We start from the raw sequence: 282915 nt of genomic DNA, 5'->3' as shown, positions 1-282915 counted from the left end.
TAATTGAGTCTTTTCAAGGGGTACAGGCAATAATTGCTTTGAATTTTTAATATATCCAGTTTAGACAATAATACCATAGATGAAATTTGTAATTAACAAAAAAAGGGTTCATGCATTAATCCCCACGTGACGTGAGCAATTCCAATTCCAATTCCAATTGAATACAAACTTTTTTAACAGGAGTAAGATTTGACTTGTGCTGGGGAAAACCTTTTTTTTCTTTTTTAATAACTTTCACGTTAAAACTTAATATTTTTATTTAAAATATAATTTAATGTGCTATGTCTGTTTATTTTTACTTCGCAGTGATTAAAATGTAATAACATATTAAATATAAATGAGTTAGAATAATTAAAAATAAATTCTCCAAATTTTATATATTTATAAGTGCAAAAATTAACTTAATACGTTTAATATTTCTTACATAAAAGTCCAATATAAGTTGATCACCGAAAACAATAATAAGAAAAGTCCAAACTCTATATACCTCAAATCAATCATTGTCTATATGTTTAATTTAATTAAATAAAGCTTCGCCAAAACCAAATTTGAGACATAATTTAATTTAATTTCTAACATTTTGAATTACCGACCAGCTTCACTTCAATCTCCATTTCCATGGCGGAAAGAAATCCAAGCCTTTCAAACGCCGGATTCTGTTACGAAACGAGAATTTACAGTAGCTTAAGGCAGCCCGTCCCTCTCCCGCCAGCTGATCAGCCTCTTTCCGTCGCGGAATATTGTCTCTCCATCTTCTCTTCCATTTCCACCAGCGGCGCCACCCCTTTCGCCGTCAATGCAACCACCGGCCAAACGCTGAGTTACTCTCAATTCGTTTCTCAGGTCCGTTCCCTTGCTTACTGTCTCAAAAAACGCTACTCTCTGTCCCAAAACGATGTCGCTTTCGTCCTCTCCCCTACTTCTCTTCATATCCCTGTGCTTTACTTTGCTCTCATGTCGTTGGGAATCATCGTCTCTCCCGCTAACCCGCTTGGTTCCAACTCGGAAATCTCTCACCAGGTCCAGCTCAGTAAACCGGTTATTGCCTTTGCTACTTCACAAACCTCTCATAAGATTCCATCTCTCAAACACGAAACTATCCTCTTGGACTCGCCCGAGTTTCTATCTTTCTTAACTCAGTCCAATATCGACGGTAACGTCATTAAACGAATCAAGGTAAATCAGTCCGATTCGGCAGCGATTTTATATTCTTCCGGAACCACCGGGCGGGTAAAGGGCGTGATGATGTCTCAACGTAACTTAATCGCAATGATGGCGGCGATTCATCACCACAACACTATCGAAGCTGACGGTAGCGACAATCCACCGCGATCGGTGACATTCTTCACCGTGCCACTGTTCCACGTGTTCGGTTTCTTTATGTTGTTAGGGGCGGTTTTGTCGGCGGATACCGTAGTTTTGACGGAGAGGTTTGAATTTGCGGAGATGCTGAGAGCCATCGAGAAGTACAAGGTTACTTTCATGCCGGTATCGCCGCCGCTTGTGCTGGCGTTTGTCAAATCGAATTTGACTAAAAAGTTCGACTTGAGCTCACTTCAGGTGCTTGGCTGCGGTGGCGCGCCGCTTGGTCGGGAGGTAGCTCGGCTGTTCAACGAGAAGTTCCCCAATGTGTTATTGCTACAGGTATTTAATTTAATTTATTTATTGATGTTTACTAGAATAATTTAATTAAGAAATAATCATATTATAAAGTTTACTACAATAATTGATAGTTAATATAAATTTTAAAAATCTAAAATATTGAAAATGCCAACTTACTAGTTGCTACTAACAACATAAAGAATTAAATTATAAAGAATTAATAAAATAATACTAGTATCATGGCAAGTATTACTTTATAAAAATTTGGTTTTTAACGTCAAATTACATTTTATTTTTTATTAAAAAATAAATAAATTAGTTCCTATCAAAGAGTAAATGATTTTTTGTTTAAAGTTTTATCAATTTTTACGGTAAGAAATTAGTCTCTGTATATTAGCATGAAGTGTACATGACACGTTACGTATTACTATTTAAATATTCCGTCAATCATGCTAGCTTTAAAGGTTACAAATGAATGAATTTTTTAACAGAAAAGATCAATTTACTCTTTAATTTAAATATAACAACTAATTTATCTATTTTTTAAATAAAAACAAAATTTAATTTAATTTTTAATATAAAAATCTTCATAATATTTTTAATGCGTCATATTTTTCTTTAATTGGAGAAGAACATAACGAGTTCAAAAGATATCAACTTGTCTTTTTGTACGAAATAAACATAACTTCATTAGGGAAGAAAACATTAAGACATCAAATAGTCAAATCAAGTTCGATAACAAGTGTTCGAGTAAAGGGGGAAAAAAAAAATCTCTCAAAAGATATCAAGTTGGTACTTTCTTTGGGAGAAATTTAAACTAATGTTTTGGGTTGGTATTCATTTTTGTTAAGGGATATGGGCTGACTGAGACTGGAGGAGGAGCAACTAATGTGTTAGGGCCTGAGGAGGCTGCTCGGTATGGGACTGTCGGCCGCCTTGCCGAAAATATGGAAGCCAAGATTGTTGATCCTGAAACTGGAGAGTCGCTGCCACCCGGGCAGAGAGGGGAACTATGGTTGCGAGGGCCAACAGTAATGAAGGGTACATACTCTTTTTGCCTTTTGTTGTTTTGTGTCTAAATAAGTAAAATGCTGCTGCAAGACAGATGGGTTGAATAAAGAAAAAAAAAAGGTTCTCATTCTGTAAAACTAAAAATATGGGAGGACTGCTTAATATCATATAATTTTTTTTTCTTTTATATTTCACAAAGTTGAAGCTATTATATGATTGTGTCAAATTCAGGTTATCTAGGTGATGAGAAGGCAACAGCGGAAACCTTGGATTCAGAAGGGTGGTTAAAAACTGGTGATATTTGTTATTTTGACACAGAGGGGTTCCTTTACATTGTAGATAGATTGAAGGAATTGATCAAATACAAGGCATATCAGGTGATATTGAGTTGTTGGCAGTGTTGACTTAATATAAATATATATTTTGGGGACAGAAATAATCTCATTGTATACAAACCAAATGACAGGTACCTCCAGCTGAATTGGAGCATTTACTTCATTCCCATCCTCAAATTGCTGATGCAGCTGTGGTTCCGTATGTCTTTTGTTTCTCCTTTGTTTTTTTTTCTCTGTTAAATGGTATATGTGCTGAATATTGTACTTTTTGCTTTGACATTTTTCTGAGTGAAAACATAAGAGAGGACATCTCACAGGGGAACATATATTGGAAAGAAAGACGGTTTCCTATATTATTCTCGTGAAAATTTGTTATCAGGTATCCTGACGAAGAAGCAGGGCAGATTCCAATGGCTTATGTAGTGAGAAACCCTGGAAGTAGCCTCACTGCGGCTCAAACCATGGATTTTATTGCAAAACAGGTATCCTTCTAATTGTAACTTACATGTTTCTTAGCGATATGCAATTGGCACTGCAAATTAAATTTCTGATGCTGAATCTGTTTTTCTTCTTGCAGGTTGCACCGTACAAGAAGATTCGTCGTGTTGCATTTATCGATTCCATTCCGAAAAATCCAGCAGGAAAGATCTTGAGGAGGGAGCTGGTTAATCATACTGGTGGTTTGTCTAGATTGTAAACCAGATGTTGGAATGATACGGTCGTTGATTTTGCCAGAGGAATACCTGCAGTGAAAACATGGTAACAGTTCACGTTCTATTGAAACATGGCATCTTTTTCCCACTTTTTATGCAATGGCTGCTCGTGTATGCGTGTTGTATCTCGTGGACGTATCGAAAACTTTGAAGTTACAACTATAATTATAAATCTTGATAATATGAGATTTTGATTATGTAATTATGTTGCCCATTGTAATTCTATTTAAAAAGAATTAAGACCCCAAGTTCCATTGTTATATACATATTGTAATCAAATTTAAATTAAAAAAATCATTATTCAATTTTAATTCCAGATGCAGGACCAAAGCGAAAAATAGGTTACTCTTAGGTGAGCTTTGAGTTCCTTTGCCTTGGCAGTTTGGTAAGTCAGTTTCAAAGCCTCCAAAACCCAAACACGGAAGCATTTCATTTTCAACCATTAAAAATAGAAGTAGATGAATATGATAAAAAAAACATGATTAAATTTATGTTAATTAAATTGATAATGGGTGAAAATATACAAGTAAATCATAAATAAATACAAGAATGATCAAAATTGCTTCCCAAGTTGAGGAAAAAAAGGATTCAGTCTGAATTATCAATAAAGTTTTTAATTAAATTAGTATTACAAATTTATCATTTGTGAAATGATTAAAAACTTCTTTTTACAAAGTTCCATCATCCCAAAAAATTATCTCTAAAAACTTTAAATATTTAGTAGAATTTTAGGAAAATTGTTAAACTATTATATTGTTATTAAAATAATTTAAACACCTGTAAACCCTCAAACATAATCAAAACTTTAATAGAGAACATAATATATACTTTGGTACACAATAAAATATAATAAATAAACACAATATAAAAAGAAAAACAGTTTTATTTATGCATATAAAATACCTAAACAAAGGTCTGTAGCAATAATATTAAAAAAAAAAAGGGAAGGGTTTGAATGTAAAAAGAAAAACCCAACGACAAAACAAACATAATCTAAGAGTACAATATGAAGGTAACAAACATAATCTAAGAGAAAAATTTGAAGGTCTGTGATGAATGAATGAGAGAAATCATTCCTCCTATTGGTCCCAAAATCGTCAAAATCAATCCAATACCAATGCAAATCTGCAAAAAATAAAAAAAATAAAAATAAATATTGTTTCGAAAATATTGGTTAAATGATATAAAAAATAAAAAATCCACAATCCACATACATAGTTTGCGAACCATGACAAGCTGAATCTCTTTGGTTTATAGATAACAAGCCATATGATGCAAGGGATCTGCATCAATAAACAAAATACAAAAATAGATGCATGATATAAAAGAAATAATTTAATATATATAAAAAATACAATATTGACATTAAAAAAATACAAATCGTGGCTTACGTAGTAAGATGTTGGGGCAAAACAAAATCCTCCAAGGAAACTTAGTAACCCACCAAAGAAAGGTAACGTTATTGCTACTAGCATTGTAAATACTGCATTAAAATAACTCAAATTTCAACAACTATTTTCGAATAATATTCTGTGTATTATTGAATACAAAATTGGGTGTAAATAAAATAGTTTTGAAGTACTTACAAACGTAAGAAGTTCGTGTAATGGTCCGAAGCATCAAACTTGGCTTGAAATGCATTTGTTTCACTAGAAATGATTCCATCATGTCAAAAACTGGCATCGCAAAGACCTATGAAGTTCATCAACGAATAAGAAAATTAATTTGTGAATTAAGGTATAAAATAATGTTTTACTGGACAGGTGAAAGGGCCTTACTTGGTAACTTCCAATGACATGAACGAGAACGAACGCATTGGCTGCTACAATGAGGTAAGCCGGTTTTTCTAGCGAAACTAGGACGTTGTCCTCGACTTGGTTTCCAAACACCAAGTAACCGCAAAAGGCAACCGGAAAATAACATGCTGCGACAACGAGATAAGCTATAACTACCCCTTTCCACATTGGTCCTTTGGATGGCTTTCCGGGTGTCGATGGGATCGTTGCTTGTATCTCCAACACCACATTATGACCGGCAAAAGCAAAAGCTACATCTCCCAATCCACTGAAGAAATCAAACACTTGGGCCTTTGGTGTAGCACTCCTCGGACCATAACTCACGGTTGGCTCAACCCCTTTTCGAACTGAAGCTACCCAAGCAATGGTTGAATAGCTGGTTTATGCAAACAAAAATGGTTAGCTTATGAATATGAATGGTAGAAAGTTCCTAGTAGAAGATAAAATGATAATCCAAAGTACATAAACTTTTGAGAAATCAAAACAAATTTTATTTGTAATCTCTTGCATACTCGAATGAGTCCCCCTGCCTGCCCCCTTGTCTCCACTCATGGCACGAACTGCCAGGGTCCCTGGAAATAATTGTACCGAAAAGAAAACAATTTCCGGCAACATCCACTACAAGCATAAACTCAACTAAATCAAGCCTATCTTGAGGTTACCGAGCAAGGGCTATTAGAATAGCCCAGCTCAAGAGATATGGTTAGGCCAAACACGCAACCACAGGGCCTTAGTGCCAGATTGCCAGTTAGTGCCGATGAACAAAGGCCGACAGATAACATATAATGTTGCAGAATTATATACCTTAGAGACATCAAAGCAGCAAAAAAGGAGATGGCAGTGATGGAATTGAAACTGGGGAGATGGGAGAGGAAAAAGTGAAGAGCTCCGAACGCCACGTAAAACCATGTTGATCGAATCTCTTTGCCATCAGGGTACAACACGTGGTAAATCTTCTTCATCGATGTCCCCCCGGTAACAACATAAACGATGTCAACACCGACTTCACACATCAGTTGCAAGGGCACCACAACCCAAAGCCCAAGCTTTTCTCCAAACGCATACTGGCCCAACTCATGGTACCGGTCAAAACGCTTTCCAGGAACCATCTCATGCATCTCAACCATTTGCCATAGTGTATAAAAAGTGATAACCCATGACAATACCATTATAGCAACTCCAGGTCCCCTATATATTGAAATTTTTCCAAGTAAATTAGAGCTAACATCATTATACCAAATATACATGCATACATGCATATATACATACATACATATATAAACATTTGACTCATTCCAGCATTCTACATGCATATAACATTGGATGTCGGATGTCAAACATATACGTATCATTAATAAAATACTATATAACTTAGTGAATTTACATACAATGAACTAATTCAAGCATTAGATGTGTATGTCTCAATGGAATAATCATATTTTAAAACACTAAAAAGGCATAAACATATGAATTATTATTACTACACACTAAGTTACTTACCCGTACATACCCGGATTTCAGTCCGGCATAGGGCATTACAACTCTGTATCAACATGTGTCAAATATAGTTATGGAAAATAAAATACTATATAAGATTGAATAAAATAAATCCGCTAACATAAACCCCAACTCCAAGATATGTTTTTTCAATCTTGAATAATTTCAATAACAATTTCTCAGAAACTAGATCATCATATTTTCATATCGAAAATAAAGCAATTTCAACTTTAAATTATCATACTTATATATAAAAAATTCAAATAACATAAATTTAATCTTTTTTTCTTCAATTTTAAACGATTTCTTTAATAGTTTTGGAGGAAACAATGAAGAAAAGAGAAGGACTGGAGACGAACCATCCAAGTAAAGAACAAGCATAAGGGAGACCCAAAACACCAGCTCCAACCATGGCGGTGACATTGTGAAAAGCAGAGTACCACCATTTAGCGTTTCTGGATTTAGTAATGGGAAGCCAATCGTTCAAAGAATCATCATTTGATGGTGCTGACTCACGCTTCTCAGGTTGAATCTCCATTTTTTTTTACCTTGGGTTTGGTTTCTGATCTTCGTTTGATAGTGATTTCACTAACTTCCACTGACCTGAGTTAAAAATAATCCTCTGATTTTTCACTAAATAAAGCAAACCAAAGATAATTGTGAAGAGCAAAGTGGGGAAGATAATGTATTTATAGAGGGATACTTAGCATTTACGAAATTCAAATTTGAGTATGATTCTCATAACCGAAAATCTCTGAAAGTTTGTTTCCTATTGTAACTAAAGGTGTTTCAAACTTATCATCTACAAAAATATAATAAAATTTGCAAGCTTGATTAACAGTTCCTCCATGACTATGTAAACATGTATTGTAGTTTACTATTAAAAAATCCAATTGAATTGTATTTGAGTTGTGATTTCTAGAATTCGTATTTGATTGAATTATTGTTTGTTAATTAATTTTAATTTATAAATAATTTTAAAATTAATCCAAGTTTGATAGTAGTGGTGTCCATGGACTGTGCCCAACCAAAATTTTAAGCCATTTGTTAAACCCTGACCCGGCCTGAAAAATGAGTCTAATATTTTGTCCAAGTTTAGCCCGGATAAAAATGCTAAAATCTAGGCCCGGCCTCCCCGTATTAATTATATATATATATTTAAAATGCTTTCCAACAATAAATTAAAAAAAACTAATATATGTGTAACTTAACAAGCAAATGTCTTTAAAATAGTAACAAATTAACAATAAAATAAGAGTTATATAATATCGAAACAATAACAACAAAATAGTGAAATATTAGCAAAATAGTGAAAAAGAAGAAGAAAATAGCAACAAAACAGTAAAAATTTTGTTTTTTTTTTTTTGCATATTCGGGCTAGGCTCGAGTCAAAAAAGCCTTACACGAAGCTTGACCCATTTTCTAAACGGATATTATTTTTTACCCAAACCCATTTTTCAAACCTATATGTTTGCTCAAATCCTCACATTTTCGGGTGGCCCGACCCATAGACAGGTCCCTAAGTTAATTTTAATTCGAAATTCTAAATCTATTTTTTAAGTAAATTTCCTCAAAATTCAATTATAAATCTTAATTAAATTTAAATTAATTTTGACGAAATAGATTTTTTTTAGACACATTGTCAAATATTCGACTACATATTTATCAAGTATTCAAATAGAAATACTTTTTTCAATTTTTTAAAATTAAATTTATTTTAAGTATGTATTTATATGTTAGTTATTAATGTTTAATTTAATAGTAGTGGTAGTAACCTTGACTAAGTCTATTATTCAAGGAGGAAAATAATAAGGAAGAATATATATATATATATATATAATCATTCACTAGACAAACATAAGTAAATTTTATCTTCAATGGATAACAGCTTTTAAAACAAACTTGATTTGTGAAAATATTACTTAATTTGAAAATTACATATTTAATCAAAATCTGATTGATAATAAATGGTATAATCTAAATTTTATCCTGATTTTAAAAATAATAATAGGGATAGGAATATTTTTGTAAATAAAGATACGACGTAGATTATTCCAAAAAATTACGCTTTGAAATAGTTGTAACTATAAGCTACGTGGGATGATTTTAGGTAGAAGCGTAATTAATATAATTTCAAAGCCATATCCCTTATATTAATAATAATATCAATCTCAAATAATAAATTATAAATAATAAATAACTATGATTAAGTCATATTTGTTTCTTTTATTATATGATTGTATAATTACAATTTATACTAGCGGCAATCGATTGAGTCTTAACTCAGTTGAAATGAACATTATTACCAATACAAAAAGAAAGACATGATCAAAACCAATAATAAAATTGTTCAAAAAAAATCAGAAAAACACATCTAACAAATTATTTTTTTTCTGCTATTACAAAAATATAATTATTATTTTAATAATTACACTTTCTATCTATTATTCGAGCACACAGCAATCGAGAATAAAAATTTAATTAACTGTAGTCTGTACAGGATAATTACTATAGTTTATATAAATATAAAAGGAGCATTTGTAGCTAAAACATAATATGGTTACGAAGAAGAAGACCACCCGAACTAATTCTACGTCTTTGGCACCAAATTTCATGCAAAAATGCCTCGTTGCCTTTGGTGTTTAGATAGTCATTCACATCGAACTGCGTCGTTTTGGCTCCAATTGAAGAAGATTTGGTGTGGTTATGGTGCCTTCCTTGTTCTCCAAATTTAGTCCCTCTATCTTCTCCACTACTTACTGAAGGGCAATCGCTAAATGCTGGGCTCCAACTCCCATTGCTGCTCCTAAATTGGTTGCTCAGATCTTGAATACTGGGTGCTTCCTATTATTTACATTTAAAAAGAAAAAAGACAGACAATGAGTCAAGATGATTTACATAACCAACAAAAGTTTACCTTTGTTGTTAATATGTCACCCGGATTTTTAATTTTCTTTAAAGCTATGTATTACGAAACTTCGAAACCAAGCAACATAGATAAAAACAACATGCAAAAGTTGCTAAGTAATAGTTAGTAAATGTTACAATTAGACTTGCATGAGAATCAGAATTTCCATCCTAGACTGAAACTATGACGGAACTTCAATATAGAACCTAGACCTGACGCGACGTGACCCAAATGTTGACATATCTAATGGCAATTAGCATATGTGCATGTCAAGATTACCTGAGAAAGATAGGGTTTATTCTCAAACAATGATGGAGAAGCATCATTAGAAGTCTCCCACTGTAACCAAGGAAGCATTACACCATCCATTTCGACAGGGACGGATTTAAACACTGCTGGACTCTGGAAATTTGGTGTCTTTGCTATCCCCCGTATGCTTGAATTAGTATCACTCCTGTCCCCATCTAATGATGAAATATCTGTGTCTTCAACATTTGAAATGAAATCTTCAATATACCTTTCGGCCTCCTCAGTTAATTGCTTCGACGTTGTATTTTGATCATGGCTCTTCTGTGGGAAATAATTAGTATATTGATTAAACGATCAAAAGAACTATCAATCCCCTTTCTTTAGATCAAATAACATCAGAATATAATGCATTGTTGCAGAGAGTGTGAGGGGAACTTGTACCGTTCTAGTTCGAAATGATTTCTCTACAATGGAGTTCTTTGGTTCGGAAAGCAATTCTTTGACAATTTTAGAGAGCTCTCTGCCATGCTTCTCCAACAGAATCTCCACTGATAAATCTTGTCTACGCTTATCTGTCTGTCAATTCAAAAATAATAATAAAATCAATTATCTATGTATTCCAGATTGAGGGGCAGAGCCTCAATTAAGGAAATAAAATGCATCCAAGGTTAAAAGTACTAGGTAATTTAGGGTACTATTGCCCGCTAATGAGAATACATCAAAAACCATGTTAATATGCATCAAAAGTACTACAGAACATTATGATTTCTTCATCAAAAGCACTTCATTGCAACCTTATTTTTGGTTATAAAGTAAAAATCTGGAAGAGACATCAGTTTGGCTGGGGTAATCATGAACCTACAGGATTAAGGCCTAGTTTAGGAATGTTTCTCAAAAGTTCTTTTTTCCCAAAAAGCACTTTTGGGGAGAACCTAAAATTTTCAGCTTCTGAAAAAAGTGCTTTTGGGCCAATTTTTGGCTTGGGAGAAGCACTTTTTCTCTCAAAAAACAGCTTGTTTAGGGATGCTTTTTGTCCCAAAACTGCTTCTTAGAAACAATACTAAACAGACCCTTAAGTCTCTAAGCGGAACTAATACATCTCCAACAACAAGAATGTATTCTACTAAGTGCACTGCCTAACTAGTTTAAGACTCAAGAAGCCACACGCAGGTGCAACTAGCAACCCTGCTGTACACATAGGAAAAAAAAAGGATTTTAAGTATTTATTACTTAATTAAAACACCCTTTCCTAGGTATGTCATATAAATAACCATACATCACATATATGGTAAATATTGCACCTTTTCCAATTCTGTTATGCACTTCCTTCTAATTGTAGACACAGCTTGAAGAAAACCAGAATTGTCAAGATGCAAACTTCCATCACTTGCTATGTTGGACTTTTTTGTTTTCACCATTGCCTGCATAAACCATGAGGCCATCCAACAAGTTTAGCAGATAAAATCAATGCAGCAAATTCATCTTAGGGAAAAAACAGGAGATAGAAGAATTACAAACTTGTTCAAGTTGTGTCTTGATCTCTTCCGCGGCATGTCTAAGCTCTTTCCGCATTGCAGCGTACAACCCACCATTCACATCATCACCAGTGGGGTGTGCCTCTCCCTAACAGGTAGGAAATACAAGAGTGAGAGCATTAGCAAGCATCTTCCTAGTTGTAGTTATAAAAATCATGATTTTCTAAAATAGGTATCCAACCTTTTTCTGTGCATAAACCGCTCGTATTATCCTCTCCATCCCACTTTTATTAGAAAAAGCATCCCCCCTATCATCATCAGTTAAAGCAGAAGTGTGGTTCTGATTCCATAGACATAAATTTCATTAAGCTTATGAAACAAATTTGACTAGAATGAGTTTCCAAAGATGCTAACAGATCCAAGCACAGTGATTAACCCTACCACTAAACAGCATCCTTAGATAAAATACCACTTAACTACTTGGTGAAAAATAAAAGTTAGAACAACCTGTTTCCAGGTAAAAGACAAAGCTTACTGAGTAACCATCATGATATTTTAAGTCCTTTTGGCTAAGAGACCTTCTCAGTCCTTGTCTATTATTTGAAGCTGTTGGTTTATAAGTCGAGGATATCTGATAGTTTTCACCAATGGAACTTCTCATACTAGCGCGGTTGCTTGAGTTCTGAGGATGATCTAGATCACTCTGCCATTTTTAGGAAGAAGAAATGCATAAAATTAGCATATTATTGTTCCCAGTACAATAGGAAAAACCACCATGCTTATTTAAAGCAAACCACACTATTCAACTTGACCAAGTCCAGTACGTTACTGTCTACAATCAATGATACTTCATCCTTAATATAGGTGAAAGAAAATTATTTGACTAATTTTGGGAAAGTTCAGAAATCCTCATTTACTTTCTTCAAATGCAATGCAGAACTACATAAGCTGATCAAACTTCAAAGATTATACACTTAACTAGGGGGAAATATTTGTCATCTAAATCATGGAAATTCTCAAAAGAAACAACAAAGAAGGAACTTGTCTAGATTCAGGACATAAACATAGCAATCACACTTGAAATACTTGAAAGGGAGGCAATAAGTCCCTACTTAATAATCTGACCTTTTTTTCTCATTTTGGCTGATGTATTTTAAGTTTTAAACTTCAACCACGCAATGTCATTAAGGAGATGTTACAAGTGCATCCTCCATTTACTTTCTTCAGATGCAATGCAAAACTACTAAGGTTGAGCAAAGATCATCAACTGTTTAAGTAGGGAAAATATTTGCCATCAAAATAATGGAAATCCTCAAAAGAATGCAATGAATGAACTTAATCTAGATTCGGAAGGTAAACTTTAACAATGGCGCTTGCAACACTTGAATCATGCAATTTCATTAAGGAGAGAAGTTAAAAGCGCATGCCCAGGGGTGATAAAAGTTTAGTTGGCTTGTCCACGTAAATTGATTTTTGCGTCTAAGTTAAACAAAAGTCACCCACAGAACAAGTAAGCAGATAGCGAAGTTCAATCTCTGGATAATGTATCATTACAACATCCAATTTATACAATTATAATAGACCGTTAAGCCTAAGACAGCTAAACACTCTAATATGGCAACGAATTCTTCTAAATAATGAGCACAGGGAATCGACCAAAAGAAATACTAATGGCGAGAATAGTACCTCAGAATCACTAATTTGATATCGAGCAACCGAGACCGATCTTCTTCTCCTGGAGTTAGCAGTGTCCGAAGTTAAACTTCCTCCACTACCACTATTTACAGAACTGCCACTGGTTCCTCGCCTGGACACTGATCGTCCTCTTCTCTGAACCACATTCTCTACTACTCCTCCTTCGCCATTACGGGTTCTGACGTTAGCATTCCACGAAGCCGACCGTCCACTGAGGGAGGAGTCAAAGAGCTCAATGGCGAGATCGTCGAGACTAATCTCCGGTAACCCCGATCCCCTGGCGGTATTGACGGTTCTCCCACTGGTCTTTGGAGCCGGAGTAGTCTCGTCGTCGTCGTCGTCAGCAAGACGGCGCGAAAATCTGCTGAGACTCCTAGCGCGGCGGTGAACGGAAGCGCGGTTGGAAGAAGAGACATCGGCTGAGTCACCGAGTGAAGATCTCTTGGAAGTCGATTTGAAAGCTGAAGTTGCCATTGAAAGAACAACAAACAGAGAGCAGAAACAACGAAATTGAAATGAACAATGTAGAAAAATGTTGGAATATGGAATTTATAGGGGATTTAAAGAGAGTATCATTTGGAGATTTTTAATTCCGAATCACGAAATCAAAAGAACGTACCCTAAGAAGGGGAAAACAAACCAGTAAGAAGAAAAGAGATAGAGAAAGTACAGCTCAACAATGACGAAGGTAGCTAACGCAGTGAAAACAGGGAGTAACAATTCTTTGCAAAAAAAAAATGGCGGAGAGGTCGAAATTAAAGGGGAAATTCAAAATATGAACTGTTTTAACTGATACCGGGTTCAAAATTTGGTCTCCCTTCAAAGCTGACATTAAAAATCATTTTAAATTACTTTTAAAAAAATTACAAGTATGTAAATACAATTAGTTCAAATCAAAATAATCTAAATTATTCGTCAAAATAATAATAATCTAAATTAAAACCGACTTAATACTGAAACTAATGACTCACAATCACGCACGACTGTAATATTTATTACAAAATAATAATTCTTGGAAGTCTAAAGAATTTATACAAAAATCCTGCGCTTTTTCTATTCATTCGCGGCGTTTCTAATACTCCAAAACCTCTCATTTCAGTAGTTAAATATCTCATCAGTCCTTGTAATTTTCATAAATTTAAAATTCAATCAATATATTTTTTAGTTTGAGGGGTGATTTAAATTTATTGCATATAACTAAAACAAAATGCTGTAATGAAATTAAATTTAATAAAATAATTTTAATAATATTAATTATTAGATGTAAATTTTAAAATCTAAAAAAACAACTAAATCTCATACCATATTTTTAAGTTTTTTAAAATCCCTGCTTTTTTTTCACTTTCTTTTATAATAATTATCACCGAACAAAGCAAGACACTTAATTTTGCATTAATCATAACCAGCCAATCCAAGCTTCATTCAAACAAATAGAAAATATAAAATTATTTGAGTCATAATTTCACATGTTCCACTCTCATGATATACACTCATCGATCTCCCCGTTCTACTAATTTTGTGTCTTTATATAAAGATAATTAATTCGAACCTACATGATCACAAGACTCTTGCCAAATGCAACTTGCAAATTTTCTTAGATCCTCTGATGTAGATTACCTCTCCACGTGCAAATTTATACGTAAGTTTGTTTCGGATTTGGGTCGGGTCATTCAATTTGCTGACCATCTCATCGCTAATAACTTTGGAGTTTCAAAAGGAAAAATATTATTCAAACTAGTATAGCAAGATTATACCTGGAGAATTACAAAGAGCATGGAGAATCGAATTTCCTCGACAACGAAACGATTAAACGTAGGAGAAACTCAGTTATCGTTTCATTTAAACAGATAAAGAGGAAAAAACTATTGACACAAGACTCTAAACAAGGCTTTATTTCTTTAAACTCATGGCCTCCACCATAGATACGGAACAAGGTAAGGATAGATCCGTGAAATTACATACAGCTGCCGAGACAATCCAGCCGACCAACTTACTTAGCTTTCGAAACAGCATCCACATGAATGATAAGGTCAACAACACGGGTGCTGCAAAAAGAATACAAAATAAATTTCCAATTGGTTCGATCAGGGTATAAAAGGTTGTTTGTCTGCACTTAAATGATCTATTAAAGCCGTTGCAGGATATATTACCTGTAGCCCCATTCATTGTCGTACCACGAGACAAGCTTGGCAAACTTTTCATTCAGAGCTATTCCGGCTTTTGCATCAAAGATACTCGACCTGGATAACCGAGCACACATATTATCACTTTAGTTTAACTTGTATTTATCAGACCACCTACACCATTAAACTAACTCGAACCCAGAAATTAAAACCAAAGAAAATGATGACTCGCCCTTGATTATTTATGCACTTGGGGTCTGTGTATCTATGTGAGTCTTTCAACCTAAATAATAACATGATCTTTTATATATGCATCATAGAGTCACACCCTTGACAATTTATGTACTCGGGGTAATATATCAATACTGCTAAAATATGTTTGGCACGAAGTACAGGAGTTAATCCCTAATGTTATTGTAGATGTCCATTTATCTTTACCTGCTGTCACCAAAGATACTCGACCTGGATAACCGAGCACACATATTATCACTTTAGTTTAACTTGTATTTATCAGACCACCTACACCATTAAACTAACTCGAACCCAGAAATTAAAACCAAAGAAAATGATGACTCGCCCTTGATTATTTATGCACTTGGGGTCTGTGTATCTATGTGAGTCTTTCAACCTAAATAATAACATGATCTTTTATATATGCATCATAGAGTCACACCCTTGACAATTTATGTACTCGGGGTAATATATCAATACTGCTAAAATATGTTTGGCACGAAGTACAGGAGTTAATCCCTAATGTTATTGTAGATGTCCATTTATCTTTACCTGCTGTCACCGACGAAGTCAGTGGAAACCAAATCTTCATCAGTGTAACCCAAGATTCCCTTTAATTCTCCCTCGGCTGCCACCCTATAACAATACAAAGTAGAAATGGTGTAATAGAATTTAGAAGTAAATAAAGAAGGGTATGAAAAGAATTGGAAAAGGAACTCCACCACCGTTTAGTTAATAAGATAATGTTAACCATTACCAAAGTATTGAATATGCCAACAACATACAGGAATAGACAGCTACACCCTAGCTATTATAAAAATAGCTCAAAAGGGGAACCCTTTAAACTACAAGATAGAATATATTCCTCTTACTTAATAGCAGCTTTGATCTCATCATAAGAGGCTGCTTTCTCTAGTCTTACTGTGAGGTCAACCACTGAAACATCAACGGTGGGAACACGGAAAGCCATTCCAGTTAATTTTCCATTCAAGGCAGGAAGCACTTTTCCAACAGCCTGGTCACAAACAGAATTCATTGCAAAAAAGTATTAGAATTGCTGCATTAGATGTATACATGGAGAGAGATACCAAGGAAAAGCAACCTAACCCACTGCAAATCAAGGTCCTGTATGCGTACTATTGGAAAGGGAAATTCATCAAACTGATTATCTTTCTATTTTGTAATGAAAAGATCTTATAAAAAATGAACCTCTAGAAAATATAAGAACAATAATTATGAAGTACAAGTCTGAGTTCGTATTAACACTCTAAAGCTACAATCTAGACACAATTCTAACATTAGCAGCTCCAGTACTGCTAGGAATGATGTTGAACGAAGCAGCTCTTCCTCCTCTCCAGTCCTTCATTGATGGACCATCCACAGTTTTTTGTGTAGCTGAGTAGGAGCAAAATAAGATAAACAGAACATACTAAGTTACTTTAAAAGTGAGAATTCTGTTTCCAAGCTTACCTGTAATAGAATGAACAGTTGTCATAAGTCCCTCAATGATACCGAATTTGTCATGAATAGCCTGTAACTCAAGGCAAGATTAATCAATATAATGTCAAGTGTAAGGATCAAGACAATCAAGAATAGCATTCAAAGATAAACCTTAGCAAGGGGTGCAAGACAGTTGGTAGTGCAGCTAGCATTGGAAATAATATCATATTCCGGCTTGTAATCCTTCTCATTAACACCCATGACATGTTGTTCCAATAGGGTCGGAAGCGTGTAAATTATTGTACTAAAAAATCACACAAAGTTCAATTCCCAGGGAAGAGAGGTGGATCACAATGATCTCTTAAATACCAAGTCTTTCCTTAGTCAGAATATCCCTTCTATAGTAATTTAATAGCACAATTAAATACTACTATTATACCCTCAAATATTGAAAGAAAAATAGGACAAAAAAGAACACAAGAGTTTTAACGAGGTTCGGTAAATTATACCTACGTCCTCGGGCACTAACACCAGATGATAACTTTACTATCTCCAAAATATTACAAACAAATAGAATTCCTTAAGAATTCTCAAATGGGAGAAGAGAGAAAACTAAGAGAGAAAGATTGGTTGGGATGGTTGAAATGAAAAATGAAAAGGCCTATTTATAGTTGAGGTTCAGGGACTAACTTGCAAATGGCCTAAAAAATTAGGGACCAAAATTGCAATTATCCCATTCAACTTTTCAACATTCGGTGCAACTTGCTCAACCTTTTTAACAAGTTGCTTCCTACCTTTGTTGACTTTTCAACAATCTCCACCTTGAAGATTTGATTAGGATAATCACATCTTCACATACTTCCTTCAACTCCCCAAATTCGATAAAGCTATCTTTTGTAGTGCCTCCAAATGCGCTCTCGAGCGCCATACACCTAAAGGTGCTCAAATTCTCAGGATGTTAATCAAGTTCAAACAATGATTAAACTTGATTGTTGTTACCACCTTGGTCATCATATCTGCGGGAAATAAGGATACACAGATGCTGGTGGTAGAAATTGGGTTTGTAAGCTTAACAAATCGCTATATGGATTGAAGCAATCCCCGAGGCAGTGGTACAAGCGATTTGATAGCTTTATGAGAAGGCAGAAGTACACAAGAAGCAAATATGACAATTGTGTGTATTTGCAGAAGCTGCATGACGGATCTTTCATTTATCTACTCTTGTATGTTGATGATATGTTAATCGCTTCGAAGAGCCAAAATGAGATAGATAAGCTGAAGGCTCAGTTGAATCAAGAGTTCGAGATGAAAGATCTAGGTGAGGCCAAGAAGATTCTCGGCATGGAGATAAGTAGAGATAGACAGAGAGGCAAGCTTTGTTTGAATCAGAAGCAATATCTGAAAAAGGTATTACAATGTTTTGGTGTAAATGAAAACACAAAACATGTAAGTACCCCACTTGCTTCTCATTTGAAACTTAGTGCTCAATTATCTCCGAAAACTGAAGAAGAAAGAGAATATATGGCAAAAGTCCCATATGCTAATGCAGTTGGGAGTTTGATGTATGCGATGGTGTGTACGAGGCCTGACATTTCACAAGCTGTTGGAGTTGTGAGCAGGTATATGCATGATCCTGGAAAAGGACATTGGCAAGCTGTGAAATGGATTCTACGGTATCTTCGAAAAACCGTAGATGTTGGTTTAATTTTTGAACAGGATGAAGCACTTGGTCAGTTTGTAGTTGGATATGTTGATTCCGACTTTGCTGGTGATTTAGATAAACGTCGTTCAACTACGGGGTATCTGTTTACTCTTGCGAAAGCCCCAGTGAGTTGGAAGTCTACCTTACAGTCTACAGTAGCTGTGTCTACTACAGAGGCAGAATATATGGCAGTTACAGAAGCTGTTAAGGAGGCTATTTGGCTTAATGGATTATTGAAAGACTTGGGAGTTGTTCAAAGTCACATTAGTCTATATTGTGACAGTCAGAGTGCTATTCATTTAGCGAAAAATCAAGTCTATCATTCAAGAACCAAGCATATCGACGTAAGATATCACTTTGTGCGGGAAGTCTTTGAAAAAGGAAAAATTCTACTTCAGAAGATTCCGACAGCAGATAATCCCGCAGATATGATGACCAAGGTGGTAACAACAATCAAGTTTAATCATTGTTTGAACTTGATTAACATCCTGAGAATTTGAGCACCTTTAGGTGTATGGCGCTCGAGAGCGCATTTGGAGGCACTACAAAAGATAGCTTTATCGAATTTGGGGAGTTGAAGGAAGTATGTGAAGATGTGATTATCCTAATCAAATCTTCAAGGTGGAGATTGTTGAAAAGTCAAAGGTAGGAAGCAACTTGTTAAAAAGGTTGAGCAAGTTGCACCGAATGTTGAAAAGTTGAATGGGATAATTGCAATTTTGGTCCCTAATTTTTTAGGCCATTTGCAAGTTAGTCCCTGAACCTCAACTATAAATAGGCCTTTTCATTTTTCATTTCAACCATCCCAACCAATCTTTCTCCTGTACATCATCTGGTTTCTCTTCATCAATGGCAATGTCTAGACCCTGCTGAAAAAGGGCATCTAGAACCTCACTTTGCCACATACCAAAATGGCCCGTGCCATCAAAGATCTCCACGGCCAATCTTGCATTTGCAATTGTCGGTCTTGTCCACATGGACGATGTTGAAGCTCCTACACCGACCGTTTTCTCCATAATCTTTCAATATACCTAAGGAAATCTTTTCTGATGTGGAAGATCAGTTTAAACTGCAACCACAGAGCATACTACGATTAACCTTCGGCTCTGATACCACTTGTTGTTCCAATAGGGTCGGAAGCGTGTAAATTATTGTACTAAAAAATCACACAAAGTTCAATTCCCAGGGAAGAGAGGTGGATCACAATGATCTCTTAAATACCAAGTCTTTCCTTAGTCAGAATATCCCTTCTATAGTAATTTAATAGCACAATTAAATACTACTATTATACCCTCAAATATTGAAAGAAAAATAGGACAAAAAAGAACACAAGAGTTTTAACGAGGTTCGGTAAATTATACCTACGTCCTCGGGCACTAACACCAGATGATAACTTTACTATCTCCAAAATATTACAAACAAATAGAATTCCTTAAGAATTCTCAAATGGGAGAAGAGAGAAAACTAAGAGAGAAAGATTGGTTGGGATGGTTGAAATGAAAAATGAAAAGGCCTATTTATAGTTGAGGTTCAGGGACTAACTTGCAAATGGCCTAAAAAATTAGGGACCAAAATTGCAATTATCCCATTCAACTTTTCAACATTCGGTGCAACTTGCTCAACCTTTTTAACAAGTTGCTTCCTACCTTTGTTGACTTTTCAACATGACAAACATGGGAGCATCCTTGCTTGGGGCAGATATAATTACTTTCTTAGCACCACCCTGATAAGCAATCAACCAAACATCACGTGAGAAAATCAGCGTGTAATTTTAATACAACATAAATCAAAAGCAAAGGAACTTACAATTCAACGTAAAGCATTCATAAATGGATCAGGGTATTCATAATTCAAACAATATAGAAGAAATCCAACACGAAGAAACAAATAAATCATAGAATACCTTCAAGTGGGCAGCTGCCTTGTCTTTGTCAGTGAACACTCCAGTTGATTCAACAATGTATTCAGCTCCGGTCTCGCCCCATGGAATCTCCTCTGGGTTCCTAAAGTTACATAAAAACACAATTCACTCAGCGGTGAGTCGGTGACTCATCTATAGTGCACAAACAAAGGTTAATATTAAAAAACTCCGAAAATTAAAGAGCGAATACAAATACCTAATACCGAAAACAGTGACTGGCTTCTCGCCAAACAGAAGGGTCTTCGAATCCTTGACTTTGAGTTCATGATGCTTCCATTGCCCGTGAACACTGTCGTACTTGAACATATATGTCTAACAAAACAGATAACCAGAAAAAACAAAAGACAAAGCAAATAATATTAATCCACTATAAAAAATCAGAGCTTATTAGAAAAAGAAAAATTGAAAGAAAAAGAGAGAAATAACTCAAACAAGAGCAATACCATGTAATCAGTAGTGATAAAAGGATCGTTAACAGCGACGAGTTCAACATCGTCTCTTTGTAAAGCAACTCGAGCCACCAACCTACCGATCCTACCTAATCCTAGTTTATTCATTTATAAAAAAAATGGATTAGATCATCCTATTTGAAAAAGATCAAAATCGAAACAAATAAAATCGTTTGTATCGTAGAACGACGTACCGTTGATACCGATCTTCACCTTTGCTGAAAAAAAAAAGAGAAAGAGATTACTAAACGATGAATAATAGATAAAATTCTAAAAGTAGAGGAAAAAAGGCTATAATAATTACCCATGTGTATAGACAGGGATAGAACGGAGAGAAAGAGGAGTGTTGTTCAAAAGCTGAGTGCGCAGAGCAGTGGAATACAGAAATGGCGTAGACGATTCTTAAATTAGATGAAAAGTGAGTCTACTTCAGTTAATAGTTTAGTTTAAAGATTATGCATAATAATGAATTTAGTTTTATATATATATATATATTTTGTTAATTTAGCTTTTAATATCCTTTTGAATTAAATTAAACACTTCATCTTCCAAAAACAAAGTTAAATTATTTTTTAATAAAATAAAGATTAAAAACAAAAACTTTTAACATTGTTCACATAAAAATTCACATATTAATCAATATGTACAATATGTTAACATAATATCATCTATCTTATATTTTACGTCAATAAATAATTTAAAAATTATAAAAATATAAAATATAAAAAAAAAACATGAAATATAGATTGTCATGTAAGTTGTCATGTTTAAATTTTTAACATTTCAGATGGTATTCTGATTTTAAAAAAATCATTTTAACTCATTTTCAAAAAATTGATAGTCAAATTTAACTTTTTTTTAAAAGTTGATAATCAAATTTAACTCAAAAAAATAATAATCAATTTAATAAAAATATAAATATTAAATGTTAAATTTAATATTATTCCAAAAATTATTCTACCAGTTTCCTTTTCCAAATGGAATTAAGCGGGAAATCAAATAGCCGGCAATATTACACATCATACGAATTGAAGCAAAAAAAACCACTTATATCTCTTAAATTTTTTAGGATAATATATTTTTAGCCCTTCAATTTAATAACTGAGTTTACTTTAATACTGTAAATTTTTTTTATTCTAGCACTTAAATTTAGCAACTAGATTTATTTCGGTCGTTAAACTTAAAAATTACAAAATTTTGATGATGTGGCACTTTGAGATTATGCCACATCATCATTTAAAAATAAAAAGTTATATAAATTTCATATGATGATTCGGTCATATACAATGTTTTAATAATCCGACCAAAAGTTGAATTGATCAAACATATGGTTCTCAATTCAATAAATTTGACCGGTTCAACTATTAGATCAACAATAATTAATTAATTAATTAAAATTCATTAAAAATAATTAAATCAATTCAACTACTAGTTTTTGCCCTAATTTTTTTTTATTCTTACAGATTTCGATTAGTTTTCAATTCAATCGCTTTAACCCCTTTGTTAAATTAGTACAAACTAATTTAATCATATTCCAAAAACATTGGTCACATTATTAAATTTTTTTAAAAATCAAAATTTAAGAGAATTTAATTTAATTGATAACATCAAGTCTCAAAATAAATAAATAAAAATAGAAATATCAAAGTAAAACCAGTTGAGAATTTGAGGGCCAAAGATTATATAATTTTTATACAATGTTACTTTTAATAAAATAATACTCACTATCTTAAACTAGACACTTCCAATTGTTTCTGTGGAAAAAAAATTGCATTGATGCGCTGATTGTAACGTTGTTTGATTCGATGACCCGGAAATGGGAGATGACGCGTAGTGATATCAGAACCGTTGATTAAAGGCATCGGGAAAGGTAAAAAGGGGTCATGCTAACGTGGGGCGAGGGATCGTTGTCGATTATCGAATCGCATTTTAATATAGGTAAGTCTAGAAAAATACGTTTCGGTGGCTATTTGCTTCCCACGTCATGTTTTAGGACACGCTGGTTATATGGCCGACACGTGTTCACCTCTTCTTTCTCTAGTGGAATTTTCTTTTGGGTGGGTCGGTGGACCAGAGTTCGAATTAAGGCTAAATAGCCCAATTTTAGCCCACTTGTGCTTGAAAAGTGAAAAGGAAATAATTCTTCTAAATTGAATGAAGAAAATATTTTTTCCTTTTTATTTTTCTACTCAAGTTCCTCGGTAAAGAAATGTAAGTTCTTGTTTATTTATCTTGTTAAACACTTTTTCATTAAATATTTTATATTAAATAAAATTAATATAATTAAATGACAATTTTTTTTAATACATTGAAAATATTCAATAATTTATGAAATTTTTCTTTATTTGATATATAAAAAGCCATCATTATATGTAAATGTAATAACGGGGTTGACTTTTTTATATTTAATAACGGGGTTGACTAAAGACATTGCATGGATACAAAAGGAGACAATAAGTGGCATAAAATAGAGCAAACTAAATGGTTGTACTTCGGGATGAAATTTGTGGTATAGCTAAGTTCTTATTAGATTTATATTCGTAATTTTTAATTTTATAATTTTATATTTTAGAATGTTTAAGATACCATTTTAAATTTTTAATTTAACGTAATTGTTAATTTTTATTAAAGTATTATGATTTATTTAATTGTTAAACATTATAAAAAAATTATTTTAGCTTTCTATTTAATTGTTCGTTTTTTAGCTTTTAAATTTGTGTTTTTTATTAGATCACCTTAAAATAATGAAAAAGTTTAACATTTTTAATTTTGTTGATATGACATATATCTGGATGATACATAAACACTTAATTAATTTTTTAAATTTTAAAAATAAAAATCATTAAAATTATCAAAAATAATTAAATATAAAAATAATTAAATGTTGACATGTCATTTATATGGCAATTCACGTGTATGCCATGTCAACAAAGTTAACCAATGTTAATTTTTTTCATCTATTTTGGGTGATTTGACAAAAAATACAAGTTCAAAGACTAAAAAGAAATTAAATAAAGAGTTAAAATGATTTTTTTATAAAGTTGAAAGACCAAAAAAACAATTATACCTTTTAATAATTAAACAAGACAATTACATAAAATAAATTATTGTTAACCTAATACTGAAATATTGCTACATAAAATAAATTTTATGTTACAATAACAATAATATCAATAAAATTAAAATATTATTTTAAAATTTTAGTTTAGTGTAATTGGATCGAAATTGATTAATTTAAATAAGAAAACTTCTTAAAATAAATTTTATTAATTTAATGTAATTTATTGCATTCACCTTTTAATATTTATTTATTAAACTTTAGAATTTTTTTGGAGATATTTTTGTTTTATATAATGTTTTATAATTATTTAATTTATGTAATTGATATGCTATAATTTTTTTAAATTCACTAAATTTTATATATTTTTTAATTCTATTGTTTTTATGTTTTATATAATGTTTTTATTTGATATTTTTAAATTATTTTATACAATTGATATATTATAAAATTTTAATTTTTTGAATAAAGTTTTTATATTTTATATATGTAACACCCCTTACCCGTATCCAACACCGGAATAGGGTACGAGGCATTACCAAAACACATACACTTGTAAACGTATTTAACCGAGTTATAAAATTTCATCAAAATTAAAACTTTCAAAAATAATTAACATGTTTCTATAACTTTTCACAATATATCCTCAAAATATTATAATCATAATAATTAGGGCCTGCGAGACCCGATACATACTCATGCAATTTAATGCTTCATTTCCATTTCATTCAATTCGCAATTTCTCATGCTCATAATTTAAATCATATCACTAGAAATTTCCATTTAATTCACGTACAATTCAATGACATCAAATTCAAAACTAATACGTATTTACCATTTAACTCAATGTTTATTGATTATACCATTCAATAACACATTTATGAAATTCTCAATTTAGCAATGAAAATATCACTTTAGTTTGAATAACAACATCGTCCTGATATAAATACACTACCACTTATCCATTTACTTTAATTCTTTTGGGCCCATTTGTCACTTACCATCCTTAATCAAATTAGGGAACGGTCACGGAAAATTGAGTACTTCACTTTCACTTTGCCATAGTATAACTATGGTCTTACGTATGATCACTTATCACTTGTCCCTTGATCAGATAAGTGTAGCCACTTATCACTTTGTTTCTTGATCAGATAAGTGTAGCCACTTATCACTTTGTCTCTTGATCAGATAAGTATAGCCGTAGCTATCACTTATCACTTTTCACTTGTCACTTGATCAGATAAGTGTAGCCGAAGCTATCACTTATCACTTTGTCACTTGATCAGATAAGTATAGCCGAAGCTATAACTTATCACTTTATCACTTGATCAGATAAGTATAGCCGAAGCTATTACTTATCACTTTCCACTTGTCACTTGATCAGATAAGTGTAGCTAAAGCTACCACTTATCACTTTATCACTTGATCAGAAGTACTCAAATCCGGCGTTCCGCTCAATTTGATCATTTATTCATATATCAGGCTTACCAACATGTGTTAATTCATAAACCATTCATGGTATTATTTCATGCCAAATCATATACTGAATATACCATACACACATACTATGAAACTTTATTTTCACACATGAGCTTAAACCATGACCAATAATGCACAAAAATAAGCATCATTCATATTTCATCGTTTATGAGTTATAATCAAACATATGACCATTTATACACGAATCATTCATATATTTCCCAATTTTCCTCCTCCTCCTCTCCATTCCACATTCTTAATGTGTATAACACACTTAAACAACATTAACCATAATTTCAATATTCACTAACATGTATATTCAAAGCTGTTTATCCGAGTCAGAGTCACTAAATTATTTTTATCCGGAGCTACAGAGCTCCAAATTAAGATCCGTTAATTTTCCCTGAAACTAGACTCACATATCTTCATACCATAAAATTTTCATAATTTTTGGTTCAGCCAAATAGTACAGTTTATTCTTTAAAGTTTCCCCTGTTTCGCTGTCTGACAGTTCCGACCACTCTTCACTAAAAATTAATTATCTCATTGTACAGAATTCGGATGATGTTTTAGCTTGTTTCTTCTAAAAATAGACTCATTAAGGATTCTAACCATATAAACTATAACTCATAATCATTTCTGTACAATTTTTAATGATTTTCCAAAGTCAGAACAGGGAAACCCGAATTCATTCTGACCTTGTCTCACAAAATCTATTATATCTCATGATTTACAATTCCATTGCTCACATCATTTCTTTTATAAGAAACTAGACTCAATAAGCTTTAATTTCATATTTTATTCATCCTCTAATTCAATCTCTACAATTTTGGTGATTTTTCAAAGTTACACTACTGCTGCTGTCCAAAACTGCTTTAGTGCAAAATGTTGATTTCTATTTTGCCCCAAATTTCACAGTTTATACAATTCGGTCCTTTCTCAATTAACCCCTCAATTAATCTAATTTTCTCAATTAGTACTTTACTAGACATTATAAGTTGTTACACAACTATTGAAATTCAGAATTGCCACATATAACTCTATCTTCAAACTCTTTTACTATTAGGTCCCAAACATTCACTTTCTATTCAATTCTTTCAATAAAATCAGCATATGAACAATTTAAAGCTCTAATTTCATGCTAAATCATCATATACTTCCAGCACATATTCATATCAACTTTCAACTTCTTTCATAAAATCAAAAACTAATGAATTTAACAAGTGGGCCTAGTTGTAAAAGTCATAAAAATACAAAAATTTCAAGAAATAGTCAAGAATTGAACTTACTTGTAATAAAAATATGAAGAACCAGCTTGAAGAAGCCCTTCCATGGTGTTTTAGCTGATGAGAATTCAGAAAAATGAAGAGAAATCTAGATAATTCCACTTGGGTCCTAACTTTATTAAGCAAATTTTGCAATTTTCCAATTTTGCCCTTAATTCTCCTTACTTTCTTGCTGATTTCATGCCTCTGCCGTCCAGCCCAAATAGACCTTGGGTCTATTTGCTTTTAAGCCCTCTTCCTTTTATCATTTAAGCTATTTAATCATTTCCCAAAATTTTGCATTTGTTACAATTTAGTCCTTTTTGTTCAATTAATTATCGGAACTTTAAAATTTCTTAACGAAACTTTAATACTAACTTTTTAACACTCCATAAATATTTATAAAAATATTTATGGCTCAGTTTAAAATCCCCGAGGTCTTGATACCTCATTTCGATTCTAATTATTTTAATATTTATTTCTAGTGCACTATTCACTATTTCAAAAATTTTCCTAACTTCATATTTAACTTATACTTGCTAAATTAATAATATTTTCTACCCATTTGTCGAATTTAGTGATCTCGAATCACTGTTCCGACACCTCTGAAAATTCAAGCCATTACATTTTTTTTTTCGTCGGATTTGTGGTCCCGAAACCACTGTTCCGACTAAGCCTAAAATCGGGCTATTACAATATAATTTTCACAAATTTTTGAATCTTTTTATGTTTTTGAATATATATTTTGAATATTTTATACTTTATATAATGTTTTTATAATTGTTGTTGATTGTGAGAATCAACAAGAGAATAATATAGACGAAGAAATGTGGCAATTCACCCTTGAAGGATGGGAACCATTGGGATAAGGTGGAAGAGAATAAAACTTCGGGAGATGAGAGAAGAGGGAGAGAGTTGTTCAGTTTCGTGAGAGAGTAAATATCGTGTCATTGTCTTACTGCTCAGGTGTGAGAGTTTATACATCGAGTGTTGGAAACATCGTGTGTAAGCATTGTGCTAGTGACAATGTCACATTGTCTATTAATAGATGTGGTAATATGACCTTGTAATTTAGTGATGTGACACTATAGGATGGATTAACAATCAACCCTATCATAATTGTGGGACCATAGGTACCTCTAACGAAGGTAATTCATGGTGGAAGTTCATTCAATGACATGATGTTTAGGAATAATACGTGAAGTTGGTTTCAGAGGTGATTATTTTATATAGTTTATATAATGATTTTTTTTAAATATTTGAATTTAATAAGTGTTTATAATTTTACACTCACATATTTGTTAGACATTTTATTTACTTTTTTTTTATAATTTTAATGGATGACACATCATCAATTTCATGTATAAAAGAATATCATGTGACGTGTTCTCATCGATTGAATGTGTCACTAATCTTTCGTTAGATTTTTAAATGAAAACTATAAATAAATAATAATTTATATATCAAAATGAGATAAAAAATTATACGTAAGAAATTTAATTCAGAATCTAATTTATGACATGAGATAATAAAAATAGTAGAAAAATAATAACAATGTCGAGGCAAATATTAACCTAAAGCTAAACCCAACCAGGTCATGCAATCCAATATGATATATTGTAAGTTGTAAATTCAAATATGAAAAGTTGACAAAATTGACATGCAATATAAATCATTTTATGTAAATTACAATTTATGTTCAAGGTTTATAGCTATCACTTTAATAATGTTATTTTTAAAAATTAAATTTATATTATTTTATTGAGAGTGTAATTTATGTTACCATTACATCTAATCACTTATTAATAAATAAGTAGATATTATTAATAAAAATATAGGATTATGTATTTTTTTTCTTAACCAATGTTATTAGAAATAAGCATCAAAATCCATATACGTAGAAAATAGGCAATCTGTTTTTGTATAAAACACCAACTTCATCTTTTCTCCAATAGCAAAAACCGGATGAAAAGAATACATATAAACAGACTTCTACTTTGAAATAATAATAAATTTGTTTTTTCATTTTTTTCAAGTATTGGGGTAGTACGAGGGTTTAGCTGTTTTGCCAAATGGGCTTTCGAACTGAACTTAACTTCGAACAAAAAACAAAGAAAAGAGAACTGAACTGAACTCACATTTTATACACGACAACGTTTTAGAATGGCTATTAGCTGCGACGTCGTTTTAGTGTGTATTAGAGTTACTTCTATCCCTTCCTCTACTTCGCATTGTATTGGCAACTTTCTTCTTTTTCTCTATCTACAGTGCAATGGCGACCGCCGTCATAGCTCCGGACCCGAAAAAGCTCCCGCGCCCGGGTCGGGGCGGGTTTCAAGCTCATGGATTAACGGAAGAAGAGGCCCGAGTTCGAGCTATCGCCGAAATTGTGAACTCCATGGTGGAACTGTCACGGAAGAACCAAACGGTGGACCTCAACGCGATCAAATCCGCCGCATGTCGAAAATATGGGCTCGCACGTGCCCCGAAGCTTGTGGAGATGATTGCTGCACTTCCTGAGTCAGACCGTGAGTCCCTGCTTCCAAAACTCCGAGCCAAACCAGTCCGAACCGCTTCCGGAATCGCAGTCGTGGCGGTTATGTCGAAGCCGCATCGGTGCCCGCATATTGCCACTACGGGTAACATTTGTGTATATTGCCCCGGTGGACCGGATTCGGATTTTGAGTATAGTACTCAGTCGTATACTGGATATGAGCCAACTAGCATGCGAGCAATTCGAGCCAGGTAACCTTTTTCCCTTGCTTTTTCCTTTTTGGATTAATTAATTAGCTTATTTTGATGTTTTGAACTCGTTGCTTCTGTTTTGATACAGGAACTTTTCAAATATGGCTTTTTAGTTAAATTTTGAATCTTGTGAACTCATTTTTGTTCATTGAAATCAATAGGAGCTGTCTGTTAGCCTTAGGTTGTGTTGGAATGCTGGGGGTGAATGCGGGTGTAATCGAACCGAGTTGAGATCAAGCTGTGAGAAGCTTGAAGCTTGCCTCAAGCTTGTTCAAGTTTTAGTTTTAAAGCTTGAGCTTGTTTGATTAAGCTGTTTACCTAGTAAAATGAACTCAATTCTATACTTGAATTTAAGTTTGATTGTTTGTGTTTGAGCTCTAATTGAAAATTTTCAATGCTAATTAGAAATAAGAAGCTTGATTAGGCTTGTAAATTACTTCAATCAAGCACTAAGATACTCAATTCAGCTCACTTGATAGATCGAGCTGCTTGAGCTCAACTTGATGAGGGTTGAGCCCAAGTTTGAGTTATTTTAGATCAAACCCGAATAACTTGCAATTATAAGTGTCTTGTTTACACCCCTAGGGGTGAAAAAGCACTCGTTTATTTTACCTCAAATTATACTGGCATTTTGGTTGTTGCTCGACCGGCTTTTGAGAATCCAAATGTCATGCCAAATATTGCAGTAGTTATGCTTCATGATCGTTGACAATGAGAGAGAGAGAAGAGAGTCTTGCATTTGTTCAGTTCTGTTGGATTAAGTTCTGAGGAAAATGTGATCTATAATGATTCCAGGTATAATCCATATGTCCAGGCGAGAAGCCGTATAGATCAGCTGAAGCGATTGGGTCACAGTGTCGACAAGGTTTTTATCTTCTCTATATAAAGTATTTGCTTTTGTTTTAAGGCATTGAGTTCTATCAAATAATTAGAACTTAGAAGTTGACCTTTGGTGCTCTTAACAGTAAGGTTATGCGAGTTGCAGGTTGAATTCATCTTGATGGGTGGTACTTTCATGTCGCTGCCTGCAGATTACCGAGATTATTTTATTAGGAATCTTCATGATGCTTTATCCGGACACACTTCTGCCAATGTTGAAGAGGCAGTTGCCTACTCTGAACATAGTGCAGTGAAGTGCATTGGAATGACAATTGAAACGTAAGTTATCATGCAGTTGCCTACGCGTGTGTTTTTCCCATGCTATTACTGGAATTAATATTTAAAGAATTGTCAGTTCTAATTTATTTTCTAGTGATTGGGACTCAAAAATGAATATCGACATTTATCAGTATTCATGCATTTATTTTCTTAAAAAAAAAAAAGAAATTAATTTCAAGAAATGGGGTTGCTGGCATCACTTGCTATGCTGTTGCATAAAACCAGGCAGGGATGAAAAAAGTCGTAATAATAGCATGGCTAGTTGAAAATATGCTTTTACTGCAGTTTTCTATTTCAGAAATATGTAATAGAAATTTGTTTGATTTTGACTTATCTCCTTTGTCATAATACACATTTCATGATTAATTTAAGGTTGACTTCTTCAATAAAAAGAAAAAGGTTCACTTCTTCTGATTCTAATCTGCAGTAGGCCAGACTATTGTCTCGGCCCTCATTTGCGCCAAATGCTTTCTTATGGTTGTACACGATTGGAGATTGGAGTTCAAAGCACATACGAGGATGTCGCTCGTGACACTAATAGAGGACACACTGTTGCTGCAGTAGCTGATTGTTTTTGCTTGGCGAAAGATGCTGGTTTTAAGGTATCTTAAACACCAAACCCTACATACTATTCTCTTAGTTTAAGAAGACAAATACCTTTCCTCTAGTTATCTCTATATAGTACAAATGAATCCCCTTTTCTCCACTTGGTCTTCATTGTCCTCTCTCCTGTCTTTTGCCTTTCAACATGTAGTTCAGCGATTACCAAAAGATTTGTTGAATGCTGAACAGTGCTGTCTAGCACTAACCGTATGCCAAATTGACTGAAATCATTTTTCATGCAATGGATTATGCGGCTTAATTATCAGTTTTTGCATTTTATATATTTAGGTTCTTTTAATTTTATCCACTTCTTGATGAACTTTTCCATTGCTTTTCTGGAGGTTGTTGCTCATATGATGCCTGATCTTCCTAATGTTGGTGTTGAGAGAGACTTGGAAAGTTTTAAGGAGTTCTTTGAGAGCCCTTTATTTCGAGCCGATGGGCTTAAAATTTATCCCACCCTTGTAATTCGTGGAACTGGCCTCTATGAGCTCTGGAAAACTGGCAGGTATAGCTATCTGTAATTTATTGTTAGAGAATTCTATTGGCCATTATTTTTCTTTGGATATCCGGTTCCTTTTCTGGTTTAGCAGGAAGCTGTAACTGTAGTAATTTACTTTTTCAGGTATAGAAACTACCCACCTGAGCAGCTTGTTGACATTGTGGCGAGGATCTTGGCCATGGTACCTCCTTGGACACGTGTTTATAGGGTTCAGCGCGATATTCCTATGCCTCTGGTTACTTCAGGGGTTGAGAAAGGAAATCTTCGTGAACTAGCCTTAGCGCGTATGGATGACTTGGGCTTGAAGTGTCGAGATGTTCGAACACGTGAAGCTGGTATCCAGGTGAGAAGACACAATGTTGCGCCTCAGGAAACTGTTAATGCTGAAAAGCACATTAACCTTTTGAAAAATGTAATGTATGTGTTTATATGGATACAGGACATTCACCATAAAATTAGACCTGAAGAAGTTGAGCTTGTTCGACGTGATTATACTGCAAATGAAGGTTGGGAAACATTTTTGTCGTATGAAGATACGCGCCAGGTACTGCAAGGACCCTTTCTTTGTATTGGGGTGTGGGCGGTCACTCTGTCTACAGCTGTCTGTCACATGTGAATAACCATTTCATATCCTCTTGTCACTGGCCAAATTGCAGGGTCTTTCCCTTGTTATTGTAGAAAATTTATATCATATATCTAACTTTAAACTGTCTCCATCGATCTCAATAATGCTTATGCATCTTGATACAATGTCTTGTACCATAGCTGGTTCTGTGCTAAAACCTAATATGCCTTCTTGATTTGAACACAGGATATTCTTGTTGGGTTGTTGCGGCTGCGAAAATGTGGCCGGAACACTACTTGCCCTGAACTAATGGGGAAATGTTCTATTGTCCGTGAACTTCACGTGTATGGAACTGCTGTTCCGGTTCATGGCAGGGATGCTGACAAACTCCAACACCAGGTAATGATAAAATCTTTAGTATTCAGGTCATCTTTATCCAGAAAAATGTCCAGGCTCGTCTTTATCCAGGTCGTCAAGCAACCATTGGCTAACTCTGCACCCACCCCCTGCACACGTGCGTTTTTCTGTATTGGCAGGGTTATGGTACACTCTTGATGGAAGAAGCAGAGCGGATTGCGAGCAGAGAGCATAGATCAACAAAAATAGCTGTTATATCTGGGGTAGGAACCCGGCATTACTATAGGAAGTTAGGCTATGAGCTTGAAGGGCCTTACATGGTGAAATATCTTGTTTAACGAGGCTAGTTTTGTGATTAAAGAATTAGTGTAAAATTCTTGCGACATATATAAATCATCAATTTGTTTGCCTGCAGGAAGCCATATTTGTATGCTCTATTTCAATTTTTTTTAAGATGTTGGAGATTGATACAGATTTTCAAAGAATATGATATGTGGAGGGTCGTAGTATTTTCTATTGATCGGTCATGTCATATACATTCGGTCCGAGTCGTATATCCAATTGCTTTGAAAGGAGTGTTTTTATTTTATTTTTTAAAACTTTTATTCGTGTTTATTAAATATGTTTGTGTAGTATATATTTTATATTAAACAGTACATCTTGGGGAGACATACACAAATTAAGCAAACAAATCACATGGTTTGTGTGGATGGAGAGGCAAATAAACTCTCGTTCCACTTACTGCTTTATTGAGAAATTGGCAGTTAAATCCATAGCACACAACATCACAAGCAAAGCTTTCGCGGATTTAATTTATTGCCAAAATGCGGAGAATTTTGATTTTCGAATATTCAAATATAAAGACATAAAAGAAAGAATTTTATAAACTTTGGCATAAAAAATGCGTGGCTTTAACTGTATCTGTCTTCAACTCACTATTGGTCTACTCTACCTATTTTACTCAAAAGTCTATATATAAGAGTAAATTACATTCAAAGTCACTAAATTATAAGAAAGTTTACGTTTTAGTCACTCAGCTTTCAAATAGTCACTGGATTATTTGAAAGTTTTCATTTAAGTCATTGTCACTGGACTATTAAAATTGCTGCTTTATGGCCGTATTTGTTCGCATTGCCTACACAAACCAAAAACTCTTCTTTCGCTTCTCTACAGTTTAGTTTCTTTCATGAAACAAGTTTGAATGTTATGAATCTGAGTTTTTTTTCTTCAATCTTTGACATTAATTGTCAGATCAACTTGGATCGAAGGTATGTTCTGTTACTTGTTGACATGTATTAATCCACCATACCGATCATTGAATCTTCGTTTGGAGCTCGCTAACCGATTTTTTATTTTAAAAAGTAATGAACTAGTGACTTAAATGAAAATATTTGAATAATTTAATAACTATTTTGTAACTTTTTGAAATTGAGTAACTAAAATGTAAACTTACTAGTAGTTTAGTGACATTGGATATAGTTTACCCCATATATAATTTTTTTTTTAATTTATGGGTATAAATGTACTCTCTCTCTATATATAGATATAGATATAGATTCATATTATAAGTTAAGGGTTGATATCGGTCTTTCCAATAGGAAGTAAATGGAGAAAGAGGTGATGAGTAGTTTGAAAATGGCAGGAAATATATTATGCAGTGCCAGCAGTTTTATCAGAAAATGCATCTTTGGTGTTCTTAGAGTTGGTCCAATCCCCAATCACATTGCTTTCATCATGGACGGAAATCGACGATATGCTAAAAAGCAGAAGCTCTCACACGATGGAGCCGCCGGGGGCGGCGGCCGTTATGATGCTGGCTTTTGGGCTCTCATGGTTATGTTATTGTACTGCCAAGAGCTTGGGGTGAAATATATCACTGCCTATGCCTTCAGCATCGACAATTTCAAGCGGAAACCAGAAGAAGTTGAATCACTTATGGCTTCCATGTTGGAGAAATTCCATCTCTTGGATATCCTCGTCAAACGTTTGGCCGTTAGGGTCCATTTCGTTGGGAATTTGGAGCTCTTGAGCAATGAGCTTAGGGCTTCCGCCATGGAACTTACGGAAGCTACGGCTGCGTATTCGAAATCGGTGCTTACGATTTGTATTGCCTACACTTCTAGAGACGAAATCTTGCATGCCGTTCGAGAATCTTGTGAGCAAAAACGCATTGATCTGGAATTCGATAACGACGACGACAATGAGATAAAGTTGATGAAGGTTGAGAAGAACATGTATATGGCGGTTGCACCGGATCCCGACATTATAATACGGACCGGAGGGGAGAACCGGCTAAGCAATTTCTTGTTGTGGCAGAGTTGTTGGAGTCATTTACATTCCATGTGGGTACTTTGGCCGGAGATTGGTGTATGGAATTTGGTGTTTGCAATCTTGAATTTTCAGAGGAATAAAACCTACCACTTGGAGATGAGGAAGAAAGAAAAAGAACTGTAATTTGGAAAATTGTTACTATATTTCATGGTTAAACAAGTCTAATTAAAATACCATTATATGAGGGAGGAGAATCCACCTACACCGGTGTAAAATTACTTTTTCGTATATTCTTATATGATTAATATTTTAATGATTTAATTGTTGGATTTCACATTCTATCATTCATGTTCAATTTGATGTAAAACTAAAATTTCTAACTATTTGTTTTACACAATTTTTAATCATTCAATAACTGTTAGTATGTAGTATTTTAGATTGATAAGATAGAGATATTGGCTCGGTTTGAAATTTTATATGCATGACAAGTACAATTATATCGTAAATCCAACAATTGAATCATTAAAATATTAATCATGCAAAAATATACAAAATGTTGCAAAACTACTTTAGTTTTACACCAATGTAAGTGGATCACTCCCCGATATATATTTTCTTTTCTTGATTTCTTATTACTTCTATATATATATATATATAACCGAACACGGGTTTGAAAAACTTTTGCATCGATGTAAATACCCTTTATTTTTCATCATATTTCTAAAATGACATTTAAAAATAATTATAATATTTAATTTAGAATTATTAAATAAAATTTGTTTATGTAAAATAAAATTTGTGATCATTATTGTACATTTAAAAATGATTATATTAATTATAATTTAATTTATAATTATTAGTTAAAAATTAGTTAAAATAATTATAATCGGAGTATGAGTTGAGGTAAAAAAGTTAGTAGAAGTTGAGGTAAAATATTTTTACAATTGTAACCATTGAAAAAAAGTTTTTAAGATATTTTTTTTATTTTTTACTTTATATATTTTATTGCATATTAATTACATATTATTAAAAATTATTATGGTCAATTTATCGACTATTAAGAAAATAAAAATAAAAATTGAATAATTTTGCATGTATCAATTTTTTATGATTCGTACAAATGCTTTAATAATAGTAATTTTTATTAGTATTAAATAATGATTGCATGAAATAAAATTATATAGTATGTTAAAAATACAATTGTAATTTGAATTTTTTTAATATTATTAAAAATTTATTTATTTACAAAATATCAATATTTAAAAATTAAACACGTGTGTTAAAATGTGATGTACTCTGACATTTTATCCAATACATTAACCTAAATTTTGGCGTGTTGGAGTGTAACGTACTGACATTTTATAATCATAGAGTTAAGATATTAAATATTTCTTCCAATACATTAATCTAAATTTGGAGGCGCAGGCGATGGTTGATAATGGCAATAGCGGATGGCCTATGAAAAAGTAAATAGGGGCCAAATTGGAATAGAATGGTCCCTCCTACAAATTTATTCTCCTTTTAATTAATAATCCATGTTCCTCTGGGCAGGCTTAAGAGACGAGGGAGATGGACCTAAACATACCAACTCTCCTAGTAATTAATTCAGTCAATCCAGAAGAATCTAGCACGTGTGTAATTTAGATCGGGATCCGACTATAAAAATAAATCTAAAATTGGTCAGGTCAGATCAGAATTGGATTTAGTTTATGGCCAAATCAGGTCAGGTTCAAGACAGAAATAAACCAAACCCGAACTCGACCATACCTATGTAAGAAATCAACCAGACCCGAGGTGCAATATTCGAGGGGAAGAAGTACAACAACATCCCAAATTTTACTAGTATTAGTTCCTAAAATGACTTGAAACTGAGATAATTTACATATCCTGATTTCAATTTGAGCTTTGTAGCAACTGCCAACACAACCCATATCATATATGTGATATGTATATATAATACCATCCCCTAAAAACTCTTGTGGCAATGGAACAAGTGAAGAAAAGTTGACTAGTCTTCAAGTTTAAAGAAGGAAATTTTAGAATCCTTACTGATGTGAGAGATCTAAGAGCTAGGGTGGCCTTTTTTCCTGAAAAATAATTTTACACAGGCTGCTGAACTGCAGTATCGGTACCATTACTCCCGGCAATTCCGGTTTGCTCTAATGGTGCAGAATGGCTGAATGGTGGAGGCTGCTCTAGTTCAGATACAGTTGTTGAAGGAGCTGCCTGCATTGAATGGTCAAATTTACAGGCTGGCCCGAACTTGCAAATGCCATAGCGACTGTAGTGTGAGCAGATGCTTTGATCCTGGATTTCGAAAACAAATGTCTATCATGATGATGACACAACTCCAAGAATTTAATATATTATCATCGAAAAAGAAAACCATTAACTAGAACTACATGATTAAAGAGTGAACTGTATTGTCAGGTTTAATCCAAGTCTGACGAAGAGAACAGAAACTCTGGTCTTAATCATTTGCCTAACAGAACCTAACCCAGATGCTATATTTCTATAGAAATCATTTGCCTAATAGAACCACCAGTTTTAATCGCTTCCAGTTGAATAATCAAGTACCAATCTCTAAGACATGCAATTTTCTATTGATTTCTATAAACAAGTTTCAAGATATACGAGAAGATAAGAAGGGAGTCATTTCACTATCTAAGGTGGAAGATATGAAGAGCAAGAACAATTGTGGGCCATTTTCTTTTGCATGAATTACTTTTGTTTTCATTTTTTGTGTGCATAAGAGAACTTTAATCATCTACCAGGTTCATATATATTTGATAAAAACCATAGCCTAAAGGAGCAAAAAACTTACAGGTCTCAGTGGCAAGCCCTTGTCGCTGAGAGCACATGGGGCCGGCTTTGCAAGTCGATTTTTTGGATGATGATATTTGCAATTTGATTTAAACTTACAGTCCCCAGTTTTCAGGAAGTAACTGCACTCGGGTTGGCCAGGCCGTACTGGGAATTCATCAACTACCATCTGTGGCTGATTTTGAGTATAGACAGTGGTTTCAGTTGAGGGACTGCTCATGACATATGCTGGGGTTGGATGCAAAATCCTTTCTGGTGGGGGATAAATAGTGGCCTTGATAAGGCAAACAAGATTAAGTCATTGTGCAGAAACATATTGGTTATAATTTATCAATACACAAGCTAATTTCTGGGAGAAAATCATATGCAGAACTGGTTTTTATACCTATCAGGCATTTTAAACATGAGCTTCTTTATGATTTAATGCGGTGAAATAAATATAAGGTAAAATAGTGACCCAAGCAATAAACATGTATTGGACGGAGCATAAAAAGAAAGTATTATGTGGAAACATCTGGTTCTCCATTTTCAGGCATCTATTAACACTATAGATTGTCAGAGCAATTAGTATATCTTATCCATCTACTACCTTCCAACGCTTCTCCATGCAAAAGCAACATTAGATAAAGCCACATAAAGCAATCCATCGTCCAACATCACAATTCTACTTAGTTTTCTTTGGTGCAAGTCTCAACATTCTCGACTCAGCCAAAAAATGAACATAACAGTGTCTTTAAGGTGAATTAGCATGAGACTGGAATCTTTTTCAACTTGTGCCCATGTCATTTCTTATACATAGCTTGTATGTGACTCTGCCTACATGTTCAAGTGTTTCGGATCTAGAGACACAAATTAACCTGGCTTCATCTAGAGAAAGGTGGAAAGGCGGCATAAGTTTCAACAAAAACTTCTGAAGCCGGCCATATATAATGAGTTTAGCTAACGAGTTCTGAATGGCCACTTCTTAAAGTTAGTTAAAATACTATTTATAGTATTACTTTTGCATTTAATGCAGTACCTGACGGTTAATGTTGTGAATTCCAATGCAGTAAAAAATAAATTATTTCAGATAATAACCTTCCTAATTAGGGTGCTTGTTAATAAAACCCGTAGCTTTCAAAAAAAAAGTTAGTATACCAAGGAAACTAGTTTTAACCATCTGATCTTAAGAATTGAAAATATTCCATTAATGATCTGAATATGGTTGTCCTCAGTGGCATCCAGTAAGAATTGCAGATTACTATCATTGTTTCTCAACGCGATCATGAAATCATAAACCAAATATCCATTTTGTTACATGCAATTAAAAGTTCAAGATCCACAAGTATCTTTACATCTTCAAGAATATGTAAGTGGATATACACCCTGGAAACTTCAAGGTAAGGAAAGATGAAAATTCTAGGAAAAAAATTTAAAATGTAAAGTGGAGGATTGAGGAACGAGGAAGGTGAGGACCATGTAATCCTAAGATAAACTAGATAGATGCTATGCACTATAGTATCCTAAGATAAACTTAATAGATGCTATAGATTATATTAACATAAATCACATTCAAGCAATTATAGTACCTGATACCCATTCCATTCTGGATTTGGAGGTGGAACACCCGGAGTTGGTGAAAACATAATTGGCATAAAGGTAGCAGTAGCAGTCTCATTTAACGCCCTTGGCGATGACCAGGATGCCATACTCACTTGTGATGCAGCTTGTGATGAAACAGATCCACCATTACCATATGCAGCAGGTGGGTCACAAGCTCCAGTAGTTGTAGGATCAGGATGATTAAACCTGCAGTTGGCTCCATACTTGCAGGACCCATTACGCATGTAATAGGGGCACTCTTTCTCTCCCTGTAGAATTAAAACTTTGAAACTTTCCAGAATGACTACTCCAAATAATCACTGAAAAGAACTCGTAGGGTTTGGTTGAGCGTAGTACAAATGCAAATGAGCATCAGCACTCGAATTAAGGAGTCTTGCTAAACTCAATTAATACAGTTAACGAAGTGGTACCTGTCGGATGGGCAGCCCCAGAAAGTTAAGTTCTAAAATCGGATCCGTTGAAGATTTTGCCCTTGAGTGGTTGTATCTACAGGCCTTACCAAACTTACATCCACCAGTTCTTAGGTAGTACTGCAAAAATCTCGACAAAAATTGTAACACCAAAGAAATGTTACTATCAGCCCATGCACATTTCCTATAGACATAAATAGATGAAAATAGATATAGATGATTTTCAGACGCAACTGAAAATACACTAATTGATATGTAATGGGCCATAGAAAAGTAAACCAGTCTTAAAAACAAGACGTACTAGAAGCAGCGATAAAAGATGTCAAAATATAGAACTTGAAATGCTAGAAGAATACTAAGCTTCATTGAAAGAATTATAAAATTACACAAATTCTGTCATTGAAAGAATACTGACCTTGCATTCTGTCTGGCCTGGTTTCTCTGTTGATTCATCATTTTCCTTTAAATTTTCCTGAACGCCCTTCAAACATCATAAATCCCAAATACCCAGAATTAAAGAAGTCAGCACAAAATCAATACGTACACGTCTGTAGCAAACAAGCCAATCTTAAAAAGAGAAGAAGAAATATAAATATAAATATAAATATATATATTTAACAAATATCATAGTAATATAGCAACAAATATAAAAAGAAATCAACAGGAAGCCAAAAAAGCTCCTATCCAGCCAAAGGAAGAACGTTCTTAGAACATTTAAAAATAAAATGAAAAAATAAAATAAAATGAAAGTTATAATAAGGTAAGAAAAAAGACCTGGTTCTTCCTTCGAACAGGGTGATTGAACTTGCAATTAGATCCAAATTTGCAAAGTCCAGTTTTCATATAATAGGCGCAATTCTCAGCGTCCGGTCTCACCGGAAAATGTGACCTCACTCCTTCAAACCTCTTCCCGTTTTCACCATCATTTTCGTTCTCGTTTTTCTCCTCCTCATCTTCTTTTTCCTCGGCAGCGCCAGCATCAGCTTCATTGTAATCATTGTCGCCTTTTCTCTCCCCATCATCTTTCGTCTCAGCAGCCGCCACCGCCGCCGCAACCTCCTCCTTCAAATCGAGGTCCTGCAACTGCTGCTCGAGATTGCTTTCGTCGTGCCCGGTTTCCTCAGCCGCGCGATTAAGATCAGACGGTGTCGGTGAGGCGTCGGGATTCGGAGTCGGATCCGAATCGGGAGAGCGATGCCCTAAAGTGTTAAGGGCGGAATCGGCGGGAGCAGTCGTGTCGGAGATCGGAGCTTCTTCAGATTGTGACATTGTAAATCCACATTTCAAAACCCTAATTTCAGCAGAAGAAAATGAGAAAAGAAGAAAGAGAGAAAGAACGAAAAAGATCAAAGCTTTGTTATCGGGAAATGGAAGTAGAAAGAGAGTGTGAACAAAAAGGCAAAGAAGAGAAGAAAGAAAAATAAAGAAATTAAAAATAATATTTTATTTATTCTCGTATTCGTACGTTTTTATAACATACGTAAATGACCGTCGTATGTAACGTATACTTTTTTGGCCTTTCTGTAAAAGTACTTTTAACTGTTATTCTGTCTGAAACTCGACACACCATTAACCATCAAAATACACAAACTTCTAACATGAGTCAAAACCTAGACCTTCATCATATCTCGAATAAAAGGTAGAAATTGGTAGATCATGTTACAAGAATTTCAAAAACATGAAAATCATTAAAAACGGGGCAAGAACGGACTTACCATAAAGCTTGAAAGCTTGAACCAAACCTTAGCCATGGCTTCCATGACATATTCAGCCAGCCCATGGAGAAGATGAACCAATTTTTGGCTATTTTGGCATTTTTTAATTCTTTTAATTACTAAATGATCAAAATGCCCTTAACTTAAAAAATTCTATTTCACCTATTTCATGTCCATTTTTGTCCATAAGTTAACCAATGGTCTAATTACCATTTAAGGACCTCCAATTTAAAATTTCATAACAATTGGATACTTCTAACATGTAGAACTCAACTTTTACACTTATTACAATTTAGTCCTTTTGGCTAAATTGAGTGCCCAAACGTCGAAATTTTTGAACGAATTTTTTACAAAATTATTCCGTAAAATTGTAGACCATAAAAATATAATAAAAAATAAAATTTTTCTCGTCAGATTTGTGGTCCCGAAACCACTGCTCCGACTAGGCCCAAAATTGGGCTGTTACAAAAACTATGTTGAGTGGTAAATTAAATATTTTACCAATCCAATTGGTGTGGGTTTAAATCTCATCATATTTTTATTTTTATTTTTATTGATTATTGTTAAATTAAAAAGACTAAAATATCCTAAAATAATAAAACTTATTTTAATTGTGCAAAAAATATTTTCATAATTTTCTAACTGAGTTGGTGAAACTAATTCGGTTAGGAAGTTAAATAGTAGTATAGATATAAAAATTATTTATTTTTGTTTTACCAGCTAAAACTAATTCAGTTTTGATTGAAATGATACCGAAGATTACTTACTCCAAAAGTTAAACTTTCACAATCAATTCTTACCTCCAGATAAAATTTTATCACTTTTTATGCTTAAATTTTTTTATTAATAACTATATCCTTAAAATAAAAAAAATAACTTAAAAAACGTAAGCAAGTGTTAAGTGTAGTGGTAAAATACATTGTATCAAATAAAGAATATAAGTTCAAACCTTAAATATAACATTATTGAGAAGAGCAACCATGAATCATTTTTAAATTAATAATATCAATATATATTATACTTTTATGCTCCGATGCCATAGGTTGAATTTGGTATTCAATTCAGTTAATATTTTTAGTTTTTTTAAGCAGATTATAATAACTAGATTTGAGTTTCAATTTTTCAATGTTACTTTAGATTATAAATTTCTTTATAAATATTTTAAAAATAATTAAATTTCCAATTAAATACAAAAATTCATAACTAATATATATTATTTTTACAAAAAAAAATTATATACAAGTTTCAAATTATATTCACTACTTTTACATCATGAAAATAACATGTAAGAATGTGGCCAAGAAACATAGAGATAAATATCTACACATGTATAGGATGATTAATGACTATCATGGGGCACATAAAAGAAAACGAGGGAAAAAACAGTTTGTTCCTTGCATTGTCATTAGTTTTAATTACGTTGACTGTTTTGGGTATACAATCCAATAATTGGATTAAGATTTGATTAAACCTACTAACAACTAACAATCTGACACTGACACACATAAATAAGACAAGCAATATAAAATTTAAATACACTTTCAAGGTATGTTGAAAGGAAATGAGTACCGGATTGTATAAAATATAACCGTCACGTTATTATGTATTTTTATTAATTATTTAATGTTATTTCAATATTTTTTTTCATGTCATCGACATATTGTTTTAGTTTTTTTTTTAACCTGAACTTTAAACTCTAGACACTTGTGATATTAGATTTATGACCTAAAGTTTAAGGTTTAAGATCTAGAGTCCATATCTGTAGTTCAAGATTTGAAGTCGAAAATTTAGAGTCTAAGATTTAGAGTTAGAGTCTACAGTTTAAGGTTGTGGATACAGGGTTCAAGGTTAAGCTAAAAGAATTATCAAAATAATATGTCAATGATATAGAAAAAGAGATTGAAATGACATTGAAATCATTAAGGGATACAAGATGATGTGGTAGTGCTTTTTCATACAAACTTTACATATTAGGAAAAAGAAAACTTGAATGGAGACACAAACTTGGAATATATTCATTATTTTGGCAAAGTAAATGTTACAAATGTATGGCAGTAGCCAAAAGCACACATCAAGCCAGCAATCTAAGCCTTCAACAACAAATACCAATCATAAAGTAAGTAAAATTAACCCAAAAGTAATTGTTTATTCTGATTTTATAAGCAATTTTAATCCAACGGCTTTCATTCATCACAGCAGCGGTACATGAAATACATCTCCATGGTACGTCCACACTCAGCACACACCACTGTCTCCGCAATTCCCCCACTGATTCCCGGAAGGATAAGCCGAGTGCAGTGATGCTCGTCGGCAATCCCTTCCAAGTGCCCACGGATTGCCGAGATGAAACCCGATACTCGTGCCATGTCTTCCCATTGCTCGAAGCTTTGAATGGCGTTTAAAACTTTGTCTCCTTTGGCTCTCACCATATTGGTCCCTGAAAAAAACACTGCCCACCCTTGTTCGCTGCCGTCGTATCCAAGTAAGGTCATCACTTCTTGCTTTATAACATCGATTTCGTTGGTCTTGCCGTGTTGTGTTTTCGAGAACAACATGCTTTCCAATCGTTTCCAGAAGAACCAAACATTGGCATCTTGCCAAGCGTGACTAAGCTGCCTTTCGTTGATTAAACCGGTGATCTTTTTCACCCGTTCCTTGGCGTTGTTCTTTCCGACATAAACCATCTCTAACCCAATGCCGAGAAACTGTGCAACGTTTTTTATTGCATAAGTGAAGCTTTCGATCCATTCCATTTCTTCTCCACCATACAAACAAATCACTTTCTCTTGTCGTACCTGAAAAATCAAACGAGTTCAGATTAGTCATTTATAAATATAAACTCATTTACATAACAATTATAGGTAAGGATGTGTACCCAGTTAGATAAGTTTGGTTCAAGCCCGTCGACAAGCAATTCAACAGTCCAAGCCTCAGCTTTCCAGAGACTTGCTTCTCTGTCGGTGGTGAAAGGGAAGGCGGTATTTCCCCATATCCACAACATGTTGAGTGCATTGGGGCATGTCATTTTCCCTAGTGGATCCAACGTTACCACTATCGGCTTCTTCACGAAATTCCATACTTCTCTGGTGTACTTAACAACAGCCTGTTCGATAATGGAAGGATGGTTCACAGTATACCACGGCATCATCGATTGCAGACTCAAAAACTTTTGCTGATAGCTATCATTCCAAGCCGATCTGTCTACAATCGGGAGCCATACGATCTCATAGTTAACCTCAGAAGTGACTCGGTCGTATTTATAAAGGGATTCGAGAACCTGAATCTCTTCGTGGGTGATATCGAGATCTGAAATCAGCAGCAAAACATGCTTTCTTCTCAGTACCTCGATATGAACCTGTTTGATTAATACTGTCAATATAAATATCCGATTTGATGGGTGGAAAATAATGAAATGGGGGTGTTTGAAAACGAACCTTGGTCTTATCCGGACCCAAGAGAGAGTGAGGATCTTCCTTGCTGAGTGAGAAAATTTTGAGGAGAATCTTGGAGTTGTCGAGTTGAGGAGTTCCGAAACTGTGCTTTAGGCCTTCATATGCTTCTGTTTGCTTCTTCTCATCTGCAATATTAAATGATCTTTGTAAACCATTTCTCACAGTCAGTTCAGTAAGTAAAGGACTGACCAATATGCTGATGACAAAGATGCAAAATCTTTTGAAGGTGTTCATGGATGCTGCAGACTTTATGGGCCAAGCTTGATAGTTCCCATGCCTCCGACGTCGATGTAACGAACCTTAATGTCACCGGAAAAAAATCAATTACAGGTAAGTTCATCACTTTGGGCTGATATATACATGGAGAAAACACAAGCAGATGGAGTGTAATTTACTCATATCTCATGCCAACAAGGCTCGCAATCTGCGCAGCACAAGCCACAACGCTTCGGATAGTCCAGTAAGCAGCTGTGGGGATATGAGCCACTGCGATCGACATTGGCGGCAAGTCGCTGGATATGTACTGAGAAGGTAACTCGGTGAACTCGACGATGCACTTGGTTACTTCCATCATTGCCTTGATGAGTTTGTGAAGTGCATCGAAATGGGGTTTCAGTGTGTGGGAATACTCTAAGATATCCGGCAGTTGTTTAAGTAGCGCCACGGATTTGGCGAGTGAGTTCGTAGTGCAGAGTTGAAGAACCAGCCAACATTCCCCGAAATTCACGGCGAAAGCGGCTAACGTTAGCACCACTTTCGCGTCCCATGAATAGCTTGAAAGCGTGTTGAGAAGCACCATTGTTGTCGCATGAGCGTCGCCTCCGCCCGAGCACTTGCATGATATCTGCAAAACACATTTATAATACAATTATATAATATTATCCCTCGGTAATATTCGACGGTATCGGGAATTTAGATGTAAAGAAAAAATAAAGTTCTATCACCCTTGGAAAAGAAAAGAAAGTGCCATAAAAGGATACATGTCACAATCAGCGAAGGTACATGTTTATTACTGCATAAAAGGGCACCGCAATGAACATATAATAAAGGTTGATACTTTTAGAATTTAGAGTTGGCGTAATATTTCTTAAAGTTTTTTTCATATATTTAAAGTATCTTTAATGCCAAATTACCTCGCAGGAGATCTTGTGAACAAGAAAAGCCAATGCTTCAAGCATACCATTGCTATCCATAGTTGCGGAACTATCATCAATGGCATCCATGTGCCCTTGTCCACCCTATATATGTATATGTTAGAGATTGAAATACCAATTTAAAACTATACGTTTAATGACTTCGAATAAAAGTGGGAAAACTTGAGACTATACATTTAGGGCATGATGATCGATGGTAGGAGTGAGATGGCGCAAAACGTTGTCAATGACTTGGAGAATGGGTTTGACATCGAGAAAACGACCATCGGGCGAATGAGTGGACTGAATTTGCTTCATCATTGCACTGTCATCCGATGCTGAGAACATCCGTCGCTCACTTCTCATCAGTTGCTGTGAGTGTGAGCTTTGGGTTGCCATCTTTGGAGGGTTGGTTTTTTATTTATTTTAAAAATGTGATTTTGTTAGTTGTTTTTGTGGTTTGTTTAAGGAGCATTTGCTGGGGTTATATAGTGATGGGGGTAATGGAATAAAGTCCCCATTGAATTGGGGTATCTTGCTTTGCTTGCTAGACGAGTTCTAGATAAAGCTAAAGGGCCTCTGTTTTTAAAATGAAAATGTTAGCCAGTAGTAGCCATGATTGGCCCCTAACACTGCCTAAAGATTAAAGAGGCCGGCGGCAGTGGCATGGGGATCTACCCTGCTCTTTCCAGTCAAAAGGCATCAACGTTTGTGAATAATAGGAGTGTAATCAAATCCAGATGGGTTTGAGCTAAAACTGAAATTAGAGATTTGGAATTTATTTGAGTTCCATATGTTTATTCTATTAACAGATAGCTGGATTCAATGCTGAATTTTAAATTTAATTATTTGTTCTCGAGTATAATAAATTGAAAGTTTTGAATATTAATTTAAAAGAAATTTTAATTACAATTAAGAGTTATTTAAATGTGGTTGGAGTGGTCGATTTAGTCTTAGCTCGATTGACATGAGGATTATTGTCAATACAAGAGGATATGTGTTCAAGTGCGTTGAAGCATATTATCCTCCTATTTATGGGTTGAAGATTATAAATAGTTTTAGGCATCCTCTTAAAAAGAACATATATAATTAAAATAACGTTAATTCAAACTTTAGAAATCATATTATTAAGATAAATATTCATGAACCCTAAATATAACTAGTAAAACGAATAACATTTAATTTCCTCTCGAGTTAGATTACTTAACGATTTAATAGACTCAATTCTTATAAGTCTGTCCAAATTAAAATCAAATAATAAAAATATTTTTATTTAAATTTAATTATATAATATTTATTTTAATTTTAAACTTACATAAAGCCGAGCTACTCGTCAGCCTATGAACACCTCCACATCTATATCTTAATCCTCAAGGCTCAAACAGTTTCTTATTTCGGATTAAAGCTAAAGATAAACTTTTGTAATTTAATATAATCCCTGCAGCAAAAAGTTCATGGAGACTGGTTGATGATTTCATTAATTAATTGCATGGTGTCGTGTATTAACGACAATTACTAACACCATTTTTTTAAAGGAACTATTTGACAACTTTATTTCTTATTTTAAGTGAAAGTATTATTTATGGGAATAAATTATATTACGATAATCTTAAAAAGGATTATTTTTAGACATTAATAAAATAATGTTACGTCATCAAATTTTAAAGATAACAAAGTAATGATTAATTTTTTAAATTATAAACAAACACCTTTACTTCTTTTACAAACTTTAATCATTTTGTTTTTCTTTCCATAAGTTAATTTTTTTTTATCTTTTTGCAACCAATTTTTTAAAAATCAGTATTTTTTATGCAATTTTTCCACATCATCGACACATAATTTTGGTAATTATTTTATCATGAACCCAGAACCTTGAACCCCGAATCCCGAGGTTCAGGGTTTGGGTTTGAGAATTAAGGTTCAATGTTCAGGTTCGAGTTTTAGATTCGGGATTCACGATTCAGGTTCAGGGTTCAAGGTTACGAGTTTGGGCTTAAGGGTTTAGGGTTACAAGTTAAGGTTCATGTTTTGGTTTAGAGTTCAAGGGTTCGAGGTTACGGGTTTGGTGTTCAATTTTAGGATTTTGGGTTTAAGGCTTTGAGTTAAGGGTTCGAGATTCTAGATTTAAAGTTCATGGTTTTGAATTTGGTGTTTAGGGTAAAAATTTTTACCAAAATTATATGTTAATCACATGTAAAAAATCGTTAAAATGTTATTAAATAATTCGAAATGAACATGAATTATGTATATAGGAAGGGTCCATATAAAATAAATTTTCTATAGATGAGTGTATAATAAATTTATATCTTTAAAATTTGATGATGTGATAAAATGTTATTGATTCATAAAATTTTTAATTTTTAATATCATCCTAAGTTATTTGATTATATATATATAACAACATTAAAGCGTTTGGCATCATTAATTAATGCCATGTGATCTAAAACGGTGTTATATTATTCAAAAGAATACCAGTAAAAAAAACATATATTGTCAATAGTAGTGTCCCACTATGGCATCTAATTCTGGTTTCTCTTTTAACTTTTTTTTTTTAATTTTAAATATGTGCATTCCAATTTCCGATACCATTAATAATATAAAATTTCCATATAAAAATTTCAAAAAATAAATTCAATCTTAAAAAGAAGAAGAAGAAAAGGTTACTAAAGAGGGGGGAACAAAAGAAAACAGAGAAAAGAATCATACATCTAAGATCTGTTTGGCATTATTGTTGGTATTATATGTTATTACAAAAATAATGTATCTTTAAATTAAATCTTGTTTGTCACGAAGGAAGTATATATAAGAATGCTAGTAGGGACCGGTTCCCAAAATCGATTTAAGTTTTTTTATAATTTATAAAATTTTAAATTAGTAATAGTAAAATTACACTTTGATTCTTTAAAAAAATAAAATTTTAATTTAATCATTTAAAAATTATAAAAATATAGACTATTAAAATGATAAAATTATATTTTTTACTAACGTAAAAAATATATAATTTAATTCCGTCTTTAAAAAAAAATTCTAATTTCGCCGCTGTATATATGTGAGATGGGGAAGAGATAATATGTTATTACAAGAAATTTAAATTATTTTGTGTTAATAAATATTGTGGAGGGGCTTGGTTTTAAGGTTTTTAGGGTTGTTAGTTTTTTGGCTTGCTATATAGTTCCAATTTTTTCTTTTGTTAATTACAAATTCAAATAATTAAAATTTTGTTTTAGGATTTTTGAATAACTTCAGTCCCAATAATGTATAGTATAGTCTGTATAGATATATTCAGGAAGGGGAAATGCTTGATGTTATTGGAAAAAGAAAAAAGGAAAGGCTCAATGCTAATGCTAGTGGCAGTAAAACTTTGGGTATTAAACGGTTGTAGCATAATTACCCAAGTTATAAACTTCGTAGGAATCGTAATCACTAATTATAGCTACCAACACAGGCGGCATGAAAATATCATGACACGAGTACTAAAGTCATAACATTGTTAAGGTTTTTATCTTTCCGACAATCAATCGATTTTTTAAAAATTGAATGTATTGTAGTTCGGTAAGGGTTGTGTTTTGTATTTTATGGAAAGTCCGCATATCATAAGTAGTTGACGATAGGCTTGGTCCACAAAGGAGCATTTAAGTTGGTGAAGATTATAAGACTTGAAAAGAAAGATGTGTTCATATGGGGTGTTAATGGAGCTCACCATTTATCTGCAATTATTGTACTACTTGAGCTATGCAAATAGTCAATTCCCAAATAATACTTTTGATTATTGTAAAATCAATACGAATGGCACACTTCGAAAACTTTTTTTAAAAGAGTTAAACTTTCATGATTTGAAAGAATCAAAAAATAACAAAGGATGCTATAAATAAATAGGGACATTATACGAATTTACCCAAGAATTTTGATTGAAGGTACTCACAAATTTGGGTTATATGGACCACTCTGAAATTTGGACGTCCATCACTATTCTTGCTTAAAAAAATAAAAACATGATTGTCTCAGTTCATACAACTTAAAATGTAACTGCAAGAAATTAAGGTAAAAGTACTAAAGAAGCCCCTGTATTTAGGGGCGGATTGCATTTCGATTGTCTACTGAAAATTTAGCTTTTATACATTTCAAATCGTGTAAATTAATTCCTCCATTAAATTTTATCTATTAAATGATAACGTGGAATATTAATTTAAAATTTAACTACTAATTTGACCCCTATACTATAACTAAAATATCATTTTGATTTTTTTAAATTCTTAACAATAATTCTAAAACACTATAAAAAATATACAAAACTATGTTAAAATATTTTTATCAAACTTCTAGGTTGAAACTCAAAAACCATCATCTTTTTACAAGACATTCTTCCCTATTTTGCAAAACCCAGAAAAATCAAAAGGATTTCCCATGCTCGATGGAAGCCATAAATAAATAAATACTTGATTGAAGCTAAAAAATTTCAACTAAAAGTTTTAATTACTCATTTTTAAATTTCTCATACTTTTGTTAATATTTAGTTTTATTTTCATCGTCTATGCTTTCAATTAAAAAATACATAAAAATTTATTTAATTTTTACTTTCTTCTACTTTAGTTAGAGTTGTCCATGGGTCGAGTCGGGCCAAATAAAAAATTTAGGTCACGGGCTGACCCAGCCCAAAAAATGGGCTTAAAATTTCGTTCAAGCTCAGCCCAGCCCACCCGTAATAAAAATTTTTATATAAATTTAAATATATATATAATACATTAAATACTTCTCAACCAATAGAAAAAAATTAAAAAAATACTTAACATCCTTAAAATCCCTTTTGTAATAAATAATATGAGATAAAATATTAGGGAGAAAAACCGAAAATTGCAACATATCAAAATAAAGTAAAACCAAGGGACTAGCTCTCTCTTGCTTCTACAATTGGGGCATAATCCCACATTGCTGGTTTCGTCGGCTGACATGGTTAAAGAAATCGTCAAAAGCCATGACGTTGTTTTCTCCAACAGACCAAAGAAAACGTACGGCAGCAGATATCTTGCTTTACGGATGCAAGGATCTCGGCTTTGCACCCCACGGTGAGTACTGGAAACAAATTAAGAAAATCAGTGTTGTCGAGCTTTGGAACCATCAAAGAGTGCAATCATTCCAGTTCGTTAGAGAGGAAGAAATTGAAGTTGTTATTGACAAAATCCGCAATGTTTGTCTTAAAGGAGAGTCCACTAATCTTACGGAGACGCTTGCGTTGGTTTCAAATAACATAATTTCTCGCTGTGTTCTTAGTCAGAAAAGTGAAGAAGACGACGACGGCCAGTGCAACAAGTTCTGGTCGTTGTCGAAAAGGTTGATGGTTATTTTCACGAGTTTCTGCTTCGGCGACATGTTCCCTTACTTGGGGTGGCTCGATATGATTACCGGATTGATTCCAAGTTTGAAAGCATTATCTAGAGAAATAGATACATTTCTTGCTAAGATAATTGAAGAGCATTGAGCTTTGAAAAGCAATAAAAAGGACATCATTTCCATTATTTTCCAACTCCAAAAGGATGGCATGCTTGACATGGACCTCACTCAAGACAACATCAAAGCCATTTTATTGGTTATGATCATCACTATTAATTTTATATTTCGATAATTTTTTTGTGCCATTAATTATAGATCTCAAGCGTTTGATTTTGAAAACCTCAGGATATGTTTCTAGCTGGAATTGATTCCTCAGCATCGACAGTAGAATGGACAATGGCTGAACTTTTAAAGCATCCAACAGCCATGAAAAAGCTTCAAGAAGAGGTGAGAAATGTGGTGGGGAATAAACCAAAGGTGGAAATGGAGGATATCAACAAAATGAGTTGCTTAAAATGTGTATTTAAAGAAACTTTAAGATTACATCCAGTTGCTCCCCTTCTTCTTCCTCGGCACACATCTGCAACTGTTAAAGTGGGAGGCTACGATATTCCTTCCAATACTACAGTGCTGATCAATGCATGGGCAATTCAGAGAGAACCCAAATGGTGGGAAAAACCAGAAGAATTCATCCCAGAGAGATTCGAGAACAACCCCATTAATTTCATTGGCGAAGATTTTCAGTTCATCCCATTCGGTGTGGGAAGAAGAAGCTGTCCTGGCTTGCAGTTCGGAGTTGCTTCAGTTGAGTATATGATTGCCAACCTTGTTTATTGCTTTGATTAGAAGTTGGCTGATGGTGCTACTGCCGACAACTTGGATATGACTGAACCCTACGGTATAGCAGTTTATAGGAAGTCCCCTCTGCATATTCGTCCTCTAGCTCGTTTCCGTACGCTCTAAATACCATAGAAAAGTATTTTGCGGATTAATCTGTTATATTATACAAAGACACTACCGTTTATAATAATACTCGTAGATTAGCACGTGACATGTATTTACTATATTAATCTTAAAATATGGGAAAATATTTGGAATAATTGAGCTTAAATTTCTCAATGCTATTTTTAAATTAAGTATACCATGTCTTCTTTTTCTTATAAGATCTAGCGTTAACGGAGGGAGATTTACAATTTTTTCTAACAACTTATTATGTTAAATAATTAACATTAAATTAATTTTTTATTAGTCTAAGTAATTATTTACTTCATCTTTAAGTTGGAATAATATTATACTTTTAATTAAAAATTAAATTTATTATCTATTATTTATATTAAATCAACTTATAAGTAAATTTTAAAATAATTAAAAGATTTCTTCACCAATGGGCTGAATTTTAACATTAAATGAAACTCTAAATAAACCTATAAAAGAACTATTTTATTTATGTTAAATTGTAAATAAAATATGTATAGATTAATAATATGGCTATTGATTTGTCATATTTTGTTAATTGTTAAAATTAAATTTATGATAATTTAGAAAAAAAATTATAAAGATTGTAAAAGAATTAAAATAATGCTTGTAAAATAATTATTTCTGATACATTATGTTTTACATGTTGGGAAAAAAAACATAGGTACTAAATTAGGAATAAAAAGTGTTGAACTTAAGTACCAAATGATATATTAAGCCATTATAAAAAATATAATTTTAATTAATTACACAAACATAAAAGTTAATGCTTGATACATTGAGAGTGTGCTTTTTTCTTATTCCATAATTAATTTTAAGAATTACGATTTTAAATATTTATATTTTTAATATTTTAGTATACTTTTGCCTTGGAGTCTAGTAAATATTTAATTATTATTTTATTATACTCCAAAAACAAATGCCATCAATCGAGACTTGTATTGGTTTTTTACCCATTGACAATGTATGTTACTATCTCTTTTTATACTATGCTTAAAATTACTTATAATTCTTCCTCGGCCTTTAAAAAATAAGATAAACGCACTTTAACGTGCTAACACCTCTTGATTCTTTGAATTACTAAAATTATTAGGTAATATATTTGTCTTTAAATTTTAATTACTAAGATAAATTATTTTAAATAATTCATTAACAGCCATAACAAATAGGTAAGGAGACAAAGGATACCCTTGCCTAACACCTCTTGCTTCTTTGAAGTAGCCTTCCAATACAGTAAGCAAAAAACCACAATGCAGCGAGTCCAAAGCCTTTTGAAGATCCACTTTTATGGCACACCTTACTGACAAAAATTCCCTACCATAACCACAAACCACTTCTTGAGCTAAAAGAATATCGTCTGAAATGTTTCTCATTTGGACAAAAGCTGATTGATTCTTAGAAATTATAAGCGGAAGGTAACTAGTCAGCCTGTTCATTATGATCCTAGTCACGCACTTATACGCAGCAGAGCAGCAAGATATCGGCCTGTAATGCTTAACCTGATTACCATTGGAAGAAGAGCAATTGGATGCCGGCAGAAGTTTCCTTGTCTGAAAGAAATAAAGAATGGCCTTTGTCACATCTGCACCAACAATACCCCAAGCAACTTTAAAAAATGTTGAAGTGAAACCATCTGGCCCTGAAGCCTTATCATTGCAATTTAACCTCATTTGCTGTAATCTGCCTAGAATTAGCACTCCAAGGCAATGAGATCTGAAGCAGCTCCCTTAAAAACTCAACAGAAGGAGTCTGCACATTCTAATCCTCCCTGCATCATTAACCAAAACCTTCATAGAATTTCGATTATTCTTCATCCTTACCACTCTATGAAAAACTTAGTGTTTGAATCCCCTTCTTTTAACCAACGAACTCTAGATTTCTGTCTGAAATGACATTCTTCAGCTTCAAGCAAACTTCTATACTCCTTGTACAATATCCTTCTTTTTCCACCTAATCAATATCATTAGGAGCCTTAAGAGTTTCTAGCTGAACTCTTTCAAGTTCCTCCTTTTTTACTTGGACCTTTTCGCGAGATAGCACTATAAATTCATCTTTCCAAGTACCTTCTTAACTCTTTTCAATTTCTGAAACAGAATAATCATAGGATCAACCACTACATCTTCATTCCATGAGTCCTCCACAATAGTCAAGAAGTTAGGATGTTTTGTCCAACAAATGAAAAACTTTAAAGGCTTTGGAGGTGAAAATTCAAGCCTATCTAAGTTAATCAGTATTGGACAGTGATCTGAAACATGTGGAGAGACAAACTCAACCATAGAACGTGGAAAAAACAAATGCCAAGTGCTACATACCAATGCTGGATCAAGCCTCCTTGCCAATGGATTATCCTCTTGATGATTAGACCATGTGAAAAATGAACCATTATAAGGGTGATCGTGCACATCCAACTCCCCAACACAGTCTCTGAAGTCTTTAATATCATTGGATAAATTCTTATCTCCAGTAAAATCTGAACTTTCTGAAGGGTCAAACAAAACATTGAAGTCTCCTGCAATAAGTCATGGCCCCCCAATAACAATTTTCTGAATTTCCACCAAATGCTTCCATAAATTCTTCCTTTCAGCACCATCATTTCTACCATAAACAGCAGTAAAAAAACCAGATATTCTATTAAAAACAAATTTTCAAGTAAGGCTTTGTTCTGTGTTGACAAGAGGCTCCAAAGAAACATTTTTCTTCCACAAAACCCATATCCTACCATTCACTGCATCATTGTAATTACAAGAACTATTCCATTCTTTGTAGAAATACAATCGACAGATCAATCAAGAAATCAGCAAGTAACGAGCTCGAAACAACAAATATCAAAAGAAGATGTCCAAGAAACAACAAAATACAAGAAAAATGTTGCACAAATTCCTCACAATATTATTCCATCAACATGAACAAAGCATGTTATCTCGCCTGTGCACTCCAGGCTTAAGTCAGATTCTACCACACTGCATAAAAAATTCATTAAAAGAAAAAGACAATTTGTGATTTTAAATGTTGCACAATTTCCTCTGCTGCATATCAATGTTGTTTGAATCGGATAAGATTGGTCGGTCAGACCAGCTAGGTTAGAAATTGATCGAAGTATTGGTTCGAAGAGTAATTTTGAACCAGTTAAATTGAAAATCGATATAAACCACTTGAATCAATTAAAAACTTATTAAAACGACTAATTTCGAAAAAAAAAGAAGAGGGTGGCTAACTTTGTTAATTATCAATTATATTTAATAATATATTTTACATTAAATTAAATTTTAGATATAAAACATGAAAATATAATTAAATAAACCTATTCAACTGGTTTAAATAATTCAATCAACTGATTCCAATCCCATTCCATTCTTTTAACATTTGTCTTATGGGTAGATAAATTGCTCATATCTTTGCCTTTATTTAGGCCCAATGTTACCACTTGGTTGCATATAAATGATGGAAAAAATTGAAAAATAAATCAAATATCTAAATATTTTTGGAAATACTTTTAATTTTATAAATGAAAATATATGTTTACAAAATATAAACACAGTGGGAAGCCGGAGGTGGCAGGTGCCTCGGCCTTTTAAAATGGAAAGCGAGATTATAATTTATAAAATTTTAAATTTATAATGATAAAATTATATTTTGATTCTTAAAATGGTAAAATTTTGATTTAATCATATAAAAATCATAAAGATGTAGGCTATTAAAATGGTGAAATTATATTTTTACTATCATAAAAATCTATAATTTAATTTTGCCCAAAAAAATTTTCTGACTTCACCCCTATTAATATAACATTAAAAGAAAATGGACCTGAAAGGTTATACGAAAAAAATGAAGTTAAACCCAATTTGCCCATGTTGAACTATCTTATTTGAGGTTTCAATAATAGAATCGGACCCGTGTTGGAATCTTACTGTACGTAACTATAATGTGTGGATCATTAGTGTTAGTATGTGTATGTTATAGATAGATTCTTTCCGGTTCTTTATTCATTATACTTTATATTAGTTAAATAATGAATTTTGTTCTTTATTCATTATACTTTATATTAATTAAATAATGAATTTTTCTTTATAATTGTTTCAACTTGGGTTTATAATTATATAACTTTAAAAAAATTGAAACATGTGAATTATTTTTATAATTTCTCTTAGAAATTACCTCAACAAATTTAGGCACCTCGTCCAAAGGCTATTTAATAATTCAAAAATAATTTTATTTAAATTTAATTACAATATATATTAATATAAAGTATTTTTATTTCTAAAATTAAATGAGCAATAATTGGGGTCAAGTAATTAAATAAAAAAAATGAGTCTGAAAAGAAAACAAAAAACAAAATAAATTACAACCCATTTCGATAATTATAATTACCAAATAAGAATAGTATATCTAAAACAAAGATTATCTGACCCTCAAATTCTAACATTATCTCCCAAAATCCACTACTATAAATTCAAAAATTTCACTTCCATTTTAGCCTTCCCACTAGAACCCTCCTTCACCCATAGTTTCTGAAACAACCCCCACAATTGCTAAATTAACAATGGCGTCCCCTTTCATCAATATTTTCTTTTTCTCTTTCCCCATCACCCACTTTTACACTGTAATTTGTGATAATGGCTGGATTGTAGCAAAGCATGACCGTCAAACCTAGGGGTGTGCATAATTCGGGTAAAATCGAAAAAATTCGGTTAACCGATCGAATTCGGTTAATCGGTCGGTTAATCGAATTTTTTCGGTTGAGGGTCGGTTAAATTTTTTATGATTTTTCGGTTAACGGTTAATTCGGTTCGAAACCGATCGGTTAATCGAATTTTTTCGGTTAACTGAAAAAATTAATAAATAAAATTATCCAACCCAGCCCAATTACCCAACCCAATAAAACTAAAACTAAAGTCTACCCAATTACCCAACACAATAAAATTAAAACTAAAGTCATCCAATTACCAACCCAATAAAAATAAAACTAAAGTCTAACTCTTAAGTATCTACCCAATTACACATTTTTTTTTGTAGTTTTAATACAAATGGAGATTTTTTGGAGAGAAGAAATGGATATAAATGGAGAATATTAAAGACTTACATTTCAACTATGTGTTAATTTCAAGAATTATGTAATGTTTTTAATTATGTAGTGATTCAAAGACTTATGTAATATTTTTAATTATGTAGTGATTTAATTCGGGTAATTCGGTTAATTCGGTTAATTTTTAACCAAAAATAAAAACCATTCAATTTTTGGTTAATTCGGTTAACCGAAAAAATTTTGGTTCGGTTAATTTTTTTTTTAAAAAAATCGGTTAACGGTTAAAAATTTTAAAATGTCGGTTAATTCAGTTATAGCTATTTTGAGTCGGTTAACCAAATGCACACCCCTAGCCTCCAACAAGTGGGCATCCATCAACATGTGCTTCGTTAATGACACTCTCCGTAAGTTGATCATCCATGTAGTTGTACTTTATTTGCTTTGATTCTTCATTGTTTTCCACCAATACATATTCATATACAAGTACCGGGATATAACATGTACTTACCTGATATTTACACGATTCTCGAACTTGTGTTCATATTTTAGTTACAAGAAAGAGTCGGTATTGGTGGAGTACGACAAATGCCAGACCTCACATCCTCAATTCTTCTCCAACAATGGCGACACAGTTTTTAAGTTGGATCGACCCGGTTCGATTTATTTCATAAGTTGGGCAACCGGGTACTATCAGAGAGGGCAGGAAATGGTGGAGAAGATTGTCCAGGCAATAGACGAATTCGTCGTTAATTGTGATCCAGAGACAATGTATAAGTTTGCGATACTGTTGATGTTTCTAGAGATGCTTCGATTAATACTAGAGTAGCTTATGATGCTAGTACTATTGCTGTTGACTCTTCTCTTACTTCTATTGTTAATACTAGAAAATGTATACATTGTATTCAAGCGTCTACTCAAGAGTGGCATCATAGATTAGGCCATGCTTCTGTCAATGTTTTGTCTTAAACTCGTACATGATTGTAAGCTGCCATTAAAAATAGATAAAAACATGCCTTTATGCAAAGCCTTTCAGTTAGGAAAAAATCACAAACTTCCTTATACAAAATCTGTGTATGAATCACCTTTACTCATTGAATGTGATTTGTAGGGTTGATCCCCTTGTTGACTCAAATATGATAGATATTCCTCAAGCTGATTCAATACTTTTACAAGAACCAGCCACCACCGAGTCTTGCTCATCTTCAGCTGATTATATCCCTGACCCATCAACATATGTGCATCCCATGCTTACAAGTGGCAAAGCAGGTATTGTTATACTGATGTACTATAAACAATGCGATGAACAATGGTGCAGTTTATGAGGTTCGTTGGCTTGCTGCTGTGATTTTTTCAACTCTTACGTTGTTCTTCGTCTCAGCTTTTGGGTAGCTTTTTTTCTTTTAACATAATTCGATCTGATTATATACGTGATTTTTCTAGGATTTGTGATTTATCAGAACCTTCCTTCTTGTTGCTAGGATTTTCATTCTTCATACCAAATACACATTATGTTCAATCATATCGGGATATGAGGGTGGGATTTACGTACTTAGCCTAAAAAACATGAAAACATCATGAGAAATAAAATATACATATTCAAATAATCTATAATCATTTTTCACATAGGTAATTAATTAAATTCAAAAATTTTCACATCCTTTTAAGCCTACTCCAAGAACCCTAGTTTCTGAAACAACCCCCACATTTGCTGAATTAACAATGGCGTCCCCTTTCAGCAATGTTTTCTTTTTCTCTTTCCTCATCATCCACTTTTACACTGTAATTTGTGCTGAATATGAAGTTAATGGTGATAATGGCTGGATTGTACCAAAGCATGACAATCGAACCTACAACAACTGGGCATCCACCAACAGGTTCATCGTTAATGACACCATCCGTAAGTAATTTGATCATCAATATAGTTGCTTACTTTCTTCGATTCTTCATTGTTTTCTATCCATACATATTCGGATATAGATATTGAGATTTAACACGATAGAGTAGATGAAAAATTTTCAAAAAATTAAGCATACATATACTCGTCAAATATATATATTGTATCTGATACTCACATTTTTGAACTTATGGTTCAGAGTTTACGTACAAAAAAAGAGTCGGTGTTGGTGGTGATACAGTAGGAGTATGACAAATGCCAGACCTCACATCCTCAATTCTTCTCCAACAATGGCGACACAGATTATAAGTTGGATCAACCCGGTTTGTTTTATTTCATAAGTGGGGCAACCGGGCATTGTCAGAGAGGGCAGAAAATGGTCGTCAAGGTGTTGGGGCTACAGCCGGAAATTCCAGCACAACAAGCAAGCCACGGAGAATGCGATAAACAATGGTGCAGTTTATGAGTTTCGCTGGCTTGTTGCTGTGATGTCTTCAATTCTTATGCTGTTCTTCATATCAGCTTTTGGTTAGCATTTTTTTCTAAAACATAATTCGATCTGATTATATATATATGTGTGTGTGATTTTGCTAGGATTTGTGATTTGTCAGAAACCTTCCTAGTTCATCCCTTGTAGTTTTTGCTTGTAGTGAACATTTTTTTCCTCCCTAAGTAGGCAGCCATGAAAATGCCATTGAGACATTATTTGTCGTGCTTTATATTCCCCCATAAATATGGATATATTTTCATATCGTCTCATCAGAATCAATTTTACCATCCCTCCAAACTAAAAAAAAGGGAAAAATGATATTCTCACGAAAAAATGAACCATTTAAACTTCAAATGAATTACAATTGTCTATATCTGTATGAACCATGAGCAAAATCCTACCGGATAAAAACAAGCTCAACATTTTTAAATTTTAAATCGCAGCATCTATAACATCTTCTTCAATCTCGGTACTCAAAAAATGACACAACGCCTTTGTCACTAGGCTTGCTACTACTCCACCAACACTATCCAATTTCCAGTCATTTGACAAAGAGCCTGTTACCGTCACTCGGTTTACTTGTTTTTTCTCTTCACTAAAATTGGTAAAATTATCCAGAGTGTTTTTTCTCTTCTCTCCCTTAATTTAGTCAATCATTGTTTCCTGTATATAACATCACTCATGAGTCATGTCTCAAACCCATAAAAAAGACACTCGACCACCATTGGTACATGCCCCTATATAAGTTATAGAAAACTAGCCATATATATATATATATAGCTCAAATAATGGAGGAAGCTAGAAATGGAGTTGGTTATAATCTATAAAAAAAACCATTAGTCCCACAGAATATGTGCGGTGGGAGGGCTCTACCTTTCAAGCTAGAAAAAAAGAAAAAAGACTGCATTAAGGGAGTATATAAATATAAATATATGTAATAATGATGTAAAAATTAACAAAGCAAAGTGGGCTAACTATTGAAGTGCAGCAGGCTGAACTTTTGAAGAATGATGAGTAGATCATCAAACAAACAAAAAACAGATCACACATCGATTTTTGTGAATATTAATTCTATGCTTTTAGGATATAAATTTGAATTTTATTTACGATTTTATATTATATTTTAAATTGTATATTATAAGGGAGTGCATCCCACTGAAACAAAGCCTCTATACGGCCTACTGATGAATGTCCCTCGTATTTTATCTTTTTCTTCTTTTTCTTTGCCATGAAAGGATATAAAAGCCATAAAACTAGGAAAAGGGTGGCCATGGTACAGTGGGACAACGTAACCCTTTTTATAAACCACCACCACCATAGCTCTAACACACATTATATATATGTATAAAGAGCTAAAAGATTGAATTTAAAATAATTTCGTTTCAGTAAAGTAAAATTAATAGGCAAACATGAAAGATATGTCTTACTATATATGTTATCAATACAATAAAAGGGTTTATAAGAATATTTTAAATATTATATAAAATAACTTGAACATGCCTTGATATTACAAAACATACATAAGTTTTCAATTTGAACAAAAAACAGGCAGGAAATCAAAAGTGAAAAGCAGTCAACATATTGTGGAAAAGGTCATTCTTCTGTCAGGAATTGGTAACTTTTTTTTTTATTAATTGTAAAATATTTTGCTTTTTATGACTTCTATGATTAAGGTTTTAATAAAATTCTAGGGATCAATCCCCACACAAAATTGTGCACCCAAAAGCAATGATTGGGGAAATTGGGACATCTTCCACCTTTACCATACCCCTAATTTTTTTCAATTAATAAATTTACCTTTGGCTTTAAATGTATTCATTTATAAATTATAAGCTTATGCAAATTGTCGAAGAACCCTAATTAAAGAAAGAAATGTTTTTTTTTTTATTTTTTCCATGTGAGAGAGCACTAATAAAAGAAAGAAAAGAAAAAGGCTTCAGCAAAACACTGAAATCTCCCATCGCCTGAAATGATTAAAGAAAGAAATGGGTTCTTTTTTAATTTTAAATATACTCAAGAAAATAAATTCAATGGAGACAAGAGATAATTGGGGTTGTAGCTTAGAGGATTAGAGCATGTTCCACCACAACAAAAATTTGTGTACCAATCATTTGATCAAAGTTTTCATTAGCTACTCCACAAATTAAGCACCTAAGGAAATTTAATCAAACAACCTATATTCAACCTTTTTATCACTTAATCATATGAATTAACTTAATTATGATTTTAGCACTTTCCATTTCCTTTTATGTTTAGGAATTCTTTTCTAAAATTATGATAAATCGAAACTAAATCGATACTGAAAATTGAACGATTCTATTACAAAAAGTATATGAATTGTCCTCCGTCACAAGTCCCACAAATTTCACTCTGAATAATATTTCTCATTAAGAAATTGTTTTTTTTTTGTTTTCGTTGTCCATTTTTTCTAAAATTTGAAGGTACGGAAATATGATTAAAGGGAATACTATTGTGAGTTTACTAATTATAAAAAGCTAAGATCCATTCTCTTAAACCTAAAAAGTAAAAGTTTCATTCTAATATAACATTCGGATTCCAAATCTATCACTCAGTTCTTTTTTATAAATATAATAAAAGTAATTAATATGATCAACTCATTACTTCAGCAAGGAAATGGATTGGATAAAAAAAACAAAAGAAATTCTTGAATTAATAAATAAATAAATAATTGAATTGAATAAAAGAAATGGGGCAGTGAGTAGGGTATTCAAACTTTGGTTAAGAATCGATCTAATTTGATTAATTGGTCGGTAAACCGATCTAGTTCAATCGGATGCCGGTTAAAGGTTTTTTAGAATTTTGGTTAACGGTTAATTCGGCTCAAAATCGGATAATTAACCGAATTTAATAAATAATATTATATATTATAATATTAGGCTATTACTAATTCGGTTAATTCAGTCAAAAAAACAAAACATATAAATTTTGGTTAACCGACTGAATTAACTGAAATATTTCGGTTTAATTAATGGTTAAAAGAATAAAATGTTCAGTTAATTCCAATAATACTAGTTTGATTCAATTAATCGATTTTTGAAAACGCCAAGCCGTGGGTTTAAGAAATTAAGAGTGAGTTTTGAGTTTATTTTTTGTCTCACACTATATTATTTAATCTTACCGCCACTACTATTTTTACGTAAATAATAAGTAAACACAACATCCATCTAACCCCGCTCTAAATAAAAAATGGTAAGAAGAAAATTAGGTAGAATACAAATTAGTAATAAAGTTAATGAAATTAATATAAAAAAAATATAAACGTTCCTAAATCGGCTGGTGGGGCAGCTTTATGTTTCTTTTGTCAGGATTGTCATTCACTAAACCAAAGAACTAGAAACAAAGAATTTAATAGCCCCAACAATTAAATAATTAATAATAAAAGCATGAACTGTTTTTTACACTGTCTTTTATTCTTTTAAGGAGAGATAGCTACTCTTGCCCCCAGTAATCTTTATCTTCTCCCCTTCATATCTTAAGCCAGGTATGGCAACATCCTCTCAAGACTCTTCCTCTTCCAAGAGACACTTCCATTGGACTAACAAAGTTGCAACCGAAGATACCGAAGCCTCTTCGACAACACCTAATGAGGATGACAAGAATGGAAGATCAGGTATTAAAACCCATGTTTCTTTGTCCACACCAAGGAAGAAAAAGCTTCCGGCTGCTGCTGTTTCCATCGCAAGGCTCCGATCTGCTGTTTCATCTTTTAGGAAGAGCCGTTCGAGCCTTCCTTTTGGCCTCGGGTCACGAGTGATCGGTACTCTTTTTGGTTACAGGCGAGGACACGTTCACTTCGCCTTGCAGAAAGAAGCCGGTTCCCCACCAGCTTTCCTCGTCGAACTGGCGACGCCCATAAGTGGTTTGGTTCGGGAAATGGCGTCCGGGTTGGTCAGGATTGCTCTAGAGTGCGATAAACCCAAAGCAGAAGACCGTAATAAAAAGGGTACTACTGTAGTGAGATTGTTAGAAGAGTCCACTTGGAGAACTTACTGCAATGGAAAGAAATGTGGGTTTGCTACGAGGAGGGACTGTGGTGACAAAGAATGGAAGATTTTGAAAGCTGTGGAACCAATCTCCACTGGAGCAGGGGTTTTACCGGCCGGGAATGAAGTTGAAGCTGGTCCTGACGGTGGTGAACTTATGTATATGAGGGCTAAGTTCGAGAGAATTGTTGGGTCAAGAGATTCAGAAGCTTTCTATATGATGAATCCTGATAGCAATGGAACACCTGAACTTAGTATCTATTTGCTTAGAGTTTGAAAGTTACATTCCCATGGAAGATCTGAGCTTATTTTGCTTTTTTTAAGGGGTATACATGTGATAATTCGTCTTGCTTTCATTTAGAGCCATGGAAATTGGGGGTTTAATTGTACTAGTGTTTTTCTTTGTGTTAGTTTAGGTGGGAGGGGTGAAATACATTATAACATGATGATGGTGATGATGGTAGGTGGGGAGGGGGGGTCTTAAAAGCTGTGTATATGTACAGTTTTCTTCTTCAGTCTTTGATCAAGTAAATGAGGCACTGTGCCTAGTGCATGCAATCAGTGACTATCTTTTCCCATTTTGATCAAGTAATAGGGCCATTCCACACTTATATAGATATCATCATTTAATTATAAAAAAAAATGTGTTGAATACATGATTTCATCTCATAAATTCAATCAAAATTTACAGATCTATCCAACTACCATATGGAAGTACCATTACAGAATTGGTCTAAACTCCATTTTTTTCATAAAATCCATTTAAGTTTCAAACATTAAAATTTTTAAAAAAATGAAGATAACTTGGGTTTAAATATATTTAAATGTATTTTTTTCTGATTTAAGGTTTGAGAAAGGATTATAAGTATTGTATTAGAAAATTAAAAATATTTTTTAATAATTAAATTTATTATACTTAAAATCAAATCCAACCCATATAATAGCTTAAATCGACAACTAAAGATCATAAAATTCGGTTTTTGAGTTTGGGTATTTTTGTTAACATTGTGAGTGGCTCTTTGGGTGTGCATTGGCGGCTGTGGGCAAAGCCAGAATACGGCCTTCAATTGTTGTAAAAGCCCAGTGTCATGTTTCGTAAAACGAGAATACGGGCTGTCCACCTGGGTATTATGTAAGGCCTCTCAGCCTAGCAATCCAAACACAATTTATAATTACAGTTCAACTTTTGAAACCCAACCAGCCATCACTACCAAAAGAATATATTTCAGTGGTTGAAATTAGTCACATAAGACCCGTCGTTATAAATGATCCAAGGATATGATGTTTACACAAAAAGGAAGCAAAAATAATCACCATAATTAACCTAACTTAAACTTTAGTATTAGTTAAGATGATGATAAAGAAATGCCCAGAAATTCCAAGGCCGACTTTGCCATTACAGAAGAAAACTCATTGAAGCTAATGACACCATCCCCATCGGCATCAGCCTCTTTTATCATATCCGTTAACTCTTTATACGTCAACGGATGACCCATTTTCGCCATGCAACCAGCCAGCTCCGCCGCCGTGATATACCCATTTCCGTCACGGTCGAACAACCGAAAAACCTCCGTGAGTTGCTCTTGGTTCACCAGTATCTCATCTTTCATTGTAGGCAATATAGTATTGGCTAGTTCATCGAATTCCACCGCACCGTTGCCGTTGGAATCCATTTTGGCTAACAGCGCATGGATTTGATCACCCGATGGCTTCAGCCCTAGCGATCTCAATAACGCCGCCAGCTCGAGAACGGTGAGGCTTCCGTCGGAATCCATGTCGAACCTCGCGAAAATGTCCTTCAACTGCTTCAGTTGTTCAACTCGTAATGCCACCATTTTTATCCAAATATTTCCTTAAAAAAAACAAGACAATATATGTTACTGTCTTTACAATGAAACAATGATTATGACAACGTCGGTGATGGCTCCGGCCGGCAACAATGTAAGAAGAAGAACAAGGGCATAGACAAATTGTAGTAGCTAAACTATGAAAGAAAATGGTCCTTTTTTAGTATTTTTGGGAGAGAGAGTGGTTTAAATTTTACTTTTGCGGTGACATTAAAAATAGAAACCTTGTCGTCGGTGGATTTATTTAATTTTTTTTCTTTAATTATACATGTTCATACGAGTTTCACGGAAACCTCGTAGTACTACTAATCTTTTTGTTTTTTGTTTTTGTTTTTTTTTTTGGATAAATTTATTTAAGGGATTTTTATTATATTTTATTTATTTATTTATTTCTTAAACAAAAATTCTAGACTCTATGGTACCATATGTTTATAAGTTAAAAAAATAATACAATAAATAATCAACTAATTTTGTTTAGAATTTAAAAAATTCAATTTAAGCGAAATTACTTAACCTAAAATTTAAATAACAATAAATATTAAATAATTTTTAAAACAGATCCTAAAAATTCCGGAAATTATTAGCTTGATTTTAGTGCTAAATTAAAGAAATTACTTAACCTAATTATGGTTATATATTTAATATTAATGAAAGTGAAGCTCAAATTTTTTATATAATTCTCATGGTTATTTGCTGCACTGTCATTGTCGGTACAACATGCCATTTATTAATATATGCTATACAACTAAAACCCGTTGGTTTTGTTTCCAATCATTGATTATTGAATGTAGTCATTTGTAGGGTGCCCACAAAAAAAATTAAAATAATAATGGTTTTAAATTAATTATTACTCATAGAATCAAGATTTTTAAGATAAATAAAAGTAGAAAAAATTTAATATTTTTAATAACCGGTTAAACAAATGCTAATAGACATCAATAAGGTTGTTTAATTTATTTATTTATTTTTGAAATATTTAATCTACAATCACTGTTTATATTTAATTGATTATTTTCATCAAATTAAATAAAAATAATATTGCATTAATGGTAGATTTATTTCCTTTAGAAATATCACGGCACTAATTGATATATTTTTCTTTCCTTAACTTAAATTTAGGAGGTAAATTAATTTCTTAAAAAAATTAATTATGAAATTAAATCATAAATATGGTCCTATGGATGAGAAATTAAATTGATGTTGAAAATAATGTTTGAAAGATATATATATATGCAGTATGAAATTAAAATAAAAAATTAGTTAAAATTTAAAAAAAAAGAAATTTTAAATAGAAAAATACACTAGATTAAGAATATTAAATGTATTCCGATTATTTATTATGGTGTTGTCATTTTTCTTAAGTTAATGTTGAGTTGATTTGTAACACCAACTCAATATACAAACAACGTGAAAGAAACAATTGTAAAATATTGAAATGTATAAAAATATTAAAAGGTTTGGGGAAAGAAACCAACACACCACACTTCATGGTTAATTTTTTAAAAAATTACTTATACAAGAGTATTTTTTTTATAAAGTAATAATTATGTTTCATATTTATTTAAAATTAACCTTCTTTTGCAAATTGTGCCCTTAGCTTAATTTACATTGTTGCCATAGTAGCAATTAGGAGGATGTGGGTTTGAAAGTGTTTTTCCTCTCGTTTTAGGATTAGAGAGGGATTTTGGGTAGAAGTAGGCTTTATACCCTATTTGTTTTAACAATTATATCATACAAGACGTAGAAAAATACAATGGTAGCAATTTACACCGTAAGAAATGCAAAAAACTATTGGAATAGATGCAGTTCACATCATAAATGATGCAAAGAGCTACTAGAATGAAGGTTTAAAAGTGTTGAGGTCGAATTTTAGTAGTGTAAGCACTATGTTTGTTGTGTGTATTCTAGCTCTTTTTGTCACGATGCCGAGTAAGAGTATTTATAGAATGACAAATGCCAACTAAAAGTACTGTTGCATTCAACTTGAAGGAACTAAATGAGGCATTCATTAGGTTGGGAGTGCGACGATTGATGAGTATTGTAAAGAACATTTTCCCATATATTTTTTGTAGATTGTTTGGGTCAACTTATTGTGACAGCAGGTATATTTAAATGAGACACTCTTATAAAGAGATCACATGTTTGAATTTTGTCGTATTCTTATAATTGTTGATAATTTGATTTTGATTCCAACTTAATATTTTTCTACTAAATAATATAAATTAAAAATACAAAAGTTTAACTAAGCTTACATATATACACTAATTCAGTTGACTACATAACTCAATCTACTCAACAATGACAGAGCCAAATTCAAATTTCCTCCACCTTAAGCTAAACAACATAAATATCTCATTTAAGACTTTAATACCTTCAAAAGTTTTATAAAAATAATTTTGTAATTTTACAATACAATAAAGACAATTAATCATAAACACTTGTAAATTTTTTTTTTTCAGAAACATAATAAAATTAATTATAAAAAACTATTTATTAGCAACAAAAAGCACAACAACCGAGCATGTAAATGAGAATTAAGAAAGCTAAGAGACAGATATTGATTAACGCCAAAGCCTTCCATTCCCTCTTTAGGTTTTCAACCACCCCAACTTTGCATGAATCGCACTCAAAGCACATCTTATCCCCATCATTGCTCCATTTCTTACAGTCCTTGTTTTTCGACGACGGTCCCGATTTCGGCACTTCCCACACTGACTTGTTCTTCTGTGTAAACCCACACACATCCGGCGGCTTACAACACGCCGCCTGCCCAAAAAATAAAAAACCCGGATAATTATAAATTAAAGAATTTGAATCCCAAGCAAAGCAGGTATACATATGTAAAAAACACATATTTAGAATACAGAAATGTGTTTAATAATAACATATTATAAGTAAAAAAAATTAAAATGTTATTGAATAATGTAATTTATTTTAATTACAAAAAGATACTTTCGTAATATTTTTAATTGAGTTGGTGCCCAGATGACTCGTGACTCCAACTCAGTTAAAGGCTTAAATAGTAGTATAGATACACAAAAAAATAGAGGTAATAAAGTGTATATAATAAAATTAAAATGTATAAATAAATTAAAGTAAAATTTTGATTGAGTGGTTAATTTAAGCTTTTACTTAATGGCATAGATTCAAATTCGTTCGTATGTATATTTTTATTTTTTAAATAAAAAATAAAATACTCTCGAATAATATATTTTATTTTAATTATTACAGAACATTTTCGTAAATTTTATAAGCTCGGCATGTCTGGAAGCATAGGAGGACATTCTTTTGCTGATATTATTACCGATATTCAATATTGGATCATTCATAGTATTACTATACCTTTCCTATTCATCCTAGGTTGGTTATTCGTCAATACATGTTTTGCTTATAATGTTTTTGGAAGCCCTCATCTAAACGAGTATTTTACAAGAGCCGACAATGAATTTCATTAATAACTTGCCGTTTTGATTCTTTGGAACAATTTGATGAATTTAGTAGATCTTTTTAGAAAGACTCAATAATCATAGATCAAACCTATCTAATTTTTATGGTCCAATAATTAATTTGATGTCTGATTGATTCATTACACCGACTCAGTCAGGCTTAAATAATAGAATATATGTAATTATAATGTATACCTGTAATGCAGGGAGGCTCTTGTTATAAACCTCGATGTCAGGGACCTGACCCACTAACACCAAGAAGTTAAATTCAAGTTTATATTCGTCGGTGGTACAAAGCCTGGCATCAATGAGACAACTCTTGATCTTTTTCCAGTTATTCTCCTTATTGACTTTTTTTGCCAACCAATTGGAAAAATCCATGGGGTTTTTGGGTTCAATGACTTTCTCGCTATCGGCGATGGCTTTCCCGACGGCTTGGTTGGTGATCATGAAAACGAAGATGGTGAAAGCGATGACACCGAGTATCAAAAGGAACATGAGGGTCAAATAAATGTACATGCAGAAGGTGCTGCTGCATGAGGTTCCCATTATTCCTATAAGGGAAAGGATGAGCAAAAGACCACCCATCACAATTAACGGGGTGGTTAAAACTTTCTCGCAATCGCTGTTACCATTGATGTTGAGGTAAGCACCAGATATGACGAAACCTATCCCTACTGTTAGCAATACGCTGTTCAGCAACCCTACGAAGCAATTGCAGATACAACCCATTATTTCTTATTTCTTGTGTTTTTTTTTTTGCTGGAATATTAATAACAATAATAACATTTGTTCTTGGGTTTCTTTTTTTTTGAAAGGTTTTGAAAAGAAAAAATAAGGGTTCTGAATTTGGATTTTGGGTTTAAAGATTAGATTTTCTTCTTCTTTTTTCTTTTTTTTTTCTTTTTTGTGATTGCTTGGTTTGCTTATAAGAGAATTGGGTAGATGCAGCGAAGAAAAGGGAAAATCTGCGTACAGAATTTATTTTAGCAGTTTTTTCGGTTACGTGAAAAACGGATTTTTTTCTTTTATTTTCCTTTTTGTCGGGGTGGGGTTATGATGCTGCCAAGTGGCAAATTCACGGAGCATGTTCGACAGGCTAAAATTAATGATGTTTATACGTACTAAGCGTTGGAGGTGCTAACAAATTACTTTTAACATTGAAGTATTTTAGGTAACGCTCTTAAAATTTCAGTTAAAATTAAATTAATTAATTAAATCAATTTAATTCAGTTGAGGTCAGTTAATGATTTTTTTATAAATTTAGTTATTGATTAATTCGGTTGTAAAATTGGGTAATTAATTGAATTAATTAAACTTAATATTTAATAATACAAATTATATCTAATTTTAGTTCAATTAATTTGGTTAATTTAGTCTTATAAACATTATCAATTTATTTATTTTTATATATTTTATACTTATTTTAACAAAAAAACAAAAATATATAAATTTCGGTTACTTCGATTAACTGACCGAATTAATCGAAATATTTTGGTTCAGTTAATTTTTTTCAAAAAAATTCAATTCGATTAACCGTTAAAGGATTAAAAATTCAATTAATTTAATTAATACTAATTTGATTCAGTTAACTGTTTGATCATCTCTAATTTTTAAGATTGTGATTGTTTATAGGTTTTTGTTTATAGTTGATTGTTTGTATCAAATCAGATTGATCATTGGATCAAAAATTGATTAAAGTATTAATCTATATAAAAATATTAGATCAATTGATTCAAAAATTGATACGAATCTGCCTATATTGTACTTGTACGTATTTATAAAATGACACTTTCAAAAAAAATATAAAATCGGCTCAATTATTGTGAAGAAAAGATCAAGTTTAATATATTCGATATAAGCGTCCAACATGCATATGTTCAATTTTTTCTTTCTTTAGAAGATTTTTGAAAATTCACATTCTCGTACCCACAGCATCCAAATATGTGTTGAGCAAGGACATTGGAGATCATACAACCTACTGAAGATGTCTGATCAAACAATTTTATGGTTACTCTTTTTCTTTTTCTTTTTCAATTACATGTATTGATCAAAGAGCAAAGCCATGTTTAAAGCTCATTGAAAGAGCATATTTCAGATTTGCATGTGATTGAGGCCATGACTTATCTTCTCAAAGCTTTCCCTAGATTCAGGCCAAAGAACTGAGCAGCCAACATGATATTTATATATACCAAACCCTAAACCCGAATAGATGGGCCAACATACACACCCGAACGCATATATAGGTCGTCTGGTGTTTCTATCTCTGCAAGCCATGCATACTCCTCTTCCTTTCCGTTGCTTATCTGAGCTCCATTTCCTGCAGAATCAGTGGAATGGTTCTTTAACAACTTAATTATTTCTGACTGAGAAACGGAAACTTTTACCTTGAGGAAAGTCATTCCCTTGTAACATGTATGATGACATAAGTCATATGGTTTTCCTGTTGCACAAAACCGGGCGAAAAATCGAAGCACAACAAGAATGATATATTAGGAATGGAAAGATTAACTTACCAAAGGCAGAATACGGATAGTCGACATAGTAAGTGCATTTCCGACCTAGATCTTCTCTGTAAGGAGGAGCAAGTACATCAAGCACGGCACAAGGGGTGACTGCCGTAAAACAATGCAGATTGCCCCCAGTTTTCGGGTACAAAATGGAGGTTCCGCATGGTGCAGTTAAAACTTTATCAGCCGCCAATCTTGCTAACCTTACTGGCAAAAAGAAATTCTGTCATAAGTTTCTGCACTAAAAAGAAACAGAATAATTCCATGTTGACATTAATCAGTCTGAAACAAACCAAGCATTATAATCTCAACTAACTTAAAAAAGACAAACTATTTATCCCAAGAAAGAGAAAGAATCCCGAGAAAAATAGGGCTAGGTTACAAGTAGAATATCGAGAACTAAAGCCCCCAGTTCTCCCGACTCATTTTTTTCATGAAGTACTTGTGTCCAACAAATTTGACATGGTTGCAGGAATTTATGACTTTCCGAGGACCCTCCAAATACACGATAGAACTTAGAAAAACCAAACATTTTGGTTTTGGACACATACCTGAACCCAACACTCATACAACACTCATACCTGAGTAACATAGGCCCAAAAGTTCCATTCTATAGTTCATAATTACATAGTGATAACAACAGGTAGTTGAATGTAATGGCAAGAATTCGGATTAAACTAGTAAAGCTAAACCCAGTGTAGCTTTATATCTCTTCTTTATTATATCATAACTGAGCTATCCTATTGATCAAATTTTTGTATGTTCCATTTCCACTCAGTTAATGAAAGCTAGCAGTCTATATGTGAGGTTTTGACAAAACAACCAAACTAAAATCAGCTTTCATTGCCAGCATGATGTAATAATAATTGTTATGTAAAGAAAGTACATTAAAACCAAACCTTGAGGGCAACCTGGCTCCTGGCTTTCCTTAATACATGATGGTTCAACCCAGTCATAGGCCTTCACATGCATAGACCCGTAAAGAACTTTACTGAATACGGTCATCCCAGGATGGTCATGTAATGGAATAACCGAAGAAGTAGGAAAGCAGAATATACACATCTGCATACAACATCATTTGTTCAAAACATGAGTAAAGTACAATGATAATAGAACCTTAGGAGTAATTTTTCGGCCGGATTTTAAATGAACTCTGGTTCACAGCAGCTCAAAAACCGATAATGATGGTGTCCGGTAATACCACCAAAAGAGGCCTATGAAAACTCGGAAAAGTGGGGTAAAAAACAATTTAAAAGTTTATATCTATGTAACTAAGGAGATGTAGACAAATGAACTACAACCTCGACATGGAACACAATAGAAGGATGAATATAAGACCTGAAATGGTAAACTTGATCGTCTGAGACTCTAAAGAGAGGGGCATGAAATCAAAAGTGGAATAAGATTTATATAGTAAGCCTCACCGTAAAATTATCACATTCATGAATGTCCAAATATGTTATCGGTTGAGCCCATCGAGTTACTCTATTTAGTCCAAAAAATCCATGCCCTCGATCATCATCTGGACTTTCCTCTTTAAGTCCAACATCAGCAGGGCCAAATGTGTCTGTAAAAAATGGCATATATAAGGTTGATGTTAATCAAAATTCCATTCATAAAAAGTTGCAATTCAATCCTCTCTACGTAAGAAGCACATTAAGGCAAGACAATACTCCTTTATTAAGCAGGAGAAACATGTTAAGAATGCCTAAGATCAATCTGGATAATTTTTTCAGAAGTTAATTCCATTAATGGCATAATTCAAAAATCATACATAAAACATTTTTTTCTCAATTACCCTGTCATTGCTTTGGGTTCAAATAAGAGAAAACCTAACTTTACAAATGTAAGCTCCATAGAAAGAGTGATAAAAGAACAACCCTATACTCTAGCATCTTTGTGCAAATTGTAAGCTATACAAAGTTGAACCAATTCTCTAAGCTAGTGAACCACGAATAAATGGTTTTACCATGAACCAATCCTTAATTTTCACAGGTTAAGAATCTCTTAACGGTTACATTTCAATATTCGAATTACAGGGTAAGGTTAAAGTAATGAAACATCGTTAATCGTTATCAACAACAAACATCAAAATCTGATTTAACAATCAATGGCTTAAAGCCATCATAACATAGTAAAATGAACCTCATCTAGCGAACAGATTATCTTTCCCTCTTGAAGACCATCTTATTCACTGTCACTAAACCACATAACCAAGTTCTAACAGGGAACATAAATTGAAAGAAAAAAGAACTAAAATATTTTCACAAGATAACTTGGTTTTATCTGAAACAAAACATTAGGCCACAATCTGTCCAAAACTTATAAAATTATAGTTGATTTAGCTAAAAATAAAACTTAATTTTTTATTGAAAAAATAATGTAAAGAACTTTACACCAGAAACCAAGCAATAATTTCATCAATTCACATAACCTTTTTTTCAAACTCAACAATAAGCCAGTTCAACCACAAATCAAATATTCGCAAAATTAAAAAAAAAATTCTAACACCCTAATCAACCCGAACTTTTACATAAATCACCACATTATACAAAACCCAAATGCAGAATCCATCAAACTTCGACATGCAAAAGCTTTTATGAAAATAAACCCCCAAAAAGAAAAGAAGAAAAGAAATAGGTAATAATGAAAATACCCAGAAGAGAGCAGAGTTTGTGGATTGGTTGAGGAGAAGGAGAAGAAGACAAGCCTGAAGGAGTGAAAGTGGTTTTGCAGAGATCATAAAGAAGCTGCACTTTAGGAGCAGTGGTGTTGTTCATAGCCATATGTAGCTTTTGCTTTGGAATATACAGAGCGGAAAGTGCTTTCTTCTGGAGAAATACCATGGCCTTATCGGTTACTTTTTGGATCTCTGAGAACATTTTTGGTATATTTGGCCTACTTTCTTCTTTTTTCCCTTATTTTCACAAGAATCACTGCAAATTTGGTGTCTGATTATTTGAACTGGGTTGGACCGGATTATTAACTCCATCCTAAAATTTTATTATAGGTTAAAATATGTTATAGGCTCCGTGTATTTTTCATATACTTAATTTTTATTTTTAAGAATTTAATTCTTTTACTTTTTTATATTTCAAAATTCAGGTCTAACTACTGTTGCTGTTTTTAAATAAAAAAGTTATTCACTTAGTAGCAATAAAATTAAAAACATAACTACTTCTAATGAATTTAAATTTAATAAAATAATCTTAACAATGTTTAAAGTTAGACTTGAATTTTAAAATTTGAAAAGTAAAATTAATTTTTTATAAATAGAAGTAGAAAGACTAAATTCTAAATTTATAAAAAGTACAAGAGTTTATGAAAATTTAGCCTTTTTATATTATATCTTAATTCGGTATTTAAATAATAATAAATTGTTTAAAAAATATGTTAATATTAATATTATTAAATTAAACTAAACGTATACTATTCAAAAGTTAAAGTTCCAATCATTCTAAACAAAAACAAAACATTTTCTATTAAAATTTTCCAACTTAATATGCTTTTTTTTTCTTGTCAATTATATGGAATTTTAAATAAAAATATTTAATTTTAATTTTTTAAGTAAAGATTAAATTTTAAAATTTATCGACATACAAGTATTGACAGCATAATTTAACCGAAGGATATATATCCAAACCTGAAAAAATTAAATTGAAAAACCAATCCATTCTCCACCCCATATTTTATGATAAAAAAAAAGTTGCCCAGAACTTGAAAAGGAAAGCAGGTTAAAATATTGGTCAAAATGTGTGTTAGCCCCTGTACATTTACAGAATTTGAAAATCAATCCTTAAACTTTTAAAGTGAAAAATTAAATCTACATTCTTTTTCAGTTTAGTAATTTACGTAAAAAATTGTCAACTTCGGTTTTGTTCTCGTCAATTATATATTTAATTATTATAGAACATGGACAAATTGTACAAAACTTCTGGTATATTTATTTACATACATTACCATCCGTTTGACAAAATGCCAACAATTTTGCCATCAGCCATTCTTCTTGAGTTGAAGCTTGCCATTTGAGATGTTAGTTAAGGTTTCTGGCTCGGAAACTGAACCACCATTGCTGGGATCCTCAAATACACGAACTGGGTCGGCAAATGATCGAGTGCTAGGCCACCTACACAAACAATGTTAAAATGGCATACCGGATTCATGATTCAGCACCAGACATTCCAAAAGGAATGAAATTGTTGGAAGAAAGTTTATCCTCTACCTGCTCGACAATATAGTCTCGCTATCTATCGTTGTTTTTTCATCGAAAATGTTGCCTGAAAGAATAATGCGGTATGGAGAGGATCATGTGTAAAGTTCAAAGCAGAACAAAATAGGAGGCAGCAATTTATACCTCCATAAAAATTCTTCTTCGAGAAATATTTTGCCATCAACCGATAAGTGTAATCAGTCTCGTATTTCTTGTACTTCTCGATATGTTCCGGATCATCAAGAACCCTAACCAAAATGGGAGAATATCAAAATAGAATCACTCTAAGAAAATATTCGTGATGTAGCATTTAACTCGCAATGAAACAAATATTAATCCGTAAGCAACATATCATACAAGTGTGTGGGTTGAACAAGGGTTTATATCCAACATCGATATGTTTCTCTGTTTTCTTAGAGGGTTCTTAGAATGTCATTATCTCCATATTTACATCTAAAAAAGTGTCAAACACTAGTACTTCAAAAAAGTAATGAACCATAGCAACATAGTCCACAACTGCAAATCAGGTCAGGATTTACACATCCAAAAGACCATGACTCAGCAATATCATCGACCTCGAATATAAATATACCAGCAATACATTGTTTAAACAAAAGATGCTCCTATAACACTACTAATCAGTACTACATACAAATGAAAACCTTGTTTAAGCAAAATAAGAACTCATAAACAGAAACAGCGATATGACTGATATTAGAACAATACGAACTAGCATTTCCCGGAAAAGAGAACAAATGTTTTCACTCTGGAAATTTAGCTCCAATTTCAAGAATTACTAGGTAATGGTGAACTAATCCGAGGTTCGTAAAGGACGCTGTTTTACCAGTTTGTTTGTCCCCAAGAATTATCAAACCAATAGAGGCAAGTGCAAGTCTTGTTTGAAGAAGTTCATAAACACAAAGTGTCTCAAAACAATACTTGGGGTAGGAGATTTGATTAACCGAGATTCAGAAGCTGAAATTTCACACAGACAGTCAATAGGCTTAACCAAGGCATTTATTGTTGCGGAAGCGACGATAATATTAATAACAATATTATCAGAAATATTTAGATAATTATTATGCCAACAATTATACTAAGAAAATTCCCAGTTAAATTGGAGGGGTCACAAATGGTCCCGCTTAAAACCCAACAACTAGACAGAACTCACTTAGATATTTATAGCAATAATAACTAAATAAATATAACCAACATAAAGCTATTAAATATAAGCAAACAAATAAGAAATAATATACCAGAGATTTAACGAGGTTCGGCCAATTTAGCTTACGTCCTCGGACACTACCAAATTAATATTTCTTCTAGAAATATTACAAAGGAGAAGATTTTGGGATGATACAACCAAAGGGGGAGGGGTTCTATATATAACAAACCAAACCCCCTCCCTTTCTATCTTTTCCTAATGTGGGATATTGCCAATATTCAACAAATCTCCACCTTGGCGATATTCCACATCTTCGAACATCTTCTCATAACACTAACTTCAATAGTGTCTTCAAATTTGCAACCAATCGCCTTCTTCCCTTTGGTAGTTGTGCCAGCTTCCACGTCTTGTTTTTCTCTAGAGATTGCATTTCCTCTTCCATTGCACCTAACCATCTATTATTCTCTAAACTCTGAATGGCTTCGGTGTAAGTGGATGGAATATTATCAACAACTGGAAGTGCATAAGCTACCATGTCAGTGAAACGAGCAGGTTTCTGTATTTCTCGTCTCTGCCTTCTGACTGCAATTGGCTCTGATTGCTGTTGAGGTTCTTGGGTAGAAACCTCTTCCTCATCTGACTCTGCATCTGCCAATGAAGAATCACTAGTGGTACCTTCTGCTGGAATTACCACACTCTGCTCAAACTCCACCTGCTGCGGAGTACACTCCACCTGCTGCGAAGTACTACTCACTCCTTCTGGATTTACCTTATTCAACATGGCAGATTCATGAAAGGTAACATCCCTACTGATTATCGTCTTCTTTGCCTCTAGACACCACAAACGATATCCCTTAACACCAGCATTGAAGCCCATGAATAGAGCCTTCTTTGCTCTTGGATCTAACTTTGATTCTTTCACATGATAATATGCAATAGAACCAAAAATGCGCAAGGTGTCATAATCAGTAGCAGGTTTTCCATACCATTTCTCCAAAGGAGTCTTGCCATTTATAGCAGATGATGGCAAATGATTGATGAGATGTTGAGCGTACGTCACAGCCTCAGTCCAAAACTTTCTATCTAATCCAGCATTAGATAACATACATCGAACTTTCTCCACAAGCGTTCGATTCATACGCTCTGCCACCCCATTCTGTTGCGGTGTTCCACCTACGGTGAAGTGCCTTACTATGCCACAATCTTGGCATATCTTCAGGAAAGGATCGCTTTTATATTCTCCACCGTTGTCTGATCGGAGAACCTTAATCTTCCTTCCTGTCTGATTTTCAACTTTAGTTTTCCACTTAAGGAAAACTTCAAGCACCTCATCTTTGTTCTTCATAGGAAACACCCAAACTCGTCTGGAAAAATCATCAATAAAGGTGACAAAATAACGTCTTCCTCCAAGTGATGGAGTCTTGGACGGTCCCCATACATCAGAATGCACATAATCCAGAATACCTTTAGTATTGTGAATCCCAGTGCCAAATTTCACCCTTCGTTGTTTTCCCAGAACACAATGCTCGCAAAATTCAAGTTTGCAAGTCTTTGTACCTTTCAATAATCCTTGCTTGGCTAGAGTTTGCAAGGATTTTTCACCAGCATGGCCCAAACGCATATGCCACAGCTGTGTTGCCTCAGCGTCCTTCTTGGTACTCGTAATTGCTGCTGCTGTTGTCCCGACCACTGTACTACCTTGGTAGTAATACAGATTGTTCTTTCTTATGCCTTTCAACATCACCAATGCTCCTGAAGTTGCTTTAAGAACTCCATCTCGTATTGTCACAACTAGGCCTTTAGATTCTAACGACCCCAAAGAGATGAGATTCTTCTTCAACTTTGGGACATATCGTACATCCCGCAAAATTCTAGTAGATCCATCATGACTCCTCAGTTTAATTGAACCTATCCCGGCTATTTTACATGTGTTATCATTACCCATGTAAACAACCCCTTCATCTAGTTTTTGAAATTCAAAGAACCATTCCCGAATGGGACACATATGATAGGAACAACCAGAATCCATGATCCACTCATCTGCATATAATGTTGAAGATGTCATACTAAGAGAAAAGTCTGACTCTGCTTCACTATTGCATTCTGCAACATTTGCATCTTGCGGAGTCTTCCCTTTTTTCTTCAATTTTGGACAATCTTTCTTCCAATGTCCTTTTTCTTTGCAAAAAAAAACATTCATCTTTGGCAACAGCTCGACCTTTGGACTTTCTTCTCTTCCCCTTAGACTGACTTTGCTGACGACCTCTTGTTACCAATGCTTCCACTGCTGCTTCACCTGAACCTTTCAACTTATCCTTTCGGCGTAGTTCATAGCTATACAATGCAGCAGTTACTTCATTGAAAGTTACTTCCGATTTTCCATGAAGTAGAGTAGTTTCAAGGTACTCAAACTCCTCAGGAAGCGATCCCAACAACATTAACGCCAAGTCTTCGTCTTCAAAAGTCACATCCAAATTCAACAAATCAGCCACCAGCTGATTAAAATTGGTAATGTGCTCGTTCATCGTGGTACCAGGAACATAATTGAAACGAAACAGTCTTTTCTTCATATGCAACTTATTTTGACTGTTCTTCTTCAAGAATTTCTCCTCCAATGCTTTCCACAATTTACTTGCAGAAGTCTCTTTACTGAATGTATACTTCTGCTCTCTGGAAAGACATGATCGAATTGTACCACATGCCAATCGGTTGATGGTCTTCCATTCTTTATCATCAACCCCTTCTGGTTTTTCTTCCTCAATGGCAATATCTAGACCCTGTTGAAAGAGGGCATCTAGAAGCTCACTTTGCCACATGCCGAAATGACCTGTTCCATCAAAAATTTCCACTACAAATCTCGTATTTGCAGTTCCAATCCTCGGCAAAATGTACGAAGTGGAAGTTGTTGATATGGATGGTTTTTCTTCTGTCATTTTTGCCATAGCTTCTACTTAATAGCCACCAAATGCAGAATACCCACAAGCTTTAGGAAATGTTTCTGATGTGTAAGATCAGACTAAGCTGCAAACACAGAGCATACTACAAAACCTTGGCTCGGATACCAATTGTTGCGGAAGCGACGATAATATTAATAACAATATTATCAGAAATATTTAGATAATTATTATGCCAACAATTATACTAAGAAAATTCCCAGTTAAATTGGAGGGGTCACAAATGGTCCCGCTTAAAACCCAACAACTAGACAGAACTCACTTAGATATTTATAGCAATAATAACTAAATAAATATAACCAACATAAAGCTATTAAATATAAGCAAACAAATAAGAAATAATATACCAGAGATTTAACGAGGTTCGGCCAATTTAGCTTACGTCCTCGGACACTACCAAATTAATATTTCTTCTAGAAATATTACAAAGGAGAAGATTTTGGGATGATACAACCAAAGGGGGAGGGGTTCTATATATAACAAACCAAACCCCCTCCCTTTCTATCTTTTCCTAATGTGGGATATTGCCAATATTCAACATTTATAACACGACCCAAAGAAGCCACACTCACTGGTATCTAAGTAAACCAAAACACCACCTAGGAGGCTTTTCTTTTAGTGATCATAGCAATTAATTCTACAACTTTGTTTCTCAATAATTCACTATAATTAGTTTCATTTTTACTTTCTTTTTTTTTTCAAATGCTCCTAATATACAGGATGCTAATCACCAATTACAGCCAAAAAGAGGTTCAAACCTGCTGCTCTTTTTTTTCCTTCGAATGTCATTCACTTAAACTGGATATTACTGTTCCAGAATCCAGAACTGAGTTCAATCAAAATTACTATGAAGGAATTTGAGCTGAATTTCTGAAGTTCATCAATGAAAAAAATAGGAAAGGTAACAAAAAAAAAACTTAAAATGAAACAAAAATGGTGAAAGAAAAGTACAGCGATCATAAAAAGGAAGTTAAAAACGGATAAGAAAAGGCATATGAAGAAAAACCCAGAAAAAAAAAAGCTTCAATTTTAGAAAAAAGATAAGAAACTAACTCACGCAAAATGATCAGGTATTTGAGGCTTTCGTCCATCGACATGGAACGTTCCATTTTCGGTGGCGGTAGCATCAAGCTGAGCTTGAGAGTGAACAAGGGCAGTGGGAACGGTGGCGGAGGACTCAGAATGGCAGGCAGAGATGGAAGGAGGTGACGATGGCAGAGGTGGAGACGATGGTAGATTCGAGCTCGCCATATTTGCTTTCCGACAGAAATTTCAGGCCTCCAGCAACTTATATTAGGGAATGGGTAGTTGAAGTTTAAGATTTAGTTGCTAATTTTAAAAATTATAAAATATTGTTGATTTATTTAAAAGTTTTAATTTAAAGTTTTAAATTAGGCGAAATTTTTTTTGTTTAAGTCATTCGTTACTTTTAAAAACAAATTCGTTAGCAAAAGGGATGAATTTATAATTAATATAGTGAATCAATACTTATCAATAAGTAAAAAAAGTACATTTTAGATAGAAGTCGGGTTAACAATCAGTGTTGAAAATCGAAAAAAAATTACTTAGGTTTTAGTTTGTAGATTCATAACGTTTAAAGTTGTTTCATTGAAATAAAAGAAAATACGAATAAGAGTTTTCAATTGATGTAAGGAGCTTGAACAAAAAATGTCATACAAAAGTGGTTTTAACACACCAATGACTTAAATGAAAATTTTCAGATAGTTCAATAATCATTTTGTAAGTTTTGAAGTTAAATTGACTAAAACGTAAACCTACTAATAATTTAGTGATTTTGGTTGTAGTTCACTTGTTTAATTCTGGAATTTATTGGTCATATTTTGCTCTTAGTCATTGTAATATGTGTAAGTTATAGCACTTTAATTTAATAAATTTTAATTCTTACACTTTTTTAAATTTTGAAATTTTAATTTTGAGCCAAATAGTATCCATTAAATTCGTTAAATTATATTATATTATGTCCAAAATTGTATGCAATAAACATATTATTACATATATAATATCATGTAAATTAGTTCTTTTTACATATTACTTAAAAAAATTTTACATCATTTTAGTAAATGGATTTAACGACTACCATTTGAGTTAAAATTAAAATTTTAAAAATTGAAGAAAAGTATAAAAGACTAAAAATGATCAAATTAAAAATTAACAATTAAAATTTCACATGAATTATTTAATCAAACTTAAAAATGAATTAAAATGTGTTTAAAAATTAAATTAACATTCAAATCCCAATCCAAACTTTTATTCTTCGACTACAAGTAACTCTCATTTAATAAAGAGAAAAAAATATCACAAAGCAGTTTCAAAAAAAAAATTACAAAGCAATGAAACCCAAACAATGGTTCATTCTAGAATACAACCATACAATCATCAAAATTATACATGGGATGTAATGATAAGATAAATTATGATAATTGAACACATTATATTTTTAAGAAATCAGACTTATATTTTAAAAATATTATTAATAAAAGAAATAACCACAAACTTTTAAAAGAATTGACTAAAGACAGTGAAAATATGAAAAATAACTTTAATTATACAAAAGAAAATAGCAACACTGTTGTCATGCTCGCCGACCAAAGAGGTCATATAGCTCCAAGGACCCCAATAGCAAGCTTTGATTATTACCTCCCCGAATGACGAACAATGGTCAAAGGGAAAAAGTAGACCCCAGACCTCATTATCATCCCATCCAATGACAAAATCATCAGGGAAAGCCCAAGAAGCAAGACCCGTGCGAGGAAAAATAAAAGACAAGACTCCATCAAAATGTGAAAAGCTCCCATGAGAGTATTCCAATCAAGCTTTCCTCCAAGGAATAAAAGAAGTAATAAGCCGCATTCAACCCCAAAAGCTGACACCGCCCTAAGGAGGCTAAGGTTTCAAATTAGAGGGAAGACAATTTTGATAGATAAAACAAATTAGAGGGAAGACAATTAGGCTAAGGTTTCAATCGTGTCATCCTTTACTCCACCACAATATTATAGCAATAGAAAAATGTGTCTTGATAGATAGAGAGACGGAAGGAATTGTACTTTAAATTATATCAAAATTGCAACTTCATAAATCCAAGCACTTGGAGTAAATGCTAAGCATTCGCCCCTTTATAGTAGTTTGATTTTATAATTAAAAGAATGAAAATTTAAAATGATGTTGTATCAAAAACTTCAAATCTAAATAAATTTTGTGGTTTTTTCAGGACAAATTAAGTTTATTTGAGTACATAAAATCAAATACTTGTTATACATGAATAACAATAATTGATATATAAATTATACTTCAATTTTCTAAATTTTTAAATTAATAAACTATAATATACATATCATTAGTTAGCAAAATTTAAATAATGCGTTCAAATTCAATGAAAGTAACAAGTAAAATTTCATTTATTAAAATATTTTGATATAAAAGTTAAATATTTTTCTGAAATGATATCTTAATTATTGGAGCAACGAAAATTTATTTATTTTTATTTCAACAAAACTAATTTTCCTAATATTCAAAATAAAAAACTGATATATATAAAACTAATTTAAGAAGAAAATCTACTTCACACTTTATGACCTTATTACTGTTATAGATAAAATGTTGTTATAAAATGTTACTATTAAATCTCTCTATATATAGCTGATTCACCCACCTAAATACCAATCCCTAATAAATTTATGACTGCAATTCCTATATAATTATTAATATTGCCAGTTTCATACCCAATACATTTTATTTCTGGGTGTACCATCGCTCTTTTGAGTATTTCCGATTCAAATACTCGTTAAATTCTAATATTAGATTATCATCCATAAAAAATTCTTGAATACTTGATATCTAATTTTATAATTCAAATAGCATCTTATATCTGAATCTACTATCCAAAAATGAACTATAGATTTCATAGTTAACAAGCTGCTGACATGGTGATAAACTCTTATGAAGCATTAAATCTTTTGTGAAGCATCAAGTCAAAGCTATATTCCGGGAAATTATAATAAAAATTGAACATAAGTTTTATTTTAATAAGCTGACCGGGTCTTCGTTTAGTTGATATCTGCATTGTTGCCAATGCAGGAAGACATAAGTTTAAGCACACTAAAATGTATTTATTTTCCTACTTAAAAGCTGAAGAGAGATTATGAATAATTTTAAGCATTGTATTAAAAATTTTATCTTATTAAATGTTAAATGCAAAGGCATAATTTGAATTCTCTGGGTTTTTTTTTACTATTTGAACCCATTTTAGATTGGCTCAAATGGTTTCAGTTCTTTATATAATACCTGACCAGTCAAGCTTCAAATTCTCTATTCAACCGGTTCAATCCTTTAGTCCGATATTTTCGGACCTGAAAAAATAGAAAAGAATCTACTTGCTTAGTGCTTACAGTTACAGGGACAACACAAAGAGAGGCAAATTGTCCACAATCCAAACGGAAAGAAGCGGATGACAGAAAGAGAGGACTTAACAGTTAACTATAAAAGCAAATACAGAAACTAGCCAACAAGACAAATTACCATATACATTTATAATATCTACATCTTCTTCAGTTCCGCTAGAAATTCGTGAAGATCATCCAACTTTGCGTTCGAAAGGCCTGCATTTCAAATGAGAAGAAAAAAAAACATGAAAATTACATCACAAGGTGGAGCAGGGAATATACACATAGTAACTGTGCAGGTGTACAGAAACAGCAAAATTTGTACCCTTCTTGGGGTTCACGGTGAAGTAATCGGTAAGTGAATTGTGTATCCTCTCGGCTCGTTCATGTTCCAATTTTCCCGCCTGTCTGGTCTTTAGCTTCTTCATTTTGACACGGAGTTCAGTTGCAGTTTGCATCATTTCTGCAGGAAAGAAAGATTACAGGTAAATACCATGATGAATTAACTCAAAAACTAGTGCTTTAAAAAATCTGACCAGATAGCAATTACAAGTTCAATAATTATGAAAGGCTAACTTTTACGTGTACAACGTCAAAAAGGGAATTCCATTTTTGGTGCAAGCAAAGACTATCTTGCCAGCAGCCACGTGGTGGTAGGAGATGTAGAACCGATAATTCCAGCAATTAGGATTCAATCCTTAACAGTCCCAAATACCAGAAAGCACAATCTCATGGATTTAATGCAGTACAAGGCAACTTAAATTACCTTGAAACATGTCCTGTACAGAGGTGTCTTCATATAACTGCAATGCCTCATTAATAAGTCCAGCACAATGCCCACTAGAAGCAGACTGTCTTTCCAATTCTTTGAGTTCACTGTTGAGTTTATCAGTCTCTGCCCCAACCTATGAAGAAGTTCTCTTTTAGACAGAGATTAATTGGGGGGGGGGGGATTAAATAAATTCAGGCAAATAAACATTCCAGCAATATAAGTACATATAACCATTACAAATTCCTTTTACCAATGTTAATTTATTCCTTAACGAGTCCAACTCGGCATCCACATCTGGATCAGCTAAAGCATCTTGAATCATTGAAGAACTAGCAAGTAACTCATCCTAGAAAGGAAAATAAATGAAAGTTCACAATTATAACTAAAATAAAGAAATAAATTTAACAAGATAAAAAAAAACTAAAGCAAATTTTGAACAAAGCTACATGTGCATTTATGTAGTGTTTTCCATATATTTTCTTTTTCTAGACTTCTACATTTTGTTAACAAGCAATTTCTTTGACATCCTTTGCGTCTGGAGAACAATAATATCAATTACTATTACTAGATCTTCATGATATGCATTTTTATCTTTGTCCCAAATTCCCAACTATAACAAATGGTTGTTGTTTAGTAGTGCCTCTTGCCAATCCCAATAAAGGCCAAATTATTGAGATTTCAATTTTCTACCATTACCTTAGCTCGATTATCCCTAATTTCCCAACTATATGAATTTGAGAATTTGGATTTAGATTTCATTTCCTACATTAATTGTGAGAATAAATGCATCATTGTGCATAAAATAATTAAAATTATGATTATGTATTTAAAGATATAAAAACATGAATATCAAAATAAGAAAGATCCATAGGAATTTCAAATTCATCACTTATACGGGCATCCCACAAATCCATAAATTTCAAAAACAGTCATGAATGTTAAACTTACAAGTTTTTTTATCACACAACTTACACCATATTGAAATTCAAATCCATCTTCTGAAACTCAGATTCCTAAGTACAACCTAAGTGAACATTTCACAGCTATCAATTATTTTATGCCTTCCATGTTATATCATGACAGACAGCTCCAGTCCATATCTCTTTTGTCAATTGTTTAGTCCCAATTTTGTCTAGCATTCAGTACCTTTTACATATAAACTCAACATGCAACAATAAAATCCACTTCTCAACATGTAAGCATTTGCAACACAAGTAACACTGAACAGATATACGCACCAAGAAATTAATGATTCCTCATAATCATAGCAAAAACATACATTTTTGGGCAAAGAAAAACCTTCAGGAACCGTAAAACAATGGCGAAGACAGTACTTCTCCCACATAGCAAGCCGCTTATCCAAACTTGATTGAATCATATTGCGAATATAATTAACTCCCTAAAAAGAAACAAAGAGTCGAAAAGCTTAACGTGCAATTAGGAATATCACAAAATTGTTTCTTCTCCTGCATTTTCTAGTCCTCAACTATATTTTTTCAAATCAATAATGTTAAACTCTATTGATATGTTTGGAAAACATGAGCTTGACAATTTGAACTTAGATGTAATTTGTTATATTAACTTTGAGAATGAAAATACATAAATTAGTTCATATTCATTATAATTATATGTTTGAAAGATGAGTATGAATTTCAAATTCACCAATATATAAGCATCAAACAAATCCATGAATTTAAAAAAATAATCATAAATGCTACATCTAATGTGTTTAATTACCTAATAACTACTGTGATTAAAATCAAAATCCATCTTTTGAAATATAAATTCCAAATGCAACCTTTTTTAACTTATTTTCATTCAAGAATTTGGGGGGGAAAAGATGAACACGTGCTTGAATTCAATAAACAGTAATCAACATGAGATGCATGATTGACGAAATTAAATCATCTGAATTTTTAATTTTAGGCAAATTAATTTTCACAGCAACTATAATTAGCAAAATTTTGAAAAATATAAATCATTTTCAGCTCTAACAAATCGACATTTCTAAACTCAGAGTAATAACACTTTATTTTACAAAATGAAAGAGAAATTCCAGGTTACCTTGGTTAGTTCTTGGGAGCAGTCGGTAACTTCGACTTTCAAAAGTTTGGAAGCTTCTCTGCACGTTTTCAACAAAATTTTACTAACCTTTCTTGAGTGAACTCACAGAAAAAAAAATTATAAAGATTAATAGAAACTGAGAATGGGGGAGAGAGAGATACTGGAGATAGAAATCGAAGGCATCGTTGAGGAGATCATCCACTGTGTTCAAGGTTTCATTGATGAAAAGTTGGGGATTTAGGTTCAGAGTATCGAAAATTGCTTCACTTTCGCTGCCTTCCATTTTTACAATCTCTTCGATTTTTCTTTTCGTTTTTAGGGTTCTTACTCCCTTATTTCTTTTTAATTATAGAGTTCAAAATATTTCTCACTCCAGATTTTCCCGCCAAAACTATTGTGGTGGGTACTAATATTATATTTTAGAGTCAGCTCTAGTTAATCACCTAATTTTTACGGCTTTTTATTTTAGGGATCGAAATGTTAAATTTTTAATGATGGTTAATTCTACAAGTCATATTACATTTTTTTTTGTCACTTCATTTATAAGTTATTTTTATTTTGGTCATAAAAAATATTTTTAAAATATAAATTAAGATAAAAAAATATTAACGATGAAAATAAAAAAGTGATAGAAATTAAATGCATTAAAAATTATTAATTTGTTCTTATTCACTCTTTGCCAAGAGATATTTGAATTGATTTCGTTAAGATTATTTGAAAATATAAAATAAAATTATAAAATTTTTAATGATATTAAATTAATTATTTTTAATATTATATTAACAAATCGGTTAACATTTTAGGGATAAAAAAATTTGGATAATTTGATTTGATATTTTGAAATTTAAAAGTTTAATATTAAAAAATATAATTTTTTGCAATGAGATAAACAAGTACAATTTGATAATGTTGTGTGTATTATTTTAGTTTGTATTGTCTTTTCACTTTAATCATTGATATCTTTTTTTACTCCAAACAATAATTATAAAAAAAATATTTTTTAGAATGACCAAAATGAAAGTGATTTAGAAGTTAGGAGATCAAAATAAAAGTGTAAACATGATATGGCATGTATAGCCTATCACCTTTAGAGATTTAACGTTTGGGTCATTAAAATGAAAGTACTTTAAAAGTTGGATGAAGAAATTGCAAAAACTCCATTTTCGGCGGCTAAAATAAATGATCAATTAAGTTATTAACATGTTTTATTTGTTTTTGGTTTTTTTTTCATTAAGATATTATATCATATATATTACAATATCACAACCTATTTTGTTTGACATATGAATTATTCATATTTTAAAATTTTGAGAATGATTATCGACCATAAATATTTTAACCATCTATTTTTTATTTTATTTTTTGTCTAAGAAGTTTTGATAAATTCTTCATTTTCTTTTTTCTTGAATAAAAAAGTATTATGTCATTTATCCTCAATAAAAAAATTAATTTAAAAATAGAAGGTCTTTTTAACTTACAAATAAATTAATAAAATAAAAAGATGCATACTTTTAAATATATTTTAAGAAATTAAAAAATTAATTTAAATTCCCACATTAACTAGAAAACACCCACGTACCTCACACTTACTCTATAAATAAATGTCAATTCTTTCATTATTTTCAAATTTTCTTAGTGTTTCTTTATTCGAAAAAATTTGTGGATGACTTGTGGTTTAAAATTATTTATATTATTGATATATAAGACCAAGAGCTTGAAAAAGCTTTTGAACGGTCCAAAATATCTTTTATTGTTAATTATATTATTTAGTTTACATTAGATAATAATATATTATATTGTTATGTGATAATAATAAATTTAATATCAATTAATATGACGGTATCTTAATGCGAAATTAATTAATTCGGTTATGTATTTTAAAATTTCTACTTAAAAATAACATAATATATTTATTAATTAATAAAATTATAAATCTATAAAATCATTGATAATAATTAATAATGTTAAATTTATTTTTTTATAAATAATAAAAATTAAATGTGTGAGATTAACATTATATATAATGTTAATATATTGGTAACCTAATCTATAATGTATAAATTTATTTATTTAATCTTAATTTATATGTCAAAACCCGAAAGAAAATAAATATATTTTATAATTAAATTAAATATTATTTTTTTATAAATACTAATTGCATCTAGTCAAATGGATTCAATTCAACACAAATCCTCGACAAATAGTATAACTCATATCTATTTGAGATATTAATATAAAAATTTTGATGAATTAAGAATTAGTATTTGTATTATATATGTTTCTCATTTAAATATATAAAGTCAATAATGTAATATTAACAAAGTTCACATTATCCATATAACAAATATTATCACTTAATTAGATTTGGATCCATATTAATTTGCACTTGTTCTTTTAGATTAATTATTACTTAAATTAGTGTAACAATTGTATACCAATTAAAGTTAATATATTTTTTGTGGGGTTACAAAAAGGAAGTTGAACAGCAGGGTTCAACAGAAAAATTAAAAATAGGCTTGCTTAGCACTTATCTTGTATGATCACATATTGCATTACTGGAGACGGTTGGGCAAAAAAAGGAAACCGCATTTTACGCCTCCTAACTTCCTTTAACTATAGCAACTGCCATATTTGTTGTTCTTGGCACAAGACGAAGCTTAACATACCAATCCTTCACCATCCAATTACAGATCTCCAACCCAAGCCAAGAGCTTCCCCCTCTCTCATTCCCAAGTATTAAATTCACTATCGTTTTACTATCAGTCTCAATAACCAAACGACGCACCCCTTGCTCCCATGCCAATTGGAGTCCATCCATAATCACATAAAATTCAGCTTCTAACACTGAGTTAACTCTCAAATTTCGACCATGCCCAAACATCCAATCTTTCTTATGATTCCTCACTAAATCCACGACAATGGTGATTTCAGATCTTACGTCAACTCCACAATCTGTATTAAGCTTTAACCACCCCAACGGTGGAAACTCCCACATTAAAACTGCGGAATCACACGAATCAGAACATAATCACATAACCACCCTTGCCCATGATAGGCTCATTGTAACCATTACTTTCGTACTTAGATTTTGCTCATTAAAAATATTCATATTTCTACCTTTCCACTGTCTGCATGGGATATTGGCAAAAATTATCTCCCAATGGATTCCTTTCACCAAATATTTCTTCTCATTCAAGACATTATGCAACAACCAGTCCTCAATTTTCATGGTAAAGAAATCATTATGAAGATTAATAAGAACTAACCTCTTCTATACTGTTTGAGCCACCAAACACGTTCTCAAGATTAATATTTTCCACCACGTGACCACAAATAAAACACGACCCATCGTCTGTTAGGCCTCTCCTGCATCTTTCAACATTTGTTAACAACCAGCCATGCACATTCATAGGAATTGTCGAATTCTTTGCGGGACCTTAACTTTCCAAATTATTTTCCATTCAACATTCACATCATTCCACGAGTCTTATTTCAAAGTTTTGTATCCCCTGGCCACTGTGTACGTCCTCGATGCGGCAGCCTTCCAAACGCAACTATCATTTTCTTCATCAACTAGCTGCAATCTTGATTCTACTAGCAAGTGAATGATCATCTCATGCAACAATGCACCAATAAAAGAAGAGCAATTCCAATCCCCATCTAATGATTCCGTCGCAAATATTCAACACTCTAAGTACATGTATTGATAAACATTTTCATTCAAAATATCATTATTAAAAATAATAGAAATTGAAATTAATTATAAATTAAACAAAAATAGTGTGTGATGCGAATAACCTATTTTTTAGCTTGTATTTAAAAAATCGATGAAATATTGCAATTTTTATTGACTTGTTTTTTATTTTTTTAACTTATCGGTTTTTTATTTTTTCAATTATTCTTAATCGCGTTGCGTCACTCATTAATAAAATCGATATATTTATAACAGCTAAAAGTACACAATATGGCAGTAATAAGCTACTGGTGGAACATAATCGGAGACGGAGAAGGTTTTGGGTTTCGAAATTTTTAAAAATTCCCTTATTTTCTTTTCTGAAATTTTCCTAGAAATTCTTATTGTTTTTAGATGGAAATATTATTAATTTTGTTATTATTTTTTTAATATTAATCTCATTACAGGTTCTTATCAAAATTGTTCTTTTTCATATAATACCTAAAATTACTCATAATTCCTCGCAACCCTTAAATAGGAGAAAAATGCGCTTTAATGCACTCCTCTTGCACTGATAATAATATCAATGTTAACCCAACTAGAACTTAATTGACATATTTTTTCTGTTTTAAAAGTTAAGTTCTTTCGAAATTTGATGTTACCTTCTACCGTTAATTTATACTGCATTCGAAATTTAAATCCTACGTGCTATATTTAAATAAATATCTTAAAACCAAATTTTATCAAAAACCGACCACCTTATCTAAAAATAATTTACTAAAAACCTGTCCATCGAAGTGGCCAATATTTTTGAAATCATTATTATAGGATCAAATTGAATCAAAACACGATGAATGAGCAGTAATTTGTCAACTCTACCGTCATTTCAATTTGAGATGATAAAATTCAAACTTTTTAATGAATTTCAAAGTAATTTAAATCGATTTTTTATTTGAAAGGTGGGTGTGGGACGAATGGATTTTTTTCTTTTAGATAATGGACTTTGAACAATTATGATCATTACTTGTCTTTTATTGACCCACTATATTGTATAAAATTATCATTTTATTATTGTATATATAAACTATTAAAAGAGAAAATTTTTAGTAACATAATATATATAAAAATCATATATTTTATGTTTAAATATTTTTCTGAACAATTATGTTTAAATATTTATTTAACTTTAAAAATATTAAAAATTTAAAAATAAATAATAAAAATTAAATTGAAACAAAGTAAAATAGAGCGAATATTTCAATATTCATAGAAATACTAATAATTTTCAAAATCAAATATTTATAATAGAGCAAGTAACAAAACATAACATGCCAATTACAAATCGATAATAAATTTAATAATATTTACTCTCATTTCTCTCCATAATAATAATAATAATGGGAATCTGATTTTGACAGTAAAAGAATGAGACACCTGTCCTAGAATGAGTGGGGCCACGTCTCACAGGTTAAAACCAGCCAAAACAACGGGGCCACGCGAGTACATAATGAGAAATGACACGTCAGCAAAAGGAAGCCACTGTTTTGGTTAAATTAAAGGTTTAATGATAAATTTTACCACTAATATTTACACATATTCTTAAAATGGTCCTAAGACCTTTTTTTTACTATCAACCTTTGTTCCTTTTTTCAAATTACATTTTTTTAACAGATTTGATGAAAGTATCATTAAAAAAATTAACGGGATGATGTGAAATTTCAAACGTAAAATATTTGTAATGAGATAGAATTTATTATTTAAATAACCCAATAAGATAATTATATGTGAAAAATAATAATATAAATAAATAATACATTAAATTAAAAAATAACTTTTAATTTAAAGAAAACAAACGTAATTATCTAAAAAATTAACTTAGTAGAAAAACTTCACAGTAAACAAACGTATGAAAGATTGAAAACTTTTGAAAGAACAAAAAAATTAAAACCTTGAATTTATTCATTAAATCTGTTAGAAAAAACGGATTGAAAAAAAATGTTGATAGCCAAAAACGGCTCAAAAATACAATTAGAGTCATTTTGACAAAACATGTAAATATTAGTGACCAAATTTATCATTAAGTCAATTTAAGATTAAATTACAAGCAACATTTTTAGTGATATTTCATAAATAGATTTAAGATTAAATTTCAAAACAACTTTCAAGCGAGTCTAATCATCCTCAATAACCCCTCTCAATGATAAAAGTAAAAAATATTTTAATTAATTATAAAAATATAAAAAAGTTATTTTTAAATAATAATTTAATTAATCCAGACCGATTTAAAAACTTTAAAAAAAAAATCTAAGAGTAATTCAAGTCTAACCGACATATGAATACTTCTGATTGCGACCTGCTAGCCTAGCATTGTTATTTATGGCGACAATTTTCTTTTTTAATGTCAAAAGTTGTGTTTTCTTTCAAACACAATTTAAACGAGTAAAAATTTGTAATTTTAGCAGTTGAAATTATGATTTAGCAATCCTAATAAAAATATAATTTTTAGATAAGTCTACGTGCACTGCATTAGGCTATAATGGACTTCCATAAGAATTTTTTAAGAATAATGTTACGGTGAAGCATTTACTTTTGAAATATTTAAAATTAACTTTATAACTTATTTTGCATTAGGCTATAATGGACTTCCATAAGAATTTTTCAAAAATTATGGGCTCCAGAGTCCAGATACAACATCTATTATTGTTGTTGCCCTGCTGGTCAATTTTTTTTTTCAAATCTATTTTTCTATTGTATTTTTAAAATATTCTTACTAATTAAAATACAATATATATATTTTTGATAAATAAATGAGATATGTTCAAAAGGAACTTGTTACAGTGTGCCTGTTAAAGGCCTATAGCATCTGACACTTGGTGTAAATCGGATGGTCCCTGACTCATTAAGCATAATCAGGTATAACTTCAAATATTAACAATTTATTAAGCTCACTATTGGCAGCCTTAGCCATACAACCTGCCAGCCTATTATGGTCACGTGGAATATGTCGAAATTTGAGTTGTCAGTCCTTTCTGCATAAATCATATATCAATCGCAGCTCTGAAATGATACTATTAGTCGCATAGCCATTTCCTATTAAAGCATTATAGCTTTCAATCACCACCTTACAAAAGCCTTTTTGCCAAGCAATGAGGAGTCCTTCATAAATCGCTCATGCTTCTATTTGAAAAATGTCAGATACACCGACTCTCATGGCAAAACCAAACATCCAGCCTCCGTTCAAGTCCCGAACCGCTCCTCCAACCACAACAGTGTGGTGTTTTACTGAAAGTGTATCATCCGTATTAAGCTTTTCCCATCTGTTCTCAAGTGGATACCATTTCTCTCGAAGAATAATGTTGTACATCAGATGGTCCCTGCATTTATAATTGTTGAGACTTCATGTCCAACCTCTGTATGTCAAAATGATATTAGTACTATTACTACTTGTCTGTTGAAAAATAAAGTCATTTCGACTATTCCAGAACGGCCATGTAACGTCCCCAACCCGCATCCCTCGCCGGAATCGAGTTACAAAGCATTACCGGAGTTTACAGATCAAACAGACAAAAATTTCAAACATTTCATATCATCAAAACAAGTCATCAAAGCATCATTTTAATCCAATTTATAAACATACCAAATCCAAGTCAATTTGCCCAATTCATGAGCACTTAAACAAAAAATTAAATTCACATGCACCTATCTAGATTTAGTTCAATTTATCATGCCATAATATGGCTTAAAAAACAAACACATATTTATATGTATAAAACCAACAAAATTTAAAGTTATAACCTCATTTGCAATCAAACCAGAAAATAACTATTATATAGACACCTTAGGTACATGCTGACACAAAGGATAAACGTCACCACATTTGAGTTCGGGATCGTTGTTCGATGCTGAATCGGTGGTCAAAAGTTAAGTACTTAACCTGCGCATCGAAAACAAAACCGTACGCTGAGTATAAACATAGTAGTATTTATATAATCTGAATATTTAAAGGTAAGAAATTACAAATATACAATTGAAATATAAACACATATTAATATTTAATTATTACAACAATCATATCATATTTCATTTGTTTCACAAAATATCTCAATTCTCATACTTGCTATATAAATATATTTTCAAAATTTATTTCACATTTCATTATACAATTGCAATATCCATTCCATGGTTATTTCATGAGTATATATCTCATATATTCCATATATTTACAACATATTTCACATTCTATTTTCAATTCACTATTTCACTTTCATTTCTCATACCATACCAGTTCAATATCAATTATAAAACTTTATAATTAATTTACCCTTATTAACACAACTCGGACTCAGACGGATACACGGATCCAACCAAAACACACTAATTTGGCACCCAGTGCCTCATTGGATAATTCGAAGTAATAAATTGACACCCAGTGTCTCATCAATTAAATCGAAGTAATTTGGCACCGAGTGCCTCATCAAATTAATCTGAAGTAGTAAATTGACACCCAGTGTCTCATCGACTCGAAGTCAAAGAAATCTCTGAACTCTTCAAATCCTATGGCATGCCATATATATCAAACTCAGCCCGATACAATTAATAGAGTTTCAATTCACTTTTCAAATACAACCAATATTCATTTCAATTTAAATAATCAATATATTCAATATATATATATCAATCCAATCAATATAAATTCAATAAATTCATCACATACTAAATCAATCAATTTCAATTGCAAAACACAATAATTCTCACCTCAATACTTACCATATACATTAAATTGAATTATAACAATTAACAACTAAATTCAGATTATAGAAATACAAACCAGAAATTCCGAGCTATTCCTTGTCGACTTTATCTTTCCTCTTTTTGGTCGAGGATTCCGATACGACGTTAGCTACGGAATTAAAACAATTAAAATTTATCAATACAATACAATACAATTCAATTTCATATTGCATATTTTTTTACTCAACATTTGTTTAAATTCCAATATAGTCCCTAACCCTAGACTAATTTTATTTCTTCACAATCAATTTTATATTTTCATTCAATTTTCACTTTAAACTAGATTTAACTCTCTAATTTCACTTAAATCCCTGAATTTCAAAATTTTCACAATTTAGTCCCTATTATTCAAATTTTACAAATTATTCTATAATTCAATCCTTTTTCACTTCTAACTTGAAAATATATCAATTTAATCCCTAATACTAAAATTATTCAACATTAACGACATTTAAAAACTCAATAATTTCTAAAATTTTGACATGGGTCGGGTAGTATTTAATATCGGGATTCCAAAAATATAAAAATTAAAAGAAAAAGAGACTAAATTGACTAACCAATTGAACTATGAACAATTGAAGCCCCCAAGGTCGTGGCTTTCTCCTTCATTCCTTTCCTTTTTCTTTTCTTTCTTTCTGTTTCGTTCCGATCTTTCTTTCTTTTTATTTATTCTTTATTTGTTTTATTATACATTATTATATTATTTTTTTGTTTTATTATAGTAAATATATTATAATGATTTCAAAAAAAAAAATGTACCTTATGCCGCCTCATAAACAAACAATAGTATAATTACTTTTTTAGTCTTTTTAGTTTTTCTTTAATCTATAATTCAACTTTCACTCTATATGTAATTTAGTCATTGTACCTAATTTACTTTTAATTCAAGTAAGTTCACTTAACCAAAACCTAATTAACTATACAACTAGCTTCGTAAATATTTATTAAAAATATTTACGAGTCCAATTCACGGGAATAGAGTCCTGGGAATGCACTTTTTTTAATTTGTTCCTTTTTAATTAATTAACAATCGAAACGTTAAAGTTTCTTAAAAAACTTTAATACCACCTTAATTACACTCCGTAAATATTTATAAAAATATTTATGGCTTAGTTTATAAAAATAAGGTCCCGATACCTTATTTTCTAAAACTACTCGAATTTAATAAATCGCTTATATAACTTAAATTATCAAATCAAATACCTTTTTAAAAATCACATTTGACTCGTAAATATTAAATAATAATATTTACGAACTTACTCATCGGATTTGGTAGCCTTGAAACCATTGTTTTCGACATCACTGAAAAATAAGCTATTACAAGCCAACATGAAATAGTGACACATCATTTATTCATGATATTCCATTCCAGCCAAAGTTCTAACGGGTAGCTAAAGAAAAGGGTCCAAGCGTAACTTGGTACCACAACCCTCCAAACTATCGTAGCAAACTTACAGTCTCTCACAACATGAATTGTTGTTTCGACATTCTCCCCACATATAACACAGTGAGCGCCATCAACCATACCACGCTTCACTCTCTCCCTATTCGTAAGTAGTCGATTCTTTTAAAACAACCACAAGAATAGTATTACTCTTTGTGGCGCATTGACTTTACAAGCCATCGAGCCATCAACAGGCGTAGACATGTTTCTTTTTCCAACAAATTGCTTGTATGTTTTAGAGGAAGAGAATAGACCAGCAAATGACCATTGCCATATAATCCTGTCTTAGCCTACATCTTGCGAAGGCGGTAGCACCGCTACAATACAACCAAGAACTGGTCGAGGAAGAAGCGTCTCTGATTGCTGCCAATTCCAACTCTCATCAAATGTGATCAAATCACAAACCCTGAGTGTTTTGTCAATACATCCTCTATTGATGTGGTGCGTTTGAAGTGGCCAAATATCCTTTACCCAAGGATCATTCCAAAAGTTTTCCGCCCATCACCAATAGACCACGTGATACCATTGATGACTTCAAGCCACAAAATAATGAGAGATCGCCAAACATATGAACAATTGCTATGAGCAAACATCATTGGAGTAACTCCCTGCACATTATATTTATTCCGTAGAATCTGAATCTAAATATCTTCTGTATTAGCAACAATGTTAAAGCCTAATTAATGGAGGAAAATTGTATTTCAGTCTTTTAAACTTTGAATACCCAATCATACTTTCTCAATGGGCTGACAATAATTATATTTTATGATAAAAAATCATAAAAACAATATAATTCAAAACCCTTGGCCCTCTTGATTTGAAAATTGCCTTTCTAACTTTTTTTTTTTTACCTCTCAAACAATTTATAATTAAAATTATGCTACCATCACAAAATATCTAGCTTCATACTCATTCAACTCAAATTGGATAAATATAATTTTTTAACTTGAGAATCAAAAATCAAATAAATTTAAGTACCGATCAATTCGAAACCAAACCGAACATAATAAACTTAAACCAAAAAATATATCATTTAAAAATAACACATACATAAATGAATATATTAAAAAATACATTTATTTATCAATAATTATTAATCTTGTTACACCCCATTCGTATCAAGACACATGACAGGTCAAGAGGACACCTAAATAGTAAGCCAGTGGTCAATAAGTCAGAAGGTCGTCCACAAACCTCCCTTCCAAGGTAACCATTCGAGTCCTTAAGCCTTAATTGAGAACATGACGTTGTTGGTCATCAATTACCACGTGGATTCAACTGCTTCATACAATTGAGTCAAAATAAATGTCAGGATCTACCCCATCATGGATATCCTTATCCCATGAAGATATCTACCCCATGTGTTCCGCAATGATAGTTTAATAGCAAGTTCAACACGTTAACACTATCTTACACGAGACCCTCGCCTATAAATACCCTTAAGAATGATAAGAAAAAATCGTCTTTCTAAAATACTAAGCCTACATTCTCCTAACCTACCTTTAACTCTCAATCTTTATACTTTCCTCATATTCACTTTTCATAACTTCTATTTATCTATTCCGACTGAGTGAACTGACTTCCATAATTACTATCACTCTCTTCTCTACATCTCTCTATTGTATCACTGTAACAACAAAGTAAAAATTTTAATCATCTTGTATACTTTATAAATTTATTTTTTCATAGAAAATCATAATCATCTTCCGAAATCTGAACTCTCATCTTAAAGAAATTATAATAATAATATAGAGAAATGATGAAAATATTAAAAAAGAAAAAAGAAAAGGAAAAGACCCATAAACGACAGGTGAGTAGGGAAAGGATAGCACATGCCCCCACTAAGTGGGTATTTTATTTTATATTTTTCTTTAGGGAGGGCCGTTTAGAAGTTGAAAGGCTAAAAATAGTGGGGTCCAGCTATTCCTCTCTCCCACCACCCCACGTGACACCGTCACAGATAGATGAAAGGGAGGGAGTGAGTGTCGCACACCACTTTCTCTCCACGTACCCCCTTCTTCCCCTCCTTATATAATCCACCATTCTTCCGACCCCCACCCCATGCTCCTCTTCTGCCTTTCTTTTCCCTTTTAAAATTTACAAATAAATATAATAATAGATATTGTATTTATATTTTATTCTTGTATTTTTTTCTATATAAATTTAAAATTATTACTTATTTTTATTCTATTTTAGTTTTTAATAATAAAGTGATTAAATTGATCCATTTAACAATAAAAAAACTAATTTAATCAGATTTCTATAATAGAATGACCCCTCAACTGCATTTTCTTTTTTTGTCCTACTATAATAAACCCTCTATTACTTTTACCTTTTTAAATTTTTATAAATCAACCATAATTTACTCGTAATGGAATTTAAATCAATAATATAATGCGTATAACTTTTAAAATTTTACCCTTATAACCAACACATTATTCAGTTTTTATCTAAATATTTAGTAATTATATTTGTTATATAATTTTGTTTTCGTATGATTATCCATAAATGGAGTTATATTTAATTTTTATATTATGTTCGTATCTTCAAACATTTTTGGTAAAATTCCATGAGGAGAGTTCGCTGGCCAAAACAAAGATGTTTAACGAGTTCCTTTTATAGAATGAAGAGTAAAACTAAATTCATCCACCATAAAAGGTGGAATTCTCCTACATTTAATTTTGAAATAAATACTTAAAATATTAAAAAAAATTAATAATGGTTTTTCTTCAAACCTAAAATAAAAATAATAAATTAATACAAATTTGAAAAAGAATTCAAACAATAAACACTTTTAATATTAACTATATTATCATTTTAATCCGTGATTGAATTGATGTTATAAATTAATCAAGCATCAACTCTGTTGAAAATTACCATAAGTTTAAAAATTTAAAACAAAAGTCATATATTAAAAGAATAAAAAATGTGTAGCAAATATATTCATAAAAATTGATATAAAATCAAAACTAAATTTAGCTGACATAATAAAATTTGCATATTAAAGTTTAAATCTTATTGTATATAAGTTTTTAATAAATAAAATAATTAATTGTTTATAATTTCGTAAACTCTTACATAATAATATCTTTTTATCCACTATTGTCTTCCATGGTAGGCATTCAAAAAAAAATCATTTGATGAAAACAAAAAATCTTACTGTTACTAACGGACCAGAACGTCTACTAACCATTAAACCATCGACGCAAAAATCTAACGGCAACTTGACGGCGTGGAGGCACGAATAGAGAAAAAAAAGTGAAAGAGAGAGGTGGGGACCCCACCGCACGCGAGGTAGGCAGATGAACGGCAGGGGATGGGCGCACGTGAGTAATTGCCGCTCACCCCCCAATCACCCCCGCCTCACGTGCTACACGTACGACGCTTATTATCATTGATAAATTTGCCAATTTATAATTTTACACAAATTTTACTCCAAAACGCGTCGTATATAATTATAATTCAATCATGTTATCCAATACAGTACACACCGAATTGTAGCGTAGGGAGTAGGGACCCTCTCTCTTTATTGTTAAAATTTTGTCAAGTGTTCTGTCACGTCACTGTAATAATACGTGTAAATGTCATTAAATTATGTATCATTTTATTTTGTGAACAAAAAGAATATAATTTTTTATATTATGGAGGTTGATTTTACTGATTGTTTTTTTAATAATGTTACATTTAAGATTCCTGGGTTCTTCTTTTAAATAATTTATTTTAAATTTTAATAATTATAGTTTAACTTTGGTTGTGGTAAAGTAGATTTAATGAAATATTGCAAATTGTGATTTAATAAATAGCGATTATAAATTGTTTGATTTGGATTATTTTTAGCTTTAAATACAAAAATTCATGCACCATAAGCAATGGTAGACGCAATTAATAGTTAGGCCTTCTTTTTTTTTGTCGTATTAAAAAGAAAAACGAGAAAGTAATTTTAAACATGGCTCACAGAGAGTACATTTTCTTTTATTAAAAGTACAGTTATAATTATAAATTTAATAATTAATAATTAAAATATATAATTAAATTGATAACACAAATGTTCATAATAAATATGGAAGCCCCATGATAAAATGAAATATTCGTTAATAATGAAACTCGAGGTTAAAATTTTATCAACTATTTTTCGAAGAAAGTGTTACAGAGAGTAATTATTAGAGGAAGGTCGATTATATCTTTTTTCATCTATACAATAATGGGAGGAAAGAAATGATGGATCATATAATTTCAACCGATGTCTTTTAAGTGTTAGATGAGAGTTTTAACCATTACTTTTAATAAGTATATAAATTTCGATATTTTTCATAATTTAAATTACAAATCTTAACTTTTATATTTTATCACAACCATATTATTTTTATAATATTTGGCGTTAATATTTGATACATGAGTATTAAACATAATTAATTAATAATTATAATGTGTTCTATTATTTTTATATATTTGTATATTTATTATATTTTTTCAATTACATGTTACCTTGTGAAATTTTAAATTAAATTATAATTTTTGAAAATTGTAATAGGTATAATATTTATTTTCCTTCAAACTAAAAAAAAATCATTTTAGTTTTTTTTGGCTTTTATTTAGCCTTTCAACTTTTGGTTATTGTCAAATTGTCCAAAATTGGATAGAAAAGTTAAAGATTGATGATGTGGATGATTGATGTTGATATAGCATCCACATGTATGTCATATAAGTAATTAATTAAATTTTTAATTTTAAAAATATTAAAAATTCAATAATTATAAAGATTACAATTTAAAAAATAAAAAAGTACAAATAAAAAAATTGTAACAAAATTTTTGAAAATAAAATATATATATTTGAAATTCAGGAAATACATATAATATATATTTTTAAATTAAAAAAAAAACATGATTTTCCCCCTGCTTCTTTATCGTCACCATTTATATAGTACGCCTTTTCAATATTATGAGATATAATTGAAACCCATCTCTTGTTTATTTTATTACGAAAACCGAACATTTTTCTAAAACGAGTAGATACGTTGGGCCGGAAGGGAAAAAAAAAAGAGAAAGAGAAAACGGGATCGCGTAATATCGTGGGATTGGGCCCCACATTATAGCAAGAGTGAGTTGGCCACGTGATTTGGGAGGCTGAGGAAGGTGTGGTAGTAGGCAAGGCAGACATTTTTAATCACGTGATGCGATGCGGATTCCACGGGAAAACTGACATCTGTCTATTTTCGAAAACAATTCAAAAAATAAAAATAAAAAACAGAAAAGCACCTCCAATCTTGATTAATTAAATAATAAAAAGCCGTTTTACTATTTTAATTAGTAATCATAAGTAAAATGAATTATCCAAAGACAAATGTATTAAAAAAAGAAAGGTGGAGGGAAAAAAAAAACATTGTTAACTGATCCCTAAACGGATTTCCTAGCAAAGGAATGTCCATGTTACAGGGAAAACTGTGTGTTATTATTAGCCTTTTCGTTAAAATATGTAATTAAAAGACAACTAAGTAGAGTAAGTGGCCAAGATAAAAATAAAAATAAAGACAACCTAAGTACTGTCCGGTTGCGATGTTTGCGCGCTTACTTTTGCTTCTACCATAACTCCTTTTTGTCCTTTAATAAGATGACTTCAAGTCAATTGATTCGGATTGTTTTTTTTTCATAATTAGATTCCGATTTAATTTTTGATTTCTAGTTTTCTCAAATATGTATATATAGTTTATTGATGTGTATTAAAATTTTAGTATGTATATAAATAGTGGCGGAGTCAGTAATTTTTTTTGAGGCGAAATTAAATTATATTTTTTATAATAATAAAAATATAATTTTATCATTTAATAGTTTATATATTTATAATTTTTAAAAGATTAAATCAAATTTTTATCATTTTTGAAGGTCAATGTATAATTTTATCATTACTAATTTAAAATTTTATAAATTATAAAGACCTAAATAAAAATTTCTTTATTTTAAGGGGGTTGAGGTGCTACCATTAGGGGTGTTCAAATTTTAGTTAAAATTGAATTAACCGACCGAATCGATCTAATTCGATCGGAGGTCGGTTAATGATTTTTTGAAAGTTCAATAATCGGTTAATTCAATTCGAAATCGGGTAGTTAACTCAACTTAATAATTAATAATACAAATTATATGTAATTGTAATTCGATTAATTTGGTCAAATGAACCTTATCAATTTATTTTTTAAAATATTTATTATACTTGTTTTAACAAAAAACCATAAACATATAAAATTCGACTCGGTTATTTGTTTTTGAAAATATTTGGTTCGGTTAACGGTTAAATGATTAAAAAGTTGGAGTAATTCGATTAATATTAATTTAATTCGGTTAACCGTTAAAACCCCTACTTGCTACCCTTGACTCCGCCACGGTATATAAAAGTATATATATACTGAATAAAGTTATTTTATTTCATAAATAGTATTAAAAAATCAAATATTTATTCATTTGAACATTAATATTTTTATTTATGAAAAGAAAAAATCTATAATCAATAAACTTGACAATAATTAATCTATTAAATAGTAATTAACCGGCGGCACAAAGTTAACTAAAACAAACCTACAAACAACAGATAAGTAATAAATGACAAATCTATATTTGACATTTAATTTTTATGAGTAATCCTATACTCACATTCTCTTGCCATTTACTTTCATCAACATTAAAGTACAGCATTACAACGATAAAAGAAAAGAAGAAAAAAAAAGGTACAGTTATGGATTCGAGGTTTGGCTGATCGGTTGGTTCATGCATCTACTGAAAAAGTATTGGATTGGATTATCACATTCGATATTTTTTAATATAATTGTCCGAATTAATCAATTCAACCATTTAAATAAAAATATTCGAAATTTTCACTAATCTAATTTTTTATCTGGATTTTAAATTTCGTTCCTTTTTAACTAAAAAAAATGCACTTTTAAATTGATACCAACCAACACCCATGTTCCGCCATTGTTACATCTAGGGGTTTTTTTTTTTTCTCAATCCTTATTTAAGTAAATGAAGGATGATTAATAAAACGACGCATGAAAAAAAAGGAGCAAAAGTGTTAAGTATATGAACCTTATGTGCTGTCTCTTTGTGTTTGGGTCTTTTAATTACTTTCTTCTTTTAAAAAAGTCGTTTAATTTATGCGGTGTATTATTGTATGCCCCTTTATTTAGTAGGCTGTTGCTCCCCATTCTCATGCAATTAATATTTTATAAGATTTATCTACTAAATTAATTTTAATTTTTCCAATATTTTTTTCTGACCTTTATTTCGTGGTTTAATTTCCTTGAATAATATAATACCAAGATTCCAGTGGTGGGATAATGGATAAGCTATAGTATATGTATGCGATTTATCTTTACACATATATATGTTTGTATAAAAGTTACTTGTAATTATTGTTATCTTCGTAGGCAATGATAAGTTTATTTATATTAGCTTTTTTCTTTCTGCTGAAAATGGAAATTTGCGTTATTTTATTGTGTGCTTAGAGTGCTGGGTTTATTGTATTCATATAAATTTTGACGGATAAACAACTTGTGTTTTATTAATTTTTACAATTTTATATATTCATGTCATGTTATAATAAAGTATTGTGATGGTGTTCGTGAAATTGGATTTCGAAATGATAATGAAGATGATAGATCTCTTGAAATTTGGCTTTTTTATGTCTCATTGATGCAATGGGTCTCTTGAGATTTTTGTCAGTGTTTTTTTGGTCGACTGAATTTTGTTATGCAGTTTTCGAAAGTTTGATCAATGTAATGCATCTCTGGATTGTTTCTAAATTCTCTCAATTTTTGTTGTTATCATCGGTTTATTTTTCTATTATATTGCACTTATTTATAGATAATCGCATTTGTACATCAATTTATAGCGTTTTATTTATCGTTTTGTACTACGTATCATGTCTTTATATTTTAATTCTTATTAATCACAATACCTTCTTCAATATATATATGTATATTACTCTAGAAAGTGTCACACTCATTATTCTAGTGAAAAAAAAATTATATATTGAAAAAAAATATATATATTTTTTATAATATTCCACGGGCAATCAAGTCAATTGGCACCCTCGGTTCAAATGGGTTAATTGCCTCACTCTTTTTTTTTTTTTAAGATTTATAATTCCATTTAATGTTTTTTAATGCAAAATTCATGCTTTCGATCCTTGAAAAAAAAATAATTTTTGATCCCTTGATAGAAAATTCTACCTTCGTCCCTACATAGTTTTTATTCACCCACTACCCAAAACAAAACATATAAATTTTTCTCTAATTCAAATTAATGATAGTTTTTAAAATTTTATGAGAGTATTAGCGGTAATGTAGTCAGCTTTGATTGCATCGGCACATTGTTCTAGTAACAAATTGAAACGACTATTTTTTTTTTATATTGGTGTAAATTTCGATCTATACTAATTACATCAGTTCGTTTCAACTAATTTCAGTTGCACCGATATGTTAATTAAAAAGCAGATATAATTATTATTGAACCAAATTTAATCCTTTTTATTAATTAAAAGTAAAATTTAAACTTTAATTAAAGTAAACGAGCAATTTTAAAAATTTAAGCAGAAAATTAATGAATAATAAAAAATTATATAACACACAAACTAAAAAAAAGAAGACAAATTTTCTAAATGCTTCACGAACACAATATTTGATGTATAGTTTTGTTAAGCTTTCATTTTATATACTTAGTATGAGATGATTTATTGTAGATTTTTTAAAATAATGTTGTGGATTTATCGATTTTTTTTCGTGTGGAATTCTTTTTCCCTATCTATTTTAGATTTGTTAAATTTTATTTGTGAAGTTTATTGATGAATATTTTATATGGTCAATTGATATTTTTATATTTGAAATTATTCAATCTAATTTATTTGATATATTTAATAAGTTATATATTAAATTTATTTTTAAAAAATCGATAAATCCTAAATGATACATTGAAACAGACCGATTTCGGTATGTGCCAATCCTAGTAGAAAAATTGTGCATCCATCAGTGTAGTATTTGATTACCTTGATTGGTAGTGTTTTCTTTAAGAGAGTAATTTTCATGTGAGATTGTTTTCCTAAACAATGATTTAAGTTATTTTATTCAATTGTATAATGTAAAAAATTTTAAAAAGGAAAAATACTTTTAAAATTCATTGAAAAATTAGGTATAGAATTTTATAAGTGTTAAGTTTATATTGCAAAACTATTTGTTAGGTTAATAAACATTGTGTATAGAAAAATTTATGTTGTTTGATAATAATAAATATTGATATTGAAAATTACTTATTTCATAATTTTAATCTCATTACATTTTATATTATTTTTAATGATTTTCGATTAAAATTACATATAATAATTTCAATATTTTCGATTTAACAACAAATTAGATAAACTATTTTAAATATATTTTTAAAAATAAATTGACATAATCTTGTCAACGTTAGGTCATTAGGTGATAAGTAGCTATCTATCTACTTATTCTATTCAACACTTCTTTATAGGAAATTTTGAATTAGATGAAAATTTATTAAGACAATCAAATACATTTAAATTCTAACTGTTGATTTTTTTTAATGTATTGAGATTTTTCAATTACTTATTAAATACACTTTTAATTGGTGTCGGATTAACTCGTAAACATATTAGGGGCGTGTATAACATGAATTTTTTTATTTTTAAAAAATTAACTTATTTATATAACTCAGTTAAAATGTCATTTTATTATTTAATTAATTAAATCGTTTAAATCGAGATCAAAATTATCCAAATATTTTATATTTTTCCCCTTATAAACACATGAAATGAAATGCGGATGTGGTGGAGAAAAAATGCACGTGAGTGGAGGGGGTCAACTCACGTGGCCCACCCTATAGCATCTGTGACGACAACCATGAAAATGACCGCGCATCACTTTTTCACGTTAATTATAACCCTTCTCACGTGCTTTGCTCTCCATTTAATTATTAACCGTTAAACTCACCTCACTTTACCTTATCTCTTATTTTTACCCAATTATACGTAAATTAAAGGTTAAACTCTGCTATTAGTCCCTGTACTTAGTAAAAATTGTGGATATAATCCCTATATTTTTATTAGTCATTTTTAATCCCTATACTTTCAAAATTTTAAAATTTCAGTCATCACCAAGCAATAGTCATTAAATTAATTAAGTAAAGTTCTGCTATTTTTAAAATCTAATGTGACAAATATATTATCGTATGTGTAATGACATTCATGCACATTTGATTCCTTTTCCATCATTAATGGCAGCCACCTAGTAATTTTTTCAAAAAAAAAATCCAATTAATGATTACCAATTGCAATTCGTGTTAAGATTGTAATTTAAAATTTTAAAAAATATAGGGACTTAAAATGATCCAATTGAAGAAAATTGATTAAATTTACAATTGTATGCATAGTATAGGACTAATAATTGAATTTAATGAAAAATATTTTGACTGCTACTGTTTTGGTCGGGTTTAAAATTTCAAAATTTAAAAAGTAAAAGGACTAAAATTTACCATTTCAAAACTTATAGGGACTAAATTTGATCAAACAAAAGTATAAGGACTAAGTCCACAACTTCTGCGAAGTACAGGAACCAATAACAAAATTTAACCTTTAAATTATAAATAATTAAACCATTATAATCAACTAGTAAATATATCATCATACACTTTACAGGTGAGAAATTATTTGTTTTATTAAAAAACACATATCGAATATTTTTTTAAGAATAGGTGATGGATCTTTTTAAAATAAATAAAGGATAAACTATAAATATAGTTATATTTCTTTGTCTCGGGTTACATTTTAGTTAGTTATATTTGAAATATTATATTTTAGTCATTGAGCCGTTAACAGTGTAACAGTAAGCTGACGTGGTACATTAAATTATAATTTTAAATAAAAATTTTAGGTTAAATTATATAATTGGTCCCTATATTTTTTCGTTTTGAGCAATTTAATTTTTTTCTCTAATTCAGTTGGTGTTGATAATTGAGGTGGAGAAGAGTGTTGCTTGAAATCGAATTCAAATGATCGTACTTACAATATAATACTTTTGTCATTAAATTAGGAGATTACTTACACATGTACATGTATATTTATTTTATAGTTTCACTTTTATTTTTTTGTCACTATTTAATTTATTTATATTATTATAAAATTAATTAATTATATAAATAATAAAACGAATATAAAAAAATTACAAAATGTGTAGATTGAAAATTGTTGATTCGACTTTTTTTTTTTTAATTGATGTTCATTCGATTAACTTAATTGGCCCAACTTTCTCTTCAGCAATATGTGGTAATCCATCAAAACCAGTCCTGTAATGAATTGAAATTATACATTTTGAAAATGAAAAGAAAAAAAGAACCAATAAAATGGTGACGACAAATGAAAATGGTGACGACCTGCCCTAAATCTGTTTTACACCACAATTAGTGACAAGACAGCCATTAGACGTACTAACGACTCCCTAAACAACAAGTGCCTTGCATATGGCTTTTAAAAAAAAATTATTAATATAATATGTACGCCGCAAGGGTAATATACTAATACGATAAAAGTGTGTCAATTCCTGAACCACCGATGTTAAGATTTTAAATATATGTAAATAAATATTCTTATTTTTTTATAATTTGAAATTATTTGATTTATTAACCATATATAATTATATGCACTTTTGATGTACCGAATGCGTATTTAGGAGAGGCTGGAAAGGGTTTCGACTCCTTTAAAATAAAAAATTTTTTTATTTAAGTCTTTTAAGATTTTTAAAATTTAAAATTAATATAAATAAAATTACATTTTGACCTCTTAAAAATAATAAAAATTAATTTAATCTTTTAAGATTTAAAAAAATATAAACAATTCAAATGGTGAAATTATATTTTTTTCATCGTAAAAATTACAATTTAATTTTAATTCCCTTAAACAAAATTTTCTGGCTTCACCCTGTGTATGAGATTAAATGTGTCATTCTTGAATATTGAAAACATTTTATTTTGATATATATTGGTTACACCTAAACTTGTTTCAAACTATTTCATGCAACTCCGTTGCACATTTTCTTTTCTTATATGTTTTAGTTTTGTATAGACTTAATGATAATTTTGGCCACTAATATTTGCATGTTTTGTTAAAATGATCCTAATTGTATTTTTAAGCTTTTTTTTTGCCATCAACCTTTATTTTTTTTCAACATGCTTTTTTCTAATAGATTTAATGAATAAATTCAATGTTTCAATCTTCCTTTTCTTTCAAAAGGTTTCAATCATTCATATGTTTTGTTAAAATGATCCTAGTTGTTTTACTAAGTTAATATACTTTCATTAAATCTATTAGAAAAAGCATGTTGAAAAAAATAACAAAGATTGATGAAAAAAATCAAAAATACAATAATGGTCATTTTGACAAAACATGCAAACATTAATGATCAAATTTGTCATTAAGCTTTTTGTATAAAATTCATTTTCATAAACATAATGTTAATTTTTTTTAGTATATGCAATATATGTACATTAGATCACGATACCCCACACTGGGCGAAAAAAATATATTAATTGAAATTTTATGTGAAAATTAAATGAATTTTTAGTTGAAACGATAAAATTAAAAATTAAAATTTTTTTAATATTTTAAGTTGAAATCCTATTGTATATATAAATACATAAAATGAAAATATTCTCACAATGGAACAAGTTAAATATAATATAAATATATGCACATGATTTTGTTACATAAATCTAACATCTTATAAGAAACCGAAAATATTTCATTTAAAATAAATATTATTAATTATTAAATGTTAATTATAATGATAAGATATATTGTATTTTAAATACGAAATTTGTAAAATCGATATAAATAATAACTTCGTTAAATTCGTGAGATGGGTTAAGTTTCACTGTACCTAAGTGAAATATAAATATATTTTAAAAATTTTCCCTCAAGAAAACGGAAAAAGAGAAACTAAAATTTAAATCATCATTGCGTGATCCATAAAATGCCACACACAATTTTTTTTGAAAAAGAAAGTCGAACGAAGCCATCAACCTTAGCACAAACGTCGTCAAGCCCGCCGCAACGTCGTTACTTCAACGCCGTTAACAAAACTTTATTTTTCTATTTTTTAAATAAAGGATACACACACCAAAAAAAAAAAAAGGAAAGAAATTGTATAAAATGATCTTTGAAGCAAGCGGACGGCCGGATGCTTAACAAAACAAGAGAGGAAAAAAAAGAAGAGAGATTCATTTTCTCCGGCTCAAAGCCTCTCTCGCCATTCGCCGAACAACTTCTTCTTTAGAAAGTAAGATAATTTTTTTCTTCTTTTGATGGTTGAATTTCGAAGGCGACGCTTGGTAGCTGCAATTTTAGACGTTTTTACTTTACGAGTTTACCTTGAGTGTTTACAATTCAGATTTTCGGTTGGTTCAATCATTCCTTCGTTGAAATTTCACGTTAACATCGTTTGAGTTCAGATCAAAGAAGGTATGTACTCTTTTTTTCGGAAAAAGGTTTTGTTCTTGAATTGTTGTTTGAATTTTGCATAATTCCATTTCTTAAGCTTTGGAGGAGCTGGATTTTGTATAAGCACGATTTTCTTTTTAAATAAATTTTTTGATATTTTTTGGTGGTAGATTCTGTGACAAGAAATAAAATTCTGATTCCGTCAGTAAAACGAGTGGAAAGATCTTCTGAGGCTGAAATTGTCGAATTTTTCTAAAGAAAAAAATTGAAGGAATTTATTTTGAAGGTTCAGAATTTCTGGAATCTGAAGTGAAAAATGAGCCTCCGATCTCAGGTGGAGGCGTACGTGAAACGGATCTGATAAAAGCAATCAAAGAGAAGGAACTTTTCAGTTTGTTTTTCGAAATTTCCGGTTCAAGCTCTTCGAATTCTTTGAATTTGTCGTAGAATTTCGAATTTCGCTCGTCATAAATCACATAAAATTTTCTGATCCAAAAACAAAAGGAATTCGTCGCCGTAGATGGAGCTCCCTCAATCCCGGCCTTTCGGAGCTGAAGGTAATATATTTTACTACGTCGTTTTTTTTTCCCTCTTTCCAAAATGATTTACTTCCATTTTACAACAAGAAATTCAGAAAAAAAGAGAGATGGATTAGTGTGAAAATATTTTACTTAATTAATTGTGTTAAAATTTAAAGAATTTATGGATTAGATTTTTTTTAATTTTGTTTTGATAAACAGGAAGAAAACCAACGCATGACTTTCTGTCACTGTACAGTCATTCAAGTGTCCAACAAGATCCAAGGCCACCTTCTCAAGGTAATTCGTTACTTTATTTTAATTTTTAAGATCCCGAAAAAAGAGATTGAAACAAACAGACAGATTCTCTACTATTTGTTTTTATCTCCTTTCCACTCCCCCTTTTTTTTCGTAGCTTAGTTTTCCATTTGTTATACTTTTATTATTATATAAATAAATTATAATAACTAAAAATTTGGTAGAAGAAAAAACTTGCACACAAATGTTATTAAATATAAGAAAACAATATTAATATATTTTAAAGAAAAAATATTTCCCTCTTAAGTCCTCCGTTTTCATCTGTAAAATCTAACATGGCAATTTTAATCTTTTCAATTGAATTAATGTTTTTTTATTTGTAATATTAATAATAAAGTATGTATATCATGAATTTTAAGTAAAATAAAACATTAAATTACGTGAAGTTGAAAGAGAAAAATAAATAAATAGAATATCTTTACAGTTATGTTTAAAGTCTTTTTTGGGGCCATCTTTCGAGTTTTATCAGGGATCATGATTTGGAGTAGTGCACGTGACTGCATTGTTTTTAAGAATGAAGACTATGGGCCAATTAAAGCCTTTGATGGGCCCATTTTATAAAATTAAATTTAAGATTTAATAGGTTAATTCTATAAAATATAAAAAATATAAATATAAATAGATGATTACAATATCATCTAAGAACATAATATAAAATAATTAAATAAAGATACAATTATTTATCAATAGGTTTCAACAAGATTCGAAATGGAAAAGGATTAATCTCAAATGTAATCTGAGTTTAAAATATTGAAAAAAAGATTATTTTAATTTTTATATGATTATGGATTATATTAAATATGATAATACAGCAATAAAATTATAAAAAAAAACCCCGAAAGATGATTTGACAAGTCATATAATTCACATCATCACCAACTTTTCCCTGTATACTTGCACGCTCGCTGCTTTCTTCCATTTCTTCTTTCTTTCCCTTGCTTCCATCCCGTGATAGACACATCAATAAATATTTATATTTATATATAAAAACGCAGGCCAGTAAATAAAGGTTTTTTATGTGTAAAAAATAATATTTTATTTATAATAATTTATTAGTGGAGAAATTGTTATGAAAAATAATAATTGTCTAACGAAATTAATTAAGATGATATACCATAAATAGAAATATAATTATTATATATATTAATCGGATCTGAATAATAATTCAACACCAACCCAAACAGTTTTGATGAGAATGACTTTCACGTGAAACTGATGCAGACGGAGTGGGGCAACAATTTTAATTATTCTGTTTTTGAGCTGTAATTAGAACCTCTTATTTTCTATTCTTAAGTGTTTAATAATTATAGTAATTATTTGTTGCATGCCAAGTAACCTTTAAATTATTTTAATCCAAGAAAATTGCTAAACATAATAATAACATGTTGGGAGTATGATACTTTTGCTGATTTGATTGTATTTCAACCTAGTTTTCCCCCCTCTAATGTATTTTCTTTTTAAAATTTAAATATGGTCACCAACCATTCGATATTGTATTGACCAATGTGTACGACTTTTAAAGAAACAGAAACGATATTGGTTCATGCCAATCAATTCGATCTAGATCGACATGTATTCATCGGTACATTGTGATACAAAATTTCAATTTCTAAAACGGTAGTAGTTTGACCACTAACCCTAGATGTCTTCATCTAAGTAGTTGTGGAAAGCAGCATATATGAAGGCTTCATAATTGATGAAAAAAAATTGAATATGTATGTCAAAATCAATTAAGGAGTCAATAAAAAGTTAACTGAACTAATAAAATATTAGATTAGAATGACAAAAAGATGGATTAAATTTATATATCTTCGGATTATTTCTCTTATGGTTGTTTTGAAATGGTTTATATGTTATAATATTTAGAACAATCATAAAAAAAGAAACAAAACAAAGGCAAAAGACCCGGATTTACTTTGTTTGATCGTGTCTAAATATGCAGGTGGGTACCTCAAGACTCGTGATTTCTTACAACTAGAACAACAAGGGAATCCAAGTGCCAAGAAGGAAATATCAGTAGAGGTAGCGACTGTTGAAATGCCAACACCGCCGTCTGTGGAACATATTCTTCCTGGCGGGATTGGAACATACAGTATAAGCCACGTTTCCTATTTTAATCCTAGGGTTCCAAAGTCTGAGGGGGCCGTATTTACTGTTGCTGAAGGAAGTAGTACAGAGAGAAATGATGAGAATTCCAACTGCAGTTCTTATACCGGAAGTGGTTTCACTCTGTGGGAAGAAACTGCGGGAAAGAAGGGAAAGACAGGGAAGGAGAATGCCGGAGAAACACCCTTTGTAAGAGGTAAAAAATTTCTTACTTCATATATGCAATACTTTTCTACTAGTAGTAATTCTTTTTGATATTGTCATGCATGAGTTAGGATCTAGTTCCTACTTGTATTATCATTGATTAGTCATTACCTGAATTCGAGTCAGTATCAAATAAAAATATCCTTTTCATTTAGTCATGCATGAATAACATCCCTTAAGATCTAACTCTTTCTTGTATTAATCAAAAACAATAATTTAAATTTGCATGCGCATGCATAGTCATTGCTATAAATTTCAGGCTGGTACCATAAAAGCTAGCCAGATGTTCCAAAATATTAAAGAATTTATGCTTGGATTTGAAACTAGAATGACCATCATGTACATCGAGTCTGAAGATGATTAGGTAAGAATAGAGTGAGTTAGGACGTAAGTCACGCAACAGCAAAGAACCCATGCTAATATATTTACCCTTTCCTGATAGTCAATTTTCGTATGTTTCTAGCTATTGATGAATTTTATATGACCGATTCATTTTCATTTCTTGCATGTGCCAAATCAAAATTACTATACGTTTCATATTTGGTTTCGTTTTCTTTTCATTTTCAAATCATCTTAATGCATGTTTTTATCCTTTGTTATAACACTTCACTCCATTGGAACCCCAATGTAGGAATTGATTCTAATGTTAAAAGTTTTCATAAATGAGTGGCAATTTTAATAAAAATTAAAGTATAATTAAATCGTCATTATAATTGGTTAAACTGAAGAGGCTTGAAGGTCGATTTCTTGTTTTCTTGGTATATATGAAAACCGAAGGAGAGTGGATATTTGAGCCTTAAATCTTAATTTTCTAGTAGTGGCCACCATTAGACAAAGTTTTTAAGTGCATTCAATTCGGCATAAAAAGCTGTTACGCTCGTTTACTTAATATAATTTTGGCGGCTACTTCTGATAGATGCGGCGGGAAAGGTGGGACACTGGGCCACATCGTCGTTGGAAAAAGGAACGCAGTCGTCAACCAACAATCATCCAAAGAGCTACAGCTGTCTCTCTTCCTCTCAGTCAGTCACTTTTTGCTCTGGTTTCTTTTATGGCCTTTATTTTTCTTATTTATGGGTTCAAAATTAAAACAAAGGTTTCATTGTGATCTTCTTAACAGGCCATCCTCAAAGCAGAAAAGGCAAAGCTTCATGGAAATGATAAAATCAGCAAAAGGTAGCTCACAAGATGATGATTTTGAAGAAGATGAAGATTTTGTTCTCAAGAAAGAGAGTTCCACTACCACCCATAATATAGGTAATGTGCTGTGCTATATTGTTACATTGCTCCAACTCTTTATTTTCAAGTATTTGTGTCTATTGTATATCTTGACATGAACATAAGATGTGAAGCCTCCAGATATATAGAATCTTTTAAAAAATATTAAATATTTCAATAAAGAATACATGCATGTATTCAACATTTGCATCCAAGTAATTAGATGATTACATTGTGATATTAATGTAAACGAGAGTGGACTTAGATAATACATTTTGGTTTTTTTAAAAGGTTATTTGGATATGCGGACAGTAATTTTTTAGGTTGTTTTTGTAATTATTGAAGAACGAAGATTTTATTTGTCCTAATAACTTTACTTATTTTTACAGGAGAATTGAGAGTGAAAGTGGATGGAAAGAGTGTACCTGATCAGAAGGCCAACACCCCAAGGTCAAAACATTCTGCTACTGAGCAGCGGAGGAGGAGTAAAATTAACAACAGGCAAGCATAACTCTAATCAGCTTCACATTTAATATTTCTTAGCAATTTGAATGAGTTTTATTCATTTTTCGTGAACAAATATGTTCAGTTAGGTCTTTTTTTTCACTTGATTTTTCATGTTGAATGTATCCCTTTGTTCTCACCAGAAAATCCTTTTGCTTTTATGGCGAAGAGTATTGCCCCTTTTGATTAATTCGCACCAGTGATGGAGACCTCTTGAGAAAGTCCTAAAAGTAAAGCTAACGTATACTTTTTTTTAATGCAGCGTGCACGGAAGCTCTGCTTCTAGAAAATATCTTCATTTGCTTCACATATTAGTTAGGGAAATTTCATGTGGATTTGTGTTGGATAGTTATGAACTATGATTGTCCGAATGTCTTTGTTAAAGTGAATTTAGAAATTAAATGCTGTTTAGAAACTGAAAAGCTGAAATTTTGGGATGCAAAATCACCTTGATATACTAAACTCTTGCCATTTTGCAGATTTCAGATGTTGAGAGATATCATTCCAAACAGTGACCAAAAAAGAGATAAAGCCTCATTCTTATTGGAGGTACGTAGATCCAGTGATAGATATAGTTATTATTTGCCTCATTCTTATTAGAGGTACATAGATTCCTTGTAATAGTAATAGTTATTATACTTCTAACTACAGTTTTCTAAGTTCTGAACAGTGGCTGTTCAATCTTTTCATAGGTTATCGAGTACATTCAATTTCTACAGGAGAGAGTACACAAATATGAAGGAACATACCAAGGATGGAGCCATGTACCATCAAAATTGATACCATGGGTAAATTCTTTACTTGGCTTTATTAATTAAGAATTTCATATGTTCTAGATATGAAAATTTCAAACATCACACACACAGATGTATGTATATATTGGCATTACAGTTTTTGAGTATTGGTATTTGTACAATGACTGACTGATCATAGGCCTCAACTGAAACAGAGAAGCAACCAAAGGCCTACAGAAAATTACGCTGATCAATCTCGAGCCATAAATGGTGTTTCCGCTCCTTCGGTGGTGTTTCCTACGAAGTTGGATGACGGAAACATCAACATCACCCCAACCATTCGTGAAAGTGCAGAGAACCCTATCGAACCTAATAAGAGCAGAGCTACTACCTTCAGAGCAATGGACCTTACTCCAGGAATGATGAACAAAACAATGCCCTTTCCTGTGTCACTACAACCAAACTTCTTCAACACTGCCCAGAACACTGTTCCAGCAACTCAAATTCCACCTCGGTTGCCATCTGATGCAGAAAATAATGCATCTCAGCCTCAACCTGTACCGTGTCATACTGGATCCTGTACTGCCAATGGTGCTCTTCCTAGCGAGAAGCTAAAAGAACAAGAGCTGACAATTGAAGGTGGAAAAATTAACATCTCAAGCCTATATTCACAACGGTAAGTTTATACCTTTTCGATTTTTAGTTTTGTGAAGAACAGAAATGTGTTAGCAGCTTTTCATAGTCCTTGTTTAGCGAAAACACGATTTGTTATAGTGATAAATGTGTTTTGACAGATTGTTGAATACACTAACACAAGCGCTACAAACTTCGGGATTAGATTTATCGCAAGCCAGCATCTCGGTACAAATCGAGCTCGGAAAGCAATCTAGCAATCGGCCGACGGCTCCCACATCCACACTTAAGGTTGCTTGCCATTGCTAACTACCATTTTATTTCATTTTTCACCTTGTAAAACTATAAGCAATTAAACTTAATTCTTCATTGCTGTTTAGGATACTACGGCGGCTCCCTCTACACATCAAGGGAAGACGCGCCCTAGAGTTGGATGCGGTGAGGATTCTGATCAACCTTTAAAGAAGCTTAAAGCATGAGAATTCTAGCTTGATAATTCCAGAATATTCTTTATTTTATTATTAAATTAATTAATTTTTTGGGGGTACCTTGCCCTTCCTTAACGGTAATGCACATACCCTAGTTAGTCACTCGGGCGACTGCTGGGTACAGATTCCAATACAAATATATCTTAAAGTTTTCTCCTTTTTTTTCTCATAATTTGGAGGACATATTTAAAAACGTATCATACAGATGCCAAAAACAAATGCCGAATAGCATAAGCAAGCTTTCTGGTTTTGTTGGGGTAATATGAAGAGAATTCCCATCAAAATGTATTACTAATATATATTATATATAATTTTGTGTAATTTTCACCATATGGATGTTGAGAAGCTGCTGCTTTTCATTGAAGGCTTCCATCATCTGAAGTTTCTTTTCCTTTTAATATTATTTATCTACTTTTTTGGTGAGATTCATCGCTCTTATTCCATACACACCAAATTACTACATTCATTTACCTCAATTTTCAGTATTTGTCCCCAAATTTTATCTGGTGTATTTCTCTCTTTTTTCAAATAATTGTTTATATTAATTGAGATACCAAGGTGTCTAAGGATGTATTTAGATTGGACCGCACTATCAATTTTATGGGATTTATTCGCCTAAGCAGTTGATGGAAAAGAAGGCTCAGTCGAGTTTTGCAGAATAAGAAACCAAAAATCTATTAACGCCACCATTCACCTATGGATTTAGGTTTCTGGATGTCCATATTATGAATGTATAATATAAAGACACAAAGTGTTGACATTTTATGTTTAACAACGGGGCGTAGCATGACGGATAATAATTTTATGTACCGACAATGAAATAAATTTAATAATAAATTAAATTTAGAACCCTCATCTTTTTTCTTTTCAATTTTTATATAACTAAAGAATAAGTGATAACACTATCTTCTCATTTGTTAAAAAATATTTCTCATTAGCAGTAGATAAAATAATAATTGGTCACATTAATGAAAAAAAATTTGTAAGAAATGAGCTCAAGCTTAATTAATCCTCTCATCATCCGTCCAGAAATAATAAAATCAATCCATTCATCCCCAACTTGGTACAATTATATTGTTCTTGTTTAGTTTCTTCTTCTTTTTTTTTTTGAATTTTTTTATTGGTCAATTTCTGCTCAAAAGGCAAGTGCTGTACAGTGTTGAGTTTTTCAAAAATTAAATAGAAAAAAGAAAATGCAAACATGGATTCCACTATTGTTTAAGAATAGTAAAAATCCCATCAAATGCGTCGAATTTTTTATATATATATATATTAAAATTTATTCATATACCTCCTACCCCCTAATTAGAGTAGAAAATATTATGTTACAACTACAATAATTGAATAATATCAATTCAACTAATATTTAAAAAATATGTCGACTAATTTTAATTTGACCGCTACCTTATTCAATTTTTATAGTATCCCTTATTAATGCTAGGCTCTTTTATTGACTTAGTTTTAATCAATATTTTGCTATGCTAGAAAAATAAACGAATCAAATTAATTTTTTTTATTATACAAGTTTGTTCGATTTCATGTATGATCTAAAAGTTATTGTAGATGGACCAAAAATTTATTCTAGAAGAATTGATTGAATAAAAATTTTGTATTAAATTGATAAAAAAATTTGTCCACTTTTTCTATGTAAATAAATTGAATAAATATATCGTTAAATTAAATAAATATTTCTATCATAAACTTATTCATGTTTTGTATTTAAACTTTTTATAATTAAATCAACCTTCAATCTGAATAGTTCAATAAGTGGACAAGAAAGCTAAATTTTTTTTTTATAAATACAACATTGAATATAATAAAAATAATTTAAACTAAAAAAATACTCTGAATTTTTTAAATAAGTTAATTGGGGAAATTAGGTGAGAAAGCAAGTCAATATTAGAAAACATCACAATCATCATTAGGCGAAGCCGCCCTTTGATACAAAAAAAGATTGTGTTTTGTATAATTTAATTTAGTTGGTAGTTACTTTTCATTATCATAAAAGGTGGATTTGGGAACAAAACAAGTTTTCCTGACCACGCTTTGTTTTGCTTTGGTGTACAAGCAAATTATGATTTGCTCTTCCAACTTAACTAAACCTATTATGCTATAATAATTAGGTTAAAATATGTTCTAAGCCCTTGCATTATTCATACATTTTAATTTAATCCCTACTTTTATTTCTAATCTCTACTTTTGGATTTAATCCCATTAGAATTCAATTCGGAAAACAAAAAGAGAAAAAAGACCATTTTATCCAAAAGTGCAGTAAATTCTATATTCAATGCTTTCAATCATTCCTTGCATTTGATGGGGAGGGACCATACTACAAAGAAATACAATCGTCCATGTAGTGTATGTATGACAATGATAAATTCTAGAATGTGATATATATATATATATAAAGCTAACAAGAACTAAAATAAAAAGAGGGGGGGGGAGGAATTAAAGAAAAATGGAGGGTGAGAGACTAACCTTCCATGAATCCAAATCTATACTTCGCAAATACCTTTTCATCTGATATATTATCCTATTAATGGCATTCCACAGCTCTTCTTCTATACACCCTTCGGATTTTTTTCACATGCTAAAAATCTGTCCTCTCGGGGTTTCTTTGAGCTCTACTGCCTGTCCCCGATTCGCCTCCTTCAATGTAAAACCCTCTTCATTCGTGTCATTTACCTTTTGTGTTTCAGGTATGATGATGCCTACCACTAGAAAAACAAAACACCCTTCAACATACGTACATAACAAATCCTGGTGACAACGATCACGTGCTACTTAGTTGACCATCCGGTTGTTGAAAGCATTCTTCTGGGTTGGCATAGAAGTAATCCTCTTCTTTTGGCCTGTCAGGAATCACCAACCTTTTACTCGGTTGCCCCCTGCGCCTTTCATGAGTTTCCTTCACAGCGTCTGAGAACTGGATCCAACTTAGAGATCCATTATTGTACTGGTCTATTAAATCGACTAATAGCCTTCTGTCCAACAAAATTGTCTGCTTGAACCCCAGATACCTGGAGGAGCATTCACCAATAAATCATTACATTTATTACTAAATCAATTATCATCATAAAACCATCAAAGAAAAGTTTGGCTCTAATTTCGAGATACAGATCAACAAAATATTGTCCCCTCTAATGATAGATACAAAAATGGGGATAGTCAAATGCGGTTGAAGTCAAATTCCTAAAATTACTCATCTCATTCGAAGAAAAAAGGACCAATGGATCATTACATGAATAGATTTCTGAACATATTAAGAGCAAAACCGTACCTGCGATGGCCTTGAACAACTTTAGCCATGTTCCCATCATAAGTAGGAATAAAAATATCACTCTCCAATGAAACAAGATAATCTAATGCTGCCATCTGGGATGAATGATTTTGGAAAAACCCAAGGTCAGATGGCCCCAATAGAGTCTCCTTTCTAACCTGTAACAAACAAAAGACCACTTTAAAAAACATGACAATTAAAAACAAAAAGCCTAAGCTAACCATTATTTTATCGAGTTTGCCGATTTTCTACGTACTTACCAATTTTGGATAAGCAGCAGCAAGACTGGCCATTCTCTTATCTCCACCATATATTTCACCAGCTGCGATATAGATTTGGTAATTTTTATCAATGTCCAGTGCCCTCAAAATAAGGGCAGTTTCCTCAGGCGTCAAGGGGCACAAACCATCTTTCCTTTTCAAGTCAGAATTTATTATTTTTTCTTTCCACCATGGATAAGCGTATCTGCCAAAATGGTTGTATAAGGAGAGTGAGATTAAAGTTGGAATTTAGGCCTCCAAGGCAGTAATTGTAGAGGATGCATGTTCAGCTCACCTCATTCTTGTTAACTCCTCCACCTCGTCATTGTTGCAACCTTGCATACAGCCAGAAAATGCTAACATGTCCATTTCATATCTAAGGTGAAGTACTATGAAAGGACCATTTTGCCTCAGAAGCTTAATAACTCGTTTACCCAACTCTTCTATCTGAGGAGTGAATCTTAAAGCATTAAAATTTACACGACATCGCAGCTTCTGAACATCTAAAGACTGCCCGTTGTTGGCAAGTCGAGCGTCAGTTCTATTCAAATGTATAACTTTATACTTCTGTATCAGAGGAAGAATCTGCATAGACAGATGAGAATGCATACCACTTTAAGAAGAGTTTTTGTTAGGAAGTAAAAAAACCAGAAGGGTAGAAAGAGCCAGGCTACATTATAGTGGTCTACAAAGCTCTAGCTGCATAACTAACTCGGAAATGACAAAGAATTGACCTGATTATGATAGTAGGATATATCTGACCAGCTAATTGGTGGCATTGAATACACAAACCCCATTTCCACTCTCCTCTTAAGCCTAGGAGGCAACTCCTTCAATATTCGAACCTCATCCCTCAGTGATGTAATGAAATGATTCACATCAAATATATCTTGAAATTCACTGGCATATCAATTAAAAAATATTTAGAACTTCGTAAGAACAATAACCCCAGTTCAAAATATACCAGAAATATATTTTAGACCATCCTTCTGAAAGCTATAAATCCAATAGCTTGAATGATATGAACAACGCTAAGCTAACATACCTGGGATCGGCCCAGAAGGATGTTTTATCCAGCTCCGGGACTATAAGCGTGACATTCAAATATCTTGCAATGGTAACCATGTCACAAATCTGTCGAGAAAACCCCAAAAATCAAAAGACCACGGCGTCAATATTCACATAGCGTTACACCCCAAAAACAACTGATGAACTTACATAAACTAGAAAGAAATAAGAGGAAAATCATAAATTTAGTGTTGTTGCTAGAGCACTCACTGCCGCTCGCATTTGATTGAGACCTCCATTACATGAAACCATCAAATAACCATTGTTCTTATACACTCCTGTAGCCAACAAACGAAAACATTATATCGTTTCAGGAATTAAATTCCTTAACCCAAATATAATACATCAAGTACCAAAGATCCCTAAAGCTTAAATGACAGATAAGAATGAAAGTAAAGTTGCATAAATGTAAATCCCCATATGAAAAATCAACTGAAAGCCGATATCCAATTTCAACCAGCCTTATCCAAAACAAAAAGAAGACGATATAAATGGAGAAAATTAAGATATATTATGTAAACATTAGGTAACATCAAATTTGATGCTAATTCAAACCGTATCACCATATCAAAATGAATTCAGTTCAGGAATTTGCAAATTCGTCAAACAATGGGATGGAAAATCCGTCGATTTCTTTTGCTTTTATCTTCTCAAAATGCTTTCCTTATTTCCGGTAGAGATTAGCTTAAATTCTTCCCTAATTTAAACCAAAAAAATTTGGATAATAACAAAAACAACGTTCAAAATTAACAGAAATTTAAATATTTTGTAAAAAGAGAGGGGGAGAAGAAATTACTTTTGGGAGGAATTACACGGGCGGGAACCGAGGGAACTTTGTCTTCAATGGCGGAAACGGAAGAATCCTGGTGAGAGAAACAGGAAGGGCAACCCTTAAGGACGCGAGGTCCCCATGTCTCTCCCAAGGTCGTTAACTGTACGATACAAGTCCACAGCAACACCGATGTGGTGGCGCGTATGATCCAAACCTTCATTCTCGAACTCTTTTTCCACTTCTCCACTCTCTCTCCTCCGCTTGCTCCGCCTCCGCCCCCTTTTATTACCCCGATTCTCATACCTCCCTTTTTCCCTATCCCTTCAACACTGCACATTTCCAGCAACAACCTCAATCTCCACTCTCCTCATATACCCCCTCAATACGACACCGCTTCTCTCCTTCCAAATTCCATCAATGCAGGTTGATTTGCACCGACAACAACAACTTCTTTTTCTTTTTTATGTTGCAAACAAAAAACTAACCTAACAGAATCTTCAAATTCCGATAACTTCCAAAAACAACCCCCCCCAAAGAAATCCAATTTTTCGCCTCTTATTCTCAAATCGAACTCATTAACTTAACCAATTTCAATTTAAAAAACAAACAAAAAAAAACTTCCTACTCCGCGGCGATCAAAACATTTCCCGGTGAAAATTTGCCGTGTAACGGCCGTTTTTACCGCCGTACCGGCGTTCAAGTATAAACCGATCAAGAAATTAGAGAGAATGAAGCAATTAGAGTTTAGAACTTTGAATATAAATCCGGCGTATGCATTAACGTTGTTGGTGAGATCATTGGAGGGATGCGAGCCGTACACCGCTGGGCGCACTTTTTTAACCATAGTTTACGAATGGTTAAATTTTTATAAAGTCCTTAAATTAATTTTTTGTTTAAATAAACCTCTACACTTGTGTTTTATTCAAATAAGTCCTTCTTGATTTTATTTAATTAAGATATTGATTCATTTTAAATTCTAATTTTTAAAATTAAAACTTACAACTATAAAAAAAAACAAATTTCAATCAGAATAAATCATTATTAAACTGAACAACTAAGAACAAAATCAATCATTGCAATGGACTAAGAGACTAATAACCAAAATATATACTACTGAAACCATAATAATTGTACATATTAAAATTTTAGAATTTATTTGAATATAATAAAAATATACGTATTTATTTAAAGAAAGAAAGAAGGTTCAAGGGATTCATTTTGTATTTTAGCCATTCTGAATCTAAAAGGATTTGTTGACTAGGGTTAGATGTTGAGCACAGTCCAATGGTTTAAGCCAATTTCAACCAATAAATGCCAGACAGCTTGTTTAATGTCGGACCGGGCCCAGCTTTCCGCTACGTGGCGGAGATCATGCGGTGGTTAAAGCACACGCGATGCCGTCTTGGGAATCGAAAGTTCATCTGTCGCCGTCAGATTTGGGCTTGTTGATACGCCGACAATATATCGCGAGAATTTAATATCGTTTGGATTATATATTTATCATTTTAGGAAAAAGAATAATTATGTCTGAGATAGAAATTTATCCATCTTTAGAAAATTATTATCGCTAAACATTGATAATTACTTCCCATTTCAAAATAATAATAAAGCTGAAAATAATTATATTGTCCGTCGGTTAATTTTAAAAAAACATCAATACAGATAAATTATCCTTTTTTTTGGTAATTTAATTATACATTTTAAGTATCAAATATACTAAATTGCTATTTAGATTCAATTAATAACTTAATATTTTAAAAAATCCATTAAATCAATTAGTTGAATGAATTATTGGAAGTTGAATTGTTTAGACTTTTATCTATAATAGAAGCAATTACGCTTTTTATTTTAAATCTAATTAATTTAAGTTAATCTCCTTTTATCCCTCTATTAAATGAAAAAAATTGTAATTTTAACTCCTTTGAAATATAAATAATTCAATTTAAATTATTTTAGTGCAAAAATTTAAAATTCTATTCTGTTTTTAATCGATTTAAATCATCGTACAAAACAAATTAGGTATTTCGATTAAGAACTGTATAATCTAGTGATATAGTTATTGCTTGTTTAATTTTAAAAAATAATTATTTAATTTATAAGAAACAAACTTTTTGAATGATATTTTAACATTCTCTATTGCTATCTTAATTTATCACTACAACATTTAATTAATGAATATTGCTATAAGTATTATCACGTAAATTTTACTTTTAGAGTACTTAATTTCCATTTTTTTAATGAAAGAGTTCGAGAAATTTTATTTATTATTTTAATTTTAATTTTAATTTTTTCTTTCGAAAAAAGCAAAATAGTTGGTAGAGTAATGCTTTTCATACTTATAAAAGGTAACACTAAAGTAGCACAAAGGCTTGTAATTTATTAAATATTTTAAGAAAAAAAATGATTTTTTTAAATATATGATAGTATTTAGCTTGATAATAAAAATATATTATCAATGTTGTAACAAATGATAAAAAAAACATGTGAGATGTTTTAGTTTTTGTTAATAAATTTTTTTACCATTTATGGCTTTTATTATTATTATTTTCTTGTACAGAAGCAAGAAAATTAACGGCCAGGTAAAACTATTGAAGACTTTAAAAGCACATGTTATTCATTGTGGCACGTCTTCAAGTGCCGTTTGAAGTTAGATTATGTATGTTATTTGCATTATGTTTATTTTAAGGTTTTATATCCGATAAGACATCACTAAATTAATTAAAATTTCAAAGAGTAAATTAATATATAAGGAATAATCAGATGAAACCCATATTCCGATCACTTTCATTTTCGAGAAATACTCTTTTTGTCGTATTGTTTATAGTACATTTCTAATTATTTAATTATATTTTAATAGTTTTTTTCATATCATTGATATATAATTTTGATAATTTTTTATTATTAATCTCAAACTCCGAACTTTAAATTATGAACCTTAAACTCGAACTCGAGTCTTAAATTTCAAATCCCAAATCCAAACTATAGGTTCAGGGTTTAGAGTTTCGATTCATGAATCAAAATTTGAGTTTAAGATTTAGAGTTTTAACTCAAAATTCAGGATTTGGAACTAAAATTTAAAATTTAAGATTCAAAGTTCAGAGTTTAAAATAAAAAAATTATTAAATTATGTAACAATAACATAAAATTATTAAAATATTATTAAAAAATTTAAAAAATATCACAAATAATATGATAAAATAGCCCATAAAATATTTTCTCTTTCATTTTCTTATGACTGTTCTAAATACTTCCAGCTCTCTCTATCCCTCTGCGGCAACTCGCATTCCGATCACAAATTTATTTTCTTCGCCTGATTTAATCTTACCAACTTAAACTCACTATTCATTTAATTTTATTTATTAATATTTACTTAATTCTGGAGTTCATTATAATTAATTAATAATCCCAATCCAACCGTATCAAATCGAATCGAGATAATTTTATGTGATATTCCGTCGGTCTCCGTCAGATTGTCGATTGCGCCGTTAAGACGGCGTTCGTGTGTTAGAATGGTTCACTCAATGGAAATGCCAGGTGGGAAACCCAAAAGCTCTCCCACTCCATCATATTGCTTCAAATCAGATCCACGGGCTCCATGTACAACGAAATTAAGACGGTCGTGCCCACTGCCCACGAAAAAATAAGAGGTCATTTTATCACGCGCTGCAGGCAACAAGGCGGAAACCGGGTCGTTCGGGGAGGGAAGGAAAGGAGACCGTGAAATTCACGCGGATGGATGGCGATGGTTTATTATCGTGCTTGAGGTAGTTGGGGGTTGCATACGTGGAGAGATCCTGGGGCAGTTGCATATATTACCGATTAATCTGACTATACCTAAGAATGGGCCAGGATCCTCTGCTACAGTAGTGGAGAGGATGACCTTCATTTTTCTGGAAATATCTCATATCATTTCTGATGGATCAGAATGAGGTTCACTTGATTTTAGGGTGGAACCCTTTAAATCTTTTTCGATTTTTCATATATTTTTGTTGGGATTTTTTTCCCAACATTTTTCAAATTTTGGAAAAGTAAAACCTTAAATTCTAGTCTATTATTATTTCAAATAATTTTTTTAAGAAAAATTTTTTGAAGCGCAGAGTCAAAGATGGGTAAATATGTTATAAAATTATAGTAAAATATTAAAAATATTTCCAACAAAAGTAATACTCACCCTTTTTTTTATTTATCCATTAATAAGATTATATTTGTCTTTGTTCTAAAAATATTTAGATTTTAGATTATAAATTTTCATGCGAAATAAAATATTTAAAATAAAAAAATAAGTTTTAAAAACTTTGAATTAAACATAACAATTTTTATACAAAAATAAAAGTAGTTCGAACTGTAACTAAATTATGTAAAAAAGATAAATATCAACCCTATACATGTATAATTATAAATCACTAACAACATTATCTAAATAGCATCGTTTTATGTTGATATATTGTACTTACAAACAATTATATTAATCTAATTTTAAAATAAATATATGTTTTATTTTTTAAATGTATACAATTGAATCAAAATCAAAATTTTATACATACATATGATCCATAATTCGAGTTTTACATGTATTAAATTACACATTAAATCAAAATTCATATATAGATCTGATATCTATCCTTTTAAAAGTTCTTTTAAGATTTTAATTTAAGAGATCCATGTAAACTAAACAAAATGTAATACTCTTATAAAAAACTTTATTATTTTAATATTCTTCATTTAAATTAATATTTAGTTAATTCGTGAAATTAATTTAATTAATAATTTAAATATAATAAAAAAATGTAGTTTAAAAGTGAACTTATAACAATATCTTAATTCACTTGCCGTAATATCTTATAAAAATATTACTATTTTACATAAAAGAAAAATATTCGTTTAGTAGTAATGTAATAATAAATAATAATATTATTAAAAATATTGATTAGAATTTATTTTTAAAAACACCAATTCAAAATCTTAATGATAAAACAATTTTCTTTTTTGTTATTGAAATAGCACTCTTAAAAAAGATTAACATCATCGTTTTGATTAAAATAATTAATAGTACCGACTTTTTAAATTAACTAATGACATTGTATGAGTAGATGTGTCAAACATTAAATAATATAGATTAATTCTTAAGTTTGAGCATAGTTTAAGAATCAAAATTGAAAAATGATCATCATTTTATAATGTAAAAGTGAAAAGTAATGTTGCAATATTTAGTACCAAGGTATTCAAATTATATATAATCACGTAATATTCTAATAAAAATATAAAATATTAATTATTTAGGTTAATTAATAATATTATAAAATTACAAATAAGTTAAAATATAAAAATTAAATTTCAAAATTTAGATATAATAAAAATTAAAATTTAACTATTTTTCGAAAAAAAACACAAACATGTGGAGAGTATTTCGACCTTCCTTTTATATATATAGATATATATAAATACAAAATAAATTTAATTTAGAAAAACAAATTTATCTGTTCATGAATTTGTTTTGCCGACAAAATACAGAGACATCCCACCCCATTATTGTATTATTGACACGTAACCAATCGTCGTTTCAATTAGATGGAGTATCCCACCAAATGATGAGTATGTCGGTGCGGATTGCGGCAACGGGTTAATAATTTACTCATGGGTAAACTGTTAAAATAACCACTTTATTCGTCTCATATTACAGTTTAGTTATTTATTTTTGAAATGTTATTTTTTAATCACTTATATTATTATTTTGTTATGAATTAACCACTTTACTGTTAAGACCCGTTATCTTCCTAACAGCAAATTACATGGCAGTCCAAATAAGTTGTAAATGTTAGCTTGAATGTCTAACTGGGATGAGAATAGTTTCTTCAATCAAAATTAGAAAAAAAAAACTAAAAAAAAACAGAGACGAACAATTTTTATTTTCCAGTTTAAGGTGTAGTTTAAAATTTTTAATTAATTAAAAACCTATTCTGGTCCCAGTTGGACATCAAGTTGGTATTTAAAACCTATTTAGATTGCCACATAAGATTGTCGTTAGAGAGATAACGGAGCTTAACGGCAGAGTGGTCACTTCGTAACAAAACGATAACGTGACTAAAATGTAATATTTCAAATATAAATGACTAAAATGTAATCTGAGATAAATAAAAGCGACTATTTTTATAGTTTACCTTAATTTTATTATTTTAATAATAGAACAGAAAATGGCACATTTTAAATATCAAATTTTTATAAATAAATAAAATATATACATGTTTATTTTGGTACTCATGTTTTTTAAGGGCTCAAAGATCATTAAATTATTGACTTTCTTTTATTTTTATCACTTAATTATTAAAATTTTCGATTTTGTCATTAAATTTTTCGAAATTAAATATTTTACTCATCTTCTGCACAGTTGTTTTTAGCTTAGTGAGGAAAAGTTAATGTGGGCTTTTTGTGTTAGTCTAATAACAAATTTAACACTGTAATATTTACACATTCTATAAATTCAATCATAAATATAAAAAAATTTAAGAAATTTAGTCTTTAATGTTTACAAAATTTGTCATTTTAGTTCAAATTCTAAAAAATTCAATAAATTCAGCCCTCAATATTTACAAAATGATAAATTTTATTTTTTAAAATTTTGTAAAGTTAACCCTAAAATCTGGAAAAAAAATGCAATAACTATTCTACTTTTTTTTTATTTTTTTGAACAATGTCATTATAGATTCTGATTACATCTGTGTTTTTTGACATAATACCTAGAATTAACCATAGCTCTTCCTCAACTCATAGATAAGAGAATAATGCGCTTCAGCGCACTCGAATCTACGTCTTTCTGCATTAACAGTAATGCTCATTCCAATTGAGTTATATTCAAGTGATCAACATTATTTTGCCCTATAAAATATTTTTTTAAAGCATTGAAATTTAATAGTGATAGTTTAATATCTTAAAAAAAAAAGTTGTAACTTGGGTATTTGGGTTTTTTTCAGAAGTATTTTTATTTTTAATTAAATTTAAATATTTTCATGAATAAAAAGAATCATTAAACATTGTGGTGGATGAATTAAAGAGAAAAATACAACCACTAAAAAATATTAAAGAAAAATGCAACAAAAATGATATTAGTCTCTTTCATGTCCTTAAATACTACACAGCTTGTTTCTTGATATTGGATTTCAAATGAACTTAAAAGAATCCAAACAAAATCTTGGGGTAAGAATAAGGAAACTAAACCATCAAACAGAAAAAGACTGACTGCAACACTAGCACGGGAAGGTTACAAACTAAGGAACCCTACAACTGCTTCAAATCATTCTAAGCAAACCAGATAAAAGCCAAAGAGCGGAAGTGTCTCCATATTTAGGAATCTGCAATGGTGACCTCCACCTCCACCATTTTTTTAAAAATCAATTTTGTATACTGTGAAAGTTAAGTTTATTAAATTTTTTAAAATTAAAATTAAAATGAAAATTTTTATAAATATCGAGACATAAATTTGTTAAATTTTTTATATCTAGGATCAAATTGATTGAATGTGTAAATATTAGAGAACTAAATTTGTTATTAAACCAATACAAAATTCACGTCAACTTTCTGTCACTCATTTAACAGTAACTAATAGGAGAGTGACTAAAATATTTAATTTTAAAAAATTTAGTGGCTAAATCGAAAAAATTAATAGTTCAGTGACTAAAATAGAACGAACTCAATAGTTTAGTGATCATTTTTGTACTTTTCCTTTTTCAAAAAAATTTTATACGTATGTTTAGCTTTTGTTATGTAAAATGGTATCGGGACGAATGGTGTTAACTTTTGACTTAAATAATAAAATAATACCTAAACTATACTATTTTCTCCAAGTACCTAAATTTTTTTGAAGTCATAAGTGCTACCTTGACAATACTCTGTTATCCAAATTACTCCAAACCGTTAAAAAATTTCTTAATGAATTATTTCACGATATGTGACACTTTTAAATATAATTAAATTAAATTAAATTAAACTAAAATTATTTAAAATTATTTACACTCTCCCCCTCCTCTCTTTTTAATACATACTTTAATTGTTAAATAATTTTTCTTCGCAATTCGCTCACTATTTTTTTTCTACATTTTCTTCTCGATATTTAGATTTTATGCTTTATTTTTTTTTCATTGTAAAGCTTCACCTAACATTAACAATTTTATGCAATGTATATAAAAAAGAGCAAAGAAAGTTATTTTTAAATACATGGGTTTTTGAATAGAGGTGAGAAAGGAATAGGAGTCTAGGCTTAATATCAGAACAGAAGCTTGTTAGAATTTGGTTTTGTCGTCGAAAATTAAGTTTGGATGAGTTTTTCAACGAATTTTTGAATTTTCCATCATCAAAGTTATTGGGTGAAGAACAAATGAGATGAATATATTTATAAGTTTTTTTTTAATGTAAACTATATAATTAGTCGCCCAATAATTAGCATATTTCTGGTTTAGTCATTGAAATACAAAAACTTTCAATTTCGTCACCAATATTCTCATGTGATTTTGTTTTGGTCACCCATTTGTTAAATCATCTAAAAAAATGAAGACATAGTATTTTCTAAGATTGGGCTTATAGGTTTAAAAAAACCCTTGAGAAAAAAAACAAAAAACCAATTAAGTCCCTCCACTAAATCCACACCTAATTAAGCTATTGTTGTTAACCAAAGAAATCAAGCCCATCCATTAACAATTTTTGTCTTTAACAATGTTGATAGTAAAATTCAATTGACGGACTAATTAAATGGTGACACGTGATAGTTTTTGGTTTAATATTATATTTTCTCATAAAAATTTTAAAAAATGAAAAGTATTAAAATTGATATAAACTTAAAAAAAACATTAAAACTTATAATATAAAATTCTAAAAAACTTGTGAAATTATAAAAAAAATTTAAACAAAATTTGGAAGTTTTTTGTTAAAAATTTAAAAGAGGGCGACCAAAACAAAACAAATGATAATGCTGGTGACAAAATTAAAAAATTTTTGTAGTTCGATGACCAAAACAGAAAAACGCTAATAATTGAATGATTAATTGTAGAGTTTATTCAAATAAAACAAAATCAAAAAAATAAAAGCCCAGAACATGATAGCAATTGACGGCCCAAAGCTAAGAATTTTGGGGCCTAAACAGATAATTTAGAAACTTGATCTATTGTTTTGGTTTTTCTTTTTTTTTCAGCTTTCGTTTTCGTAAATTGAGCTACACTATCAGTAACACACCAGGAAAAAAAATCTAAAAACCCTAAAAGAAACACAAGTTAAGATTAACTTAGAGCGCTTAAGGGAATAAACAGCTATGGCGGATATCTCCGTCCCTCTATTGTGGGCAAAGTTAAAAGCTAGCAAACACCACCTACTGCTATTCTACAAGGGAAGAACAAAGCAGGTGGTTGATGTAATTGAATTTGTAATCACGTACGCTTCAAAATATATTTAACAAGAGGCTTGTTAAATTCAGCCTATTTGATGAGTCCATCGCCGTTTACATTCATATGCTGCACTGCACTAGGCAAACGTACGTGAACCGAGCCTAACGAAGGCGTTCTTACTTGCTAACAGGCTTTTGTTTTTGTTTTGTTTTCATTCTATTACAAGAGGTACATTTAAGCTTGATGCTTGACTTTGCTGATGGATTTCATGTTCTTCCAGCTTACTATCGTGGAGCCATGGGGAGATTAATGCTGGTGTATGATGTTACTAATAAACTGAAGTTGTGTCACTGTAAACTCCACTCTTTTCTCTATAACGTTGCAGTTTTATTGGAAGATGAAGTGGCTAATGGAATTGATAATTGTCGAGTGAGTTGAAGGGAATAGAAAGAAAATAATAAAAAAAGAGGATTTATAAGGTAATTAGTCTTATTTAAAATTTGGTGTCGAGCGATATTCTTTTAAGTCTCTGAATATTTTAAGTTATTATATTTCAGTCTGGTGCCGCCAATATATCATACAGCAACTGATAAATAATCTCATGGACAAACTATTTCAATTATTAATTTTATATTTTATATTATTTAAAACTAAAGTCTAAATAAATAATTACAATATGTGATTATTATAATTATATTTGACATGTTCCTAATTAAAATCACGTATCGTGGTGCTAGTTAAATACGTCAAAGAAAAATGGATTGCCATACAAAGTGGAATGATGAGTACATGATTAGGTCAACCACTTTGCTTGGATCCCTTCGAGTTTAAAGAAAAAACACTACTGGCAGCCATTCATTTTAGCCCACTTTCATTGGTACCCCTTTCCTTCAACTATTTAGGGTTTCACCCCCCCTCCCCCAATGAAAAAAATACTATTTAGAGTTTGCCAAATTTTTGGTCATCTCGTCCAGTATTTCGGACATGGAGGTGAGCGTTAAATCGGTTGCAATCTATTTTATTTGATTTATTAAAATTTTCAACGTATCATTTGTTTATAATTTCATCTGAATGGGTAGTATCATAAAATATATAAATATTGGTATTTAAATTATTTTTTTTATTTTTTAATATATATATGCACTCATTCAATGCTTAAATTAAATATAATCTTACAAATTTTAAATTTGAAGTAATTGTATATTGATTTCGATAACATTTAAGTTGTCATATGAACCAATGGTGGTCTCCTTTTAATATCAATTTAATATATCATTTGGTATTCGAATTTGATATTTTTTCTAATTTGATATTTAAATATTTTTTGATTCAATTTGGTACCTAAATTTGACATTTTTTTCTTAAGTTGGTACTTAAAATTTTTGGGGATCCAATTTGGTACCTAAACTTGACAAATTTTCTTAATTTGGTACCTACTCTTTTTTTTGTTCGATTTGGCACTTGTCAAACGTTTTACAAATTACTCTAATATACTAACAATGTTATTTTTTATGAGGTAACAAAAATAATCAATGTAAGACCGACATGTGATAAATGATATGATTTTTTTTTTGTATTTTATATGTTCAATTACTTTTAATTTTAATTAATTAATTATTTTATTAATTGAAAATAATGAATTTCTTTTAGTTTGGGATTTTAAAAAATATTTTTTCTTATTTAATATTAATTGGTTAAGCATAACTCAATATTTTTTTTAACATGAATTTCCTCTTGTAGAATAACAAACAAAATTTTAACACTGTTAGTGTTCTGCGCACTTTGCATAATATTTAATAAATTTAGGTATCAATTTGAATCTAAAAAAAGCTTATGTATCAAATTAGAAAAAAATGTCAAGTTCATGTATCAATTTAAACCTAAAAAAATTTAGATACTAAATTAAAAAAATATCAAATTTAAATACCAAATATTATATTAAACTTTTAATATTTAATCCATAGCAACCTTAAAAAGAACTCAAGACTATAATCTTGTATGCGTAGGTGTAATTGAAGGCTCCATTTTCAGTTAGTTTTGTAATATATTTATACTAGTTTTTCTTTTGGATTTTGCTTTTCTAGAAATTTTAAAAAAAATTATATATAATACTAACATTCTCTCAATATTTGTAATTTAAAATTAGTTTATACAAACCGATTAAGTCATAACTCGATATAATAAAAATTATTATCACTACAAGAGGACGTAGGTTCAAATTTGCTGAAGCACATTCTCCTTTTATTTATGAGTTGATAAAAGATTATGAATAATTTTAGACATTATATAAAAAAGAACTGATATAATCAAAAATATATAATAAGGTTATTAAAAGAAAAAAAAACAGTTTACTCAACCTTATTAAAAACAATATACTAAAATAGTAACCAATAACATTATGCAACGTGGCAACCTTTGGACCAGTCGTACTAACACTAAGATTATCCAGCAGAAAATAAACTGAGGTGTGGCCGACAACTCGATAACGCCACCTGATTGTGAAGACATCAATGCCCTCCTCTTCTCTACCCTCCACGTGTCCTATCCAACTGTCCCAATCTATATATCCGTACAATTTTCTAATTCCATTTTCCAGATCTAATCATCCATACAGTCAATCCCATCATTCATTTTCCTAAGGCCAATCTTGTACTTTCACAGCCCTATACCACTATTTTCGTAATTTTGTTTTCAAATAGGGCTAATTCTGTAATTGCATTTAGTCTGGTTACTAGAAGGTATGAAAATAGATATTTGTCAGTCTTCAAAAACTTCTTCTATGCTTTTTTTTCACCCGATCTTCTAACAATTTCTCTCTTCTTCTTTTTTTTTCGAATTTTGGAGCGAAAATTGTTGGTAAATGCAAGAAATCCACTTGATCGAAGGTGGCCGTTTGTTTAACGGCGGCGGCGGCGACGGAGGGGGAGGAGACAGAAAGTTACGAGCACACCACCAAGCACTTAAGTGTCCCCGCTGCGACTCTTCCAACACGAAGTTTTGTTACTACAATAACTACAACCTCTCTCAGCCACGTTATTTCTGCAAGAACTGCCGTCGTTACTGGACAAAAGGAGGCGTCCTCCGTAACGTCCCCGTTGGCGGTGGTTGCCGCAAAGCCAAACGCTCCAAAACCAAACCTTCTTCCGAAACCACCGTTTCCGCCACCGCCGCATCTGCACTGCCACATCCGGAGCAACAACAACGGCAACACCAAAACAGCGATCAACGTAAAGCAGATTCTCATTCTAGTACTGAGAGCTCGAGCCTTAATGCAGCAAATTGTAAGGTGGCAGTGACGAACAATAATAACAATAATAGCAACAGCAACAATAACAGTTCTTCAGTCGGCACAACGGAGGCGGCGTCGGCAATTACATCTCGCTCTACGTTTTATGGAAACCCTAATAATTTAGGGTTGGAGCCAGGATTGCTAGAACAAGGATCGGACGGCGGGATTTTTGCGGAGATTGGTAGTTTAACGAACTTGATTACTTCACCAAACAATGAAACACTGTCGTTTGATTTCGGGACTGTATTAAATAGGCCAGGGCAGTGGCAGCCGCAACAAATGACGATGAGCATGGGAGGGGAGGAAATCACAAAGGGATTGCTTGATCAGACGGTGCAGATTGAGCAATCAAATTTGAATATTAAATTGGATAGTGGATTTCAGCCGTTGGATTGGGAAGGGAGTGAAGATCAAGGATTGTTTGGTCTTCCGAGCACCGTTGATCAAACATATTGGTCAGTGGACTGATGAAGATCATCCAACTCTCTATCCCCCGTAAATTATTGCTCACTCTTTTTCCTTTTTTTTTTCACCTTAAATTATTCATTTACTAAAAATGAAAAAAAGAAAAGAAAAAGAGAGCTCTTGGGAAAAACAAAAAGAAAATGAGAAAAAAAAAATTCAAAGAAAACCCCAAAGCTTCTTTTTTTTTTAATTTGAAAAGAGTTATATTGATATATATATGAATTTGACTTTTTTTCTTGATTTTTTTTCTTTTAATACTTAAGTTTTATTTGGGTGATTTTGAATGGTGTTTCCGTTTGATCTTCTCGAGTTTTCCCCCTTAGTTCTTGTAAATATTCTTTTATTGTTTAAGATGGGTTGTCAATTAAATTAATCAAAATTATTAGTGAAAAATACTTTGTTTCATTCATGTAATAAAGCGGTTTTTTAAATTGAAGGTTAAAATGTTATTGAGGTTAAATTCGATTGACATAAATATAATTATTAATACGAGTTTGAGTGCAGTAAAGTATCATGTTATTTTCCTATTTAAAACTTTATTTTACTTAATTTTAAGCATAATTAAGATACAATGCAATTATTCAATACCAATTGAAATTTAGACATGGAAGTAAATTTCGGTTTCTTTAGCATTTGATTTCGTATATTTGATTGGTAGGTTTTGTCTTGTAGCATTGTGCATTTGTTTTGCGATGGAGAAGCTGAGTGTGCGCACTTAGATTGACATCATGACACAATTACGTCATCTGCTATTAAACTAAATAAATGATCAATTTAATTTAATTAAAAGTGTTTAACTCATTAGGTGAGCTTAAGTGATATATATACACACATATATTATATCACCATATATGCATATTTCGTGTTTTCCACGTCTAATCGGTAGCCACCTTCTTGATGGCATTCAAAAGTTTCTTTGAAGAGGGCCAGTTACACCTATAATTTTTTTACCCTCCAAATATATAAATAGTATAAAGATTCATGTTTTGAACATTATAAATATAAGCTATTTTAAATATTAGAATAATTATTTAAGATATTGAAAGTAATTTTTTTCATTTTTAAATTGTTATATAATAGTTTTAGATATTATACCGTACTTAAATTAACAATCAAGTTTATATTTGGTATTAATATTATTTATTTATACTTTAAATTTGATGTGATTAAAAAAATAAAATTATTAAATGTAGTATTAAGGTATATTATGTTTTTAGAAACTATTTATAGATCATCAAATTTTTGAAAATTATAATTATACCTTTTAATTTTATTAAAAATTTAATTAAACTCTCTTAAAATATTATTAATCTCAAAAATTTTCTAAAAAAATTAATTAGCTAGACCCGTATTTTTTAAAATCTCATTAAATTTTTAAAATTTTTAATTAAACTCTCCAAAATTCAATCTCAAAGTTCGTCCCTAATCCAATAAATTACATTGTCTATTAGGATGGACAACAAAAATTTCAAAGTGATTAATTTTTATAAATAGTAAAACATCGATGACATAAAGAAAAAAGGAAATTCAATTATTTTTAAGTAATGGATTTATTAGGTTAAAAACACAAGGGCCAGGGAATTAAGAGCATCTAAGGTGTATATTGTAGAACAATAGCCACGTGGAATCATAATGGATCGTGGAACCAGTCACTACTCACTACCTTAATGGGACCCACACCCTAACTGACCAACTTTCATTCTCGTAATAGCAACAGTCTATTTATAGGAATAGCAAGTAACTACCTTGCTTGCTGTCCGTACACTTCCGTCAATTTTCATGAATATAATAATAATAAACACCGCCCCGCCGTTGTAATTATCATTACCGTTTTCCTTGTTTAGCCATGGCGTGGCTTATTTTCAACCCGAACGACACAACATTGTTGATGTTTTATTGACTGCCATATGGCCTATGACCCAATTGCTCAACAAAAACAATAAATAAAGCTATATAAAAATACTTTTAATAGTTTGTACTTAATCAATGTGGTAAAAATAATGAAAAAGATGATACAAATAGAGTCAGGTAAAAACATATATAAATATATAAAAATTATTAAAACATATTTATGATAGGAGAAAAATATATAAACATGATACAAATATACGAATTTATTAGGTTTAATTTTGATGATGACGACATGGTAAAATGAGGGCCCAATTTAGGTGGGTAGTGCTGGTGGTTAGTAGCAAAGTGGTGACGGAGGTGGGGTCCAAAGGCATGTGGTCCGAAGTCTAAGTCTCACCGCCCCATATGAGTCATGCACCAGATTCTGAACTATGATCATGAGTGATCCCCTACCCTTTCTATCTTTTAAGCATATCCAAGTTGTCATGGTTTGTTTGATTATTATTATTTCAATTTTGAGAGATTTTGGATAAAAGATAAAAATGAAAAAGAGTATGTTGGATTGTTTGATGAGTCATTTAGAATCTATTAAATTGGTTATTGATAAAACGTTATTTGTTTCAATACCTTAATATAAATTATATATATATTTTTAAATATTGATAAATTCGAAATGATACATCAAAGTAAATTTGTTAACAAAATAGGTTAACATCAGAAGAGATAAAATTAGATGTGGCCCATTATTGATATTAGCCTTTGCAAAAAAGAATAAAAACTTGAATTGTAACCATTTCAAATTAAACTTATCCACTAATTGAGCCTTTGAACAATAGGTTTTCAAATTCGGATAAATTCGACACAATGGGAATTAAAATTAAATAATAAAAACTATTTCATTAATTTTAAATAATAGAAAGAGAAGTCAAATTTGATTCAAGGACACCTGTATTTCAAACACATAGGTACAACCTTGAAGGAGGTTGCCTTGTCTACAAAGTCTAAAATTAGGGGGTTATTTTCATCAATCAACCAGGCTATTAGGAAGGGTCTCATGTCTAGATATTAGGCTGGACCACCAAATGCCGCCGCTGATAGAGGCATAGGGCCGGTGGTAAGTGAAAGTTTTCCAGCTGACATCTACCATTACTAATGGTTTTTTTTTTTTAAATCTCAATTAACTCTATTTTACATGAATGATCCTTTCCCTATATGTTAACCTCTTACAACAATATAGCATTTTTATTTGTACTCTTTAGGTTTCGTAATTGAATCATAATCATATTTAAGTTTTTTTTTATATATATATACGTTTCGATACACTAATAATTCATATGAAATACATGAACAACTAAGTTTTAAATTCGTTGGCGGTCTCCTCCTTCCGAGATGCTAAAATGTAATGTTGATGCTTCGAGATTGGATCGAGATAATATAGTAGAGCTTGTTGCTATTATCCGAGATAGTCACGGCCGTGAGATTAAATGCTTCTCTGGGTTTGAAAAAGCTTTTTTATATAGTCCTTGTTTAGTTGAAGTGTTTGCTATCAGGGAGGTTCTCTCATGGTTAAAATCATTGCAATTAGATGATCTGATTATTGAATCGGATAGTCAAGTACTTGTGATTATTGAAGGAGGATTGGGTCTTAGAGATTTGGAGAGCTGGAAGAAGGCAAGTATACTACAGCATATATGGCTTATCCTTACTCAAGCAGGCTCTTTGTGGATTGCTTGGGTTGAGGCATATGTGGTAAAAGGAGAGTCCTTGATGCAAATCCCAATGAAATCAAACAGAAGCTGGCATTGGAGGAAACTTTTGAAGGGATTTGGCACCTAGATATATTGATCAATCAGGAGGTTGGGATCTCTCTGGGCAGAATCAGATGGCTAGTAGGATCTGGTATGGGATAAGGGAAAGAAGTGAAGAGGTTCCATGGAGTAGGTTGCTTTGGTTCCCATTTTGTGATATCTTGACTAGCTATACAGGATCGACTTCCTATAAAAGCAAGGTTTATTCAGAGAGGGATGAATATTGATGGAAGATGCAAATTGTGCTTTGAGGAGCAAGAAACTAGGGACCATCTGTTTTTTGGTTGCAGGTTCTCTAAAGTAAATTGGGAAGGAATTTTGCAGCTCTGTCAATTGCAAGGCAAGCTGGAAATTGGCTGCATGAATTGATGTGGGCAATGAGGAGATTAAAAGGGAGGCATTAATAACTATTCTTTTGAAGCTTGGATGGAATGCTTGTATTTACTGGATCTGGAAGGAACGAAATAATAGACGTTTTACAGCAGTTCAAATGACAGAGGAAGAGGGGCTAAACAGAATTGAAGAGGTGAAATTTTGAGACTAATGGGTACTAATATTAGAAGAATCGATACTGTAAACAATAGATTATGTTTAGCTTGGGGTATACATGATATTAGAGGAAATTATTAGTCATTACTAGTTCATTTCACTGTTTCTATTATAGTACAGAGTTTCTTATGTAGCAAATTTCTGCTTTCTTTGGGTAGTAAAACCACAATGATCCAAATAACAAATGCTTTGTCACGTCTGTCAAATGATGTGTCAAAATTGGGATTGTTGATTAGTACTTGTGATGCTGAAGGATTAATTTCAACATTTTTCCTTCTGTTCGACTAGTCAAGATGCTAATTAGGCAACTCATTCTCTAACTTGAATGATCTTATTATATGCAAACCATTCAAAATGAGATGCTCCTTCCTCATTTATTGCTTATGAACTTGATATTGACAGTATTATAGATTCCATGAGCCAAGCCTGTTAGCTCAGATTTTAATAGTCCTATCTTTATTAATTTGATTTATGATATTTTGCATAGAACGATTTCCTTAAAAAAACTGTTTTACAGTTTTACTGATCAAATCAAAGGTTAACCATTAGATAATTCATTACCCAAATATCTTTCAGATCAGCCAATCAAGGTTTCTTCTGGTTTGCTCATCTCCTTGCGTTGATAGGTGAATGGATCATTTTAAAGATTCATTGACGATGGGCCCAAGATTGCCTTAGCATGGCCAGTGGCATGGATCGCGACTGAAAGTTAGCACCTCGAATGTTGGCCACATGGTGGTGGGTCCTTGACTCGCTCCTTTGCTTTCTGGCCGTTGGTCATTGAACCTTAAATTTGTAGCACTGATTTTAATTTACGCAATCGTTGAGTCAATTTTAGTTGCCAAATTGGGGTCACCCTTTATTTGGGGTTTTCAGAACTTGTGGGTTCAGCAATTATGAACTCAACTAAGTCACCTGAAATTAGTTAAAACCTCCATAGGAGATTACCTGGATGTAGTCGCCACACTTCCAATAATGTATAGTTACAAGAATAAGCCATAGACAGCAATTACCAAGGACAGAAGTCACTCGGTTTGCCAATCTTTATGTTCTGTTCAGTTAAGAACCTTATAATTGCATTTCTTTGCCACCCCTTAAAACTCCTGAATCCACCAAAATGTAGCAGTATTTAGTATATTTGTTCCCCAAGTTTTCTCCACATATTTGGTGGGACTTTAGAGGACCATATCCTCGTACCCGTTTCTGAATATGTGGGTAAACCTATACTAGAAGTTAAATTACATTTTGTTTATTCTATTAAAAAAATGAGTAAACTAATCCTTATATGTTGGATCAAAGAACAAATTGGCCCTTTTAAAAATTGCATCCATTTCTACTGTTAAAAACTGATTTCTGCACCTCAGCATGAGGTGCACATGGCAATCATGTGTCACTGTCTGACTATTTCGTCAGGCATGCCGGTTTTTAACAGTACAAATGGATGAAATTTTTAACAAAAAATACTAATTTTCTTTTTGATCTAATGTATAGGGAATAATTTGACCATTTTTTTTAGTAGAGGGTACAAAATGCAATCTGACTCGTAGTACATGGGCCTCTATGATTCTTTTACCTAACAAATATGAAAAGTCAGAGTAATATACAGATAAACTCACTTGTGATCTAGATGTGCTAGAACTTCTCCTCCAGGGAAAGCCAATTTGGTGGTCTCAAATGCAACTCTGATTGTTTCTCTCCAAGTTCCACCAACAACAGTTGAATTTGTTGGTGATTTTGCTTCTCTAGGATCTTCCATCAATAGAGAATACCCAGGCAGCATATGGCCTATCCAAACACCATCTTTCCTGAAAATTTTGAACCCGGAATAATTTACAGAGCTTTTCATTTAGGGGTCATGCTGAAAACACGAAACAGTTTCCGAAATGGGCTATATGAATTTTAACGGCAAGCGCTAGTTGACAACTATGTTGCTCTGATTGCTCAGTTTCTCTTCAGTACCAGTCGAGTATCTGCCACAAATTCGGACATGGGCATGGAGATATGATTCTCCAAATATATTAAAAAACTTATAATAAGTTGAGTAATACCCATATTGGACACGTATCTGTATCCAATACCCACCTATAAATGCAAGTAAAATAGGTGGTCAACACAGTAAACAGTAAAAATGAATACAACTTCAGAATGCCCAATAAAATCTAAATTAAAACTAGTGTTATAACTATGCTACTTAGACTCAAGTGGGAGAGTCAAACACAGGTGTTTCAACTTTTTCTAAGTTTTTTGAAATATATGGAGGATCATTGAAGGTCAGTAAGTCATTTCTACCTCAAAAAAAAAAAAAAGAAAAAAAGACCTGAATAACACAACATTAGGTGATACTAGAAAATTTGTGTAGTAACTTACCGAACAATATCCATATGCCTAGGTACGTAGTGACCACCGCCTATACCAAGAAGGATTTTGTTTCTATCATTGTCCCTGCATCATCATACTCTTTAATGAACAGCAGAAACAGCAAGTGAATTTCAGAGTATGTGGTTAATCGAAATTAAACTAATGCAAAATTTAGGTGGAATGACAACACTTTCCAATTTAGGTCCTTTTGTTTTCCTTCCCATAGAGATTTTCTTATTTCAGCCGGTCCAGCCCGACCCTAATTACAGTTTCAGTTTGTAACAAAATTATTAAAATATAATGGTAAAAGTATTATTTTAAATACTGATATGGGCTTCTGAGATAGCTTGAGCTTAAGGAAAAACAAAATCTAAATTGTCGCCTGACCTGACCTATAGATAGGTCTAAATACACAGTTCTCATAAAATAAAGAAAAAATTAGAAAAAAAAAAGGAAAAAGAAAAGATATCTTACAATGATGTCAACGCTATCAGATCATGCAAAGCAAATTACAAAATAAATGGCTAGCAGGAAAATACCTGCTCCAGTTTCCAACTGCAATTCTTTCTCCAAGACCCAGTCCTTCCCACACCAACTTCAAACGCCACATTATTAAAATTCAGTCCAAAATAAACAAAAATCTTTGGTTACTTGATGCTAAACCATCCCATGTGCATAAATCGAGCAAATTATCTATGTTATTTGGATTTCGATATGAGCATCGAATATGAGTATGTGTCTAAAGGTATGTTCATTTTCTTTTTGTAAGTTTTTTGATGTATTCGGAGGTTTTTGGAAGATCATATCCCTATATAAATTTCCATATGAATGCCGGATATGGGTGCTTCACGAAAAATGAAGAATTGGAGCAACATAGATGCTATTGTCAAAATAAAAATAAAAAGATAGCATTTCTCAAAGTTATATTAATGAAGTGAATTCAGAAGAGAAGCAAAGGTATAAAAACATACCTTATGGAATGACTGCAACATGCTGGATATAAAGGTCAAATGAAATTTCTTCTGGTAAGTTCAATTATGCATGCTCATGCATTTCATGATGGTGAGTATGAACAAGCTATGCTACTTCGACTCTTTCTTTTCTTAAAGTACTTGTGTCTTACACCCATATCCAATGTTTCTTCAAACATGAACATAGAGATATAACCCTCCAAATGCATAGAAAAGCTTAAAATGATTGAAAATACTTGTGTCGATCACATACCTATATCCGACACATATCCAAATCCGAGTAGTGAGTACTGACATGATCATATTGAAAAAAATAAAAAATGATAAGCATTGCAAATATGCTTATCAATAAGTACTGAGAAGTGAGAAAAGCAACATTTAGTTCTTACCGATAATTTAATCAAGTATTTTGCTTTTATAAAGTTAGTTGCATTACATTTTCTAATGCTTGATTGCAGTCAATTTGGTTCAACTTAGATACCCACCAGAGCAATGGCTTGTGCAGCATCCTGTCTCTTCCAATACTCTTCTGTACTACCTAAGAGAAATCATAAATCCGAATTTCAAAACCACTTCTGTTTGAATATGTATCAAACAAAAGTGTCAAACATGAGTACTTCAAGAAAAATGAAGAGCCAGAGTAACATAAGTTAACAAGGTTTTACCAATTTCCACGAACATGGTTGGCGAATTGATTTCAGGACCATGATGAGTAGCCTCCAATGTGACCTACAACATGATCAAACAACATCAAAAAGGAAAAGGAAAAAAAAAAAACTTGTGCAATTCACACCACCTATAAGTAATTCAGAAGTCTCAACATTTGTAATTATCCAAGTCCATCAGTGGACTAAACAACAATAAAAACTTTTAAAAACTCTTAACTAGGAACTCTAATTTACTAAATTCGAAGCTTCGCCTATTCGGTTTATGAAATCACTTTTAGCAATAGGTCTAGATTTCAATCTTAGCATTTTCAACCATGTTCTTTATCCGAGACCAGCCATTTTTTTTCATTTTCCTGGTACAAAGAAGGTTGCAGTCAGAGAAACAGGAGAAGGGCTACAGATGCTAAGATTTGAAATCCAAGCTTGATAGATGCTACCGCTTAAACATGGTTTCATCAACCAACTAAAATAAGTTTCTGGTTCTTGCCGGCTTCATTTATACCATCATCATCATAAAGCCTTAATTTCCTAGAACAATGTAAGCAATTGTACAATAACAATGTATTGCGTTGAATTACCTCAAACTCAGGAACTAAATTATGTGAATTAGCGATGTTCTTCAATAGTCTAAACCACGGCCCAATCCGGGGGTTAGGTGGTGCAGCCCATCCCGGCTTTCCGCCAGCAATCAAAGCCTCGCCTTCACGAAGGTGCGGCGTGCCTAAAAAACACTTTTATAAGCTTAAGGAAATAAACACCATACTAACAGGGAAAAAAAATCAAGGGAAAAACAATGAAGACCTATGGGGTGAATCGTAAGGGCAGGTCTATTAGAGGAAGCGACATGTTTGCTGAGAAAGACGACGTCGTCGACAGTCTCGCCGGTGGCTTCCTCCCAACGCTTGTCCAGATGGTTCTCTACGACGAGTCGCTTGTCGAGCTTTATAAGCCTCACTTCCTTGTTCGTATAACTCGCAGCATCCTGAAGAGTGATATCGGGGACGAAATGCAAGACTAAAGAAGATAACCGAAAGGAGATTAGAGAAAAATGGAAGGCTGAAAATTGATTGAACCTGGAGAGAGGGGCCGGGGTGCCAGCCGGGCATAGCTAAGAGAGAAGAGGCCGGGCCGATGGAGGCCGGGTCAGCGCTTGTCGCCACAACCAGTGTCACCATGTCTTCGCCACTCGAGCCGTCAAGGTTTCTCAGCGCGCCGTTATTTTTTCCAGGACTGACCCGCCATAACAATATAATAAATAAATTAACCTTTTTAATTTTATTTTTTTTAAATTGTCAAATATTGAAAATTTTCAAACCCCAGCTCAATTCATGAATGATTTTTTAAGTGATAACCTATCATTTTTTTTAAAGAATTTTGAGTTAATACTTTTTCAAAATGTATTCTTTTTATTTATCTTATATTCGGTAAATTATAAGCAATACTTCAAATAAATTATTATTCAGTTTGTAACTTATGCACTTATTTTGAAGATTAAAAATTGTAAATAAATGTTATTATTTAATTTTTTATATAGCTAGTGTGTGAAAATTTGTAATGCAAGTGCATGTATTAAATCAAATAATAATGTGATAAAAATATATTTTCCTCACTATGATCAAATTTTAAGTTGGCAAGTACTAACTATTTAGTTCTTATGTGATACGAATCAATAAAATAAAATTTAATCATTTTAAGTGTGGCTTGAGTTTGAGTTGTGTTAATTACGTTGTTGTTAGGGCTTTACGTTAATTGAAGTTAATATTAATCGAGATCTTAACCTTAATTCTTATCTTCGAAACAATCAAATTTATCAAAATAATACAATTTGATGGCCACACAAACAAAATAAACAAGCATATGACTATATAAATAAGTAGTAATGATAGAAACAATTGAAAATAAATTAAATTAATTAACTAAAAAGTAAGATTGATCATTGTTGTAAGAAATATAGTTAGTTCATGTTAATGTTAAGTTGTGTGAAAACCACATTAGAAGAGATTCAAAATAAATTTCCATTAATAAAGAGTAAAATAATAATAATTTAAAGAGAAAATAGTTGTAAATTTTATACTGAGCACTCTAGATCTCTTTTATCTTTTTGTAAGCTTGAAGTTTTATTCGTGCAACAGAATTGTTCATTAACCTCCAAGTTAATTTAATACTATTTTCCTTCTTTTTTTTTCTATGAATCATGTATTCCCTTGCTTAGATGTAGAAATTACAAAGGACTAGACTATTTGCTATCAGAAGTTTTGAATTGAAGATCGTGCTTTATTATAAAGTATAAAGAGAAAAATAGTAAGTAAATCTAATTTAACTCTAAAAATATCAAAATCATATAAAATATAATTAATTCAAAAAATTATAAAATATAATAAAAACTAACATAATTACTAAAATTATTTTCTAAAATACTGTAAAAATTATACTAAAATAACTCCAAATAAAAAAAAAGTTATCAATCCTCATATGTATTAGATTTATAATTTAATGTATTACTGTCTATTAATAAATTGATCTCAAATTATATTTAATTCTTAGTCTGATAGTTAATTTTTTTTGTCAATAATAATACCTAAACTATTAAATAATAATTTAAGTTTATTTAACCAAAAAAAAAGATTTATTTGAAGAAGAAAACATTACCTTTTTTTCCCTTTAAAAACTTTCTCTATATTTACTTTTTCTTTGAAGAAAACATTGCCTCTTAACCCAACTCAATCTAGACCGAGGAGAAAATGTTGTTTTGGAACCGACTAAAGTCAGACCTAATCCGAACCGGGCCCAACCGGGGGATATTTGTGAAAAAGGAAACTAAAAGTCCCCGCCAAATTCCCTAAGCTACCCTTTGTCCCTGCCGGGATTATATCTAATTGTTTCAAATTGATAAAATTGAAAGCGTGCTGAACAGAACATCGTAGAAATTAATGTAAAAGTTCATGGCGGTGAAGGAAATCGAAGTCCGAACACTGAGTGGTGAATCCACCACCATTACCGTATCTCCAGAAACAACAATTAACGATCTCAAACATCTCTTGAAACTTTCTTTCGCTCCCGCCACTTCGTCTCCCAATTTCCACCTCTTTTTCAAGGTATGAAGTACGAACAAATCAACATTTCTTATTCCCACTGTATTAAGCTCAATCGTTTTTTTTTTTGTTTGCAGGGCACTAAATTGAACTTGCAATGCAAAGTGAGTAGCCTCGCCTTTCAGTCTGGTGAATTCTTTGTTTTGATTCCATTTACTAAGAAAAACAAGCCTCAAGTCGAAAACCCTAGCTTTTCTAACGACGCAAGCGCTGCCTCAAGCTTTGCGGATTCTACTTATTCTGATATGATGCAAGAATTCTCATATTTACGCGACAATTCGAGAAAGTTTAGTGAAGGTAATAATAACAATAGTAATGGTCATGGTGATGATGATGATGATTCCTTTAAGAGTAGAAGAATACAAGGAGGAAATATTGATAAGGATGAGAGAAATGAGGGGCATCCTTATGATTTATTGTGGAATGTATTGCGGTCTTCAGATAGGGATTTGTTCGAGGAGAAGAATTGTGAGAAGTTTGTCGAGGTTTTACAGTCCATGAATTGTTTGTCCAGTCCATATTCTGGGAAATGTATGCTGTTAAGTGAGGCCATATTCCGGACTAGTGATGATCATGCTTCTTGTTTGTGTCCTACTTGGTTGAGGGGACTTGTGGAGGCCTTTGCTTTATTAAGCATTTTGTGGGCGTTTCTTCAGCTGCAAACAGAGAGAATGACTACAAGTCGTTTGAAGCAAGTTCTGGGGCATTTAGAAAAATTTGGAGTTGGGATTTGTATGGAGGACATAGAGCATCTTTCTGTTCTTTGTCCTAAGGTTTGTTTCTCTCTTAGGTTATATAGACCACCTCTTAGTCAAGTTTCTAGCTGATACAAAGCCCATCCATCAATGTTCCTTGTTGGTGACTTAAGATTGAGATACTTTCATGCTAACTTTAGACATGTGTACTGGTTTCCACATGCTTTTCCATTTGGATTAAGTGGATAGGGTGACTTAAAAAGATGAAGTAGAAGGATTGTGCATGATAATTGCTGTATAACTATTGGAAACTTTTATCTAACTGTACATGTTGCATTTTGGGAGGGAATTTTCCCTCTGGCTAAAGTACCTGTGCTGTTAGCTACCAAACCTGGTAGTGCATGGATAGCTAAAGAATGCATACTCACATGTATGCAGCTGTGTAATCATGGATAAAATTGTTTATTGCTTATTATCTTTGAGGGGTCTTTGTATATGGATCCACTTTTGTGTCGTTAGGTATTCTTCCCTAGTATTCTTTTGATGATGCCTTGCATAATTTGTGTGGTTTAACTTTATGTTTGACTTCATTGTTCTTTTTGAAAAGTAAACAAGAAACGGGGGGCAAGTACTCATGAAATCTAATGAAATCTAATGTTAAGTCTCGGAAATTTTATCCTTGTTCTTCTTGTGTGCTTTATGTCACAATTCCTTTTCAACTTAGCTTTCTCTGGATGTTTGTGTGGCTGTACAATTTGTAGTCATATTTCACAATATTGAATTTCTTTAATTATATTGTCATCCCTTAACTTGCTGTGACAATGCTCTTGAAGCACGTTTGATTTTTATCTGTCAAATAGTGCTCGTTTAGAGCTTCTATTTCTTTCACATGCTGGAGTAAAGCATTTCATTGTGCTTATCTCAGGTGGTGTATTTTGTAAATAATGATATGGAGCCTAAAAATTTTAGCAATGCACTTGTTATCACCCATTCTTCAACAAAGGAGGCAGACAAGTTTGCCAGCAAGCTTGAAGCTGGTATTACTGAACATAAATACATCTTCCGTTTCTTTTGGTTAATTTTAGATAAGCTTCCAAGCTAGTAAAACATTTTGGACTGTTCAACCTGCTTGTTCACAGGTAAAACATGCAGGTCTCTTTCAAAGATTTTTAACTTAATGAAGAAATGGGAGAGTTCATTCAAAACTAGCTTGTGGGAGACTATCAAGTTGTTAATGGTAATATAAACCGCTTCCAATCCTGATTTTGTTTCTGTTTATCCAAAGCATATATAAATATTTCCTTTGTCGATATTCTAGTGGTTCTTAGGAAGCTTGAAATCTACGAGGACATGTTTATTAAATTGATTTGATGAGCTCTTTTTTCCCTCTCCTTACTTTCCTGTGTGGCAAGTATTAAATTTGTCAAGCCTTTCCACAATGTCTTTTGTTTCTATTGTAACTCCACCTAACATTAAAGGATGAGTCTGATCCATCATCCATCTATTCTCACAGTTGTTTCTGTAGCTTTCAAATGACAGATAATATGAATGACATGATTTTCTGTTTTGGGGCAAGTTGATTTTACATGTATGTATCCGTTGATTTTTTTTTTCTTTTTCAACCATAGCATTTTATGATTGAAAAGTTCACTGTTACCAAATAATATGCGCTTCAGGTTCATAACTAGCAAGGGACAATTTTCACTGTCAATATCCAATGGGGAAAGTATCATTTCTTTCCTCCGGATAATCTTGTAGCACTTTCATATTATTGATTCACCACTTCCAGTTTCTTGACTGCCCCTGCATTATGTTTTCAGCTGTAGGCATTTAACACACTTTTTCTTTTTCCTATTATGAATAACTGAATAATTATCTTTGTTTTGTGCAGTCTAAAAAGAATTATGAGAATCTGCTATCATTTTCCTTAGAGGATTTGCTTTTATTTGTAAAGAAAGGTGATTATGTTTTGGAAAGAAATGAAGCAAAACGGGCAAGGAGAAGCAGTTCCTCTGCTTCGAATTCTCATTCAGTCAAACGACGATGTCATGTATGTGCCAGTTCACACTCAGTACATGGTTATGGTGCTTTTTCAAGATCTAAATTTTATCTTTGCATAACAAAAAATGTGAAAAAGGAAAAAAAAAATGAAAATATAGATAATTTACCCTTGAGCTGAGTGAAATAGTATTTTCTTGCCATATTGGGGTTAAATTGTGTCAAATACTTAATTTACATATCAATAACCTTTATTCATGCTGTTTGGCTATCATAGTTTCTCTAGCTCATATGTTATGTAAGCATTAGAAGTTATTATTTGTTGGAGATCATGAATTCTTTACGATAGGCTTAGAACAACATTTGAAGGTCAGTTTTGGGCTGTCTTTGACCTTTCTGTTATTAATATTTTAAAACTGTTTTTGAAGTCTAAGGGACTTGTATCATCATAACACCCTCTTGATTTAGCAGGATACAAGTCAATTGCTACCATCAGAAATGGTTGAGCACCTCAGAAAGAGCATTGGATCAGATGGACAGGTTATCTTCTACACTCTGTTTGGGTTCTCGGAAAGAAATATTTCTCCGATTGAATTTCGTAGCCACTGGTAGGAAGGCTGCTGTGCGAATATAATGGGTTTATTTTCTCAAAAACAGCTTTGGGATCTTGTACATTCTTTTGCCTCAGTGTCAAATCGCCCTAACATGCTAGCATTTTTATTGTCTCTTATTTGAAAGAATTCTTCTAATTGTCTCTTTATTTATAACTGATGCAGATGGTGCATGTTGAAAAAATTGGTGCTAGGAAAGGTTCCTATGTGGAGATACCTAATGAACTCTCAGACAAGTCAAAATCTGCCCTTAAAAGCATTGGAATCAATAAACTTTACAGCCACCAGGTATGGATTGTTTCTACCACTGCTATCCTATTAAAGGTAAGATCTTGCATATGTCTGAGCCCTTGCTGCCTTTACAGGCAGAGTCAATAATGGCATCTCTTTCAGGGAAGAATGTTGTTGTAGCAACAATGACATCTAGTGGAAAATCTGTTTGTTATAATCTGCCAGTTTTGGAGGCATTGTCTCATAATTTGTCGTCATGTGCACTTTACTTGTTTCCCACAAAGGTTTGTTGCTACTAGGCTTTTCAATTTTATGAACACGGTCCATGGGCATTATCTCTATTGACAATTTTTTCTCCGATGCAGGCCTTAGCTCAAGATCAACTAAGAGCTTTGTTAACTTTGACAAATGGGTTTGATTGTGGCATAAATATTGGGGTATATGATGGTGATACTTCTCAGAAAGAAAGGACATGGCTTCGAGAAAATGCTAGATTGGTATATTAGCTAAAGTATCAGCTGTCTCAAATGTAGAGTTAGTCTTTTCCATCCCTTCCCCCCAGTTGTCATTTAGCTGTCTTTTATCTAAAGCCCTTGCCATTTTTGCATGCAGTTGATCACAAATCCCGATATGTTACACATGGCAATCCTGCCGTTACATAGACAATTTAGTCGAATATTATCAAATCTTAGGTGAGATTCATCAGAAAACATTCTTTACACTATATCTTGAGTCAAATTGTGGCCCGTTTAGATGTGATGTTCCTATTTATTACTTTTTCATCACCAAATTCTATCTTCTTGTCGTAAAGTTTTGTAGTGATTGATGAAGCTCATGCTTATAAGGGGGCATTTGGGTGCCATACTGCCCTTATACTAAGAAGACTTCGCAGGCTTTGCTCTCATGGTAATAAAAAAGAAATTTAGGGATTCCTACTTATATATATCCTCTTTTTTCCCTTGACTTGGTGAGGTCGATTTTGTAGTGTATGGAAGTGATCCATCTTTTGTTTTCTGTACGGCAACTTCTTCAAATCCTCGTGAGCACTGTATGGTAAGATTCTTAAAGACTAGTCTTTTCATTTGCTTTTATTTCTATTACTGCATGTTCCCGTTATGATGGTTCTTCTTTTGTATTTTGGTGCTTCTGATTAGGTTGGGCCAGCATGATCTACAACCTTTATATTTATTCACTGAATTGGAATATTTTTTTCTGATGCTTCAGGAACTTGCAAATTTGTCAACGTTGGAGCTGATTGAAAAAGATGGAAGTCCTTCTTCGGAAAAGTTTTTTGTTCTCTGGAATCCTGTTTTACCTTTGAGAACCGTGGGTCTTTTTGCTAATATTGTTGTCTTTTCTATTTTGCCATTGCTTTGCTTGGGTAGGTTATGATATATACCTACTAATACTGTTAAATTGCAGGAGCTAGATAAAAGTGAGTTTGGCATAGATGGTAGAAACGCTTCTGATAAGAGTTTGAGGTTTGATGATATAGTCTTCTCTCTTCCTTGAAAAGAATGATGTTTAAGGGTCATAAGTTGTTATTCATTTGCATATCATAATGATGTTTCACTTTCTTGCTCAGCCCAATCTCAGAAGTTTCCCATCTTTTTGCGGAAATGGTTCAGCATGGACTTCGATGTATTGCTTTTTGTAAATCCCGTAAACTTTGTGAGCTAGTTTTATGTTATACGTATGTCTCACTTCATGATTTGATCATATACTAGTTATTCTTCAAGCTGTTATCCTATGCAAGAAAATGGTGTATAACTGTATTCATATCATATACTATCCAGGCGTGAAATTCTTGAAGAGGTGGCTCCCCACCATGTCAATTCCATATGTGCCTATCGTGCTGGTTATGTTTCTGAGGTCAGTTTAATATTTGTGGTAATTATTGTCAATAAATTTTGACAATGATGTTGATGGCATGCCTAAGTTACACCCTTGCTTCTTTGAATTCAGTTTTTGTTTGCTATAAATTTTTCTCAACATGGATTCTTGTCTTAGGGCTAATATTGTTATCCTACTTAAGTCTTGACTTTTCTTTTTGGTTCATTAAATTTCGGTGAGAGTCAATAATTTATTTATGAAATAGTTTTCTAGTTTTCATAATTATCTTGTTTAGTGCAAATTTGCATTTGTTGGAAAACAGGAGTTAAAAACTGTGACCTATGATTCTCTTTATTTTAATATCTATTGACTATGGAGCAGGATAGGAGGAGGATAGAGAGTGAATTTTTTGGTGGAAAGCTTTGTGGTATTGCTGCAACAAATGCGCTTGAATTGGGAATTGATGTTGGACATATTGATGTTACTCTGCATCTAGGATTTCCTGGTAGTATTGCAAGGTATGGTGCAAATTCATCATCATTTGATTTGTACGAGTATTATTTTCATAATTTTTAATTGGGGGTGTTTCTCTTCTGAATTTAGCCTATGGCAACAGGCTGGTAGGTCTGGCAGAAGAGAAAGGTCGTCTCTTGCTGTGTATGTTGCATTTGAGGGGCCTCTTGATCAATATTTTATGAAATTCCCTCAGAAATTATTCTGTGGTCCAATTGAGTGTTGTCATATTGATGCTCAAAACCAGCAGGTATTTTGTTTTCAGCAATTGAGATATTAATTTATGTTAGAGGTTCCAACAAATGTGCAAATCAATGCTGAGGTGCTCTATTCATTCAGGTGCTTGAGCAGCATCTGGTTTGTGCAGCTCTTGAACATCCATTGAGTTTGCTTTACGATGAAAAATATTTTGGCTCTGGTCTGAGCAAAGCCATAAATGCTCTTAAAAATAGAGGATACTTGACTTCTAATCCTTCAAATGATTCTTTGTCTAAAATATGGAGTTATATGGGCCATGAGGTAAGACACTTATGTTTAGGTTTGATAGCTGGTTTACTTCTTACTTTTGATGACTAAATATTTTCTTACACCCTGTCCTTTCAGAAAAGGCCTTCACGTTCAATCAGTATACGAGCAATAGAGGCAGAGAGATATATAGTAATAGATAAACAATTGAATGAAACCCTAGAAGAGATTGAGGAAAGCAGGGCTTTCTTTCAGGTGTAATTTTTTGATGCATGACAAGTTCACACTTATTTATGGACTAAAATATTGAGAGATTTTATTTAAAATACTATATAAAAGAAAATATTTGTAGATTTGTTTTATTTATCCAATGCTTGGTAAAGTAGTAGCTTATGCATACAGAACTTATTCTGATTCTTCAGTAGCTTATGTTGATGATGAATGCAGCTATTGAGAATTGTTGTTAAAGAAGTTGGCCCCTCTTATTTCTCATTTCTTTCCTATCCCTAGGAATCCTCTATTTTCGGCCTTGTCCTTTGATTTGCCTTTCAAATCTCTTTTTCTTCCTCTATTTCTCTGTCAAATTTTATTTTCCTACCCTTTTCCATATCACTTCAGGCGTGCTTTTTCTCTTATTTAGAACTTAATTAAAAAAAAAAAGACTTATTCATTTCATCAGACCCTTGTGTATTCTCTTTCGTCATAGTTTATTGGTTGTTCCTAATTACTTCTACATGTATATACAGTGAATTTGTTCTTTCTTCACTCCTTTTGTTGAGTTTCTTTTATAATTGTTACTATGACACAGGTATATGAAGGTGCTGTTTACTTGCACCAAGGGAGGACCTATCTGGTGAAGGATTTGGATTTATCGAGAAAAATTGCTTATTGCGAAAAAGCTGTCATGGACTATTACACAAAGACTCGGGATTATACAGACATACATATTGTTGGTGGTAAAATTGTAAGTCAGACTTCTTTTTCTCAAATTTGTTGAGGTGCTCACACTTAAACTTTGTGTTTCTGATAAGATGTTTGAAGTTGGTATTGGCACCTCCTTAGTCCTTTCCTAGCCTCATAGTTTTTAAATATAAAAAATGGCTGTAGGACTAGGTGTACGAGAGAACTTTATTACCTGATTTGACTAACATTGAAATACACTAAAAACTAAATAGCAAAGAAAGGCAATCTTTAATGATTGAAGATAAGTTTCATATCGGACATAAAATTGAAATGAACTGAAACGATATATTTTGCTATCAGATGTCCTCTTTTTCACCTTCTCAACATAACTTTTGTTGGAACTGGTATGCGAAAGCTTCACCTGCCATTCATCTTGGTTTTCCTTAGGCCTATCCAGCCCGGGTCTCAAAAGATCAACTCCCAAAAACAACAGCTCAAGCAAATCCTTGCAGTGTAACAACTACTTGGTTTGGTTTCTGCCGAATACGTAGGGGGAGCAACCAAGTCTTGGACACTGTTGATCTTTCTCTGCCTAGATATTCATATGAATCACAGGTTCTTTTAGGATCAATATTAACCATTTTTTATTTCAATTTGATTTTTGATAATCGTTTGGTAACTAGTATGCCTTATTTATATCAATTCACATGCTTGCAGGCAGTTTGGATTAGTGTTCCACAATCCTTAAAAATAATAGTAGAGAAGAAGTACTCATTCCGTGCAGGTCTGCATGCTGCTTGTCATGCGGTTTTACATGTTGTACCATTGTAGGTATTTTATATGTAAGATCTTTTCAATATCTCAGCCTTTCATATAAAAATGTTGAGCTCTATTTAACCTTTTTGAGCCTTTCTTACCAATGAACATTAGACATTGGTGCTCTTTTTGATCTTTTTTTACTTTTTCTTTTAATAATTCCCTGTCGTAGATATATGAGATGCAATTTATCCGACTTGGCTCCAGAGTGTCCGAATCCTTATGATAGCCGTTTCTTTCCTGAGAGAATTCTATTGTATGATCAACATCCTGGAGGGACTGGTGTCTCGAAACAGGTAATGTAATGCTGGAGTCTTACTTGACAGTACTACTGGAAAGCTACGGATCTATATTTTTGCTTGAAGACTTTGAAGCATGCGAGTGAGTGTTACTTTGAATTGAAATTTGAAATAATTTCATTTTGTTCAAAATCTGCTAAAAGTGTTGGGTTATTAGAAACTTGATGAAAGATAAATCCTTTAACTTTATCTAAGGTACAGTGGCTTACAGTAAAGCAAGGGCCTCTTCACCTTCTGTCAATAGATTTTAGATCTGGTAGCCATTATAAAATATCACCTTATGGTATATGCTGCTTGCTGTTTGATGCAATTTTGAACTTAATCATCATAGATTAGTAAATAAGTGGAATAAGGCAATTGCATGTTTTCCATGGAATTGGAAGTTTTTATGCAAGTTTATGGATGCTTGGTTAGTTGAATCATTATCAAGAAAAATTCTACTTTGAGTCAATTTTTAATATGAAAAGTGAAAACATTCAAATATGCGACAGATCCAACCATATTTCACAGAGCTTTTGCATTCTGCTTTGGAACTTCTCACATGTTGCCACTGCTCATCAGACACAGGTTGCCCAAATTGTGTTCAGGTTTGCCTTAATTCTCAAGTAGTTTATTTATTTATTTGTGGTTCTCACCACCTATTTTATCCTGATTCTTTAGTTTTTCCTAAAGCACCTATGTCCGGCACTTGTGTCTGACATATATTCTAATATAGGTATGGAGGTTAAATCTACCAAATATATGGAAAACTTAAGTTAATCATACCCATATCTGGCACTCATCTTGAGTCTGGTAACATAGCAAACACACCACTCTAATAATTTATGTGTCTTGTTGATTTCAGAATCTGGCTTGTCAAGAGTATAATGAGCTAATAAACAAGGATGCAGCCATCATAATTATAAAGGTTATACTCTCTAAACCAATGGATTTAAACCTGCTGCTTTTAGGTAAGACTGACTACTGAACTCTTGTTTGTTCAGGGTGTTTTGGATGCAGAGAAAACATATTTTGAAGGGCACCCCGATTCAACACCCAGTTGTTGAGAACAGAAAACAAAAGATTCAACATTATAAGTAAGCAACATTGGCTGATTTTACATGTTGACTTGCATTGCTTGTTCCTACGATCTGCTAGATTTATGTTGCTCCAGCTTTTCTTTTAGTAAAAACCTATGCTTGACACGCATGGATGTGGATACCGTGATATGGTCTTCCAATGACCTTCTAAACACATGAAAATCTTGAACAATATTGCTAGATCTCCTTCACCTACGTATCCCATAGACTTCCAGTTAATTTTCTTTTGTACACCAGACATTTTTTGCTAACGTCATCTAATTACAGTAACACGTTTTTTGGGTTAATTAAATTTCATAATTCAAAGGAGTGCCGAAGTTTTGTTTCAGGTTCACGTTAGGACCTTGCAGTAGATACAATCCCGGTATTTGCGTCATTCTCATATAACGTTGAATTTATATAAATTGACATGTTATAATAATTATTTTGTATGAAGTTTGATATGTTCATCTTGTTCGTGTTTGGTTTTTTGTTATTTTTCTTTTTAGTGTTAGTATCGTAAAATAGTGTCATCTTTAAATGGGTGCCATCAACCTTGCTATCCCATCAGTTGAGTTGGTTTCATAGGCGATTTAGCAGGGAGTGGTGTAACTAAACTGGAGCTAGCTCTGGTTCATGCTTGGATTTGCTTGCTGAACCAACCGTGTTTAAGTTTAAACCAAAGTTCCCTTTAATTTATTAATCTCACCTCTTTTTTCAAAGCTCCAATATAATATAATATAATAATGCAAAGTTTTTCTTTATACAATATAATTTCGAAGTCACACAAGTAAATTTGTGGGTCGAACCTTGGTCTCAGGTTTACGTGAACTTTCTTTCTGCCAATAAGTCTACCGCTTGAGTTAAACAGTGCGAAGTCTATGGCAGTTTGTATTCTGTTTATTATTATTATTATTATTATTATGAAAGCTTATAAACAATATTAAAATAATATTTTTTTTATATTTTATTATTAAACTTATTTTTAATAAAAAATAATTTGGACGACTCTAATGAGAAAATTTACAGGATCAGCATTGAAATTGTCATTTTTGTAGCCTAAATCTATAACATATATATTAAAGTATTTTTTTCACAAGAAAAGTATTAATGGTTATTTTATAAATTACTATTGCAAATTTCAAAGATTGAGTTTTATTTTAAACTTTAAAGAATCAACGTCTATTGAAATTTGAGCTCTTTAATTTGATCCTCGGAGTTTAGTGAGGTGTCATGCAAATTATTTTAAAGTTCTTTTTATCAGTGTTAATTGAAAAAATAAATATAAAATGTGGTAAATTTTTAAACTTTTATGGATTAAGAAAAACAGTATCAAATATAAAATTTAAAAATAGAAGGCATGAACTGAGATTATGTCAGATAAAAAAACTAACCATAGTGTCTTACTCATCACATGCTTAGAAAATGAGAAAACATCATCCATATGCTTTTATATTTACTACCATTTTCTATTAGATTTCAGAGAATGTAATTACTAAATTGATAATGAAAATATTTTAATACCGAAAACTTCTGCAGGATTGAACCAAGTGCGGGCTTGGAATTTGGAATTATGTTTAATATATATATCATAAAAATATATATATGATATGAAGAGATAATACAAATAGGATATTGTGTCATAAATTATTATAGCATCAAATATTGAAATATTACATATAAATATAAAAATTTTAAAATGATAATAAAAAAAACAAGATGCAAACATAATAGAAATATATGAACAAGGCAATTTGTTTATGGTCGACAAATAGTTTGACCCATACAAGTAGATCTGACCATTTGTATATTTATATTGTTTAAAGTATTATATATTTAGATAAAATTTTGATGTATTAATACTTCATTTTTATAAGATTTTGGTACAATCATGTATCAACAAGTTGGGTTCAACTTTCCTTTTCCATACTATATTTTAATTGTTTTTATTTCTTTAATTACATTGGGTTTAAATTTATCACCTCTATATTCTAATTTCTAACTTATTGTAAGGTGATTGTTATTTGCACAAGATTAATTAAGTTAATAGAGCATGTGGCGCATTTAAAGAATTTATGATACCTAGGAAGCTCTTGTCGTAAATAAAAAAAATGACGGGTTCTGATTGGTGTTTAAAACAATAGAGAATCTTGATTTGGTGAATTTTTAAAAATGATCTAATTTTTAAAAAAAATTCAAGTTGATTAGAATGATATATTTTGCTACATAATTATTAAATAATTTTTTTAATTCCAAAAACTTTCCAGCAAATTTAATAGAATTTTTTTTAATAATGTTAATAATTAAATTTAAATTTTTAAATTAAAAAAGCATTCATCTCATGCTAATTTCTTGAGTTAAAAAGATACAAAAGAGGGAGAGGGCATTTCGTGAAAGAATATTTGTGCTAATTTCTTTTGTTACTTTGACTAGCCTTCCCATTGATCTAAGCTGTTTGTACTGGTTTGGGTATGAGTCTATATTTACTTTTTTGAATGTCAAATTGTAGAATGTCAGGTATTAATAAATTTATATAAAAATATAAAAAATAAAACAAAAAAATGTCCCTAGTTGATGCATGATGGTTTGTGATCCCAATTTAATTAGAGGTTAGTATAGTTTAGATAGCAAATGGGTTTTAATTTAAATTCAATGTTTGTTGAAAATAATTTAATAATCAATTGAGCCCTTAATCAAATTTAAGCAATCGATTAAGCCATTATCCTTTGACACCATTAACTTCATTATGTGGCATATTAAGATTATACCATGCGGCACATCAAGGTTGTGCCATGTGGCAAAATAAAATAATTTTTGTTATATTTGTTTAAAAAATTCCAAAGTATTAAAAATAGAAAAAAAATTTAAATAGACTTTTTTAAAATTATTAAAAGTGGTCCTCAATATCTTTAAGCTCATTGATAAGGTCTTCTCGATTATATACAACATTTTTTAACGACTCTGTTAACTTCACATTTGATTTAATCCTAGATTTAGACTCTTTTCCACTAAAATCTTCTTTTACATTATCATCATCCACTGTATTCTCAACTTGTAAACTTGATTATTTACTTTAAAACCATATTACCTAAAAACCTACCATCAAAAAATGGAGGAAATCAAAAGGCCATAAATAGAATTGGGTTTTTTTTTTAAGAAAAAAAAAACACACCATTTTTATTTCAACGTAAAGCAAATAAAATACCCAAGCTGGACTTCAAAAAGCGCTTTCGTGACCCCTACTTCGTGGCGGCAGCAACCAGCAGACCTTAAATAACAAAGCTTGAAGATCAAGTATATAGAGAGAGCGGAGAGTAGGTCCGAAAATTTTTATAAGAAGCTTTTTATAATTTTAAAAATTCTAAATTTTATTTTTAAATGATTTTTCTGTTATTTTTTTTATATTTTTAAAATTTTATAAATAAATATCATAAAATTATTTGATTTCCCCACGTGACACAACTTTGATGTGCCACGTGGTAAAGTTAACGGCAAATTAATAGGCAAAGACTTAAATAATTACTTAAATTAGAGTGAAGACTCAATTGAATGTTATTTTCAATTAATTATCATATTATTTTCAAAAGGCTTTTTTATATAATAGATCTAAACTCAATCATATGAATTCATATTCATATATTGTAGAGAATACTAAAATCTGACCGACCCGCTATTCTTATCATACTTTTAGTTAAACTAAAATAAATGTATAATGAATAATTATTTCTCTTTAAAAAGTTAATTAAATTACGTAAATTAAACCCTATAATGAAACGATATTTACTCGATAAATAAATACTACCGAAAGAAAAAACCTGTAAGAGTTAAAAAGGGAGGGGGGAGTTTTATAGATTTAAGACAGAGGAGAGGTGGGAATAAAATGGGGTGGGCTATAGCACTCCATGGAGGCGCCGGTGACATCCCACATTCTCTGCCACCAGACCGCCGCCTCCCTCGTGAAGCTGGTCGCCGCCACTGCCTTGACGTTGGCATCGCCGCTCTCAAAGCCCATAAGCACCCTTTGGATGTTGTTGAACTTGTGGTATTTGCTTATGTTACTGTATTAAACTTTTCTCCTTTTCGCTTTACTTCTGTATTCTTTGAGTGCTTCTACGATCTGGGTTCATGCCAAATAACTACAGCTTCACTTGTTTCTTTCTCATATATAATTGGTGACAATGGAGTCCCCAAAATGATCAAATGGTTGGTGTTTAGATTATAAGTAAATATGGGGGCATTTTTAATTGTAAAACTCTGCAACTCCGATACAAAGATGTACATATAAGTAAATGTAAAATGATGTTATTTTGATAACAGTGTTAGTGATGCATGAAAACCGAATAAATCTAAATTTCATATTTTTTTTTTATTTATCCCTTTGTTAATATTGGGCACATGTATATATATAGGTTCGTGAACTGGAAAACTACCCACATTTCAATGCTGGGAAAGGATCAGTGTTAACTTCATCAGGCACGGTTGAGATGGAAGCTTCGATAATGGATGGAAAGAGCAAGAAATGTGGGGCTGTTTCAAGTCTCAGCACCCGTTGTTAATGCCGTATCACTGGCAAGGTTAGTCATGGAGAAAACTCCTCATATATATCTGGGATTTCATGGTGCTGAGGCCTTTGCTAGGGAACAGGTAAGTCACATTTATCATGTTTGCTTTTAACTTTTTCGTTTTGACACTCTTTTATGGGTTATTTATTTTTGTATCAAATTGCTCAGGGTGTTGAGACTGCTGACCCCAGCTATTTTATCACTCCAGAAAACATTGAAAGGCTTAAGCAGGCACAAGATGCTAACAGAGTTCAGGTATTTTCATTTTTGATAGCTTTGGTATGCTTCAAGATATGCTTATCGGATATAGACCTGTGAAAAACTTCCATTAAATTTAATATACTCATATGATGGTCATATTTAAACCCAAATAAAATAGGTCAAATTCCTGTTAGTTTACTCATCTTTGTAGCCTAGCTTCAATACTGGATTCCTATCTTTTACGAAGTATTGTGTTTAGTATTCCTATCAAGTATGCTTTTGGATATGAATATAAAGATATTATCCTTTAGTGATCTTTCAAGTTATGTTAGTTTAATCTTTCAAGTTCAATTTTTCAAACTCGGGTTTGAATTTTGAAGTTCACATTATTGAATTTATGAACTAAAATATATATATATATATATATATATATAAATGATACTTTGATCATAAAAATATGAAGATATGAGCATATATATGCTAAAGAAAAGACTTTTTAAAAAAATTCTACAGACTAGTGCTGAAAACATAGCACTAGTCAACACTTAAATTCTTTGGTTTTTAAGCCTTTTTAACTTTGTTTAAATCTGCAGATTGATTACACCCAACCAGTTCAAAAAGAGGCGAAGGATGCTGCTGCTACAATTCCTAATGGCGATAGCCAAATTGGTACGGTTGGATGTGTGGCGGTGGACAGCGAAGGAAATCCGGCTTCTGCAACATCCACTGGTGGACTAGTGAACAAAATGGCGGGTCGAATTGGCGATTCTCCAATAATCGGTGCAGGGACTTACGCCAACCATCTCTGTGCAGTTTCCGCAACCGGAAAAGGCGAAGCCATGATCCGTGGCACTGTCGCAAGGGATGTCGCTGCTGTTATGGAATTCAAAGGTCTTTCGCTCAAAGAAGCTGCGGCTTACGTTATAGACCAAGTTCCGCCGGGCAATGCTGGGTTGGACGCTGTGTCATCGACTGGAGAAATCGCCACGGTGTTCAATACTACCGGAATGTTTCGTGCTTGTGCCAGTGAAGATGGATATTCAGAGGTTGCCATATGGGATTCTCCATTGAAGTAAGCAATTAATATGCCTTTTAATTGTTTGCGTTTATGTCCCTTAGAAAAACTGGGAAATTGCTCTTAAACAACATTGATGAGTTCATGTAGTTTATAGACAAGATTCGGACATCATTTGGTTGCAAGTGTGCTAATATTTTTTAGGGTAAATTCCATAAATAGTCACTCATCTTTGGTGAATTTTCTCTTTTTTTTTCCACTAAATTATGAAAAGTTACAATTTGGTCACTAATGTTATCGAATTATAACGATTTGGTCACTCATCTGTTAACAGTAATTGAAAAATAAGGTGACATATTAACTCAATGATTAATGTTTAATTTGATCCTTGAACTATAATTAAAACATCCAATTTACAACGTTCAATTATAGTGCCAGATTTTGTGGGGTATTTTTTGTCACGTAATCATGTGTCTTGAAATGAAAACAATTGTAGTGATGCTTAAATTAATAGTGGCCCAAATAACAAAATTTCCTTAATTTTGTAACTTTATTGAAAATAAATTTTTTATACATTTTAATTATTTTAATTTGTATGTAAATATAAAATCGATAATTAAACTGATCAAATTACCTATTCTTTATTCAAGGATAGTTAAAAGGAAAAATAATAAAAACATATTAAAAAATCATATTTAGTAGAATTGCAAACTTTTATTGTCAGGGTTTTCGGTTTTTTACTAGTTATTTTCAATTGAACACTATCAATCAGTCAGTCAAACCATAATGGATGCAATCAACAAGCCTTGTAAAAAGTTAGTATTGACCTCGGTCCCATACAGATGGGTTACCAAGTTTAAATTTGGAGAAATGCACTTGTTTTGGTACTCCTAATCCGATAAGAATTAATGTGAGTCAAGGAAATCAAAATATACAACAGAAAAAAGAAATCTTTAGACTTTGAACGTCTACCGAACCTTAGCTTCACATTAATAATAAGGAATTGTCTACATCCTTCAGCCGGAACTTAAAGACTGCTTCACGTTTACAGGGAATGATTCAGCTTACAATAAATATATATATGTAGTCCAAATGATCAAACAGATTATTACAATAATTTGTAAAAAAAGAAAAAAATTTCTGAAGTTTCTTTTTCTTGCTTGAGGGGATCAACAAAACCCCATCAACCAAAAATGAATTTCCCACAAATCTTTCACCTTTTTCAAACTTTCTTGTGCATAAGAAAATCATTCCTTTTCCTTTTCAAGATACTATGATGAACCAAAAAAAAAAAACTAACAAAAAAGATATGTCAAATCTCCTAACAATGTCAAAAAAGAATTTCCGCGATCGGCCTTTTCATGGGTTTATATCATTGGAGGTCGAGCAATTGGAACCAAAAATAGAGCACAGAGCACATTTGTCTAACTTGTGACACATTCTTGGAGATATGGGTGGCTAAGATTTATGTACCTTTCCCATAGAGGCTTATACCTTCCGATGGCTAGTTTTAGCCATGGCTTCATGTTTCCATTGAAGTGAATGACTGCTGCACTCTCGATCAGGCGGTTGTCGATGTTAAGATCGTAACCTAAACCTAACACATGCCATCTCCGATCAAGTGGTTCTGTCAGCCCGTAGAAAGCTAAAAGGCCAACAGGAAGAGTTCCAAGTTTCCAAAGTGTCTTATCAGAGTTTTGCTCCTGCCAGTAATGGTATCTTGCAGTAACATTCGCTTTCCTCCAGGCAATTAGATCAAAAACATTCATGCCAAATGCCCATCCACATGCTTGCGGATCGAATTTCGAGCTGATAATTGGATTTGAGAAATTTAGATACTTGTAGTAACGATGATATGCCTCGAGACAAGTCTCCACTGCCCCATTTACATTTCCATGCAAATCCAATGAGAAAAGCGGTGTTAGATCTTTCTGCACAACAACATCATCATCAAGGAATACTATCTTCTCAAGTTGCGGATAGATCTCTGGTATGTAAAACCGAAGGTGATTCAACAAGGAAATATATTTAGGGTTCCGCAATTTTGGCTCAACATCAGGATTTTCCCCGAAATAATAGGTCCTTGAATCTACATCCAGTAGCTGCCTTACAATGGGAGCATATGAAACATTCAACCATGAAAATTCCTCGATGTTCTGCACCTCTATTGTGGCCCCCTTGAAGTCATTGCTAAGGAACCAAGCTTGCATAGCACCATAGCTAACCCCATTAGTGATAATGTGGAAAACTATTTGTTTAGAATGATCAGCATTGGAAATTGTAGAATTAATGACAACTGAGGTAGCCAGAACATTGTCTGAAAATATGCAAAAATGATAGAGATTGTTGTCCACGAGTCGAGGAGAGTTTCTCCGCTCGTTTGCAAGGTCTTGAAGGGGCGGCCTTTTAAGCCAATCAGCCGAAAGCTTGAGAAGGAGGCAGTGAAGACTCTTAGGAAATGCCTCAGCTACCAATTGTCCAAACACTGTACTCTGAACAGTTGCAGCATTGGCTCGCTCTTCAAGAGCTTGAATATGAGATTTCATCGTCACTATCGTAGTTGCAATGTCATAATGAGCATCTTCTGCCTTGTATATTAGAGACGATAGGCGGCTAATTATTGGCTCTGCTTCCTCCAGTGTGATAGGCTTCCCTCTCATTGCAGCTTTTGAAAGCAAAAGCTGGCAACTACGAATCATTGAGCTTAGCTCCCACGCAAGGTGAAAGTTATTGTGCTCTTTTGCAATTACAACATAAGCTTTAGCAAGTGTCATTTGTTCTGCCAACTGCCGAGACAATGATGTAGCACTCAATATCTCTTCAGTCAAGTTTAACTTCTCATGAACAACCCGCTCCATTCTTGAATCGTCCTCCTGGCAAAGCAAATGTCATTAATGAGTAACTCATGCATCAATCAGATCAAAAGATAAAATCAGTTAACCTTCAAATATTTAAAACTCATATTGATGGATGGAGATGAAAGATAAAATCAGACACATTGAAGACTACATAAAAGCATAACAGATTGCACCCCAAAAGCAAAATGAAAAAATAGAAGACACAGACATTCCATCTCGTTCTTCCTTTTGATCTTAAAAGAGAAATAGAGTCAATTTCAGGCACAAATTTATTTGCCATTACACCAAGTAATTATCATTTTCCATTTTCAGCTCTGTTCCTGAAATAGTATTCCTACCGATCAATCAAATGAAGATACAACCCAGGTACGCCTATTCATGAAAACCAGAATGAAAAAGCAACATAAGTTTTTCAATTTGGGTTGGAGAGTTGCAGGTAGTCTGACAGATTATGAAGACACTGGAAAACACAAGTTTCAGTATAAACTGTAGTATTAGCATTACTATGTTTGTTGCCAGCAAAATAACACAAGTATTGTGATGTTAGATAATTATTATATGGTTACAAACTCAAAAGATTTCTCTCCACTCAGGTTACAACATGAATCCTATTTTAAGTTATCATAGAACTTTCATAAACCAATGTTACAACATCCATGTGTCTATCATCTTATAAATTTTATAACAATACTAGATTTCAGTGAAAAAGCCTTATCATCATAAGATGATTACTTTTTATATTGTTCCAACATTTATTTGTATATTTCCCTCCATAATACAAACATCTAATTATGATTTATTCAACATTGAAAGTATTTGACACAAGATATTATCGCATCAAAGCTTTTACTTCCTTTTTTTTTAATCAAAGATGAGGAATACAAGGCAGTTTCTGAACTTTTGCAAGTTGCGAAAATGCGTTCACTATCGACACTGGTAAAATCTGGTCTTAAACCTGAATAGCTCTAAATAAAGGTTGGTTAAGCTGCATATCATAATGTCATTTCGGAACAACAGTAATACTAAAAGTGGGAGGCTTATGCAAGTAACGGTAGTGACTCTCTCGCGCAGAAATATGATGGTGGCAAAGAGACAATACTGCAACTGACTAGGGAGGGTTATGCAAGCAGCAATACCTCATTTCGGATTACAGATTACAAGGACGGAAACACCAAGATGAAGCTTGAAAAATCAAGGTCATTTACTTCATCATTGGAGCTAAGGGTCACTACCTCATTTCGGATTACAGATTACAAGGACGGAAACACCAAGGTGAAGCTTGAAAAATCAAGGTCATTTACTTCATCAGTGGAGCTAAGGGTCACTGAGAGCATTGCTCCTACAAGCAATGCAGAAGGGCTTTAGGCTGGTTTCCTAGTGACACTTGGTTTAGGTTTTAGTTTCATTTCGAGATGTGAATTGATTTATGGGTTTTAACAGATTAGATCATCCATTATTATTGGGATTGTGCTATCCATTATATATATACATACATAACTGAGATTACAGCTAAAGTAACACTAAAATAAAGAACTTCATATTCATCCTTATGCTTTAAATCCTATAACCAAGAATTGAATAATACAATAACAATATAAACCCACATAAACAGAACCAGATAAATAAACAAAAACATATAATTAAAAGATCAAAATTAAAACAAACCAGATAAATAGAAAACATATAATAAAATATCAAAATTAGAGAGATATGTGTTGTTTATGTTCTTACATGAACAGGATGTTCGACCCGATCTTCATTATGATTATGATGAACTACAAATAAAACCAATACAGCAACAACAAACAGCCCAAGCAACGCACAGATCCAATGCGAAAACCTCCTTCGGACCGGGCGCCGGTAATCGGTGGCCCGCCGCCGCATCTTATAAACCAAATACCCTCCACAATTTGACCACCAAATCAAGGTTTTCTCAAATACCCTTTTTCTTCAGATTCGATCATAAAAAACAATTTCAAAGAAAAAAATTATATACAACCACTCCACTCTTCTTTTCCCACTCTGTCTAGCAATAAAAAGAAACAAAAACAACACTGTTAGGATTGTTTTTAGATGCGAATCAAAGGCCTATATGAATAAGAACTGACAGTAATGGGATCTGGGTTTTCTTTGTTCTGCATGAACAGTTAAAGAACACAAAGGGTAAAGATTTTAACCAGAGAAGAAGGGTTTGTTTTTTGCCCTTTTTTTCTATTATTTTCGGGTTTTTTGGTTTAATATTTTGGTTTATAGATGTAAAGAGAGGGAAACGACAAGGAAAGAGAAGGGGAAAGGGAACAAGCACATGACACCATGTGATAAGCTTACGTTTTTTTTTCTTTTAAAAATCCAAATAATCCATATATTTATCATAAAAAAATAATTTATATATTTATCTCATATTTATACTAGATATTAAAAGTTTAAATTATTATTTAATAATATATTTTATTTTATTTTATTTATAAAACTTAAGTTTAATGTAATTTACTTTCAATTTATCAATTAAATCTATTTTATCCTTATTTAAAAAAAATTAATCTTTAAACTTGAAATCTACTATTCGTGATATTTTAAAACTATACCACATCATCGTTTAATGAAATTTAAGGTCAAAAATTGAAATAAACCTAATTATAAAATTTAAGTATAAAAATAAATTTTATATAAATTTACATAAAAAAAGTACACCGTCATTTACATATTTTACATGTATACTAATCCATTTACATATTTTATATAAATTTTAATTTATATTTCATAAATATTAATATATTTATGTTATATTCTTCTTCTTCTTCTTTTGCCTGAGATAATAATGAATGCCCATATATACTCACAAATTTTTTTAAAATTATTTGCCATTTATAAGCCAATGAAAAGGCAGGTGAATTTGGTATTGTATTTATATAATTTCATTTAACGCTTATTTATGTAAATTCTGAAAAAAAAATTTGGACAGATTTTTTATGTTGTATTTATTTATATTTGAATTTGCATTTATTGTTACTTTTACGTTTAAAACTATGTGCTCCAATTTGGCAATTATATTATTTTACCCCCACAACAGACAAATCCAATCTATCATTTACAGAAAGTTTGGATTCTACTATTTCCGGGTTAATTATATATGGACTATGGAGTAGAAATAAATTTAGTTTTTTTATTTTATTTATTTTATTATTTTGGTCTAATTTTTTTATGATCTTAAATTTTAATCAAAGTACTTTATTTTGGATGAAAATTGACTACTCTATTTAAAAACATATTATTTCATTGTCAGTGTGGATTTAAAAAAATTATAAACTTTTTAAATGAATTTTTAAAATATTTTAAATTTTTTTTTGCCGTTTTATGAAGTACACATTAACTTCTATACAACTTGACATGTCAGTTTCGTTGAAGTGAATTTTGAATTTAAAAAATTTAATTTGAATAGATTTTAAATTTTGAGAATTAAATAATCTAAAAAAGTGACTAAAATAATAAAAAAGATAAACATTAAAAATTAAATTTATTATTATGCCATTATATATAGTAATAACCTTTTTGGCATGGTAATCGTTAAATGGGTCGGATCATAATTCCAGCATTAAAAAAAATGTCAAAATCTATATGTTTTTGTAATTAAATTTAAATAAAATGAGATTTTTATTAGCTCTTGTTGTCTAAAATCATAAAATTATTGAACGGATATCGGGTTTAATGAAACCATAAATAGCACGGCCATGGGCCATTTGATAAAGACAGTACAATAAAATTATGACAATTTAATAATTAAAAGAACAGAATCAAAAAACAATTAAAAAGAACAACATATAAGTTATATTATTCTTAAAATATTTATTACTGAATAAATGGGGGTTATCATATTTGCAGTCATTTGATATTTGGCAAGATTTCGTATTTATATATTTAGTACTTATATTTTAATTTGATCATTTTTAATTTTTATATTTTTAAATTTTAAAAATTTCAGTTTTGAATAATTGATAATTGTTAAATTCATTAAGTTAATTTTTATCATTTTCAAATTTTAATATAAATATATTATCGCATATGTAATGCTATGTCAGTTTGTTATTTCTATATATTACTCATACAAAATTAATTAGTAGATTTAATGACGATTGTTTATGTTAAGATTAAAATTTCGAAATTAAAAAAATATAGCAACTAAATCTATAATTTTATGCATAATACAAAATTAATGGCATAATTTAATCGAACAGATTTAACTGCTACAATTTGGTCTAGACATTTGATATTTTTTGTTTATTGCTTATACATTTTCTAATATAATTTAGCATTTTAATAATATTCTTTAATATGTTTAAAAATTGAAATGGTAGGTGGCCTAGTTGTTCTTTATTTATTTATTTTTCAATTTATTTTATCTTTGCATTATTTTTTTAGAAACTTTTAATTAAATACTAATATGTAACTTAATAATTATTTTTAAATGCTAAAATTAATCAAGCTACATGCATGGTGGTGAGTAATAATTAAATTTAAAAAAAAAACAATGACAAAATTGACACGTTTGAATTAATTCAAGCCAAAAGCCAGAAATTCTTGTGAAGCTTCGTGGTAATCAAGTAGCCACCAAGCTGGTTGCTCTTCCTCCTCACGGCCATCGTCTTGCACGACGAAGGAGCGTTTTCAATGCAGTAATCAACAACTCCGCCGCCACTGCCTCTTCTCTTTCCATACCATCTCCTTAATAAACGCCAAATCACGCATCTCTTCCTTTGCCCTAACACCAAAATGGACACTTTACGTTGCTTTGCTGCCTCCACAATTACTGGACCCTTCTCCTTTCCTTCAACCTTCGCCACCTCAACTTCAACCTGCACACAAATGTGTACATGCGCATATCCATTACTTCCTAATGTAAACTTGGCTTAAAAAATTAGGGATAATAATTTAGTAATTTTTTTAAAAGTTTTTTGAACCAAACTAATTATCAGATCAATCAAGATACCTCAACCTGTTCTTTCTTTTACGTTTTTACCCTTAAAAGTGACGTGAAATTAAAGTACTTACCCCTGGCTTGTTCATCTGACAAATATTTTTCATGGAGTGAAGCAATTCACGTGCCCTTGCATTACGCTTCTTATTAGACCACTCTGCATAATATCAAAATGAACTCGTAAATTATTTGAAATCCAATACCAACAAACTTAGAAATAAATCAATCAACAAAACTCTAAAATGAAGTAACGAATATGCACAGAGAGATCAGTTTATTCAAAGAAACTAATCGTTTTAGAGTTAAAAGTATCATTTATATATATGTAAACATAATATTTAGGAAAAACCTCTTCTTCTGGGCTTGGCTACATGAAGAAGAACAATGGAATCATGATCTTGAATAGCGTAAGATAATGCCCACTCAAGCGCTGCCTTAGATTCCAGGCTCGAATCAACCACCACCATAACCTTATTCCCGCGTTCATTGTAGATAAGATTATCAGTATCGCCGCCGTCACCTAAGAACTCCGCTGCTTGCTGATCGTTTTCGAAGCAATTCGCGGCTGATTTCCGCCGGAGAGACGGTGAGTGGACGCGAACTCGAGGTAGGGATCGGCCGAGGCTCAATTTTGGTGACCCAGAATGTGATCGACCCATGGTTTTTCACTTTTTTGAGTGGAAATTTAGGTGGGAAAATTGGTATATGTAAGGGCTGCCGACAAGTGGATATATGATTATAATGTGATAGTCCTCGGCACTTGCGTTGACTTTGCAACCGAATCCCCGTTACTCATTTTCTTGTTTGTTTCTTTCGTTTTCTTCGTGGTGGGGCATTTTTCCGGACGTGCCTGCCATCAAGATTTATGGTTTTTAGTTGCAAGTCGGACAGGTTATATAAAGTCCCTGACTTTATGTTAAAAATCAATCATATATCAATTTCATTAGAAAAATTATAAAAATTTATCTCCATATTTAAAAATAAATTATATTATTCTAAAATATTTTATTTAAAAAATAAATTGATTTGATATTTATACTATTATTTACCTTATGTTTAGATTGAACAAAATAAATAAATAAATAAATAAAAGAAAGCAATACCATTTCCCTTATTTGGTAACATTCTTTTGTTTAAGTAAGAGGGTTTGAATATATTTATTTTCCCTTGAATTACTTAATTTTTAATTATCCTGAAAAAAAGCTAGTGAAAAAAAATGATATTTCATATAAAATATCGATTTTATCTTATTAACCCTTTACGTAAATTATTTTATAAAAAGAGTATAATTGAGAATATATTATAAAAAAACATTTCCTTAACTTTCTCCAATTTAACCAAACTAAAATAATAAAAAATCCTTCACTTTCCTTTTCTTTATTAAATTCCTTTTCTTTATTAAACAAAATAAACATATATTGTTTCTTTTCCTTTACAATTATTTATTTACATAGTCTTAAACTCGTGGTCACAAATTAATTGAATATTAATTTAATTAAAAAATATATAAAAAATATTTTTTTGTATTTAAAATAAGTTATATTATTTTAACTTTTTAATTTTTTTAAATTAATAAATAATTTACCATGCAATTTGCATTAATAAAATTTTAACTTTATAGTTAATTGACATTTTTTTTTGTTTGTAACAAGTTCTTTCTCATTATATATAACTGGGGAAGAGGAATAAAATTGAACCTAAATTCTCATGCCTACACTATAATAATAAAATAAGAAAAAGAAACTCAACATACATAACTATGATACCAGCAAATATTAGGTGCAATAGTAAAACACATTACACTCTAGAGGTGTTCATGGGCCGGGCGGCCCGGTCCGGCCCGATGGCCCGCCTAAAATATGAGAGGGTTCGGGTAAAAATATAGGCCTGAAATATGGGTTTGGGCAAAAAAATGAGGCCCGTTTAAAAAACGGGCCGGGCCTCGGGCACGACTTTTTTGGCCCGGGCCCGAATATATAGTAAAAAATATTTTTTATATTTTTAAATTTTTTAAAAAAATTGGTGTTTATTTTAAAAAAGGGCCGGGCCAGGCTCGGGCCTAAGAATTTTTTCCCGAGTCGGGCCTGGACAAAATTTCAAGCCCATATTTCGGGCTGGGCCAGGCCCAAGCCTAGTATGCAGGCTGAAATTTTTTAATGGGCCCGGCCCATGAACACCTCTATTACACTCCAGAAAAAGTTTATTTTACTCTAAATGTCATAACTTGAAACACTTTTAACAATTTATTACTTTTTGTTTCTAGTTGCATCCAAAACCAGTTTCTAAAAACTTCTGTTTGATAATTTTTACAATTTGATTTATTTTATTTAGTAAAATTTTCAATTTTTTGGGTTGAAAGTAAGCCAAAATATGAAATTTTATTAAAATTTTCTTTGAGAGCTAAGAATTTAACTAATAAATTTTTTTACTATTTTTTAGTGCTTTGTTCTTGGATGAAATGTACCTATTTGATTTGTACTTGGGTGGTAAGTTAAAAGAATATTTAAATAATCATTAGATTATTGCACAGTTATAATGTGAGTAAAAATATAATTATAATAAATATAATTATAAAAAATAAATAAATAAAATTTTGATTGAGCTCATAAAAATGTCTAAAATTGTAATGTTTTAGGCTCAAATTTATTTCTCTTATATAAAAGAGTTAGAAGAAATAAAAATACATTCAAAATATTATATTTGGATAAACTATCAAAATAGTCACTTTTGTTTTCTTTAAGTTACATTTTAATCACTTACGTTAACGTGTTGTAAGATTTTAGTCACTTAGCCCGTTAATTACCGTTAATGATGTAACGGTAAGCTAATGTAGCATGTTAAATCATCATTTCAAACAAAAATTAAGTTAAATTATACAACTAATTCATTTTTTTTTTATTTTTGAGCAATTTATTTTTCTTTATTTCCATTCTCTTCTGCTTCTCCCATTATTTTCCTTCATTCTCATCTCTTTAAACATAAAAAAAAATGCTCAAAACAAAAAAAAATATATGGATCAATTATATAATTTAACCTAAAATTTTCATTTGAAATGGTGATTTAACATGTCACGTTAGCTTACTGTTACACCGTTAACAAAAGTTAATGCTCAATAACTAAAATATTACAATACAATAGCGTAAATGACTAAAACTTAACATTTTAAATATAAGTGACTAAAGAGTAACTTGAAAAAAATAAAAATGACTATTTTGATAATTTACCCATTATATTTTTATATGCAAATTGGAATATATATTAGACATATATATTAAATGCTAGTACTTTCAAATAAAAGAGTAGCTTTACGAAGGAAATAATCTCTCAAATCATACCAAGTAATATGGTAAATGAATAGATCTAATAATCTCTCCATCATGCTAAGTAATCTGGAAAAATAAATAGACGTAATAATCTCTCAATCATGCTAAGTAATATGGTAAATAAATAGATGTAATAATCTCTCAATCATGCTAAGTAATATGGTAAATAAATAGATCTATATCCCCCCCTGCAAAAATAATCATTCCAAGCTTTAATGCAAGACCTTGAACAAAAATGGATGATCAGCGATAAGAGCCAATAGCAGCTAAACTTAACGCGAAGTAAGCTTATTTCGAGGCACCATTAGGCAAATCAGAAGATTTTGAGGCACCTGATGGATTCAGCTCATCCCATGCTTCAATCCATGTCACCATAGCATCTGCAAGCTTGTTAAAGTAGTCATCGACCTTGCCGAGTTTCGCCTTCACCTGCTTGGCGATTTCAGTGTAGCATTTTTGAACGCTGGTGCAGTCCTTCGGAAGGGTAACCGATTGGAAGAATGGGATCAACTCTTCTTGCCAGTAGATCCCTTTGTATTCTTTCCTAAGATTCACGAATGGGTTGCTTGCTTTGCTGTGCCAAATGTATGGCAATCCGGTCTTCACTCCCCATCCGAGGTGATCGCATATAACCTGCACGACAACGGACAAACTATTAACGGCTGCAGTTTAATAGGCTGGCCATAAGACTATAACGGCAGCGACAAAGATAAGATACCTTGGTGCACCAGCCAGCCCACATATCATCGTATCGTCCAATAGGTTGGCCATCGCCCATGAGTCCAAAGTACATTGCCGGGCCGATCAACTCACGGTCGAATGCAAGATTCATACCACACATGGGAAACAAGGTTCCCTTAGGTATTGTCATAACAGCATCAACGTACCTGATTAGATTTAGACATGGTTTAGTCTTCGATTAAAACAATAACATGCGATCATCACCGGTTATATATATACACATTATCAATACCTGGTGTTCCTCTCAAGAGGCTTGACAAGCTGAGTTGGTGCGTCATAATCCGGGATGTTGAGCCAGAGACCGTGAGACACGGCGGTGGGAACACCCTCGCGGAGACTAAATGGGTACCCGCGAACAAAATCGGCACCAGCTCGGTATGGATCGTAAAGGGTGTTGAAGAAAAACGGAGTAGAGGGACTCAGAAGGTTCTTTATGTGCTGCTCCAATGCATTAATGTCTTTTCCAGATGGATCTTTAGCAACCTGTAAAAACCAAGCAGCCTCAAACTTTCAGATTTACAAATTCATCGGAACATAGCCGGAGCAATCGATTAGTGGAACATAACCGAACATTTATAAAATTTAAGCTCTAAGATCTCCGAAATCGAACTCGGATACGAGTGTGTGGGATATGTATGGTAAAATTTTTCTAAATTTTTTCATATATACAGAAAACACAGATCAGTGCATGTTATTTGATGAACAATGCAAAACAGATTTGTAACGGATGGATTCATAATTTAGCAGGGGGGAAAAACAATTGCAGATCCAAGTGCAAGTATCACAAAATTTACATTAAGAAAACAGATATTTTGAATTGAAAATTCAAGCCGCCAAAATACCAAATCAAATTTCAAATTAATTCAAGATCTAAACAGAAAAAAAAATCATCACTAATTTAACCCAGATCTCGAAAAACCCCACTAATTTAAAAATGAAATCAACAAAACCAAGAATTAATAAAGACATGAGAGATGAATATTGAGCTTACGAAACAATCGTCGTCAATGGTATAGATGTACTTCTTCTTGGAAATCATGTATCCAAAGCACCGACAAGCAGAGTCCTTGAAAGAGATGCAAGAAGCTTTAGGACCCAAAATCCTATTGATATCGTTTCTGTTGTAAAGCTCGTAATCAAAGCCTTCAGGAACTTTGATGGCCTTTGAAGGATCGCCGTCTTGAACTATGATGAGATGGTAAGGTTGGAAAAAAGGTCTCCACATCTCCAAGAAATCCAAGTTCCTAATGGTGGGAATCACGATGTCAAGCTCATCTTTCAACAGCGTGGCTGGTGAGATAGTCGCTGGATCCGCCATTGATGAGAGCTTGGAGTTTCAGAGCAAAGAAAAAAAACAAAACGAAGTAATGCAAAACTGAAATTGAGTGGGGAAAGGAGGGTGGAGGTGTTTGTTTAAAAGGGAAAATAGCACGCGGATGGCACGTGCGAAGAAATAAGGTGACTGTTTGTAACAAAACAGCTTTACTAGATTCCCGCGTACACCTGTTCAAGGCTGGTAATGAGTGGTCCTCCTGACGTGGTGGGTCCGACTCGATTTGAGTCGAATTTGGGTTAAAGTTTTTTTTTAATTATCTTGAATAGCTTGATTTAAAATATTTAAATATTAATATTAATATATAATATATATAACAAATATATTTATAAAAGATCATTTTAAAATTAAATGAAATTTTAACTTAAATGATAAAAATATTAAATAATAAAGTTTTAGATTTAAATCTTATTAAAGTAATATTAATTATTTTATAAAACAAAAATTTTTCAATAATTATTCAATTAAATTGAGATTCAGTTAAAAATTTAAATCAATTTAATAAACATTTTAAATAGTAGTAGACTAAATTTGGATTTGAGCTTAAAAAATTTTTGAAATCATATTACAATTCGGTAAGATTCAACTATAAACAGATTTACCAGTCAAATCAAATTTAGATTAGATCAAGTTTTATAAAATATTTTGTAATTTGAAATTACCTATATTTAAATTTAATTATATTTATAAGTCCACAGAATTTCGAATAATAATTCTCAACTGGACCCGGCTTGACCTCCTATTCATCTTATATTATTAAATGATAGAAGGGCAATGTTAGAAATGACATCAATTAAAGTGATTTAAAAAAACTAATAAATGTTCTTTCAATTTAATAAGAATAAATTTTAAAATGATAACTAAATAGTATTTAGTCAATGTTTGTATTAGCAATTGAAATTTTGATCCGAAATAAGACCGATTTATCCTCCTATATAATAATTTTTTTTAAAAATCTTAGAATTATTATACTTTTTTACCACCACTATTTATCCTCAGTAAAAGAAAATTCTAACAATAAAATTGGGACGTGCGAGGCCGGCATGGCCGACACGATGACTTGTCTGAAAGGTTTTGTCAACATGGGGGCGACTATTCCAATTTGTACTTCAAATTCAAACTCGCCGGTTTAGGTGGCTTTGATATTCGTACCGACGAGTGTATAAGCCAAAAAAGAAGTTAGGCTAAGGAAGAAGACGTGGCAAATTGGTAGAGGGAGGTCAATTTTTTTAATTTTCAGATCTAGGCTGGAAAATTCGAAGTTGGGAAAAGTGACTGCTTTCAGTCAGTTTTACGAAGAAATAAATAAAAGAATTAGTCAAACTGGAAAGAAGTTGACAAGTGGACTGGATTCTGTTTTGCGCCAAAATTAAAGGAGAAAAGGGTGAGCATTGATTTGATTGATAAATCGTACTAGACACGTACAAAACCGCGCCAAGGGGTTTACTGAAGACGCATCATATGGAATATTTGATTTGTTAGTATATTCCTATTTGATACATTTTATACATTATTGGAATGTTACTCTATTTCTATTTTAAACGAGTAGTTTGACGAGTAACATTTTAGTATATCTCTATTTTTTATATTTTGTTAGTTTATTTTTATTTAACGAGATACAGAAAGTTCTATTATGGTTCAAATATACTTCATAATGATTCGAATTCGATCAATATAATCGAACAATAATATGTCAATTTACAGTACGTCAATAATTGTATCTATATTAAATTAAATTAAATCGACATTTCATGTCTAATATTAACTAAAATCAGATTTCGTTTTGAGTTTTGAGATTTATACCTTTGAATATTCAAGATTACAAGACCATGCTTTTACATTTCAAATAGCATGAAATTAGAATACATCCAATTTGATAAAATATCATCCCATTCTAGATTGTGAATATGATCGGATACGGTTATGGCGGAATAAGTGAAATTCAGTCTGTGATAATGTCAGTTTTTAAGCATGGATCAAAATCCAGGTTGGTTTTGAAGAAGATGATGGTAATTGGTGATGATGCGGCAACAAGGACAATTTTGCAGGTGGGTTGGCAAGCAGCTCTTCCAATGAAGATTGATTTTTTATTCCAATTATTTCGATACATACATTACATACATACATACACGCATGCATACATCATACATACATACACGCATGCATACATCCAAGAAATTTCAAAATGCTTAAACCTGATCAGCATGAAGAATCAATGGCCTACAATGTGTGAAGATCTACGTGCTTCTTATCCTACATATTTGTTTGTGTGCTTCAATTATGAGCAAAAGAACTTGGAGCATAGTAAGAGAAGAATGACGGATAACAATGGCCGTTCATTCTCCTCCAACCCCCCCCTTCCCCAACAAAAAACAACAAAAAAATATCAATCAATTAATGATCAAAGTGAAAGACATTGTACCCTATCAGGTAGATTCCTAGGCATTGGTATTCCGATAACGTATCTTTGGGAGAATTTGCGAGGACTCAAATTTGAGGACAATGAGGTCTCAGCCCCGTCAGCTTGCACCCGGCTATGGAACTTTGCAAAACGATTGATGACTGCAACCTTCTCTAGATCCTGACATTCCAGTCCCAAGTCCAAGATTGAGGCTCTCTTGTCCAGACTGCTTAAATACAGAGCAAATATTAGACACAACAACAAAATCATGATGAGCTTAAGGCAAAACCATAAATGGTGGCTGCATTGACCAAACAAAGCAAAGAAAATTATCCAAAAGTAACAAATAAATAGAGATGCAGTCTAGCCTAGACTCGGCAATATTAGTTAGATATGACATAAAACACAATGAGAATGCACATATTACTAGGTTTAGTCGAGCCCCAAGCAAAATATTACTTCTAAAATAAAGCGAATGAACAAACAATATCAAATTCTGAATTCAGACATGTTGACACACCCATGAGACAACAAAATAATAAACTGAATGGGTGGTCTGTGACGGAAGTACTTAACACAAAATGTTGAACTTCAAGACTCCTAAATATACACTGGATGAGATATTATGCATGAAGATGAATGGTAAAAAGTTTATGCAAGTTACCTCTGTAAATCGTTTTCCAGCTTCTTTGCCCTGATGATAAACTCTTCTGCAGCCTTTAAGATGAATTGATTTCTGTCCTCCCTAAGCTTTTTAGAGAGGCTAAAAGCAAATAGACAAAAACAAAATCATCAGTAAGATGGTATGCTCACAAAAAAGAAGATGCTCAAGGATTTCAGAAATAATTAACCAGTTCTTACATGCTTCCACTTCCAGGAGGAACAGCTGTATTACTTTCAGGTATATATGCCGTGCTGCATGCATCCCCTAAAACTGATCTAGAAACAAAATAGGTCAGAGTCTCATAGGTTTTGCTGGCATCTGCAGAAAGAACTACTCTTGGAGGAGCACGAAGTAGTTGCTGCATAAGCTGTGTTGTCAAAACAAGCCTTCTTTTGGATCTAAAAACTGGCAGCCAATCTTCAATCATTTCAGGCTCATCCTCAACCTGCAATTAAGATCAATGTCTGTAAGCTGAGAACTCTTGGAGTTTTAAGAAGGAAAAACAAACATTCAGAGCTGACATTGAACACACCTTCTCAATCAACCAATTTGCTGCATGAGCCCATTCCATTTCTGCGACACTGTAATCAATAGATAATTCCAAAAAGAACAAAAAACAATAGGATAGTGAGAGGAGAGCAATTATATTTTGCATGTTAGCAAATTATCAATCAGAAAATTTTGAGCACTTTGGACCATCAACATGTATAATGTTAAAAGTCATTGCAACAAACGGGATATTGACTCCACTCGCCTGATGTTCTGAGGCCCTTGAGAACCTTGAGTCACCTCTCTATGCCATGGTAGAAACTCAAACATCATACTTTTGCGCTTCTTTGCTCTCACAACCAAATTCTGATTTGCAATATCAGGTGGCAGTGAGTGAGGGGAGATGTACTCGCTTGCTATTGGCATAAAGTTTGAGCTTTCCCGGGCTTTATCCATCAGATTAGCATCAGCAACGGTATTAATCTGCTTACTTGAATGAACAGGCAACCTGTCAGAAGCCCAGCCAACAATGGATGCTTTTTCTGTAGCATTCATCATGGCAATTTTCCGAGCATCATATATGGGCAACATTTTCCCATTTTTAATTGCCCCACACTGATTAAACCAGGATGGAGCCATCTCAGGACTGATCTGAGAGTGTTCAACCCTAATATTAGGAGCTGAATTATTAGAATTGAAGAAATGTTGGGGATCATTCCGAACAAATGCCAACATATTATTAGCAGATAACTGTGTCTCATGGTTATCTCCAGTGTTTGATAAAGAGCTCAGCATTTTAGAATCTCCAGAAGGAACTGAAGTACGGTTAACCAGGGCATCTCTCATCGTAGTACTGGATCCATAAGATAACTGCTCTGCACCCTGGGAACTTTCCTGCTGAGCATCCAAACCAGAGTCTGGAGGTGGACCTTTAAATTTTTTAACACTCCTTGGATCAACCTCTGTATTTCTCAACGCCTGTACCTGATGCAACAATGAATCATTCTGACACACAGCACTATCTGGTCTTAAAGAACGGCCAAAAGCTTCAATGTCTCTTTCCATTCTTAAAGGATTTTGGATGGCATTATTCTCCGATAATCCCAGTTGAGCTTTTTCTGGTTGCTCTTCTCCAACAAAGCTTTTTGGTTTAGCAAAGCCTGCAGGGAACTCAGATTGGCCACTATTTCCTGCCTGCGCAATTTGATCATCTAGCTTCTCTGATCCAGGAAGAGTTTTTTCTGAGTTACTATTTGACTGTTGATGAGGATTCAACAAATTTTGTGACGCCTGAGAGAACCGAGTTCCTAATAAATGTTCTGGGGCTGAGACACTGGTCCAAACATTGGGCATTTGCGTATAAGCACCATGCTGAGAAGATTCAGCAGTGGCAGAGGGTTGGGAAGCTGGCATAGCCTCCAACACCGGAAACTGCTGACCTGAATCCTGTGCAAGGTTTTGTTTTGCAGTGCTACTAATAGGAAAAGAAGTCTCTGAAGAAGAAAAGTCGTCATCTGGAGCAGTTTTACGTTTGCGAGGTGCTGATTTGCCACCCAATTGACTAGTTCGAGCTCTCTCAGAAGAGTCATCAATCTGCTTTGACTCAGATGCCAACCCAACAAAAGGTGCATTGACAGATTCATTTGGTGTTATCTGTCTACCCGCACCAATAAAATGCTGGCTTTGAAGATGACTTTTTAAATAAGAATAATCAGAGGTAAAACCCGCAGAAACATTGCCCTGGATACCGGTTAGACCAGAAACACTTGAAACATTATTCGTAATATCTTCATGGGATGCTCCATGAGTCGAGGACTGACCAGAAGCTGTTGAACCCAACCATGTACGATCCTTCCTTCCTACCTCAGAAGAAACATGAACTGAATTTAAAGAATTAACTCCTAGCAGAGAACTCTGAGATGAAATTACACGATCTGGAATAGTAAACCTTTGAGATGGAGGACCCAGTTTTAAACCAAAACCCTGAGATGCAGAAGGCTTATTATACTCAAATTGGCCTACAGATCCATCAGAAGTCTCTGCATCTGGCATTTCAGATGATTGATTGCGTTCAGAAGAGCTCAAGTGTGTTGCAGTACCATGTTCCCTTGGCTGATCAACTTTTTGAAGAAGCTCCAACATATTTTTACTGCAAAAATTTGAAAACTCAGGGCACAAGAAAAAGTAAATAGCACAAATGTAATAGTAAGGAAAGCAGAATTGTTGGCTTTACCATATTTCAAATGTCATATGATGATGAATGAGTTTTTACTATCATAGCTTAACAATCCAAAAGACTATATCTTACATATCAGTAACACCCACAATAAGAATTGAGAAAAGCAATATTCAAGTCGAGCTAAAAATTGAGAAGTACAAAATATTCGCCTACCTATTTGAAGCTGTCTTGTTTGGCACAAAACCACCAAAAGATCTCTCACATGAAGAACCAGGATTTGAGCTTCTGGAAGGTACCTCGTCTACTTGAATGCCCTGAAAACAACCCTAATATGCAGAAGAAAGTTAATAAAAGAATGTTAGGTCTTCTGAAGGCTACATTAATAAAAGAAAGGCTATTTCAAACCATTAACATATACGGCCAAACAAAGGAAATAACCTTTTCAGTGTCTGTAGACTCTCCAGCAGCATGACAAGTATATTTTGACTGCCCAAAATATCCTTGGTCATGAACTTTAGATCCTTGGGAAACATTGGGCATTCCCTGCATTTGTGTGACACTTTTAGTTCCATAAGAACGTTCAACCTCCGCATTCAGATCCCCCATAGGATGATACTGAAAGTTACGGGTTCCATAAGGTTTATGACTAACTTGAACAGATGACTTCTGTTTTGCTCCCTGTGGATCATTTGCATCCAACCAGACATTTTCTCTATTGCCACCAGTGGAAGTATGGTGGGATAAGTTACGGGGAAAACTGTCATTTGAATTTTCTTTGACATTGAGGTTCTCCATATTTGCTTCAGACAGTCCCTTGTCCAAGTAATTATTTCCAGAGGAATCAAAAGCTTGAGGACTCTTATACAGATTTTCCTTAAAATTTGCTGGCATCCTGCTTAATCCAGAATTTACTTTAGAATCAATGCTTCTCCAGAGAGTAAGATTATGGCTGTTTGGAAGCTGCTGGCTGCTCTCCTTGGTGACCCTAGTGGTTCTTGAATCTGTTATTGCAGCAACATTATCCTGATCAAAACCTTCCCTATTCACCTCTGGGCTTCCCAAGCTGGAATTCACATTCCGTGATTCAGGATGATCAAGAGCAGAACCATGACCTCTCTCATACATAGAACCTATGTGATCATTATTCTGAGACGATTGCAACGAGCTTTCAGCATCCTGACTTTTTGATATGGCACCACCACTACGTGATGCAGACTCAACAAAGTTCCAACTGTTTGGCTTATTGTGGATTTGACCACGAGGATCATATGCAGCTATGCCTTGGGGACTTGAAATGCTCCTTGCACTTACTTGCACATCAGGACTCTGAGCAACATTTTCCAAGAGTTGAGCACTTTCAGCTGCATTCTTTTGTAGAGGACTCTGATATAACCATTTGCTTCGTCCGTCTGTTAGCTGTTGAACAGACCTCTGAGGGGTATCATTATGCATCCTCATCTGTTCATTTGCAGTCTGAACTCCTGATTGTTGAACCCCAGGAACACTACAAAAGTCAAAATTGATATTGGCATCCATAGACATGGGAAAAGGCTTAGAGTTCAAAGTCAGGGCCTTTTGCAAGTTGTAATCAGTCAAAGGGGATAGCTGTTTGCTGACGTCATTGACAGTTGATGCAGGCATGTTCCCATTTGGAGGTTCACAATTCTGCATACCCAAACCACTCCACTCTTCCTGTACCCCTATTTTATTACTCGGTGTTTCTGCTACAGCAGACTGCATAAGAGCACTCCAACTTCCACTTTGCAGAGAAGGAAATCCCCCTAAAGAGTCTGTAGCATCCAATACTGAACCCGAGTTGGTGCTCTTTCCAAAGATATCCCACATACTGTCATCTGAACCAAACAAAATCTTTTCTTCAGTTGGATCCAGCATAGCCACATTCTGGGAGGAGGAAACCTGAACTGCTGACTTCTCCAGGGATGCTTCTGGAGGACTGCAATGTTCTTGCCTCCGAGGAGACTGTTGCATCACAGCATTTTTTGGCTGGATAACCATTTGCTGCAAGTTCTGTGAATGAACGCTATTTAAACCTTGCACAGCCACAGCCCCAAATACATTTTTACCCTGATCATGCTGTCTAGAAATCAAAGTTCCATCTTGCAAGCCAACTTGATCTGAATACATAGCAGACTGATTACCCGGAAAGGGATTACTGCTAGCTGGCACCTGCTGTATTAAAGGTTTATCCATTTGAGCAGAAGAATATTGATATGGATTTCCTCTTGCACCAGTGGTAGAAATCCCATAAAATGACTGATCAACTTGTTGAGGAACCAATCCCATCAAATGCTTCTGCCCTTGTTCAGGGGAAAACATAAATCCACCAGAGGATCCCTGCACGGCTGGAGAGGCACCATGCTGTAGCCAATTTGCATTTGGTGTCATGTGCTCAGACTGCCAGGTATGATTTGAAACATCACGGACAGGAACACCATTGATTGGAGCTGGAGAAAGGCTGTCTGATACCTGATTCGTAGAGCTCAACTGTCTTGCTTCTGGTAGGTGAAACTGTGGCTTTGGAAGTTGTTGTCTCAGTAATTCTTGCATTATAGCGTGTTGCTGTAACAGCTGCATGTCAGTCATACCTGATTGCTGCCTTGGCAAAGATTGGATCATGCCAGGATGCTTTCCGCTAATTTGTTGTTGCCCTCCAAAAAAATCATAATTTTTGGGAGATTCAGTAGGTTCTAACCTTGATGATTTTTTTTTATGAAAATCAGGGCCATTTTCAGTTGGTGAATCAAGAACTGATAAGCCTCTAGATGATGCTCCTAAAAAGTTTGTTTCATTCTGCCTTGCTGAGAAAGCCCGATGCCCTTGTATATAGCCATTTGCAGTTGGTGATTGGTTTTGCAATTGACTTCTGGCAAAGTCAGGCCTCAGACCTGATTGACTGAAGTAAACCCCATGCTGCAGGCTTGAAGACTGACTACCATGTCCTCTGTCAGACTCTGCTAATGCCAAAGGAAAATAAAATAATGTCAAATTAAAAAGTAGTTTAGAAGCATGTAACAACAATGGATTAATATCTCGGTACAATAATAGTTGTACCAGAGCAAGTAGAGACTGAAAAACAATCAAGATGCCTTAATTATTACCTAATTGATGAACACTTAAATTCTTCAAACTGGAAACAAGAGGCCCGCCAACTTGTCTCTGGCTTCCAACCCAGAGATTGTTACTTAAACCAGGCCAGGTACCATCAATAACCTGTGATTGATGCTGGCCCTGGGAGAAACTCTCTTGGCCAAGGAAATTATGGATCCTGTCTCCAACTTCGTTCCCAGGCATAGATAATCCAGCCAAAACTATTCGGCAGCTAAATTTTTGTGAGAAGAAAATTACTACCTACAAGAAAAAAGAATTAAGTTAAAGTTTTCACATGCCTGAAATTCCATTATAGAGCACACAATCATATGAATCCTTCATTAAATCAAATTGGAATTAGAAACATAACTCGTCTGTACATTTAAAATTCACTCCAGATGCCATATTTCAAAAGATATTAGCTATTGAATAGTAGATGATCTTCCAACTCCAAAAGTCAAGCTAGGAACTCGAGTATTTAGCTAAAACAGCTATGCTTCAACCTTAGGTACAAGCAATAAGAGATTCTGTGAAGCCTCCCATTAAAATACAACATTTTGGGTATTGAATGAAGAATGCAAGTTCATTGAACAAACATTAATCAAATTCCATCTAGGCTCAACACAGAGATATAGAAGGGAGCGGACAATGAAGACCCAGTAAACACTTACCAAGGAAAGAAGAGACAGATGTATTTCCAGTATGTAGCAAGAAGAACCAAGTACAAAAAGCTCACCCAACCAAGGTGAATAATCACTCATTGTCCACAAAATAGCCACCAAAGTGAAAAACCACAAAAACATTTCCGTATAAAACCTTCACTGTTTTTGCAATCAATCTAACTCCTAATACAATATAAACTCATGAAGCTTGACATCCTCCTCCAGCTAACTACTATAGTATAGACTTCACAAATAATTCTACTTCCATTCAGACTTTCATTAGCCCACATTCCCTTGCATTCTTAAAGCTTCTTAAATTGGTATCTCAACCCAACCAAGGAAGCAGAATGAGGAAAGACAACATCCTGTATGTAAATTGTTCGTAAGCACATTCCTGAATACCCTAAACAAGGGTGAGGAGCGTTCTGATGCTAAATATGCTGAAAAGAGTTTACTCTGAATTCATAATAAGTGGCAAGTTGTTCACAACCTAATAATTAAGTTTCTTATTTCTTCACTCCAACAATCTAATGCCACTTTTTTGTTTGTTTTCTTATTTATGGTGCATTCTTGTTAATGGACATGAAAAAAGTAAAGAGTAAAAATACAAGCTTCATAAGTTCATATAGGTCAAATTAATGAAGGTAGAGCTCACTAGATCACAAAATTCAGATGTACATAAAAGAAGCACAGTCTGGCAAACCAAACAAATAAAGATACGGACAGCAGAAAGCTAGTACTAAAACCAAGTAAGCATCAGTGAATAGGAAAAAGGAAACAAAAATGAACATTAAAAGCATCAAAGACTACCCTAGCAAGCTCAATGAACTCCGAATACCATAAAAAGGAAAAGGACATTCAAAAAGCAACCAAAGCAGCCACTAAATGTGAAATACTAACATAAATCCACTACTAATGAGAAATATAGGAAACTAAATTAAATATAAACGCTAATAAATCAGAATAAAAATTTCATAACCCTTCACAGAGCAGGAAGAAAAGAACTATCATAAATTCAGCTCATTTGAAGCTTTGCAACTGCTCAAAATAACATTTCCCCAGCATAACCCATTTTCAATACAATCAAACAAACACTAAAACTCAAAATTACGTAAAAGAAACTCAAATTTCTAACCAACACAACAAAAGATCGAACAAAAAGCAAGCAATTCCCACCACAACTAAAGCTACAACAGAAATAATATTAACTGCCCAGCCCTAGAATACCAGAGCCCTAACACTAACACAAATGCAGCAGCTCGATATGTGTTGAACAAACAAAGGCATTATAGTTTCAGGAGAAAGAAAGAAAGAGAAGTGGACTTACAGTAAAGTAGTGAAGAACTAAGCTCGAAAAAAACCGATCTTGAAGAGTGTCAAAAAAATTCTGGAAATTTTTAAATGAAAAAAAAAAGTTAGGGTTTGAAAGCGAAAGAGATTTTTTCTTTTTCTATCTTTTTAGCTGGGAGAGAGAGATAAAGTGATTTAATTAATGCGAAACTTTCAACGATCAGAGAGAGGAGCAAAATGAGGTTTGGACCCGAAGGTGAGGTTGGGAGTCGAAGCTTAATAAGGATAGAGTTACTGAATTGTGCAAATGTTCGGGCAACCGATTTAATCAGTACCCATTTAATCAAATGGAAAAGTATGAAACTTATCTAAAAATACAACGAAACCCCTCTATTATCTCTTGAACGCATAATGACATTTTAAACCCTCAACTTAGGTTAAAAAAATCAATTTAGCGCTTTTTTTTGCTTTTTGTTTTATTTAGCTTTTATACTTTTAATTTTTGTCAAATTGATCAAATACATATGAAAATCTGATGTGACATTCAAGCGCTAACGTAGTATCTTGTATAATTGTTCATGTGTGTTTATTATTGATAGTATATTATTGTCTTATATATTACGTCAACAAATAATTACATAAGTTAAAAATCCAAAATGTCATTATATCTATTTTGAATTGCATTTTAGCCTTTTTACTAAAAATATAGTAAACTAACCTCTATATGATAGATGAGTGAGCAAAACAATCCCTCTGTTAAAATTTGATATTTATATAAGATATAATAGTAAATCTAGCCGTCAATCTTTACATATTTATTCAATTTAACCCCTATTCTTAACAACACCGACCCAATAGAGGAATATGGGTCAAATTGAATAAATTTGTAAAGTTTGAAGGCTAGATTTGCTATTATATCTTATATAAACATCAAATTTTAACGTCATGGTTGTTTTGCTCTCTCCTCTAACATATAATTAAGGACTAATTAGCCCATTTTTCAATAAAAAGGCTAAAATGTAATTTAGGGTATAGTATAGGGAGTTTTTTGTTACTTTTACATGGAACTTACCAATGTTGGTAAAAGTTTTATGGAGGTCCTTATATTAGGAATCAAATTACATTTTTCTCCATCTACTCAAAAAGGGACAAATTAATCTTTACATGTTAAATCAAAAAATAAATTGTTCATTTTTGTTAAAAAAATTCATCCATTTGTGTTGCTAAAAACTAATATGGTTGACAAAATAATCAAATAATGACACGTGGCATGCCACTTGTACATCACGTTGATATGCATAAACCAATTTTTAAAAGTAAAAATAAATGAAATTTTTAACAAAAAGACTAATTTATTCATTGATCTAACATATAGAGATTAATTTACCTATTTTTTTTAAATTAAGAGGAAAAAATGTAATATTTCTCTTAATCTAAGGCTTAGTGTTTGATATTGGAAAATATTCAACGACCCTCAAATATATATTAAACAGAATATATATATTAAATGAAAACTGAAAAATATTTGTACTCTCTCTCTCAATGAATATCACGTTTTTTTATGATTTTTTTAAAAATTTAATATAGATTGTTTTAGATATTTTAATTAATGGCTTAAATTTACATTTGACCATTGATTATATTTTCTTTATTTGATATTTATGATTTTTTCTCATCTTAATATTTAATTTTTTTTCTTTTGAATAAAACAAAGATTAAAAATATCGGGAGTAGTCCCTGTACAGGTACTATCCAAAACCAGAATATGCTCCATTGCAACTGGCGGCTTCAAGATCGACCGGATTCTACGAGCCACAGATATGCTCTGTCGCGCATTCCCCTCGTTCATTAGAAGCTTCACAGCAGCAGCATTGTTCGATTCCACTACGATATTCCGGTACCCATGCTTCCACAGCAAGTCCAAACCATCCAGGATCTGCCACAACTCCGCTTCTAATACCGAGCAGCGTCCCAGGCTTCTCGTATATCCCCACAGCCACTTCCCATTCTTATCCCGAACCAACCTTCCAGCAACAGCTGCAGCCTGCACGGTCGGATGATCTCCATGCTCCATCAGTGTTAAGCTTCACGGAATTATCCGCTGGAGGTTCCCATCCTGTTGATATCCTTCCACACGTGCCACAAGATACACGAACCAAAGCATTCCTTTTAACAGATTTCGCCCAACTCACACAACCCGTTATAATGTTGACAGCATTACTATGTATAACAGCAAATAAAAATTGGTTCCTTTGCTTCCATATTTCCATACAACAATCCCAAATAGGGTTCCCCAGTCCATATCTTCAAAGTCTATTCCCCATATGTTAGAAAGATTGTTGAACAACCACTGCACTAACGAACTAGATAAAAACTCATTAATCATCAATCTTCGAGGAAGAACTTGGGACCAGATCGTGCGAGCTAAAGGACAATCTGGAAAACGTGCAAAGCGTCTCCTAACAAGTGTCCGCAACAGCCACAGGAGGGGTCATTAGAGAACCCTCTACGACATCCCTCGTTGTTCGTCAAAATTCGGCCATTCAAAACTAACCAAAAAATTTGTCCCTCTACGACATCCCTCAACGTCACTAGCTGGATCATTAGGGACCCCTTCAACCCGCGTTCACTAATCCAACAATCCGTAGATGCTTTAATGCTTTCCCCATTCCCAACCGACCAGTATAAATTCTCCTTCGAGAGGGGCCAAATTCGAGCTAAGGATCGCCACAAAGAAATAGTTTGTGCGATGAAGACTATCCAGATAGGTACTGTCAAAGTTATATTTAGCCTTAAGTACTCTAGTCTACAATGCATCAGTATTTGAGACCAAATGGTAAGCTAATTCATCAAAAATGAAGAATTCTGCACCATTAAAAATCTCAAATCAAGACCACCGTTCTCTAGTGGTTGACAACACTTTGACCATTTAACAAGAACTGGTTTGAGCCCCATATAAAGCTTTGTGCAACTTTCTCAATTTCTTTACAAATGCCACGCGGAATTGTCATCGTTTGCATGAAAAAATTAGGGATAGCCATCAAGACAGACTTTATTAGAGTGGCTCGACAAGGAAAGGAGAGTTTAGTATAGCCTCTAAAGAATTAAGTTGCTGCTTGACTTTCTCCCAAAGATTTTGGAAAACACCAAATAATCTAATGAAATTAGTAACTCAAAACAAAAAGAGCAATAGAGAATTGAAAAGCCACAATGAAGTAGTGCACACTAATACCAATATATTATTTAACTCAATAATATTTGAATATAACGGGATTATTACAAATGAGGGAAAGATCTTTATTTATATTTATAGTTGAACTCTCCAAAATCAATAATATAGATTTGAGTTAGGTTAACAATCCAAATTAGAGTTTATCTACGATTGAGAGTACTAAGTGATTTAAACTCTATACAATTGGATTTACACTATTTACCTTGATAACTCTAATTTTATTAGAGTGTTACATTGAGCCACCAATACTTCAAGTAGATGGGTTTCTCTATAACTTTCACGAATAGCGTCAATTCATAAGAGTCAAATGAGCCCCATATAATAAGCTGACATCTATGGACGTTTTGTGCGTAATAGTCATGAGCTTTGATTTGCGATCCGTGACACATTGAACAACTAAAATGAGATAAGTTGGGTATAACCTGTAACTCAGGACTATCAATAACTTGTGTCGAACCACTATTTTAACCAAGGACCATAGTAGTAGGTTTCTTTTGTTGGCTACAATATCGCTACAATATTCAATTTCACTGTCATCGTTGTTTTTACATTACTCGTAAGTAAACGCACCGTTCATCCAAAAATTTTTTAACAAAAAAAAATGTCCATTTTCAATGTCCATGAGACTGAAGGAAGGAAACGACTTCCATAGAGCATAAGCCTGATTGGTGAGCGCACTAATGCTAATACGCTGTCCAATAGCTTAATAATAATCGTGCTTGCCATACTGTCTTTGATAAGCTTGTGGATTCTGTCTGGAAACTGGATCGCCGGAAGCCCGTTGACAACCGATTTAGTTACGTCTCCCTCGTGAACTTCAACATATCATCTTCATCTACATCAAAAGCGATATTTGTACGCTTAGAATCTTTCTCTGCACTATGTCCGATTGGTATATCTTTAAAGTATGGTCTGGAACCCTTTGAAAAGTCAACCACCATGTCTACGCCGCAGCAGTCATGTTCGTTTGCCCTGAATCTTACTTTTTTGGTTACCCAATCAGCCTCTGAGCTATCACCGGTCGCCTCCATCATAGCTTCCTTCAAAATAGATACTTATCTAAAATGTAGAAAAAGGACTGTAATCTAAAAATTGTTCTTAAAAAAACATCTTACACTTCACTCAAGGGAATTAATACCTAAACTTTATTCAGTCAACTATTTTATTATTATTTTTGTAACAATGTTAGGTAGATACATCTTATTAAAGAATCATTTGAAAAATTATAAAAACATGAGAAATAATATATATGGAAATGTTAAGAAACTAAAAAAGTATAAAAATATAAATACAAAAAGTAAAATTAAATATAAATTTTAGATTTCACCAAATATATATATAAATCTTAGAAAAATACAAAAACCTGACTCAAAATTAAATAGAAAAATTTTCTAGAAACTTTAACCTTCATCTTTTCTTTATTTTTATTGAGTTTGTCTGTGTATTCTCGAAGATTAACAGTGTGTTTGGTTCAGTGTATTAGCTAATCCATTACGCCCTGATTACGCGCCTATTACATTACGCTCCTATTCCGGTGTTTGGTTCACTGTAATAGGTATTACGTGCGTAATACAATCCCGACCTAATCCCCAAATTCCCTGCTTTTCTAATCCCTTCTCAAATCGCGTATTACACATTACGTCCGGCTTCCCTTCCCAACTCTCTGTTTTACCCTCCCTCCCTACCCGACCCTCTCCTCTTCTGTCCTCATAATTTCTCCTCGTCTGCCTTTATCGATTTTCTCTGTCGATCATTTTTTCCCTTTCATTTGTTGCAGCACGTTTGAAAGCCACTGCTTCATTAGGTTCTCTCGATCTTGGCGTGAGGTATGGATGAACTTTTCATTTTAGTTTTCTGTCTTTGCCTTGGATTGTGGGTGCTTTGCATGCTGATTTGCTTGTCTTTTCTGAAGCATGATTAGAGAGGGTTATAAATCATCATCTTCATTGCATGAGAAGCATCGGTTGTTTATTTCTGATAGTTGAATCGATTGTTTATTTTAAAAAAAAAATTTAATTGAATAATCATGATAAAGTTGGAGATATTATGAGCAGTAATATGTATATATTGGGCTGATAATAGGATGTGAGTTATGAAATCTGTTCTATCGAAATAATTTATGTTTAAAAGAAAATCCGACACCCCCACCCTTAAGAAATTGTGCAGTGCGGTGCTTCTCTACTGTTAAATACAATAAAAATGCATTTCTCCATCCCCAGTCTTTTTCCTTCTCAATAAACCCCAGCTCTAAGGAAAACTTTGGTCTTACCTATCTGCCATGCAAGTTGTGTTAAACAAAGAGTAGTAAACAAATTACAAACCCACTGATAAATGAACACTGATTGTTGTGTATGAATGATCACGCAAAATCTTTAATCATGAAGCATAAAAAATATGTTCTAATAACATACTGGCAAAGGTTGTCCAATGCAGGACTTTCATTTGATTTTACGATAAAGCTGAGAGTAGATGATGTTCTAATATCTGATCTATGATTTGAATGTTGTTTTCATTCTTTCATGCTATTCGAGCAAGTATTATTCTCAATTTGTCGGCTTACTATCTTTAAATGCTTCTGACAGTATCATCAACTGATTAATCAAATTTCGCAAGATAACAACTGTATTTAGTTTCTGATTTTCTTACCTGAAAACTTCAGTAGACCTTTCTCTCTAGGCTTGGATATTTTTGTTTTGTTTGGGTTAAGGGTGTAAACCATGATGGATGATATGACCTGTATATTTTCCTGTGTTATGGTGGAGATTATGTTTCTCAGACTAATGCCAGATATGCATTTTTGTTAAACTATCTCTTGGGAAAAAAATGATTTGTGTGGTCCAATGCAGATAGAAGGGAATAATGCGAATGCCAATGATGCAATCATGCTCGACAAGGATGGTTATGTATCTGAAACAAATGCCACAAACATTGTAAGACTAGGATTTCCCCCTAATAGCTTAGATCTATATATGAATTAGGGGTTTGGGGAACATTAAGACTGAGTATTGTTCTTGGATTTGTTCATACATTTTTGCCTCACAATTTATGCCAACAAGTATATACAACAAGTCTATTTAACAAGTCCTTCCAAACACATTTTGTAATGGTGGGATCTTGTGCTCATCTTGTAATGGTCAACTCTTCATGGACTCAGTCTCACATCGAGAAGCTTTGGGGTATTCCTAACTGCATTAAGCGAGTTTATCCACCTTGTGATACTTCAGGACTTTAGGTTCTGTTTCTTGTTATTCATCACCAATCATAGTGCATTTTATATTTTTTAGTGTCATTCATCTGTGATTTCTTACCAGTTTACATCTGAAACAGGCACTTCCTTTGGAAAGGTCGGTGGAAACTCCAAAAATCATATCTGTTGCACAATTTCGTCCCGAGAAGGTGCACATACTTACATAGACCTTCAAGCTAAATTTTTAATGGTTCCGGTGTTTCAGTTTTGGAACCTTGATTAGTTCTAGAAACTCTTTACAGTTTGATTTTTTTTAACTCAGGAGCTGCAGGAGTACATGGCTGCAGGAGTACATGGCTGTGATTTCTTACCAGTTTACAGTTTGCATTAGTGTTGTAGAGTACATGGCTGCAGGAGCCATACCTATAGGTGAGCTAGCATGGCAACTGATATTATAATTTCTGATTCGAGCTACTTTTGTTTTCCATTTTAAAAATGTTTTTAAAATGATATTCATTTTGCTCGACTCCCCTCAGCTCATAGTTCTGCTGGCCCGAAAATGGACATTGTTTTAGATGAAGATGGACACAAACAGGATTTCTTGCTCAAAATGTAGAAGAATATGCAGATGCAGTCTTGAAAATCGTGAAGATGCCCGAGTCTGAAAGACTCAAGATAGCTACAGCAGCAAGGAGAAGAGCTAGCAGATTTTCGGAGCAAAGATTTTACGATGATCTCAAAGCCGCAATCCAACCAATTATATGCGGTTCTTCCTAGTTATAGGATTGCATTAGAAGATCACAGTGACATAGAAAACAATAGTTATACTTGTTCTTGTTTATTGGGGTTCTTCACCCTTTCGATCTAGTCATTAGAAAAAGCTTAGTTTAGATTTGTCAACAAAATAGATATACTTAATACACTAAACCAAATCCTCATTCTTTATTTTATTTGTTTTAAACTTAGGTTACCTTAATTAAACTAATTTTATATGTAATAATTAAATTATATGTAATAATTATTATTTTAAATTATACAAATTCATAAAATATAATTTATTAGTTATAATTATTTTAAATTTTATTAAATCATATATTTTAATTAAAATATATTTAATATTAATTATTTCAAATTTTCTTTTATAGTATCATATATTATGATTTGAGTAAATTCATATAAGACTATTAATTATTAAGAATTTTATTAAATTATATATTTTAATTATAATATATTTAATTATTATTATTTTAATTTATATTTTACAGTATCATATATTATGATTTGAGTAAATTCATATAAGAATATTAATTATTAAGAATTTTATTAAATTATATATTTTAATTAAAATATATTTAATAATAATTATGTTTAAATATGATTAAATTATTTATTATTGATATTAATAATCTTATTAAAATTTAAATAAAATAATTTACCAAAACAAATTTCTGCTAATTATTAAGAATTTTATTAAATTATATATTTTAATTAAAATATATTAAATAATAATTATGTTTAAATATGATTAAATTATTTATTTTTGGTAATAAATAATCTTATTAAAATTTAAATAACAATAACAATAATCATTTACCAAAACAAATTTATGCTAAGGGTATTCTGGTCATTTTAGTTTTCTCCATTATGCTATTACACCTCTATTACATTCAACCAAACACAGTTTTACTATTACGCCTCTATTCCATTACATTCAACCAAACAGTTGATTTGCTATTACACATCTATTCCATTATACCTCTAATCCAATACACCTCTAATCCAATACACCTCTAATCCAATACAGCGAACCAAATACTTTTTTTTATATTCTTTTTATTGGGTGAAAAAAATATTATTTTTGGTAGAAATTTTTTAAAAATGGCTGTCTCATGCGGTAAGTTTAAATTTATTTATTTATTATAAATTTTACATAAAAAATATATAAAAAAAACTATTGTCTTTGTTAAATGAATTTAATTAAATATTTTTTAAATATTAATCTCATTGTAGGTTCTTATTATATTTAACCCACTTTTTATGTTTATAATATATTATATAATTCATAACATATAAAAACTAAATCTATAATATTAAGATGTATACATATAAAATTTTAATAAAAGAGGAAATATTAAATTTAAAATAATCTATGTATATTAGGGGTGGGTTTGGATGGGCGGTTGGGTGCGGTGCGGTGCGTTTAGCTTACTTTTTGTCTCACGCTACAGTGTCGCTACAGTATCTAATCTCACCGCCATCGCTGTTTTTACACTAATCGCAGGTAAACGCACCGCTCATCCAAACTCACCCTAAATAAAATAGGCAAGCTTAAAATGAGTTTGAGTTAGTCATTTACAAATATGAGCGAGTTCGAATAAAATCTTAGGTTCATATTTCGGGCCGAATCAAATTTGAACGAGCATAAAGTATGTTAATATCATGACTGCGCTTGAGTTAAGGTTTTTTAGTTTTAGACCAGCTCGTTTACTATTCAAAAATAACAAAAATTTAAAATTAAATTAAAATAAGATATTTATTATTAATTTTTTAAAACCATGGGATGAATTAGTTGATGAGCTGAGCTCGGAACCGGCCTGAAATTTTTTCTGGAATTGGGCTTAGATCCGACGATGAACACCTCTATATATGGGCTTTGGACGAAATAAAAAGAAAGAAAAAACGATTTTCACATTTTTAATATCAGTATCTTCTCTTTGGCATTGCTTGCTAAGTAGCTATTGTCCTTCGCATTTCCTAATTCGTACGCAACGCATCCCGTTTTTCAGTTTGGGGCTTCGCTCACTCACTCTCTGCTTTATTGAAAGCTCACAAATCTTTCTTGCGCTCACCCTCTTAAGCTCAAATCACCCACGAATCTGGTACTTTTGATATTGCTTTCCCCATATCATTGATTCCAATCGATCTCTATTTGATCGTTATAGCTACAGTATTTTATTGATATGCTAATCCCTTGCAAAATCTTGTTCTTTTTTTTCCTGTTGAATTTTGTTGTTAAATATGCTTCATACTATTTATTTCTGTTAAAAGGGTTCTTTTTGGGTTTTCTTTTATTTATTAAATTGTCCTAGTTGTTTGTAGATTGAAAGAACTATGTCTATGCCTTATATCTTTATAAAGAGTTTGTTTCAAGTGATGGGTATTTATTGTTAGTTGTTTATTGATTGAAAATTGATAGTATAGTGTCTAATGTTAGCACAAAGATCTCTTAGATTGTAAATTAGCTTTATGGTGGAAAAAGGGTTTGTTTCTTAACATCTTTATGTCTTCTTGTTCTGCTTTATTCTGGTCAAAGTTGTCTAGGCGATTGAATATCCGCACTTTGCTTGTTGAGCTTTCGGCATTTGGGTTTATGCAAACATTTCATTGATCTCTACTCTCATGTTTAGTGTAATTTCTAAACATTACTTGCAAAAAGTACTTTTCTTTCATGCTTCATTTTCTGTTGTCATGAAATGATAATTAGTTGAAGTTTCGTTTATCGGTTACTTGAATATCATGTGCAGATGGCCATGCAGGAAGGAAGTCCTGCTGACACTCATACTCCCAGTGCTCAAGTTGTTGGAAATGCTTTTGTGGAGCAGTATTACCATATTCTTCACCAATCACCCAATCTGGTGCACAGATTTTATCAAGATTCAAGTTGTTTAAGTCGGCCAGATATGGTCGGCAACATGGCTACAGTAACAACAATGCAAGTAAGTTTAGCCAGGAGTAATTTCCCATTTGAAGGGGGCAGGAGTCATTATCATATTGTAATCAAGAATTCAAAAATGTATGGCCTTTGTGTGGGAGATGCTGTTGCTAGACTAAGTTGATAACAAGTTTTTGAGAATAATTTCTGAAAATTTGTAATTCTATTGAAAAATCTACTTCGAAAAGTATGGATGTTTAGCCTTCCTAGGTGAAGCTTTTAATGGCTTCTTTGGTGGATATGCTAAACTTTAGGAATGGATATTTTTAATGTTTGTTTGTGGAGATATATTTGATACAGTAATGTTAAATTTTATAAATTGAATAGACATTCTTTAAATTATAACTTAGCTTTAACGTGGTTCTATTGACTAGTGCACTGGTATTTGCTTTGGAGCAGGCAATTAATGAGAAGGTACTATCGCTGAATTACCAGGACTATACAGCAGAGATAAAAACTGCAGATGCTCAGGACTCTTTTGAGAAAGGGGTCATTGTAGTGGTAACTGGATGCTTAACAGGGAAAGATAATATTAGAAGGAAGTTCACTCAAACCTTCTTTCTAGCTCCACAAGACAAAGGCTACTTTGTCTTAAATGATATTTTCAGGTACATTGAAGACAACGAGTTGCAAAACACTATTCCAGTTAATGGCGTCAGCGAACGGGCTTCAACATCTGTCTTGACATCTGAACCAGGTTTGACCTGATTCTTTTCTTTTTAGGCATTGCGGTAGTATTTTCGACACGCTCAAATCATGGAATTGATTTAAATTTTGCTTCCAGAGCCCTCTAATGACCACCCTGTGGAGGACCCATTAACTTATCCTGAGGACGAAGATATTAATAATGGTGCTGAAGTTTGTGACCCCTCAGATGAGGAGGAAGGTTCAGTAATTGAAGAAGAGGTTGTTGAGCCTCAAAAAGTTCTCAATCAGAATGAGAGTGTTGTGGTTGATGATTCAACTCCTGCAGTTCTAGAAGATGCTCCAAAGAAAACCTATGCATCAATTGTGAGTTAACGTTAATTCCTTTTATCTTTCTGTTGATATTTTAGTGGTTCCTTTGATGTTTGATTGAACTCACTGAATTATATATTAGGTCAAAGTGATGAAAAGTAATGCACCACCTACTCAGGTCAATGTTACTACCAGATATGCAAGGGTGGTACCTGCAGAGCAACGATCAAATGTTTCTGCAAAACCTGCTCCAGTAGCACCAATAGTAGCAGTACCTAATAGTGATAGTGCACCTGAAAGTAGCAACGAAAACGAGGAAGGTAATTGTAATTTCATTTATGGCTAATAGAAGAATAAGTGTTCTCCGTGTCACTCCAACTCTTCATTTTTCATGAAGTAACCATATCCAACGCATATCGAGACATAGGTTATAGGGGTATAACCTTCTAAATATCTTCCAAATACATGGAAACACTCGGAAAGAAATGAACATACCTGTGCTGGACACTTGCCAATATTTGACACTAACACTTGAGTCCGAGTAACATCCGCTGTCCTCTTTGTTTGATGAAGCTAGATCCTTATCTTTTCAATTTTAATCAATTATCCGATAAGGGAGTAAAGAAGATGTACTTGATTTTGACATGGTTAATTTTATGTCATATCTATTTTCTTTCCTCTTGATATGCTTAATGCGGATTCTTTGTTGTTTTAAAATATAACCTCACGTGCTTTCTTCTTACCAAAGCTGAAGGACACTCCATATATGTACGGAATTTACCTTATAATGCAACACCTGCACAACTTGAGGAGGCATTCAAAAAATTTGGACCTATTAAGCGCAATGGCATCCAAGTCAGAAGTAACAAGGTTAACTAATATATCAATTTGGCCTTCTGCTTCCTATTTGACATTTCTAGTTCAAATTCTCAGTTCTTACTGCTACATGTATTTCTTGCTTCCTGCAGCAGGGGTTCACTTTTGGTTTTGTCAAATTTGAGACTCCGAGTTCAGTGCAGAGTGCACTTGAGGTATTGTCTCACACCTTTTATCACTACCGTTATAAATGTGATGCCATATGATCACCATCATAAGTCACTCTTCCATTCAATCTTACACAACAAATGTTTTCATAGTTATAGTCTACCAAATATATGCCTAATGTCAGACAAGTTCTGTTAAGTTATTGAAGCACAAAAGTTGACTGAAACAGAAACGTACTCATTTATTGGGTTAACCTTTCATCAAGTGCAGGAGTATGTTAAACCTCATCCTTTCCCTAAGCAATTAAAATGAATAAACAAGAAGCAAGAAATAGAACCCAAATTTTAGATCAGTGTCTTCTAAGTGGCCAGAATGATTGAATGGATTACCTGGGCTTTTTGGCTCACTTGAAAAGTGTTTCATTAGATGATTTCATCTAGAACTTTCTTCAAAAAAACTCTTCCTTTTGTGTAGGTACTCACATCAGCTGGTCTAAAAGAACAAATCCTCCTTTATTTGGCATCTTATGTTGCTCAACTCTTCATGATTTGTTACATACCCAACATGGGTAGAAGAATATGATGCTCCTAGGATTTTTTATGTACATGCAAATTGTGGAAAAAATTTACACATACCTGTGTCGGACACACCTGAGTCCAAGTAACTTAGCTGTGATCTCTTTCATTTCCTTTGTTACCTTTTTAGACAGTATATAGCCATGAAACAGGGACCTTGTATGTTTCTTATACATTTACATCTGATATTCTCCCTGACCTTATATTCATCTTGTAGTTTGTAACTTATTTACAGCCTTGTCGAATTAAGCTGGAAAAGTTGAATGCTTAACCCAATTAAATGTTAAACTTGGTGTTTTATGGATGTTATAAAATTTACGCATTAATGGCTTCTAAGATCCTAAATCGAAGATTTAACTAAATATCATCCCTTATGTTTCTTTTTATGTTTGTGCTGAATGGCATTTCAGGCTTCACCGATCACAATTGGGGATCGTCAAGCTGCTGTGGAAGAAAAGAGGACAAGTACTCGAGGTAATTCAAAATTTATTTGGGAAAAATGCTTTTAACATTGAAATTTCATAAAATTCCCATTTTTACTAATAATATTGTTTTGCATGAATTGGACTTTTTAGTTCATCTAATGATAATACTGAGATTAGGAAAATATGGTCTCAATTCAAATTCGTCACTGTGATGCAATATGTTCCGCATTTGTATAATATATCTATACTATTATTTAAGTTTGTGACTGAGTTGGTGTCATGATTCAACTCGACACCAACTTAGTCAAAGAAATTACTAAAATAACCATATTTCAAATAAATTATATCATTATAAGGGTACTTAGTCAAAGAAATTACTAAAATAACCATATTTCAAATAAATTATATCATTATAAGGGTACTTTTTGTCTTTCACCCACATTGTTTGTATATATTGATAACTTGATACCAACTCAAGAAAAATGACAATACTAGTTTATGATACACAATTGAGTGCATTTAATATTCTTGATCTGATGTATTTACCTATTTAAATTTCATTTACTCGCAATTTAAACTATCATTTGTATTCTAATTTTGTACATATTGCATGTGTTATTATTATTATGTCCAAACCTTACATTTCATTATTTATTGTACGTTGTTTTTAAATGCTCACATTTGATCTAAATATGTGATTTCCATGCTCATACGTGTGTAATTGAATTTCTGGAAATATATAATATACTTGAGAAACTGCTGCTTTTTGCAGTTGGTAGCAGTGGGAGAGCAAGGTATACATCAGGTAAAGGTGGGTTTCGGAGTGACAGTTTCCGTGGTCGAGGGAACTTCAGCGGTGGCCGAGGAGGAGGCTATGGCAGGAATGAATTCAGAAACCAGGGTGAGTTTTCAGGACGATCAAAAGGTTCGGATGGACGGAATGGAGACAGTTATCAGCGGGCTAATCAGAATGGAAGGGGTGGCCGTCAAGGTGTGGCCCCTAAACCATAATTCTATTTGTTTTCAGACATTAGCTGAGAAAGTGACCAGGTGATTCTTTTGACAGTATAAACTAAAGGTAATGAAGGAGCTAAAGATTCGTAGTTTTTAATCTTCATGAAGTTCCAAATGTTGTGAATGAATAAAACTATTTTGGATTCTTTGATCAATTTTCTTTTTTGGTATTTTTGATGATATGCTCTCAAATCTTCCCTTATTACATTTATTTACATGAAAGCATCAATCGATAGCTTATGCATGAAGGGGGTGTAATCTAGCTATAAGAAGCTCAAACTCGAATTGAAATTCTTGGCTCAAAGCTAGGTTCGAGAACAATCTGGTTCCATGTTCAAAGTTTGAACTTTATTTGAGGTAAGATTGAAAATTGATTCAAGCTCAATTATTTGTGTTCAAACTTGAGTTTGAATTGAATTTCCAAGACTAGTTGACATTCTTTTAAGATAAATGGATCTTAAATGTTTTTCAATTCAATGGATAATGTAATAACAACAATAGGGAGAAAAATTGATAAATGACAGTGAAAATAGAAGCCCTCATAAACTTGTACAGCTAACATGGAATCCATGGTGCTTGTTCATTCATTGCAATGCAGTAGTAGTTCTGTCAAGAACCCGAAGAGCAACAAGAGAAGCATCCGAACCATTTTCTTGGACCTCCGCTTTTGGGTGCATTAGGTGCTGGAGACTTTGGGGTTTCCTTAGGGCTTTCTGAGGCTTCTTTAGGGCTCTCAGGTGGTGTCTGTTGTTTACTAGCTGTTTCTGATGGTATCTCGGGGATTGTTTCAGGGGTGGAGGGCAGTGATGGTTGGGTTTTGTTCTTTGTACCTGGCGCCTCTGTTCCATTTTTATCTGCTTCCCCTGTCAATCTTCATTACAAGGAAAAAAAATGTAAATCAGGATGTTATTGCCTTGCCTGTGATACTACAGCATTCAGTTTGAATATCTGCAATTTCCGAAATGTTGCAATAAAAAAAAAAACACATTTTCTTGATGAAAGCTTACATAGGGAAGGCAAAGGATTTGAGACTTGCGTCCGAATTTCGGGACACACTAGTGGAATGAGGTAGGTCTGGAGGAACATTGTCCTTATGTTGAGATTCTTTCTCCATTGTTTCAGCCGCATTTGCTTCGATAACTCCATTGCTGCCCTCCTTTGAGTCACTTCGTTGCTCAGTAATTTCGGCTGTTATCTGATTATTATCCGGAGTTTCTGGTGGTGTGAGATTGTGACTGTAATTATGCTCGCCCGATTTCGACATCCAGTTCAGTTGCTCCCTTGTGTAACTCATGTTCCCCATTTGAATACTAAACAATGATTCACTGGAACACATGCTCCAGTCCGTAGGACCTGCAGTGGTTGTTCTAGCAAAGACATATGATGGAAGCCTATTTGATGAGTCTTCAGCAGGTTGTTCCATAGCTGCTGCTGTTTGAGGATTTGGTGTGGCTGAATCAGATTGTTCGCTTTTCGGCATAGAGTTAACCGGATTACATTCAACCAATCCAACCACTTGATGATCACGGATGAAGATGAAGATAATGAGAGGGGAGAATTTAACTTTTTGTCCAATGAAACACGACGGTTTTTACTCGGAGTAGCAACTCGGTCGTATTTAAATCACCGCTGATGTCACGAACTCCGTTCACATTTCAGGATTCTGATTTCAGGTGCTGTACCATCTCAAGACCCAGAAATTAATGCTATAAATAACACGCCAAATCGGAGTTCCAATTTTTTAAGAAGCAAAAACAAGCGAATGGAACTTAAAACCAGATAGTTTCTAACAAATAAAAACTAAAATTGCTTGTTTGTTAATTAATTTCTCACCAAATAAGATGATTAATCGTTATTAACCAAAAAAACCCATCAAATAATGAATTTCCCATTTTCATTATCCTAACAGAAAAAAAAAAGTCACACCAAGAAATAAGCATATACCAAAAAAAAAATTAAAACTTACATTAAAAATAAGAAAATAAAACGAAGGAAAACAACGAACTTTCAATGAATCCCAAATCAAAATCTCTAGTTAATCATCCACTAACAGAGTAACAATGAAACTAAAAAAAAACGAAACAGAAAAAAGAATTTTCGAAAAACAAGAAAACTAGAAAATATGAGAGAGAAAATGATGGAAAATTTTGGAAATTTTGGATGAGAGGGAAAAATTGAAGGGCCTGGCATTGGTATAGGCAGTTTTGTTTCTCTGTTTTAACTATAGTAATAAACGGACTTTATCCGCCCGCTTCCAACTAACGGAAAATTAATATCGATACAAATTAATATCGGTTCTTCCCGGGATGAAATTCTCAGGGTGACACGTTGTTACTCTTTAGCCGTTAAAAATGTTCCTATCTAAAAAGTCAGCATAATCAACAGTTAGTATCCGTTCTTCCGAGATTGATTAGTGAAATAAACTAGAACCTGGTAATTTTTGCGAGCTTGATAAAAAAAAACTGGAGCAAGGTTCAAATTTGATCTCTAATTTTGAGTGCACAAATGGCTAAAAATCAAAGATAAGAAATTATAAGAATCCTAACCCCTAACTCAATAACCCAAATTATAAAGATTTTATATTTAAATTATTTATACTATGCATTTCTTAGCAGCGTGGGATTGGTAAATTTGGTAATGTAGCAAACTACTAAAATTCATTGGAATGTTTGTTGGTTGCATATTGGTTTACTCCTTTGCCTGAATAGACTACTTGGGTATTATTAGTTGCCGTGGCTTTGTATGATCTTGCTGCAGTTTTGTTGCCTGTTAGGCCCTTAAGGCTTCTTCAGTTTACGAGGCCAGACCTGTTACTCGTCGTGATTACGGTTCAAAGGAGGGTTTAGAGAGAAAAAGAGAAATGTTGGGCAGGATTCGGTTGATAGTTCAAATCTGAATGGCAACGTTTTATATGGTTCTAATTCTACTCTAGTTACTGTTTAAAGCAGCCATAATGGCATGAGAATTGCTATAGTGGAAGAGAGGCGGGTTTCAGAGAGGAATGTTGAGCTTCCGGCACCATTAGTTGATCACCAAATGACTGGCCGAGACATCTCGGCCGAAAGTTCGGGCGAATCTAGGGGCTAGCAGGGCCCAGCCCTTTAAAATGAATAAAGGTAAAATTATACTTTAGCCCAATCCTTTAAAAATTATAAAATTTTGATTTAATCCTTTAAAAGTTACAAAAATATAGACTATTAAAAATTAAAATTTCATTCGGTCCCCCTAAAAAACTTTTCTGACTTCGCCCCTGTCTAAGGGTTGAGTTTCTTGCGGTGTTATCGAGCTTGGACCGGGGGACCTAATCTTCTATGTTGTGCTAGTTGGTAGGGCAGCAATGCATGATCTTCATGACAGTGTATGCATGTTATCTTGCCATTGTAGCTGGTGTTTAGGATCAACTTCTTATGAATCATGATTAATTTCTTCATGAAGTTCTAGTGCTTGCCTTTAGGATCAACTTCTTTTAATTTTAAATTTAGTGTAAAATGTTACAATGAAACTTTATCGAAGTTGCAAAGAAGCTGTATGTGTCTACTCTGTAAATTTAGCTTTTTTAATATTTTGTTTAAATTCAAACCAAGTGACATAAGGGTAATAAAATATTTAAAATTTGCTTTCTATTAATATTTATATAATTTCATAATTAAATTCAAATAAAAGAAAAAGTAAATTACACCCAAGGTCACTAAGTTATTAGTGACTTCACATTTTGGTCACCTAAAATTGAAAAATTACAAAATAGTCATTGAACTATTCGAAAATTTTCATTTAAGTTACTGGGCTTGTAATACCCCGAAATTTTTTACAGTAAGATATTATTTTTGATATGGTAAGGAAATAAAGTGACAAAAAGGATAATTTTGAGTTATGACAACATTGGGAAGTATATTATGACATATTAATTCAATAAAGGATTAAATTGTAAAAGTTAGAAAAGTTTTGTTACCCAATAGTAAATACTCAAAATTTGAGGGGTTAAAATGTAAATATGAAAAAGTTGAAGGATCAATAGTGTAAATCTTTTAAGGGTGGAATAATCTAGAACCTAAGAAAAATGGATGAATTGGAACCAAATTGAATAGATGAAGAATTATGAGGGACCAAAATGTAATTTTACCAAATTAAGTGATGACTCAAGGATGGAATTTTAAAAGATCTAAAGGGTAAAATGGTCAATTAGAAGAGAGAGAAATCTAGAAAATAATGATGATGTTGGAGATATTTTAGATTAAATAAATAAATAAATATTAGTTTATTATATTTTGATTTGATTTTTTTTCTTAATGATATTTTATTACTTTATTTAGTGTATATATATATGTGGAAAGAAAGACGGAAGCCATCATCCCACTATTTTTCCATGCATCAATGTGAGAAGAAGAGAGAAAGAAAGAAAGTTTTGCTTTCTTTACAATTTGATCCTCACACCAAAAATTCACAATTTTCACTTAGAATTCAAAGAAATTTCCATAGCCACCAAGAGAGAAAATTGATAAGGAGACTATGGGGAGCTAGAATATCAAGTTAGATTCAAGAAATAGAGGCAGGAGGAGAGAGAAAATCAAGTTAAAGATTGAAATCAATAGAGCAAGGTAAGAACATCAAGATTTCAATATATTTTTGAGTTTGATATTATTGAAAAAGTACGAAATTGATGTTAATGTAGGGTTTTATTATATAAGGTTCTATATTCTTGATATGTTAGTGAAGAAAAATAAGAGAAAGTGATGGGAAATACTATAGAGAAAGGGAATAAGGGTGTTATAAATTTAGTAATCAACATTTTGCACTAAAACACTTTTGGACAGAAACAATAGGTTAACTTTGAAAAAACACCATAAATCATGGAAATTGAATTAGAGGATGAAAAAAAATGACATTAAATCTTATTGAGTCTAGTTTCTCATATAAGAAACGGTGTAATAAATGGAATTGTAAATTATGAGATATAATAAATTTTGTGAGACAATGTTAGAATGAATTCGGGTTCCCCTGTTCTGACTTTGGAAAATCATTAAAAATTGTAAAAAGATTATTATGAGTTATAATTTATATGATTAGAATCCTTAATAAGTATATTTTAAAAATGAACAAACGAGAACATCATCCGAATCCTATATAATGATATAATTAATTTTTAGTGAAGAAGGGTCAAAACTGTCAGACAGCAGAACAAGGATGACTTTTAATAATAAAATGTACTTATTGGCTTAACCAAAAATTATGAAAATTTTATGGTAAGAATATATGTGAGTCTAGTTTCAGATAAAATTTATGTATCTCAATTTTGAGTTCTTTAGCTTAAGATATAATTAATTTAGTGACTATAACTCAAGTGAACAGCTTGTTATGAGTAAACAAGTAAATAGTGGTAATATATATATCAAGGATGTGGAATGGAGTGGAGGAGGAGGAAAAATAATATATGTGAATATTCAGCTAATATGAGTTTATTTTAAAATAGCTAATTTACATGTTTTAGGTTAAGGACTAAATTGAATAAAATTAAAATTTTAAGGGTAATTTTGTAAAAATGTCAAAAATAACCAAATTGCATGAAATGAATTGTTTTATCATTTAAATTAATAAATTGAATGAAATATTAATTTAGATCAAGATTTGGGTGGAAATTCGAGAAAAATGGAAAATTACCAAAATGCCCCTAAATTTTGATATTTCTGTAATTTAGCCCGATAAGTTTGTGTAACTTGAATTACATTCTTAGATGCTTGAAATGTATGTTATTGATGAAACATTGATATATTTGATAAAAAGAAAAAAATCTCGGTTGAATGGAAGGAAAATTCGATGGATCTTTGAAAAGGAATTGACGGTAAAAAGGATCTAGCCCGGACGGGTGATCTTGATATAGCTCTCCCGAAGAATATGTGGAAAATGGATTTAGCCCGAACGGGTAATCCGAATTAGGGTCTGAATTTAGCCTGGACTGGTAATTCAGATCCAAGCTCATTAGAGTAATTGTCGTTGCAAGGGATTTAGCCTGGACTGGTAATCTTGACAATACTCTATGAGTTTATATTACAGGGGATTTAGCCTGGACTAGTAATCTCGCTGTAAGAAATGAGGTTCGCGGGAGTGTGCTCTCTTGCAGGGGATTTAGCCTGGACTGGTAATCTCGCTGTAAGAAATGAGGTTCGCGATAATGTGCTCTCTGAATTGAAAAATGTGCGCACGTGAATATAGATTGACGAACCCGAATTTGTACACTAAAGTGTACCCTTGAAAATTCATCGAAATTCTGAGAAATTCAACGGGATAAAAAATAGAAAATGATAAGTACATAAAATCATGAAATTAAACTTGAACTACATAGAAATGATAATTATTTGATATACTAAAATATGACATGGAAAATACATGTATGTGAAACGTGCCTGATAATTATGCATATTCAAGATTATGAACTGCTACTGGATTAAATATACATATAGAACTTATAAAAAAATTTATGGTACATGAAATACTGTCATAATGAATTGAATAATTTATATTTAAGAAGAAACAACAAGAAAATGATATGTATCATGACATGTAAATGTGAGACTATCTTTGATACGTTGATACAAGGAAAATTATGTGTATTAAGACGAGTAATAAATTTAAGTGAAACATGGCGAGAAAATAAGTTTGTCAATATTAAAGTACGCTAACCAATATTGTTGCTTGAAGTTTAGGCAAGTGCCAATTTACTGTTGAATGGTAATATGTTTAATTATAAGGTGCATTGGAATGGTAAGTGCTTAGATGAAAATATAATTGAGCTTATGAAATAGTGAAAAGGTTTCAGTTATGTAATTTCTTATGAAAAGATTTGTTATGTGATACGCCCATATGAACCCTGCAACTAATTCGGAAATTAAAAAAAAATTAAAATCTATATATATGTATATATATATTTAGGATTCTGCGAAAAATTCCCTATGATTCCGATTTAATCCCAGTATGTTCCTAGTAAATGTTTTGGGCTTCGATAGCCCAATAGAGGGACGTTATGATTATTTTCAGAATATGAAAAATGATTCAGAATTATTGAAAATGTTCAGTAAACTCTGGTAATGCCTCGTGCCCTATTCCGACAACGGATACGGGTAAGGGTGCTACAAGGCTGTTAAAATCGCTGTTGTATGGTCTTCTTTGTTCACCCTGCTTACACCAATTAAAAGTTTTTTTGTCCCTTCCTCTTCAACAGTTCATTTTGTTTTCATGAAACAGCTTTAAATGTAACAAATTTGAAAACAAAAATCCAAACAACTTTCTTCTTCGATCTTTGACACTGTCATATTGACTTGGATCTAAGGTATGTTTTTTTTACTCATCTATGGGTACTGATTCACCATATAGATCGTCGAATTATTGTTTGGAGCTTGCCAGTCAGACCTTAAAAAAAAAACTAACAACCCAATGACCTAAATAAAAACTTTGGACATAGTTTAACCAAAAACATATTCTATTATTAAATTACTATAATTTAACCTAAATTGAGTCCACCAAACTCTGTAAAATTTTAAAGACCCATCGTAGGATCGATGTTCTTTGTTCTAACAACCTGTTTTCAGTGAAATCGGAACAGTGATTTCGGGACAACAAATCCGAGTTCGGAATAAAAATTATTTTAATATTATTTCATGGTCTGCATTATGATAGAAAGTTCTTATGAAAATTTCGTAAGGAAATTTTACCGATTACATGTTTAATTAGATGGAAAGGACCAAATTGTATAAAACGCAAAAGTTGGGTTCTAGTAGCTATAGGTATCAAATAACTATGGAATTCAAAATTTGAGGTCCTTATATGGTAAATAGACCAATTATAAGGGTTAGTAGATAAGGATGATTAGTCATCAATGAAAAATTAAGAAAAGAAAAGGATAAAATTGGAAAGATGAAAAATAAAGATGAAAAATAACAAAATAAAGAAAAATATCATCATTTTATCATCATATTTCCCAAATAAAATATGGAAACCCTAGCCATAGATAATTGAAGAAATAAAAACTTATTTGGCCTAATTAGGTGAGTATTCAAGTCTCGTTTTTAATGATTTTTATATTTTCGAGATCGTAATAGCTTAATTTAGTTATCTCTGGGATTAATTTGCAAAGTTATCAAAGTACTAGGGTTTTTCCATGGATGAATATGCATGAATTATGACATTTATGGTAGGAAATGAAAGGTTGTTGATAGATAAACAACGTTTGTAAAGTGAATTTTGATGAAATTGTGATATAGAGACTAAATTGTAAAGATGTAAAATTCATGGAAAATTCTAAATTTTATGAAATACATGAGCTGTTATTTTTAGATGTAAAAATCAGCTAGGCTTGGAATAAGGATTAAATTGCATGAATTTTATTTTTCGAGCTTAGGAACGAAATAGTCATTAATTAAAAGTATAGGGGCAAAATGGTAATTTTACCTAAGATGTGAATTGAATATGAATTGTATTAAATTGATGTTATATTCATTTGTGTAGATCCGGATAACTCAAATACGAAGCTAAATTATGGAAAAGAAAAAGTATCGGATTAGTAGATTTTGCATTTACGAACACTTGTCAAGGTAAGTTCGTGTAACTAAATTGAGAATTTATATGTGTTAATTGAATTGTATGTATGTGTTTGTATAATTGTCATTATATGAAAGTATTCACATAACCGACAATGATCGATAAGTATTAAGTCCCATTTGAATAAATGAAATTCGATGGATACATGGTTCCCGAATTGGTTGTGGTCCTGCATATGTTGCAGACACGCAATAGCTCAAAAGAGCGTCCCATTATTAGCTCTTATGAGAATCCCAATATATGGCCCTCTCGAGCTTCCCGTTATATGGTTCTTACGAGCTTTTCGTAAATAGCTCTTCGGAGCATCCCGATTGGTTGTGATTCTGCATGTGTTGTAGACACACCATAGCTCTTATAAACGTCCCGTTATATTGCTCTTTGTGAGCTTCCCGATTAAATGTTCTTTGTGGGCTTTTTGATTAATGACTCTCCTGAGCTTCCCGATATGGCTTGTTTGAACTTTCTGATATATGGCTATCCAAAGCTTCCTGATTAATGGCTCTTCGGAGCTACCCGTTATTGGCTCACATGAGTTTTTTGATTATGGCTCTTATAAGCTTCCCATTATACAGCCCGAATAAGCTTCTCGTTACATGGCTTACATGAGTTTCTCGTTATATGGCTCGAGGGAGGGCTTCCCGATTATGTGCTTAAATGAGCACCCTCAAATATGAATTGATGGATTTTAGATTCGCACACCTCATGTGTACTACACGGAATAATATGAATATGAGATGAATTGTTATGAGTATATACTTGAAACACAAATATATGATTTGTACATGTTTCATGAATACTTGACGTGAAAAGTATAAGTATATGAAAATTGATTATTGATGAACTCATATATGTTTCTTAATATTCATGTGAATTACATGACTAACATGTTTGATGAGGATATGTGTTTAGGCAATGGACCAATTTGCTTTGGATGTATTTTATATGCTTACCTTAAATGTAAATGAATGGTAAATTAATTTCCCGTTATACGAACTTACTAAGCTTTAAAGCTTACTCTGTTTATTTTCCTTGTTTTATAGTTTTCGGAAGCTTGTAAAGGTTGGAAGCTGATCGGAGCTACATCACATTATCCTTCAGCTCGTTTCGGTATAAATAGTAAAATTTCTTTTGGGTATAATGGCATTTATAGGCTAAATTTGACCAAATGAAGGCATGTACGTGTTTGGTTGTGAATTGCCATTGATATATGGCTTATGTTTGATACATTTTGATATATATATATAAGTATATGGCCTTATCAAGGTTGATGCGTGTTTTGGTATAATTGATTGATGGTTAACTAATAGGCAAGTTGTAACATGGCTTGAGTTGATACAAAATATGAATATATATGTAAGTAATCAAATTGTTAAGCATGGATACTTGATTATATAACATGAAATGTTAATAAGACTTGGTTTTGGTTTGATTCAAATGTTTTATATTAGATTGGGAATATTTTTAAGTGTTAATGTAGGTGCAAGACATGTTTGGGTGAGAAATAAGGCTTGGAAATGACCTTATTTTGTCCACACAGGCAGAGACACGAGCGTGTGTCTCAGCCGTGTTTGACACACGGCCTAGCACATGGGCGTATGTTTCGACCGTGTGTCTTCTGTATCTTTAAAATTTAAAACAGAATGCTCAGGATTTTTCACATGGGAGTGTGGCTTGGCTATGTGACCCCTGCACTTACACACGGCCTAGCACACAGGTGTGTGACTTGGCCATATGACCTAAGTCAGAGAGTTACACGGGTATGGACACGGGCGGGGACACGACCGTGTGCCTTATTTTGAATGCCCACACGGCCTGAGACATGGCTGTGTCTCTTGGCCGTGTGAGCCATATGGCCTGATCACACGGGCGTGTGTACCCTACACCTAGGAAAAATTTTGAAATTTCGCGAAAAATTCTCTGAGTATCCGATTTAGTCCTGACTTGTTTCTAATGTATGTTTTGGGCCTCGAGAGTTCATATAAGGGACTTTATGAATAATATCTTACATGTATGTTAGATATTATGAAATGCCTGTATTTGATCTGTTTATTTCGGTAATGCTCCGTAACCTTGTTTCGACGATGGATACGAGTTAGGGGTGTTACATTTGTAGCAAAAGAATATCTATTTATAATGAAAAAAACCTCAAATTCAAACTTATTATAGTCATGGGGATAGAACTTAAGTTTGACAAATCGTGAAGCATTAAACAATCTCTTTGCTTCAAATTCGCCTAAGTCAGCCATAAGAAAATAGTGCATCAAATGATTGTGATTAGTTCTAATCTACAATAAGAGAGTCAGGGCCAAATCAAGGGGGGGTTGGCAGGACTCGACCCCCTTAAAATGAAAATAATTTTAATCCTTTAAAATTTTAAAAAATTTAAATTAGTAAAATTAAAATTGTACTTTGACCCATTAAAAATAATAAAAATTTGATTTAATTTTTTAAAAATTACATTTTTACTATCATAAAAATGACAATTTAATTTTGGCCCCGAAATTTTTTTCTAAATTTACTCCTAAAGAGAATTCTAACATATTTAAACTTTATACATCTTTATCTTAGTAAATATTTGCAATTTAATCAAAATTATAGCAATAAGCATCAAGGTGTGCCTCAATAGGGTTCTTTTGCACAGCGGGTGACATTACCAACTTGAAAAACACTGCCAATCACAAGCTCACACGTGTTAAAAAGGTTATTTCAAGGAGAGTATTTATAGATTATGAGCGCCGCTCCGCCTTAAAAACCCCGAGGGTTTTACTTAGCGACGAACCTGCAAAGAAATATATCAGTCACTGTCCGTTCTCTGCATTCAGTTCCATAGGCAAGGGGTAGGCTTCGAAAAAACCCCTAATTTTTATCCATTTAATCCCTTATTCATTTTTTTTATTTTGATTATTGACCTGTTCGTTAGACTGTTTCATTTATCGTTACAGGTGTTTACTTTTTCAAAACTTCCTTTAGTATTATATATTTTGTTTTTATATTTCAAATTAGTATGTATGATTTGCTTTGGTTTGTTTTTTTGTCTGCTTAAGATCAGTGAAAGATTGGTTTTGGGGGGACAATGTTCGAAAAAGGAAAAAAAATGAGTGTTTCTTAGAAAAGTCTGAATCTTGGGTCTTCCTTTTTGTTCCTTTGGGGGTTTAAAACCAATTAAAAAAAAGATTAAATCTTGTAAAATATGTTTTTAAATTTTACCTTATAGTATTGGATCACATATTTTGATTATTTTTATGTTAATTTATGGCTCTTTCTTTAGAAGCTATCTTTGTTTAGTACTATATAAGTGATTATTGTAATAAGCCATCTCTTTTTCTTCTGCATTTCTTTAGATGTTTTTATAGTTTGTTTAGGTTTTTTGCCACTGATTTGTTAGTCATGGTTTTGTGTTTTGGTTTGTCATAATATAGTTTATGCTTATACAAATTTTAATACTTTAATAAATTGTATTATATAGATTTTGATAAATTCATTTTTTTGTATTAGATTTACTAATCGTGTTTGCATATTGTTAAGTCTAGGTATTAGCTTTTATAATTTATCAATTTCGTTTGCTGGTTTTGATCTTTCTTTACTTATTTGTTTACTAGGTTATAGCAATGGCTTTCTTAAGTAAAATTGGAAGTATACTTAGGCAGACCACAAGTATGCATGTCAATGCTGAGTTGTCTGCATCAAGACCGGGCCTATTTCAAGTGTTGAGAAGCATGTCAACATCGCCAAGCTCGAAACTTTTTGTGGGAGGTCTGTTGAACTTTCCACTGTACCAATCAAGCCATTTTTTAAGTTCCCTGGTTTTCTTCCAGCTTATTGTAATAATTTTTTTAATTGCAGGTATTTCGTTCCAAACAGATGATCAAAGTCTGAGAGAAGCTTTTAGCAAATACGGTGAAGTTATTGATGGTATGTTATGATGAATGAATTCCTTAATTCAACTTGTTAGTGCTGTTATAAGCCAAACTGCAAAGTCTCAAGATGTTTTAATCTTGTTTTCTACATTTTGTATGAGGTATTCAAGTATTTTTTTAGTATAGGCTGTGTTGTGTGAACGCTTTAGGTGTCATCCACGAACTGTTCTATGAAATGATTATTTGTTTCTGACTTTGAGTTTGCTTATGTCTCGGTGCTTATGCTATTGATTTGTTAATTGGGATATGTTTATTTGTTTCCAACTTTGAGTTTGCCTATGTCCGGGTGCCTATGCTATCGGTGCACCAATTGATTTCCCTGTTGGTTTTCTAATCATCGATGTTGTTTGCTTTTTACCAGTTTCAAGTTTGTAAAACTGCTGATTAATTTTATATTTCTTGTAGCACGAATAATTATGGATCGAGAAACAGGCAGGTCCCGAGGATTTGGCTTTGTCACTTACACCAGTTCTGAGGATGCTTCCAGTGCACTACAGGCCTTGGATGGTCAGGTAATAATATAGAAGTGTATTTGGATTTTGCTGATTTATGTGTTACTTTGATTAATGTTGTTCTAAGTATTGTGCCAAAGAAAATGTTTTGACTTTTGTTTTTCTTTAAGTATTTATGCGAGACACATATTTAGACATGGGTATGGATGTGACTCTTTCAGGACCATTCAAAAACATATTTTAAAACAAAAAACATAACCATATCTTACACTCACTACTCGGGTCTGAGTAACTAGCCTTTGATTTTGGCAATATGGAAATATCAATTGGTTGCTGCTGGTAAACCTTATAGGATCCTAATATGTTCATACACATGTATGCATATGTGTCAAACACCGGTATTTCAATCAAGAATCAATGAAAAATAGAAACAACACATGTATTGAGTATTTTGTAAAATCAAAACCCAAAATGGTCCACTACCAAAGTGACCCTAAACTTGAAAATAACCTAATAATTTTAAGGCCTAAATTTACCTAACCCTAATTAATCAACCCCATCCAATTGACAGGTTTAGTCTCAACTTGTAACTTTTTGTTACTAAAACAATAGGTAAGAGTGTAACGTGTGGTTTTATCATCTTTTTTGGGAACTTTTGTGGCTGAATTCTTGTTTGCAGGTTCTCCATGGCCGTCAAGTAAGAGTAAACTATGCAAATGAGAGGCCTCCTCGTAACTTTGGAGGTGGAGGTTTTAATAGCGGTTATGGCGGTGGTGGATATGGTGGTGGCGGTGGCAGCTATGGTGGGGGCAGTGGTGGCTATGGAGGTGGTGGTGGGGGCTATGACAGAAATGATGGTTTCTCTTCTGGAAATTATGGAGGTAATGTTGGATATGGTAACACTGGTGGTAGCAGTTATGGAGGTCAAGGAAGTTATGGTGGTGGTAATAACTATGGCACCGGTGGTGTTAGCTATGGTAGTGATTTTGGTCAATCTGGTGTAGATGGCGGGAATTTCAATGTAGGAGGCGGTGATAGCTTTTCAACTGGAGGTTCGACCGGGTATGGAGGTGACTCAATGGGATTTGGTGGTGGTGAAGATGGGTACAAAGGAGGAGCTTATGATGGAAATGATGCCCTGAATGACAACTCAAGAGATGAAGATGAAAGTGGTGACTTTGTCAAAAGGGCATGAAATAAACGTGTTTGAGCTTTGAGGTATAATTTAATGGCAGATTTCTTTTGGCTTTAGTTTTAGTAATCTTTTTCTCTGAACTAACCTTCTTTATCAATTTAGTTTTGTGTGAATCGTTATCTCTGTAAACCTTGATACTTTTCAGTGTTTATCATGGAGAAAGCTCAATATTGCTTGGAATAATAATTTATGCTCCAAACATTTGCTTTATTTTTCATTTAGCTTGTTGATTTTGGCCAGATTATTTGTTTGGCTCAACAGATTTGTCCCCCACAGCCTTTTTTTTAACTACTAATTTTAAAAAATATTAAAAATTTATATAAACTTGTAAAAACGTTAAAAAAAATTATATAAACTTTTAAAATTTTTTAATTAATTATAAAAATGAATGTTTTTAAAAAATTATAAAATATTAATATATAATTATAAAAAAGTTATTTACTTGTTCTTTGTTTTGAAAATTAAACTTTTAAAATCAAATTAAACACGTGGCAATAGGTATAATTGAATAATAAAAGTTTAGTTTTATAGTATCTAACCATATAAAAAATATAGGTCAAAATTACAGTAATGTACTAAATTATCAATTAAAAAGGATAGAGTCCCACTATTGTTATTTATTGGTGCAAGATCAAAAATATTTGATTTGACACGAAAATCACTTTAATGATTTGATAATTATTTTCATTATTTAACAATTGGTCTTATGTTATTACTTCATTCGGATTTTAAATTTATTTTCTAAAATAAGAAAGTAATATATGTTTTTTTATAAATTTATTTTTGTATATTTTTGTATAATTTATTATAATTTTAAGAATTTTTAATTTTTATGATTTTTTAAATATTTTAATCAATTTATAGGCTTACAAAGATTTTTAATATTTTTAAATAAAATTTCACATCTTTTATGATTTTCATAAAATTTTATAATTTTTTATTAGAAAATTGAAAGATTAATTTAGGTTGTCATGTATTGTTATTTAATTAGTCCGTCAGTTGATTTTAATAATTTAATGCAGTCAAAGATAGAAATCATTAACAAAAGAACTTAGTTGATTTTTTTTATTAATGACAAGTGTTCAATTAAATGCGATTGTGAATTAAGTCAAGGAGGCAAATCGTTTTTTTTCTAAAAGCATTTTATATTTATTAAAAATCCTATTACACGTTAAATACAATTTTAGAATATAAATGTGTGTTTAAAAATAACATATAATAAATAATGAAATTTATAAATTGAAAGTAATTAATAATAACACGTTAAATATGTATGTTACTAAAATTAGACTAAATTATTTATCATAATGTTTTCATTAATATTGAATTGGTGTCGAGTTAATTTGTGACACAAACTTAATTAAATACATTATTAATACATATAATTGGTGAAAGTAATAGAGTGTGCATAATAAAATAAAAATATTTAAAAATATTAAAATAATGCTTTAGTTGAATGGTAAATAAAATGTTTTATTGATATAATTGATGTGGTTCGAATTCTACCATATAGATATTTTTATTGAGTTTTTGAAGTGAAAAAGATTTAAAAAGACTAAAATACCTTCAAATAATATCACTTTTTTTATTATAAGAGGATATTTTGATAATTTAACAATTGAGTTGATGATCAACTTAGTAAAACATAAATAATAGTATAAAATAATTAAGCGAAAATAAAATAAAAATAAAAATAAAAAACTAAGAAAAAGGGAGGGAACGTGGGGAAGAGAGAGGAATGAAAAAGTAAGTCTACCTAAATGTTACACACCTACCTCGGTGCAGTAAAATAGATATGGAACTAATTATTGAAACAAAGAAGATGAAAAGTTTTATGCATATCAGACGGTCAAAAACATACTGAATGATGGGCGTCATATCACCGATTATTAACCACGTGTCTGATTCTCCATGCAGGATCACCAAATTCGTTGTAAACCTCACTACAATTACCAGTTTCCCAACTCCTCCATTTTTGTTCAACCCCATCTCTCTTTCAGCTTCGATACACCAAACCTTACGTTCGGATCCAAGCCTCATTTTTCACTCTTCACACCTTACTGATCCTTGAAACTATGGCACTAATTTGATTCACTTTGTCTCCCCTGTCTCAGCTAAAAAAAATCCATTTCGCTTTCGAGCCCTAACTTTTTTTTTTGACACTTTTTCAAGGATCAAGTTCAACGGCTTCACTACGTTACTGTAAGTCCACTTCTATATTTCTCTAGTAACTATAATGTCTTCGTTTGTTTAACTCATCTCGAGGCACTGAATCTCTGTTAGGGCTGTGGTATTCTAGGGCTAGGCAGTTATGTTATTTGTACTTTCGTTTAATAGGAGTGGCAATTGCTTCGATATTTTGTTGTATTGGTTACAGTTTTTAGATTTTTACGTAAATTTTGAGTTTTAGTGTCTGTTTGGTTGCCTAGAAAATGGAGGATGCTGGGGAGTTTTTATTTTGAACAAATTGCATAGTTTAAATTTAACAAAAGTTACGATAGTCCGTTTGTTACTGCTAATTTGTTAGTGTTTATCTCATTAATAGTGGATATACGTTACTATTCATATTTAGTAGTTGCTTTGGCTGCTTTTTGAATGTCCCTTTTCTTTTTATGGTTTTTGGAGTTAGTTGAGCTTTCAAAAAAAAAAAAGAGTTAGTTGAGCTTGCTATGATAGTCTTTGATGCTTTTGATGTTTGTTTGTTTCTGTTAATGGTTAGCTGCCTTTTCTTTTTATCTTGACTGATGCTCCCTTGGTTTTATTTCTAGCTTTATGCTGTCAGTATCTTTCTTTATTTGGTCTGCCAGACTGCGGTTCTCATATGTACATCTTGATTTAGTGAACTCTGCCTGTAATCAACTTTGACCTATGTGAAGGTTGTTTTTCATGGTGGTCAACGAGGATGCCCCATAAATTGACTAGAAAACAAAGAAACATCGTGCCATTAGATTGCAACAGTGAAAAAATACTAAGCTTTAAATGTTAGGTTGGAGGCAACAACTAGCAACTTAAGATGAATTCAGAGCAAACACTTTTTAGTAGATTTACTGTCAGAATGCTATGCGCTCTTGTCTAGGCTATTCAGGAACAATAGTTTATTTCCACTGTTGTATTTTCTCATTCGGCTTCCTTGGCTGAGTTGAGATACCTTGTAATAAGCTCTGACAATGCAATAAAATGTGGGCTAGCGAATGTCTGAATGGCAGTAAAATTATTTAAGAACTTTATACTTTTAGTAGTTAACTGGGGGACAATTTCAGGCTTCATAAGTTTATGTTGTATTTAAATTTATATTAATTGCAAAAGGAATGAAGGTTTTATACAACCAAGTTTGTGTGATTATTCACATTGGTGGCTGTTCTGTGGATAATCTTGGTTCAGTGAGCTTCTTGTACCTGGTTCATCCTTGCTCCATACAGGAAATACATTTCTGTCCCCTTTTGTCTTAGTAGTTTCATACAAGAAAATGGAAGGCATTAATTATCTTTCTTCTTTTTGCAAAAAAAAAAAAAGAAAAAAAAAAAGAAAAAAGAAGAAGTGGTTGTATGGTTGAAGAAATTTGAGAATTGTTTTATTGAATAAGTTGTATTTGTAGCGTATTAGTTATTGAATTTATGCCATGCTGCTATTTAATTTGTTTGCTGGATGCCTTTTTTTTTGACATTTTTATACTTATTGCTACGCATTCCCTTACAAAATGAAGAGAAGAGGTGAAATTGTTGCTTTAACCTTTTTTGCCATGAAGACGCAATATGTTGGTTTTATTCATGCAGGATAAGGTTGAGTTTTGAAACGTGGCAAGTGGAGTGAATATTTCAAATGTACAGGAGCTTAGTTTCTAATTTCAATTTTATTTAACGAATGATTCCTATGATTGTGTGCTCTGTAATGGAATTCCAGGCATCTGAAAACTTTATCTTAATTCTTATTTCTTGTAGGTAGTAATTTTCTTCTCTCAAAATTGTAGTTGCTGAATATTTTTGGCTTGGATTATCTATGCCTGGCAACGAAGTTGGAGAGAGGATCCATAATTTCCTTGGCCAAGAGAGTTTGTCCCGTGGCCAACATCAACGGCAGGTAATTGATAGTACCTGGCCTGGCTTAAATAACAATCTGTGGGTTGGAAACCAGAGACAAGCTGGTGGGCCTCTTGTTTCCAGTTTGAAGAATTTAAGCGTTCATCAGTTAGGTAATAATCAAGGCATATTGATTGTTTTAGTTTCTACTCTCTGCGGTGCCACAACTATTGTACTGAGATCTTAGTCCACGGTTGTTCCATGTTTCTACTGTTCATTTGACATTATTATATTTTCCTTTGGCATTAGCAGAGTCTGACAGAGGACATAGTGGCCAGTCTTCAAGCCTGCAGAACAAGTTGAACTTCACTCAATCAGATCTGAGGCCTGAAATTGCCAGAAGTCAATTGCAAAATCAAGCACCTATTGCAAATGCTTATGCGCAAGGGCACGAGTCTTTCCAGGCAAGGCACAATGAAACGAATTTATTGGGAGTGGAAATGGCGCACAGAGGCTTATCACTTCTTGATTCACCAATAGGAAATTGCCCTAATTTTCATAAAAAAAATTCATTGAGGTTGGAATCTACTGAATCTCCCATAAATTATGATCTTATTGAGGGGCTACAACAATTTAGTGGGAAGCATCCTGGCTTGGTCCAACCTTTGTCGAGTCAGCAATCAGGGATGACTGACATGCAGTTGTTACAGCAACAAGCAATAATGCAAGAATTACAGAAACACCAACTTCCAAAGCCACAGTTGCAGTTACCAGAAGCAAGGCAGTTGAGCTCTGCGAATCAAGTTTCCTCTGTTGTTAAACAGGTATCAGATAGCCTTTCTCCAGCTCTAATCAATGGCGTTCCTGTCCATGATGCTTCAAATTATTCCTGGCATCCTGAGCACATGACACCAAATGCAAATTTTCTGCGGCATGGTGCCTCTCCAGCAGTGCAGGTATCCTCTGGTATGTTTTCCCCTGAGCAAGGTCACATGCGTTTGATGGGTTTGGTTCCTCAACAAGTTGATCAATCATTTTATGGGATTTCTACCAGTGGTGCAAGGGGAAATCCATATCAATATTCTTCTGTTCAAATGGATAAGCCTTTGATGCAGCAGGTGCCAGCCAGTGGTTATTCCTTTCTGGATAATCAGTATGCTATGTTTTCAGATCAAGTGGGCTTGCAAGATGGAACTTCAGTTTCTAGACAGGGTGATCAGGATAATAATGTATTTGGGGCTGCTCAAGGTTTAAATAGCATATTTCATTCAGAAAACTTGCAGCAAATGGTTATCGAGCCAAAAAATGCAGTGATGCAGGAGTCTCCTTGGAGGCAAGAGCATCGCAGTCCTCCAGAAACATCCCTGGAGAAGTCAGCAATTCAGGTCTCCTCTGCGCAGAGTGTGGCTACACTGGATCCAACTGAAGAAAAGATTTTGTTCGGTTCTGATGACAGTATGTGGGATATCTTGGGAAAGAGCACCAACCTAGGTTCAGGGTTGGATGGTACAGACTCTTTAGGGGGATTTCCTTCTGTGCAAAGTGGAAGTTGGAGTGCTCTTATGCAGTCTGCTCTTGCAGAAACATCCAGTAATGATACAAGGGTACGGGAAAAATGGAGTGGTTCAGATATGCATTGTTGTGAACCTCTAAAAGGAAACTTGCCAGCATCAATTGTCAATGATGACAGTAAACAGCAATCGCCTTGGGCTGATAACAACTTGCCTGATGCCTTGTTCCTGAAATCTAATCCTTTAAGTATGGACAATACTGATGTCCCAGAGAATAATGCCAGCCAAAATCCTGCAAGCATGCAAAGAGACATCAAAGCTTTTGGCCATTCTGTAAGATCCAATAATGCTGAACATCAAAACCATTCATTGTTGCATCAGGTGCAGGCTGTTCAAAACATAGAGGTTGATCCAAGTAATAGGAGTATTAAAAGATTCAAAGGTCCACCTGCAGACTCTAGTTTGGATTCTCAGCAGGTAAGTTCCCCAGGTGCAGAACAATTATCTTATGGATCCAATAGTCTGATGAGAGATGGCCTCATTAATAATCCTTTAGTTCCTTCTGGAGACTCTAAACTGCTAAGCTCTTTATCAAACATTGGAGATAATCATGAGACACAGTTATCTGCTAATACACTGGCATTTCTTCAGGATAATTCCCAGCATTTCTCCAATTCTAATAATTCAGCTGCTAACATCAGGGGTGAACACTCTCAGATCAGTCTCCAGATGGTTCTGTCCTGGTTTGATCAGTATGGGGCAATTAAAAATGGGAAAATGTTCCCCATACATGATGCCCAGAAAACTGCCTTGAATGGTACGGAAAAAGCATTCATTGGTGTTCGGTCTTCTGACAGTTTGCATGTTCATTCAAGTGAGCAGCTAAATGCTGCTGCTGATGCTAATCCACTAGATAAAGCCCAGCAAAGCTCAAAGTTTATGCCAGTAGCAACTGAGTATATCTCCCCTCACTCACAGCCACCTGATGTTGCAAGTCAGAATTTGGACACTGTGAGAGCAATGAAGCGCAAAATTATGACATTTGAGTTTTTACCGTGGCATAGAGAAGTGACACAGGGTTCTCAAAGGACTCAAAACATCAGGTGAGTGGAGTAAATATGCCATTTCTTGCATTGCTTTTAACATTTTAGATTTCAATGATCCAAAGTGCTAAAATATTCCAAATGATAATTTGCAAAAATGCAAAAAATCACTTTCTTCTCTTACTATTGTCACCTTTTTCATCTTTTTGAATTATCTATCACAGTGTGGCAGAAGTGGAATGGGCTTATGCAGCAAATCAATTGAATGAGAAGGTGCATTCAGTGTCAACTTTATTTGAATGTTTGTTATTCCTTATTAAAACTCTGAAAGTTCTCAGCTTACAAACATGGTCCTAATTGCAGGTTGAGAATGAACCTGAAATGATTGAAGATTGGCCACCAGTGCCTGGATCAAAAAGAAGGCTTGTTTTGACAACGCAGCTTTTGCAGCAACTAATTCGTGCTCCTCCAAGAGTAGTTCTTTCTGCAGATGCCAGCAAAAACTATGAGACTCTGGCCTATTTTGTTGCCAGATCAGTCTTAGGAGATGCATGCAGCACAGCATATATACCTGAAAGTGACACAGCTGTACCTCCTCACAGTGGAAGCATGTAAGTACATTCTTGGAATCCTTGACCCTGCTTTTTCTGGCTCTCATCTGGGGATCAATATTGTTAGCATACTATCTTACTATTTTCTTTTTCCTTTAAGCCTCCCTGAAAAGCTTAGAGAGCAGCGAAACCAATCCATCTTAAAGGCTGCAGAAGAGTTTATCGTCAGAGCGAAGATGTTGGAAAATGGTTTACAAAGGTAACTTCGCATTGATTTTTACCAATACCTTTATGCATAGCATCTCATTTAGTATATGAATCTTGAAATTCAACATTTAGATTCAGTTTGACTATTTTGTTCTCTCTTGGGTGCGAAGGTGTCATATATCGGTTAATTTATTGGCATGACTAACGAGTTTGATTTGGCTTTTAACTGGGCAAAATCAATCAGAAGGGTATACTTCTCAGATACCCATGGATTGTATTAATCTCCTTTCTGTTCTTAATAGTTTACCTGCACGAACTTACTAATCCTTTGGAGGATGCAAACTGCTCTCAAGTTGCATTTTGGTATTTTATGTGAGCTTTGGGAAAAGGGTATTCTATTCCGGTGCATTGTTTAATATATTTTGAAGGAGATTTTTGCTTTGATTTGCTTCATTATTATTATTACTTTTGCTCGCTGTTACATACAAAGTAAATATGAAGATTAGAAATTGATTGCCTGAATTCAGTATATTACTGGATTCAATCATGACTGGCCTTCTCATGTCTTATCAATTCAGATTTTGATATTGGTTGGATGATTTGCTTTATGTAAGAAGATTGATTTTTCTCGGGGGTAATTTTCTTGGATTATGTTATGTCTAATGTTGTCAAGTTTATGCTAGACTGCACCTGTAAGTTCTTGTTGCCAATGGTATTCCCTTCTAATATTTGCTCTTTATTCAAGCAGTCTGGTCAAGAGAGCCTCAATCTTGGACTTAAGACTGGAATGTCAGGATCAAGAGAAGGTTTCAGTCATCACTCGTTTTGCCAAGTTCCATAGCCGGGGGCAAGCAGAAGGGATTGGAACATCATCGTTCCCAAATTTTGTTGCGAAAGTTAACAGATTCTTCGGGCAAAGATACGTTCTTGCAGTACCTATGCCTAGGAATCTCCCTGATAGGGTACAGTGTCTTTCACTCTGATCATTAATTACTGATTTCCCCTTTTTGGGGGGTCAACTACCGTTATTATCCCACCTCCTGCTTCTCTTCTATGCTCCAATTTCTTTTGCTCGTAATTGAAGCACACAAATGAAAATGTAGGATCAGAAGCACATAGGGATGTTCCCACATTGTAGGCCATTGATGCAAGTCAATCCCTAGGAAATTAGTCTTCTTGCTGATCATATTAAGCATTTTGATTTCCCACGGTTGTATGTATGATCATGCATGCGTGCGTGCATGCATTTGTATGGTGTATCGAATGAGCTGGAATCAAAGAACAATCTTCTTCACCGAAAGAAATGCATGCCACCCCGCCTACAAAACTGATCTTGCTGATATTATATGCGTGTGCAATGAGTTCAAGAGAACTATTGAATGATCCGAAATCCGTAACCTCAAATGAGCTTGGAATTTGATTCATATTTTAAAAAATAACCTTGTTCTACCATCATAACTCATTAGAGATTTAATATATACTAAAGATCCGAAATTATCTGATCTGATCTGAACCAAAACCATTTATCTAGTACATATTTGAAGGGGCCTTGTAGCTACTCCTTCACTACTCAAATAAGAATTTTTCGTGGCTAGAAACTGAAACTTTGAGGCTCATAATTTCTAGGGGTTTGAGCTTTTCTGATGTTGGAATACAGGATAATGATTTTAATAGTTTTAGACAAAACTTGCATTACGGCTAAAGAACGAATAGATCTGTCAAAGACTAAATATACCTCATAGCACGTATTAGCAACCATGTCCCCTATTATATTCAAGATGTGCTTCTAACACATATATTTAAAAAGCCTTACTTTAGAAGATTATACATGATACTTATGTATTACTATGATCCGAACACGAGTTGGAGATTGATGTTCTAGGGAAATGCATATGTTTGAGGAGCAGGGGCATGACTGGCGAAATGGTTCTTTCAGGTCATATCTGAGAAACTATGAATATTATATTTCCATATTTGATGTGGGGAACTGTTGACCATTTTCCACAGACGCAAAATGAAGTCTGGTGGCACTTGACAAACAATGTCCATGACGAATAATTCCTCCAGGGCCTATTAGCTTCTTTAGATTCAATTTAAGAGAGAGAAACATGAATTTCCTCGCCAACCACCGCAATTATTTCATCCACCCTGTCAGTGAAAAACAAAAGATAGATAATCAAAACTTCTGAACCAATTCGCTAGTCAATCTAACCACAACCTATCTTGTTCACAAGTTTAACCACAATCTATGCTGCTTGGACTTATGAGCAAGTGCTGGATAAGGGTATGAGTACGAACATGTATGTTCAACTTTATTTAACTTTTTCATGTATTTAGAATATAGAGGATCATTTTCCTGTATGCGAATATGTGTTAAATACAGATGCTTAAAGTAGTGTGTTCAAGTGGAGAGTGTATGCAAGAATAACAATGGAAAATTTACTCTCAAATTCAATAATTTACCTATGAACATCTATGTTCACCTCTGCAAGCCAGGTTGTAATATACACCTGCAAAACGAACTATAACTATTAGCATCCATGGTAGCTTTAATACTTAATTATGGATGAGATTTAATAATCAACATTTAACCCTATACAAGGGCATTGAAATATGATCTTCCAATGACTCATAAAATGCATGAAAACTCTTCAAAGAAGCAAATATATATACAAGGGCATTGAAATACGATCTTCCAATGACTCATAAAACGCATGAAAACTCTTCAAAGAAGTAAATATACATGTGTCCAGCGCCTACACTTGAACCTGAGTAACGTGGGCATTGTGTGCTAGCCTTTAGTGTCTACAAAAGTGAATTCAGATACTCCTAATTGATATTGGAATGTAGTTTCTCTACCACTATCCCATCATAACTAATACAAATGCAATTTAATTGATTCTATGGCAGAAGCACATATATGATCTAATCTGAGAACCCCCTTATTAAATCCCAAGTTCTGGATTAAGGATTTTGATCCATAATGTTATACATATATATATTGCTCTTCATTTTTCTTTAAGGAAATCTGTGTCCAAAACCTGTGTTTTCCGCATATCTAGACATAAGCATAGGGATGTCCCTCAAAATACAGGATTTAGAAAAAATGAATATATCTATGCTAGACACATACCCATAGCAGACACACCTGAATCCAAATAATATATTATCTGTGTATTTAACATCTCAATGTTTTTGCAAATTCACTTGTGCATACCCAAAAAAGGGTAGATCAGAAACTTCAAATTTGTTGTGTCATCATATAGTTAATTCATGCCTAGAAATGTAGACACCGATTCATTTTATGGTAGTGCCTTATAGCTCTAGACTAGGGTTTTAAAGTTGGATACATGCATGTACCCAAGACGGGTATGTTCTTTTCCTTTTAAATTTTTTTTCATGTATTTTGGTGTTTTTGGAGTATTACATCCCCATACTCATGTCATAATATGTTGGACATGAATACTTCAAGCAAAATGAAGAGTGAGAACAACATAACCTCCAGCAACTGTTGAAAATTACAATGCCCCTAATTTGCTAGGAGATGCAGAAGCAATTATGCCAAATGCAAAATCTACAAGAAAGGAACATCGATAATTTAGTTACGTTCATGAAGATAGACACTGATCTATTTGGGATGTTTCTGCAAGAAGATTCTACTGCCATGTTTCATTATGGACTGGGTTACTCAGACAGGAGTGAGTGTGGAAGGGGTATGGAGCATGTTCAATTAAATTCTTGAAAGGTCATATGCTATACACATGCCCCAAAATGCGTTGGACATGAGTACTTAAAAAAGTGAAGAGTAATAGCACCTGCAAGATTTCGTGGTCTGGCTGGTGGTTGCCTCGTAAAGTTGGCACATCAGATTTCCGATCCTTCAATCGTGGACAGAGTGGTTCAAAAGTTACGTCGGAAAATAAGTTGCATGCTTTGAGATCACCAAATTCTCCAGGATAAAGCTCTTCAGACCAGCAGAACTGATTGCCTTGTGAAACTTCACAACTAATGGACAGAAACTCCGATACAAGCAATCGCTGCAAAAAATGAGGGAATGAGAGGAATAAAGGATAGAAACATTAACAAAGAAACTCATGTTACACGGACTTTGAAAATGAGTGTCCAATATGAGTATCTGTTCAACCCAGGTATGTCAAATTACTTTCTAAATTTTTCTTGTATTTGGAAGATCTTCAAAATATCAATTTTCGTGCTCATGCTTGAATATTTGGATATCGGTAGTAGGTACACTAAAAAAATTGAAGACTCAGAACAACAAATAGAAACATATTCCATAAAACATATCAACTATGTTGCTTAACGCTTCATTTTTGTTGTTGTTCTACTGTGTCTAATACATATGTCCAACACATGGATATGAAATACGACTTCGAAGTATCCCCGAAATACATGAAAAAACTTTGAAAATATTTATCACACCCCTGCCAATGGCATACCCCTAATCCAACACTCATAGCCAAGACCGAGTAATATAATAGATCTGTTGTGTGGTACAACACTTAAAGAACATTCCGTTTACCTTCAAACTTAGTTCCAACTTAAACATCCGAATGAGCTCTTCAGCTAATTTTTCTGGGGATCATTCAAAGAACATAATCAACCAAATGAAATGCATATAAACTCGTGCACATAATATCGCATAGTGTCTTAGATTATCAATTTAACCTGCAATTTCACTAACAAAATTCATTGTGTATGACTCTGAATGATTCTAGTAATATTGTATAAACAACTAGCTACAACAAATTTACAAATCTAAGATTGTTAGGGTCAATGTTATTCGGATGCTAGCATGAGTGATGGATGCAGAGATGAGTGCCGTATATGGATTTGTACCCTTTCGATTATTATTATTTGGAGAGTCAAATCCCATTCTGATGTCTAAATGTGCTTCAGACACAAATTTCAAACATAGTTACTTCAGAAAAATGAAGAATCTAAGTATCATAGGTTGGGGTCTTTTGATTTCTTGATACCTTTCACCGTTGTTTGAAAACTTGGTCTAAATTTGATTCAAGAATTAATTCCTAAAAATAATATGCAGAACCTTTTGCCGTGATGAGTAGAAAAGGATGAAAAAGGATGATCCAGTCTATGTTACTTACACCTGGTTGTTAGTGTCAGCTATGGATATGTGTCCAACAAGCGAGTGTTCATATTTATTTTAAAGATTTTCATATCTTTGGAAGATCCTTGGAAGATCATGTACCTATTCACATTTCTGGATATGCATACAAGTATTTTAAGAAAAATGAAAAAACAGAACAACGTAGGTCTTAATTTTTTTGAATCTTTGCATGTTAAATAATCCCACAACTCCCTAAAAGCTATATCGCAGTTCAGATTAAAGGCTTACCAAATGAAGATATCGACCAAAATCCAAAGACAGCAACCCCACCACAATCACCGGTGTCATTAACATCCTCGCTTGAGCTTGAAAAGTGTACAAGTGAACTACTATTGCCTCCTTTGAGATAACATCTCATGGATTGACTAGCATTCACCATGTTCACAACAACCGCCACCTGTTGATAACTTACTAACATGAAAAACAAATATTTCAAATTCACTAATAGAGAACGACTATAAAGGCATTTCGATAGATAATCTAATAAAAGATCAATCAGTATGGTTGATTGAGAATTATATTTAATAAACCGGCACGGTCAAGAAACCTTCAAAACCCAAACATCTAGTTAATGGAACTGATACAATAATGAAGTTCGAGTGCAGTTTAGCATAGATGCATATAACCATGCATGTCTGATGGAGCCTATAGATATTATCATGATTTATCAAATCCAAGCCAATATAAGAAAGTTTAGACATACATATATTACTGTGAGATGCACTTGCAATGTCATAAGCTATATTACTAGATTCGGATGTAAGTGTTGGATATGGAGATGTATCCAACCCACGTATGTTCAATTTTTGTCAAGATTCTCAGGTCTTTGAAAATTCTTTTCAAGATCATACTTCTCTACCTATATCAGGATAGACTTCGAATACATATACTTTAAGAAAAATGAAACTTTGGAAGTTAATAACACCAATTATCATGAGTAAAAAGTACATACCATGTCCTTGTAAGATGATAAAAGTTTGCTGCCATGAAACTCCTGAAAGAAATATTCATTTAGTACAATTATATATGAGAAAAGATATTTTACATGAAATTTAAAAGAGACTAACATCTTGCATGTTCGAAATTCATCCTTTTTGTAAAAAAATAAGCCTTGCAGTTATACAATTTGATCTTTCTCTTAAAATTTCATCTATTTGTATTATTAAAAAACTAGCATGGCTGACAAAATGCAAAAACCCTAGAAAGGGATAAATTTTAATAGAAAGATCAGTTTACTTTTTGATCCAGCATATAAGGATTAATTTGCCCATCTTTTAAGTAGAGGGGTAAAACGGAATCAGACTCCTAATTCAGGAGCCTCTCCAGGGTACTTTTACAGCTAATATTCCCAAGTACTTTCAAGGACTTTTTCATTTTTCATTAAAAATGAAACATCCATTAACATAATTTAACTGAAAAAGGAAACGAAAGAGCGAAAGAATGAAACTCAGATGAAATGAATAGCATACTTGCTGCTTAAATAACTTCAAAGAAGCTTTTTTTCGAATATCTGGCATATCCTTTAGAGCTCCCAACTCCATCAAAGGCATGTATCTGAAATCAAAATGATGAATAAACTAATATTTAACAACAAAAAGAGATAGACAATCGATGATTTCGGAAAACAAAATATGGGTTTTATTCACTTTTGAGATAAATAGACGTTGACGAGTGAAGTGGCGTGAGTTCTAGCGGAAGAGGAAGAAGAAAGCCATTGTTGGCGGTAAGACGCTATTTTCGACCACTGGTTCCTCATGTTTCGTTGCGCAGCTGGTCTCCATAGCCTTTCCGAAGACGATGATAGTGGGAACGGGGAAGACCTTGAGCTTAAGCTTTGTGGTTTAGGCTCAGGAGTTCCCATCTTTACAGTCGAGGTTTCAGTTTCCGTGACGGTGCCGCCATTGTTGCAAAGTTGAGCCTTCTTATATCATTTGCTTATAATTTAGGCCCATATTAACATAGATCGGTCTATTTGGACCCACCTTAACATCAATTGGCTGGGCCTTACGTCTCGGTAACGGGTTTAATATGTGTATAAAATTATTTAGAATATAATATATTTGTCTTCAAATATATTACATGCATAGAGATTTTGGAAGATAAATATTAATGTTAAACAAATAAAAATATGTAATATGAGATTATAAATATATTTATTCTATGTCTAAACCTTACACTAATATATGATGTGAGTAATTTAATAAAACTTGACATATTTTTTAAACATAATTGGAAATATTTAATAAATAAATATAAATATAATTTATTTATTTATTTTAATCGTAAATAATATTAACATTAAATATTTTTTTAAATAGCAACCACATTAATTGTTTCTTAAATATATTTACATATTTTTTTAACTTCATAATGTTTTAAAAGATACAATTAAAAGTAATATAGATTTTAATTATGAGTTGTGATGTGATGGTTGTTCACCCCATATTTAATCACGAGATTGATAGTTTAATCTCCGGTATGACGTAATCTAATAGACACTAAATATATAATCTAAATCAAACTAAAAAAGCAAACATCAATGTAAAATTTTAAAAAAAAAACGTATATACGTAATATATCTAAAGTTATTTTTTTAAATGCAAATATATCTGAAGTTATGTTATGTTAGGGAATGTTTTACATTTTAGTATAAGAAAAGTTTAATAACGACTTGGTATAAATTATATTAACTTAATTAAAAGTATTTTCTAATTTTAAATATAATCTATTTTAATTAACTTTTTTAAATTAAAAATATTCTAAAACTATTTTAAATATTGAATATAATTTAAATTTATCTTAAACTTAAAATATTTTAGATTTATTTTGTATATTTAAAATTTTTAATTAAAATTATCCTATATATTTTAAATTTATTTGTCTAGTGTATGTTAAATTTATTTATGTTGTGCATTTAAAAAAGTGAAGCTAAGCCAACACATTAATTTTTTTAAAAATATGCTAAATTCATTTTTTATATCAAAATATGGATAAACTTTTTTTAAATGTACCATTATTAGATATTAGAATATGATTACTGATCGAATGGAAAAATACGTATATTATAATCCATTGGGCAACATTTTTCGAGAATCTCCCGATTTTTATTCAAGAAATTTTGAAGTCTGAAAGTGATATCCTTAATCGGATTGTTTGATTTTATTGTATTAGCTTAATGCTGATATTTTCCTATATTGAAAAAAATGCATTATTGAAAATTAAAATAAGATATAGATATATATATCTTATAACGTATTAATAACAAATACCTAGGAAAAAATTTCAACCGATTGTTAATTATAAATATATTTTTAAAATCAACCCATTATTTAAAATAATATATCATTAAAAAATATTACAATGTATTTATCAAAATGTGAAAAAAATTGTTTTTAAGATACATCATTAATTTTTTTTTAAGTGTGTCTTTATAATTTACGTTTTTTTTAAAATTTATCATTAAATTAAAATTAATGTGTATAAAGTGATTTTATCATTAAATACAGTTTTAATTCAATAATATTTAATAATTATTTTTATTTAAAAAATTATGTTCAGTACTTAACATTAGACGCATATTAATTTTTTTAAATAACTGTGGGTATAATATTATAACCTTTTATTAAAATGTGGATAACTTTTTAAAATATGTCATTAAAAATAAAAATAAAATCTAATATTTACTATTTACAACACAATAATATAAATATGTTCACGTGTTATAAAAAGGGTATGACAAGTGTCAATTAAATAAGTTGTTCACATCAACTGATCAGCATAGAATTTAAGAATTTGTAATATATAATATACTAGTTTACATACTCGTACAATGTACAGATTAAGCATACGATATACACATTAGACATAAATAAATTTACTATTCATAACACAATAATATAAAATTGATATCATATACTTTTAAATTTTTCTAGAAATTATATTTTAATATGTATATTTTTATTCATTTTAAGATATGATATCAATGGAATTAATTAATATATGATAGTTTCTAACATTTTATAATTTTAACTTGTATCAATGGAATTAATTAATATATGATAGTTTCTAACATTTTATAATTTTAACTTGTATCAATGGAATTAATTAATATATGATAGTTTCTAACATTTTATAATTTTAACTTGTATCCAATTAATCGAGGAGAAAAATAAGTTCAAAAGTAATTACAGACTAGTAAAAGTAATTTTTTTATCTATAGTTTTTTAATTTAGAATACTTATTATTGAAGTATTTGAATGATAAATTTTCATTTAGGCCTGAAATTTTAAATTAGTAATGGTAAAATTACATTTTGGTCTTCTAAAATGATAAATTTTAATTTAATAATTTAAAAATTATAAAAATATATGTTATTTGTTAGGATCGACCCGATTAAGCAACAAGTAAAAAAATAGCGGAATAAATTGAGAAATTGAACACACAAATTTAACGTGGAAAAACTCCTCCAAAGAGGATAAAAAACCACGGGCAAATATAATTTTACTATGATGGCAAAAGAACGAATAGTACAAAAGATGAAGATAAAAACTAAACCCCGAAACCCAAAAAAACAAAGAACCCTCAAAACATAAACACAAAATTCTCTAAATGTGTTATGTGTTCTAATCTCTAATGGGTGTATTTTCTAAGGTTGCAAAAGAACCTATTTATAGGCTAAATTAGTAGGTCAAATAAACTATGCTAATAAATGTTAAATATATTATACTAATAAATATTAAATCTTCTAGAAAGAAAATATATTTTGTTTAACTTGACTTGTAAGTGATCTCTTAGAATTTGGGTCACACAACTCTAACAATCACCACATCGACACAAATTCTTACAACGCCATCTTTGCCAAAGCCCGCCACGGGCCTATCTTGAACTATGTAGGGAATTAACTGAGTTGAATATGTGCTTAGAAGCTGGAAAACTTCTAGCCTTCGACTTGTACATTGCCAAATCAAAACTAACCCGGGTCTGATTTTCAAGAACATAGTGCCATAACTTTTCAAAACTTGCATCCAAAAGAGAATCTCTCTTCAACGAAACGATCATACCTTTTTCCCTCCTATGACCAAGTTGTCTCCGCTCCAAACGAGTTGAGTTTGACTCTGTAACGGACAAGGGACGTTCGATTTCACCAGTTACTGTAGAACCTTCTATAATATAAAGACTGCCAGTTCTTTTACCTTTTAACAAAACAAGAGCTCCACGAGATACTTTAATGTCGCTCGACTTGATGTTGATTCTGTATCCTTTCAAGTCTAAAATACTAAATGAGATAAGATTATTTCGTAAATCAGGTACATACCTAACATCTGATAGTGTCCTAATCGTCCCATCGTGTATCCTAATTTTAACAGTACTAATACCAATTACCTTACTAAATGAATCATTTCTCATACACACAACTCCACCTTCAACTGAACTGTATGTGGAGAACCATTCTCTATTGGGACACATGTGGAAAGTGTAACAACCCTATACCTGATCTAACCATACAGACCCGGTATAAGACTATTACATTTGGTGCCAAAACGATTATGGCTAGATATTGTTTAAACAAAACATTTATACACAGCATTATAACTTACCAACCATATTTGCAAACATACATATAGTTTTACTAATTTATTTCATATATATATACCAAAATACGTAAAATACCTAAAAATAGATAGAAGTCCAAGAGTTTACATTTTAATTCCTAACACATGGAAGCAAAACTGACTGTCTATGTACATGCCATTTTAATTCAAAATATGGTACCTACTTCTGAAGCTCTTGAATATGTGATGAGATGTGAGATCTTCTATCCTGACTTTACCTCTTCGAGTTAAACTGTACCTACGCGTTAAAATTAAACGCGTTAAGCCGGTGAAGGCTTAGTAAGCACTACAAGAATAAACAAATAAATAAATCTAAACAAAATATGTCAAGCTCATTCTGTTATTACGTATTTACGTATGTATAAGCTTCATAAAACTTACCTTAGCATTTTAATGATTTGCTTTTCCACAAATCATAATCTTAGCCCAAAGTAGATTTTATAGAACACACCGGATATACGGAACAAATACAGAGGTGCATTTGTATGCACTAATGAACAGAGAGCACTAAAGTGCTATACAGAGAGCACAGGTGTGCTAAACAGAGAGCACTGACGTGCTAAAATCAGAGAGCACCAACGTGCTAGTAGTCAGAGAGCACTAACGTGCTAATAATCAGAGAGCACTAACGTGCTAATAATCAGAGAGCGCGCTAAAGTTCCTTAATGGCATGCCACTAATATCCTGGTAGTTCTAAATTCCATCTACTTGGGCATTAAAACTGAATCTCATTCAATTAAATACTTTATAGAATTATTTCGAAAAAGATTTCTCATTTCTCCATCATTACAATTTAGGGCACATTTCACAATTCACAATTATCACACCATTTTCACATATATATACTTTTGTCACAATATTTTCTTAATGTTCAATCAATATACCACTATGTACTTTCCATCTATAATTTTATTTACAAATTTCATAGTTCCATAATCTTTTATTTTACTTTATTTTATTTTATTTCTAAATAATTCTATACTATAATATAGGCATTTAAATAAAATAATTTAAAATAAAAATAACCTTGTAGTACTTACAACAAAAAGGTTGAGATGATATCTTCCTTCACTCCTTAGCCTTCTCTTTTCCTTTTTCTTCAATTTCATATAAAACACATAACATTTATATATTAGAAAAACAATCAAACAACTTTCCTATATGATTTAATAAGAATAAACATATATGATATGATAATTTCATAATTTCTTACCTTAGCTAATATTTAAATTTAATTCATAACTAAAATTATTTCTATTTCTATCACAATCTATACATTATTTTTACTTAAATTCTACTTACAACTTGACTTAACTCTCAAATTTTCACTAATAAACCTTAATTTCGAATTTCTTATAATTTACATTAAACTTATAACTTATTTCTCAATTTAATCTTTTTCCCAATCCTAATTTGAATTTCCATCAACTCAACCTCTAATTCATCCACTAATTCAATATAAACTACATAAAAAAATTCTACAAACTTTCAAAATTTCAACATATACTTGCTAGTATTTTGATCTAGAATCATAAAAACTCAAAGATTTCAAGAAAAGGACTTAATTTGACATACCAATTTGAAATTGAATCTTAAAATCCCTAATATTCTTCTTTACTTTTTCTTTCTTTCTTTCTCCCCTGTTCCGTTTCGAATTGAATTCTGTTTCTTTCTTTTCATTTCTTTTTCTTTTGTTTTATCTATATAATAATATAATATTATAATAATATAATATAATAACTTACTTATTAATTAAATAACATAATATAATATATATAACTTAAATAAAAAAATATCTTAGATATTTCATTTGTTATGCCGCCTCAATTTTAGAAAAAGGCATAATTGCCTATTTGGTCCTTTTAACTTTCTTTAATTTATAATTAAACTTTCATACTCATTTCAATCTAATCCCTTTTTCCCAATTACTTCTAATTACATCAAATTCTCCTAGTCAAAACATAATTAGGCACACAACTAACTTAGTAAATATTTATAATAAATATTTACAAATCCGATTTACCGGAACAAAGTCCCGGAAATGTATTTTTTATTTAATCTATTTAAATAAATTTTACCATATAATCAATAAAGTTTTATTATCAAAATTTTCATGCAACCTTCCTATCATAATATAGACCATATCACAATATTAAAATAAATTTTCTTTCTAACTCGGATTTGTGGTTACGAAACCACTATTCCGATTTACTGAAAATGAGTCATTACAGAAAGAACATTCTGAATCTAGGATCCAATCGGACGTGAGTTTGGAGTTATTGCTCGTTGACATTAACAAGAAATCATCACTGCTTTCATCGGCCAAATTAGCACCAGCTACATCTTATTCGTTACTCTCAGCAGCTCTTTTATTTCGCAGTTTATAACAATCTACTTTGACGTGACTTAACTTTTTACAATAGCGACACATTTTGCCTCATTTCTTTAATGCTACCAAAACGGAAGCTTGCCTATTTGTCTTACTATCCAAACCAGACTCATTGTCGAGTTTGTCTCTACTCAACAAATGACCCTTCATATATTCGAACGAGAGTTTATCTCTGCCATAAATTAGGGTCTCTCTGAAAGACTTGTATGAAGGGGGTAAAGAACACAATAATAGCATAGTCTGATCTTCATCGTCAATATGAACCTCAATGTTTTTTAAATCATTTAAAAGAGTAATGAATTGACTGATGTGATCTCTAAGAAGCTCATATTAATTCATGCGAAACGTAAATAGACGTTGTTTCTAACCTTTTCCACAAGGCAGATGAGGTATTCTCCATCAATACCTCCTGTAATACTGTATTCGCGAGGCACAACTGGATTGCAGACAAGGCCTTTTCATCAAGCTCTTTCCATTCTGTTTGATTTAGATTATCAGGCTTTTTCCCGTTAACAACCTTTTTCAAGCTGGTTTGAAATAGAATTGTCATCATCTGAACTTGCCACAGATTAAAATTTGTCTCACCATCGAACTTCTCAATTTCAAAACTTGTTGCTGCCATCTTTGAACGGGCTAATCTATGAAAATTAAACTAGCTCTGATACCACTTGTTAAGATCGACCCAATTAAACAGCAAGTAAAAAAATAGCAAAATAAATTGAGAAATTGAACACACAAATTTAACTTGGAAAAACTCTTTCAAAGAGGATAAAAAATCACAGGTAAAGATAATTTTACTATAATGGCAAAAGAACGAATAGTACAAAAGATGGAGATAAAAACTAAACCCCGAAAATTCGAAAACAAATAACTCTCAAAACGTAAATACAAAATTCTCTAAATGTGTTATGAGTTATAATTTCTAATGGGTGTATTTTTTAATGTTGCAAAAGAACCTATTTATAGGCTAAATTAGTAGGTCAAATAAATTATGCTAATAAATGTTAAATATATTATACTAATAAATACTAAATCTTCTAGAAAGAAAATATATTTTGTTTAACTTGACTTGTAAGCAATCTTTTAGAATTAAGTCACACAACTTTAACAATATTAAAATGATAAAATTACATTTTTATTATAGTAAAAATATATATTTTAATTTCACCCCTAAAACATTTCTAACTTCGTCCCTGAAATCAATTGAGAAAAATTTAAAATTTATTTATTTGTTTTGCTAGATCTAGTTTTACTTTATTATATTTTTTTAGATACGAGGTTTTATTTATTTTTATTCCTATCAATTTATATTTCAGCTAGGTTATTTAAGTGGACGATGCTTATGTGTTGTGTATTTTTACTTTATTTTTCTAAATCTAGTTTTACTTTATTATATGTTTTTATATTTGACGGTTCAAAAAATTAAAAGTCTCCCAATTTTAAAGTTCAAATATTGTTTGAACTCAATTAAGTATTTTACAAAATCAAGTTAGGTCCCGTCACAAAAAAGGCGTTGTGAAAATACAAGTTAAGATAAGATTTGTTTAAATCGTAAATTATATTTTTGCTAGATTTCTAATGGGGTTTAGCTTTGTTGGATGCAGAAATATAGGATAGATGATTTTAGAGTGACTGCAACTGAATAAGTAATTTTAAGATTGATGAGTTCACCCTATTTTACATTGGGAATGGTATTTGGAAGTGGTTTTGACAGTTGATATTTGTTGTTTAGTATCCAAAATAATAAAACATATACAGGAAAGTCGAAAAATTTTGAAAGCGGGTAGGTGTCAACAAATTGCCAAAATTTCCCACCATTAGTTAGTCCCATAGATTATCCAATCAAATTTTGTTGGTTCGCCAACCTCTTATAAACCCCCTTTATTCAAACAAAAATGTATACCCATTAGCCAGCCTTTCTCTTTATTTTTTTCTCTTTATTCGAGTGGCACTCCTCGTAATTATCACCTGATACGTGTCCTTTTTTCAGGCTTTTTTCCATTTTCTGTTTACGAAAAAAAAGAAAACGAAGGTAAACCCTAAAATTTACCCCTCCTTTCGTCTTTAACGAAATCCCTAAATTCGATCTCGATACATGTAGTTTCTATTTCATTATGTTTATTCTAATCACGCTTAGATTTGATTCATTTTTCTATCGACCTTCCTCTTCTTTTTTTTTTTCGTTTCTTAGATCGTTTCTACGGTTTAGGGTTCCTTGTTCTTTTTAATAATTTATCGATCTGTAAAGTTCGGTTTCGAGTTTCGCCATGTCTTTTTGTGGATCTGTATTTCAGTTTCTGATTTGAAATTATTTCTTTAAAAGAATCAATTTTTCAATGGTCATTTTATTTCTAGCATTCGATTCGTAAAAAATATTGTTTGATCTGTAGATCGTCTTTAGAGTTAAATATGTTGGGAATAGATTTCTTTTGTTCATGTGTCGGCGTCAATTTTGTAGATTTCTTTGCAATTTCAAGATCTAGGGTTAGGTTTTTCTGATATTTGGGGCTTTTGGTTTTTTCGTTTAATTAACTTAGGGGAAGGTCAATTCGCATCTAACATCGCAGTCTTAATCCTTTTATTTCTTGTTAATTAAGACGTAAATTGTAACCCGATCGATCATTTCAAGAAAGGCCCCTTTTCCTAAGGTATTAAAATAACTTTTTTATATTGGTTAATTTCAAATATAAGACTCCCACATGTAAATTTTAAATAATTACCCCAAATTACTTATCTCACCTTTCTCTTAATAATAACAGTGACATAAATGTCTATACATATATACACACATGTATATATGCATATATAGATATGTGTGTGCATATGTATAATAGTTAAAGCAAAAAAAAAAACATTTTTCATGAATTTATAATCTTAATTGTGTTATGTCAGAGAAATTATTAAAGTAAAATGGCTGTTAGTTTAGGCTTTTATGCTTCTCTTATGTTTTGGATTATTAGTATTGTTTGTGCATTTCTAACATGTTATTGTTCAATATCTAGTTCGGCTCTAGAATGTGTTGGTTGATTATGACATTCTTTTACTATATCCAACTTTAATGAGTTTCGAGTCGTATAGTTTTGATGTGTAGATTATTATTAGGATATGACTTAGAGTGAGCAGGGATATATCCTAGTGAAATTTGTTAGTGTTATGACACGTCGGTAATTTCATCTTAGTACTGCCGTTAATAATGATTGATTAGTCGTTTAAAGCTTGTTATAGTGAGCATGATCTGATGTTTTCCCCCACTGTTCATCTATCTTTATAAGCTGTGTTGTAATTTGACTTCTGTCAATGACTCTGTTTGGCCGGAAAAAGAAATTACTGGCTGTTGTTGTCACTATTGTTCAGTTTTCATCGCCATTGAATATCTGTTTTTGGTCATTGCTTCCTTGGTGCAAACCCACAGTTGGCTTATTTTGTCAGTAATTCTTTTACTTTATTATTCTCTCATCACTTCAATGTTTTGGTACAGTACAACATGGTACATAAGCGGCCTTTTGCTGAGAAGGACGAGTTTGAGGTTTCATTCAAGCAACCAAGACAAGTGGAACATAGTGATCCGCAGGTTTTAACTTCAGAACCTTTTTTTTCTGAAGCCCTGATTTCCGATGGTTCAGGTACATAACTTCTAGCCTGTAATAAACTACATTTGAGACACTGAGGCTGTGATTTGGGCATGTTAACTTGACATTCCTATTCCTGGTGATATGTATATTGTAACAGATTATGTAAACCCCATATTAAACAGACCATATTCATACTTAAATGAATTCTTTTTGGCTCCTAAATTTGATGGACTATTCAATCTTGTGTCACTGTTCTCTATGCTTTTTAATTATTCCCAGATGTTGATTTCGTGTGCCTGGATCGAATTCATTGTCTATTTACTCTCAAGTCAATTTCATTTGTCTTCTGGAAACAGTGATTGTATTTAAGTAACACCAAAGTAGTAAATGATTCAGTTGTAAATATGTCAAATTTATTCTCCCCTTTCTGTAATTCTTTTCAATTATTTCTTACGGCATTGTAATGTGTAATTGGTAAAGGTGAGGGCAGATTCACAAACACTAATATTAATAGCAATGAGAAGCATGCAAATGCCTTTGATACTGAACACCCTGGACATGCTGATGACTTTGAGATCAATGTTCCTGGCTGCATTGCCAACTCTTCCCAGGTTACCTGTAGTGCCAGTGAAGCGGTCTCCTGGCCAGAAGAACCACTTCACATCACTTCTTTTGGAGAATGTTTTAACCCTGAACGTCCAATGAGGATAATATCTCATTTGGAAGATATATATTCTATACTTTTGCAATATCCTCCGAGGAAACCGGTTCTTGTTGGACCTAATTACCAAGTGGATATTCCAGAATGGGAAGATTCACTGGTTGCAAGAAACATTTGTTATGATACTGATGTATCTGAAACTGCTGCTGGTAGATATGAGAATGAACTGATGGGAACTTGTATCATTCCAATGCCGGCTTTGGAGTCTTCTGTGTCTTATGACAAAGTTGGACGTGGCAGAACTGATTGCAATTGTGAGGATAAGGATTCTGTCAGGTGTGTCAGACAGCACATATTGGAAGCGAGAGAAGAACTTAGAGAATCGCTTGGGCATGAGAGATTTATTGAGCTTGGTTTCTGTGAGATGGGTGAAGTAGTGGCTGATAAATGGAGTGAAGAGGAGGAACAGCTATTCCACAAAGTTGTATTCTCTAATCCTGTATCCATGGGGAAGAATTTCTGGAAAGACCTTGCTTCGGTTTTCCCTTCTCGAACCAAAATGGATATTGTCAGTTATTACTTCAATGTATTTATGCTGTGGAAGAGGTCAGTTCAGAACAGATGTGAATCAGTGAGTATCGATAGTGATAACGATGAGTGGCAGGGAACTGATGATTCTGGCAACAATGAAGTTTTCTCTGACGAAGATGAAGACTCTGTTGTCGAATCTCCTGTATGTCAAGGAGATTTCCCTTATCTTCAGAATCAGGAAAGCGGATTGTGTGTTTGTGATGAGGATGCTGCTGATGAAACTTGTGATAATCACAGTATATATTTCGATAGTGCTGCAGACAATATCAAAGTTTCAGAAACGTATTCCGGTAAGCTGTTTAGCAACCAAGGTCCCATGGCTCAGCTGCATGAAGACAATCTCAATGATGAACAAGCAAAGCACAAGAAACTAGAGGTCCAAGATGATTCATGCACATCTTCTGATACAGGGGCCGCATCACAAGAAACACCAGTGACTGCTGACAACGGTGATCAGCGGCAAGGTAACCCAATCGGGTTAAACAATGGTGGCAGCCATGGATATGTTTCAGAACCATGTGATACTAAAGTTTGGGATTCTGGATATACAACAACTTGCCAAAAAACCAAGATGGACTTCTTACCTACATGTAGTATGATTGAAGAAGTTTTTGGAGATGGGTCTTGAATTGAATCTTTATATTAGAGAGCACAATATATATACATATGTATGTATGTATGTATGTATGTATGTATAACTTTGAGCAGTTTTGTCTGAATTGTTTTGCTGTGATGGGTGGTATCAAAAGAGGCTACCATCAGAGATTTACCGTTAAGGTAAATCATAGGGGAATTCTCTCTTCTTTTAGATTAAATTCTCTTCAATAAATAGAATTCAAATTTTTTACTTTGTACATATAGACAATTTTAGAATAATGATAATCTTTGTCATAATTGTTGCAAGCGTAGAAATTATTTATTGCAATGTTGTAAACTACTACTGACAATAACATTTGTATAAATCAATTCTAAATTCCAACATAACCTTTCGGTAACTCATATATTATAGAGTCTTCACTTTTTGCTTCCAAATAGAAATGTTTGTCCAACGATGAAGTGACAAATGAATAGTATCAAATGAATAGTATAAAAGAAGGAGATAAAATTAAATCATTCTTAAAACATAAACACAATGTGTAATGGGATATATTTCTAGAGTGGAAAAAGGATCTATTATATATTATATAGTCTTCACTTATTGACACCGACAATAAATTATCACCTTTGTCATTGACCAAAAAAGCACAATTAAATCTTCTCGTTGCTTTCACGGTCCTTTTATTTCATACTTTATAACAATCTACCTTGATATGAGCTTTCTTACAATAGTGACATCTCTTGTCTTGCTTCCTTGAAGCTACCAAAATCAAGACTTACCTATCTGACTTGCTATTAGAACTAAACTCATTGTCGAGTTTGTCTTTGATCAACAGATAACCTTTCACAACCTCGAATGATAGATTATCTCTACCATAAATGAAGTTCTCCTTAAAAGACTTGTACGAATGGGGTAAAGAGCACAATAATAGCATAGCTTGCTCTTCATCATCAATCTGAACCTCAACGTTCTTTAAATCTTTTAAAAGAGTAATAAATTGACTAATGTGATCTCTAAGGTGCTCACATTCTGTCATGCGGAACGTGTACAACCGTTGTTTCAACACTAATCGGTTAACTAGAGACTTAGTCACAAAAAGGGTTTCTAACCTTTTCCATAAGGTGAATGTTGTTTTTTCCATCAAAACCTTCTGCAACACATTATTTGTTAGACATAATTGAATCGTGGATAAAGCCTTTTTATCTAACCTATCCCATTATGATTTATCCATGTCTATAGGCTTCTTCTCTATAAGGACATTGTCAGGATCACCCTGAATCAGAACTGCCATCATTCGAACTTGCTAGAGATTGAAATTTGTGATGCCATCAAACATAATAATATTAAACCTTGTTGCCATTTCTGAACGAGTTGATTATGAAAATCGAATTAGCTCTTGATACCAATTTGTTAGGGATAAACCTGGTTTAAGCAATGAACAAGTAAAATAACGAAGAAATTGAAAAGATCGAATACAAATATTTTACGTGAAAAAACCTTTCTAAAGAAGATAAAAAACTACGGGTAAAAATAATTTCACTAAAACGGAAAAATGAAAAATATAAAAGATGAAGATAAAACTAAACCCCGAAACTCGAAATAAAAACTCTTAAAACGTAAACACAAAATTCTTTGAAAGCTTGTAAAAACTTAATATGTGTAATGAATTATCTTTTTAGGGTGGAAAAAGAGTTAATTTATAGGCTAAATTTGTAGGTCAAATAATATTAAAATAAACTACACTAATCAAAGTTTAAATAGAAAACTAATATTAAAATAACATATATTAATCAGAGTTTAGGTGTGAAACTAAAGACAGTTTAATTAGGAGAAGAAAAACTAAAAAATACGAGGCATTCATACACATGCAATAAAATTTTTAATATATATTAATTTTTTATAACTCAGCTATACTTATAGAATAATAATCTTTACAAATAATCATAACTTTTTAAACTTAATTATATTCACATAATAATTCTATTTATTTATGTATTTATTTAACCTATTTTTTATCGAATAAAACGTGTCTGTATTATGAAATATTATTGATTGTGGCATATGTTTAATCATATGGATTATACTATGTGATTACTTCATACTCTTTTTTTTTTTTATATTATACACAATAGTGGAGTTAGAAAATTTTTTTAGGAGACTAAAATTAAATTGTATGTTTTTACAATAGTAAAAATATAATTTTACTATTTTAATAGTCCATATCTTTATAATTTTTAAAAGATTAAATTAAATTTTTATAATTTTTTTAGAATCAAAATATAATTTTATCATTACTAATTTAAAATTTTATAAATTATAAAAAATTTAAATGAAAAAAATTCATTTTAAAGATGGGAGCCGAACCTGCCAACCTTCTTAGCTTCATCATTGATTATACCCCATTTAATGAGTAATTTTTGTACCGTCTTTTTAAACGATTACAAACACGTTTATTTCATAATTATTCAAAATAATATTAAAAGTTTTAAAACAAGCGTATATACATATTAAATTAGTATGAGACCAGTTTGAATTCATTAAAGCTACGTGCAAGCCGATTTTATTATTTAAGAAATATATATTTATATATGATTATGATTAAATTTAAATATTATATTATTAAAATTTTTACATCAGTCGGTCCAACTCGAGTTACGCTAAACTTACCAGACAGAGATGGTAGCGCAAACATTTAACATGTCCTAAATATATATCGATGTTAATATAATACTTATAGAGGGACCAATATCAGAAAATATAAACATGAGTATGACTTATATAGGGAGCTCGATTGCTCAATACCTCTAATTTAAACTCTCATTATTGATGTGTCAAATAAAAATCATTAACTACTTTATATTTTTATTTAAAAAATAAATTATTAGCCAAATTCGAGTTAAGAGGTCAAGAAATCTGAGTCCTGGCCCAGGTAGGCCCATGAAAAAGGAAAAATAAGGCAATAATGGGCTTTCTTCTTCTAATATAAAACCCTTTTCTTCTCGCTTCCCTCCTCTCCTTCCTTTGTTCCTCCATGGAAAAGAAAAAGTTAAATAGAATACTTGAAAAATCCCATTTCCTCAAAAATCCAAACCTTTCCTTCTAAAAAGATAAAATCTTTTGTCGTAATTTACCCATTCTGTCTTTCATTTCGCATTTCAGGTTTTTTTTTTCTTCTGACCGGTTCAATCACCCACTCTTTTGTAAAATTTTAATTTACCCAATTTGATTTTGATCATGTTGATCGTTTCTGATTAACAAGGTTTACATTTTTATCTACAAATCGGGAGATTCTTTTTCTTTTTTTCTTTTGCTGTTGTAACACTAGGGGTTTTTTTTTTATGATCAATTATAATCCTTTTGTTGTAAAGTTCTTATTTTCAGAGGGTACTTTGGGGGATTTTATTGCTTGGAGATGATGGAGAACAGTGAAGAATCAGCAGTGGATGATCAAGGGTCAGGATGGTTTCAAGTGAAAAAGGTGTTCTTCCTTAAACCAATGTTATTAATTCCCCTTTCGCATTTTCATAATTTGTTGATTTTTGTTGCCATTTTAGTTTATTATTTGTCTGATTACTATGAAAACTGGGGATATGGGAGAGTACTTTGTCTCTTCATGTTATTAGCTTAATGAAGTTTTATTGATGCTGCTGCATTGAGCTTTACTAACTGATTTTTGTTTTAGTATGGAATATATATATATTTAAGTATTGAAGTGATTGCTTTTCTCAGCAACCAGCAATATGCTAAGTAATTTATTTATGTATCTTTATGCTGATTTCTGAGCTAGGATTGGTCATAAGGTTAGATTATGAGTGAAATGTCCTTTATTTATAATCTGATTAACATTGGAAAGTGAATTGTTTGATTTCAAATTATCATTATTAGTTTGATAATTGAGGTTGTTAAGGTTTAATGCTTGACCATGGGAACTAAGAGTCCAGCACTTCAGTACTGAACCACTCGACTATTGGCAATTACAAATTATTTGGGTCTATCAGCTTGAAGGAAATATGTTCCATAAGTTTTCATATGATTTTAACTGAGTACGATTCCAATGACAAGTTTGATAGGTGAATGTTTTTGTTAAAAGATAGAATCAGAGTCTTAGACTTAAAAGATTCTGTTATTCAGTCAAGAAGTTTGGAAACTTTGCTTTGTTGAAGTTGTTCATTGCAACCCGAGGCTTCGTTTTGCTTAACTTTGTTCTTGATGTGGAACTTTTAGTGTTATTGGTTTTTCTGGCTTGTGAGATGATCAGTCTTCCTTCTTGGATGTCATCTGCTACTCCTAGTTGTGCTTTTGGTCTCTCGTCTTAACTAAAACATTTCTTAGAAAACTACCTTAATATTCTAAATCTGTCTCGTAAACTAGATTGTTATTTGTCAGTGTCGAATGTTGTCTTCATTATTAGTTCTTTTTATTTCTTTCCCAGAAGCACAGAAGCAGCTCGAAGTTTTCTGTACAAAGTTGGGTTGGGGGGTATTCGACCAAAAATGCTAATAATTTGGTGAGAGGTCGGCCATTGTCGAACAAGAAGGGTGGAGCTGTGCAAGGAAAATATAGATCTTTGCTTCGATCATCTGGGGGGAATTCAGATGGACATACCCAGGATGGTTTTGCAAATTCTACTGCCGAGTCAAATGAAGATGAAAAGAGCGTGAATTATCTAGATAAATGTGTTCTTAAGAAAGACTGTGAAGACCCCACATCCCCCACTTCTTTTGTCAAAAATTCTAATGGCAGCTGTGCAGTTAACCCAAAAATTCTATCGAAGGATAAATCCCATATGGTTCACAAAATCAAGTGGGGTGATTTAGAAGAAAATGTTCTGGTAGCTCATCATGAAAACAATATTGGAGCTGAAATCAAGTTCGGCGATATTGGAGATGATAATGTGCTTGGCTGTTCAAAGAATGTGAATACTAGTAATTTGATTTTGTGTTCTTGTACTGACCTCCAAGAAAACACAGTAGAAGCATCCATGGATGACAGAAGTCATTCTTGTGAGGTATCTTCATTGACTCCTAAGGATCAAATAATGGAAGAAACCTTTAAAGAGGTTAATGAAGTGTCTTCAGAAATTGTGGAACCACAGATTGATAATGAAAAAATAATTTCTGCCGAAGACGTTTATAAGGACATAAACACTCAACACATCAAACCAATAGAGAATAGTGAAGTAGATCCTAGTTTTCTATCTTGTCAAGCCTCTGAAACGGTGGTTATACCTGAGGTGCCTGATATCAAGATGGAGGTTGGCGAGCCAAAAACATGTGAAATTCCTATTGTAGATGGTGATTCAAGCATCGAGATGGTTTCACTGGATGCAGTGTCATTTCCACCCGAGAACATTGGACCTGAAACCTTGAGACAATCAAATGTGACTGATTGTGTACAGGATGGTAAAAAACCTGATCTGTCAAAAGCTCAAATTATAACTGCCCTTGGAGAAGATGATGCAGGAGAAAGCAAAGAAAGGTTTAGGGAGCGGCTGTGGTGTTTCCTTTTCGAGAATCTTAATAGGGCAGTAGATGAACTTTATCTTCTTTGTGAATTAGAATGTGATATGGAGCAGATGAAGGAGGCTATTCTTGTTCTTGAAGAGGCTGCTTCTGACTTTAAAGAATTAACTACAAGAGTGGAAGAGTTTGAAAATGTGAAAAAGTCCTCTCAATTGGCTGACGGTGTGCCAATTACTCTAAAGAGTGAACACAGAAGGCCGCATGCCCTCTCATGGGAGGTAAGGATGCTTAACTCTTTTCTTCTTCTTCTTCTTCTAGCATCATGTTCATGCCATCTAACCATTCAATATGGAACACTATAAATGCTTTATCTTGAATGCAGGTTCGTAGAATGACAACTTCACCTCACAGAGCAGAGATACTGTCTTCATCCCTAGAGGCTTTTAAAAAATCCAACAAGAGAGAGCTAACCGACTTTCATGTAACAGTATGATGTCCCTGGGGCAGGACAATTCCAATTGTGCTTCTACATCTGGTGATAATTTGAAGAAGCCACTTATGCCGTCTGATGTAACATCCGTCGATAAAGAGTTGGGGATAAAGTCAAGAAAACTCCGTGGAGGTTCAGATCTTACTCAAGTGAACCTAAATGGAGAGAAAAGAAGCAATGAATCAGGCAAGTCCAGCAAATTAAACTCTGTTCAAAATGGTCGTGACCCACCAAAGAACTATATCTCTTCTGATGTTGCTTCATCTAGGTCACTTCTTAAGGACAATCCCTCTGCATCTGTTATCGGAAAGAGCAGGAGAGAATATCTTGGGTCTGAAACTGAGAAGCTGCTTTCTAGGAAAGATAAAACATTAACAGAAAATATTGTTGAAAAAAAATCAAAAATTTTGGATCAGGTTAGGAGGCAAGTTCCTCCTGATAAGGATAAGGATAAGAGAAATGCTACTTCATGGAAATCCATGGATGCATGGAAGGAGAAGAGGAATTGGGAAGACATACTTTCATCTCCCTTCCGTGTTTCTTCTCGTGTATCTTACTCACCCGGAATTGGCAAGAAAAGTGCTGAACGTGTCCGTATTTTGCATGACAAACTAATGTCCCCTGAGAAGAAGAAGAAAACTCCAGTTGATTTGAAGAAGGAAGCAGAGGAAAAGCATGCGCGGGCATTGAGGATCCGAAGTGAGTTGGAGAATGAAAGAGTTCAAAAACTTCAGCGCACCTCAGAGAAACTCATTCGAGTCAATGAATGGCAGGCTGTTCGGACTATGAAGTTACGAGAGGGAATGTATTCCCGTCAGCAACGTAGTGAATCACGACATGAAGCTTTTCTTGCAGAAGTTGTGAGGAGAGCAGGTGACGAAAGCAGCAAAGTTAATGAGGTTCGCTTCATTACTTCATTAAATGAAGAAAATAAAAAGCTTATGTTGCGTCAGAAACTGCAAGATTCAGAGTTGAGGAGAGCTGAAAAACTTCAAGTGATGAAAAGTAAACAGAAAGAAGATATGGCTAGAGAGGAAGCTGTTCTAGAACGCCGAAAGCTTATTGAAGCTGAAAAGTTACAACGTCTTGCTGAGACACAGAGGAAAAAGGAGGAGGCTCAGCTTAGAAGGGAAGAAGAACGGAAGGCATCAAGTGCAGCTAGAGAGGCAAGGGCCATAGAGCAGCTTCGGAGAAGGGAGGAAAGAGCTAAAGCTCAGCAAGATGAAGCTGAACTCCTTGCACAGAAGTTAGCTGAAAAACTAAGTGAAAGTGAACAACGTCGTAAATTTTACCTTGAACAAATACGGGAGAGAGCTTCAATGGATTTTAGGGATCAGTCTTCGCCTTTACTGCGTCGATCAGTTAATAAGGAGAGCCAGGGCAGATCCACACTAACCAACAGTGCTGAGGATTGTCAAGCAAATGGCAGTGCTATGTTAGGAAACTCTGCACTTGCAGCAGGCAATAGTGCTTTGCAACACTCGTTGAAGCGAAGGATTAAAAAAATTCGACAAAGACTTATGGCTCTGAAATTTGAAATTTCTGAACCTCCTGCTGCTCCTGAAAATACTGGTATTGGATATAGGACTGCAGTGGGAACTGCTAGAGCGAAAATTGGGAGGTGGCTTCAGGAACTTCAGAAACTTCGACAAGCAAGAAAAGAAGGAGCCTCAAGTATAGGGTTAATTACTGCAGAAATGATCAAGGTATACCAATTTTTAGACCACCATTCAAAGATATTATGATCTTAACATCTACTACGGTTGTGATTTATCAACATGGGATGTCTTCTTTAAGGATATTATGAGTTTTAATGGAATTTATATGAACCCTTTAGTGGTAACATTCAGAAAATATTTTCTTTGAATCATTCTAAGGAATACTTCAATTAATTCACTCTTCTGATATTTCAGAGGATTACAAGTACACAGATCTACTTTAGCTTATTAATGTCTTTTTTCACTATATGCTGTTAGGATCATCAATGCTCTTTTATAAAATAGAGTAGCTTTGCATAAATTCATGTTCTATTCAATCTTCAGCACCCATTCAAATGGTGGGCGGGGATTTGATGCTCTCTTTCTAACTTATTTCTTATGAAAATTTCCTGGTGATTAGTTTCTGGAGGGAAAGGAACCCGAGCTGCATGCTTCTCGCCAAGCTGGTCTGCTTGATTTTATTGCTTCTGCCTTGCCTGCTTCACATACATCGAAACCCGAAGCTTGTCAAGTGACGATACATCTTTTAAAACTTCTGAGGGTGGTGTTATCTACTCCTGTGAACCGGAGTTATTTTCTTGCTCAGAATCTTTTACCTCCTATGATCCCCATGCTGTCAGCAGCACTTGAGAACTATATAAAGATAGCTGCATCTTTAAATCTCCCTGGAAGCAGCCCCTCACTTTCATGCAAAACATCTCTTGAAAATTTTGAATCAGTCTCTGAAGTATTGGATGGTTTTTTATGGGCCGTCTCCTCAATTATTGGTCATGTAAGCTCTGATGAACGGCAACTCCAAATGCGGGATGGCTTGCTCGAGTTATTAGTTGCCTATCAAGTTATTCAACGGTTCCGAGATCTTTTTGCACTTTATGATAGGCCCCAGGTTGAAGGGTCCCCATTCCCTTCATCTATTCTCTTGAGTATCCATCTACTGGTTGTTTTGACATCCAGTCCCGGAAATAGTTGCATCAATTGGGAATCCTTACCTATTGAAATGGAACCAGGTAGTGAAAGTCAAGAAACTAAGATTGCAGCATCTGTGGATTCTAGATGTTCCTTTGTAAATAGCAGTACTGGAGACATTATCCCTCAATTTTGTGCGCTGAATGGTAGCACAGTGACCCAGCTATCTGAAGTACCAGAGGATAGACCTTTGGATGAACCTTGTGGAATAAATAAAAATGATAATCTAGTATTCATCGGAAAAGACGGTGAAAAGCAGATGACGGATAGTTCAGTTGAGTTGAACAATCTTAGCACTTCCAAGATGGATGTTACAGATGCATCACAGAAAACTCTGGTTGAGCAAAAGGAAGAGAAACCCGTCATAGTTGCCAGGGAGGAGAAACCGAATGAAAACATATCAAGCTTGAAGCAACCAGTGGCATTCCTTCTTTCCGCTATATCAGAAACTGGATTAGTGAGTCTTCCTTCCTTGTTGACTAGTGTGCTACTTCAAGCAAACAATAAACTACCTTCTGAGCAGGTAACTTTGCTACCTTTTGAAAAGTTACTTTTCCTTCTTTTCTTCTTTTTGATTTTATGTCATGGAATCAAATAAGATCGCTTTATGGAATCTTTTAAAAACTTCTGCTCTTCAGCCCTTTTGTTTTTGATCCTTACCTTTTATTCTGATTCTATGATCATTTCGTGTGCCTATAATGACTTGGGTATCGGCTTATGTTATATTCAGTATATTGTCTTTCACTCTATGCTTATTGAGCAGGGAAAAGGGATTCATGATAGGACATGATCAATACAAATCTGAGCTGCTTTATTTCTGATGAAAATAATTTTGGTTTGAGCAAATTTTATCACAATCTGTTCATGGTTTGATGAGACCGTATTTTATCTAAATTGTTATTTACGAAATATTTGGAATTGGAATGTTACCAAGGGTATGGTTTTGAATAGATAAAGTGGTCAACATCCCTAGAACCAAGCCACTTGTGGGAAAACGGTTACTTTGTGGTTGTTTTCTTCATACTGAAGATATCATTTTTGTTATTGACTGTCAATTCTGTTTCAGGCTTCAAATGCCCTTCCCTCTAATTTTGAGGAGGTAGCAACTGGAGTGCTGAAGGTTCTGAATAATTTGGCTCTATTGGATATTACTTTTATACAGAGAATGCTGGTGAGTGAATTTCATGCACTATATTGGATATTGGTTGTATGATAATGGTGATAGAGGTTTTAGCTTGACTCCACGATTCTCGTCATATTTATGCTGATTTTGATATATGTCGTGATAAAGAGAACTAATCCGGTCCCCTTTTTACCCCCTTCAGGCAAGGCCGGACCTGAAAATGGAGTTCTTCCACTTGATGAGTTTCCTTCTTTCTTATTGCACAAGCAAATGGAAAGCAGCTAATGATCAGGTGATGTATTTTGTGCTCGTCACGGTTTTCTAATGCATACCATCTTTCGTTAAATGCATGCATGAGTTAAAACCGATATGAGAGGAATCATGCTGTACCCAAGAAATCAGTTTGAGTTTCAAAAATCATATTCTTGACATATGCTATCAAATTTGTCTTAGATTGGTTTGCTTCTCCTTGAATCCCTGCTGCTTCTTGGTTATTTCGCATTGTTCCACTCTGGGAATCAAGCTGTTCTTCGATGGGGTAAGAGCCCCACTATCCTTCACAAGGTCAGTGATCTTCACAGTTTTTTCCCTCTTTATCTTTAAACATTTCTCGAGATACTAACTGTTGAGGTGGAAGGGTACAGGTGTGTGATCTGCCATTCGTGTTCTTCAGTGACCCAGAATTGATGCCAGCATTGGCAGGGACGCTTCTTGCGGCCTGTTATGGCTGTGAACAGAATAAGGATGTAGTTCAGCAGGAACTAAGTATGGATATGCTACTCTCCTTGTTAAGATCTTGCAGAAGTATCTTACCAACCGTTAAAACATCCAATCCCCACCTGGAACTTCTTTTAGCAGACGAATCGAGCGAGTACAACCAGCAGGGTTCTGATATAAAAAGATCTCAGGCTGATGTTCCCTTAAAATCTAGTCGATACAACACCAGAAACACAAGGATCACTGGCGGAAAGGGCGGCACCATAGGAAACAGCCTCAAATTCAGCAAGGCGAGAAACCAAAGAGATTGCAGAACAACAAAAACTTGTGAAGAAACAATTACCAGACATAACAATAACCTGCCAGTTTTGGGGACATCACTAACGTTATACTGCAGATTCCCGAGCAACTTCATCGACAGAGCTGAGCAGTTCTTTTCAGCTGGGATCTCCGATGACAGAACTGTGAGTTAAACTAACATGAAATACCACTCATCGTAGTTTGACATATACAGGCCTTTTTCCAGTGGGTGAGTTCATAAACCCTAAATAACTGCTACAGTTGATCAAGATTTTGTTCATGATTACTGATTTTCACTAGGCTTTTTCCCAAGCTATCTGTGGTTAAATAAATTCTTTCTAGGGAAAATGCTAACCACTGCCTGTGTATTAAATGAAAAAAAGAATGGTAACTCGTAAAATTATTATTGATTAAATAATCCGTAATGTCTATAGGCAAAAATGTTGGCTCATGAAGGTAGCATATGTTTCAACGGTGGTCTGGTTTTTGCTTTAAATTTTATGAAGACGCGAATTATTGATATGAAAACACGAAAAGTATTTAAATTTTATGAAATATTTAAAATGATTATGACAAAAATATATGTATTCAACATAAATAGACAAATTGTCGAGTGTAATTGACGCATTATTCTGTGCTAATTATACGGAGAAAAGTAGGATACAAAATAAGCTATAATACAGAGCATGTAAAATGAATATAAATATATTTATATTATATATTAATTATTGAGTTGGTGTTAATGAATAGTTGCAATAAGCTTTTACTAAGGATAAAAGTTTGATCGAATCAAAAGAAAAAGTTTTGAGTTAACAAAACCAATTTTATTATCCTAATGAAATGAATGAAATTTAAGTCTAATCGAATTGAGTAAAATTATCTGGGTTAAATTAAAAAATTAAACATATCAAATTAAAATCTTGTTATAGTATAACTCATTCGAATAATTTTGTTATAGTATAATTTATTGTATGTTCGAGCACATAAATTTGAAACCATAACTTTTTCAAAGTAAAATAAGGTACTTTAGTATGATAAACTTGAATTATTATTAATTTATATAGGTCTTAAAATTATTGTTTTAGAAATTTTAAAATTTTTATATATTTTTTAGAATTTATTTAAAATTTTTTTATTTTCTAAAACAATATAAAATATGGAATTTTTATGAATATTCTGAATTTTAAAAATTACTTTGAAAGTTTTTGTAATTTTTGTTAACAGTGATCAATTTGTTTATTTTCAAAATTGATAAAGACTAAAATAGCATTTACACTAATCTGCTATTTAAATTTAAAATTATTTTTTTCAATTTTTTCGAATCGAATTAAGTTTTACTCATTTCCTAATTATGATCAATTGCAACACTCTTTAGGCAAAAGTAGTAGGGCCTCCTAGAATAAAGCAAACCACTAGAATAGCGACCACACAAGTGAAACCATTGCCGATCAAGCAAGGGCTTCAAGGTTGATGGCGTTTCGTTGAAACCAATGGTGCTGGTTCTGGATAATTCAGCACAGGTTTTGTGAAGGGAGAAATTGCACTTTGAATAATCATAAGATGGAGTTGAGATTGGGAGCATGCACCCATCACAGGGCCTATCATTGTCCTCTTTCATCTTGTCTTCTAACACCAAATTGTCTTGGCTGAAATGTTGTACCCCTATGGTTTTCTCCACGTACATTCAAATTCAATCAATTAGACAATATGTGTGTAAACATGAAAGATAATCCTTAAAATTCATAAATAAAAAAGTTTAAAAAATTAAATAACTGATAAATTTCATATTTTTGAAATGTTGGATATTATTTAAGATGATAAATATGTGATGACTTGTCAACTATGAAATAAATTTATTTATAAATGAGTATAATTATGGTTTGTATTTTTTTATTAGGTTTAAATTTAAAATTTAATCTTTATAATTTAATTTGATATAACTTGGCTTCTCTCTTTTTATAATATTATTAATTAACTTAAATAGCTCTTAATTATTCTCGTATTGATGTGAATTTAAAAAAAAAAATTCTAATCTATCGGGCTGACATGATTTTTATTATTATTATTGTGGAGTGTTTTTAATAGATCAAGGCTGCAACCTACTTTTATTACTTAAAAAAATGGGAGAGGAGAATGATTGACAGGGGCATCAACTTGAACTCTTGGTGCTTTAATGGACTCTAGGGGCATGGTCGTTGCTAATGAAGGAAAAAGATTGTATTAAACATTGATCTCATGTTATTTGTGTTCTTTTTTCAATAATTTTATGTCACACCAGTATTTTCATATTAGATTTCAATATTTTCATTTTAAAAAAATTAAATACAAATTAAAATCTTAAAATTCAGGATGAAATTTTTGATGTGACATAAACTATTGAAAATGGATAATATATCTGTTTCATAGCCATGAAAATAAGATATAATACAAATCATGACATGTAAAAGCAATGAAAATAAGATATGATACAAAATTAATACGAATCTATCTATATTCTATAATAAGTTTTTTTAGTTGGTGTTATTAATAAATTGGGTTTTAATTTCTTTGTAAAATTATAAATAAAAAATCAATTTTTTTATAAAATAATAAATATTATTTTAAAAGTATCTATGTTTTTTTTATATTTTTTGATAAATTTAAAAAGATACAAAGTAACAAATATTAATTTGAAAGCATTTATTTTTTTTAAGAAAATAATATACAATTGACAAGATTCATGAGACTTAAACTCAAGGCATCATAACCTCTGTTATCTCATTATTACTGGTTATAAATTTATTATCATTTCAACTAAAGTCACATTTGATTTTTTTACCTGTTGTGTGATAATCTAATATGATATAGAATGAGTAAAACAAATTATATTAATATGCTAAAATTGAAAGAAAAAAAATTATGCGATAAAATAATTCTCTTAAATTTGAAGATTTTTTCTTTTAAAAAATAAGATATTCTTTTGAAAAAATTAAAATACACAATGTTGTTTTGATTATTCCTTCTTTATAACGTTATTTTGGATAATGTGCATAATTTTCATACATCCTCAATTTTTATTTAAAAAATAATAAAAGTTTTAATTCTATTTGTAAATTTCTTATTACAATGGGTATACAAAGCAACTTTGGTTTTCTTATCGATCCAATTTTGAAGAAGGAAAAAAAGAGACCATTTTCCATATTTTCAGGTGTCTGAGATTCTAAAAACAGAGCAATAAGTAAATGCATGTTTTATTAACAATTTATTAGATTTAATATTTATTTTTAGTTTTAAAATCCCATTTAAAACAACCAACTGGGTTCAACAGGATGAACCAATTACACATTGGAACCAGAGGTAACATTGGTTTAACTCCACCTTTGGATAGTTTCACTACATCATTTTCATTGCCGTTTAAACTTCATATTCAACAAAACTTGATCCAATTCAAAAACATAATTTAAATTTTAAGTTAATCAAATCGTATTATTCAAGTTTATTCAAATAAATAATTCGAATATCAAGTCAAATTAAATTTTACAAATCGAATAACTCCAATAATTTAAATAATAAATTAGTATAAATACCTTGTGATCTTGTCAATTTTAAAAATAAACAAATTAATCTCTCAATAAAAATTACAAAATAATTTTTTAAATTCAAAATGTTTAAAAAAGTTATAAAAAAATATATAAAAAACTTAAAATTTTTAAAAGTTTCTAAAATAACAATTTTTAAAACCTAAATAAGTTTATTAATTATTCATGTTTATTATACTAAAATATCTTCTTCTTTTGCTTTGAAAATTGATTATATAAAAAACTTAAAATTTTTAAAAGTTTCTAAAATAACAATTTTTAAAACCTAAATAAGTTTATTAATTATTCATGTTTATTATACTAAAATATCTTCTTCTTTTGCTTTGAAAATTGATTATATATGATTTCAAATTTAAGTACTTTAATATGAGATTAGTTATACAATAATAAGATTTTAATTTGACATGTTTAATTTTTTAATTTAACTCAAATAATTTCGCTCTATTCGATTCAAATTTCATTTCACTTTACTCGATTCAATTAAAATCTGGAACTTTTTTCACACGCTCACCCCTACCTCCCCTACCTCAAATAGCTTGGAGATGCAAAACAACTATTTTATAAAGAATCCATATAAAGGAAAACAAAAATGTTCCAAGCCTTAAACAATAACTGAAAATTTCATGAAAAACCAACCAAACAAGACATAACATGTAAGTTAAGATTCTTTTAAGAAACAAAACAGAACTTCATATTGCTACCCTATGCAGCCAGGCAGGCTTTGGAAGGCGCAACTTACTAATGACTCGTATATATACGAGAACTATACGTCCAACCTCTCTGCATCTTCAAGTACAAGGGTCTTTGCCGGCTTTCCCAACAGATCGGTATACTCTTGGAAAGGAGACCTTGTGAAACGAGTCTCTTTCCAGAAATCGGGAGTCAAGAAACCATAAGTTTTCAGAAGACACTCAAAGGTGGCCTGCAATTCCATTTGCCACGGCAACAAAATCAGATAAATGAAGAAGCTTCTCCACATAAATCATGCAGTAAATATATAACTATCAAACTATGTTAAAAGGACTAGGGCCATTAGATGTGTTCAATACAGGTACATCCCCAACAGCAACAGATAATCACCGATACGAGTGCGTATTTTTCATATGGGTATTTTCAATTTTTTATGCATTCTTCATACTTGAAAGATCACATCCCTATATACATGTTTGAATATGTATCAAACAAATCAATAACTTAGATCACTCATGTAATCTAAAACAAATCAAGCATACTGTAATAACGGTTAAAGTACTTGGGAGGTCCCTATATTATAGGGATGGGACAAAATTAGTCCCCCTATTATTAAATGGATCAATTTAGTCCCTATATTGTTAAAAAGAATAAATTAACTCCAAATTGTAACTAAGTTAACATCTACAGTATAAAAAATGTCTTGAAAACTTTTTCTTTTCAATAGCAATTCAATTCCATACAAGAGATTTTATTCACAGAACCATAGAAACTTTGAAAATATTAACTCTGATAAACAGTACATGTTAACTCTATTCCAATTTGACCTTATTTGATTCTTTTTAATAGTAGAGGGACTAATTTGGTCAGGTCCCTACAATAGAGAGACCTCTCAGGTAGATTCGCCCTATAATAACTCAATCAAAGAAACTAAACCAACAATCTCAAAGTTCAGGAACAGGATCTAAAACATTTAACAACCCATTTCCAAATGCATCTAAATAAATCCATAAACAATATAAAATAACAACAAAGCTGAACTAATTTGAAGATTCTATATAGGAAAATTCAATACCTTGACAAAGTTACCAAGAGTCTTGGTGGATCCCCTGGAAGAAGTGAAAACATCTTCGATCCCTGCAAACTGAAGAACTTTCTTGGGGACCCTAGCAGCCACAATCCCCGCACCTCTCGGAGCAGGCACCATCCTAACAGTAACGGATCCACATTTCCCGGTAACCTTACACGGCACCGTATGGGGTTTCCCGATCTTATTCCCCCAGTAACCTCTCCTCACCGGGATAACCGACAACTTCGCCAATATTATCGCCCCTCTTATAGCCGTCGCAACTTCTTTGCTGCACTTGACACCCAATCCGACGTGTCCGTTTCCGTCTCCGACGACGACGAAGGCCTTGAAACGCGTGCGCTGGCCTGCACGTGTTTGTTTCTGGACGGGAGTGATCTTCATGACTTCGTCTTTCAAGGAAGGGCCGACGAGCTGGTCGATGATTTGGTACTCTTTGATAGGGAGAGAGTGGAGGTAAATTTGTTCGAGGGACGTGATTTTCCCGGATTTGACTAAACGGCCGAGTTTCGTGACGGGTACCCATTTCTCCTCTTCGTCCTTGCGGCCACGGCGCCTGCCTCTTGGACCACGGTCACCCCTTCCTCCACCGAAGCCGCGCCTAAAAGCGCCACGCTCTCCGCCGCCTCTTTCTGCCATTTTTTGCTCTTTTTTTTGTAGGCTTTGAGGGATCAGTAGTGGGAGAGATGAAATGGGGCGGCTAAGTTTAGGGTTTTAAATGGGGTGAGTGTTAAAAAGGAGAATTAGGGTTTGGGGACATGGGCTATGGTATATGGACTTTACTTGCCCGAAAATGTAAGCTTTTTCTTTTCCTAAAAAAATACAAAAAAAAGGTTTGATTTAATTAATTTAGAATTCAAAAATTTAGTAATAAAAGTATTTCTGACTCATTTTATAATTTACAGATTATTATTAATGGATTTTCCATGTTAAATCATGTATTTATATCAATATTTGTATTTACTTTTCAAAAAAATCATATTTTATTATAAATTTTATTATTAAAATTTTAATTAAATTGAGTGGAGTTTGTTGGAATCAAACCTATAATTTTTCAAATTCAATTTAATTGTATAATTAAATTTTTAGGTGAGTCTAATTTTTTATATAATTCTTAAATTATCATATCCATTCTCATCAATATTATTAGAACTAGACTGGTTAAATAAAAAACCAATCAACTTTCTAATTTGAAGGAGCCAAAGTGGTATTAAACCACTTCGCAATTACTTTTCAATACAAAACTAAAATTCAAAACCTGAATTTTTTTGAGTGATTAATAAAATTTTGACCAAATAAACTATTTTTTAGCTCAATTGTTAAATAAATAAAAAAACCAATGAACTAACATGAATCAAAATAATTAAAAATTATTGGGTATTTGGAAGATCTTAAATTTTAATTTATTATATTTAACCCAAATACGAATCAAAATAATCAAAAAAAAATTGATTAAATTCTTTCAACATAATGAATAGGAAAGTTTTGTTTACAAGAAGAATTACAACAATAAGAATACAATTTCTTGTGCATTTTAATTATTTGTATATATTTATGAGTTATTATTTGACATCCTACGACAATTATCATGAGATGCCATAGTTGAAATCTGCTCGGTTGCTTGTGATTCTAATTAACATACCCAACACCTCTTTCATGTTCGGTCTATCTTGTGGAGCTTCGGCCGTGCATCGGACCCCGATCCGAAGCAGCTCAAACATCTCCTCGGCACCAACCGACAGTCCTGATCCCAAAAGCATAACCGGTATCACAGCTCGACTTGATACATTTCGTCCCTTTCCCATAATACGTTTGCCCCATTCCACCAGGCATTCTTCACCTCCGTCCACAGCTCGTCGACCGGTTGCAAGTTCCATTGCTAATACTCCATAGCTGTACACATCACCTTTCGTCGTAGCTTGCCATGTCTGCCCGTATTCCGGTGCTACATAACCGACAGTTCCCGCCACCATTGTGCTGACATGGCTATCGCCAATATCGACAATTCTCGCAAGACCGAAATCCGTGACTCTAGCCCTACCATCTTTATCTAACAGGACATTGCTAGCCTTAACATCTCGGTGAACAATGGCGGGGTAGCATTCATGATGTAAGAACACTAATGCTCGTGCAATATCAACCGCGATATGGATCCGTTTCCACCATGTTAATCGGATTCGGTCCGATATAATATCTTCCAAACTCCCACCTCCCATGTATTCATACACCAATATTTTCTCTAATCCATGAAGGCACCAACCATAGAGCGTTACAAGGTTAGGATGTGGCCAACCAAAGCCATTGCCACTGAGAACTTCCATTTCAGCCCTGAACTCCTTTTCACCTTCAATTCCTTCTCTTTGTAGCTTTTTTACTGCTACTTCTCTTCCATCCGGCAATACACCTCGGTACACTGTCCCGAACCCTCCTTTCCCGAGAATCCTATCGTCCGAAAAGTTACTTGTGGCCCTCAAAATATCAGCATGTGTAAAAGCTGTTTTATCCAAACGGATGACCTTGATAGTATCCGATGATCCACTAGAGCTAGATGCTAGATCAGGTCGATACTTCGTATCTTGTAAGAGATATCTCTGGGGTTCGGATCGGGAATTCACCTGTCTGCAAACCAAAACCGATAGAACCACAAAAGCGAGAGCGGTTAGTGTGAGAGCTACTGCCACTATAAGCACAGCAAATCTGGCTGATCTTTTTCGTGTACCATTATGGTTGGGTAAATGATCTGTTTTATTATCCATGAAATCTGGAACATCCAGTAGCGGATTTCCAAGGTACGAGTCTTTCTCGAACGTTCCGAATTGTGCGGTTGTTGGAACAACCCCAGAAATGTACCGATTGTACGAAATGTTGAACTTGGTGAGATCAGTCAGGTTGCTGAAACTTGTTGGAAATATGCCAGAAAAGTTATTGTATGACAAATCTAGATTCTGCAAGCATTTGATATTGCCAATCTCTGCTGGAATTTGTCCCGAAAACTGGTTTCGGGTTATATTCAGGACAACAAGTGGCAACTGACCAATCTGTGCAGGCAGTTCACCACTGAAGTCATTGAAACCCAAGTGCAGCATACTGAAATTCTGCATTGTACCGATATCCGAAGGGATCGAACCCGAAAACTGGTTACCGCTAAGTTGAAGATATCCCGAGATTTGAAGTGTCCTAACCGTTGAACCTGCAGTGCAAACTGGGAAAAGACCGTAGCCTTTAAGCAACCTGTCCCATATGCTCCTACAACTCTTCCTAGTGAGAATTGTATACACAAAACTGAAAGGTGGATAGTCTGCTGGTATCCACCTCATCATTGCCGAGCACTCACCCGAACCAGCAATGATCGTGTCGTTTCGCAACCGATTCAACTCGAATGTTCGGGTAGCGCTTCTTCCAATCTTAGCCAACTCAGGAGGGATTCTTCCAGATAGTTGATTGTTAGCAAGATTTAGCCATAACAAGCTAGTGCAGTTCCCAATCTCTGAAGGAATTTCGCCACTAAGAGAGTTGTTTGCAAGCATCAACCATAACAGAGAGTTCAGTTTCCCGAGCTTGGGTGGGATCGATCCTGAAAGCCGGTTGAAGGACAGGTCTAGAGTTTGTAACTGTGAGAAGTTTCCATATTCAGGTGGTATACTACCTGTAAACTGATTGTTGGACAGCATCAAGAAATTCAAGCTTGGCATTTGAGAAATTTCAACAGGCAATGAACCAGAGAATCGATTATTACTCAGGTCTAATCGAGAAATGTTCTGTAGCTTGAGAATACCGGACGTATCGATCCCTCCTGTGTATGCATTTCCATGTAACAACAGAAACTTCACCTGTTTGAATCTCCCAAAAATCTTTTGAATCTCCCCACCAAAACTGTGTTTGCTCACATCCAAGAACTCCAAATTCGTTAAGTTCAGTAAAGATTCCGGTATCGAACTCGAAAACCTGTTGTCTCCTAAGAACAAGGCTGCAATACTGGAAATCGATCCCAATTCTGATGGAATTGGCCCTGTAAAGTTGTTTCCCCCTACATTCAAGATAACCAAATCCCTGCAGTTTGATATCTCGCCTGGAAGTTCACCATGAAACTTGTTTTCAGACAGGTCTAAATCGTGTAAACTACATTTGTCTGCAAACATCGAACCCGAAACCACCCCGGAAATAGAGTTCTCCGACACTGAAAATCCAACAAGCCTCGAAAATCCACTCCATAAACTACCAGAAAAATTGTTGGAACTCAAATCAAGATGCATCAAGTTCCAGCATTCATCAAAGCAGCTATCGATTTCACCAGTGAAATTGTTAGTTGAAAGGTTTGCAACAATCAGATTCTGGCAAATCCCTGGGAAACTAACTTTGATATCGCCATTAAACCTGTTCGTAGACAAATCAAGCTTTTCTAAACGATTCAACCCTTTAAACACTAGGTTTCCTCCAAGGATATTATGTGACAAGTTGAGGTACACAAGGCTTTTGCATTGGTTCAAATCGTCCGGTACGGCTCCGCCGATGGTGTTGCTCGAGAGATCGAGGTGTTGAAGATTTGTTAAAGCTGAGAAATTATGGAAAATTTTCCCAGAAATGTTGTTTTCAGACAAGTTTATGCCAATGACTCTTTGTTGTCCAACAACAGACGATGAAGAACAAGAGATTCCTTGCCATTGACATGGTGAAATGGATTTATCAACATTCCATTCTGAATATATTCCTCGGTTTACTCGATTGTGTTCTTCAAGGACTGCTTTCAAATTCAACAGAGCTTCCTTGTCTGTTTCTAGTGAATCTCCATTGACAACATTAGCTGTAAATTAAAACCAGACACAGAAATCAATGTCTCAAACATGTTGTATACATAAAATTTCAGTTTAAGTCAACAGAACAGAATCATCCTTGGAAAACACGAAATCATTTCAATGCATGCATGAGAAAATTCAGTATCAAAAAGCAAGTTTCAAACAACTGAACTGAACAAAGAATCCCCAATGGAGAATCCTAAACTGATAAAACGAAGATTAAAATTACATACCTGAAATCATAAGGGAGAATATGAACAAAGTGAAACAACGCCATGAAATAGCTTGGTCTCCTGATATGATGAACTTCTTCTTCATGTTTTTTTTTCCCAGCTATTTTTGTTTTCGAATAATGAGTTACTTAATCAATTAAGCACCCATCAGATGAGAACATTTGAAGAAAAAGATGAATGAATTTGGAGTTAAATTAAACCCCTTCAAAATTAAATTAAAATGTAAGAGAAAAAGTTGTGAACGTTTTCTGAAAAAAAAAGAAAAGAAAAGAAGAAAGTCAGTTTAAGAACACAACGCCTACACATAAAGACCAGAGACCAATACTTGGTAGACAAGTTTGCCAACAATATCTTCTTCAAATAATTCTTTTAAAAAAACATTAAAAACTATATTAATTTCAAACATTGTGTAAATTGGTCTTAATCTTAATATAAAACAGTTATGTTTTGGGGGTAAAGTTATGATCCTGCTAATTCATCATTCATTTGTAATATAATATGAACAGCTATAAGACTAAACCATTTGGGAACTTAATTGATAATATAATATCATTATTTCTATTTCAACAGTCTCATCACGTGTTGATGAAGATAAACAAAAGCAATATAGTATCAACTTCATAAAAATTATATTTTCAAAAAATAGGTTTTTATATAAACATAAAACAAGTATGAAGGTAAGCTCACTCGTCCTGCATGCATAATGCTTTGGGTAAGGCATTTTCGTAATTTAAATAATCTCGATTAAATTGAAATTAATATTTAATAATTAATAATATTTATCTAAATTAAATTTTTTATGCAACCAAACCCAATTTTAATTCCACTAAGATACAAATGTATCAAATAATTACGAAAATAATTAAGTTAAAAATAAAATAATTCAAAAAAATCAAAAAGTTAACCGAAAAAACGAGGGAGTTGAAGCAGAGAGGTGGGGATAGCCGCCTATGTTGACTGGGGGTTCAAGCATAAGATGAAGGCATATATAATGGCAACCTTGAGTACGATTTCACTTTTTTTTTTCTTCTAAATTTAGATTTGTATTTTTTTTTTCAACTTTAATTTTTTCATTTTGACTAAAACCATATATGTTCACGATAAAAATTGAAAAGGTATCACTCTTTTTGTTGGTTGGTTCTAAGAAAATCCTCCATAAAAACAAATGAACAAAGGATTAGAATTATATATTAAAACAACCCTAATTATTTCCTTAAATCTGATAATTTATATATTTACTGGTTAATTATTATTTTTCTTTGTTTGTCACAAAAATTTAATATTAAGTTTTCTAACAACCCATTAAAAAAAAAGTGGCTAACGAATTTGGTCCACTAAAAAATATAAATTTGTTATGTTTTTTTTAAAGCAATTGTGATTTGAGTAGAGTTGTCTATCTAACCCAACCCTAAAAATAGGTATAATTTTTTATCTAGATTCGGTACGGATAAAAATGTCAAACTTGTGTTTGGTTCGTATTGATATTTTTTATTTTTTATATAAAAAAGTTTAAGAAATATAATACACCAAATATACTAAAAAGAATAATGTAAATATTTTCCAAAAAATTAAAAATAAATTAAAAAAATATTTATACTTAAATAACACTAAGATAAGTGCAACTTTACAAGAAAATATATCGAAAATAGTAGTAAAATTAACAACAAAATAAGTATTATACAGTACCCAAACATTAACATTAAAATAGTAGCAATATAATAGTGATCAAATGATAGCAAAATATGAAAAAACAGTAGCAAAATAGCAAGTTTTATTATTACAAATTTGGGTCGGGTCGAGCCAAAAAACTTACCAGAGGCTTGGCCTATTTTCTAAATGGTTCTTATTTTTTCGTAAGCCCATTTTTCGAGTTTATATTTTTATCCAAACCTTCTAATTTTTCAAGTGGACCCCGGTCCGATCCATTGACAACTCTAAATGCGGGTAGCCTGTTTTATTTTCGTTGAAGGTTATAGTGGTGTCATTAGCTGTATTTTTTTTTAGTTATTATCACATTTAGTTTTTTTTTTAAGAATATTTTGAAGATTTCTGACATTATCGTCGTAGTGTTCAAATTTTATTATCAACATAGTTTGATGGTGGCAAGACTGTGATGCAATTCACAGTAGTTGATCAAAATAGTGCATCTATAATAGTCTACCATTACCAATATAGCAGTCATTGCCATCTATCTCTCTCCACCAAATTTTTCATGACGAACGCGACATGCCGTAATTTAATTGAAGTCTTTTACTTTCCTAAATCATTTTATTTATGATAGATATATGAATAAAAACAAATGGTTTTAAATTATGATTTCAAACTTAATTTTTTCAATATAATATTTTTTTCGTATTTGTAATTGATTTCCGTTACTTAATAAGATATGTTGTTATTACAATAGATATCTTATTAATTTATAACTTGCGTTACCGTGTTGACTATTAGAATTACTACAATTTAGGTAAAAAAATCCTTGTCGAAATAAAAAGTAAATACGTGTCTTAGCCCTCTCAATTACCGACCAGTCTTTAAAACATGTTTCACATGTAATTTCCCATATACATTGTTATTCTCGTAGAAAAAGATAAAAGTCAAAAGAAGAGATAGCAATTAAAATTAAGATGTAAAACTTTACGTGGTTGGATGAATTATATTTCTAACAATCTTTTATCCATTAAAATGCAAGTCAAAAGAAGAAATGGCAATAAAACCCGGTCTCAAACTTCTAACAATCTTTTATCAGGTTGAATTATTAATACAAATTACTTTACATCATAGTAATAATCAGAAATTCTATTATATACGTATGGTGTATGCATATAGAAATCACAAATTTAGAAAATAAATTTATGTTTAAAAATAACATAAAATAATAATGAAACATATGTTTTGAAATTAATTAATAATAGCATATGAAATATACATTATTAAAATAAAATACATTATTAATATATACATTATGAAATAAAATACATTATTAATAGCATATGAAATATACATTATTAAAATAAAATACGTTATTAATATATACAACTGATGGAGGTAATAAAATATGCATAATAAAATTAAAACGTATAAATATATTAAAATGAAGTTTTAGTTTAGTGGTAAATTAAAAATTTTACTAATGCAATTGGCATGGATTCAAATCCTACCATATGTATGTATTTATTTTTAAAAGTGAAATGACTAAAATACTCTCAGACAATGTTATTTATTTTAATTACAGAAGGGTATTATTGTAACTTCTTAACTAAGTCGGTGACCCGGTTGAGGGTGACACTAACTCAATCAAGAGTTTTGTTAAATAATAAATAATTTGGTACCTAAGTTTGATACTTATTTCTAACGTGATACCTGTTTTTTTTTATCTAATCTGATACTTATATTTGACATAAATTACACATTTTGATACATAAAGGTAAGGATATTAACTTTTTAATGTTTAATTCAAATTTTAGTGTATAAATATTTTACATGTTTATAATTTATTTCAAGTAAATTTTGATGCATGTCTGACTTTTTTTAAGTAAAAAAATATTTTTTATATAGAAAATTTATTTTTTTTTAAATTAATTAATTAATATATAATTTAGTTTTCCGAAACATAGCAAGGGAATATTCTAGTATTGATAAAAAGGAATTCTACATTAATAAATTGATATTGAAAATAGATAAAAATAAAAAAGGAATGCCATAAATGTCATAAAATAAAATAAAATTAACAATCCATTGTTTTTAAAAACCTAAAACCTTGTATCATTCAATTCGGTTTTCAGATTTTTTTTAAAGGGTTAGTATCAAAATTAGAGTAAATAGGTAAATATAATACAAATATTCGAAGAAGTATAACATAAAATTAAATTAGTATAAATTACAATAAATAAAGAATTGATATGATGAGACTAGAGACTCACATGATGTAAATACAAATATTAGGAATGATTTCGCAAGGATTAGTAATATTGCGGAAGTCAGAATGATCCATGAGTGGTGCAGTAAGGCTGGCAAATTAAATTTAAACATGTCTTGAGGGATAATGATAATGTTACTAAAGGATAGTGATAAGGTTATTGACTGCATAACCAAAGCAACAGGAGGAGGAATGAACCAGTTGATCGTTCTCATAGATCTACCTGTCACATGTGCCAAGTTTATTAGAGAATGACATAAACATTTCGCTGCATGAAGCGACGCTTGGACATTAATCTTGTTGGAAATTTAGTCATGTACTAATTTTATTTTCTACAAAAAAAAAAAGACTATGTATTAAAAAACAATATGATATAGTTTATTTATTTGAGTCAAGCTTTTGAGAAGATTATCTTCTATTCGAATTACGTTGACATGGATACAATATTCAAATTATTATGTTAATAATAAAATAATACTTGATATAAATTTAATTATAAAAGTATAGTCGATTGAGTATTAGCTTGATCGTCATCGGTATTATTATGAGTATAGGAAGATATGAGTTCGAGTGCGCTGAAGTACATTATCCTATTATGTAATTCTAAACATTAGGTAAAAAAAGAGTAGAAATATAGAGATTATGTTAAAAAAATATTTAAAAAGAAAAAATCAATCAATCAATTTGTAATTAAGGCATTAAGGGAACAAAGAAGAAGCAAATTCTCTACTCCAATCATGAATATAATAAAAAATATTAACTAGTTGAAAATCGAGCCGCCCATGATGTGCTGGGTGCGGACCATTTTCTTATGATTATAAATTATAAATTGAATTAAAATTTTAGAAACTATATATATATCATACTCCAACTATGTAATTCTTTTTTCTTTCTTTCTTGAACGGGGAATAATAATATCCAACTTACTTTAATCACTAATCTAAATACTTATTGGTAATTTAAATTTAATTTCGGCGTATTTATAATAATTAATAGTGTTAATTGCATCATACGTTCTCAAATCATAACTTTCATTTTGAATTGGCCCTCATATTTCCAAACATTTTAATCACATCATTAAATTATCGATGTTATATTAATTAGGTCTTTCAATTATTAAAATCATTAATTTAATCTTTAAATGACACACAAGTCTTATATGACATAATTTAAAATGAAAATTAAAAAAGAGAGTAAAACATTGTCCCATAGCTTTCGAAAATAAAAACTAAAAATAAAGTAAAATAGAAAAAAAAATCAGCGATAAATTTGTTGTAGTTAAAATGTTTTACAATTTAGGGACTAATATAAAACAAATGTTATAAGTTAGAGATGTATCGTGAAATTAACCCATAACTAATATATGGGATAAAGGTGTTATCCATGTATGTTCTTTAACTTGATAGGGAAGTATAGATCTAAATTATCCTCACCTTGAAAAAAGTTTCAAGGTTTAAAATCATTTTTTTCTTTTTATTTCCTTTTATTTTTCTTTATATTTATTCAATGAGAGTATTATAGAGGCTTTTTTTTTTAATTCAGTGATAGAAAACAAAATAATAATCTTCCAATGGAGTGGGAATTGACATTTATAATTGAATTTAGTTTGATTTTTTTGACAAGTCCTTTCATGTCAAATAAAAATTTAATTATTCCAATTTCAAAATTATTGTGAAAATTAATTTAATTTAAATTCAAATCGTGATTTCGAGTTATTTTTAATTAATTTAAGTTTATTTTTGAGAAATTTAAAATAAAAATTAAATTATGAATTCTTTCAATCAAATAATATTAAATTGAATTTAAATTCAAATAATTTTTTGAGTTAACTTTAATGTGTATTTTTCAAACCATAAAAGAACAAATAATTTTTTTAATTAAATCTATGTGGTTTGAACTTTGAATACTTTTTCAAATAAAAACAGTTAATTGAATTTAAAATTGAGAGAGAGTCAAATAATACAAAATTTAATTGATAAATTAAATGAAACATATATTGTAAAAATTAAAACTCATTCAAATATTAATTTATATTATGTTAAAAAATCTCTTTAAAATATAAAAGCAAATCAATTCAGTCCTATATTAAATTCGCCATAATTAAACCCCTACCGTTAACTAAAATAATCAATTAAGCTCTTCTATTAACGGTTTCTGTCATTTACCAAGTTGAGTTTTAAAATGAATTGACATACCAATTAGATGGTGACACATAACAATTTTTGGTTTAATATAATATTTTTCTCATAAAAATTAGGAAAAATATAAAATTAAATATTAAATATTAGAATTGATATAATTTTATTAAAATTATAAAAACTTACAAATACTATAAAAATATAAAAAATCTAATAATTTATAATATATAATTAATAAAACTTATTTAAAATAAAAAAAAGTAATAAAATTCTTAAAAAATAATAAGAAATTGTAAAAAAGATATTAAAAATATTAAAAATTTATAAAAACTATTAAAAGACTATAAAACTTGAATTAAACCGGTTAGCTCGAAATCAGCAAGGGTGCCAATTCGAGGAAAGTCATGAAACAGGTTGACTTGGGAACCGGGCAATTGAACTAATTTTTTAATATTTTTATCAAACCAAAATTTTAATATTCAACTATTAGCATATATCAGAATGATAAATTTTGACCAAAGATTTCAGAACCAGTAGTCGAACTGATCAGGCCATTGGTTTTCAATTGAATTGATCCGTCCAATTCAATTAAATAATATATAAAAAAACATATTAAAAAATAAAAAACTGGCTCAATTGTCCGGTTCCCAGGTCAATCAATCTAATGGCTTTCTTCGGATCGATACTCTTGCCGTTCTCGGTCTAATCGGTTCAACTGACTGAATCGATCTAATTCAAGTTTTTGTGTTTTTTTATAATTTTTTGTAAGTTTATATCAATTTTAACACTTTTAATATTTTTTATGATTTTTATAGAATTTTAATATGTTTTTATAAAAATGTAAATAAGTTTTATTAAATTTTATCTTTTTTAATAAATTTTATATTTTTTGATGATTTTTTATATTTTTAATTATTTTTTATAAGAAAAAATTAGATTAAACCAGAACTTGTTACTTGTCACGTGTCACCATCTGATTGACTTGTCAATTTTTTTTAATGACGAACATGATCAATGAAAAAAACAGTTAACGGAGGGATTTAATTGATTATTTTAATTAACGATAAAGACTTAATTAAATGTAAATTTAATAGAACGACTTAATTATTTTTTTGTTTTTATTTTATATTTTTAAGAGCTTTTTGACATATAAGCGTTGAATTTTAAAACCATGAATTTAATAAATATATAGTTTTAAATTAAACTAATAAGTTAAATAAGAAAATCATCAATTTCAACTTTCCAAATCCATTTATGTTATTGGTTCACGAGTGGTAATGACTTGTAAACAAAGCCAAATTTGGCTGCTCAGTCAAAGCCGTCTTCAATTAATTAATTATTTAGTTAGCCAAAGAAATAGGAGGGCCCTACTTAATAATCACAACAAAATATTTATTTTGTTTATTGTGATACAATAAATATTTTGCATAATTACATATTAGTCGATTAAATTTTAATTTGATTGACATTGATTTTATTATTAGTGTAGGAAGATGTAAATTTAAGTACATTGAAGTATATTATCCTCTTAAAAGTTGAGGAAGGACTATGAATAATTTTAAGTATTATATAAAAAAGAATAAATATAATAAGAAACTATAATAAAAAAATTACATCTATATAATTTTTCTTTATTTTTTGAAAAAGAAAACCTTTTATATTGTCAAATAAAAAATTCAACGAGGGAGGTGGAATTAGTACTATATACACGTCATCAATAATATTATATATTGTCAACTGGTGGATCTATTTAGATTTGCTCACGAGCGGGATTTTGTATAACAAAGGGTTCTAATTTTGGATTGGATACTAACCCTAACTAAGATTAGAAAATAAAAATTAAATTATAATATAATATTAAAGGTAAATTTAGACAACTCCGTATAATTGTCGTCGTAGATGTCTCTAGATGTCCCTTAGTGTAATAAATGCTCTCCTTTTTTTTTCTTTTTTTTTTTTATGAATTAGATTCTTTTTCTCAGACTTTACAAATGTAAATTGAGAGGTATTTATTATTGAGTCGGTTTAAATATAATATTAATATATTCTATATTTACTTGAAAGTTTGGTTCGATTTAAAATATGAGTTTAAATTTTATATAATTTAATTTATATTTATAAATGATTAATTCAAACTCATTTTAAGTTTGTTCATATTATATTTTATATTTTTATAAATATTTATATTATTTAAAATTTAAAATTTAATAATTTTATACCATTTTTCATTTATCAGCTTTTTATATGTAGACAACTTAATATTTTTTTAATGTTCACATTATGGTATTATATTATTATAAAATTAATTTTTTGAAATAAATTATAAAAAGATTATAAAAAATAACATAATATATTAGGAAATTAAATAACGAGCTAGACTCAAGCTTGAATAAGTCTAAAATAAAATGTAATTTTTAAATGAGCTTATTTTTGTTTAATCTCATTTTTCAAGCCTGTTATTCTTTTTCATATCCTCTTAAATTTTGAATAGGCCTTTAGGGTTCGGTGGATAACTCAACTATTGAACAAGTGTAAAATATAATATAATTATAAGTATAATTCAATTACAAATACATGTAATGTTGGAGCAATTACAAAATACAATTAAATCAATATAACACAAAAACAGACGAAAAATCGAAATAAAACTAGACAAAACTCACATATAACAACCCCATGTTATGGAATTGAATTTATATACAGTTTCAACCTGGATACTCAAAAATTCGGTATTTTAGTGTATTTTTTTCTCGTTAAAAAGTCCACAATATGAGTCTTCTGAATATTTCAATTTAGAAACCAAGTTTCTCTTTTACTAATGCAACATTCTTATTTATCAAGAATAAACACATTTTAGGAATAGTTTACATGTTGATACGATGTACGGGTTAAATGTATATTATATTTGAAATATAGAGTAAATTATATTATAGATTATCTCAAAATAGCGTCGTTTCTATTTTGGTAATTTTATTTTATTTTATCAATCTAGTCACTCTATTTAAAATAATTGATCAATTTGGCAATTACAAGTAAAAATTATATTAATTTACTGACAGATTGTTAACGTGACATTTTTTTGACTTTTGACTAAAGTTAGAAACCTTTCTATAATTAGTCAAAAACATTTTTTTCATTCATTTTCATTGCTTGTTTCATAATCTCTAAACGTTTTTGTTGATTGGTATCATATGAACCATTTGAAAAACAACTAAAATTTAACACTTGTTTCCCAACTTCATTAATCCCAATATTGGTATCATAGATTTTGCGGTAGGAGATGATAGTTTTCTATCACATTTACAAAGTCTTCTTCAGGTTAATTGATCTCCTTTTCATGTTCCCTTGAAGACGGTGAGCGTTTCCGTAGAAGTTGATAACATTTTCAAGCTCTTTTTCGAGTTTACTAGTCTCCTTCTCGACCAAAAAAAATTATATTTTCAACAAAGGTTTTTAAAACATTTTCCGCCAAAATATGTAAACAATTCAGAAAGAATAGTTTCTTTTTTTAATTTTCATGGATGATTACTTGCTTTTTAAAATATGTATGTAAACATATAATATTTTTAAATCTAAAATATTGAAAAGAAATTTAAAAATTAAAATTGAAATATCACTTTATCGACAATGTTAAAACTAAATTGTCTTCAAAACGTTTTAAAATAATGTTTTTGTATATATTTTAAAACTTTTTTAAAATTTACAAACTGATTTTAAATTTTTTTTTCAAAACTATTTTATATCTAACGCTAATAAAACATTTTTAAATACAATTTAAAAATATCAAAAGTTTTAAAATTTTGAGATACTATTTTAAAACAATTTTACAAGTTTTTAAGATTCAAATTATTTTTTATAATTATTTTTTCTAATAAAATGTTTTAAACAATTAAATAGAAAATAAAAATTACGTAAAGTAATTATTTTATGATTTTGAAAAATAGATATTTTTATTTAAATAATAATATTATAAAAGTATACAAATAACTCGTGCATCATACAATATAAAATAAAAATAAGTAATAAATATTACAATTTAGAAACCAAATTTATATTTTACTACATCTTCAAGATTTTCTTAGTCCACCAAAAGAACTAAAATAAAACAAAATTGTCCACAATATGGGACATTATAAATATTACAGTTTCCATTTATTTTCTTGGATAAGGAATTGATCTCTCTAGAAGTTTGAAGACAAATATGAAAATGGCCCATGCAATTTGTTAAATATTATATTTAATTCCATTGACAATTTTTTTTCTCTTTGAATTTCCCTCAAATTTACTTTTTGTTAAGAAAAAAATTGATTAATGTATTTAAATAGATGGATAAGTGATATATTGATGTGTCTTAAAGAAAAAAAAAAGAGTAATCTAATATTTAAATACATCAAAATCTATTCTCTAAGCATATATAATATGATAATATAGATATTCAGGATGTGGATGAAATGAAGTAATGAATCTATATTTTAATATTATTGAACACGTGTTCAATTAAATTTTGGATTTATAATTTATAATTATTTTGTTGAAAGATTATATGAAATTAAAAAAATATTGTTATTATAGTAATATTAATTATAATTTAAAAGAAATGATATTTTTATAAATTCATAGTTAAATTAATGACCCGATTAACAATGACACCCTACTTAATAAAATGCTTAGATAATAGTATAGATTATAAATTCATAAGAGTTAAAGAGTTAAATAATGGGACATGACAATTACAAGTAGACATAAACAAACTTGTACTTGGGCTAATGAGGTCTTGTCTTGGGTTTTTTTGTTGTTTAGGTTCGAGCTTTATTGTATACAAATGCGATTTGTAAGTTTTGAATTTCACTATATGCATATACCATGTGTAGTTTTTGTCTGATTTTTCTCACATTTTTGTTTATTAAATACTATAATAATGAAGCTTAAAAACCAAAACATTGATTAAACTCATGTTTTTTTATTTGCATGGTTGGCTTTCTTTTGGTTACCTTTTTGAAGGCGCCTAACATTATTTAGTCAAGGTTTGGGTTGATTAATTTGCTTAAATTTTGTTTAATTATTCGTAGTAAGCAAACACTAATCCAAATTCTCTTTAGACTTTCTTTAGCACGTGCAATGTTTCAAAGATTCAACCTAATATAGGTATGAGCCAACTAATTAAGTATGGTAAAGCTTAAACAGAATAAATATAATAATATATTTGAAGTTAAAATCAAATATTTATATATTATGAAATTTAAATCAAAATAAATCAGAAAAAATCCACGCATAATTTACATATGGTAAAACTCAAAATTGAACAATTAGGATTTAAGGGGTTCAACTTTTGTAAAAAAATCAATAATTTACAATATTAATAATCCCATATTGCGAAGAAATACACAATATAATGAATACAAATATCAAAATATTTATAATTTTTACAATTTGGGTTAGGAGCTTAGCCTACTAAGTATGTGGGCTTACGCATTGGTATTATACCCTTTAGTGCCTATACAAAATAGTTTTCATCACTATTTTTTTTTTGTTGTTTTATGATTTCTTCCTTTATTCCAAGCAAAATAAAATCTTAAGAAAGTGATTCAAACCTCAAGTCTCGTTTTTATTTTACTTAATTTTGTTTATTGCATCTCAAGTTTTTCCAACAAAAAAATGCCAAGACCCTATTAGCAAATCCAATAAATTTTAAATCGAGTGAATTTTAGAAACCCTAATAAGAGCATGTTAATGTTAAATTAAGATTATGGCACATTCATGCTGTGAATGAAAAAATACATTTATAAAAAAAGTCACATAAAAATTAAAACGAATTTTTGGTTAAAATGATATAGTTAAAATATCAAAGACAATGGTGTATTAAGTTCAAATATCGTTATGTGTATATTTTTCAGATTTTATATAAAATTATAAGCGGATGAAATAAATCCTTATAATACATTTACTGTTTTATAAAATAATTAAATTTTTGATAAATTTATAACTGAATTCAGAAAATGTATAAAAGCAACTCAATCGAGTACTTGATACATAATATAGAGAAAAAAGAAACACCTTGGCCCAAATTAGAGCTTGCGGCTCTAGCTTACATGGCTACCCAAAATTGGGCCATTTGGGCTCCTTTGTATTGGTTCTTGTAGAATTGTTTAGAGTCAAATTATTTGATTTGTTTTAAAACTGTAAATATTTATATATTTTTATACATATTATATAATTTCAAAATTTAATAAAGATTTAATATGTTATTAAATTTGAAAATAACCTTTTAATTTAATGATAAAATTATTTAATAATTAAAAAAATTATTTTGATTAAATCATTTATAAATAGGAAGTGAATTTGAATAAAACTTAAAGTTTACCGGTGAAGAGAAAAATTTTAGAAAATGTTTTACGAAAATAAAATCTGTAAGACATTTTCTTAAAATAAACGTTTGTTTTCCCGTATTTTGTAAAAAATTTTATCGTGGGAAATTATTTTCAGCCAAACAAACATTGAAAAATGTTGAAAAACTTTTACAAAAAAACTTTTACAAATAAACAAACACAGCTTAAGTTATACTAGTGGTGAAGGGAAAAACTTTGAAAAACATCTTACCAAAATAAAATCTGTAAGACATTTTCTTAAAATAAACGTTTATTTTCCTGTGTTTTGTAAAGAGTTTTATCGCGAGAAATTATTTTCAGCCAAACAAATATTAGAAAAGGCTGAAAATGCATATTTCAAATCAAACTTAATATATATATTAATTTTTATTTTAATATCATATATTATTATTTTTGAAAGTAAGATCATATATTATTATATTTCTAAAATTTTTGCGATGTAACCAGTATTATATATAATAATTTTTATTTTAATATTAGTATATTTCGATATATCTTTTAGCATTTATCATTATTTATAAATATTTCTTTTCATATACATAAATTGATGTTTAAATTATTGCTGTCAGCTTGCTTTCTCAAATCCATTTATATTTTATAAAATATAATAATAATTTCAAGTGGATCTTCCGTAAAGAGAAGCATTATTGTTCAATTTAATAAATTGATATTTTTTTAATGCAATTCTTTTAAATATTTGTTTCTATTTTACTAATTGCATTGAAATAATTGGTTTTTCTGGTACAATTTGTATAAAACTCTTTGTATTGATATAATAGTTTTAATCTGCTTTTTTATAATAATATAAATTACTTATAAAAAATAAATATATTTTATCAAGTAAATAGTGAATTAAGCTTTATTTATAAAAAACAAGAAATAAATATTAAAGTTATACATGAGTTTTTATTTGGTGTAACTATATACATGAAACTTAAATTATGATTCACATGTGTATATAAAACTTTGATTTTAATTAAACTATATATATTTAAAAAATGAATATATAGTTTTTCATATTAGATTAATATACTTATTTGTGTACACAATATATAAATGTAAAATAATGTTAATTTTATAATATTATTAGTGATTGGTGAAAAATGACATAAAATCATATAAAATAATTTTTTTATATCATATTACACGGATAAATTGAAGTATAGTTTTAATATTTATTACAAAACTAATATTAAAAAAATAATTTCATTTAAAAGTACGCAATTTAACTTCGAATATAAATTGGGTGAGAGAATTTAAAAAATAAAAAATAAAAACCCTAATTCCCAATATTTAACTATTTATTAACGATATAAAACCCTCACACCAGCTCCGCCTCCGATCTATTTTGTTCTGCAGCATACCAAAAAAAGAAAAAGTTTGAAATCCGGAAATGTCGGACGAGGAACACCATTTTGAATCCAAGGCCGACGCCGGTGCCTCCAAAACCTACCCACAACAGGCCGGAACCATTCGTAAGAATGGTTACATCGTCATCAAAAACCGTCCCTGCAAGGTCCCTCTTTGAATCTCTAACTACATTTTTTTGAAGGATCCGTTTGATTGCATCCTCAGAATTGTATAGTTCAGATTTGACGGTTCAGATCTATTGTTTTTTTTTTTGCTGTAAATTTTAATAGTTGGATTTGTATGTTATTTGTTATTGTTGAAAAATTAGAAGAATTAAGATTCTGTATGATTTTACGTTTTGCTATTTTCTTTGGCTTTATTGTAACTTATGTTTAATCAAAAGAAAATTAGAAAAAAGGAATGAAAACAAACAACCCTAAGCCTATAGTGTTAAGAACTAATGAATTTTTTTACTAGTCTTCTTATTCTGAGCAATCTGATGATAGTTTTTGGAATTTGATGAATGACTTGTTGATGGTTGATTGTTGTTTTTGCACCTTATGGTTGCTATTTAGAATGATTTGCAGTTTTAGCTGCACTTGCTTGCTGTTCACTTGTATGATGTTGGCCAGGTTGTTGAAGTTTCGACCTCCAAGACTGGGAAGCATGGTCATGCTAAGTGTCACTTTGTTGGAATTGACATCTTCACTGCCAAGAAGCTGGAAGATATTGTTCCCTCTTCCCACAACTGTGATGTATGAAATTATAATCATCTTCACAAAATGTTATTAAACTTCTAATCTGTTATGTAATTGCATCGGTGAATTAATGAATTGTTCTTTTTCCTCCTTGGTTTTAACAGGTTCCACATGTTAATCGTACTGACTACCAGTTGATCGACATTTCTGAGGATGGATTTGTATGTTTGTTTACTTTGTTATTGCTTTTGTTTTTTGTGCAATGGTGGTTGGTGTTTTTTTCTTTTTAATTTGTTAAATATTTCAGGTGAGTTTGCTGACTGACAGTGGAGACACTAAGGATGATCTGAGGCTCCCAACTGATGAGAACCTGTTGAAACAGGTAATTAACTATTTTTTGTATTCTTTTCAGCAAATTGGTCTTTTGATATCGAGTTCATTGTTATTTGATTTGCTGATTTTAATTTTAAAATCTGCAAAGCCTTTTTTCTGTATCTAAGGTTGGCTACTTGTATTATATATTTATGTTTATTCCTGTTGTCGTTATCCTGTCAGGGAGCTATGAATTTCATAGCAGTTGAGTAATAGAGGTTGACTTACGATATAAGTGTTCACACAATCTTTAACCTTTGAGTGCCTTTTGTGGACAAAATTGTGAGGTTCAATGAGCCTAAGTAGACAATACCTTGCGTGATTGTGTGGACTATGGGTCCTATGCTGCCTGTGCTATTGGCCCCTTCTGCGAATCACCCTTTTCTCAAGGGGCTCCAGTGGCAGCACAGTTTGCAGCCTCTTTCTTCTACAGAAGGAGTGCAGTTAAAATTGTGAATGAGAGGTTGATATTTGATCGATTTCGGTCTTTTTCTTCTATAATTTCCTGGCCTTATGATGTGGGAAACCTTACTGAACCCCATATTCTTTTTGGGAAATATAGTCCTTTTTCTCTTGTTGTACTAGCTCAACTGTATTGGTCTTTTATATCTGTGCTGCTATAATTTTACTGGGTCCTTATACAACTCACACGACTTGTACCTGATGCAAATGTCTATATATACATGACAAACACATTCCAAACATGAAAATATGAGTTGCATTTTACTAATATCTCTTGCGACTTGTGCCTGATGTGATGTCTATATATCCAAACATGAAAATGTTGGTTCCAATTTACATATCGTGAAGATGGTAGTTATATAATTTTACATTCATGTGTTTTGGTGTGATTGCAGATCAAGGATGGTTTTGCTGAGGGGAAAGACCTGGTTGTGTCTGTTATGTCTGCAATGGGGGAAGAGCAGATCTGTGCTCTCAAAGACATTGGTCCTAAGTAGTTTCAAATTTAAGTAGTTTCAAATTCATTTATTGCAAATCTTAGATGGAACCATAAAAGACTTTGGTAGTTCTAAATGCGGTTTTGATGTTTTATTTGGGTTTGGATAGAAAAAAGAGAATAACAATATAACTAGTTTCTTGTTGTGCTATGGATTACTGTTTTGCTTTTCCTTTTCAATAATTTTTATTATCTCGTCTTTATTTTTGTGTTGGTAAGTTTGAATTGTAACATTTAAATTCTAGCTTTTAATTGCATATTACACTTGCATTAGTTACCCGATATATATTAATGTAGCAATTTAGGTTTAATATATCATTTACTACGAGTTAATACAATATACTAGTTTTAAAAAAAAAAAGATATTTCCTTGTAATTACAGTATCGTTTATATTAATTTTAAACCCATTTTAAATATATGTATCACAAGGATCACATTGGATAAAAATAGAATCAAATTAATATAAAATTTAAATACAAATAAATGTTTTAATAATGAAGAAGTAAAATTAAATCCGTATAATCTACAAATAGATGAATATTTGGAATTTAACTATATAAAACTTTTATAAAAATTAAGCATGATAAAATTCAAACATTAAGTATTTAAGGCTTCATTGTGCATGCTTTCTTATTATGTAATCGTTTGGTCTAACTTTAAGACCTACTTGATTTAACTTTCAATTGCAAATTGAAAGCACAAAATTTCACCATTTTTTACATGTTATTCAATTTAGAAGTTTTCAAATAAATGTTTAGGCCTGAAATTTGTTACACCCATTTGACTCGGCTCAAAATTAAACTATCAAAATTCTTTTTTTTTTTTGAAAAATATAAAAATAAAAATTTATTTTAATAATTGACCATTTGACTTTGATTGGTAGGGTGATAGTAACTATGACTTAGTTTGAATGGATGATACATTTATTTCTGATAATGTTAAAAACAATAATAACAATGAAATTAATTACTATAAGGTAAAATTTTTTACTATAACTATACCACTGCCAATCTAAAGAAAACTTAAGTCTAAACCTTAAACAAAACAAAGTTGAAATGGGAACCAACAAAATCAGAATTTTCTTTTTGGCCCATTCCTCCACGTCACACTATTAGAAAGAGGAAGGACAAGACCCCTCCCAACGGTATTTTGCTCGGGAAACCTGAACCCATAATGATCTGGCCGATCAATCAAATTGAAGCCCACCTTAAAGCCAAGCCCTTTTGCCCTTACCGGCTGACAACCGCTCCCATTTCAAAAGAGCCATATCTATTCATCCTCCGGATGCCCACACACGAAGTTGCGGATAATTTTCCCCATCTCCAAACAAACACCCTTAGGCACAACAGTAGGTTGCATGGTAGACAAAGGAATGACTGCCAAAACCGCCTTAGCAAGCATGATCTGTCCTACTAGCGACAACGTCTTAGCTTTCCATCACGCAAGCTTATGACGCATATTGGATACAATATATTGAAATGTCGATCTAGTGACCCTTCGGTGAAGAAGCGGAACACCCAAATATTTCCCAAAATCATCCACCACCAAGAACCCAAGTTCAGCACTAATGCTACACTGCAACAGTGCCAAGACATTTTTAGAAAAGTAGATACTCGTTTTTTGGACACTTACACTGACTGGAATAATGGTAGAGTTCATCGAGAACCCTCTTTAGAATCCTCATCTGAGGCATAGATGCTTCCATGAATAGCGCAAGATCATCTGCAAAGAACGGGAGTGGCACACGCGGGCCTCGCCTGGAGAGCTTAATAGGTGCCCATTGCCCCTCACTAACTTCCTGCTTGATGGCTTGAGCTAACCGCTCAATGCACAATACAAATAAGTACAATGGCAACGGATCACGTTGCGTTAGCCCCTGCCGTGGCCTGATTCAGCAGTTAAAGCCTCATTCTAGGCAATCTGCATGGACGTAAAGCTAACACAATGCATTATAACATCTCAGAGCTGTTTTGGAATCCCAATATCACTCATTATAACATTCCACAATAGTTCTGGAATCCCAATATCACCGGAGGTTGCTAATGCTGTGTTTGAAATGGCACTGTTGAAAGCTCCAGGGGTGGATGGCTTTATCGAAGACATTCTAAGTCAATTTTAACTGCCATCCACCCAACCTTACTGGACTTCTTACGCATGGAATGAATAATCTCCTGTGCCACAATAATGTTATTCTTAATACATCGGCCCGGGACAAAGCTAGACTGGTTTGGAAGCACCCAATCTGGCATAAACGGCTTTAAGCAATTGACAAGTACTTTAAAAACAATGCTATAAAGCACGACACACAGACTGATTGGTCGGAACTGCTGAATCATCTCAGGGACCTCCTTCTTCGGAATAAGAACTAACACCGTTCTGTTGACCCATCCATCAAATCGCCCACCACACATAATATAACGGACATACAAACTTCAGGGCCAACCAGCGGCCAGTTCTTCTGATAGAAGAACACATGCAAGCCATCCACCCCTGGAGCTTTCAACGGCGCCATTTCAAACACAGCATTAGCAACCTTTTCATTAGTAACCGATGCCCTTAGCACATCCATCTCCTTATGCACAACGTGATTGAACATACTGCGGATAGGATAGTGCTTGCCTACATTCAGATAACGCGAGAATAAAGAAGAATAAAAGCAAATAGCCTCATTTTCCATACCTCATGATCACCACACCATTCACCATCATTAAGCTTCAGCATCCTAATCAGATTCGCCTGTCGCCTAACCATAGTGCTAATGTGAAAAAAACGAGTATTATGGTCTCAATCCCTCAACCATTGACAACGAGACTTCTGGTAGCAAAGGCTTTCCTCCTGTGCTAGCGCATCATCTAGCTCAAGTTTCAACTTCTGTTCTAAGTCCAGCAAGAAGCTTGAAGGGCCACTGTTCTTTCAATCCCACGAATACGCCTTAAGAGACTCCGTTTCTTTATACCAAGATGGCCAAAGACATCCCGATTCCACGGTTTAACAGCATTTGTAAACCGCTCAATGTTTTGCACAATACCCTGAGAAGAATACCAAGTGCCTCTAAGAAATTCCTCAAACTCCGGACGCTGTTGTGACGCCGCTAAGAACCAAAAAGGCCATTCCCCATCTACCACTCGATCCCTCCCAGTAGAGAGCAAGATGGGCCTATGGTCAGACCCTATCCTCTCCAAATGGTGCACATAAGAATTCGGATACTCCATTACCCAGTGCTCATTACCAATACATCTATCCAATCTTTGATGAAGGTTCCCACGACACCACGAGAATGGGGAGCCGGAAAACTAAGATCATGCAAACCCATACCAAACAGGAACTTGATGAAATGTTGACTCAATGCAGATATTAGAATTGAACCACCCTTGCGCTCCTCATGAGAAACAATCCCATTAAAGTCCCCACCAATAACCCAAAGGAAAGGTGACGTAGGAGCCCGCATGGCTAACTGATCTCAGAGCCGTCTCCTTAGAGTAGCATTTGGACTGCCGTACACCGCTGTCAGATAGAAACTTGAATTAGTGTCACCATCGTTACAGAGTACATGAACAAACTGGTTCGTTACTGGGATTATATCTAGCTGAAGGCTCGATTTCCACAACAACCAGATACCACCCGCAAAACCCCGGGTCTCATCCCGGAATGAAAACGCATAGCCTATACCCCGAATAACGCCATCAGCTTTAACCCATTCACCCGCGTCTCCAGTAATGCAACATCACTCGGCTTATACTCAGCAATAAACAGTTTTAAGATCCTACTGAACCTCGCGGTCGCTGCACCTTGACAGTTCCAAAAAAGCAACTTCATGAGAAATAGAAGAAAAATGGAAACCGCGTACCTCATTGGCTACCAGCATCAGTAACCTTGTCAGCATTACCCAAAGCCGCATGACCAGTAGCCAAATTGGAAGCAATACCACTCCCTGCCCATTGTCAGCTACAGGAACATTCTCCTTCATGATATCATCCAAGTCCAACCCTTCACTAACCTAAGCTAGATGATCATTAAGATTATTCGTCACCGTCTCAACCCAATCCGACAATAACCGCCGGGAAGGGCAATAATAGCCAGTTTTAATATTACATTACTCTTTTTTCTTTTTGAACGAATTACATTACCCATTTTGTTTGCCACATAAAGAGTATATAGCGAAGATTATTTTCATGAAAAGAAGACATTATTCACATTATATAAATGAATTGAATTAAGTAAAAACATATTTATATTTTTATTATTTTTAAATTCTCTGAACGATTTTTTAATATTTAATAACATATCTTATAAGATACATTCATTTTCATAAAGTAACTTAATAATAGAAAAAAATTAGTAATAAAATTTAAAATTTCATAAAATTATCACATCCTCAAAAGTAATTTAATGATAAAATTTTAACAAAATTAAAAATAATTTAATATTATTCATAAAATTTATATATTTTATTAATAGCTATATGGCATTTAGAAAAAAAAAATTAATAAATCAAACTTAAGTAGTGAAACCAATGCTACCCACGTGGCATACACGTAAGCAAAAAAAAAAAACCCCGGGTTCAACTGTCCAAGTGTTTTCTTTCACATTTTCATCTTATTTCTTTTTTTTTCTTTCCATTTTTTCTATTAGAACGAACAAAACTCAGATAACATATCACCAGGAATTGTTTTCAACTCTCAATTCTGTAATTTTCTTTTTGATTTTTTATTATTTCCCCTTCATAATCTCATTTCATCACCTACTGTCACTTGTTTCTCACTTTTAAATTTATAAAATAATTTTTAAAAAATATTTTATGAATTTTCTATGCGCCAAACTTTCTGTCATTTTCCCTCAATCATTTCATTTTCTTTGCCTTTCTCTCCGTATCTCTCTGTAATTTGCCGTTTCGGTTACGTATTGGAAAATGAATTGAAATTGTTAGTAATTCTATGATAAGAAATCTTCATTCATTTGAATAATTTGGTGCGTTTTGGAGCGGGCATTGACGGAGAAATTGTGTTGATTTTAATTCTATGATAAGAAATCTTAATTTATTTGAATAATTTGGCGTGTTTTAAAGAAGGCATTGTCAGGAAACTTTTTTGTGTTGAATTTACGTCGGAATTGAGTCGATTAAATTTGAAATTGAGAACCTGACTCGGGGATCCGTGGTGGGTTTATTGAAAGAGAAATGTGATCCAATTTGCGGTGATAGGAAGAAAACGTTTTGGATACTATCGGCGTAGTAACAGCGCCATCAGATGGCGCTGTTCAGACGCTTGTTTTACCGGAAGCCGCCGGATCGGC

General features: G+C 32.1%; 36 protein-coding genes and 2 pseudogenes across 71 annotated transcripts; 18 read left to right on the top strand and 20 right to left on the bottom strand.

The window, feature by feature from the left end:
* The first annotated feature begins 472 nt into the window (after positions 1-472).
* LOC107912089 (4-coumarate--CoA ligase-like 9) lies at positions 473-3909 on the top strand. 2 transcript variants are annotated; one of them, XM_016840135.2, is made up of 7 exons: positions 520-843; positions 1021-1644; positions 2454-2643; positions 2845-2990; positions 3080-3147; positions 3328-3430; positions 3526-3909. In XM_016840135.2, exons 1-7 carry the CDS (start codon positions 619-621, stop codon positions 3643-3645), a joined length of 1476 nt encoding a protein of 491 aa, XP_016695624.2. In that variant the 5' UTR covers positions 520-618; the 3' UTR covers positions 3646-3909. The 2 variants fall into 2 exon arrangements, with proteins under 2 accessions (XP_016695623.2, XP_016695624.2); XM_016840134.2 differs by having other exon boundaries at positions 473-1644.
* A 617-nt stretch (positions 3910-4526) lies between these two features.
* LOC107912090 (lysine histidine transporter 2) lies at positions 4527-7624 on the bottom strand. The gene is made up of 7 exons (XM_016840137.2): positions 7314-7624; positions 6262-6645; positions 5440-5833; positions 5248-5353; positions 5053-5144; positions 4876-4944; positions 4527-4786 (listed from the first exon to the last, which is right to left on the bottom strand). Exons 1-7 carry the CDS (start codon positions 7490-7492, stop codon positions 4688-4690), a joined length of 1323 nt encoding a protein of 440 aa, XP_016695626.1. The 5' UTR covers positions 7493-7624; the 3' UTR covers positions 4527-4687.
* Positions 7625-9327: 1703 nt separating this feature from the next.
* On the bottom strand, positions 9328-14249 carry LOC107910908 (uncharacterized). Of its 2 annotated transcripts, none has more exons than XM_041105534.1 (8): positions 13273-14249; positions 12122-12289; positions 11828-11926; positions 11630-11734; positions 11413-11532; positions 10553-10687; positions 10142-10429; positions 9328-9798 (listed from the first exon to the last, which is right to left on the bottom strand). In XM_041105534.1, exons 1-8 carry the CDS (start codon positions 13753-13755, stop codon positions 9499-9501), a joined length of 1698 nt encoding a protein of 565 aa, XP_040961468.1. In that variant the 5' UTR covers positions 13756-14249; the 3' UTR covers positions 9328-9498. The 2 variants fall into 2 exon arrangements, with proteins under 2 accessions (XP_040961468.1, XP_040961467.1); XM_041105533.1 differs by having other exon boundaries at positions 10142-10432; positions 13273-14244.
* Positions 14250-14989: 740 nt separating this feature from the next.
* LOC107912091 (glyceraldehyde-3-phosphate dehydrogenase, cytosolic) lies at positions 14990-21585 on the bottom strand. The gene is made up of 13 exons (XM_041105532.1): positions 21452-21585; positions 21342-21365; positions 21142-21242; positions 20895-21010; positions 20681-20780; positions 20447-20500; positions 17247-17339; positions 17106-17166; positions 16933-17030; positions 16508-16650; positions 16188-16271; positions 15432-15521; positions 14990-15326 (listed from the first exon to the last, which is right to left on the bottom strand). Exons 1-13 carry the CDS (start codon positions 21453-21455, stop codon positions 15272-15274), a joined length of 1023 nt encoding a protein of 340 aa, XP_040961466.1. The 5' UTR covers positions 21456-21585; the 3' UTR covers positions 14990-15271.
* Positions 21586-29182: 7597 nt separating this feature from the next.
* Positions 29183-33395, top strand: LOC107912092 (elongator complex protein 3). The gene is made up of 9 exons (XM_016840139.2): positions 29183-29694; positions 30490-30559; positions 30680-30852; positions 31280-31454; positions 31797-31963; positions 32081-32300; positions 32397-32501; positions 32769-32921; positions 33059-33395. The coding sequence occupies exons 1-9, from the start codon at positions 29222-29224 to the stop codon at positions 33215-33217; spliced, it is 1695 nt and encodes a 564-aa protein (XP_016695628.2). The 5' UTR covers positions 29183-29221; the 3' UTR covers positions 33218-33395.
* Positions 33396-34449: 1054 nt separating this feature from the next.
* LOC107911255 (dehydrodolichyl diphosphate synthase CPT3) lies at positions 34450-35494 on the top strand. The gene has a single exon (XM_016839127.2). The coding sequence runs from the start codon at positions 34485-34487 to the stop codon at positions 35331-35333; it is 849 nt and encodes a 282-aa protein (XP_016694616.1). The 5' UTR covers positions 34450-34484; the 3' UTR covers positions 35334-35494.
* Positions 35495-36967: 1473 nt separating this feature from the next.
* On the bottom strand, positions 36968-41838 carry LOC107912093 (zinc finger CCCH domain-containing protein 67). The gene is made up of 7 exons (XM_016840140.2): positions 41701-41838; positions 40760-41276; positions 40401-40466; positions 39986-40105; positions 39542-39823; positions 37975-38247; positions 36968-37457 (listed from the first exon to the last, which is right to left on the bottom strand). The coding sequence occupies exons 1-7, from the start codon at positions 41763-41765 to the stop codon at positions 37251-37253; spliced, it is 1530 nt and encodes a 509-aa protein (XP_016695629.1). The 5' UTR covers positions 41766-41838; the 3' UTR covers positions 36968-37250.
* Positions 41839-43693: 1855 nt separating this feature from the next.
* On the bottom strand, positions 43694-46752 carry LOC107912094 (protein SIEVE ELEMENT OCCLUSION B). The gene is made up of 7 exons (XM_016840141.2): positions 46481-46752; positions 46286-46390; positions 45548-45996; positions 45342-45451; positions 45135-45277; positions 44576-45055; positions 43694-44495 (listed from the first exon to the last, which is right to left on the bottom strand). Exons 1-7 carry the CDS (start codon positions 46682-46684, stop codon positions 43884-43886), a joined length of 2103 nt encoding a protein of 700 aa, XP_016695630.2. The 5' UTR covers positions 46685-46752; the 3' UTR covers positions 43694-43883.
* A 4385-nt stretch (positions 46753-51137) lies between these two features.
* Positions 51138-52631, top strand: LOC107911462 (cytochrome P450 71A1). The gene is made up of 2 exons (XM_016839281.2): positions 51138-51869; positions 51959-52631. Exons 1-2 carry the CDS (start codon positions 51822-51824, stop codon positions 52457-52459), a joined length of 549 nt encoding a protein of 182 aa, XP_016694770.2. The 5' UTR covers positions 51138-51821; the 3' UTR covers positions 52460-52631.
* LOC107911461 (cytochrome P450 71A1-like) lies at positions 51258-51761 on the top strand. Its single transcript, XM_016839279.2, has one exon. The coding sequence runs from the start codon at positions 51258-51260 to the stop codon at positions 51759-51761; it is 504 nt and encodes a 167-aa protein (XP_016694768.1).
* Positions 52632-63392: 10761 nt separating the features above from the next.
* LOC107912095 (protein MIZU-KUSSEI 1) lies at positions 63393-64557 on the top strand. The gene has a single exon (XM_016840142.2). It carries the CDS (start codon positions 63500-63502, stop codon positions 64274-64276), a length of 777 nt encoding a protein of 258 aa, XP_016695631.1. The 5' UTR covers positions 63393-63499; the 3' UTR covers positions 64277-64557.
* Positions 64558-65199: 642 nt separating this feature from the next.
* Positions 65200-66035, bottom strand: LOC107911256 (probable calcium-binding protein CML15). The gene has a single exon (XM_016839128.2). The coding sequence runs from the start codon at positions 65832-65834 to the stop codon at positions 65346-65348; it is 489 nt and encodes a 162-aa protein (XP_016694617.1). The 5' UTR covers positions 65835-66035; the 3' UTR covers positions 65200-65345.
* Positions 66036-68090: 2055 nt separating this feature from the next.
* Positions 68091-70201, bottom strand: LOC107911385 (tetraspanin-8). Its single transcript, XM_016839224.2, has 2 exons — positions 69488-70201; positions 68091-68612 (listed from the first exon to the last, which is right to left on the bottom strand). Exons 1-2 carry the CDS (start codon positions 70022-70024, stop codon positions 68340-68342), a joined length of 810 nt encoding a protein of 269 aa, XP_016694713.1. The 5' UTR covers positions 70025-70201; the 3' UTR covers positions 68091-68339.
* A 1083-nt stretch (positions 70202-71284) lies between these two features.
* Positions 71285-74829, bottom strand: LOC107912096 (plant cysteine oxidase 3). Of its 4 annotated transcripts, none has more exons than XM_016840146.2 (6): positions 74459-74829; positions 73227-73369; positions 72702-72864; positions 71809-72009; positions 71680-71735; positions 71285-71612 (listed from the first exon to the last, which is right to left on the bottom strand). In XM_016840146.2, exons 1-6 carry the CDS (start codon positions 74682-74684, stop codon positions 71595-71597), a joined length of 807 nt encoding a protein of 268 aa, XP_016695635.1. In that variant the 5' UTR covers positions 74685-74829; the 3' UTR covers positions 71285-71594. The 4 variants fall into 4 exon arrangements, with proteins under 4 accessions (XP_016695635.1, XP_016695633.1, XP_016695634.1 ...); XM_016840144.2 differs by having other exon boundaries at positions 71680-71697; XM_016840145.2 differs by lacking the exon at positions 71680-71735.
* Positions 74830-75574: 745 nt separating this feature from the next.
* On the bottom strand, positions 75575-81437 carry LOC107912097 (uncharacterized). The gene is made up of 4 exons (XM_016840147.2): positions 81189-81437; positions 76157-76260; positions 76025-76079; positions 75575-75928 (listed from the first exon to the last, which is right to left on the bottom strand). The coding sequence occupies exons 1-4, from the start codon at positions 81380-81382 to the stop codon at positions 75796-75798; spliced, it is 486 nt and encodes a 161-aa protein (XP_016695636.2). The 5' UTR covers positions 81383-81437; the 3' UTR covers positions 75575-75795.
* A 3016-nt stretch (positions 81438-84453) lies between these two features.
* Positions 84454-87754, bottom strand: LOC107912098 (protein MIS12 homolog). Of its 2 annotated transcripts, XM_016840149.2 has the most exons (8): positions 87529-87702; positions 87368-87425; positions 86583-86702; positions 85554-85649; positions 85298-85436; positions 84857-84994; positions 84668-84747; positions 84454-84498 (listed from the first exon to the last, which is right to left on the bottom strand). In XM_016840149.2, the coding sequence occupies exons 1-7, from the start codon at positions 87648-87650 to the stop codon at positions 84686-84688; spliced, it is 735 nt and encodes a 244-aa protein (XP_016695638.2). In that variant the 5' UTR covers positions 87651-87702; the 3' UTR covers positions 84454-84498; positions 84668-84685. The 2 variants fall into 2 exon arrangements, with proteins under 2 accessions (XP_016695638.2, XP_016695637.2); XM_016840148.2 differs by having other exon boundaries at positions 84454-84747; positions 87529-87754.
* Positions 87755-110447: 22693 nt separating this feature from the next.
* Positions 110448-117912, top strand: LOC107912099 (transcription factor BIM1). 5 transcript variants are annotated; one of them, XM_016840150.2, is made up of 13 exons: positions 110448-110605; positions 110717-110787; positions 110937-111323; positions 111507-111584; positions 113545-113904; positions 114829-114934; positions 115033-115169; positions 115520-115631; positions 116114-116183; positions 116327-116422; positions 116584-117044; positions 117163-117292; positions 117382-117912. In XM_016840150.2, exons 3-13 carry the CDS (start codon positions 111287-111289, stop codon positions 117478-117480), a joined length of 1686 nt encoding a protein of 561 aa, XP_016695639.2. In that variant the 5' UTR covers positions 110448-110605; positions 110717-110787; positions 110937-111286; the 3' UTR covers positions 117481-117912. The 5 variants fall into 5 exon arrangements, with proteins under 5 accessions (XP_016695639.2, XP_040961464.1, XP_040961463.1 ...); XM_041105530.1 differs by having other exon boundaries at positions 110463-110605; positions 111101-111323; XM_041105529.1 differs by having other exon boundaries at positions 110463-110605; positions 111053-111323.
* Positions 117913-119777: 1865 nt separating this feature from the next.
* LOC107912100 (rhamnogalacturonan I rhamnosyltransferase 1) lies at positions 119778-123682 on the bottom strand. The gene is made up of 8 exons (XM_016840151.2): positions 122894-123682; positions 122308-122375; positions 122075-122163; positions 121764-121929; positions 121325-121614; positions 121030-121234; positions 120770-120927; positions 119778-120509 (listed from the first exon to the last, which is right to left on the bottom strand). The coding sequence occupies exons 1-8, from the start codon at positions 123204-123206 to the stop codon at positions 120263-120265; spliced, it is 1536 nt and encodes a 511-aa protein (XP_016695640.1). The 5' UTR covers positions 123207-123682; the 3' UTR covers positions 119778-120262.
* A 10780-nt stretch (positions 123683-134462) lies between these two features.
* Positions 134463-136384, top strand: LOC107912101 (dof zinc finger protein DOF5.4). Its single transcript, XM_016840153.2, has one exon. It carries the CDS (start codon positions 135098-135100, stop codon positions 135992-135994), a length of 897 nt encoding a protein of 298 aa, XP_016695642.2. The 5' UTR covers positions 134463-135097; the 3' UTR covers positions 135995-136384.
* Positions 136385-140676: 4292 nt separating this feature from the next.
* Positions 140677-145499, bottom strand: LOC107912102 (D-aminoacyl-tRNA deacylase). Of its 4 annotated transcripts, none has more exons than XR_001688068.2 (10): positions 145270-145499; positions 144998-145178; positions 144775-144917; positions 144194-144257; positions 144014-144066; positions 143097-143152; positions 142567-142641; positions 141816-142004; positions 141148-141302; positions 140677-141000 (listed from the first exon to the last, which is right to left on the bottom strand). XR_001688068.2 is itself a non-coding variant. In XM_016840154.2 (9 exons), exons 1-9 carry the CDS (start codon positions 145369-145371, stop codon positions 140874-140876), a joined length of 975 nt encoding a protein of 324 aa, XP_016695643.1. In that variant the 5' UTR covers positions 145372-145499; the 3' UTR covers positions 140677-140873. The 4 variants fall into 4 exon arrangements, 2 of the variants coding, with proteins under 2 accessions (XP_016695643.1, XP_016695644.1); XR_001688069.2 differs by having other exon boundaries at positions 140677-140985; XM_016840154.2 differs by lacking the exon at positions 141148-141302 and having other exon boundaries at positions 140677-140985.
* Positions 145500-147052: 1553 nt separating this feature from the next.
* Positions 147053-157041, top strand: LOC107912104 (uncharacterized ATP-dependent helicase YprA). Of its 8 annotated transcripts, none has more exons than XR_001688071.2 (27): positions 147063-147291; positions 147366-148061; positions 148909-149020; positions 149123-149220; positions 149875-150033; positions 150453-150521; positions 150758-150880; positions 150958-151107; positions 151189-151320; positions 151436-151515; positions 151635-151729; positions 151809-151876; positions 152048-152149; positions 152246-152304; positions 152409-152516; positions 152620-152695; positions 153038-153174; positions 153260-153419; positions 153509-153688; positions 153773-153889; positions 154443-154598; positions 154985-155152; positions 155255-155364; positions 155526-155734; positions 156144-156239; positions 156497-156559; positions 156636-156679. XR_001688071.2 is itself a non-coding variant. In XM_016840156.2 (27 exons), the coding sequence occupies exons 1-27, from the start codon at positions 147139-147141 to the stop codon at positions 156696-156698; spliced, it is 3654 nt and encodes a 1217-aa protein (XP_016695645.1). In that variant the 5' UTR covers positions 147067-147138; the 3' UTR covers positions 156699-157041. The 8 variants fall into 8 exon arrangements, 6 of the variants coding, with proteins under 6 accessions (XP_016695651.1, XP_016695650.1, XP_016695646.1 ...); XM_016840156.2 differs by having other exon boundaries at positions 147067-147291; positions 155526-155649; positions 156636-157041; XM_016840157.2 differs by lacking the exon at positions 153773-153889 and having other exon boundaries at positions 155526-155649; positions 156636-157041.
* Positions 157042-160541: 3500 nt separating this feature from the next.
* LOC107912105 (isoaspartyl peptidase/L-asparaginase 1-like) lies at positions 160542-162728 on the top strand (annotated as a pseudogene).
* A 727-nt stretch (positions 162729-163455) lies between these two features.
* LOC107912106 (hexosyltransferase GAUT11) lies at positions 163456-167656 on the bottom strand. Its single transcript, XM_016840163.2, has 2 exons — positions 167078-167656; positions 163456-165361 (listed from the first exon to the last, which is right to left on the bottom strand). The coding sequence occupies exons 1-2, from the start codon at positions 167228-167230 to the stop codon at positions 163913-163915; spliced, it is 1602 nt and encodes a 533-aa protein (XP_016695652.1). The 5' UTR covers positions 167231-167656; the 3' UTR covers positions 163456-163912.
* A 2131-nt stretch (positions 167657-169787) lies between these two features.
* LOC121223632 (uncharacterized) lies at positions 169788-171183 on the bottom strand. The gene is made up of 3 exons (XM_041105525.1): positions 170668-171183; positions 170393-170475; positions 169788-170196 (listed from the first exon to the last, which is right to left on the bottom strand). The coding sequence occupies exons 1-3, from the start codon at positions 170975-170977 to the stop codon at positions 169900-169902; spliced, it is 690 nt and encodes a 229-aa protein (XP_040961459.1). The 5' UTR covers positions 170978-171183; the 3' UTR covers positions 169788-169899.
* Positions 171184-173635: 2452 nt separating this feature from the next.
* LOC121223631 (probable UDP-arabinopyranose mutase 2) lies at positions 173636-175818 on the bottom strand. The gene is made up of 4 exons (XM_041105524.1): positions 175374-175818; positions 174615-174865; positions 174360-174528; positions 173636-174274 (listed from the first exon to the last, which is right to left on the bottom strand). The coding sequence occupies exons 1-4, from the start codon at positions 175698-175700 to the stop codon at positions 173930-173932; spliced, it is 1092 nt and encodes a 363-aa protein (XP_040961458.1). The 5' UTR covers positions 175701-175818; the 3' UTR covers positions 173636-173929.
* Positions 175819-177782: 1964 nt separating this feature from the next.
* On the bottom strand, positions 177783-186821 carry LOC107912109 (uncharacterized). 3 transcript variants are annotated; one of them, XM_016840167.2, is made up of 9 exons: positions 186546-186821; positions 184568-184813; positions 181887-184420; positions 181662-181774; positions 179535-181418; positions 179313-179361; positions 178978-179225; positions 178781-178879; positions 177783-178342 (listed from the first exon to the last, which is right to left on the bottom strand). In XM_016840167.2, exons 2-9 carry the CDS (start codon positions 184758-184760, stop codon positions 178117-178119), a joined length of 5346 nt encoding a protein of 1781 aa, XP_016695656.2. In that variant the 5' UTR covers positions 184761-184813; positions 186546-186821; the 3' UTR covers positions 177783-178116. The 3 variants fall into 3 exon arrangements, with proteins under 3 accessions (XP_016695656.2, XP_016695655.2, XP_016695657.2); XM_016840166.2 differs by having other exon boundaries at positions 184568-184817; positions 186546-186820; XM_016840168.2 differs by having other exon boundaries at positions 181662-181762; positions 184568-184817; positions 186546-186816.
* A 4390-nt stretch (positions 186822-191211) lies between these two features.
* Positions 191212-193462, top strand: LOC107912110 (branched-chain-amino-acid aminotransferase-like protein 1). Of its 2 annotated transcripts, XR_005920928.1 has the most exons (4): positions 191212-191566; positions 192587-192670; positions 193068-193136; positions 193250-193462. XR_005920928.1 is itself a non-coding variant. In XM_041105523.1 (3 exons), the coding sequence occupies exons 1-3, from the start codon at positions 192581-192583 to the stop codon at positions 193316-193318; spliced, it is 228 nt and encodes a 75-aa protein (XP_040961457.1). In that variant the 5' UTR covers positions 191878-192580; the 3' UTR covers positions 193319-193462. The 2 variants fall into 2 exon arrangements, 1 of the variants encoding a protein (XP_040961457.1); XM_041105523.1 differs by lacking the exon at positions 191212-191566 and having other exon boundaries at positions 191878-192670.
* A 2052-nt stretch (positions 193463-195514) lies between these two features.
* Positions 195515-200764, top strand: LOC107912111 (nuclear transport factor 2). 4 transcript variants are annotated; one of them, XM_016840169.2, is made up of 9 exons: positions 195515-195806; positions 196452-196643; positions 197039-197336; positions 197424-197650; positions 197739-197916; positions 198345-198466; positions 198565-198627; positions 199566-199629; positions 200353-200764. In XM_016840169.2, exons 2-9 carry the CDS (start codon positions 196452-196454, stop codon positions 200589-200591), a joined length of 1383 nt encoding a protein of 460 aa, XP_016695658.1. In that variant the 5' UTR covers positions 195515-195806; the 3' UTR covers positions 200592-200764. The 4 variants fall into 4 exon arrangements, with proteins under 4 accessions (XP_016695658.1, XP_040961456.1, XP_016695660.1 ...); XM_041105522.1 differs by having other exon boundaries at positions 195536-195806; positions 197775-197916; positions 198568-198627; XM_016840171.2 differs by having other exon boundaries at positions 195536-195806; positions 197775-197916.
* Positions 200765-200928: 164 nt separating this feature from the next.
* On the bottom strand, positions 200929-203073 carry LOC107912112 (proteoglycan 4). The gene is made up of 2 exons (XM_016840172.2): positions 201602-203073; positions 200929-201465 (listed from the first exon to the last, which is right to left on the bottom strand). Exons 1-2 carry the CDS (start codon positions 202072-202074, stop codon positions 201204-201206), a joined length of 735 nt encoding a protein of 244 aa, XP_016695661.1. The 5' UTR covers positions 202075-203073; the 3' UTR covers positions 200929-201203.
* An 8724-nt stretch (positions 203074-211797) lies between these two features.
* LOC107912113 (glycine-rich RNA-binding protein 2, mitochondrial) lies at positions 211798-214957 on the top strand. The gene is made up of 5 exons (XM_016840173.2): positions 211798-212020; positions 212783-212936; positions 213027-213095; positions 213506-213612; positions 214232-214957. Exons 2-5 carry the CDS (start codon positions 212792-212794, stop codon positions 214745-214747), a joined length of 837 nt encoding a protein of 278 aa, XP_016695662.2. The 5' UTR covers positions 211798-212020; positions 212783-212791; the 3' UTR covers positions 214748-214957.
* Positions 214958-216724: 1767 nt separating this feature from the next.
* Positions 216725-226226, top strand: LOC107912114 (uncharacterized). 8 transcript variants are annotated; one of them, XM_041105519.1, is made up of 9 exons: positions 216731-216949; positions 218686-218936; positions 219076-220751; positions 220926-221377; positions 221542-221590; positions 221681-221928; positions 222029-222127; positions 222824-223037; positions 225617-226226. In XM_041105519.1, exons 2-9 carry the CDS (start codon positions 218744-218746, stop codon positions 225815-225817), a joined length of 3132 nt encoding a protein of 1043 aa, XP_040961453.1. In that variant the 5' UTR covers positions 216731-216949; positions 218686-218743; the 3' UTR covers positions 225818-226226. The 8 variants fall into 8 exon arrangements, with proteins under 8 accessions (XP_040961449.1, XP_040961453.1, XP_040961451.1 ...); XM_041105517.1 differs by adding an exon at positions 218521-218568 and having other exon boundaries at positions 219076-221377; XM_041105515.1 differs by having other exon boundaries at positions 216725-216949; positions 219076-221377.
* LOC107912116 (uncharacterized) lies at positions 223738-229143 on the bottom strand. The gene is made up of 8 exons (XM_016840178.2): positions 228871-229143; positions 228694-228778; positions 228177-228218; positions 227453-227621; positions 226616-226668; positions 225891-226112; positions 224539-224585; positions 223738-224223 (listed from the first exon to the last, which is right to left on the bottom strand). Exons 1-8 carry the CDS (start codon positions 229083-229085, stop codon positions 224169-224171), a joined length of 888 nt encoding a protein of 295 aa, XP_016695667.1. The 5' UTR covers positions 229086-229143; the 3' UTR covers positions 223738-224168.
* A 7895-nt stretch (positions 229144-237038) lies between these two features.
* Positions 237039-240896, top strand: LOC107912117 (uncharacterized). 3 transcript variants are annotated; one of them, XM_016840180.2, is made up of 3 exons: positions 237039-237257; positions 238704-238848; positions 239278-240896. In XM_016840180.2, exons 2-3 carry the CDS (start codon positions 238710-238712, stop codon positions 240675-240677), a joined length of 1539 nt encoding a protein of 512 aa, XP_016695669.1. In that variant the 5' UTR covers positions 237039-237257; positions 238704-238709; the 3' UTR covers positions 240678-240896. The 3 variants fall into 3 exon arrangements, with proteins under 3 accessions (XP_016695669.1, XP_016695668.1, XP_016695670.1); XM_016840179.2 differs by having other exon boundaries at positions 237254-237873; XM_016840181.2 differs by having other exon boundaries at positions 237256-237873; positions 239409-240896.
* Positions 240897-243658: 2762 nt separating this feature from the next.
* Positions 243659-251874, top strand: LOC107912118 (uncharacterized). Its single transcript, XM_041105514.1, is given in 9 exon segments — positions 243659-244125; positions 245080-246387; positions 246492-246552; positions 246555-248305; positions 248718-249806; positions 250350-250454; positions 250609-250698; positions 250860-250970; positions 251051-251874. Coding segments are annotated over 9 exon segments (5127 nt in total). The 5' UTR covers positions 243659-244059; the 3' UTR covers positions 251597-251874.
* A 3670-nt stretch (positions 251875-255544) lies between these two features.
* Positions 255545-257574, bottom strand: LOC121223630 (40S ribosomal protein S2-2). Its single transcript, XM_041105513.1, has 2 exons — positions 256767-257574; positions 255545-255923 (listed from the first exon to the last, which is right to left on the bottom strand). Exons 1-2 carry the CDS (start codon positions 257415-257417, stop codon positions 255765-255767), a joined length of 810 nt encoding a protein of 269 aa, XP_040961447.1. The 5' UTR covers positions 257418-257574; the 3' UTR covers positions 255545-255764.
* Positions 257575-258226: 652 nt separating this feature from the next.
* On the bottom strand, positions 258227-262309 carry LOC107912120 (probable LRR receptor-like serine/threonine-protein kinase At1g74360). The gene is made up of 2 exons (XM_016840184.2): positions 261805-262309; positions 258227-261579 (listed from the first exon to the last, which is right to left on the bottom strand). The coding sequence occupies exons 1-2, from the start codon at positions 261887-261889 to the stop codon at positions 258365-258367; spliced, it is 3300 nt and encodes a 1099-aa protein (XP_016695673.2). The 5' UTR covers positions 261890-262309; the 3' UTR covers positions 258227-258364.
* Positions 262310-275432: 13123 nt separating this feature from the next.
* On the top strand, positions 275433-277773 carry LOC107912121 (eukaryotic translation initiation factor 5A). Its single transcript, XM_016840185.2, has 5 exons — positions 275433-275760; positions 276227-276349; positions 276457-276513; positions 276600-276674; positions 277522-277773. Exons 1-5 carry the CDS (start codon positions 275638-275640, stop codon positions 277621-277623), a joined length of 480 nt encoding a protein of 159 aa, XP_016695674.2. The 5' UTR covers positions 275433-275637; the 3' UTR covers positions 277624-277773.
* A 4481-nt stretch (positions 277774-282254) lies between these two features.
* The window catches only part of LOC121223629 (formin-like protein 20), a 15533-nt pseudogene continuing 14872 nt past the window's right edge, over positions 282255-282915 (top strand).

This window comes from Gossypium hirsutum, chromosome D11, assembly GCF_007990345.1.
Source record: "Gossypium hirsutum isolate 1008001.06 chromosome D11, Gossypium_hirsutum_v2.1, whole genome shotgun sequence".
NCBI classification, from domain to species: Eukaryota; Viridiplantae; Streptophyta; class Magnoliopsida; order Malvales; family Malvaceae; genus Gossypium; species Gossypium hirsutum.
The sequence above is the reverse complement of the archived record's forward strand: the minus strand, read 5'-3'. Positions and strand labels throughout refer to the sequence as shown.

Coding starts and splice junctions, on each gene's coding strand:
- LOC107912089 (XM_016840134.2), top strand. CDS start 619: ATGGCGGAAAGAAATCCAAGCCTTTCAAACGCCGGATTCTGTTACGAA. Junction 1,645..2,453: donor CCAATGTGTTATTGCTACAG/GTATTTAATTTA, acceptor ATTTTTGTTAAG/GGATATGGGCTGACTGAGAC. Junction 3,148..3,327: donor GCTGATGCAGCTGTGGTTCC/GTATGTCTTTTG, acceptor ATTTGTTATCAG/GTATCCTGACGAAGAAGCAG.
- LOC107912090 (XM_016840137.2), bottom strand. CDS start 7,492: ATGGAGATTCAACCTGAGAAGCGTGAGTCAGCACCATCAAATGATGAT. Junction 6,646..7,313: donor GCTTGTTCTTTACTTGGATG/GTTCGTCTCCAG, acceptor TTCAATATATAG/GGGACCTGGAGTTGCTATAA. Junction 5,834..6,261: donor GCTGCTTTGATGTCTCTAAG/GTATATAATTCT, acceptor TGCATAAACCAG/CTATTCAACCATTGCTTGGG.
- LOC107910908 (XM_041105533.1), bottom strand. CDS start 13,755: ATGGCAACTTCAGCTTTCAAATCGACTTCCAAGAGATCTTCACTCGGT. Junction 11,927..12,121: donor AATATCATGATGGTTACTCA/GTAAGCTTTGTC, acceptor CTATGGAATCAG/AACCACACTTCTGCTTTAAC. Junction 11,533..11,629: donor TCAAGACACAACTTGAACAA/GTTTGTAATTCT, acceptor TGGTTTATGCAG/GCAATGGTGAAAACAAAAAA.
- LOC107912091 (XM_041105532.1), bottom strand. Junction 21,011..21,141: donor TTATCACTACTGATTACATG/GTATTGCTCTTG, acceptor CTGTTTTGTTAG/ACATATATGTTCAAGTACGA. Junction 20,781..20,894: donor GTCACTGTTTTCGGTATTAG/GTATTTGTATTC, acceptor ATGTAACTTTAG/GAACCCAGAGGAGATTCCAT.
- LOC107912092 (XM_016840139.2), top strand. CDS start 29,222: ATGGCGACCGCCGTCATAGCTCCGGACCCGAAAAAGCTCCCGCGCCCG. Junction 31,455..31,796: donor CGAAAGATGCTGGTTTTAAG/GTATCTTAAACA, acceptor GCTTTTCTGGAG/GTTGTTGCTCATATGATGCC. Junction 32,922..33,058: donor CTGACAAACTCCAACACCAG/GTAATGATAAAA, acceptor CTGTATTGGCAG/GGTTATGGTACACTCTTGAT.
- LOC107911255 (XM_016839127.2), top strand. CDS start 34,485: ATGGAGAAAGAGGTGATGAGTAGTTTGAAAATGGCAGGAAATATATTA.
- LOC107912093 (XM_016840140.2), bottom strand. CDS start 41,765: ATGGGCTGGCTGAATATGTCATGGAAGCCATGGCTAAGGTTTGGTTCA. Junction 40,106..40,400: donor CAGGCCAGACAGAATGCAAG/GTCAGTATTCTT, acceptor AGATTTTTGCAG/TACTACCTAAGAACTGGTGG. Junction 38,248..39,541: donor CAGAATGGAATGGGTATCAG/GTACTATAATTG, acceptor TGCCTTATCAAG/GCCACTATTTATCCCCCACC.
- LOC107912094 (XM_016840141.2), bottom strand. CDS start 46,684: ATGGCAACCCAAAGCTCACACTCACAGCAACTGATGAGAAGTGAGCGA. Junction 46,391..46,480: donor TCGATCATCATGCCCTAAAT/GTATAGTCTCAA, acceptor ATACATATATAG/GGTGGACAAGGGCACATGGA. Junction 45,452..45,547: donor CTTGTTGGCATGAGATATGA/GTAAATTACACT, acceptor GGTGACATTAAG/GTTCGTTACATCGACGTCGG.
- LOC107911461 (XM_016839279.2), top strand. CDS start 51,258: ATGACGTTGTTTTCTCCAACAGACCAAAGAAAACGTACGGCAGCAGAT.
- LOC107911462 (XM_016839281.2), top strand. CDS start 51,822: ATGCTTGACATGGACCTCACTCAAGACAACATCAAAGCCATTTTATTG. Junction 51,870..51,958: donor ACATCAAAGCCATTTTATTG/GTTATGATCATC, acceptor TGAAAACCTCAG/GATATGTTTCTAGCTGGAAT.
- LOC107912095 (XM_016840142.2), top strand. CDS start 63,500: ATGGCAACATCCTCTCAAGACTCTTCCTCTTCCAAGAGACACTTCCAT.
- LOC107911256 (XM_016839128.2), bottom strand. CDS start 65,834: ATGGTGGCATTACGAGTTGAACAACTGAAGCAGTTGAAGGACATTTTC.
- LOC107911385 (XM_016839224.2), bottom strand. CDS start 70,024: ATGGGTTGTATCTGCAATTGCTTCGTAGGGTTGCTGAACAGCGTATTG. Junction 68,613..69,487: donor AGAGCCTCCCTGCATTACAG/GTATACATTATA, acceptor TTTTTTGGGCAG/GCGGCGTGTTGTAAGCCGCC.
- LOC107912096 (XM_016840144.2), bottom strand. CDS start 74,684: ATGTTCTCAGAGATCCAAAAAGTAACCGATAAGGCCATGGTATTTCTC. Junction 73,370..74,458: donor CAAACTCTGCTCTCTTCTGG/GTATTTTCATTA, acceptor CATTTTTTACAG/ACACATTTGGCCCTGCTGAT. Junction 72,010..72,701: donor GGAGCCAGGTTGCCCTCAAG/GTTTGGTTTTAA, acceptor TCTTTTTGCCAG/TAAGGTTAGCAAGATTGGCG.
- LOC107912097 (XM_016840147.2), bottom strand. CDS start 81,382: ATGGCGAGCTCGAATCTACCATCGTCTCCACCTCTGCCATCGTCACCT. Junction 76,261..81,188: donor CAAATACCTGATCATTTTGC/GTGAGTTAGTTT, acceptor CATTTTGGTTAG/GGTTCTTGATGATCCGGAAC. Junction 75,929..76,024: donor GAGACTATATTGTCGAGCAG/GTAGAGGATAAA, acceptor TTGTTTGTGTAG/GTGGCCTAGCACTCGATCAT.
- LOC107912098 (XM_016840148.2), bottom strand. CDS start 87,650: ATGGAAGGCAGCGAAAGTGAAGCAATTTTCGATACTCTGAACCTAAAT. Junction 86,703..87,367: donor GCTCCCAAGAACTAACCAAG/GTAACCTGGAAT, acceptor GTTTCTTTTTAG/GGAGTTAATTATATTCGCAA. Junction 85,650..86,582: donor GTTTTTCTTTGCCCAAAAAT/GTATGTTTTTGC, acceptor TTTCCTTTCTAG/GATGAGTTACTTGCTAGTTC.
- LOC107912099 (XM_016840150.2), top strand. CDS start 111,287: ATGGAGCTCCCTCAATCCCGGCCTTTCGGAGCTGAAG. Junction 116,184..116,326: donor AAGCCTCATTCTTATTGGAG/GTACGTAGATCC, acceptor ATCTTTTCATAG/GTTATCGAGTACATTCAATT. Junction 117,293..117,381: donor CTCCCACATCCACACTTAAG/GTTGCTTGCCAT, acceptor ATTGCTGTTTAG/GATACTACGGCGGCTCCCTC.
- LOC107912100 (XM_016840151.2), bottom strand. CDS start 123,206: ATGTGCAGTGTTGAAGGGATAGGGAAAAAGGGAGGTATGAGAATCGGG. Junction 121,930..122,074: donor TCCTTCTGGGCCGATCCCAG/GTATGTTAGCTT, acceptor TTGATATGCCAG/TGAATTTCAAGATATATTTG. Junction 120,510..120,769: donor GTTGTTCAAGGCCATCGCAG/GTACGGTTTTGC, acceptor ATGCTCCTCCAG/GTATCTGGGGTTCAAGCAGA.
- LOC107912101 (XM_016840153.2), top strand. CDS start 135,098: ATGCAAGAAATCCACTTGATCGAAGGTGGCCGTTTGTTTAACGGCGGC.
- LOC107912102 (XM_016840154.2), bottom strand. CDS start 145,371: ATGGTGACACTGGTTGTGGCGACAAGCGCTGACCCGGCCTCCATCGGC. Junction 144,067..144,193: donor AACCATGTTCGTGGAAATTG/GTAAAACCTTGT, acceptor GATTTCTCTTAG/GTAGTACAGAAGAGTATTGG. Junction 140,986..141,815: donor CTAGCACATCTAGATCACAA/GTGAGTTTATCT, acceptor TACAAATTTAAG/GTTCAATGACCAACGGCCAG.
- LOC107912104 (XM_016840156.2), top strand. CDS start 147,139: ATGGCGGTGAAGGAAATCGAAGTCCGAACACTGAGTGGTGAATCCACC. Junction 155,153..155,254: donor GATATTCATATGAATCACAG/GTTCTTTTAGGA, acceptor ACATGCTTGCAG/GCAGTTTGGATTAGTGTTCC. Junction 155,650..156,143: donor GGACTGGTGTCTCGAAACAG/GTAATGTAATGC, acceptor AATATGCGACAG/ATCCAACCATATTTCACAGA.
- LOC107912106 (XM_016840163.2), bottom strand. CDS start 167,230: ATGCGGCGGCGGGCCACCGATTACCGGCGCCCGGTCCGAAGGAGGTTT. Junction 165,362..167,077: donor GGGTCGAACATCCTGTTCAT/GTAAGAACATAA, acceptor TTGCTTTGCCAG/GAGGACGATTCAAGAATGGA.
- LOC121223632 (XM_041105525.1), bottom strand. CDS start 170,977: ATGGGTCGATCACATTCTGGGTCACCAAAATTGAGCCTCGGCCGATCC. Junction 170,476..170,667: donor AGCCAAGCCCAGAAGAAGAG/GTTTTTCCTAAA, acceptor GATATTATGCAG/AGTGGTCTAATAAGAAGCGT. Junction 170,197..170,392: donor GTCAGATGAACAAGCCAGGG/GTAAGTACTTTA, acceptor ATTTGTGTGCAG/GTTGAAGTTGAGGTGGCGAA.
- LOC121223631 (XM_041105524.1), bottom strand. CDS start 175,700: ATGGCGGATCCAGCGACTATCTCACCAGCCACGCTGTTGAAAGATGAG. Junction 174,529..174,614: donor CCTCTTGAGAGGAACACCAG/GTATTGATAATG, acceptor AAATCTAATCAG/GTACGTTGATGCTGTTATGA. Junction 174,275..174,359: donor GGGCTGGCTGGTGCACCAAG/GTATCTTATCTT, acceptor GTTGTCGTGCAG/GTTATATGCGATCACCTCGG.
- LOC107912109 (XM_016840167.2), bottom strand. CDS start 184,760: ATGCCTGGGAACGAAGTTGGAGACAGGATCCATAATTTCCTTGGCCAA. Junction 181,419..181,661: donor AACAAGACAGCTTCAAATAG/GTAGGCGAATAT, acceptor AAATTTTTGCAG/TAAAAATATGTTGGAGCTTC. Junction 179,226..179,312: donor CAAATTGGTTGATTGAGAAG/GTGTGTTCAATG, acceptor TCTTAATTGCAG/GTTGAGGATGAGCCTGAAAT.
- LOC107912110 (XM_041105523.1), top strand. CDS start 192,581: ATGCAGATAGAAGGGAATAATGCGAATGCCAATGATGCAATCATGCTC. Junction 192,671..193,067: donor AAACAAATGCCACAAACATT/GTAAGACTAGGA, acceptor CATCTGAAACAG/GCACTTCCTTTGGAAAGGTC. Junction 193,137..193,249: donor CACAATTTCGTCCCGAGAAG/GTGCACATACTT, acceptor TTTTTAACTCAG/GAGCTGCAGGAGTACATGGC.
- LOC107912111 (XM_016840169.2), top strand. CDS start 196,452: ATGGCCATGCAGGAAGGAAGTCCTGCTGACACTCATACTCCCAGTGCT. Junction 197,337..197,423: donor TGTCTTGACATCTGAACCAG/GTTTGACCTGAT, acceptor TTTTGCTTCCAG/AGCCCTCTAATGACCACCCT. Junction 198,467..198,564: donor TCCAAGTCAGAAGTAACAAG/GTTAACTAATAT, acceptor TGCTTCCTGCAG/CAGGGGTTCACTTTTGGTTT.
- LOC107912112 (XM_016840172.2), bottom strand. CDS start 202,074: ATGCCGAAAAGCGAACAATCTGATTCAGCCACACCAAATCCTCAAACA. Junction 201,466..201,601: donor AAATCCTTTGCCTTCCCTAT/GTAAGCTTTCAT, acceptor CTTGTAATGAAG/ATTGACAGGGGAAGCAGATA.
- LOC107912113 (XM_016840173.2), top strand. CDS start 212,792: ATGGCTTTCTTAAGTAAAATTGGAAGTATACTTAGGCAGACCACAAGT. Junction 212,937..213,026: donor CTCGAAACTTTTTGTGGGAG/GTCTGTTGAACT, acceptor TTTTAATTGCAG/GTATTTCGTTCCAAACAGAT. Junction 213,613..214,231: donor TACAGGCCTTGGATGGTCAG/GTAATAATATAG, acceptor TCTTGTTTGCAG/GTTCTCCATGGCCGTCAAGT.
- LOC107912114 (XM_041105515.1), top strand. CDS start 218,744: ATGCCTGGCAACGAAGTTGGAGAGAGGATCCATAATTTCCTTGGCCAA. Junction 218,937..219,075: donor TTTAAGCGTTCATCAGTTAG/GTAATAATCAAG, acceptor TGGCATTAGCAG/AGTCTGACAGAGGACATAGT. Junction 221,929..222,028: donor CCTCCTCACAGTGGAAGCAT/GTAAGTACATTC, acceptor TTTTCCTTTAAG/CCTCCCTGAAAAGCTTAGAG.
- LOC107912116 (XM_016840178.2), bottom strand. CDS start 229,085: ATGGGAACTCCTGAGCCTAAACCACAAAGCTTAAGCTCAAGGTCTTCC. Junction 226,669..227,452: donor TTGGTCGATATCTTCATTTG/GTAAGCCTTTAA, acceptor AATGATCCCCAG/AAAAATTAGCTGAAGAGCTC. Junction 224,224..224,538: donor GTGAACATAGATGTTCATAG/GTAAATTATTGA, acceptor TTTCACTGACAG/GGTGGATGAAATAATTGCGG.
- LOC107912117 (XM_016840180.2), top strand. CDS start 238,710: ATGGTACATAAGCGGCCTTTTGCTGAGAAGGACGAGTTTGAGGTTTCA. Junction 238,849..239,277: donor CCTGATTTCCGATGGTTCAG/GTACATAACTTC, acceptor TAATTGGTAAAG/GTGAGGGCAGATTCACAAAC.
- LOC121223630 (XM_041105513.1), bottom strand. CDS start 257,417: ATGGCAGAAAGAGGCGGCGGAGAGCGTGGCGCTTTTAGGCGCGGCTTC. Junction 255,924..256,766: donor CTCTTGGTAACTTTGTCAAG/GTATTGAATTTT, acceptor ATGGAATTGCAG/GCCACCTTTGAGTGTCTTCT.
- LOC107912120 (XM_016840184.2), bottom strand. CDS start 261,889: ATGAAGAAGAAGTTCATCATATCAGGAGACCAAGCTATTTCATGGCGT. Junction 261,580..261,804: donor ATTCTCCCTTATGATTTCAG/GTATGTAATTTT, acceptor TTTAATTTACAG/CTAATGTTGTCAATGGAGAT.
- LOC107912121 (XM_016840185.2), top strand. CDS start 275,638: ATGTCGGACGAGGAACACCATTTTGAATCCAAGGCCGACGCCGGTGCC. Junction 275,761..276,226: donor TCAAAAACCGTCCCTGCAAG/GTCCCTCTTTGA, acceptor GATGTTGGCCAG/GTTGTTGAAGTTTCGACCTC. Junction 276,514..276,599: donor ACATTTCTGAGGATGGATTT/GTATGTTTGTTT, acceptor TAAATATTTCAG/GTGAGTTTGCTGACTGACAG.